Genomic DNA, 243,577 nt, shown 5'->3' with positions numbered 1-243,577 from the left:
TCATGCATGGGGTAGATGCTGCGGTGGGCCAACCTATAACCCTGGTTCTGGACCTGGGTAGTTGGTTGCAGGGTTGGTCAGCCAGCCAGCTCTCCCTAGTCCCCACCACCAGGGTGAGCTCTCCTGCAATGCCGCTTTCACGTCCTCATGGTGAGCACCCCTACCTACACCACCAGGGCCAGTGTGTTGCCCAGGTGAGGTGCAGGGGCCACTCTCCCGAGAGCTGCTCCCCCTTTCTTTAAATCCAGGTGGCATGGGTTTCCTTCCTCCTTTTTCGGGGTTGGTGTTTTTTGAGGCACGATGTCATGTAGCCAGACTGGCTTCAAACTCACTATGTAAGTGGGCATGGTCTTGAACTCTGAGCCTTCTTGAGTCTGCACCTCTCAAGTGCTGGGATCACAGGCATATGGCACCACTGTTTCATTGCTTCATGGCTGAGTGAACATCTGTCAAAATGACAAAGCTGTCCGGCCCACTGGGAGGACGGTCATGCAGTACATACGGGGAGCTTTTCAGACTCTTTTTCTTTGGCCACATGCATGCTTACAGAAACGTATCAGACCTGTGGGCGAGGGAACCAGCTTTCCCTTTCTAATGTCCACGGTCCATCTTGGTCTGAGGTTTCATAGAAGCAAGCTACCTTTTGGCAAACCTTTTTTTTTTTTTTATTTTTTTTTATGCTTGAGATAGGCTCATGCAGCTGGTTCAAACTCCATTGTAGCCAAGGGTGATCTTGAACCCCTAACCCTAGCTGTGCCTTCCAAATGCTGGGATTGCAGGCATGTCCCACCATGCTCAGCTTTGACAGACATTCTTTTTTTTTCCCCCTGAGACAGCGTTCCTTTGTGTGGTTTTGGTGCCTGTCCTGATTTTGCTCTGTAGACCAGGCTGGCCTCAATACTCACAGAGATCTGCCTGCCTCTGCCTCCCGAGTGCTGGGACTAAAGGCGTGCGCCACCACCCGGTTTTTGGCAAACATTCTTAAAATTTGAATTGCAAATTGAGTTACTCTCAGAATTCTGTCTTTTAAGAAATATTCTCTCCTTCCCTCCCTTCCTGCCCTAAATGAAGCAGAGTTGGGGATTGTTACAAAGAGAGTTCAGAACCAGTGAGATGGATCAGCAGGTAAAGATGCTTGCCTGATGACTTGAGTTCCCTCTGTGGGACCCACATTGTGGAAGGAGAGACCCAACTCCCACAAGCTGTCCTCAGACCTCCACCCATGTACATGGCATATCCATTCCACTCATCCATCCCAATAACTTAGATCTATGTTAAAGAGAAAGGGAAGAAATAGGAGAACATCCCCACAAGCATGAGCATGGGCTTCTCAAGACAGCCTTTCAGGTCCCTCCAGTCTCTAATGAAAGTTCCTTTGTGTGAACACTGCGACTTTGCCTCTGTATATGTATATCAGTATCGTAAAGGAGTCTATGTTGTACCAAGACTTTCCCTGTCCTGCCAGCTCCCAAATAATGACATTGAGCCTTCTTATTAATTATGAAAGCTTGGCCTATAACTTAGACTTGTTTCTAACTACCTCATAACTTAAATTAACCATTATATTAATCTGCATCCTGCCATTTGACTAGTGGCTGTTACTTCTCCTCCTGCACATCCGGCTTGCTCTCCTTCCCAGAGTCCTTTCTGTCCCCAGAAGTCCCGCCTAACATTTTCTTGCCTAGCTATTGGCCATTCAGCTCTTTATTAAACCAATCAGAAAGCGTCTTGGCAAAGACACATCCTTACAGTGTAAACAGATATTCTACAATTTGTCTTAGTGAAAAGTATGATAATGACTGGACTCTGGCCCCTTGGGCCCACAAGTTGCCCTCTGACCTCCACATGCATACCATGTCACAAACTCACAAGTGGTATGCACCTGGCATATGTAATAAATGTGATTAAAAATTTTCTTCCAGGGCCTAGAGACATGGTTCAGCAATTAAGAGCACCACATGGCAGGTCACACCTGTCAGTGACTCCAGTTCCAAGGGATCTGACACCCTCACACAGACATACATGCAAGCAAAACACCAGTGAACTTGCACTTCACCTATTTTTCCCCACTTTTTAAAATTTATTTTTCTATTATCAGCTTGATACAGTACAAATTCTTACCCTAATAGTGAAATGTTTCATTGAGGCTTGCCCAGTAATTGAATAAAACCGAAACTTATTATAAGGCACAGTCATCCTAGAGTCCCCCTTGCTATATAGCCTCCCTGGTTCTGTGGGTTGCAGTCTGATTGTTTTTTGCTTTATATCTAGAATCCACTTACGAGTGAGTACATACCATGTTTGTCCTTCTGGGTTTGGGTTACCTCACTCAGGATGATTTTTTCTAGTTCCATCTATTTGCCTGCGAATTTCATGCTGTCATTGTTTTTCTCTGCTGAGTAGTACTCCATGGTGTATATGTACCACATTTTCTTAATCTATTCTTCAGTTGACGGGCATCTAGGTTGTTTCCAGGTTCTGGCTATTACGAATAGTGCTACTATGAACATAGTTGAACATATATCTTTGTGGTATGATTGAGCATTCTTTGGGTATATGCCCAAGAGTGGTATGGCTGGGTCTGGAGGTAGATCGATTCCCAATTTTCTGAGAAACCGCTATACTGATTTCCACAGTGGTTGTACAAGTTTGCATTCCCACCAACAGTGGAGGAGTGTTCCCTTTGCTCCGCATCGTCTCCAACATTGACTGTCATTAGTGTTTTTGATCATGGCCATTCTGACAGATGTAAGGTGGTATCTCAGAGTCGTTCTGATTTGCATTTCTCTGATGACTAAGAATGTTGAGCATTTCTTTAAATGTCTTTCAGCCATTTGTGATTCTTCTGTTGAGAATTCTCTGTTTAGCTCTTTAGCCCATTTTTTTAATGGGATTGTTCAGTATTTTGATGTCTAGTTTCTTGAGTTCTTTATATACTGTGGACATCAGTCCTCTGTCAGATGTGGGTGGGTGAAGGTCTTTCCCCATTCTGTAGGCTGTCTTTTTGTCTTATTGACTGTGTCTTTTGCCCTACAAAATCTTCTCAGTTTCAGGAGGTCCCATTTATTAATTGTTGTGCTCACTGTCTGTGCTGCCGGTGTTATATTTAGGAAGTGATCTCCTGTGTCCATGTGTTCAAGTGTACTTCCTACTTTCTCTTCTATCAGGTTCAGTGTAACTGGATTTATGTTGAGGTCTTGGATCCACTTGGACTTGAGTTTTGTGCACGGTGACAGATATGGATCTATTTGCAATCTTTTACATATCGACACCCAGTTATGCCAGCACCATTTTTTGAAGATACTTTCTTTTTTCCATTGTATAGTTTTGGCTTCTTTGTCAAAAATCAGGTGTTCATATGTGCATGGATTAATGTCAGGGTCTTTAATTCTATTCCATTGGTCTGTATGTCGGTTTTTATACCAGTACCAAGCTGTTTTTATTACTATAGCTCTATAGTAGAGCTTGATGTCAGGGGATAGTGATGCCTCCAGAGGTTACTTTATTATACAGGATTCTTTTAGCTATCCTGGGTCTTTTGTTTTTCCATATGAGCACTTCTCCTTTTTAAACAAACATTTATAATCATTATTTTATACAGATATAGATATGTAAATACAACATTGAGTTCAGTGGTCCTTTAGCATTTTCCACTTAAATGTTTTGTTGTTGTTGTTGTTTTTTTTTTTTTTTTTGGGTGTTGTTTTTTTTTTTTTTTAACATAAAAACAGGTTATAATTCCAAAGTCCAGAGTTATTTGAAACTGGAATATATTTTCTCTGTAGAAAAATGATGTTATGCCCAGATTGCAGGGACCCTCAAAAGACCAAATCCCACATGCAAAAGCAAAAAGTCTTTATTTCAAGCTCCAGAGCTTGGTCCCTCTGTCTGTCCAACACAGAGCTGGGAGCAGAGATCCCTGAGCTCAGGTGGGACAGAGTTTTTATCATAGCAGAGGTTGGGTGAGAGGATTTCCAGGGTCTAGGACCCTGATTGGCTGACAACTGTTGGGGCATCTGTAAAACAAAAATAGGTGTGTGCTAGACTCAAGGACATCTGGCCACCTTATCTAATGGTTGGAATGTTTGGGATGTCAGGTACTTCCTCATCCCTGGGTGGATCCCTGGGTGGTATCAGCTTAAGGCTTTTCCTGGGTCTGGGTGTTGCCTGCCAGTAAGCCTGTCACAGAAGCTGTGTCTAGGCCCCTAAGCCTGTCATGGCTGCTGTGTGGTCAAGCTGTTTTGGGGCCCTCCACAATAACATTTCCCAATAAGCCCTTTTAAGCCAAATAATAGCTGAATTATACATATAAATATTGATTAGATTCTGGGATACCTAAGAAACCTATCTTTATCTGTTTAGAGAGCTGTGTTTTCCTTAAGTTGTGTAAGTGAGATTCCTATTCATCTTCCCCTTCACTGTTCGATTTACAGCAGACATTTTCCTATATGCTAACCCATAATCTAAAAAGATTTTAGCCTCCCCTCCTGAAAGTACAGCCAGAATATCCTTTCATCAGCTTGATACGGTACAAATTCTTACCCTAATAGTGAAATGTTTCACTAAAGCTTGCCGAGTCATTGGGCAAAACCAAAACTTATTATAAACCGCAGCCATCCTAGGGTCCCCCCTGCTAGGTAGCCTCCCTGGATCTATGGGTTGCAGTCTGATTGTTTGTTCTTTGCTTTATATCTAGTATCCACTTGTGAGTACATAACATGTTTGTCCTTCTGAGTCTGGGTGACCTCACTCAGGATGACATTTTCTAGTTCCATTTGCCTGCAAATCTCATGCTGTCATTAAGAACAGGCTTCCTTAGTGCCTGTATTCTGTACTATATCCTGAACGGGGAGTGGCTAAAGGTAGTTTCCTCCTTCCTTTTTCGGGAACTCCATTATGTGCTGACTCATCCAAAAGAGGAAGTCAGGTCTGACAAGGTCAAGGGAGAGTTGGTTTCCAAGAAGCACAAACTCGCTTGTAGGACTAGAGTGAGCACTCAGCATGTTCGAGGCCCTGGGTTCAATCCCCAGCAATAGAGAAAGCAACACTCTACTTCCAGAGTCATTTTGTTGTCTCTTACTCCAGTGTATCTCATCTGAGAACAGTCAGCTCCTTATGGTGGGTCCTTGGGTGTCGGATCAAAACTGTGGGCCACTGTCTGCAGTGGGTAGTGGGGAGCCATATTTCCATTTGCCCCCCGCCCCAACTGTTTTGTTTTTGAGAAGTTGCTGAGCATGAAACCTAGGGGCTGGTATATACTGTACAAGTACTGCACCACTGAGCTGTACTCCACAGCTCACTCTCATAAACTTTGGACCCCTGAAATTCATCTACAGATCCTAAGTTAAGAACCTATTATCTAGTATTGAGAATACCCCTAGATTCCTAGATTTCCTTTTTTTTTTTTTTTTTTTTTGATGTTGCTGTTGATGGTTGTTTCTGGAATTGTTACCAGGGGAGTTCTTTTTTTTAAAAATAATTTATCTTTATTTTACATGCATTGGTGTTTTGCCTGCATATATGTCTGTGTGAGGATACCAGATTCCCTGGAATTGGAATTAACTGCTCAGCCATCTCTCCAGCCCCCTTCTGGGAGTTCTAAGTCTCAAATTAACTTAAAAGGGAGCTCGGAAGGATCCTTTAATTAGCATATAGCAGAAAAACAATATGGCCAGCGAGCTGTAAATCTTGGCAGCTGCCAGGAGGAGGGTGATGGAGAAGAGGAAGAAAGTCTGAGTTAGGGTCAGTGTGGTGGTTTGAGAGAAAATGGCCCCCAAAGAGGATGGCACTATTAGGGGGTGTGGCCTTGTTGAAGTAGGTGTGGCCTCGCTGGAGGAGTGTGTCACTGTGGGGGCAGCCTTTGAGGTCTCTTTTTCTCAAGCTTCCCTCAGTGTGACAGTCAGTCAACTTCCTGTTGCCTGCAAGATGTAGCTCTCTGCTCCCACACCTGAACACTGCCATGCTCTCCTTCATGATCATAATGGACTGAACCTCTGAAACTGTAAGCAAGCCACCTCAATTAACTGTTTCCTTTATTAGAGTTGCCGTGATCATGGTGTCTCATCACAGCAATAAACACCTAACTAAGGCAGTCAGAAATGGGGGTCTGCAAACTGTAGAAAAAAGGGGAGGGAATCTTCCAAGGAAACAGAAAGCCAGGGGTATCGAGACAACTATGCCTAGAGTTTTGGCTGGCATTCAAATGAGAGGTTAGAGGAAATGGCAAAGTTATGCTTTTTGAGTTAAAACTCAGAAAATCTGGCAGGCTTAGCAATGAGGAGGTCTGTACACAACTGCCCTGAAGGAGGGGGCTTTGGAGCCACATTGTCTCTTTAAGGGAGTGGTTCTCAACCTGTAGGTCTCGACCCTTTGGGGCTTCCTTTTACAGGGGTCACCTAAGACCATCAGAAAACATAGATATTTACATTATGATTCATAACAGTAGTAACATTACAGTTATGAAGTAGCAACGAAAATAATTTTATGGTTGTGGGTTACCACAATATAAGGAACTGTATAGCCAGGCAGTGGTGGTGCACGCCTTTAGTCCCAGCACTCAGGAGGCAGAGCCAGGTAGCTCTCTGTGAGTTCCAGGCCAGCCTGGTCTACAAAGCAAGTTCCAGGAAAAAGGCGCAAAGCTACACAGAGAAACCCTGTCTCGAAAAAAAACCCAAAAATAAATAAATAAATAAAAATAAAGAACTGTATTAAAGGGTCACAGCATTAGGAAGGTTCAGAACCACTGACTTAAAGGGATAATTATTCCTCCCATTTTCTTATTTTGTTTATAGGTGAATCTGTGTTCCTCAGGTGACTGTCAGGCCCAATTAGATCCCCCTCCTTTTTTTCCTTAATTTTAAGCTCAAGGACTATTTTCTTAGTTTGAAACAACAACAACAACAACTGGAAACCAGGGCAGTCAAGGTGTACATCTCTACAGCTACTGTAGAGGAAAAAGATGGAGAGGAAAATGGAGTCATGTCTTATTGAGTAAGCTCCAAGAAAGCTGGCAGGTTCAGCAGTAGAGGTTGGTGAGGAGGGAGGGATGTTTCAGAGAAAGAGAGAGCAAGCCTAGAGTGTCAGGGCAAGCATGCTTAGGACTGGGCTGGTGTCTGAAAAGAGAGAAATAGAAAAGTTATGATCAGCTTTCAGTTGGATGAATTCTAAGGGAGGCGGCGACAGGATATAGTGTTCTAGTGCAGGGGCAGAGCAGGATGGAATGTTCTACCCAAGGCCAGAGAGTCTCTTCTTTTGACATGGAGAAATTAGCTTTCCCTAAAAGGGCCTCAACAGAGTCCTGATGCCTCTGCCTTCTCATATGCTATTTTGCATCTTAAAAAGGTTTTTAGCATCACACACACACACACACACACACACGCACGCACGCACGCACGCACGCACGCACGCACGCGCACACACACACGCACACACACACACACACACACACCCCTTCAGAGGACAATTTGCCAGGAGTCATTTTCTCCATTCACCACAAACCCAGGCACCTTTGTGCTCTGAGCTGTCTCACCTGCCCTGGTATTTTGACTCTCGAGGCACTTGTGACACATCCAGTTCTAGTGTTACCAGGGAAACAGATGTGATGCAAAGCTGATTATGAGGGAAGGATCCATCTTCTGTGGCTACCTACCAGAATTATGTATGACCCACAGCTCAGGACCCTTCTGCATCTCTTCCCCAGTTGCTGGGGTTCTAGGTTTAGTCATCATGCCCAGGCTTCAGTTTTCCCTTTTCAGCTCAGGAAATGGACTGGCTTAAGGCTCTCTAGGAAGTCTGTGGCACAAAGTTAGACTGGACTCAGTCCCAAGCCTCTGTCTAGGGTGGCCTTGAAGTTCAGGTTTGTGTGTAACTTGGTGTAGTGGCACATGCTTAGAACCTGGCCTTGGGAGGCAGAGGCTGGGGATCACAAGTTTAAGGCACAGCCCAGGCTACACAGATGTTGTCTCACAAAACAAACAGGTCTGGGGAGATCGCTCATTTGGTAACTTTTGAGGACCTGAGTTTGATTCCAATGTTTTAAAAAAAAAGGCTGAGTATGGTGGTGTGCTTGTAATCCCATTGCTGCGGAGGTAGAGAGAGGCAGACCCCTGGAGTCCCTTGGCTGGCCAGCTTAGCCTAGTTGGCGAGTTCCAGGCCAGGGAGAGACTATGTCTGAAAAAGCAAGGTGGGCAGCTTCTTGATTCCCCGAGGTGGTCTTCTGACCTCCACAGTCACAGTGATGTGCACAGTGTATACCTGCACCCATACACACACACACACACACACACACACACACACACACACACCACTTGATAACCCAGCAAACCAGTGTGTGAGCATGGAGGCCATGCATAATTTAAAGAACATGACACCGATATCCTGGTGCTCTGTCCTTTTCCTTCTTAGTACTTGCCAGTTTGTAATCATGTATTAATTGGGTAATTTTGTGTTTTCTCTATTATACTCAAGTTCCTTTGAGCTCTCTGGGTACCTGGACTAGGTCTAACCATCCTAACCCCTTGTCCCAAGAGTCTGCCAGTGTGTGTGTGTGTGTGTGTGTGTGTGTGTGTGTGTGTGTGTGTTCTAGTGCGCTCATGCATGCCTCTGTGTGAGGGTGTGAGGATGTGGTTTTTCAGCCTTAACTGTGCTGGGACTTACTTTGTAGACCAGACTGGTCTTGAACTCACAGAGATCTGCCTGCCTCTGCCTCCTGAGTGCTGGGATTAAAGGCACTGCCCAGCTATAGTCTGCCAGTTTTTTTTTGTTTTGTTTTGTTTTTGTTGTTGTTGTTTGGTTTTTGTTTTTTGTTTTTTTGAGACAGGGTTTCTCTGTGTAGCTTTGCACCTTTTCCTGGAACTCACTTGGTAGCCCAGGCTAGCCTTGAACTCACAGAGATTCACCTGGCTCTGCCTTCCAAGTGCTAGGATTAAAGGCGTGCGCCACCACCGCCCAGCTTAGTCTGCCAGTTTTAATAAATGATTGTTTCTTTGGATGAATGAACATGGACATAGATCAAGTGTAGAGCCAGACTCCAGATTTTAGGGTCAATCCAAGGATAGTGGAAGTTGAAATTGGAAATAGATTTGCTGTTGAGCTGAGAAGTGCCCCACAGCCAGAGAGCACACAAGGATGGTCTGGAAAACGCAAGGAAGTAGAGGTTCTATGTATTGAGGTGGAGAAGACAAGCATTATCTAAGCTCTTTTTCCCCTTCTTTTTCTGAGTCATGGTTTCCTGTGTAACTGCCTCTGCCTCTCAAGTGCTGGGATTAAAAGTGTGTGCCACCGATGTGTGTGTGTGCAGGTGCTGGGTATTGAGCTGCCCGGTGTGGGTCCTAGGAACTGAACTCAGATCCTTTTGAGACATTTCTCCAATCCCTGTACTGAATGGATGTCTATTTTATTGTCTGTTTCTGTAGCTAAAATATAATCTGTGAAGGCAAGGATTTATCTCTTCATCCCACAAATATGTATGAGGCTTCCTAACTACTGGAACCTTTTTAATTTTACCTTTTTAATGTGTGTGCGTGTTTTGCCACACATATATCTGTGCACCACCGTGTGTAGTGCCCAGGAAGGATAGAAGAGGGCATTGGACACACACTCCCCAACCAGAGTTACAGATGACAGTAACCCACCATGTGGGTACTGGAAATCAAACCCAGTTCTCTGCAAGAGTATCAGTGCCCTTAGCTGTGGAGCAATCTCTCCAGTCCTCACTGGTACCTCATGTAGGTGAAAGGGCAGGGGCAGGGACGGTAAGCTTTGGATGTATGGAGAATGTGTACTAGCTGAGTGGTTAAGAGTCACACCCTTCAGGCCTGGGGACACAGCTAAGGCGTAGAGCATTTGCATAGCATATGAGGCCTTGGGTTTGATTACCACCCAGAAGGAAAAAATAAATGCTCTTCAGCTAGCAATGATGGTGAATGCAGACTAGCCTGGGCTACTTAAGGAAACCCTGTCTCAAGAGAAACAGAAGAAACAAACAAAAAGCTGGGCGTAGGAGGAACATGCCTATAACCCAAACACTATGAAGGCAGAGGCGGGGAGGTGAGGAGGGAGGAGGAGGGAGGTACTTCTTTTTGGCTGCTAACTCCCATTTCAACAATCCAGGACTGAGAACTGTTAAAAGCTCCCGAGTGGGGGTGGGGAGGCTGGAGAGATGCCTCAGCCACTAAGGTACTGCTCTGCTAGAGGACCTGAGTTCAGTTCCCAACACCCATGTCCCGTGGCTCACACTGCCTCTTCTGCTGTGCTCCTCTCAGGTACCTACCCATACAAATGTGGCACACACACACTAAAAACAAATACATTAAAAGTCCTGGGTGGGGCTGGCAGTGGCTCATCCGGTAAAGGTCCCTGCCCAGTCCAAGCTTGACAGCCTGAGTTTGAGCCCCATGATCTGCAAAGGGTAGGAGAGAACAGACTTCCAAAAGTTGACCTCTGACTGCACCATGGGCCATGGCATGTGAACCCACACAAAGTAAATAAAAATACAAAATCCCTGGAGCGCTTGTTTAGCATGTACAAGGCCCTGGAATGGATACCCAGCGCTGCATAAACCTGGCATGGTTTCTCTCAGACTGGGTTTCCCTGTGTAGCTTTGCGCCTTTCCTGGATCTCGCTCTGTAGCCCAGGCTGGCCTCGAACTCACAGAGATCCTCCGCCTGGCTCTGCCTCCCTAGTGCTGGGATTAAAGGTGTGCACCACCTCCGCCCGGCAAGGCACATCTCTTAAAGAACATAAATGTCTAGTGCACGCTGAGAGGGCTACGGGAAACTGCAGCAGGAGGAAAGCCCATGGAGGCAGGCTTTCCCAGAAAATGTTGATGCTGAGGCCAGAAGGATCATGCCCTTGCACACACTGCACGCTCCTCATCGCCATAGCAAACCGGCCTTCCACCCCTCTTGTACCTTTATTGGACTTTTGTTTTCCCTTTCTCCACATGTAGTCTGGCGAATTTCATACCACAGTCTCTCCCTAAACAAGGAGTTACCTCCTCTGTCTTCCCGAAGCAAATGTAGGGGATATCGAGCAGAAACTGTGTGTACTAGCTTGTTTTAACCGTATTATGAGGTCATAATGGTCTCAAAGACCAGGATGAGGCAAACTCAATAAATAGTTGCTTGCATAATTTAAAACGGGTGAGCTCCGAAGGGGGAGTAGGAGAAAATGACTCAAGACAGAGGGGTGAGCTGAGCTCCTTGGCATGGTGTCTCCACAGAACCGAACGTGGGTCAGACAGACGTGATGAACCAAACTATCACAAGAATCTCCTAAAGTAGGTCAGTGTTTCCTACCACTTTAAGACCAGAGGCATCGTTTCGGCGCCTGCGCACTGAGAGAGCAAACGCCTCTTCACCCCCCCCCTCCTCCCAAACTCCCCAGCCGGCCGCATTCTCCCAGGCTCCCCTCCTTCGGGTGGGGTAATGGTCCGTCCCAGAGGGTGGCCCTCGTCCTGGAGGGTGGCCAGCCAAATGGTACGTTCCACCGCCGCGTACCTCCCCGGCTTGCACGGCTCCCTTTGTTCTGCTTCCCCCTAAGAAAGAAAGCCTAGTGGGCTGATCCCCAAGGAGGAGGGGGAGCCGGGCTAGGGACCGGTCTGAGCCGGTCTGTGGCGCAGGCGCAGTGCGGATAAACAGGAAGCGGGCGGCCGAGGCGGCGGCAGCGGCAGCGTAGGGACTCCAGGGGCGAATAGCCGAGGAATTCGGGCTGTTCGAGGGCTCCGGACGCCGAGGACGGGAGAAGGCGCCTCGGCCCTCCTTCCGTGGAGACGCGGCGGCGGTCTCGCCCTCCGCTTAGGCTCCCAGCTCCCAGCCCAGGGGAGGCAGCGGCTGACAAAGGGCTCGAGCCGGTGCCGCCGCCCTTCTCATCCGGGCACTCGGGCCCCCGCCGAGAGGAAGGGGGAAGGGCGGAGGGGGAGGGGAAGGAGCCCCGGAGGCGCGCGTTCGGAGCCGCGGCCCCTTGCAGGGCTCCGGGCCTGTGGCCCAACGGACCGAGGCCGAAGAGGAGCTACGGCGGTGGCGGCGGCCGGCGGCAGGAGGATGGTGCAGAAGGAGAGCCAGGCGGCGCTGGAGGAGCGGGAGAGCGAGCGCAGCGCCAATCCTGCCGCCGCCTCGGGGGCTTCGCCCGCAGCTGCGGCCCCCGGAGAAGACAACCCGTCGGGAGCCGGGGCGGCGGCCGGGACCGGGGCGGCCGGAGGGACCCGCAGGTTCCTGTGCGGCGTGGTGGAGGGTGAGTTCGCCTTCCAGCCCCGCCCCGGTGTCCAGCACCTGTGCCACCACCCCGCCTCCCCCCGCCCCAAGTCGGAAGGTCGCCCTTGCCAACACGGGTGTGGGGGGCGAGAGAAGACGGCGGGCACAGTCTTTAACGTCCGATTCTCCTGGCTACTGGGGAGCCTGACCCCACCCTCCGTGGGCTTGGAGCCAGGCAGACGGTGGAGGCGGAGGCGGAGGCGGAGGCAAGGAGCCTGTTGTCAGGCTCCGTGTTTCCCTTCTTTGTACCTTGGGAGCTTAGTCCCCAGGGTTGTCTGCTTTCAAACGAGGAAATTTGTGCGACGCTCCCGTCCCCACCCATGAAGCGGGGGGAGGAATTCAGCCCACACTGGTATACTTAGGAGTGAAGGGAGCGCAGTAGGCCTATAGTACTACAAATTCCTCCAGGCTTAGGATATATGTGTAAATGTATTTGCTGGCCTGCAAGCCTCCTTTCCCCCTGAAGACTCATTTGCAATCGAGAGAGTCATGTTTCCAGTTCCTGTTCTTTGACTCTGTGTGTGTGTGTGTGTGTGTGTGTGTGTGTGTGTGAGAGAGAGAGAGAGAGAGAGAAATTTTAGTATAACATTCTGAGCATCTGTGATGTGGAGTTAGAATTCAGTGAAAGGTTTAATTTTTATAATTACTGTCTTCTCATTTACAGTTGAAAGGAACGAAGGATGTTTTGGTAGTGAGGGAAGATCTCATTGCAGTTTCTGAATAAGAATGGGCAGATACTGAGTTCAGGGGAGCACATTACCTTAGTTCTTTTCCCTAACTAGATAGATCGTCGTTTGCGTTTTCTTACGTTTTTTTTGGCAAACCCAAGGTTTCCCAGTTTGTGTCCTTTTTTTTTAAAAATTCTCTCATTACTGGAGAATATAAAAACTAATACTCAAACCAAGAAGGCTAAAGGTAGGATTCCCCTCTTGGTTGAGAGCTTCTGCTTTTCCAGTTTATTTTGAAAGAGAAAAGATAGTCGTTATGGTATTTTAGATGAAGAGCATTCTTAGATGAAGGGAGAGAGCATTCTTGGCAGCTACAGTAAGACATGAAACAGCTCAGCGAAATTATTTTACAACATTTAGGGGAAGACTTCCCACTGGAGACAGTATTCATGAAAACACAGTGTTTTATGTGTTGTATGTGCTGGGCTTGCTAGAGTGCAGAAAGATTTTGGAAAAACTACAGTGAATTTTTGTTTAAGGCAGGGAAAGCATGGCAGTTTTATTTCGGACAAAAACTGTGTGTCTAGAACAAATTACACAAATCATTGAAAGCTGCAGTCTCCATAGTCTGAAAGTGAGACAGAGATGCACTTTGTGTTTGCCGACAGGATCTCCTGTGGCATACATAGGTGGTCCAGAAGCTGGAGCACAGAGTGACCTTGAATTTCTGATCTTCCTGCCCTCTGCAGTGGCTGGGATTACAGGCCACCACCTTGGCTTTTTTTTTTTTCCTGTTTGTTGTTAGTTTTTGGTTGGTTGTGTGTATCCCGCCCTTCCCCTCCCCCCCACATAGTATCCCAGCATGGCCTGGAATTCACTTTGTGTCCTTCCCAAGGCTTGAGCGACCTTGCCTCACATGAGTGTGTATTGTATTGTCAGATCCTAGGGTGGTGAGTGGTAGGAAAAGATTGAAGGGATACAGAAAATTTAGAGCTAACCATGTGTGATTGATACTGTCTGTAATCTAGCATTGGTGGGCTGAGGGAAGGAGTTGAGGGTTCGAGGCCGGCCTGGGTTACAGAGTAAGCTTGAGCAACAACAAAGGGTGGAGTGGAAGTCTGAAATGAGTTGTGCTGAAGTGAATGTCAGGAAACTGGCAGTGTGTTAACCAGAAATGAGAGGAGATGGGTTACTGTGGTTTAAACTGGTTTCTCTTGAATAGTGTGAGAAGCGAGTCCTCCTTAAAGTACGTTAAAGTAGAGCGGTCTTCAGTTCTGTTTTCCTCCTCGTTGCCGTGTGTCCATTTTTCTTAAATGAGCCCTGAACCAGCACCAGTTTACTTAGTACTTCTTGGTTGGCAGCATTCTGTGAAGAAGAGGAAATACTGTAGTTACTGCCAGGATGGTGTTTGTTTTTTCTTCTTTCTTGCCTTTCAAATCTTGGTTGGTTTTAACTCTTGTGTTATTAGTACATTTTCTCTTTGTGGTCCAATTAGTCCAGACCATAAACCTGGCTTTGGAAGAATTTCGGAAGATTAAAATGTTAAAATTAGGGCTTGAGAGATGGCTCAGCGGTAGAGAGCACTAGTTTCTACTCCAGAAGACCTAGCTTGGGTTTCTAGCATCCACATGGTTCCTCACAACCATCTCTAATGCCAGTTACAGTCTGTAACTGCAGGGAATGCCACTTCCCTCTGAGGGCACCACATACATGTGCACAGACACATTCACACAAGACACTCATGAAGTCTAGAATGGAAGGTGCCATTCTTTTTGGGGTACAGAATATTTGCCTAGGATTAGAATTCCTATGGGAGGGTGCTTATGTTCAAAGCACTTAAAAAGAATCCACGTTTGCAGGGAGGTGGCCATGAACAAAGCACAGCGAGTGAGGTGCAGTGCGCCTTAGGAGGTCAGAGGAGAGTAGTGTGCAGGGTCCTTGTGGGTCCCGGAGTTTTGGTGGCCGTCTTCATTTGCAGAGCCTCCTAGCTGTCCCCAGAGCACGTCTTTTCACCATGGTGCTTCTGAGTCTTCCTTCTCTCTCGCTAAGAGGGAAAGGTTAGATTGGCTGTAAGGTCTGTAGTGATGTTCCTAGTGTGCCGGAGAGCTCTCTCTGAGTGCCAGCTTTACTATCAGCCCATTTTTTTAGACATTATTTCATATAGTTCAGTTTTCACTGAATGCAAAATAGCTATAACTAGAAAAATAGTGTAGAAGTTTGTTTTTGTTTCCTGTAGTGGATACAAGGATGGTCAGTTATATCCTTTTTTGGTTTTTTGAGACAAGGTTTCTCTCTGCAGCCCTAGCTGTCCTGGAACTCACTTTGTAGATCAGGCTGGTCTACAAACAAACAAACAAACAAACAAATAAATAAATAACAGGCATACAATCACATTCACAAACCCAACCGTGGTGCTGACCTGAACAATAAACTTTCAAGCCCTCTTAATTCCAGAACCAAGTTGTGAGAAGGAAAAATTAGGATGGGGTGTAGAGGTGGTGGCACACCCCTTTAATCCCAACACTCAGGAGGCAGGGGCAGGCAGATCTCTGAGTTCAAGGCCAGCCTAGTCTACAGAGTGAGTTCCAGGAAAGGCGCAAAACTACACAGAGAAACCCTGTCTCGGGGAAAAAAAAAAAAAAAAAAGAAGAAGAAGAAAATGGGCTTCCAAGGTTTGTAACCTCTTTTTTCTTAAGCTGTACCTCATTTTGAAACCTGAGAGTAATTTTATTTTCCTTTAACTCTAGGATTTTATGGAAGACCTTGGGTAATGGAACAGAGAAAAGAACTCTTTAGAAGGTAAGTTTGTGTGATGCAGAGGAGACCCTTACACAGGAGTTGTTCTCTTTGAATCCGTAACATCTTTGTCTAGGCTAGTGGTTTTCAAACTTTTCCTAGGGAAGTCAAACAAGTTTGGGGTTTTGTCTCCTTTATTCAGAATTGTGTTTTTATTCAAGACTTAGTATGATGGCATACTTTGTGATCTTTAATTTGTTAAGGGCTGGAGAGATGACTCAGTGGTTAAGAGCACTGGCTGCTCTTCCAGAGGACCTGGGTTCAAATTCCCATATTCCCAACACCCACATGGCAGCTCACAACTGTCTATAACTCCAGTTCCAGGGGGTCTGACACCCTCCCACCAATGCATATAAAATAAAACTAAATAAATTTTAAAAATTCCATGGATAACTAACATTTAACAGAATGTTACTGCTTTGTCTTGAGATAGAGGTACCAAAAAAAACTGAAAATTGAGCTTTGTAGCCCATTAATATTGCCTACTTATGTATCTGTGATTTTCTTTCTTTTAAGGCTTCAGAAGTGGGAGTTAAATACATACTTGTATGCTCCAAAAGATGACTACAAACATAGGATGTTTTGGCGAGAGATGTATTCAGTGGAAGAAGCTGGTAATCTTTGTGTGTGTGTGTCTGTGTACATGCATGTATGCCCCTGAGCTTGCACACATTTGCAGGCAGGTGCTTGAGTATGAAGTTTTCTTTTTTTAACTGAAGTTTCAGGGATTGAATTCTGTCTGTCAGACTATACGGCTAGTACTTTTATCCTTAGCCATCTTGCCGGCCTGGTGGTAAATATATGCGTGAGTGAGGGGACTGTTTTAAGGCAGTTGTACTAGACTCTTATTAAAACTGTGTTGGTTTATGAATAGTTTCTCCTCTTGTCTGGTAGCTAGTCTGTGTGAGCTGGAGAAGATTTAAAGTGGTGTAATACGGTCACAGTGGTGACTGTGGTTTGTAGATGCGCCAGTCTGACTCCACGTGTTTTGTGGTCAGAGATGATATTCTTTATTTCTGTTAGAGGTCTTTGGACCACAAACTAGTAGGCAAAGTACCAAACCTAGAGACAGGATTTGGAGAAAGAAATAAGGCCACCTTCCTTGAGTACAAATTTGAGGGACTCTTCAATTTAATCAAGATAAATCGTATTTTATGTAATTAATTTTTGGGGGCCATTGTCTTAATTTTCAGTTGCTATGACAAAACATGATCAAGACAACTTATAAAAGAAAGTGTTTAAGTAGGGCTCACAGTTCTCAAGAGTTAGAGTACATGACCATTATGATGAGGAACATGGGAGCAGGTGGGCAGGCTGGAGTGGTAGCTGAGAGATTACATCCCAATTCACAAGCATGAGTCAGAGGGAGCAACTGGGAATGATGTGGGCTTTTGAAATCTCAGCTGGCCACCAGTAACACACCTCCCAACAAGGCCACACCTCCTAGTCCTTCCCAAAAAGTTCCATCAGCTGGGGAACATATGCACCTGTGGGGGCCATTACTTATTCAAGCTGCCATAGGCAGGTGTGCCTTTAGTTCCAGTGTTTGGGAGGCAGAGGTGGGTTTCTTTGTAAATCAGACCAGTGGAACTTTTCTTTAGTGACTTAGTGAATGAATAAACATCTTGTACTTAGAATTAAATACTACACGCTTAGCTAACATGATAGATAGTTATGGATGGAGCCAAGACAGTGACTACAGAAAGTATTCTTATTGTGATGAAGTCACTGAAACTTTCCTCTTTCGAGTGCCATTTCCTATTCTCTGTAAGTAAACATATCTTTATTTTCTGGTGGTAGATGATCACTATTCAAACTACAGTTAAATGACTATCTTGAACTATTGAATTTTATTCAGAGATATGTCCTGTATATATTATAGGAATATATTAAATTTTAAAGGCTATCATTTTAAAGGCTAAAATCTGATTTTTTTCTATGGATGTGATGAAGTATTAGAATTATTAAGAACATTACTGAAGCTTGTTTCTTTCCAAAATCATTTTCTTTCTTTCAAGTTTCAAAGCAATAGAGGCAAGCATGGTAGCACATGTTTGTATCAGTCTCTAATGTTAGCATTTGGGTGACTGAGGCAGGAGCATCACAAGTTTGAGGCCAACTGATCTACATTGTCTGGCTTCGGGTAGATTAGAGTGATGGAGGGTAATGGTAGTGTGATAGCTACGTGATAGTTGTGATAGGTTGGTGGATAGATAAATGGAGTTGTGCAAATTTATTTACTATAGGAATTTCAGTTACTCAGATAACACTCCTTCACCCCCAGAAAACTCCTTATCCTTTAGATGCTAGGGTAAATAGAAATGGTTTGTGTCAGTAAAACAATTGACTACTCAGGGGAGTTGTTTGTTCAAGACAGGGCTGGTGAGAGGGCTCAGTGAGGAGGGGTATCAGTAGACGTGTGATAGCTGTGTGTGAGAGTGATTGATAAGGTCTATACCATTCAGATGTTATGAGGAATAGAGTCGACAGTTCCGGGGGGTGGTTTAAGATGAGGCCAGTGAGGTGGTTCATTGTGTAAGGGTACCTGCCATTAAGCCTGGAAATCTGAGTTTGATTCTCATGACTCATGGTGGCAGGCGAGAGTGACCTCTGCGCTAGTCCTCTGTGTACACGTTGTTATGAGTGCACACACAAGTGAAAATTGGCAAATGGTCAGTTTGGGGCAAGCGAGTTAGCATCAGTATCAAAAGTTTAAGAAACTATTTGAAAATGAGTTTAAAAGGTCTTTTTAAAGTGTTGGTTGAAGCCAGGTGGTGGTGGCTCATAACTTTAATCCCAGCACTTGGGAGGCAGAGGCAGACGGATCTCCGAGTTCAAGATCAAGCCTGATCTACAGAGTGAGATCCAGGACAGACAGGCACCTGTCTCGAAAAACAAAACAAAACAAAAACAAACAAGCAAACAAACCAAAAAAAATCCCCCCCAAAAAACAAAAACCAAAACAACAAAAAAACATATGTGACTATGTACTTTCTAAATTTTAATTCTTTTCTTTTTTTTTTTTTTTTTAAGATTTATTTGTTATGTTTACAGTGTTCTGTTTGCATGTATTCTGGTTGCTGGGAATTGAACTCAGGAAGAAGAGTCAGTGCTCTTAACCTCTGAGCCATCTCTCCAGCCCTAAATTTTAATACTTAACATTAAGAACCTTTCCTGTACTGTAAATTGGGAGAAATAACTTCTTCAATTAGAAAGTTGTTTCTTTTAGTATTCTGTGTTGCTTCCTAAAACTATACGACTCTGTTCTTTAGAGCAACTGATGACGCTCATCTCCGCTGCACGAGAATATGAGATAGAATTCATCTATGCCATTTCACCAGGGTTGGACATCACCTTTTCTAACCCCAAGGAAGTATCAACATTGAAACGCAAATTGGACCAGGTAATTCTTTTTTATTTTTCCTGACTCAGTATTGAAATGGAGTTTTCATAATTGCTTTAGGATGTTACAAGGAAATCAAATTGACATTCATTTCTGTAGCTATTACTTTCATAATTCTGGGTAGAGAAATATTTGTCAGTCAAAAATTTAACTGGAATACCAGTGAGATCCACCTGCCTCCTGAGTGCTGGGGTTGAAGGTGTCTGCCACCACCGCGTGGTTAACTCTTTGAGCAAGGTTTCATACTGGTGCCATGCCATGGCTTAGTAAGACTTTAAGGTGGAAGCTTTGTGTGGCCACTCATTAATTCCAGCATTTGAAAGACTTAAGAGAATTGCTAAAAATTTGAGGCCAGCTTGGCCTGCAGTGTGAGATCCTTTCTTAAAAAGGAGGCTGCAGAGACGGCTCGGTGGTTAAGAGCACTGGCTGCTCTTCCAGAGGACCTGGGTTCAGTTCCCAGGACATGGCAGCTCATAACTTCCAGGATCTTGTGCTCTCTGCTGATGTCTGTGGACATAGCATGCATGTGGTGTACAGACATACATAAAGGCAAACTCATACACATAAAATAGATCTTTAAAAAAATTAGCAAACGAGGAGCCAATGCAAGATGGCTTGGTAAGTAAAAGCTCTTGCTCAGGTGCCTGGAGATCTGAGATTGATTCTTGAAGCCTACATTTAAAAACCTGGATCCCATGGCTTGAATCTGTAATCTCAGCATTCTGACTAAGAAATTGGAGGTGGGTGCAGGAGAATTACCCAGAAGCTCACTGGAACAACTAGCTTGTAGTAGTACATAGCATGATGGCAGCAGGACAGACCCTGCCTCCCTGAGATGGAAGAGAATTCAACTCCCGAAGGGTTTTTAAAGTGGGACTGCCACTAAAGTGTGGTACATACCTACGTACACACAGTAAAAAATGTAAGGTTGGGTTTGCCAGGCTCTAGCTTCAATAACCATATTTAGTAACCATATTCCCCCCAATTTTAAGATAACTTTTCATGAATGAACTTTTAAGTGGAGGTTAATTACCTGTTAATTAAGTTGTTCATTCTGATGCCTAGTTAGGCATTTCTGAAAAGGAATTGGTTAGGACTAGTGTGCTTTCTAAGACTAGAGCAACACCTAACTAGTTCATAGATCGAGTATACTTGTTCATACTTCTATGATTTTATGAATTTCTTGGATCTTCTAGGGTAGGTTGCCTTGTATAAACATTGTTGGAACATATACTCCATTTAGTCCCAAAGTGAAAATTGGGTCTCAAGATACTAGCTTTATTAACTTAGAATTGCTGCCAGTGAAATGCTTTGATATTCCAAGGAAAATATTTGACTTTGAGATAACTATTAGTATATATTTAAAATATTTTCCCTTTCTCTGAGGTGAACTAATAATCAGTGATGTTGGTTTTCTCTTCTAAGGTCTCACAGTTTGGGTGCAGGTCATTTGCTTTGCTCTTTGATGACATTGACCATAACATGTGTGCAGCGGACAAGGAGGTGTTCAGTTCTTTTGCACATGCACAAGTTTCTATCACAAATGAGATTTATCAGTACCTAGGAGAGCCGGAAACGTTCCTGTTCTGTCCTACAGGTATTGTATATAATAACAACTCAGTAGTTAGCTAGTCTTGGATCCATGTAAGCCAGGCCTGGTGGCGCACACCTTTAATCCCTGCACTCAGGAGGCAGAGCAAGTGGATCTCGTGAGGTTCAAGACAACCAGTGCTGTCTTGAAAAACCAAAGGGAAAAAGGATCTATGTACTGGACCTGCCACATCCTCCCTTTCATATCTAAAAGGGAGACTTTTTGTTTATTTGTTTTTGTTTTTCGAGACAGGGTTTCTCTGGGTAGCTTTGCGCCTTTCTTGGATCTCACTCTGTAGACCAGGCTGGCCTCGAACTCACAGAGCTCCGCCTGCCTCTGCCTCCCGAGTGCTGGGATTACAGGCATTCGCCACCACCGCCCGGCCGGTAAGGGATACTTTTTTAAAAGATATTTCTCAAAGTCTTACAAAGGAAAAATTTAGGACCTCATATTACCAAAGAAGTGGCTGCAGGTTTTATGTACTTTTTAGTATTAGAAGTGCATAAACATTACATTGTCAAGGTTAAAGGAGGAGAATTGTGTTACCAAATGAAAACTGGGAAACATGGAATTTATATGATTTTGACTTCTTCGGCTCACTCCCTCCTTGTTCGCTTTTTTTGCCCATGAGTTTCTTGTGGATGTCACCGTCTTGTTAAATAAGAAACACAGAGCCAATTGCAGAGTTAAAAGCCAAGGTCAGAGCAATAGCTGAGAGCTGAAAACCTTACCCTTCACTGCTGCTCTCTGTCTTTCTTCTCCGCAAGAGAACTACTTCCTGTGTCCTGTCTTTTATATAGACTTTCTGTTCTGCCTTCTCATTGGTTGTAAACCCAGCCACATGACCTCCTCCTCACTGCCTGCCTGTACAGACCTCCAGGTTTTCTATGGTTGGTATTGAGATTAAAGGCGTGTGTCACCATGCTGGCTATATCCTTGAACACACAGAGATCCGCCTAGCTCTGCCTCCCAAGTGCTGGGATTGAAGGCCTGTACCACCACCTCCGCCCAGCTTCTGCTATGGCTTGCTCTGACCCCAAGGCAACTTTATTAATATACAAATAAAATCACATTTCAGTACAAATAAAATGTCACTATAGTTTCTACCCTTTTACTTCTCCATTCTCACCTGGGTCTTTATTTCTAATAGTCAGAGAATGTAACCACTGCCACTTAATTCTCTTTCTTTGAAAATGTTTTAATCTTTCTTAGTCACCTCTCACAATTCACCTCCATAAACTTTGCTCACGTTTTTGTTTTGTTTTGGAGACAGAGTTTCTTTGTGTAGTCCTGGTTGTGCTGGAACTTGGTCTGAAGACCATGCTGGCCTCCAACTCAGAGATCTGCCTGCTCTGCCTCTGCCTGGATTGGAGGTGTGAACCACCACTGCCTGGCTCGATTTTGTTTGTTGTGCAGGAAGAGATGTTAATTGTGAGAAATAACTTCTTCAGAATTCTTTGCTGGTGGGGATGTTGGGTTTGTTTTGGTCTCATGTATCACAGGCTAACAAGTTGGAGATTAAAGTTAGGGTGATGTGCATATATCACCATGGCAGGATAACTTTAAAAAAAAAACTTAAATTTACGTAAAATCTTACAAAATGAATACATTTCTAATGACTGGGATTATAAGAATGGCTTGATACTGCTACTGAAAATTTCAGGATTTTGTTGGTTTTTGAGGTACAGGCTCTCTAGATGTCAAGTCAGTCTGTGGTACATAGGAAGACCTTGGGTTCTTTTGTTTTCTAAAAACAAACATGAAGATGCTTATCAGTAATGCAAGTGCTAGGGAGGCAGGGTCAAGGAGAACCATTGCGGGGTTGATGCTAACATAGCTTGCTTAAAGACCCTGTTCCCCAAGAAAACAAAAAAAGAGACTGAATCTCCATATAATGAAGGCTGGTTAGTGTGTCCAGCCTAGAGTGGCCTTCTGTGAACTCTGCCATGGGCTCTGGAGTTAAGATAACGAGCAGGCCTACCACTCAGTTTGAATATCTGATTGTTTGAACTATTATTTGTAACATCTACTTAAGTTTACTCCTTTTATGTTTGAATAAAAATAATAAGTTTTAGCATTTTCTTCAGTTCCAATCCACGACCATTTCAATCCTGACTTAATTTTCTCCCCCTCTGCATTCAGAATATTGTGGCACTTTCTGTTATCCAAATGTTTCTCAGTCTCCTTACTTAAGGACTGTGGGTGAAAAACTTTTGCCTGGAATTGAGGTGCTTTGGACAGGTAAGTCTTCAAGAATTGTATAGTATAACTTTTATTATAGGATTTAGAAAATAACTGATTGTTCTTATTAGGTGAATACTTTTGTCTTTTGAGATCGAATCTCCTATGTTCTAGGCTTGAAATTTGCTGTGTAGTCAAGGATGACCTTGAATTTAATGATTCTCCTGTTTGTACCTCCTGAGTGCTGGAAATAGAGCTGTTTCCAGTATACCCAGTTTGTGTGGTGCTGAAGGCCAAATGACTAACAACTCTTGCCAATTTAGCTAGATCACTAGACTCCTGGGAAAGTTCTGTTTTATAAAATGAGTAAAAGGATGAGTTGCTATGCTAGTTTAAAAGAGAAAATGGAAGCTGCACACCTTTAATTGCAGTACTTGGGAGGCATTAGATAGGCAGGTGCATCTCTGAGTTCAAGGCTATTCTGGTCTACATAGTAAGTTCCAGGACTACATACAGTGACTGTCTCAAAAGCAAAACAACTCAGGAAAATTTAAAAAAGAAAAATAGAGCATCTGGGTGAGATTGGTGCACACTGGTTGTCCCAGCACTTGGGAGACCGAAGTAGGAGAATCATGAGATTGAAGCCAACCTTAAATGAATGAGTTAATGAAGAGAAAGGAGACAAGGAAGCTGGGATGTAGCTCAGTAGTGTAGCTCATCAACCTGCTACACATGAAACCCTGGTGTAATTCCCATTGCTGTAAAAAACTGGGGGATGGAGATAGGTGTACACAAGAAAAACATGTAAAAGCTGCTTATGTGTTTTAAAATTTTTAAACATTTTTATTGTTTTGTGTGTGGTATTTGTGTGTAATTGCATGTGTGACAGCACGTGTGTGGAAATCAGGATATGTCACTGGCTGTCCTAGCCCTTATTTTATCTTTTTACATTTTTTAAAGATTCATTCATTCATTCATTCATTTATTTATTTAGTATGCAGTATTCTGTCTGCATTTATACCTGCAGGCCAGAAGAGGGCACCAGATCTCATTACAGATGGTTGTGAGTCACCATGTGGTTGCTGGGAATTGAACTCAGGACCTCTAGAAGAGCAGTCAGTGCTCTTAACCTCTGAGCCCTCTCTCCAGCCTTACATTTTTTTTATTACATTTATTTATTGTGTATATTTGTGTGCATGTAGAGGTCGGGGGACAACTTGTAGGATTTGATTCCCTTCTTCTCCCTATAGGTCATGGGATTGAACTCAGGTGGTCAAACTTGCCTTTTAGATTTATTGTATTTTTTTATGTATTCTTTGCTTGCATGTGTGCCCATGAAGGGAGATCATTTGATTCTGGAACTGGAGTTAAAGGATGCTTGTGAATCATCATGTGGGTTCTGGAAACCCAACCCAGGCAAGAGAACAAATGTTCTTAGCCACTGATCATTTCTCTAGCCTTGCTACAGTAGATTTTAAAGAACCATGTAGAAAGTTCTCCAAATAAGGAAATTCTTTTAACAAATTATTTCTAGGTCCCAAAGTTGTTTCAAAAGAAATTCCAGTGGAGTCTATTGAAGAGGTTTCTAAGATCATCAAGAGAGCTCCAGTGATCTGGGATAATATCCATGCTAATGATTATGATCAGAAGAGGCTGTTTCTGGGTCCCTACAAAGGAAGATCCACAGAACTCATCCCACGCTTAAAGGGAGTGCTGACTAATCCAAATTGTGAATTTGAAGCTAACTATGTTGCTATCCACACCCTTGCCACTTGGTACAAATCAAACATGAATGGAGTTAGAAAGGATGTAGTGATGAGTAAGTATCCTGTATTTGATGATGGACTTTAGGGGAGAGGTTTATTCAACTGGAACTATCGGTAAGTATGTATTCCTTTATTATCACAGTTAAAGCTTTTATCAAAATGTGTTTTCATTTCTCTTAGTGAGTCATAAATATATAATAAGGAAAGCCCTGAGTGGCCTTAGACAAGCCTTTTTTCTTCTTTTTCTTTTCCCAAAGTCCCTAATAGAGTTTCAAGTGAGAACGGTGGGTTTTATTGATGTGCATTTAATTATACTGTATGGCAGATGCATCTTCCTCTATTGAGAGTGAGAGTGGAAGGAATAAAATGGACCTACTTTTGAAAAATGATTTAGGTTGGATTATTACACATGCAGGATTATTTATGGTCTTTCTAGTTAAGAGAATGCTTGTCTACAGAGTGGTACCAGTGGAAAGAATGATAACCTGAAATGTTGATAAGTAGTTTGGCAGGTATTTGAGCTGAATCAAGTAGAGTTGCTGCATATAATGAATGGGTCATGGACTTGGGAAAATATTTGTCATACAAATTTAGAAGTCAGAGCACGCAAGATGGCTTAGTGGATTAAAGGTGCTAACTGAACATGTCTAGCAACCAGAGGTTGAGTTATCCATATAATGGAAGGCAAGAATTGACTCCACAGTTTCCTCTGATCTCTGTATTATGCCAAGGATGTGTGGTATGTCGTCCGTTCTCATTTTGTACCCCTCTTGGAATTTTTGTTTTGTTTTTCGAGACAGGGTTTCTCTGTGGAGCCCTGGCTGTCCTGGAACTTGGTCTTTAGACCAGGAACTCACAGAGATCCACCTACCTGCCTCTGCCTCCTCTGAGTGCTAGGATTAAAGGTGTGTGCCACCACTGCCTGCTCCCCTCTTCCAATTTTTAATCCAATTAATGAGTTCTTTTATGGCTTGGGTATTGCAGTCTCTTTGACCCCAATAAAAGACACAATTAGGCCGGGTGGTGGTGGCACATGCCTTTAATCCCAGCACTCGGGAGGCAGAGCCAGGTGGATCTTTGTGAGTTTGAGGCCAGCCTGGGCTACAGAGTGAGTTCCAGGACAGGCTCCAAAGCTACACAGAGAAAGGAAAGCCTGTCTCGGAAAACAAAACAAAACAAAACAAAAAAAACAAAAAAAGACACAATTAGGAGTATTATTTCCATCTCTTCTGCATGTGTGGCATTTAATTCCACATCTTTCAAGACAGAGCATAATGCAACACTAAGGAAGAGATGTTAGATTAGCCAAACTCAGCTGTGCAGGGAAATAAGAAAAGACTTTATGCTCAAAAGCAAGACTGTTAAGTTTCTCTTCTTATACTTTAATGAATTATTAATAATGAAGTTGTAAGAACCTGAAGACTCGGGTGTGTTCTTTATGGTGTAAAGCTTCTAATTAACATTGCCGTCGTATTATTGGTACTTAGTGGACATTTATGACCAACTTTTCCAGTGATTCTAATATGCTTACTTCAGTAGGAACCTTGAGCAAGTAGGTGACTTTCTAGATGGTTATTGGAGGATCTTGTACTTGTGTTTTATGTTTGTTTGTTTGGTTTTTTACTGCTTTGCTGTACTGCAACAAGTGAAAATTATACATGTTCACTTGGCAGGAGGCTTTTGTAATCTAAACTGTTTTTGTGCTTTTCACCCTCAGCTGACAGCGAAGACAGTACTGTGTCGATACAGATAAAGTTAGAAAATGAAGGCAGTGATGAAGACATTGAAACTGATATACTCTATAGTCCACAGATGGCTTTAAAGCTGGCTTTAACGGAATGGTTGCAGGAGTTCGGTGTACCTCATCAGTACAGCAGTGAGTTGGGCTGGGGTGGGTGGGGTGATGGTGCTGCTGGGAATTGAAACTTGAGTCTCATGCATGCTAGACAATCAGCTCATTTAACGATATCATAGCCCACCTATTTTTATTTTACATTTTATTTCGGGGTTTTATTTATTTATTGTGTGTGTGAATGATTGTGTGGTGCACATTTGCCTGTGCATGCAGATGCCAACCATCCATCTTGGGACTTTTCTTTTTGATATGGTTTAATGTACCCTAGATGTGCCTGTAATTTGACATGTAGCCAGAGATGAGCTTGAACTTCTGATCCTCCTGCCTCTACTTCCTGAATTCTTGAAATACAGATTTTTGCCATCATACAGGCTTAGCCATTTTCATAAGGAGATTGGATTACAGAGCTGAGTCACAAAGTACACTGTCATGCCTTTTAAGTTATATCCACCAACTAAGCAAAGTGTAATTGAGTTTCAACTCGGTGGTGGTACACACCTTTAATCCCAGCACTCGGGAGGCAGAGCCAGGCGGATCTCTGTGAGTCCTAGGCCAGCCTGGTCTTCCTGATCTTTCCACTTTTTCTCCCAAGTGTTGGGATTTTAGGCATGTGCTACTGTGCCCAGCCTTTTTTGGTTTTTTTGAGTCAGGGTTTCTCTTTGTAGCTTTGGAGACTGACCGGGAACTTACTCTGTAGACTAGGCTCAAAGAGATTGGCCTGACTCTGCCTCCCAAGTGCTGGGATTAAAGGTGTGGGCCACCACACCCACTCAGCCCATGCCCAGCTTCTTAGAAAGTTATTTTATGTGTATAGATGTTAGGCTTGCATGTGTGCCTGTGCACAATGTGTGTGCATTGCCAGTGGGGGCCAGAAGGGGTTGTTGGAGGCTATGGAATTGGAGTTACAAATGGTTGTAAACCTCCCTGTGGTTGTTGGGATTTAAACCTGGCTTTTCTAGAAGAGAACCAATGTTCTTAATGCTAAATCACCTCTCAAGTCCCCCTGCTTTTTTTTGAGACAGGGTTTTGGTTTTGCTAGATAGTCCTGTCTGGCATAGTAGTTAAGAGTGCTTCCTGTTCTTGTAGAGGTCCTCAATTCAGGTCCCACACACACAAGTCAACTCAGCCACCTGTAATTCCAGTTTGAGGAGATCTGTGGTATACATACACACACATACATACATACATACATACATACATACATACATACATACATACACACACACACACACACACACACACACACACACACACACACACACACACGTGCCCCATAGGTATTGGGCCCCCTGGAGCTACCATCATGGACAGCTGTCAGCTACCTGCTGTGGGTGCTGGGAGTTGAACTCTGATTCTCTGCAAGAACTTTTTGTTTTGTTTTGTGACAGGGGCTCATTTTGTAGCCTTGGCTTTCCTGGAAACTCACTGTGTAGACCAGTCTGGCCATGAACACGGAGATCCTGTCTCTGCCTTCTGAGTGCTGGTATTAGAGGGGTGTGCTGTCATGCCCAGTTTTCAAGGAGTCTTTAATTAAATTTACTGGTTTATTTTATGTACATACAGGCATGTACATACCACACTTTTGGAGTGTTAGTTCTTAAAGTCTAGTAAGTCTGATTTGTTGTGTTTGTGGTTTTGATTGCCTTTGTTTCCCCTCCCCCCCTTGGTAGGCAGGCAGGTCGCACACAGTGGCGCTAAGGCAAACGTAGTGGATGGGGCCCCTTTAGTGGCGGCACCCTCTCTAAATGCCACGACCGTGGTCACGACAGTTTACCAGGACCCCATTATGAGCCAGGGAGCAGCTCTGAGTGGTGAGCCTTCAGCCCTGACCAAGGAGGAAGACAAGAAACAGCCAGATGAAGAACCCATGGATATGGTGGTAGAGAAGCAAGAAGAATCGGAGCACAAGAGTGATAATCAAATACTAACTGAAATTGTTGAGGCGAAAATGGCAGAGGAATTGAAGCCAATGGACACCGATAAGGAGAGCATAACCGAATCCAAGTCTCCAGAGATGTCTATGCAGGAGGATTGCATTAACGACATTGCTCCTATGCAGACTGATGACCAGACAAACAAGGAGCAGTTTGTGCCAGGTCCAAATGAAAAGCCTCTGTACACGGCAGAGCCTGTAACTCTGGAGGACCTGCAGTTGCTTGCAGATCTCTTCTATCTTCCCTATGAGCACGGACCCAAAGGAGCACAGATGTTACGGGAGTTCCAGTGGCTCCGTGCTAATAGTAGTGTCGTCAGTGTCAACTGCAAAGGCAAAGACTCTGAGAAAGTAAGTGTGCCCCCGGTGTCCCTCCCTGCCTCCTTCCTCCCTCACTGACTAGTGATGTGCCCAGGTTTGTTTATAAGGCCTAAAGAAACATTTTAAAGTTGTTTGTTTGTTTGTTCGATTTTTGTTTTTAAAGACGGTTTCTCTGTGTAGCCCTGGCTTTCTTGGATCTCTCTCTGTAGCCCAGGCTGGCCCGGAACTGACAGATCCACCTGCCTCTGCCTCCCAAGTGCTGGGATTAAAGGCGTGCACCACCACCGCCCAGCTTTAAGGTTTATTTGTAGCTGAGTGTAGGTGTGTGTGTCCGTGTCCACATATAGGAACATGAATACAGGTTCCCACAGAGGCCAGAGGCATTTGATCCGTTGGAGCTAGAGTTAGATAGAAGCAGTTGTGAGCCACTTGATGTGGGTTGCTGCGTTTGAGACAGATTCTCCATAGAGTGCGATCTGGCCTCCAGCTCAAGGCAGTCTTTCTGCCTCAGTTCCCCCAAGTGTTGGGATTGTGGAAGCCCCTCACCTGCAACAAAGAAGCATCCACGTAAGCCTGGCGTGGTGGTTCTCACCTGTAGTTCTGACACTTAAATGATGGAAGCGGGTGGATGGAGGAGTTGAGGGTCATTCTCCACTACATCCTGAGACCCTGCCTCAAACAAAACAGCAACAAAACCCCTGGTGCACGCACCCTCCCACCCCCATGACCAAGTTTGATTTCTTCCTTTTTTCCCCTCAGCCATATTACTGTAAGGAAATTATTTGTATTTCATATGTGTGAATGTTTTGCTTGAATGTGTGTATGTGCACCACATTTGTGCTTGGTGTCTGAGGCCAGAAAAGGGCATCACATCTTCTGGGGCTGGACTTAGGGGTGTTTGTGAGGCCACTATGTGGCTGCTGGAAACAAGTTTGAATCCCCCATGAGAGTGACAGGTGCAGTAGACTGCTGAGCCACCTCTCCACTCCTGAGACTCAGGTGGATCTACTGGGGACAGGTAGACCTTCGAGTTCTTAGTCTGGCTTGCCAGTTAGAAATGGAGGAAAGTATCGTGTAGCAGGAATCTTAAATGGTCTTAAATCAAACTCAGAGCCAGGTATTGGGGTCAATGCTGGAAGACCAGAGAGACAGAACAAGCCACAGCTACCTTGCCTCGCCAGTTCCTCAGCTGGTCTTATTTCCTCAGACTGGAAGCTTCTGAGTCCTCATTCAAATGAATCTCAGCTGAACTGTGCTGCTCCAAAGCCTAAAAGCTTAACCAGCCAAAATGCTGCTAGTTTCTGGTCTTCACGCCTTATATATCTTTCTATTTCTGCCCCCACTCCCTGGGATTAAAGGCATGTGTCTCCATGCCTGGCTGTTTCCAATGTGGCCTTGAACTCACAGAGATCCTCCTGGCTCTCTGCCTCCCAAGTGCTGGGATTAAAGGCATGCGCCGCCACCACCTAGCTTATGCTAAAGCTTGCTATGACTCCAAGGCAACTTTATTAATATACAAATAAAATCACATTTCAGTACAAATAAAATGTCACTATAGTATCGTAGATATTTTCTGTCATTTTGGGGAGATAAACTAATTGCTGACTAGGGTTCAAACCAGTGATTCACTAATGTTTAAGATAAATTGCATGTGCCTGATAAACAGCTCAGTTTGTAGCTCTTAGATTATTTTGTTAAACTTAAAATTGTTGCATCCTTTTTCTTTTTTAACCCTGTATAGATTGAAGAATGGCGGTCCCGGGCAGCCACGTTTGAAGAGATGTGTGCATTAGTGATGAGGATGTTCACTCGGCTCTCCAATTGTGCCAACAGGACAATCCTCTACGACATGTACTCCTATGTTTGGGATATCAAGAGTATAATGTCTATGGTGAAGTCTTTTGTACAGTGGTTAGGTGGGTGCAGCAGCAATAATCTTATCTCCTCATTCATGTGTATTGTACTTCAAAAATTATCCCACAGGGAGAAAACAATCTAGGGAATTGGCAAGTTTCCATGTTTTTCATTTCTTTGCCTACATTTTTCTTAAAGGTGAACATAGTTGAAAAACTTGAAAGTTTCAGTTATTTTTGTTGAGCATGTTAATTTTTCTCCCTTGGGCTAATTCCATAAATACCTTGAAAATATGTTAGAATGTACTGACTTTAACATGCTCTGACTGAATGCTTCCTGGATGGAGTCCTGAGTCCTCCGGTGACGTGATTTGGAGATGAGACTCTATGAGATGTGACTCTGTAAGCTTCCTGCTGCTTGCTGTGTCTTGGTAACATTGGTGCTGTGTTTATTAGAACAACTGCTGCAATTACCTCAGGGGCCTGGCCAGAGGAAGCTGTCCTCCCAGCCCTGTGCGCATGCGAGTTCCAGTGGAAGGCTATTCTGGTGCTGCTTGGTACTGCTTCATGTGGCTGATCCTTTACTCCCCCACCAAGTAATTGATCTTAGCATGGAATGGAGACTACAGTCCCCATCAGCTCTGCTTCGTCCAGTGGACTTTTCTGTGTTTCCTTTTTTTCCCCCTTTTTTCTTTTTTCTTTTTCTTTTTCTTTTTTTTTTTTCCTTTTTGGAAATTCCCAAACTTGGTGGTTTTATTTAAAGAAAAAAAAAAAAAAAAAGCACCAGCATGGCCACATTTCTCCAGGGACCTCATTTCATCTCCAGGTTTTCAGTGCAGTGGACTTACAGCACACAGCAGGCAGCAAAGCTAACCGACGTGTCAGTTTTCATAGTAGTCACAAATACTGTGATGGGGTTTCATGATCTTAGTTGTGAAATAGATGGTCTGAAACACAGTCAGCTTCTGAGTAGTCAGACTTCTAATTCTCCATCTATATGCCCTTGGGCTCCTCAATATGAAAAAGGAAGAATCTCTGATTATTGATTGAGAAACTATGAGAACATCCTTGTGTTCTGTGTATTTCAGCCCTAATAGAGAGCTCTACCTAGGATTCCTTAACGGAAGCTCTGTCTAGTAGGAGATGCCTCTTTAGGCTCCTGGGGTCTCTGTACTGACAGTCCCTTTGCCAGGGACTCATTTGACCCTTACAGGGGTTTGCATTTTAAGTCACTAAGCCCCAGGAATGTTGACGTCCAGATTATTGAGCTCAAGGATATGTCACTTAAATATTATATTTGAAGGTTTAATCCTCAGTATCACCTCCTCCCCATTCAAGAATTACTGAAAGTTAAATTTTATTATGTCCAGTATTGTTTCTGTCTCTTCTCAAGTTATCTTTGCCTGACAGTAATTTTCCCAATTGGTGCAGTCTCAAGGCCAGAACATGGTAGTTTTAAATAACTACCATCACATCTGTGTAGTTGTATAAATGCCCGTGACAGGGGGAGTATGTTCATGACCAATTTCAGGGCCTCATGATTAGAATCCTCCATTTTCTTCCTTTCTCCAGTCCAGCTGGCATTCAGTCCTTTAAAGAATGTGGCTATGCAGTACTTTTGATTACTAACGACTTCTATTATCTTCTTCCCCATTGTGTACAGATGGGAGAATCCTCAGCACAAGTGTCTACTACTATTGGATGGACAGCGGCAGATGTTCACAGCGCGTCATGATTAATTAGTTTAAGTTGAAAGACTATCTGTGAGGTAGCTCAGGTAGAATACATTAGGGCAGTAGACATGAACTGAAGTCACGTTTGCGCAGCGTCTGAGGCATTAACCGTGTTTTCATTTGCACAGCTCTTCGTACATAGTGCTAGTTATGCTGGAGTCTCAAAGTGGAGGGTAGGGGATTGGCTGAACTTAAAGTTGGACAAGTGTAGTGTTTTGTTTTTGTTTTTGTTTGTTTTCTGCTTGTACAGTGTAAATCACTGAATCACGGAATGGGGCAAGCTCTTGTAGTCTAAATTTTGACCCATTTCACACTTATTTTACAAATACTACATTTTATAGGTTTGTGTTTGTTCCTTTTTTTTTTTTTTTTTTTTTTTTTTTTAAATAAATAACCCTACCCTTAAAACATAACAAACCTAGACACAATCTCTTAATGGACTGAATTGTCAACAAAAATTTGGTTTGCTTTGGGACTGTCCGACTAGCACACTGTATCTTGTACTGATGAGACTGTTAACTTGAACAGGAGGTAGAATGCTGTCTTCCAATGGAAAAGAACTATATTGCGCTGCTGTATCTTGTCAGAAAACCAGGCAGGCCATTTCTAGTTGGTTCCCAAACATTTGCTATTAATTCTCTATTGATGGCTTTATTGCTTGTGAGATTGGTTAGTAATGACCTTAAAAACTGACAGCTGGGCCTCAAAGCCTGCTACTTGATATGTGTTCATCACACTGCAGACATCGTAGCAGATGGGTAGAAGAACCATCTACTGTCACACTTTTAAGAAAAGTGTGTTTAGCTCAGGACAAATTAGAAAAAGTAATCAGCTCTTCCCTGTTCTTAGATCTTGACAGACTGGTGTTCTAATTGGCTATGTCTGAATTTAGATTGTCCTTGTCCGTGAAAACCAAACTTTTCATTGTTCGATTTGTGTCAACAGTATTCTGCTGACCTTAAGTTTTCTGACAAGATTAACTTCCCTTTCCTGTACCCTTCCCAAAATGTAAAATGTGACTTCAGACAGGTTTAATTCAGTTCCTCATGGGCTGTGATAATAAAATGTCTATTCCATTTCAGTTGATAGTTACAGAATTTCATATAGATAAGCAGCTGTTTGATTTGTTGCTGTGCTTGAGTAATACAGAAACTTCACTTGGATAACCTAATTATTCCTTCCAGTAATTAAAGTTTAGAACTGATAATAGTGGTTTCCATTAATCGGAAGGAGGAATAGAAGTATTAAAGTGCCGTTATAAATTTAAAGATAATTATTATCACAGCCTTGCCTTAACCCTGGATTCATTCGTACTTTTAGAGAGTTATTTCCAGTGTGTGTGAGTTTGTTGGACATTTGAGACCCCAGGAAATCCCCTTTCTCGTAACGTTTTCCGCTTGGATCTGATCTCAACAGGGTGTCGTAGTCATTCTTCAGCACAGTTCTTAATTGGAGACCAAGAACCCTGGGCCTTTAGAGGTGGTCTAGCAGGAGAGTTCCAGGTATCAATATGAATTCACAACTGAATTGACATTTTCTTTGTTTTATGAGAACCCTTATGTTGCGCATCAGATGGCTGGAAGGATTGGTCTGCCGAAGGCTTTCTAGTCCCAAATTCAATTTAGTTACATAGCTGGATTTTAAATCAGATTTTCCTCCTCTTTCACAGTAATTTCTGAAGGAGATGCTGTCAATCCCCCCGCGCCTGCGAAGCGCAGCGGCTCTAGGTACACACTTCACATTGTTTCTTTGCAGGTCGCACAGCATTTAATCTGCGCCCGCAATGCACAATGCGCGCATGCTTGTCTGCCAGTGGAAACTCCATGAGCAAAAACGATGGCTTATTACGCAAGTGGACAATAAAGGGCTTAAAGGGTGGTCCTTGGTTACTTAATAAATACAAGATAATTTAAAAGTAAAAAAGCAGTGTTCTTGCTGTTGGGATTTGTTCATGGACTTTCAGGTGCTCTCCTTTTCTCCCCCCAACAGGTGCTCTGCTGCGCACAGCAAACTGAAGCGCATTGCTTTGGGGATAAAGCGTCTCCTGGACAGATAACCCTCTTCAGACCAAACCTCTCCTCCTCACAGTCTGCTCTGCCATCTTGTAGAAAGATGGTGCATTTAAAATTGGTTTTTAAAACAGATATTTATGTCATAATTGGAGTAGTCTTTTTGCTTTGATTATAAAATTAAATTTCTACTAATATGCCATTAAAGCTGTGTAAGTCAGTTTGGGTAATTTCTGTTCTGAAACACCCCTTCCCCAGGAAAGAGGTATTATATTAGTAAAGTGTAGTGCACCCTCCTCTTTAGGTCTGCCTGCAGTAGCCAGTTAATGTTAAGTTGGTAATCTGCAGTGCACACTCGTTGAAAGAAATGGATGTATTCTCAGCACTAATCTGTCTCCCTTTTTTCCCTTCCTGCAGCGTTTGTTGCCAATTGATGGGGCAAATGATCTCTTTTTTCAACCACCCCCACTGACTCCTACCTCCAAAGTTTACACTATCAGACCTTATTTTCCTAAAGATGAGGTAATTTTCTGCCTATCAACTTGGTATTTGGTTATGTGCTTATTTACAGCTTCCCTTTGAATTAGATGGTTACAAGAATTACTATTATTACTGCTATTCATTTATTTGTGTACTTATGGGTTAGGGATCAGACTTGTGTTAATCAGCCTTCCAAAATATCCAAGAAAGCCAGGTGTGGGAGGCAGAGGCAGGTGGAACTCTGGTTTTGAAACCTATTTGGTCTACATAGTATGTTTCAGGCTATTCAAGGCTACATGGTAAGACCCTGTCTCAAAAAAAAAACCAAAAAAACCCCAACAGCAACAACAACAAAAAAAAACAAGAAAAACGATGGACAATTTTGTTTTGGTTCATGGTTTGAATTTGTGGGCAGCTGGCTCCATCATGCATCTCATTACGTCATGGTACAGTGGCAGGAGAGGGCACAGCAAAGCTGCTGCCCACAACTCCAGGACATAGTCAGTCAGTCAGTCCACCGCAGCCTTCAGGAGTTTGCTCTGCCTTGTCCAGCAGGGCCTTCCAGAGGCCTGCCCCCAGAGTATCAAGCTTTAGACATACCGCCCTTCGGGGGTGGAGGGAATTACAGATCAGAATTATAATTGAACTCCCAGCTCTTAAAAATGCCAACCGGAAGGGTTGGGGATTTAGCTCAGTGGTAGAGCGCTTGCCCAGAAAGCTTAAGGCCCTGGGTTCGGTCCTCAGCTCTGGTTTTAAAAAAGGAAAAAAGAAAAAAAATGCCAACCGGAGATTGAGTAAGTTAACTAAAACCTTGGAGAGAGAAATTTAGTAAAAATTTGAGGGAGAGCCTAAGGCATTTACTTCCTTTAGTTTTATTTATTATTTATATATACAGCATTCTGCCTGTTGCCTGCACACCAGAAAAGGGCACCAGATCTCATTACAGATGGTTGTGAGCCACCATGTGGTTGCTGGGAATTGAACTCAGGACCTCTAGAGGAACAGCCAGTGCTCTTAACCTCTGACCTATCTTTCCAGCCCTTCCTTGAGAACTTTTAATAACTTGAGTTGAGTTCTTTAATTCTTCCCTTTAAAAACTCAAAATGAAAGCTGGGTCTGTTGGTGTACACCTTTAATCCCAGTACCCAGGAGGTAGAGGCAGGCACATCTCTTGAGTTCAAAGCCAGCCAGGGCTACATAGTGAGACCCTGTCTTTAAAAGTTTGAACTGGAAAGATGGCTCCTTAATTAAGCTCACTCCTTAATTAAGCTCACATACTGCTCTTGCAGGAACCAGAGATCAGTTCCCAGCACCCACGTGGCAACTCACAACTGCCCATAACCCCAGTTCCAGGGATTCAGGGTGGCTTTTTGGCCCATGGGCAGGATGCTGCACACACATGGTACATATATTCACTGGTGTAGGCAAACATAAATAAAATTTTAAATCTTGAAAGTTCAATGAGTGCTGGAGATAAGCAAGAGTTCAGTTGCCTACCACATACAATTCCTGGGTTCAATTCCTGGTATTTAGGGGAGGCAGAGAAGTACTTACTTAAAAAGTCAAATGAGAGATGGGTTTTTGTAGTTTTGGCTTGTAATCCTAGCACTCAGGATGCTGAGGCAGAAAAATTAAGCAAGTTCAAGGCCAAGGCCAGCTTGGGCCATAGTGAGTTCTAGGAAAACCTGAGCTACAGAGTGAGACCTGTCTTAAAAAGCTCAGTAAATAAAATGTCTAGTTCACAGTAGGGGTTACAAAACAGTGTATCTCAATTATTTGTTATCTTTAACTGATTTGTCTTGTATGTCCTTTAATTTTCTATACTAAATGGCTTTTGACAACCAGCTACTTAAAAAAGTAAGCAAGTCTGTTTAAAGAAGATGACATATTTAAAGCATTGTGGAACTATTGTTGCAAAAAGTGAAAGACTAGTAGGGTCTCGTGGCCCTCGGCGTTCAGTCCCAGGATCTAGTCTAGACAAGCTTGGGCTATTTAGTGAGACCCTGTCCTCAAAAAAAAAAAAAAAAAAAGCTTGAGAGTCTTTAAAGAAGTTGAGTGGGTTTTGAATCCACTGTTTACTTTCAAAACCTGTCTCCAGACTAGAGATGGCTCAGTGGTTAAGAGCACAGCCATCCTCTTCTCAACGGAGGACCAAAGTTCAGTCTTTTAGCACCCTCTCCAGGCAGCTCACAATTGCCTATAACTAGCTCCATGGGGATGAGGTGCCTCAGAGCACCTGCTCTCAAGTGCACATACCCCTCACATGGACAAGTCTACACAGTTTTAAAAGTAATAAAAACTAAAGGTTTATAGCAAAAGTTTTCAGTTTTCATTAATGCCCTGCTGCTTCTAACGAGTTTTACAGGTATGACCTAATAAGTGAGATTTTAGTGCTAGGTATCAAATGTGTAGTACCTTGCATATGCCAGGTGATATATATCCATACCAGGGAGCTCCATGCCCATCTCAATAATATTAAAACAAAGGTGATTTTCTAGCCAGGTGGGGGTGGTTCACGCCCATAATCCCAGCACTTTGTGAGGCAGAGGCAGGTGGATCTCTGAGTTTGAGGCCAGTCTGGTCTGCAGAGTTAGTTTTAGGACAGTCAGGGTAACACAGAGAAACCTTGCCTCTGAAAAATAACAAATCAAAAACAAGTGATTCTCCCAACTCCACCCTCAGGTGATGATTCTAATAGGCCACACATTTCCTTCCCTAGATTTGTAATTTATTTTCTGAAACAGTTGGTTAATAGTTGTCTCAAATTCAAAGTGTGGCCCATTAATCAATCTGCAATCCTCCTGCTCAGTTTTCTTTGTGCACTACTACACGTGGCTGTTTATAGTCATTCTTTGTGACATGTGTCTTGCTGTGATACCTAACTAGATTATATTTTCAGGCTTCCGTCTACAAGATTTGCAGAGAAATGTATGATGATGGAGTGGGCTTACCTTTTCAGAGTCAGCCGGACCTTATTGGAGACAAGTATGTAATGCCTGTTGGGTTTGGGGAATAGATACTTCATCTAGCAGGTTAAGGGGAGGTGTTGACTGAAAGCCTATTTATATAAGTTCCAGTTTAGTCTTAGTTAAATCTGAAAATGAATGTAAATGAATGTATGTCAGTTTTCAGTTTCTTTTATTGGAAAGGTAGTTTTCATAGACTTATGTTGGACATAACTGAAGTGGTGGTTCCCGCCTTTAATCCCAACATTCAGGAGGCAGAGGCAGGCGAATTTCTGAGTTTGAGGCCAGCCTAGTCTACAGAGTGAGTTCTAGGACAGCCAAGGCTACACAGAAAAACTCTGTCTCAAAAAAAAAAAAAAAAAAAAAGTAGGACCTTGTATCACTAAATTGTGAATTTTGTGTTAATAATTTACAAGCTTACTTACTCTTGGCTTCCTTCCTTCTGAGCAGGTTAGTAGGAGGGCTGCTTTCCCTCAGCCTGGATTACTGTTTCGTCTTAGAAGATGAAGATGGCATTTGTGGTTATGCCTTGGGCACTGTAGATGTGACCCCCTTCATTAAAAAATGTAAAATTTCCTGGATTCCCTTCATGCAGGAGAAGTACACCAAGCCAAATGGTGACAAAGAGCTCTCAGAGGCTGAGGTAATATAATGGTTTCATATTGTGATAATTTTAAGGAAATTAAAATGTGAAAATCACCAGGTAATGGTGGCACCCACCTTTTTTCTCAGCATTTAGAAAGCAGAAGCAGATGGTTTGAGGCCAGCCTGGTCTACATAATGAGTTCCTGGCTAGCCAGAGTGACAAGGGAAATTATGTCTTAAGAAAACAAAAAACAGTTAAAAGTTTATGCTGGTTTTTGTTGTTGTTCTTTTGTTTTGTTTTTAAGGAAAACTAATATAGACAGGCTGGCCTCTGCCTCCTGTGTATGAGACTAAAGGTGTGTGCTACCACACCCAGCTTTTCAGGGCTTTCTCAACTAGATTTATTTGTTTTTATGCTGATTGGAATTGAATTTATGGCCTTGTGTAGACTAACATGTTTTATTTAGTGTGATGTATTCACAGTTATAATCTTGGTGCTTATTTTTTAGTTTTTTTGTTTCCTGTTTGTCTATTTTTTTGTTTTTCTTTTTTCTTCTTTTTTTTTTTTTTTTTTTTCTGAGACAGGGTTTCTCTGTGTAGCTTTGTGCCTTTCCTGGGACTCACTTTGTAGACCAGGCTGGCCTCGAACTCACAGAGATCCGCCTGCCTCTGCCTCCTGAGTGCTGGGATTAAAGGTGTGCACTGCCACCACCACCACCTGGCGTTTTTTTTTTTTTTTTTTTTTCAAGATAGGGTTTCTTTGTTTAACATCCCTGGCTATCATCTTGGAACTGGCTTTGTAGACCAGGTTGGCTTTGAGATCTGCCTGCCTCTGCCTCCCAAATGCTGGGATTAAAGGCGTGTACTACCACCGCCTTTGTGTGTGTGGGTGTTTTGCGTACATGTGTTCTGTCCACCTAGAATTAAATATGGCTGGGTGCTGGGGGTCCTCTTGAAGGCAGCAAGAGCCTTTAAATGCTGAGCCATCTTTTCAGCGCTTATTTTTGTTTTTATGAGACAGGGTCACATGCAGTCAAGGCTGTCCTGGAATTTAAGGCTAGCCTTGAACTCGTGATGCTCCTCCCTCCACCTCCCAAATGGTAGGGTTACAGGTAAGACCCTCCACTTGGCAGCTGATTGTCCTTTTCTAACAGTCTTAATTCAGTTTATTTTTCCTGTATAACAATCATGTGTGGTGGCCACAGCTGGAGCCTGGGTCTTTGGAGTGGAGATTCTGATAAGAGTTTTCACAAATGGTTGGAGAATTCTTGATAGGGAGACTTGGTGAACATAGTCTCTGTCTGAAGATAGGGGGCATCAGACAGCAAGAAGGCTTGGCAAAGTTGCCTTGGGCAGCAGTGCAGCCACTGTTTGATATGTAGTCATCATCAGTACTGGCTGTTAGCAGTGGCTTCTAGGGCACAGGAGCAGAGATGATGCCAGTGCCTATGGGGCCGCAGAACCCTGTCACCTTGCATGGAAAGCTTGACCCCTTGGATAGCAATAGCTGCCTCCCTTGGAGCTCAGCATCAGGACCACAAGGACTGGAGGGAATTCCCATTAGTGATACAAGCTCTAAGCCTGGTCTGCAAAAAAGCAGATCACTGTCAGAAACAAGCCAAACCCTCATCCTTAAAGGGATGCTCCCAGAAAAAAGTCAGTGATCTCAAATTCCTTGATGGGCTAGGAGAACAGGTTGATTGCCTACAGGTGATTTGCTCCCAAGTGCTAGGATTAAAGGCATGTATGTGCCACCACTACCCAGCAGATTTTTAAAGTCTCTGTGTAGCAGAGGATTGATTTTTTCCAGCTTCACACATGCTAAGCAAGTGTTTTGTCATTGTCTTATGTCCAGCTTAGATTACCTCTTTTGTCTCTTGAGACAGAATCTCCTTGTGTAGCCCAGCACTCCTGGAATTTACTGTTGTAGACCAGGCTGACTTTAAACTTACAGGACTGTGGTGTACAGGCATGAACAGCCATGACTGGTCTAAACACAGCATTTTAGTTTTTTCTTTTTTGAGACAGGGTTTCTTTGAGTAACAGCCCTGGCTATCCTGGAACTTTGTAGACCAGGCTGGCCTTGAATTCACAGAGATTCTCCTGCCTCTTGTCTCCCAAGTGCTGGGGATTAAAGGTGTGTGCTGCTGCTGCCCGGCCCATTTTAATTGTTCTTTTTTTTTTTTTTTTTTTAGATTTATGGGTTGGGGATTTAGCTCGGCCCTGGGTTCAATCCTCAGCTTCAAAAAGATTTATTTATGGCTTGGGTATTGCTGTCTCTTTGACCCCAATAAAAGACACAATTAGGCCAGGCGGTGGTGGCGCACACCTTTAATCTCAGCACTCAGGAGGTAGAGGCAGGTGGATCTCTGTGAGTTCGAGGCCAGCCTTATCTACAGAGCTAGTTCAGGACAGGCTCCAAGCTACAAAGAAACCTTGTCTCGAAAAACAAAACAACAACAAAAAAGATTTATTTATTTATTACGTGTACAGTATTCTGCCTGCGTGCATGCTTGTTGGCCAGAAGAGGGCACCAGATCTCATTTCAGATGGTTGTGAGACACCATGTGGTTGCTGGGAATTGTACTCAGGACCTCTGGAAGAACAGCTAGTGCTTTTAACCGCTGAGTCATCTCTCCAGCCCCCGTTTTAGTTCTTAAAGATTTATTTTTGTGTGTGTATGAGTCTATGTGTGTCTATACCTGTGTGCATGCATGGGAACCAGAACTCGGCATTGAATGAGTACGTCCTTTATTGCTGCTTAGATCTTTGAGGCAAGTTGAACCTAGGATTCACATTTTCTCAGATAGGCAGGAAGTTAGCCCTATCTCCAGCCTGTTCAAAGTACGGTTATAAGCATGTGCCAGGTGCCTGGCATCTTACATGGGTGCTGGGATCCTGAACTCCAGCCCTCATAACTGCAGCAAGTGTTCTTAACTGCTGATCTGTCAAGCCCTCTAGACAGTTGGTCACTTGATCTTAGTACATGTGTGCGTCTGTCTTTTATTTTTGGAAATGGGGTCTTGCTGTTTATCCCTACATGGTCTGGAACTGAGTACTGGGATTGACCATACTTGGCCATGGATATATCTTTTAGAATTGTAAACTAATTCGTTCTCTCTGTGCTGGGAAAACGTTAATACTACTTTCCTGAGTTCTGGGATATAGATAAAAGTAACTTGAAAGTCAAAAAAGATTCTAATGTTTTTTGCAGAAAATAATGTTGAGTTTCCATGAAGAGCAAGAGGTTTTGCCAGAAACTTTCCTTGCCAACTTCCCTTCTCTGATAAAAATGGATATTCACAAAAAAGTCACTGACCCAAGTGTTGCTAAAAGCATGATGGCTTGCCTCCTATCTTCACTGAAGGCCAATGGTGAGTGCAGCTTGTGAGACTGTGTTACTATGCTTGTTTATGGGTGTGATCCAGAGGTCAGAGGAAAACATGTAGGAAGTGACACTCACTTTACATGTGGGTCCTGGGGCTCAGACTCAGGTTGGCAGGCTTGGTAGGTAGCTGGTCTCTTTACACACTGAGCCATCTCACCAGGCCTATGTTTTTTTTAAAAGATTGAATTTCGTTTTGCCCTTTTTGTCACAGCCTGTCCTAGAGCAGAGTTTGGGGAAGGGTGACAGTGACACAAGATGGGGGAATAGCACCACTGGATGAAGGCCCTTGCTGCTCAAAGATGCCAGCCTGATCGCTGACTCTGATCCCCAGAACCGCAGAAAGTGGGAGGAGAGAACTGTCTTCTGAAGTTGTTCTTTGACTTCCACATACATGCCATGGCACACAGGTCTTTTGAAAACTCCAACTGGCCTGAGTTCAGTCTAGAAGGACCAGGGCTGGAGAGATGGCTCAACAGTTAAGAGCACTGGCTACTCTTCTAAAGGTTCTGAGTTCAATTCCTAGCAACCACATGGTGGCTCGCAACCATCTACAATGAGATCTGGTGCTCTCTTCTGGTCTGCAGGCATACTACAAAGCTGTCCTTTGACCTCCACATGTATGCTGAGGCACATGCACACACAATAATAATTTTTTTCAGTTATACTGAGCCCTCCCCCCTTGGTGTTTATGTGTGTTTTGGGGTGGTGTATGCCCTCAAGTTCTTGGGCTCAAGCTACCTTCCTGCCTTGTCCTCTTAAGTAGCTAAGACTGTACCTACTGTGTCTGGCCTGCTGCTTATTTTGAGTTAGTACTGGTGTAAGAGTTGGGTAGTATGCAGTGATGATTGAAAATGCTTTTGTTCTCTTATAGCATGAATACTAATTTTGAGCTTCAATGAGAAATGAACACATGAGATACTACATTTATTTTGTTCTGAGGCCCATAAAGGTTGAAAATTAAATTAATTAACCTAATGAAGAAACTTCATGCAGTTTTTGTTGGAGTATATTACATAAATGGAGCCTCGAAAAATTCCTTGCTTCACCATTAGTGCTGAGAAAAAAATACTGTATAGAGCACGATGATGTTTTAGATTCTAAGGGCCACAGGTGATAGTTCTTGAATATTTTAAGCAGCCTTTTAAACATGTAAGAACAAATTTTAAGGTGGAATATTGTGGGTACACATAATCCCAGAATTTGAGGTGCTGAGGTAAGGGGATTACAAACCCAGGGCTAGCCCAGACTACGTAGTAAGAATCTGTCTCGATAAAGTTTAGCCCTCGGCTGGTAGAAAAGTAACTAGTTTATCAAGCCGTTTTCAGAGTTGTAGAGGTCTGGTGGTGTCGCTCAATGGTAAAACACCTAGTATGCTCAAGGCCCTGGTTTTTATCCCTAGCACTGCCCACCCACACCCCAAATTGTTTTGTTTTCATTTTGCACCATAGGAGAGTTGGATCTAGGCCATCAATAGGCAGACACCACCGAGCTGTATCCCCAGCCTCTTTTTAAAATATTTATTTAATGTGTTTTGTTTACATGTGTCTATGTGTGCTATGCATGTGCATGCCTAGTGCCCTCAGATGAGAAGGTGTCAGATCCCCTTGTACTGGAATGACAGACAGTTGTGAGCCACCATGTGGGTCCTAGGAATTGAACCCAGGTCCTCTGCAAAAGCAAGTGCTCTTAACCACTGAGTCAATTTTCTAGCCCCCCCCCCCTTTCATTTTGAGACAGTGTCTCTCAGTTTTGAGTTCCTCCTGCCTTAGCTTCCCAGACCCCACCAAAAAAATGCATCTTGTAACACAAAACAAACAAACAAAAAATGCATCCTTCCCAGCACTGGGGAGGCAGAGCCAGGCAGATCTCTCTGAGTTCCAGGCCAGCCTGGGCTACCAAGTGAGTTCCAGGAAAGGCACAAAACTACACAGAGAAACCCTGTCTCAAAAAACCAAAAAAAAAAAAAAAAAAGCATCTTGTAAACCATTCATGGAGGCACATACCTTTAGACCCAACACTCAGGAGGCAGAAGCAGGTGTATCTCTGAGTTCAGAGCCAGCCTGGTCTACATAGTGAGACCCTGTAGAAAGGAAGAAATAAAAAGAACACACCTTTTTCACTGTTGCATTTATATATTATTCGAATTAGTTGCATCCACTTTGCAGAATAATTTAACTTTAAAAGAAGATAATTCTCCATGTGTGCTTAGGACTAAATATCACAGACATTAAATATGAATGAAGAATATGCATGGGCCTGCTGATTAAAGGCAATTGCTGTCAAACCTAATGACCTGAGTTCAGTTTCTGGGACCCGAATAGTGGAGAGGGCCCACTCATGCAAATTGTCCTCTGATTTTGTCCTGTAACCCCTGCTCCTAAACATACACACAGAGGATAAGTAATTCTTTAAGATGGTGTTCAGCATTCTGGATATATTGGCATGCGACAGGCTAGAATAGGTTGTACCTCATGGCTTCCTAAAGAACTTTGGGTTTGGGGATTTAGCTCAGTGGTAGAGCGCTTGCCTAGCAAGCACAAGGCCCTGGGTTCAGTCCTCAGCTCAAAAAAAAAGAAAAGAACTTACCTTTACTTTCCATACCCATTACTCAAGAAATTTTCTTTGTGGAAAAAATTGTACTCACTCACTGTTGACTAAAGTCACCTGTGTTGGCACATGCTTTTAATACCAGCACAGGGGCAGGTGGATCTCTTGAGTTCAGAGTGAGCCTACTCTAGTGAGTTTAAGGCCAGTCAGGGCTAACAACAGTGAGACCCTATCTTAAAAACAAAAAATTTAAGCTGGGAAGTGGTGGCACATACCTGAAATCCCAATACATGGGAGGCAGGGGCAGTCGGATCTCTGTAACTCGAGACCACCCTGGTCTACAGAGCGAGTTCCAGGACAGTCAGGGCTATACAGAGAAACCTTGTCTCTATTGAAAAAATATTATTTAAAAAAAAAAAAACAATTGTCAGGCTGGGACTGTATAGCTCAGTCACCCCAGCACCACCAAAAATAAATAATTAAATAGTGATATGAAATTTAGGGTTAGAGAAAGCTTTTATCTATATTAAACATTATGATTCATGGTTATATCATCTACTTACATTTAAAACATTTTGTTTTATTTCTAGGATCCCGGGGGGCTTTCTGTGAAGTAAGACCAGATGATAAAAGGATTCTGGAATTTTACAGCAAGTTAGGCTGTTTTGAAATTGCAAAGATGGAAGGTTTTCCAAAGGATGTGGTTATACTTGGTCGAAGCCTGTGACATTTGTTGGCACTGTGAACTGTCCAAAGTCTTAGCCCCACCTTTTGGTTGGAGGGTGAGGTCTTCACACAGTTCAGTCTCTGGAGGGGCAACAGATCGGCCGGTTGAATTGGAAACAAGATGACTGTAGAACTCACCATCACATTTTCAGACTGCTCACTGGTTGGAAGAAGATAGTACTGCTGCATAGCCTGTATTGAACAGATGTGGGGTGCCCCTCCTTTGGGTTAGGTGTCAGGACCTCTTATATGGGGTTCTGTAGGGAGAGGTTCTTAAATAAATGTAGTCAGCACTATTTTCTGCATCCGGTGTGGTTGCATTTCTCTCCTAAGAGTAATGAAGATCGCTCTTTATTCTCTGTGATGTGCTGAATGATGTCTCTGTTCTTTGGAGACATGGCAGGAATGAGGAAGAGTTAGTGGGTTCCAATTTGGGGCAATGTTTCTGCTCTTTGTAAAGCTCTGGCTAACTATCTCCTGTAATGTTGATTCAGGCACTCGTGCTTTGTAGGGACAAATGTGCATTTGTTTGTGGCAAAGGCCTAAATTGACAAACTTGTAAATTTCTTTGTATATAGACTAGCTGTAACCTGACTGTTCTTTTTGTTTACTTTTTTATATGTTTTTTTCCTTTGAAAATGAAAGGTGTTGGTTTAGGATGGCACTTTCAAATTATGTAAACCAGTGGATGGTAGATTTCCTTTACAGTTGTCTTTAAAGTGCCTCCCACGTAGGGATAGGCCACGACTATTTTGGGGTATGAGTGTCTAACTTCATATGACTCACATCTATTGGGAAGCGCAGTTCCTTCTGGAAATCAACCTTCATAGCAGATCCGCATGTGAAATGTTTGGACATTGTCGTCGAGGAAGGATAAATAGAGGGACTGACGTGTGGCCTCTGTTGCCCTGGAACAGCTGTCCTTCTCTCCAGACCTGCTAACTACTGGTTTAATCGAGTCAGTCTTTAATTCTTGCATGTTTGTATCTAATTTTTAAAAGAAAGAATAAGTATATGTTAACCATAAGTATACTTTTTCTTTTAATCAGAGGTTCTGAAAACTCCATGTATTTTTTAATTTAGATTTGGTGAATTTAAGGGTTTTGAGCATGGAGCTGGCAGATGGAATCTGCGGGTTTGTTTTAAATCATGACTAGCTAGTAACTTCTCCATAGATGTCAACAGTATTTTGTTATCTTCCCTCTAGTTTTTCATCAGCGTTTGAACTCTGAGCTGAACGGGGAGAGAGAAAAAGAAGCTTGAAACATTTTCTTTTATAGAACTCCAGAGTGAGCTTTTGAGATAGTCTTAAATTTAGCACTATATCTAGTGTCCCTAGTGACTTCCAACTGAAGCCCAGGAGAGAGTGTGCTTACTAAGAAGAAGCCTCTTAGGGTAAAACCTAACTGTGATAAGGATATGTTGGAAAACTGAAATCAAGTTTGGTTTTGAAGGCTGAGGTGATGGGCAAAATCGTTACTAGAGATTAAGATCATTCAATGTTCCTCACCTTTTTCCGAATCCATCCTTTTCCCTAGTGGGAATTACAGCTTTTACCTGGAGGCTTTCAGAGCCCATTTCATGTGGAATCAGGAATTTTAAGCAAGTTGCTTTTTATTTTATGTTGACTTTCAATAATCACTCTGGATGATCTGAACATAACTGAAACGTGCCCAGGTCTGTACCATCATCGCTCTAGGATAAAGTGCTATGCCGACTTCATGGTTATGAATCATATTACGGTTGGAATACCATTTCATTGATTTGTCTAGATCATAGCTCAGTTTCTGTAGAAAACGAACTGTAAAACTGTCTGAGGACCATGCAAGAGGCAAAATAAAACGAAGTGAATTTGTGCGATGGTGTGCGGCCTTTTCTCTGCTCTCCCATCTTTCTCTCTCATCTCTGATGCCTCAGCTAACGCAGGTACTCCTCCTCTCCAAAGCGATTGAAATGTCGACTGGATTTTGAAGACCTCTCCCCTCCTGCCTTCCCCAGCAAAGACCTAACTTCCAGTTTTTCTCAGAAAAATACATTTGTTTTTAAGTAAACTGCCCTCTCATGACAGTTGAAATCTGTAGAGGGGTTTCTGAGTTTTTCTATCCAATAGGGAGTGCATGGGTTAGTCTCCTTAAGTAGGGGATATTGGTGTGGGAGGTAGGTAGCCTCTTCTATGAGGATGTGCCTCAGTTGATGGGACGTGGGAGCCTTGATCAGAACAGCAGCTGATTCCCACATCTGATCATGGGTCTTTTGCTCAGCGTCACAATCAGGAAGCTTATCTCAGGGGCAGCTAATAGGGCAGAGGTGTGGGTGGGAATTCCTCAGGAAGGTAAAGATGGCTGCTCTGAACCCCAACAGTTTTACACTAACATCTCTACATAACAATCGGGAGGAGGAAGGGATCTCAATGAATGATGAGCTAGAGAAATGAGAGTCCTCAGGAACGTGGGAATGAAAGGATGCTGACGTTAAGCCCGCATTCTTGCTTCGGTGAAAATTTGTTCTCAGGCCCCAGTCCTTGTGGAAGTGGTGAAGGCTGCTCCCCGCCCAGGCGGCTCTTCTGGTTCCCAAGCCTGGAGGAGCACGGCTCCTTTAATGGGCGGGGCCGGAACTGGCCGAGGTGTCGCGTTCGGTGCGTGGGGGGGCGGGGCTTCTCAGCCGTTTCAGCATGGCGGCGGGCGCTGCAGCTGCTTTGGCGTTCTTGAATCAAGAGAGCCGAGCCCGGGCTGGGGGTGTGGGAGGCCTGAGGGTCCCGGCTCCGGTCACGATGGACAGTTTCTTTTTCGGTATTGAAGACAGGAGTGGCGGAGGGTGGTACGGGGCTAATGAGACCCTGGGCTGAGGGTCGCGGCTGTGCGACGTGGGTGTGGGCCGAGGGTTCCACGCTTCCCTAACCCTAACCCTGGTCCTTGGCGGCCTGTATGGCCCAAGAAGGACTCCTGCCCAGGTGCTTTAAGGAGAGACGTTAGGCGAATAAATGGCCGGTCAGCCCGCGCCGGCACATGGCCGAGTGGGAGGGATCAGCGGGGCTAGCGAGACGCTCGCGCGCTGTCCCCTTCACGCGTGCACTTCTCAGGCGAACGCACTGGCTCCTGCAGGTTGTGAGCTCTCCGGCCACACCCGCTCCTTCACCTTCAAGGTTGAGGAAGAGGATGATACGGAACACGTGCTGGCATTGAACATGGTAAGGGGCTGGAGAGAGGGACAGCTACCTACCTCCCCTCCCTCCACCCCTGGATTGGGAATCACTTAGGGCTACCCTCAACGGGCTACTTCTCTGGTCCTCTGACCGGCTACTCCCGAGACTGGGCAGGTTCTAGGGTAAGATGCCTTCTCTTTGGTGTCTGCCCTCACTTGAGACTGAGGTTCTGTTTACCCTGTCAGCTGTGCCTTACCGAGGGGGCCAAGGACGAGTGTAATGTGGTGGAAGTTGTGGCCCGGGATCGCGACAACCAGGAGATTGCAGTTCCTGTGGCCAATCTCAGGCTATCTTGCCAGCCCATGGTGAGTTGTAGCCATCCATTCATTGAGAACTTCAGTATTAATCTCAAGATGGGTGGGTCAGAGTGGATCAAGCCTTCATTCTTGTCTTCCAGCTGAGTCTGGATGATTTCCAGCTCCAACCACCTGTAACCTTCCGCCTGAAGTCGGGTTCTGGTCCTGTGCGCGTCACTGGTCGGCATCGGATTGGTGAGAAGAGCAGGCCCTCACATCAGCCCGCCCTCCCCCGCCGCTCCTACCTCATCCCAGCCTCACCCCCTAGTGCATCCTACATCCCAGGTTGTCGTTTGCTGCCCGACTCAAGCCTATGAACTTCCTGTAATCTGTCCCAGGGGCCGCAGCTCCAGTGATGTGGGTGGGCTCCCTCCTCCCCCACTTTAGTATCTGCAGTTCCTCCCATCTAGACTAGGAACTCTGGAAGAAGGGGTTCCCTGTCAGCCCAGCACCACAGAGTATTGAATAAGTGACATGTGGCGTTAAGGACGGTTGGCTCTAACCTGTGTACTGTGTGTGTCTCCACAAGTTTGTATAAACAATGATCTTTCTGAAGAAGAAAGTGAGGATGAGGACAGTGAAGAGGAGGAGGTTAAGCTGTGTGGCATCCTTCCTGCCAAAAAGCACGGGGGCAGGCCTTAGCCCTCTTTGGTGAGTAGGAGGCCGGAGGGGAGGGGACCCCAGCAGGATCTGGGAAGTGAAGGGGAGCAGGTGAGGACTCAGATACTGACTTCTCACTTGCTGCTTTTCTCAGGTTAGGTAGCTGATTGCTGCAGGCGTCATGCACCATATGCTCCTGGACACGTTTCAAGAATTGCAAATGTTTTTCTCTCGTTGAAGAGGAGAGTTTGGGAGGGGGCAAGTGGGAGGGCTCGGGCTGGTGCTAAGGGGAGGGATTCTCCACAGGGCCCTGTGTTTGCTCCTCCAGGCTCCCTGAAGCTCCCCTTTTCTATTGGGGTGGAGGGGTGGATGACATCTCTCCTGACCTTCTCCCCACCCCCGCCCCCACCCAGATTGAAAGTTTTGTGAACCCCCAGGTTCAATTCCCAGCACTGAAAAAAAAAAATCTGAAGTTCAGAACAAAACATTTGTAACACTTTTTACATTTTTAGATAAAGATATAAATAAAGTGGTGTGCGGTTTTTTGCAATTCTTGTGTGGCTTTTTCCGAAGCTGAGATTTCCCTAGGGACCACCAGGTGGCACTGTGGCAGTACAAAGGGTGGTCCCAAATCTAGGGCTAGTGAGAAAATGCCGCATCCTAGTCCCCAGGGCCTTGCAGCAGAGGGGACCTCCCATTCCAGCCTATTCCGTGTGCCTAGGTGGGGGAGGGCCATCACAGGAGGTTATCAGCTTCCAAACAAGGGGTCTGGGCCTCTGTCAGCACTCAGGCTGATGGGCAGAGAGGGACAGATAAGTGGGCTTAAGAAACCTGAGGAATGTGCATCCCTAGCCCCATGAGGGGGCTCAGCCCAGGGAGAGGGCCTGTGAAGGGTGGGGTGGGGACCCGTCTTTGCTTTTCTGGTCTTTGAGGCAGGTTGAGTAGAGCAGGGCCCTTAGAAACCTGATTCCCAGGGCCAGATGGAGGGAATTGGCCAGATTGGGTGACAGAGTAACCAGAATCCCGGTGGCCTGGCATATGGGGGCAGAAAGGAGCTCATGGGAGTCAGCCTCCTCCACTGAGGGGTTGTTGCCCCCAGCACTCCGCCGGACTGTCTCGTCCTTAGAATCAGGTGTTTCTGGGGACTGGCTGCCGCTATGCAGGGAGAGAAAGGGGTTGCTTGTGTAGTTGCTTGTGTAAGGAGTGTATGTATCCAGCTCTGGGGTCAGCAGTTCAGCTGTGTTGATGGGGGTGGGGGGGATCAAGGCCCTACAAACAAACAAAAGGTTACTTCCCCAGACAGGCTGAAGATGGACAGAGAACAGGACCTGAGAGAATCAGGCCAATTCTCACCAGCTGACCTCTCGACAGTACAAAGAAGCTGGGTTGGGGGCAGGTGGCCGACTTCAAGAGTGTCCCACAGTACAGAAAGCAGTGCCTAAGCTGGGTGTTAGGTACGTGAGACAAGAAAGCTAGGAGTCGCTGCTTGGGCTCCAGGGGTAGGGGTTCAGAGGAGAGGGAAGTGGGACCGTGAAGTTTTTCCTCATCTGTGTGATGGGTTAGGGGTAAGTTTTCAACATCCCTTTCTCAAGTGGAAGACAAAAGACGCCCTTTTGTGTTTCGGAGATCAGGGTCGTGGTGTCTCCAAGGCAGGACTTAGCTCCAGGTGTTTCCACCACCGACCCGGCTAGGAGTCATTCGTGGAGAGTCTGGAGGGGAAGGCGGAACTAGCGCCCTCTGGTGGGCGTGCCTAAAACCGCTTGCGGTCCTAACTCCCTAGGGGCCACCGACCGCTAAATTTAAGGCGAAATAGGCGGGAATAAGTCGCTAAATTTTGAATGCATATATGCTTTCATTCACGTGAAGCACTCGTGCTAGAAGAGGAGTTCGTTGGTGTCATCCCCCTTTTTTTTCCTATCTCCTTTCGGCTCCTGCCTACAACCCCTTGGTACGTGCATAGTCCAACGACTAGCCATCTCTCCGGAAACCTTCCAAACTCTCTGGCCTACCGCTTGCTCATACCCCCACACCATCAGTGTCTACCCCCTGTGACTCCGCTGATCGCCCATTGTATTTCTTGCCTGTTTTCCAGTTGGGTCTCCCGGCGAGTGGACTAGGAGCAGGGTCCTGCCCGCAGTGGGAGCCCAATCCACATTTGCCTTCTAGTTCAGGAGTCTCCTGGCCCCTTGTGGTGCGGCGCAGACAGACTCGGGAATTGTTTTTCCCTCCTTCCAGACCACGCCTTTTCAGGATACCCCTTTTCTGCACTCTCAGTACACAACAGGAGTGCTGTCAATCCTGTGGCCTCAGAGAGCTTGCGGGATGTAGGCATAGACGGTGTCTGGAGAACGCTGAAAGAGGGGCAGCCCGGCATTGGGGGTGGAGATGGGGGTAGGAGACAAGGACGGTGGCTCTTGGTCTCGGTGCGACATGGCTAAGGCTGTAGTGGGGATTTGCAGTTCAACCGTCCGCATAGGGTCGGTAGCACTTTGAACGCTGAGCACTGGAAGCGTGGGTCGCTGCGACCTGCAGGCGTGGTGGCCTGGGTGTGGATTTGAGGGGCCTGTGGGTAGGCCAGGGGTGCGTTTAGGTCCTGGCGAGCGCATGTTTGCAAAGAGGGCCGTTTGTGTTGGCAAAGAGTGTGTGTTTGTGTTTGCAGGAGGGAGTGTGTGCATGTGTGTGTGTTTGTGTTTGCGGAGTGTGGGGGCGGCCGGGAAAGGTGGCCAGGCTGTCACTCAGAGATCAGGATGACAGGCGCTCCCTCATCTAGGCGCAGGAGCTCTGATTGCAGATTCAAGGAAACAAAATAGCAATTGTAATTACCGGGCTTTGATAAGATAAAGGAAGGAGGGAGCTGGCCGGGAGGCAGGCTAGCAAGGGAGGGGGGGGGAGAGTGGCCTGCAGGAGCCCGGTGGAACATTTGCATCTGTCAGTCACCGTCTGCTCTGGGTGCCTACTGTGGAGGAGACCCATCTATCCCTGCCCCCCAAGACAGGAATTTTGGGGAGATGAGAAGAATCCGGAAGATCTGGGTGATGCTCCATCTAGTTCCTGGGAGTTACCACATGTAAAAGAATTTGGTCTCTCAGAGGTGGGAGGCAGAGATAGAAAGTAAGAGTAAAACCCTGACCCAGAACCCTTCTCTGAGAGATGGGGAGTGCTAGTGTCTGCTGAGGGTAAGGGAAGGGACTGTGGATGTGGATCACTAAGGTTCAGCTCTGGAGGCTACTCAAACCTGGTGCCAGTCAGGTGCCCCACCCTATGCATACACACTCGAGGAGGAACTGGGATCCAGGCTTTACCAATAAGCTAGTTTCCATGAACCCTACCTGTTTCTTGTACCTCAAGCTTATTTTCAGAGCGCTGTGTTCTTAGTGGGGAGAGGGCCGGCCCTTCCTTTTCAGGAGGAGCCTTTGCCTTCCATTTGTTTAGGCATTCACTCATTAACACATTCAAAAATAAACACTCTTAAGGGTCTCTTATTCACAGCACATGAAGCAAAGTCTGTGAGCAAACAGACATCACCTTTGCCAGCTTGGAGCAATGAAAAGGGGGCAGACAAGTCATCCTGAAGGCCCCTTCCACCCCACCCCGCAAAGCACACAGCGAAAGAAAGGGGCTGGCCTTCGTTGTGGACACTGGAGCCCCTCTGACCTACCTTCCCCTTCGTGGACTCCCCAGTGGGGTTGGAAGGAGCTATTGCCTGCCAAAGCATTACCAGATACAAGTGTGCAATAACTGGTCTGTCTGGCTATCATCGGTTGGCAGGTGAAGTCAAGTCTCCTTGGGAAAGTCACCATGGGTGGAATGCAGTCTAAATGCTCAGCCAGGCTCCCCCTATCCGTCCACCCAACAAACACTGCCCCCGCTCTGCATGAGCTGCTAGTTCGGAGCTGGTAAGACCCTTGCCTTCAGGTCTGTGAGGATCAGAATCCATGAAGGCAATCAACAGATGGACTCAGGAAGTCTACTTCTCTGAGGAGGCCTGAGAGGGACCCCATGGAACCTGTTCTATACATTGCTCAGTGCTTGCATTTGCAGCAGGGAGTGGGGAAAGATGGGGTACAGAAAAGGGAGAGGCAGGCAGAACCCGAGTGTGTTGATTGACAAGGACCTGCTTGCCTCCCTCTGGCCTCCAAAGGCTTCCTAGGGCCACCAGAACCTCTAGCTCTACCCCAGAGGCACAGAGGATCAGTAGAGAGAAGGCTGGGGGTGAAGGCAGCAGCTGGGTGGACATCAATGGCTCCACCTGTTCCTCAAAAATACCTGACCCAGGAAATCTGCCCACCCAGGTTGTGCCCACAGAAACAAAGTAGTGGCTCAGGGTTCCCAGAAGCCCTATGAAGGCGAGAGGCTGGGAAAGGCTTAGATGAGTTTACCTTCTCACCAGTACCACCCTCCTTCCAGCTGAGACAAGACACCAGATACCTGCTCAAGGAAAACATCATGGAACTCAGAAGGGGAAAGGCCAGGTAGCTTGGGTCCAAGTCCTTGTTCCTCAGGTAGTTGCTGCATGTAGTTATTTTTGCCCACACTAGTTGCTCAGTTCTATTTAGGAGGGGGACAGTGACTGTGGGTACAGCAGGGACCTTTGGGCTCCTATCACATAGATGCTTCAAGGTTCCTTTCAAGCTTCAGTCTAGTGGGGGTGGGGTGGGAACGGACAGGGGCAAGGTTGATGGTGATAATGGGGTGACAGGAGGCATTTCTCCCTCCCAGAGCCTCTTTGGAGACAGCGAGACACGAACCAGCAGGGCTGGGGTCTCAGAAAGGTGGAAGAGCCGGGTTCCAGGGACGCGCTGCACTGGGGCCCGTAGCACAGCCGTTCACTTCTCAGTTAGCTGCCTCTTCCAAGGAGGGCAAGTGCGGCCCAAGCACACAGTAGGCGACGCAAACACTGGCGAGGAGGCCAGATTTGTAAGCAGACCCGGCCCCACGCGGAGAAACAGCCTTGCCCGACTCAAGCGCACCAGACCCCTCCAAACACCCTGTCCCAGGCGCGCCCCCATCCCTGGGCCATCCCGCCCCAGGAACGCTCGAGGAGACAGGCAAGGGTAGTGGGAGGCGCCCATACCAGCCGCCCCCGCCCCTCCCGCGGGCCCCCCCCAGACCCCTCCCCTGGGCCAGACCCCCCAATCCCTGCCCTGCCCGCCGCCCCGCCCCGGGCCGCCCCGCCCCCCGCCCCGGGCGGCGACCCGGCCCCAGCGCCCAGCCGGGGGTGCGGGCTCCGGCCGCCCGCCCGCCCGCGCTCCCCCCTCGCGGCCGGTGCGGCGCCCCCCGCCCCTGCCCTCCCCCTCCCTCCCCACCTCCCCACCCACCCCGCAGGCCCGTTACCCTACCGCCTGCTCCGGCTCCTGAGCAGCCAGCGGCCACCGGCTCGGGCAGCGGCGCAGAGCGGATCAGCGCGCGCGGTGAGCACGACATTCCACGGGACCCGCCGAGCCGCGTCCGCGTCGTCGCTGGGCTCCCGCACCTCGACCTTCCTCGGCCTCCGCCCCTTCGGCTCGTCCCCCCCGCGGCCTCCCGTGGGACGGCGTGACCCCGCCCGGGCTCTCGGTGCTCCCGGGGCCGCGCGCCATGGGCAGCCCCCGCTCCGCGCTGAGCTGCCTGTGAGTACCGCGGTCGCCCCCGCGTCCCCGTCGGCCCGCGCCCGGCGCGCCCTCTCCGCTCACCCCGCGCCTCTCTCCTGCCCGCTTTTGTCTCCCACAGGCTGTTGCACTTGCTGGTTCTCTGCCTCCAAGCCCAGGTAAGGAGCGCTGCGCAGAGGCGGGGGCCGGGCGCGGGGGACCCAGCTGACACTGTCGGGCAGGGACACGAGGACCGACCCTTCGGCCAGCGCAGCAGGGCTGGAAAGAACCTTACAAATCCAGCCCCAAACTACCCTGAGGAGGGATCTAAGGAACAGAGAGACAGTGTCCTGCCTAAAGTCACACAGCGAGTGAGTGGACAGACTAGAACCCCAGGGTCTTGAGCCCAGCGAGGCTCAAACGCGTGCCAGCCAGGTCGGGTGGATGGGAACTTTACCTGTAGCCACACCCGGCCTCCTAGGAAAGGCGGGAGCTGGAGCCGGCGGGGGTTCCTTGTCAGGGGAAGTTGGGGTGTAGTTGCTGCGAAGATCCTCTCCGCTGCTCTCTGGGGAGACTTGTGGCCGGTTTCGGCCAACGATCGTGTTAGTCTAGGCCCTTTGCACTCTCAACATTTGCTCCTTAAATTTGTCTTTATAAATGTCACGGGTCGGGTAGCGTTGCCTCGCTACTTAAAAGCACCCTGCTCCTCTAGGAAGGCCCGGGCGGGGGGCCTGCGCTGGGCAGGGAGCCCGCTTCCCTGCTCCGAGCTGGCCGGGAGCCCCAGGGTGTTTCCCAACAGGTGGGTCCAGATTCTCCCTCATCCCGGGTTTATCCATCCTGGGCTGGGTCTGCGAGACTTCCCCGCGGGGGTTGGTGGCCTGAGCCAGCATGTTGGGGGGATGCCCCCAGCCCCTGCTGGCTGCCTGGAGCGGCGGGAGGTGGGTGTACAAGGGCAGTGGGGACCACTCGGGACCCCTGGGCGGAGTAGCATTATAATGGCGTGCTGTGTATTTTTCAATTTCCTAAAGGTAACTGTTCAGTCCTCACCTAATTTTACACAGCATGTGAGGGAGCAGAGCCTGGTGACGGATCAGCTCAGCCGCCGCCTCATCCGGACCTACCAGCTCTACAGCCGCACCAGCGGGAAGCACGTGCAGGTCCTGGCCAACAAGCGCATCAACGCCATGGCAGAAGACGGAGACCCCTTCGGTAAGGCGCATTCCCCGGACTCTGGAGAGGAAAGGCAGCTGTGGACCTCGCCGCTCCCCGCCAGCTCTAGGCTGCAGTGGCCAGGGAGGCCTGCGAGCTCCCCAGCTGAGAGGCGAAGGAGTTAAGGCAAAAAGGCGTCTTGAGGGTCAGCTGGAGAGGATGGTGGGGAAAGTACCCTGGGGAGGATGTGGCCCACAGGTGCCCTCTCTTCCCTGCTCCTCCAATGAATGAATCCAGGAGTCTCCCTTACAGCCTCCCCCCTTCGGACACCTCTTTCCAGCTGCAGGTGGAGGCAGAGGGTTCAGGGGAGGGGGCTCAGATTTAAGGGAAGTTCTTGAAAGAGGATATGTCGCCAGGGCCCACAAAAGCAGAGTGTGGGGAAAGAAGGTAGAGAAGCCGCAGTTTGCTCGGCTCAGAAAAGGCGAATGATGCTAACTGATCAAGCGGGTCAATTGCACACCGAGGCTAGGCCTGGAAGTTAGACTCCCGGCTCCAGTTTCGGACACCCCAGGGGGCTGAGTAGGCTGGCGGCTCCCCGTAGGGCTGCTGAGTACAGGGAGCTCCTGGGGCAGGGGCTGAGAACTGATTGATTTCCAAAACTTTCAATATTCCTGTCTTGAGATGGGGCCCATTTCCAGAGTCCTGGATGGTACCACAAGGAAGGCAAACCCTCTGGGTGGCAGGCGTTGTTTTTAGATAGAGAGCGATTATTGTGAGTTTAAAAACCTTTAAATAATGACAACTTAAACAAGCATGAAAGGAGGGAGGAAGACTCTATCAAAATGTAATAAAAAGGTGAGGCATTTTAAGAGCTAAGAAGAAAAACGAATGATATAAAACAGAAAAAGAAGCAGGCCTTTTTTTTTTTTCAGATGTAGTTTGAAAGGAGCTGCAAGTCTGTAAATGTTAAAAAAAAGAGGCTAAAGATTGTTCCCTAGGACTCTCTGGAGAGACCCCTGCGTCTGGCAGAGCGATTAAAAGTCTTCTTGCTTTCACCTTTTGAACATTTCCTGAATACTTTCTCCTCTTCTCGAGCCAGTTTGGGGGATCGAGTATGTCTCGCTGCATTTTTTCAACATCGACGTAGCTGACTTCCCTTCAAAGCTGGAGGAGGAGACATAATTTTCCTGGGATAAATCTGTCACTGGGGTGGAAGAATAGGTTTGAAAATGTTAAGCTTTCCAAAAGCCTGGTTGGGAAAGCCGCTGTAAACTGCATGGCCAGACTCCCCAGATCGATCGGAGGAGAGTGGGGGCTCTTTGGGTGGGGGTGGGGGGCAGCCTGCCTGGTGGCCGAGCTCCCCCGCTGGGCTGGCAGAGCCGGCCTTCAGGCCCTTTGTCCCTCCAAATTGGCTGCTTGCTGCCCTTCTCAGCTTCCCAACAAGAAAAGGGAAAGAATGGCTGGCCCCTCCAGAGTTTACTCTGCTGGAGCAAATGGCCTAGCATCCTTGGGTTTTGGGGTGGGAAGGGGAAACATAGCTGGCATTGAAGGAATTGATGCCCACTCACTTCCCTCCGACTCAGAGGAGGCTTCCAGGGTTCCTGGGTCTCTGCCTGCAAGGCAGACTTTTGGATCTGGGGCTCCAAAAACGGAGACAAAGTATATAGACTGGGAGAGTGGTGGAGAGGTCCCAAGAAGGGGCAGAAGTACCCACTGTCATGTGATGCTGGACTAGAATCTTCAGAGCAGGGTCCTCTCATCCCTTCCCTAGCCTGCGTCCTTCCCTGGCTGTGAAGCACCTCTTCTTGCTCTGCCAAGTAGGCATGAGAGGAATGAACAGATAGATTGCCTAGGTCTGAAAGGAGAGGTGAGCAGGAGAGGTAAAGAGTTGCATTCCCCAGCTGACCTGGGCACAGACTGGGGACTTCTGGGTCCCACCTTTGCACCTATGTGAAGAGAGGGAGTGGAAGAGACTAGGCAATGTGAAGACTTCATTGACAACCCCTGTGCCCCCACCCTTGGTATTGGTTTTAGAGAGACACATGCAGGCTTTCTCAAGGAGGGATAAGGCTGGGCTGTGTGGTAGGGAGGGCAGGAGATCCAGCCTTCTGTCCTATCATCTCATTCAGCCCTCCCTCTCTTCTTGGGAACAGTCTCAAAGAGAGCAATTACCTAAAGAGGTGATCAGAACCGGCCTCTCAGGCAAGGTGGCTGTCCACGGGAGCAGGAAGTAGAGAAGGGCACAGAATTCAGCCCCAGGCTTATATCACCTCTGAAAGCATTTGGCCAGTGCCTAAGAAGCCCAGCTGTAGTGAAGGCTGAGAGTAAAGACAATTGAGTTGTTGGTGTCTACATGTTCGAGCTGGGCTCTGATGAATGGGAAGCCGGTGGAAAGGGGCAAGATCCCCCTGGTGTCTGGTTCCAGAAAGCAGTCTGTGAAAGCACAGTGCTGGGAGAAATGCCACCTCCTCTTCGAAGTCTTATTCCAAAAGGAGTGTGTGTGTGTGTGTGTGTGTGTGTGTGTGTGTGTGTGTGCACTCTCCTGATAGTGCATGTGTGTGTGTGCAGGTGCCCACCGAGGTCAGCAGAGGGTGTTGGGTTCTCCAGAGCTGGAGTTGCAGGCAGTTGGGAGTAACACTCTGTGGGGCTTGAGAACTGAACTCCTGTCCTCTACAAGAGTGTGCTGAGCATTCTCTCCAGCCCCTCCCTGTCACTTCTTGAAGAGCAGGGCTGCCCAAGGGGTGGAGGATGGCCAGGGCTGCTAGAGCTGAAGGGCAGGAACAGAACAGGGCATTTTTACCTTTAGCCTCATGGTGGGAGGTCATCACTCTTCCCAGATGTTCTTAATAATCTGTGGGGCATGAGCTCATGATATGCTGAGTCGGAAAGATATTCAGAGATCTCTCAAGTTAGCTATGGAATCTACATAGATGAAATTTTCCTTGGTACCTCAACCTAATAATATTGGCTTCTAGCATGAAAAGAGGGCTGAAGGAATGGAGATTCAGGATTCTCAATTTGATGTATCCAAATAGGTCTATGAAACTCAGCTTGTAAACCGCGGTCTGTCCCAGCCCCTTTACAAGTCCAGAGTCTCAGGCCCTGAAAAGAAAGTTGATCTTTCTTAGGGCTGCCCAGAGTATCCACAAGTGGGCTGGGGCTAGAGTCCGGGTTTTCTGTTCCTAGCCCTTGGAGTATTTGTTCCAGGGATAGGACACAGCCTTGGGCCAGCCCACGGGGGGAAAGCTGTGGAACACAGAGGTCACAGATTTAGTGACCATCCCATAACTTCTCTACAGCAAAGCTCATTGTGGAGACGGATACTTTTGGAAGCAGAGTTCGAGTCCGGGGAGCAGAGACAGGTCTCTACATCTGCATGAACAAGAAGGGGAAGCTAATTGCCAAGGTGAGGTTCCAGAAGGGAAGTGGGGCTTGAGGAGGTGGTGTGGACTGACCGAGCCTCTCTAGTACACTTTAACAAGGTGAGTGGAGAGACATGGTACCTTGGTTACCTTAGGGTTTGTCTAATGATTAGATGGAGGAGAAAGAGAGAAGTAAAAAGCCAGAGAGAGGAAAACCTATGCAGATGAAGAAGGAAGAGGGTTGGGGGTGGTGATGGCAAATTCCATATATCTTTTTAACAAATCGCTAAATTGCTTTGCTATTATGTCCAATTACATGGTACCAGCATTTGGAATGTTCAGTAAGCCGCAGGCCCAGCCCCTCGGCCTAGCTCTGAAATGGCCCCATTAGTCACGGCTCCTCTCCAGCCTCAAGCTCCCTGCTCTAGGCTTCAGGGCTTGGGCCTCAGAGTCCCTCCCAGGCCTCCCCTCCCCCGCATAGGGTGGCTGTCCTGGGGGCTGATCCTGAGTCCGGAGATGCTGAGGGGGGCAGGTGGAGAAAGGCGGGCAGCCGGGGCCAGACTGGTGGGCAGTAGGCCAGAACAGGCAGGCTTTGGGCCCCTCCGCCTCGGGCCCAGCCCCTCTGTAGACAGCCATGTGTCACTGCTGCCCAGGAGGACAGGAAGTTGCCGGGTGGGCTGCGGGTTGTGAGGGATTAGAGAGCGGGTGCCCGGGTAGGGGGTGGGGCCGGGCTCGGGCTCCCCTCGCCATCTGCTGGGGTGCCCACCTGCTGTCTGGGGCCGCTGGCCCTCTGTCTCACATGGAGGGAGGCTCCGTAACACGGCGTCTGCTCCCCCCTCCCCAACTACCTGCAGAGCAACGGCAAAGGCAAGGACTGCGTGTTCACCGAGATCGTGCTGGAGAATAACTACACGGCGCTGCAGAACGCCAAGTACGAAGGCTGGTACATGGCCTTTACCCGCAAGGGCCGGCCCCGCAAGGGCTCCAAGACGCGCCAGCACCAGCGCGAGGTGCACTTCATGAAGCGGCTGCCGCGGGGCCACCACACCACCGAGCAGAGTCTGCGCTTCGAGTTCCTCAACTACCCGCCCTTCACGCGCAGCCTGCGGGGCAGCCAGAGGACTTGGGCCCCGGAGCCCCGATAGGCGTCCTCCCGGCCCCTCCCCGCCCGCCCGCCCGCCAGTCCGCCCGCCCGCCCGCCGCCGGCAGCGGACTCCAGCGAGAGATCGGCCGGCCGCACGGAAGGGGAGGAGCTGGGGAGCTGCCTTCTAGTTGTGGATATTGTTTGCTGTTGGGTTTTTTTGTTTTTGTTTTTTAACAAAAGAGAGGCTCTATTTTTGTATTCCACTGGCTGTGGTGTCTTGTCTTCTTAGCTCTCGGGAAAGCCCCTTGCTGACCTGAGACTGGGTTGGGGGGGCGGGTGCTCCCTAGGGTGGGTGGAAGGCTAGTCTGGCAGACTTTCTCCTGAGGTCTCAGCACTGGCAGGGCACCTGGCCAGACCAGTCAGGGCCACTCTGTACCCCAGGCAGGGGCAGGGAGCAAAAGATTCGGCCTAGGTCAATCTCTTAGGGGTGGTGTCAGTGGGGGTGGTTGTGTACTAGTTACTATTAAATGACTGAAATGTTTATTTAACTTGTATATTAGAAATGTGTGTTGGAGAATGAGTCACGCCAGGCATAGCCCCTTCCTACGGTGATGTCCCAACGGCAGGTCCAAGGCCACCCTCCGTCTAAGGGCCTCCTGCTTGCCAGCTTTCTCCTTTACTCCCCGGGAGGGATATTGTGGGGAAGACAGAATAGGGAAGAAAAAATGGAAAGATTCTCAGCTGGCCTTGGAGTTCTCAAATGAGGACCACCTTGCTCTGCTAACACTTTCCAAGCCCAGGGCCAAAATGAAGAAGGGGCTGGAGCCCTCTGTGGTTGGCCCTAGTCAGAGACTGTAGAACTGGTCACAGTCTATAGCATCTGACCCCCAAACTGAAACAGAGCTGCTGCCCAATGTCCAAGATGTTAGGGAGGTGGTGTGTGTGTGTGGAGGGGTGGCTGCCAAGGCTGGTGTTGACTGTTGTGATGCGGAACAAAGTTCACTTTGGGAGATCCAGGCCAGAGCTGTCAAAGTGCCAGGCTCAGGTGCTGAAAAGCCTAGGGCACGGTTGTTCAGGAAGAGGCCAACGTGGGGGTCCTGGGTCTTCAGAAAGAAGAGCCAGGCATGGACAGGAGGAGGAGGAGGCTTTGGGGATAAGCATCGTGTCATACTGAAGGAGGTTCAGAAGCAGGACTCCTGTGCCCAGAGCTTGCCCACTCTTCATGACAGGCCTTCCATCCTGGCTGCTCCTATAGCCCAGCTACTAGGACAATCTGGAAACTTCTTCCCTGGGGGCTCTTTTTGACATCTCACTTGGCATGGGGTTGGGGCAGCCAAAGGCTGCCATGGGGGCATTCTAGAATTGTAGCCTCTGTCCCAGGCTCAGCCTTTCCAGGTGGATCAGGATTGCCAAACCTCAGTGGAAACAGAGGCTGGGGTCCTCAGTCCCTGTCTACCTCATCCCAAGGCCTGCAGAGAAGAGAGAAGGCCTCTGGATAGAGTGTGGTCTTTCAGGTGCACAGACACTGGGGCGGGGGGCGGGGGGGGGTATGGAGAAGGGGCTCCAGCTAGCTCTCTTGCAGCCTGTCCAGCTCCTGGTGCCCCGTCCTCTGCTCCCCTCCCCCTTTAATTAATTCTGGGTGAGCAGCCTGGCTTTATTGTGCGAGGAGCTGGGGGTCTCACTGTGGGAAAAGTCACACCTTCTGAGCAGCTTCTGATGCCATGCAAATGAAGAGACCGTCCAGGAAACGCTTTCATCTGCACGGTCGTCTGTCCAGCCCCCAGCCCAGTAATTACCCACATTTCATTTGTTTGAGAGCAATTCCTGGGGAAAGCCATGGGGTGGGAGGGAGTCTAGGGGATGATGGAATGTCAGCCTGTGATCCTGGCTACAAAGTGAGGCCTGGCTGGGCCAAGGGTGGTCGGTGGCTAGGCCAAAGCTAAGCCTCAAGCCTCTGGGCTAGGAGCACCTGAGTCTTCAGAGGTACCGCTGGAACAGAGCTGTGTTTGCATGTAGGTAGAAGAGGTGAGCACTTAAGGGGGTCAGACCTGCCTTGCCAGGGAGAGGCCAGAGAGCTGGGCAGAGGGGAATCCGCTGAGGCTGTCTGAAGCCTTCCCCCAGGCCAGGGACCCATGGGAGCTGAGCACAGAGCAGTGGGATGAAGCCAGGCTGGAGCACCCACCAATTTGTTTATCTTTGAGTTGTTGCCTCGACAGAGCACTCACTAATGGGGTTTTACAGCCCACTCAAGCTGCAACTGGCCAAGAATCAATCATTACCACACTTAGTGGTTTGATAGTTAACAGCCTGAACTGAAGCCAAACTGGTTGTTAACTGTGATAGCAACTGATTTCAAGGGGTTATTGCCGGCCCAATATGCTCAGCCATTTATTCTGGGGAAAACAAGCAGGGAGCTGCGGCAAGGCCCAGAAAGGGGAGTAGGACTGGGCTGTGCTCAGCCAAAAGGCGGACCGCTCTGCCCCTGGGTCAGCTATAGGAACTGTGTGGAGGCTTAACCATGCGCCATTATCACTGAGGGGTGGATGTGGCCAGGTTAGTTAGTTACACACAAGGTCTTTCCATTCCACCCGGAAGAGACCTTGATGCGTCTTTTTTTCACATGCACGTTTGTTTTTTTTTAAATGGGGTTTCATGTAACCTGGGCTAGCATCAGCCTGGTGTAGCCCCCTAGCCTTGAACTCCAGATGCTTCTCCATGTGCCTCTGAAACATTGTGTCTTTAGTGTGCTCCCATGATGCCCCCACAGTGACAGTGACAGCTTCCACAGGGAGAAGCCCAGCTTGGTGGCCCGTCCTCAGCAGGTAGAGGCTGGACCCCTCACCTCAGAAACTTTCTTTCATTTCAAAGCCATCAAAGACCCAGCCCAGGTCTTGACTGAAGAAGGAATGAGCACTCTCTCCTCCCACAGCAACAGGAACAGCCCATGTTCCAGAATGCCGCTGTGGTAAAGGACCTAGGGCTTCTCCACTCTCTCCAGATGGACAATCTGTGGCTCAGCAGGCGCGAAGTGTCGAAGTTAGAACATTCCAGGCCCTGGCTGCCTCTGGAGAACTGCAGGTCTCATCCTAACACCATTCATTCAGTCAGTAAATAGTTAGTGGGCAGAGGGCATAGAGCAGAAAAAAAACAACAAAAACACAAACCCAAAACCTGAAAATCCCCATTGTTATGTGCTCAGCTTCTAGAGGGAGGCAGGAGGGAGCACGTAACCAACAGGACAGTATCAGACACACATTCAGAGAAGGGAATGGGTGTGAAGAGCGCCGACTGGCAAGAGCGCATGATCAAAGAAAGCCTCGCTGATGACTTCGTGTTTGAACAGACACCTGTCGGGGCGAGGCTCTCGGGCGGGGGAGGGGCACCCAGGTAGGACAGCTAGCTAACAAAAGTAGAGGAGACTAGGAAAGAGCCCAGTGTGGCTAGAACATAGGCCAGGGACGACAGAGGGGTGTGTGTGTGAGGGGGGTGCTGGAGGAGGGGGTTGGAGGAGGCTAGAATACTGAGTTGAGACCAGAGAGATGGCAAAACATGGGTGGAGAGCAGATCCTGTGGGCTTGGTTGGGGGGACTTCAGCTTTGCCTCCGTGAGGTGGTACCCTGTGGTGAGGTTGGAGCATCTGAGCAACGCGATGTGAAGGCAGGTTTTAACAAGATTGCTTTGGCTGCTGTGTTAAGAACAGACAGTGGGGGGCAAGGGGGCCGGGTCACACAACAGCGAGAAGCTAAGTGATTGATAATAGTGGATTGGGAGAGGTGAGAAGCCAGTGGAATTTGGTGGGGTTTTTATTGTTTTTTTCGGGGGGGAGGGGCAGGATCTGCAGGTGGGTTTGGATATGGTTTGGATAGGAAGACAAGGAAGCTTGGGGTGCCTGAAGGCTTGAGCCATTGAAAGAATGGAGATGCCATTTGCTGGAAAGATTCCAGGTGGGGCCAGTTTACAGGGAGGATTGGGAGTCTGAGTTTGGACATGGGAGGTTTGGGCTGACTCAGTGTTCTAGAGGAAGCAGGGAGTGGGTAGTTCCTTGGGAGTGGGGAGCTAAGAGTGAAGAGATCCATGCTGGAGTCTCAGCCTCAAAGTGCTTCTCCAGTTGGAAGGGAGAGGGAACAGGGACAAAGATGGAGGAAGTGTGGCTCCCAGAAGACTGCCACATCCTGATGACGCAGGAGACAGGACAGTGTCCGAGCCTGCAGTTGTTAGTGAGGGTAGGAGGTTTATTGTCTGTCTGCCTCCTCTACCCCTACAAACCCGGAGCCAGGAAGTGGCCAAAACCAAGAATCATCTCATCTGGAGTCCTCCAACAAACTGAGTTCTACCTCACTTAGAAGGTCCTGCTGGCTTCCCTTCCAGAACATCCTCACAGCCAGTCCGAACAATGCCCTGCCTGTCGGTTGCTGATACTTTGCTCCAAGCTACCTCTACCTTTTTTGTCTCACCATGTAAGATGAGTCACTATGTAGACCAAGCTGGCCTTGAACTCATGGAGACCCTCCTGTCTCTGTCTCTCAAGTGCTGGGATTAAAGGCCACTGCTGCCATATCTGGCCGCCACCTTTTTATTTTGAGGCAGGGCCTCTTGCTGAACCTGGAGCTTGCTGTCACTGAGCTCTCAGGACCTACTCATCCCTGCCACCACTCCCCAGCCTGAGTGCCAGGGTTACAGGTCTGCACTGCTCTACCTGGCTTTTGTATGACTGCTGGGGGTCTGAACAGCAAGCATTTCACTCACTGAACTGTCTCTCCAGGCCTCCCTCCCAGTTCTTAGTGACAGCCTCTGCACACAGCTGCTTTCTCTGGGCTCTCTTGTCCCCCTACCATCCCCTCTGCACTCAGTCACTGGAATTTTCAAAACTCAGGTCTGACTGAGTAACTTCCCACCCTACGCACACTGGAATTCCAGCTCCTGCCCACATAGTCTCCTGTGTGCTTGGGCCCTGATCTGCTCCTCTAATCCCCATGCTGGCCAGCCACCTTCCCCTACACCTACTGCATTCCCGCCCTGACTCTTTAGTCTCTTCCCAGCTCCTCACACAGGCTAAGTGGGTATTTGCCTGTCTGTGTCTCAGGCCTCTGCACTTGCCGCCCACTCCCCCTGCTGGGAATGCTTTCCCTCTGGGCTCACAGGCTGGATGACTGTGTGGTGGAGAACTTTCTGTCTGATGTATTTGTTTTCCTGTACAGTACTGAAGACAGGGCCTAGGCCCGCACATATGTTGGGCAAGTCCTCTTTTTACACTTTTTCTTGAGATGGGGAGTTTACATACTGGGGTATGCATATGGAGGTCAGAGGACAACTATGGGGAGTCCATTTTCTCTTTCCACTATGTGGCTTTTAGGGATTGAACTCAGATAATCTCACTGGCTTCTTATTTTATTTTTGAGACAGTCTCATATTGTCCAGTCTGGCCTCGAACTCCTGATCCTCCTGCTTCTACCTCCCTAGAGCTTCAATGGCATGCATTTGCCATCAAGCCTGGCTTATGTGATACCGGAGATCAAACCCAGGGCTTCGAGCATGCTCGATAAACACTCTATCAACTAAATTACATCACCAGCCTTATTTTTTATTTGGGAAAAAGGGCTCACTAAGATGCCAGGGCTGGCCTTGAACTCACTCTGTAGCCTAAAAAGGCCGTGAGTTTGCAATCTTCCTGCCTCAGCCTCTCCAGTAGTGAGGTTTACAATGCCCTAGTTTGCTCCTCTATTGCTGTGATAAAACACTGACTAAAAGCAACTTGGGGGCGTGTGTGTGTGTGTGTGTGCGTGCGCGTGTATGTGTGTGTATGTGTGTGTGCGTGCGTATGCGTGTGCGTGTGCATGTGTATGTATGTATGTGTGTGTGTGTGTGTGTGTGTTAGAAAGGGAGTTGTTTACTTGGCTTGCAGGTTACAATCAATCGTTGAGGGAAGTCAAGGCAAGGGCTCAAGCCAGTAACCTGGAGGCAGGAACTGAAGCAGAGACCAGGGAAGAATGCTGCTTACTGCCTGCTCACAATGGCTTGCTCAACACGCAAGAGAGCTGGGCCCTTCCACACCGATCAGTCACCAATCAAGAAAAGGCTCCCTGCACAAGCAGCCAAGGGCAGCCTGGTGGAGACAGTCCCTCAACCGAGGCTTGTTCTTCCCAGGTGATTCTAGTTTCTGTTCAGTCGACGGAAACTAATCAGCAACCGGTCTGGCACTGCCCAGGTCAGTCATATTTCCTATATTATACTGCCCACTCTCTGGTGTTTTCCTGGTGATTTGTTTATTAGATTCTGGTCTGTCTAGCTGTACCTTCCAGAAGATCAAGAGCTTTGGTATGACTTGCTCGTTGCCTAAGGCAATGTCAGGCACAGCACGGTAATCAATGGAGAGAGCGGACACAGCCTCTGAGCCGCTGAGGGGAACGGCTGGTTGGGAGTACCTTGTATCCAAGGAGACACAGGATGCCCTAGCATAGGTGACTTCTGTTAGATGAGATTGGGCTGACCTGGAGTTCACACTGTAGCCCAGGCTAGCCTCGAACTCTTGACAATTTTTCTACCTCCGTTTACCGAATGTTGGGATTATAGGTTCCAGCCACCACATCCAGCTCACGGCTATACTGTTTAACTAAGGGAGACCCCAAACCCCTTTTCTGAAGTTATGATAAACGTTCTCCAAAACCTGGACAAATGGGGGGGGGGTCAAAGCAGAACCTGCTGCCCAATAAATCTCAGAAGCCCTCTAAATTCTACTTCATTGGCTGCTTTGGGTTTCCATAGCAACTAAGGGGCTTCAACAAGATGGTGAATGGGGAATTAAAAACCAGACAGAGCAGAGCAGAGTAAATGGAAGCGAGACAGATGGGGAGCTGGGGGGATCCCCAAGTCCCATGTTATTCTGGAAGGTTGTGCCAGGAAGGTCCTTTTGGTTGCTCGCCTTCCCATCTGGGTCTCTCACTCAACCCTAAGAAGTGACTATCCATTTGGGAAGGCCCAGAGCCAACTGCTTGTGAGCACCCTCCTACTGGTTGGCAGATACTGAGCAGGGCCTGGGCTCCATCCCTAGGCAAGAAGCAAGAGGGAGCCCTGGGCAGATTCACTTCCAGTTGAAGGACAGTTAGGGCACTCTCCCCTGCTGAGCATGGTCCTTTCACTGACATTTTGGGGTCATGGCCAGGCTCCCAGTGGGTAAAGATTAGACAGGTCAAGTGTAGGGGCAAGAGGCCCTAGGTTCTGCTCTCTGAGGGGCAGGAGAAGCCGAAGGATGCCCTCTTGGAGAGACACCCTTGAGCCCAGAGGGCTGGGAAATACCTAAGCCTGAAGTCTGAGGGGTAGAGCTGGCAGCCTGCAAGGAGGCTGGGCAGACTCAGGCTGCCAACAGGCTGACACTTTGGTCCTGAGAGCCAGGGCAACTGTTTAGAGAATAGGTCTGTGACTTTCAAGGGGAGGAGTGACCAGGGTCACCACCAAATTATGCTTGTCCCTCTGTCTACATATACACTTCAGGGAAATGGCTAGAACCAGAACCCAAGATGGAGGAGTTCCCTAAGCTCCCATGGTCCCCAAATCCAGCCACTGTTATGGATTCTGCCTTCTGTCCAGTCTCTAATTTGATTATTTTAGTGCTTGCCTTCTTCTTCTTAGAAAGGGTCTCACTGTGTAGCCCCAGATGGCCTAGAATTCTCTATGTATATCACACTGGCCTCAAACTCAGAGAGAGCCGCCCGCTTTGCTTCCTGAGTGCTAGATTCAAAGGTGTGCACCACCACATCCAGCCTCCTCCTCTTCCTCCTCCTCCCTCTCTCTTTCTAATTCCAGAATGGATCCCTGGTCTTGAGTGCTGGACAAAGGCTCCACTCACCAGCTTCAACAGTTTCTAATTGACAAGTGCCACCAAGACCCACAAAATCTTTCTTCACAAAGAAATCCTGTGCCCCATCCGGACAAACCCCTGAGCTACCCCGCACCCTCCCATTTGCCTCCTTTGGTTTCTTCTACGGCCTTCTCTGGAGTCACTGCCTTCTGCAGAGCGCTGAAGAGCAAGCCCATGCAACATTCATGGCAGATAATCCACTGTGTAGGACCTGCTGTCTGTCCTGATAGAAGAGGCAGGTCAGTGGGGGCTGGCTGGTCCTGGTCCTCCTGGGAGGATGCTGGAGGTTCAGCTCCTGAGAAGGGGTGTGACGTAGGCAGCCCAGGGTCAGGGAGTGGCTTACTGGTTATCGGTAACAGAAGAGTGACTGGTAGTTGAGGGTCTAACTAAAAGCCAGGAGACAAAATGAAGCAAGTGATTAAATGGCTAAGAGGCCCTGGGGTTTGTGCTGGTGTGAGGAGGGGGCAGAGCTGAAGTTTCTGAAGTTCACTCTGACTGGGGAGCCTGAGAGCTAGGTGTGTGAGCAGGTAAGTGGGTGATGACAGTATCTGCGGCTGGGGACGGACCTCCAGCACAAAGCAGGGCAATCGCCTGGAGAAGAGGGCAGTGACTGGGCCTTTCATCGAAGCAGTGGAGTGGGTGGACAGGGATGAGGGCCTGGTGTGTCCTCACCACCCTACGACTCACAGTCCTTTTCCTGACACAGCTGTGGTGGCCCTGGCCTCCAGTTGTGTCAAGAAGGGATTCAGAAGAACAGCAGCGCAGGAGTAAAGCTAAAGCAAGTGGCTTGGTGTGACAGGACCTTTGAGTTAGCCCTCTGTCACTTCCTGACTGGCTCACCTGGAAGGTCATGGTTTATCTCTCAGCCTCCTCATTCTTATCTGTAAATTGGGGGCCATACTCTACCTTACAGAGTTGTCAGGATCAACATTTGCATGAGTAGGGGATGTGTCCAGAGGATTCTCTAGCCCTTGGAACAGTGGTTTCTGAGGGGGGCCGGGACTGGGGGGGTTGGAGTTGGGCCACCTGAGTAAGAACTCGGTGAGTTCAGGTGTGTGCAAATTGACACCCGATGGTACAATAAGAAGCTTCATTGGATGGGCTGGAGAGATGGCTCAGCGGTTAAGAGTACTGGCTGCTCTTCCAGAGGTCCTGAGTTCAGTTCCCAGCAACCACATGGTGGCTCACAACCATCTGTAATGAGATCTGATGCCCTCTTCTGACCTGCAAGCATAAATGTAGGCAGAACACTGTATACATAATTAATAAATAAATAAATCTTTAAGAAGAAGAAGAAGAAGAAGAAGGAGGAGGAGGAGGAGGAGGAGAAGGAGGAGGAGGAGGAGGAGGAGAAGGAGGAGGAGGAGGAGAAGGAGGAGGAGGAGGAGAAGGAGAAGGAGGAGGAGAAGGAGGAGGAGGAGGAGAAGGAGAAGGAGAAGGAGAAGGAGAAGGAGAAGGAGAAGGAGAAGGAGAAGGAGAAGGAGAAGGAAGGAGAAGCAGCTACATTGGAGTCTCCAAGCAGGCTGCTTTCTTGGGAAACAGCCAGTAGCCTAAGGGCCTGAAGTCACCCAGAAGCTGGAGAAGATGAAGGGCAAGTTCCTATGTGCCCACGATGCCTAGCCTCTCAACCTCATTTACTCAGGCAGGTGTGTGGCTGCCTAAGGCCTGGACCCTGAGGACCCAGCAGAACTAGGAGGTGCAGATGGATGATCATAGGTATGGGAGAGGCTCTACCTGCTGGTTCTTAGGGACCGACACCCAAAGTCCTTACACTTTGGTACTCTGAGCTAATTTTTTTTTTTTTTTTTGGTTTTCCGAGACAGAGTTATAGTGATATTATTTGTATTGAAATGTGATTTTATTTGTATGTCAATAAAGTTGCCTTGAGGTCAGAGCAAGCCAGAGCAGAAGCCGAGCAGTAGTGGGGCACGCCTTTAATCTCTGTGTGTTCAAGGACACAGCCAGCAGGGCAGACACACGCCTTTAATCTCAATACCAACCATAGAAGACCTGGAGGTCTGTACAAACAGGCAGTGACGAGGAGGTCATGTGGCTGTGTTTACAACCAATGAGAAAACAGAACAGAAAGTCTTTAAATAGACAGGACGCACAGAAGTAGCTCTCTTGCGGAGAGGAAGAACTGCAGAAGCAGTGAAGGGTAAGGTTTTCCGCTCTTGCTCTGACCTCGTGGTTTTTAACTCTGCAATCGGTTCTGTGTTTCTTATTTAACAAGCTGGTTACATCTACACAGGGTTTCTCTGTGTAGCTTTGCGCCTTTCCTGGATCTCGCTCTGTAGACCAGACTGGCCTCGAACTCACAGAGATCCGCCTGGCTCTGCCTCCCAAGTGCTGGGATTAAAGGCGTGCACCGCCACTGCCTGGCTTTGAGTCAGGGTCTTACTGTGTAGGCACTTGGAGTGGCCTGCCACTCACCGTATAACCAAGATGGCCTCAAACTTGAGATCCTACTGACTCAATGGCCTGAGTTCTCGGGTTACAAGTATGCATTACCAGGCTTGACAACTTTCATCTTTTCTGCGCCTTACTTTTCTGGCCTAGAAAGAGAACAGTTTGGATAGGGATGTATGTCAGTCAGTAGAGTGCCGGCCTAGCATACGTGAAGCCCAGAGATTAAGTGCCAGCATTGCGTCCAACAGAGCATGGTGACACTGCTGTTAATCCCAGCATCTGGGAGATGGGGAGAAGGATCAAAACTGAAGGGCTATCCTTGGCTAGTTAGTGACTCTGAGACCACCCTGTGCCTACAAACCAGAATTAGAAAGAAAGAGGTCCACTGAGACGCTCAGTAGATAAAGGTGCTTGTCACCAGGCCTGGGAACCTGTGTTCACGTCCAGGCCCCACGAGGTGGAAGGGAGGACCGACTCCTACAAGTTGTCTGTCCCCTGACTTCTACACACATGCCATTTGTGCCTGTGCACACATGAAATAAATAAGTACAATTAAAGATATTAACTTAGAGTTCTGGTGTGGTTTTTTTCCCCCCAGCAACAGAAACTTATTCCCCTGAGGCAAACCTAGATGGGAAAAGGATCTTGAAAACTAGTACTAAATGTCTGCCTTGATGGCATATTCTTGAGTTACAGCTGTGGCAAGAGATGGCGAGACTGAACCCAGCAGCGTTCCCCGGGGCATTTACAAAATGACGGTGAGGACCCTCCAGTGAGGCAGAGGTGGGTGGGCTCTGGGCTTGCCATCCAGGGGCATTCTTGGGCCCCAAAGGAGAAGGTCCTGCCAGGATGAGAAGCCAAGATCCGGCTTTCCTCAGAGCACCTGGGCTAATGGAAACGCTCCCACAGTCCCAGAACAGCCTGTCTCCTCCTGCGCTGACCGCTCACACCTAGGTATTATCCCAACCAGAAACTTCCACTTGGAACAAAGCTCCCAGGAATGAAACCTGAGCTGCCAAGAAAAGGCTCCTTAACTGGGAAGTGGCTGGAAAGGGAGAGAAATCTTACAAAACCCTGGAAGCCTCAGGGAGGCCATGAAACCCTGAAGACAAAGGACCAGGCGGCCATGCTGCTCCTGACTCCTGCAGAACCGAGGTGGGGGCTGAGACAGGTCGGGAGTAGGGCTGGGTCTAGGGGAGAGTAATTGGTGCACCTGTGGCCATGGCCAATCTCCCCCAGGAGGCCTTCAGGGTTGGCCTGCAGTCATTCAAGCTGTCCCCTCCCCTCTCTGACCCCCCTTTTCCAGCTGCTTCCACTTACTATAATGGGCTGCTGTAGCCAGCAGAGCAGGGAAGGGCTTGCCAGAAACTTGGGGATCCTGTGGTAGGATAGATATCAGGGAAGGGAGCAAAGAGCGGTATCCAGACCCTATATTTACCAAACACCCAACAAGTATCAGGCACATGGCTCATATCTGTGGGTCCTTACAACAGTCCCACCTCATCTTACTGATGGAGAGTGAGGCGACGGGCCCCAAGTTTTAGAGCTAACTGGATACTCGCATCTCAGTGCAGGGCTTTTGAGTATGAAGAACGAACGTCTCTATGTCACGTCGAACTACTGCTCTAGAGCCCTGGTTAGGCTTTTTCCTTCCAAACTGTGGTGGCAGACAAAGGGACGACCTCAAAGCTCTCATTTCTTTAACTTGGATTCTATGGCCTTGTGAAAGTTATGTCACCCGAGGGGCTCAGTCTTCTCATGGGTAAAGTGGGGTTCATCATAGTCCCTACCCGCAGGTGGAGTACCAGAGGGAGAAGATATGTATAAAACGCTTAGAACAGGGCTCGGCAGAGTCCACACTCCATAAACACCTATGGGAGATGTGAAGAGTTCCTCTTGCCCTGGGTAGTCCAGAGCCCTGGGAAGAAACTGCAGGGGCTGAGTGGATGGAGCTCAGCCCCCTCCATGCTGCCTGCAAAGACAGCAGAGGTGGGTTAGAAGGAGCCTCAAAGACGCTGAGTACTATGGTAGTCTGGAAGCCAGCAGGGACCCTTCCCATGGCTGAGCCAACGAATCTTACCCTGTAAGTAAGGTGCTTAGCTGGGCATTGGGTTGCCCTGGCATGTCTCTGAAGGCCGAATGGGATTCGCAACCCCTGTAGGAGGATCCTTAGAATTAAGCAGAGTATGGATGGGACAAAGGAGACTTAGACGCCTGCAGAATGGCTGATAACTTTAGACTCTTTTTGTTTTTGTTTGCTTGCTTGGTTTTGGTATTTTTTTCAAGATAGGGTTTCTTTGTGAAGTCCTAGCTATCTTGGAACTCAATCTGTATGTAGACCAGACTGGTCTCCAGCTCAGAAATCCGCCTGCCTCTGCCTCCTGAGTGCTAAGACTAAAGGCATACACCACCACCCAGCAACTTTGGACTCTTTTTTGTTTTGTTTTTTCAAGACAGGATTTCTCTGTGTAGCCCTGTGGCTGTCTTGGATCTTGCTCTGTAGACCAGGCTGGCAACTTTGAACTCTTAACAAGGAGTCCTCACGGCCAGAACTTCTGATGCTGTGGGTTCCCTAGCCTCCCTCCAGTATCTACCCAAGCTCAGGAAGCCTGGGATGACAGAGCCTGCCTCTGCTCAGCAGGAAGAAGAAGCTGTTAGTCTTTGCTTGTTCCTTAACATCTCAAATAGCTCCCCACCCCTCCCTTTTTATTTCCTTTTATTTATTTTTTGGACAGGGTTTTACTATATGACTCCAGCTGGCCTTGAACTCACTATAGACCAGGCTGGCCTTCACTCAGAGATCCATTTGCCTTTACCTCCTGAGTGCTGGAATTAAAGGTGCATGCCACCACACCTGGTACTATTTCTTCAATATATTAAGGACTGGAGTGTGGCTGCTGCCATCAGTGACTTGGAACTTGGGTTAAAGAACTCAGGATATGTCAGGTGGTACATGCCTTTAATCCAAGCACTTGGAAGGCAGAGGCAGGTGGATCTCATTGAGTTTGAGGCCAGACTCGTCAACAGAGAGACAGGGACAGCCTGGGCTACACAGAGAAACCCTGTCTCGAAAAAACCAAAAAAAGAAAAACATCACAGGATACTATCTTCAAGACACACTTGGAGAAAGCTTTTTCTTTTCTTTCTTTCTTTTTTCTTTTTTTAATCACCACTGTGTTTGAACTTAAGTTGCCAGTTGAAGACGTCAGCTGACTCAGGGATAGAGAATTGGGCAACAGGACAGCTGCCAGTTTGCATACTGGCTCTAGCAGGTGTTCAACTTTTTGATGTTCCAATATGGCATTGTCATCTACACCGCTTATGTTTGAGAAACGCACAACACACACACACTGAGAACGTTGAAGTAAGTTTGGGATGGTGTTAGGTGGCATTCATAGCTCTCCTTGGCTGCATGTGGCTCACAAACCAAAGATTGGACAAGGCTGACGGAGTGTGGGGTTCATGACATCCTGGGTCCTACTCTACTCTTCACTACATGGGAGCTAATGATTTGGCCTTAGGGATCTTGTTATCTAGGATGAGCAACTAGGTACCATCTCTCCTTAGCCACAGTTATGCAGTGTGCCATTTACTGCAGTCCAGAGGTACAAGTGGAAACACTCAGAAATAGACAATTCCCAAGTTTTATTTGTTTTTTAAATTCTTTCATTATTTTGCATATATGTATGTTTTGCCTGCATGGACATCTGTGTACCACATGTATGGAGTGCTTGTAGAGGCCAAAGTGTGTCAGATCCCCTGGAACTGGAGTTATGGAAGCCTCTATGTAGGTGCTGAGAATCAAACCTGGCTCTTAAACACTAAGCCATCTCTCCAGCCCCAGTTGGTATTTTGTTTGTTTGTTTGTTTTCTTTTGTTTTGTTTTTCGAGACAAGGTTTCTCTATGTAACAGACCTGTCTGTCTTGGAACTCACTTTGTAGACCAGGCTGGGATTAAAGGTGTGGGCCACCACCATGCAGCTAGTTCCTAAGTTCTAAATTACACTCTGTTCTAAACAGCACACTAAAGTCTCATGCTATCCTACTTAGTCCTGCCTAGAACATGAATCATGTCTTTGTCCAGAGTATCCACACAGTATGGACTACCTGCCCATTAGTTACTCCGCTGTCTTAGTTATCAGATCTACTGTAGTGGTAACACAGTGTCTGTGTCCAAGTGGATCTTATTTTACACACTAAGGGTCCAGCACACAAAGAAGGTGGTGCTGGAAGTTTCTCTAGGTTGAAGAAAAGCCATGAAATTCTCTCTGTGGAGCAAAAGGGTAAAAGTTCATGGATTAATGAAGACTGGAGGAAATTTTATGCTGTGGCCGCCAAGACCTAGAGAAAGAGTAAATTGTCTATTTGTGACATGATGAAGAAAGGAAAACCCATGCTTCTTCAGCTGTTGCATCTCAAGCTGCAAAAGTCATGGCCGCTTGGCCAGTGAGATGGCTCAGTGGGCTAAGGCACCTGCTGTCAAGCCTGACACCTGAGTTCCATCTCTGGGACCCATATGGTGGACATCCATGGCATCACTTACAGCCAGAGTGCCAGGCCGTTAAGATTCATTTGCTGCAAGTTGTGAACAGTAAACAGTGCGTTTAAGAAAGACACTGTCTGCCCCTCAGTGACATATAGACATCCCATTTACAGAGGAGGAAATCAGAGCTCAGCAGGTCAAACCAGGATTTGAAGCCAAATCCATTGACTCCAATCTCTTTCCACTCTGCAAAGCACACCAGTAGCTAATAATGCCCAGCCAAACCTAAAGGGAAAGTGGCCTGTGACAGGGCCACCGTGATGTTGGGGAGTTTTAGATAAGTGTTCCACCTGGTCAGAGGAAAGAAACATGAATGCACAGAACCTTCCCTGCCCGAAGTCCTGCGGAGCGTGAATCAGGAATTAGAGGTGACATTCAGGTTTTTACTCTAAGATCAACACAAGTTCCAAGAGGTACTGAAATAACACCCCCACAAACCTCACCTCAGATGGTTTGTTAAAGCAGAAATTCTAGAGTTTTGGGGAGTCTCGCAGAACCTCTGTGAAATTTGGGTGAATTAAAAGCATATGCTGGGGCTAGAGTGTTGACTCAGCAGTTAAGAGCACTGGCTGTTCTGCAGGAAGACCTGGGTTCAATTCCCAGAGTCACATTGCAGCTCACAACTGCCTGTAACTCTGGTTCCTTGGATCTGACACCCTTCTCTGGCCTCTTCAAAGTCTAGGCATGAAGGTGATGCCTAGACGTACATGCAGGCAAAGTACCCACACACATAAAATAAAAGTAAATAAAAATTTAAAGCTTTTGCAAAAAGAGAAAAGGAAATGGATTTCTCCTTGGGCTGGGATCTCCTTCAGAGCTGTATTTTTGGTGGCCAGGACACTGTTCTCTGTCCCAAAAGTTGGGCTGATGGGGCGGCATCGGCGGGTACACGCCTTTAATCCCAGTATTCAGGAGGCAGAGCTAGGCAGATCTCTGTGAGTTCAAAGGCCAGCCTGGTCTACAGAGTGAGATCCAGGACAGGCACCAAAGCTACACAGAGAAACCCTGTCTCAAAGAAAAAAAAAAAAAAAAAAAAAAAAAAAAAAAAAAAGAAAGAAAGAAAAAGAAAAAACAAAACAAAACAAAAACAAACAAGCAAACAACAACAAAAGACTTTTCCATTCATCTGCATCCTGGAAGAACAAAGCACATTACCTCAGCTCAGCTTCATCTCTGGCCTCTGGGTTAGGAACTGCATGGTATACAGTATTCATGGTATGTATACATGGTATACAGAGGCAGGCTGAGCGAGATCAGAGCTCCAGCCTGACATGTGCACCGAGACCTTGTCTGGAGGAGATAGACACACCCCTGTCATTTCCTCATTAATCCACTGCCACCCCCTTCCTAGAGTGGCCAGGGCTAAGAACTAAAGAACAATTTAAAAACAACAAAACAAAACAAGACTGACCTAGGATTGGCTGGACTTGCCTCTTGGGAACTTTGCCAGGAAATGTCACCATTCTAGACGATTTTTATCACCTACAGAAGTTCTGTATCTATCATCAGTCACTCCCCAGGCTTTCTGCCTCCTTGGCAACATAACCCCCACTCCCACCCCCGCAATCGGGAGCTCAGAAGTACTTCATTTTGAGAACTGAGCCAGGATGCTAGCCTGCCTTTGGTGACCAATCCTCTCTGTAACCTTGGAAAGGGTTAACCTTATAAGCCTTCCTAAGAGGCCAGGGATGTGGGCAAGAACACAGAGTCAGAAGGAAGAGAAGGCTCACGAATCTGCCACCACCGCCAATGAGGCTCCTGAGCCGCCATTTCTGGGATCCCTGTAGCCAGAAGTTTCTCTGGTCCTGCCTGGCCCCAGGGTCAGGATGAATCTCTCCCATCCACGTCCTGCAGCTGCTTGATCCCAAGTAAACACACAGAGGCTTATATTACTTACAAACTGTATGGCCTATGGCAGGCCTCTTGCTACCTAGCTCTTAGACCTTAAATTAACCCATTTCTATTCATCTATATTCTGCTACATGTTCCATGGCTTTACCAGTCTGCTGGCATGTTGCTCCTTGGGCAGTAGGCTGGTGTCTCTCTGCCTCTCCTTTCTTCTTCCTGTCTCTCCTTGGATTTCCAACCTGCCTCTAGGCTTATTTATTAACTAATGGGAACAACATATATTCACAGCATACAGAAAGACATCCCACAACAGATCCCTGTGTATGGTTCTAGGGGCTTGAAGTTGGCAGAGGGCACCAAAGGCAGAGAAATCATTCTTCTCTCCTTGAATGGAAGTCCAAAAGTCTGCTGATGCAGTTCCTCCTGGAGCATGGTGGGCATCCAGAGACTCTCACCTTCAGACAAAAGGAACCTCTCCCTCCTTGGGTCTTCTTGGGTCCACTGCATACTTCTATTAGGAGTGGTTTTACTACCTCGTGCTTAAAGGCAAGCTTCTTAGTAAAAAATCAGCTTATCTGCCCCCCATTTGAGATGACGTCTCACACTGTATCTCAAGCAGTTCTGGAAATTATTAAGTAGCTCAGGTTGGCCTTGAACTCACAGCAATCTTGCTGCTTCAGCCTCCCAGGGGCTAGGATAGGAGCCATCATACCTGGCTGGAAATTATCTTCTTGAGAAAAGGGGGAAAATTGCAAACTTAACCTCCTCATGTACATTCACCAGTCTGGTCTTATAGAGTGAGTTCTAGGACAGCCAGGGCTACACAGGGAAACCCCATCTTGAAAACAAAACAAAAACAAAAACAAACTAAAACCACCACCAAAAAAAAATCGTAGAGTACCAGGATATGGGGGGAGGGTTCACTCAGGGGTCAGAGCACTTGTCCAGCAAACACAAGGACCCTATTAAAATGCTGGATAGTAGTGTACTTAATCCCAGCACTGGGGAGGTAGAGGCAGGAAGATTCCTGAGGCTCACTGTCAGCTTAGCTACAGGAGACCATGTCTCAAAGGAGGGAGGTGGTGTTCCTGAGGACGACACCCAAGGTTGTCCCATGTCTTACACACATGTGAACACACATGCACCTGCACACATGTGAACACATGCTTAAAAAAAAGTTGAACCCCAAATGGCTTGGGGGAATTTAGGAGCAGACGAGCTAGAGGACTGAGAATCCCAAATCATGTGCTCTCCAGGGCTGCTAGTGGCTTAGGCACTATTATGGGGAGCTTCTAGTGTGTTTTAAGCTCCTTGGAGATGTAAAGGCAGGTAGTACAGAGTTCACCGTCTCTAGCTGCCACATAGTCTGCTTTTATGATCATATCTTTACCAGGATAATTATTAGTACCTCAAAACTGTCTCACTTCTGATTTTCTATTTTTGCTGTTGACACAGAATTCAAACACTGCTAAATTTATCCCTTTCAAGAATATAAGCCCTTTTCAGTGTGTTGACAGAGCCAAAAAACTGCCACCACTATCTAATCCTGTAACGTTTTTTCATCCCCCTTAAAAGCTGCCCCCGATGAGCAGTCCCTGCCCTGCTCCCCCTCCCCTAGCCCCCAGAAACTACTAATCTACCATCAGCATCCACCTACCACATCTGTGACTGGAATCGCCTTTAGCATAATGCTTCTGGGTCCGCCTGTGCTGCAGCAAGAATAAGTACTTGGGATGCTAATGTTTGCAGTCCCCTCCATCCAACCCTGTGTCTTAGCTATTGTGTTGTGGGCCATTATCATGGGGCCAAAGACCTAGGAAGAGACAGGAGCCACAGTTAACAGGCTCTAACTGGGGAGGCCATTCTGTTGCTTCAGGAGAAAAGATAGACTGGAGGTTGAGGCAGAGATGGTTCTGCGTGTGTGATTCAGGACTTCCTAGTTGCCACTTCTATTGGCTTTGAGGCCCTTGGTTTCTGGAAAATAGTTATAGACAAATGTCCATAGTCTAATCTAATGCCGGCTTCTTATGGGAGCAGAGTATTTAATTAATATATTAGAAAATGGATCCGGGGAAGGAAATGTGACCTGTAGGCTCTACATTTGAGCTCTTCTCAGTCCCTGGCTTTGAGTGGTCTTGAATAGATTCTTCTATTTTTCTCCCCAGTTGCTACAAAATAAGCACAATGGGAATGAGGAATCCCAAAGCTGTTTGATTTTGACGCACTTCAAAGAGCTTTCCAGTATCCTCTGGATTGTTCTATTGAGCAATCTTTTTGTTGTTTTGTTTTGTTTTGTTTTGTTTTTGTTTTTTGAGATAAGGTTTCTCTGTGTAGCTTTGGTGCCTTTCCGGGAACTCACTTTGTAGCCCAGGCTGGCCTCGATACTCACAGAGATCCACCTGCCTCTGCCTCCCGATTGCTGGGATTAAAGGTGTGTGGCTCCACCGCCCGGCTCTATTGAGCAGTCTTAACGTTGAGATCCACTCAGGGCAGGCTGGACCTTGTGAAAGGAAAATGGTTCGCCACTGCAGTAAGCACTCAGTGAACTGGGTAGTTAGTGTGCTAAGCAGTTGGACCAGAATAGTTTGGGTATCTGTCACACGTGTTAGTGGCATATCAACAAGGATATGGTGTGGATGTTTCTAGAGATCCATGACCACTTATTTCTCCTTAAGGGGTTGAGTTCCCAGGGCCAAGGATCCTTTAAAGACATTTTTCTTTTCTTTTCATTTTTATTTTTAAATTGCTGTCTCTCCTACAACTCCAACACAGTTCTTCTACGTGTGGGACACAGTGTGCACCCCCAAGGGAAGATGACGGAAGGGTGAGCAAGGAATATGGAGCCTAGCTAGCAGGAGGTATTTCCTATTTGGGGCACCAGTACAGCAATCTGCCCAAGGCTTTGGAGTCATGGCGAGGAGCTCCAGACCTCCGACTCAGGCAATCAGAAACAGTTTTGAATTGCCATCAGACCACATGCCAGCAGCGGGGCATGGGGGTTGGCAGAACCAGGGAGCCTGTCCTCAAGGGAAAAGCTAGGAGGGCAGGGCATGGGCTGGCTGAAAGCCGCAGACGGGTAATTTCCAAATGACCATTTCAAAGGAAGGTTAAATTTCTTCAAGATAAGCGGGAGAGCAGAGAGCATGCCTATATCTCTAACCCCCTGAGCTCGGGGCCATGATAACAGCTGTGGGGTTGGAAACCTAATGCTGATGAAGGGTGGCCGCAGGCAGCTATCGGTGACGCTGCTCCAAACTGAGCATGCTCCTGGAGCGGCTGGGGACTGGGGTTACTCCATGAATAGAGGCCACTCTCAGGGAGTTTTTCCAGGAACAGAATGGGGTCAGGGAGCCGCTTGGGGAACAATGGTTACCACCGACTAGCTGAATTTCTTACAATCACACACCGTACCCCCTGATCAAATAGCTCCTTTGTCTGCCTCATATAAAAACATGTCATACAATGATGATTTGGAAGAATGACACGGGGTTCCCTTTCACAGAGATCAGAAGGGCTTGTTGTGCAGCAGGGGGAAAAACATCAGAGTCAAGGAAAACCTGGAGAATAAAAGGAGCAAATAGAAACAGCAACAATGCGGGGGATGCTGGAAAGGCAGCCCGGGCTTGGTTACCGGCAGAGCGACCCAGCCTCCAGGCTGTGCAGGGGCGGAGAGCCGGTGGCTTCACAGCGCCCCCTTGGAAACCTGGCGTTAAAGAAAGGCAAAGAGCAGGCAAAGACGGCCTGAGTGGACCCCCGAGTGCCGGGCTGTGTGCAGAGCCCAGAAGGAAAGACGGGATCTGAGAGGCTGTGCTCCCGAACACACAGTGCTGGTCCTCCGCCTTTGATTTTGTTTCCTCCCTTGTCTCGCCCTCTCCATTTCTTTTCTTCTGAGACAGGGTCTTGTGGAGCAGGCCGGGCCATCAGGGAACTTCCTATGTTAACCAGGCTGGCCTGGAATTTGTGGTAACCCTCCTGTCCAAGTGGTGAGATTTTGCAAGTGGGCGCCACTATGCCCACCCAAGTCATTGTTTTAATGGATGGGGATGCTGAGGTCCGATGCAGAACAGCGGCTGGATGGTCTGCTGGTTTTATTGACTAAAGTCATGTTAAGGACTGCTTCTCTGACTTTAAAGATGGAGTTGTGGCACTCCCCAAGTGTTCCTTTCAGGAGAGAAGAGATGGTCTTTAGAGATATAACTGGGGCACCTGTCTGACTCAGGGATTCCTTCTGTGTGCCTCTCTTTCCCCATCCCTAAAGTGGGCTGGAAAGCACCATCCTTAAGACAGCCAGCCAGCCACTCAGCCACGAGCTTTAAAATACCTTCAAGTGGGTCCCACCCTGGGGAACGACTGGCCAGAGGGACTCCTCCTGCTCTAAAAGACACAGTCACTGGACCCAAATAGGCAAACACTGCCAGCTAGGCCACGTGACTTCGGGTCCTGCTCATAGCTGAGTCCCTTCGTCAAGGTGGGCAGATTCCTTTTCTGTTTCAGGCAAGTCAGATGGAGACTTTGTTCTTCAAAGAAAGCAAGCTCATGTAGCCAGATTCCTGCAGCTCCCAGCCATCAAGCAGGGTTACAATTAGTCACTAATTGACATTCACCTTGAGTGCTGCCACTGTAAGGGATCCGATGTCTTTGTATTGCATTTCCCTGGAACTATGTGGGGTTAAAAAGTGGGGGTATTTTGTGTTAATATATTCTCTTTCATCCTCAGGCCTGAAATCCTTTACCAACTTACAAGCTGCTTGTGATGCTGTCCCTGAGGGGAACATGGCAAGTACCACTGCCCCCACCCCCCAGCTGGGAGGCCTGAGCTACAGAAGGGTCCTAAGCCCTGCAGTGGGGGTGGAAATCAAGACTGTCACCTTGTTCTTTACAACTCTGGCTTTGAAACTAAAGCACAAGGTTCTGGAAAAGCACACTGGAGAATCCACCTCTATGGTCACCCTGGCTTACTGCTTTATACAAAAGCAGTGATCTTAGTATCTCATATTTTATTCCATTTGCTTGTTTGTTTATTTAGTGTGCATGGACATGTGGGTATGGTAACACAAGTGTGGAGGTCAGAGGACAATTTGTGGGAGTCAGTTCTCTCCCTCTTTGTCTCTTTCTCTCTCTCTCTCTCTGGGACAGGATCTCTTTATGTAGCTCTGGCTGTCTCGGAACTCACTCTGTAGACCAGGCTGGCCTGAAACTCACAGAGATCCACCTGCCTCTGCCTCCTGAATACTGGGGTTAAAGGTGTGCGCCACCATGCCCAGTGGTTTTTTTTTTTCTTTAAATCTTTATTTTTATTTTATATGTATGAGTGTTTTGCCTGCATGTATGCATGTATACCATGTGTGTGCCTGCTATCTGTATAGATAAGAAGGCACAGATCCCTGGGAGGTGCAGTTACAGGCAGTTGTGAGCTGCCTTGTTGGTTCTGGGAACTGAACCTGGGTCCTCCACAAGAATAAGTGGTCTTAACTGCTGAGCCTTCTCTCCAGCCCCAGCTCCCCACTTCCACCATGCGGGCCACAGGGATCAAATGTAGGTCATCAAGCTTAACAGCAAGTTTCTCTACTACTGTGTCCATCCTTCTCACCTGTCTGAATAGAAAATTCCTTTGCTCTGGGAATGGAACCTACAGGGCCTCAAGTATGCCGAGCATGTGCTCTGGCACTGAGCAGTAAACCCTATCTAAACCTTAGGGGCCTGGAGTGGTGGCCCAGCAGTTAAGGGCACTGACTAGGACCCCAATTCGATTTCCATGGCAGCTAACAACTGTCTGTAGTTCCAGTTCTAGGGTCTCTAACGCCCTCTTCTGGCCTGCATGGGCAACACACACACACACGATGCACAGACTTTCATACAGGCAAACACCCACCCCCACCCCCACACACACCCCACACACACTCTAAAAATGAATATAAAGCCAGGCAGTGGTGGCGCATGCCTTTAATCCCAGCACTCGAGGCAGAGCCAGGTGGATCTCTGTGAGTTCGAGGCCAGCCTGGTCTACAGCGTGAGATCCAGGACAGGCACCAAAATTACACAGAGAAACCCTGTCTTGAAAAACCACCACTACCACCACCACCAACAAAAATGAATATAAGGGCTGGGGAGATGGCTCAGTAGTTAAGAGCACTGGCTGCTCTTCCAGAGGACCTGGGTTCAATTCCCAGCACCTACAGGGCAGCTCACACCTGTCTATAACTCCAGTTCCAGGGGATCTGACACAGACATACATGCTAATACACCAATGCACATGAAATAAAAATAAATAATTTTAAAAATAAAATAAATATAAAAAATCAAGTGTGACCTCAAGCACCAGGTAAGTGCTAAGTGTAGTAGTGTACATTGTAGTCCCAGTGCTGGGGAGAAAGAGCGAGGTGGGTCCCTAGGGCTTTCTGGCCAGCCAAATTGCTCAGTTTCTGTTCTCCAAGGGACTGTCTCCACACATAAGGTGGAAAGTGGCTGAGAAGGACCCTTGATCTTGACTTCTGGCCTTGACACACGTATATACACCAGTTTACACAAACACACACAGAGCATAAAAGAGTGAGGCGTGGTGAGGCATGATAGCAGTTACAGCCCCCAGAAGACTGAGGCGTAGAAGTGTGAGCTTGAATCCAGTCTGGGCGACATCAACCCTTTCTCAAAGAGCTTGGTTCTTTTCTTCGGGGTCCTTCACAAGAGCCGCTGGAGCAAAAGCAGCAGCCGCTGTATGGCACTTTAGTCCTGGGCTCCACCGTGTTTCCCTCGGCCAGAACATGGAACCAGCCCCAAGGCTGATGCAATGGCAAGGGAGAGCCACTAGAAATGGACACTCGAGTTCCAGGACAGATACGGCATGAGAAAGTGGTGCACACCTTTAGTCCCAGCACTTGGGAGGCAGAGCTAGGTGGATCTCTGATTCCAGGCTAGTCTGATTGGTCTACACAGAAGTTCCAGACAGCCAGGACTACATAGAGAGACCTTGTCAAAACAACAAACAAACAAACAAACCAAACCAAAACACCCAGAAGGACACAGGACACATTTCCTCCCAACACCTGTTCCTACACATACTATTCCATATTCCAGAGAAAACTGGTACTCAGATCTTAAAAGCTAGCCTATATATTTACAACACAAGCACATAATATTCCTGCTGTTTACATACAAAATACATGCACACATATTCTTCACATACAGAGAATTTTAAAGGCTGAATATGTAGTGAATGAAAACTCGGGGTTGGGAGAGCCTCTGGATCTACAGGTCCTGGGGAATGAGGCAACACCCCGACCCTGCTGAGCTGGTAGCTTCATTTGCGTTTGTTTAGAGGTAATGTTTCACTTTGTAGCCCAGGCTGGCTTCTGACTTGTGACTCAGTTTCCCAAGTGTTAGGATGATAGGTCTCTCCCACAGCATCTAGCCTGAACTGCTGCTTTTCTACACTTGGCTGTGGAGAAAATTGTGCATGACACCAGGGGAGTGTTGTAGAAACTTCCACAGAGAACCACCTCCAAATGAGGGGGTTTGTGGACTCACAGCTACTTTTCCTTCTAAAAACATTTTAATTATGTGTATAAATGTATCTGCATATGGGTATGTGCACATACATACATACAGGTGCTGGTATAAGTCAGGAGTGGGTATCTGACTCCCAGGAGCTGGAGTTATGGGCACTAGTATGACACCCAATGTGGGTGTTTGGAACTGAACTACAAAATCGGCATTCATTCTGTCTAAACTGTTTAGCCAACTTTCCAGCCCCTGACAGTCACTTTTCAATTTAAAAGATGGAAGGCCAAGTGTGGTGGTGCAAGCCTGTGATCCCAGAACTTATGAGGCATTGGCGGGAAGATGGTGAGTTTGAGGCCAGCCTGTATAAATAGCAAGTTTCAGGCTAGCCTGGGCTACAGAGCAAGATCTTTCGTCAAAATCAAAAGAGATCGTCGGGCGGTGGTGGCACACGCCTTTAATCCCAGCACTTGGGAGAGGGTCTCTGTGAGTTCAGGGCCAGCTTGGTCTACAAAGTGAGTCCAGGCCAGCCAGGACTGTTATGCAGAGAAACCCTGACTTGAAAAACAAAACAAAAACAAAACAAAACCAGAAACAAACAAAAAAATACAAAGAGATCACTGAGTGTGATGGCACACATCTGTAATTCTAGCATTCAGGAGGTAGAGACAGGAGGATCAGGAATTCATGGCCAGCATTGATTAAACTGAGTTTGCGGCCCGGCTATACTATATCAGATCCTGTCTCATAAAAACCAAACACACACACACACACACACACACACACACACACACACACACACACACACTCCACACTCACAGGGGCTGGAGGTGGTGTAGAGAATATAGCCAGAGTTTAAATTAGGACATCCCAGGCTCAAATCTTGTCCCTTAAGGATGGCCTTCAAGACCTGAGGAACTTTGGACACCTGTCCAGCCCATGTAGGCTTCAGAGTTGCCATTTTGAGTGCTTGTTGTATTATATATTGGGCTCTTGAACTGTGCGACTATTTTTATTTTTTTATTATATTTATTGTATTTATTTATTTTTTTTGCTAACTACTTTTCTACAGGACTTCCCCTAGTCCTCATGGGCAGGTACCTTCCCTGGGTCTCTGAGGAGACTGAGGTTTAAATGGATAACCTGGTAATCCAGGTGGTGTTAGCATAGACTTTTAATCCCAGCACTCAGGAGGCAGAGGCAGGCAGATCTCTGAGTTCGAGGCCAGCCTGGTCTACAGCAAGAGTTCCAGAATAGCCAGGGCTGTTACACAGAGAAACCCTGTCTTGAAAAACTAATAAACAAACCAACCAACAAGTAACTAAATAAGAACCAGGTAATTGTAGATGCTGGTTGTGTCCTTGAACACACAGAGATCTATCTACCTAGCTCTGCCTCCCAAGTGCTGGGATTAAAGGCGTGCACCACTACCGCCCAGCTTCTGCTCTGGCTTGCTCTGACCCCAAGGCAACTTTATTAACATACAAATAAAATCACATTTCAATACAATTAAAATATAACAACATTTCCCCTTTTCTATTTTAATAAAAAGAAAAAAAGGAAAAAAGTTATAACTAATATAAGAAAAACTATATACAAAAGTACAATAACTATATATACCATATATACAAACAATAAATACCTAAACAATGTCTAGTCCATTCGCATTTGACAAATTCAGAGAAAATAATTCCATTATCTATCCTATTTTGGTAAGTCCAAAATGTACCTGATTCACTTTCTATCCTAACTTATATTACTAACGGAACTGTCTTATAACGTTTATACACTTACAGCTCTTAGTGAGTTTTTCTGAAATCCTTAACAAAGATAATTATAACTATAACTAACTGATCTTCAACTCCCTCAGAGACCCAAGAAGGAAACAATACTACCTAATAAAAAATAAAAACAGGAAGTGCATGCAAGCAGCTTCCAAAAAAAAAAAAAAAAAAAAAAAAATGTGAGTTGACAGAAACAGCCAGCTGCCTGGACAGTCACCTAAGGTTTCTCCGCAGTGTTGGGGCATCATCTTCAGCCTATAGGCTTAGCGTATCTGACAGACTCTTTTGTGAACTAGGATGTATACAAGGTCAACAGTTTGACCTCACATTTGGAGAGAGCAGTCCATGTACCAGAAACACCTGATTTCCATTAGTGTCATGTCATGATTCAGGATTTTAAATTCTGGAAATTGATGTTTTTTTCAATTCAGCTGTCCATTTTTCTTGGCTGTGTATATGTGGCTTCACCTCGGCATACCCTTCTTCTCCACATCCCTCTATTAAATGCCAGTCCACTATTGAGAGGGGTGAGCTTAGTTACTCTTCAAGAATAATTGTTTCAGCTGCTGTTCCACTGCACATCGGAAGCCATCGGCCCACTCCCTGTTCAGCTGCCTTTGAAGAAAAGGGCACGGTACCTTTTACAGATTGCAAAGGCCACTCACTTCAGGGATGGTGACATATTGTCCTGGCTTCAGAAGATGCCTTTTGTTAAAGCCACAATCACACTTGTTTTGGCAAGAATCGGTAGTCCTTTGTTTCATGTCCTGTCTGTCCTGTTTGTCAGCAGTTGATTCGAGGATACTTCATTGTCCAGTGGCTAACTTTTGCCACAGTGAAAGTTAACTCCATATGTAGTTTCTTCAATGCCCATATGAAGTAGATTGGTACTGCCAAGAGCTGACATGTCTCATAGTCATAGCAAAAAAGAAAAATTCCTAAGTTATTAAAACATTTTAAATGCCATATTCTGTAGTTCTCTGAAGGGTTTGAAGATGACCTGTCTATCTAAAATATATCTGTTCGATCTTGAAAACACACCCTAATATGACTACAAGTTCAATTGTAATGTCTAACTACTTTCCATTTCTATATATCCTAATAGTTGGTAATACTAATATTCAAGGATTAGCAAATTGCATTACATTGTTAAATGAATGGTATAAATACGATATCTAGAACAAGATTAGAAATATGTGTATGGCATGTTCTAATAATCTCAATCTTAATAATAATAATAATAATTTGTATACAATATAAAACAATCCAATCCAATGTAAAGTATTTAAAACTAGTAATTGTCTTTTTCTTTTTTCTTTCTTTCTTTTTTTTAAACAAGCACCTTTTGCCTAGCCCTTTTCCTAACCCTTAACAACTTGTAACCAACCCTCCTAAACAACGTAAACTATCCCAGACCCAAAACCCATAAAAAGACCAAAAAAACCACCCACCCCACACCACCCCTTTGGGAATGTGGGCGTCGTATTCTTAAAATTGCTTCCTGCTGGGTATGGGCGAAGTTATCTTTATTCTGAAAAGAAAAATTTTGGGTTAATTGTCAAATTCTAGGAAAGGTAACTATATTCTTTGTTATCCATAATGCCAAAGTTCAGGGTTTATCTCAAGTCCTTATTCAAGTAGTCTTTGAAACTGGATCATCTCAGCTAACCATCTCAGAATTGCTCTAAGCACTTTGTAGTCCAAAGCTGATCTGTAGATGATGTTTGTCAGCTTAGTGATACTATTTTCCATGTGGAATTGTCATTGTGGTGCCCCATCTTCTTCCTGGAGATTTCAGTTGATGTTAGGCCTGGCCATGATTTCCTGCAGAAAACTGAAAAGAAACTCGAACACAAAGACATGTATAGGCAGCTAGTCGAAGCCTTTTCTCTAAATTAATTAGTACTCTATATGACCATTATTATCTTAACAAGGTTTAAAAATATATATGTGTGTATGTATGTATGTATGTATATATATATATATATATATATATATCTTTGTAAATTTTGATATAAAATTCATACTTTAAGAAAAGTTTAAAGATCAGAATAGAATCAAAGAATTGAGATTAGTAATAGAATAGTCCCTTAATTTGGTTTTTCTCCTGTTCCATGTCAGAAGATGGCTCTTTCTTCTGGTATGATACAAGGAGTTTTCATTTTCCTTTTAACAATATGCTTGAGCTTAAAGAAGGAGAGAGCCATTCTCCAACTCCAAAGTCAGCTTTAAATTTTAATTGAACTGAGACTATAAGAAGACCAACAGTGTTAATTTTTTTTTTTTAATTTTTTTATTTTAGAGAAGAGCAGAAACAAACATTTAGGAAGATTTATGAAATTTTGTAGCTGATATACCAATAGGCCATTTTATTCTTTTTCCTAGGACAGATGATTTGTCCTTTTTCTTCAGTTGTCTCATTTGTCCAATGTTCTTCAGATTCCTTAGCCTTCATTCTCCTAAAAGACAAAAACAAAAACCCCTCCCCAAGACTAATTTTGGGGAAGTTCCCTTTTCGCAAGTTATATCTGATTAAATGAAAAGGCATGTATTAATGGTATAAGTGAGTTTAAACTGGATGGTCATGTTGGTTGATGAACTATCACCTCCTCTAATTAAGAGGTCTCTCTTGTTCAAATCAAATCTTTATCAATTTTGATGGTACCCACAGCTTATCTTCTCCTGCAGAAACAAAAGCAAAACCTCATCCCCAGCGTAACACATATCCTGGTTTCCATTCTGAGGTCAGCACATCCTTGAAGTATATAGGCTGATTTAATTCTGTAGTTTTTTTCTATTATCCAATGGTTCCTCAACTCTGTCCCATACATTTAAGGCTGCCATTCGACATAGAATTAGAGTTTGGATATCATATAAACATTGTGTTTGTACTGCAGCATATTAGCCTTCTCCAACAAGCTGATCCTGGAAGACTTGTATACCTTTATCCCTACTTTGTTTTGTTATGTTTTTAGCTTCCTCTTTGAACCACATTTGCCACTGAAGCTGTTGTCCAGGTTCCAGAACAGCCTGTGCCAGCTCCCGCCAGTCCTGTGTTATAATCCTATTATAAGTTGACCAGGAGTTTAACATTTGCTTTACATATGGAGAATGCATGCCATAAGATACTATTGCCTCCTTAAACCTTCGTAAGTTTAACATTTCAACTGGAGTCCAAATATTTTGTGTATTCACTTGACCAGGTTGCTGTTGTATGGTTACCGGATAAATTAAGGGTGATTGTGTGAAAACAGGCTTTCTTTCTATAACCTTATAATCCAATCCTGAAACAACTTCACTGTTAATTTCTTCTTTCTGAATCTGAATTTCTCTATAATTCATTTTAACAGGTTTAACAGGTTTTTCTAAAATTTTTATCCTGGCACTTAAATTGACTATCTTTTTAAATAGTAAAATAAGGATAAGAAGATTAATAATGTACATAATTCGATCAACATTAATCTTCTCATATAGTTGTTCCATTATCAAACTGCCTAAAATTTCAAACAAAGCCCAATTTTCTTCCAATGTACACATAAAACCCATTTTTTTTTTAATGTGGAAAAAAAATCTCTTTTAAATAGTTTCCTTTAAAATATCTGATATAAGCGTAGCCACGTTCTGGCTAAAAGCTTGAATCCAACCACGTGTTCCTGCTTGAGCCAAGTCGAGCCTGGGCTCTGGCTTCCTTAAGCTCTGACCGACTATGTGTGCTGGCATTTCAGCCAAAAGCAGCCTATCTGCAGTTGCGTGTAGCTCCTGCAATTAGCGGTAGCTCCCGCAGGCCTGAGTTGTTCGTATCACCGGCTTGTTAAGCAAGTAACTCCAGCTGCAGCGGTATCCGCTTGTAGCTAAGGTAGGTTGGGCCTGAGTCCTAAGCTGAGCTAGGCCCAAGCTAGGCCCGAGCTAGGCCTGAGTGAGGGAGCTGGGCCTGCCCAGGCGGGAAGCTGGACCCACTGCCAAGGCAAATGGTTTTTAATGAATTCTTGCCACGATGGGCACCAAATGTAGATGTAACCGGCTTGTTAAATAAGAAACACAGATCCAATTGCAGAGTTAAAAACCACGAGGTCAGAGCAAGAGCGGAAAACCTTACCCTTCCCTGCTTCTGCTGTCCTTCCTCTCCGCAAGAGAGCTACTTCTGTGCGTCCTGTCTATTTAAAGACTTTCTGTTCTGTTTTCTCATTGGTTGTAAACCCATATGACCTCCTCGTCACCTCCAGGTCTTGGTATTGAGATTAAAGGTGTGTATCTGCCATGCTGGCTGTATCCTTGAACACACAGAGATCTACCTAGCTCTGCCTCCCAAGTGCTGGGATTAAAGGCGTGCCCCACTATCGCCCAGCTTCTGCTCTGGCTTGCTCTGACCCCAAGGCAACTTTATTAACATACAAATAAAATCACATTTCAATACAAATAAAATATCACTATAGGTAATCTTGATCTGAAGTCTGGGCTCTTCCTCTGCTCTCCCTCATCTGAGGCCCCCTCCATTCTCACCACTGTTCAAGCATCAAATCCAAAGTCCTCATGGACTCTAAGGCACCATGCCTGCTGTCCAGAGTTTCTCTCCAGGCTTCTCCCTTCCTGCTCCTCGCCAGGTCTGAGTCACACCACGTCTCCCACACACTTTGTGTGAGCTCTCTCTCCTGTGGGAGCTTTTATCCCCTCTCCCCTCTGCCTGGCAAACTGCCAATGTAATTTCCCCCCAAACTCAACCTGACTATTGCTTTGTGGTTTAAATCTCTGTGTTTCTTCACCATCTAATGTGAGCAAGACAGAGTTCCTTAACTTCAAACAGAAGGTCTTCATGCTCTGGATCCTGCCGACTGGCCAGCACGGGTGAAGTGCTGGATTCCATCTTCAGAACCGCACAAATTGGGTGTGGCTTATGCACCACACCTCCCAAGTGTGCCCAGTGATTGGAAGGTGGAGACAAGAGACCAGCAGGAGACCCTGCTTCAGAAAGGAGTGGGGACAGGCAAATAAGAGATGGGTGAGCTAGAATTCAGAGCCCCTGGGCCGGCCTCCTACCCAGTCTAACCTAGTGGCCTTCCTTTTTGGCCAGCTGCTGCCTGATAGTCTTGTGATTACTTCCATTATTCGGAAGCTCTGTGATGAAGCTCCGACTCCTCAAGTGTAACCTGAGAAGGCAGGAGCACAGATCCCTTCTAGATCAAGTGATATGCGAACTTGTGCTGTCTGCAAAGGTGAAGGAATTTTCCTGGCACTTTGTGCTTGGGGGTGGGAGTGGGGGGCATCCACGGTGCTAGCATTGAAAGAGATTTTCAGAGACTCCAGCTTAATTCCCTTGGAGTTGGGCAAACTGTGGCCAGAGAGCCTAATTCTACCTGCCACTTGTTTTTTGTATAGACACACATTAGAGAGGGCATATTGATTTAAATGATTGGGAGAAAAATAAAAAAGAATATTTCATGATGTAAAAGAATGTATGAGAAGCCGGGTGGTGGTGGTGCAAGGTGGTGGCACATGCCTTAGTCCCAGCATTCGGGAGGTAGAAGCAGGCAGATCTTTGTGAGTTCAAGGCCAGCCTAGGCTACAGAGTAAATTTCAGGAAAGGCACAAAGCTACACAGAGAAACCCTGTCTCGAAAAACAAAACAAAACAAAACAAAACAAAACAAAACAAACAAAAGTATGAGGGTTGCTCATACTTTTTTTTTTTCCAGTAGAGTGCTCATATGGCATGCATAAGGACCTAGGTTTGATTCCTAGTACCATGTAAACAAATGTGGTAACACAAGCCTGAGATGCCAGCCCTGGGAAAGCAAAGGCCGATGAGCAGAAGTTCAAGATCATTTTCATAATAATAAGTTGGAGGGTAGTCTGGGCCGCATGAGACCCTGCCACAGAAGGCCGTGGTGTGTGTGTGTGAGCGTGTGTGCGTGTGGTTCAAATTCCAGTGCTCACTGTGAAGTTGTGCTCACTGTTTGTATGTCGTCTATATCTGCTTATTTGATACGACAGAGTCATGTCCTTTTGACAGAGATAATGTGGTGCTTGACCCTGAAGTATTTACCGTTGGACTATCTCTTCTTGTATTTGGCATGCTGGGGATTGAAGCCAGGCAAGCACTCTGCATTAAGCTACAGTTCCAGCTGCAACATGACTTCATTGGTTTTTTTTGTTTGTTTTGTTTTTGTTTTTTGTTTGTTTGTTTTTGCTTTGTTTTCTGAGACAGGGTTTCTCTGTGTAGTTTTGGTGACTTTCCTGGATCTCACTCTGTAGACCAGGCTGGCCTCGAACTCACAGAGATCTGCCTAGCTCTGCCTCCCAAGTGCTGGGATTAAAGGTATGTGCCACCAGTGCCTGGCTTCGTTGTATTTTTATTGTATTTATTTGTGTGCATGTTTTTGTTTTGTTTGTTTGTTTGTTTGTTCTTTGCAGAGAGATCCTTTATTAAGCAGAGAAGAAAAGTTAAAGTAGCTGCTTCTGACTCAGGCAGAAAAGCAGTGTGCGTGTTTGTGGATATGCGTGCACCGGCACACTTCGCCACAGCTCCATCTTTTCTAACAGATTCCTCCATTCCTGTTCAGCTTGTCCTTTTCCTCCTCACTCTCTGTTCTTTCTCAGTTTCTTGTCGTCAGACTCTTCCCTTCCCGGTCGCTCTTGCTCTCTCCTCACCTCACTCATCCCCCACCATCTCTGCTCTCCTCTTCCGACTCTTAGGAGGTTCCGTGGACATGCATGGAGGGAGCCAGAGAGACCTGCCTCACAGGAGACTGCCAAGGCTGGGAACCACCTCTGACTTTTCCTAAGACACGGAGAGCGTTCCACACTGCCCCTCATGTTTCTCCAGGTGGCACTCGTCAAGAACAGAGCTGGAAGAGCTGGGCCTGGCTCAGTTGGTTGCAAAGCATTCTTGAGGACCAGAGTTTGATCTTCTAGCATGGCTGGATTGTACTCCCAGCTTGAGGGGAGGTGGAGATGGGAGGCTCCCTGGGGCTCCCTGGATCCCCAGCTGAGCTCAATCAGTGAGCTCCAGGGTTGTGGGAGACCCTGTCTCAGAAAATAAGGTGAAGGCCAGCTTTAAAGATACTTGATGCGGATAGAGACCGCCACATGCATGGGCACACAAGTGCTGGTGTCCCTGAACACATGAACGCACGATGGAGAGGTTTGGAGCAGCTTCTCCACAGGCTCCAGAGCTGCCAGCCATGCCTCTGCTGTATCCTGTCCCTCTTCTCTCCCAGGCACACGCTACACACCCTCCAGCGTTCCTCCACCTGTGCCTTCCACAAGGCAGGGGCTAGGAACAAGCTGTGACCACAATACCTGTCAGAAAGGTGTTTTGTCCATAAGGGAGGACTTCCTTTTCTTTTTCTGTTTTGGTTTTTCAAGACAGGGCTTCTCTGTGTAGCCCTCACGATTTTGGAACTGACTTTGTAGACCATGCTGGCCTTGAACTCACAGAGATCCACCTGCCTCTGTCTCCTCTTTTTTTTCTTTTTCTTTTTTTTTTTCCCCAGAGCTGAGGACCTTGATCTTGCCATGCTCTACCACTGAGCTAAATCCCCAGCCCCCCCTTTTTTTAAAAGTGAGTACATGCATATGTAGGAGTCAGTTCTCTCCTTCTACCACATTCTCAAGGAGTGGGCTCAGTCATCAAGTTTGGCAGCAACTGCCCCACCCATTGAGCCATCTTGCCAGCCTGAATCTATTTTTTTTTTTTTTAAGCATGGGTTTCAGGGATCAGACTCGGGTTGTCAGACTTGCAGAGCAAGTGTTTTGCCTCTAAGCCATCTCACTGGACTTCCTTCCTGTTTCCCATATGGTCTTAGTCACGAGACCTTTCGGAAGAAACAAAGAAGTACATAGAGGCAGACACAGCCTATCTCTTCCAAAGTCACACTGTGCCTCTGTACTCAGGTGGGACAGTGAGGTCTCCACGTTCGGATGAAACACGAGGGTGGGAAGTAGTGGCAGGAACACGTAAAAGTATTGGCATTTTCCTTGAGACAAGAGCCCTTTGCGTTTAGCACAGGTGATGTCGTTACTGGGCTTAGGCGAGGAAACGGGTCAACAATAACTATGTGTCCCAAGTCTTACAGGTACTCAGTGTGCAAGGATTTGGTATTTTTAAGACCAGGTAGTTCAGGTCTTAAAATCCCAACTGCTGGGATTATAGGCATGAGCTAATGTGCCTGGCTGTGAGTCAGGAATTGAACATGAGTTCCAATGACTACAGAGCTGGGGTGCAGCCTCTGCATGGAGTGCTTTTCACATGCAGATATCCTGGGCAGGAGACCTGGTCTGTGCCACCTCCTCTCCTGGTGGATGTTTGGGAGATGTGGGACTCCAATAAGAGAGGAAACAGCCTGACTGAGAGCCAGCTACCCTGTCCTGAGTTGTGAAATAAGTAATACTGCAGCAGATGGAACAAAGCGTCAACCATGAGAATCATGTATAGGAAGTCATAAATTTCAGAGGCAAAAATGCACACTGGTGGTACTCTTCTCACTTTTTTGGGAAAAATTCATGCTTAATAAGAATGTTATTTAGCGAGCTCTGCTGGGACATGCATTTAGGGGGCTGAGGCAGGAAGGTTTTCACCTTCAGTGCCAGCCTGGGGCTACACAGCAAATTCCAGGCTAGTCTGGGACACAGTAAGACTCAGGCTAAAACAACAAAAATCAGGCAGGTTATTGATGTGATATGTAACAAGTTGTTGTTTTGAAAACAAATGAACTGTCTTTAAAAGTTCTTCATTTGCATTCCTAATTTCGTGAATTTTGATGGATATTACCCAAACAGACCTTTCAAAAGTATGAAAGGGGCCCTGAGACCTAAAAGCTGAGCCCAGTGGTAGAACACATGTTTAGCATTTATAAGGTCCTGGGTTTAATCTCCGGCACCCCCAAAAACCCTGCTGAGAACTACTGCTGTATATCGTCACTCACATCACGTTGACACCGGGGCAAGCCCAGGAGTGGTACAAAAGAATGTCTAGAACCACAAGGCTGACTGACTGGCTTTCCAGTGAGAAGAGCCAGTAACACTAGCTCTTCCCCAGACCCGGAGGCAACAGCCTGAGTCTGACTGAGTCCGGCTGGCCCCTTGGTACCAAACAGAGCAGAGGAAATGCCTTCGTGGAAATCATTAGGGGTAGGAATTTTAGCTTTCCTTTAAAAATTTTTGTTCTTTTTTTTTTTTTATTTTTTAAAAACATTTATTTGTTTATTTTGTGTTTGTATGTGTGTACGTGAGTGTCACAGTGTGAATGTGGGCGTCTGTGGACAAGTGTGGGAGTCGGTTCTCTCCTACTGTGTGGGTTTGAGGAATCAAACTCAGCTCATCAAGTTTGACATCAACTGCCCTTATGTGATGAACCATCTTGCCAGCCCCAAATAGAGGGTCTTCTTTCTGTTTATTTATTTATTTATTTACTTACTTACTTACTTACTTACTTCAGACAATGCCTATTTTTGCATCCATGGTTGGTCTGGAACTTGCTTTGTAGACCAGGCTGCCCTTTGCGCTCACACACCTGCCTTGCCTGCACAACCTGCTGGAGTTTTGTTTCTCAATTACATGTATTTATGTGTGTATGCCCTCATGCCACAAGGCATCTGTGGGGGTCAGAGGACAACTTGGCAGGGGACTGAGTCTCTCTTTCTACCGTGTGGGTTCTAAGGACCCATCTCAGGTCCTCAGGCTCAGTGGTAAGCCCCTTGACCCGATGAGCCATGCTGGGGTGATTTTAACTTTCTTTGTTCTCCACTTTATTGATATTTATTGGAAGCGCACTACCTTGTTTATAATTTCAGGTACTCAGTTTGATCAGTTACAGGTTTCTTTGTAAACCTCCCGACCCGCTACTCATCCTCAGGGAACCACCAAGAGATTACTTGGCACTGTCTGTGATTTTATACACACGGGATGGAGTATTGTAGGTTCTCTGTGTCTCTGCCTGATTCCTTCTAGTCTGCATGATGATTTTGATATTCATCTGTGTTGCTGTGTTGAGGGTAACCCTAGAAGTCACGTTCAGCCACATGTTAACCAGCCTTCCTTGCCGCAGAGAGAAAACAAACAGTGTCTACGGTGCACAGTTGAGGAGATAAAAATGCGCTTACTGGAGTAAACAAGAAGCACAGTTTAGCTCCTGGTACTCACTGGGCACTTGATAAATAGGAGTTATTTCTGAATCTATGTTTGGGGTGGGAATGGAGGAGGAGGCCAGCTTGCCAGGTATGCAATGGGGGAGGACTTGTTTAGATGAATCTGATTCATGGCTCAATTTAACTACTTGTTAAACACCTCACTTGTGCACCTCAAATCTCCACACACGCCAGCCTCACCAGGAAATTTTTCTTCAGTGAGCTCTGGGGACATGGAAGTTTGTAGCCGTGAAAGCCCTGCCAATTTGTAGGAAAAAACCAAAATCCCACGAGGCTGCTTTGAAGGTAGAAAAGGTGTAGTCCTTCGTCACCCTCGCTGACTTCCAGCCTGACTGGCTGGGTTTGCACAGACTTGGAAAGAAAGCCCCTGCTCTGGGGATGAAGAGGACTCCAGCAGTTTCCTGCCAAAAAAAGCCAGAGGGTGACGTTTCTGTGCAACGTGTCTGAGAGCAGCCTGGGTTGGGATGCTGGCAGTCACGCTGAAAAGTTTCTCAGAGAAGCAGAGGAGCCGTGCTGCTCAGCCCTTCTCAGGGCCAATGGCCACAACAGACCTGTGAGGGCCGGCTGCAGTCATGTTGGCTTCGAAACAGAGGACTGAGATTTTTCGTGTCTTCATGTAACTGCCTTTTCCTGGGTTTGAAGACAGTAGTCAGAGAGAAAGAGAAACAAAACAAAACAAAACAAAAAACCCTCAACGAAACCACAAAGAGGACTGGAGAGAAAAAGGGGCGGGGTTTGGTGTGAGAGAGGGCTGGTCGTCTGTTCAGGTCTAGCTGGAAAACACAATGAGGTGAAAAGGCTTCTTGGTCGGTGTGCTGCTCTTTATTTTTTCCCAGGGTTTGAAGTGGGGAGGGAGGGATGGAAAGAAAACAGGAAGAGAAGAACTGGCATGGCCCGGGCAGAAACAGCGTTTGAGTTTGGGGAGGGAAAAGTAGCTTGATGGGTCCCTGGTCACCCTCTACTAGCCAATGCCTTCCTTCCATAAGGGGCTGTGGCCAAGGGTGATGCTGCTGATAATTGCTTAATTGGTTAATTAGTTAACTTTAAAAGAATGAGAGGTTCACTGTGCTGCCTAGGCTGTCCCTAAATTCCAGGGTTCAAGCCACCCTCCTACCTCAGTCTTCAAAGTAGAAGGGATGACAGGCAGATGCTACATAGTACAAAGCTAGTCACCGAAGCCTGCCCATCCCTACACCAGGGGAAAAAATACTATATAGTTGTTTTTTTTTTTTTCCGTTGGACTGGGTCACAGTTTATATTGGCTTTATTTTTTCCCAGTGCAAAGTATTTGCCAGATTTAAAAAAATTTATTGGTGTCGCTGGGTGGTGGTGGCGCACGTCTTTAATCCTAGCACTCGGGAGGCAGAGCAAGGTGGATCTCTGTGAGTTCGAGGCCAGTCTGGGCTACCAAGTGAGTTCCAGGAAAGGCGAAAAGCTACACAGAGAAACCCTGTCTCAAAAAAAAAAAAAAAAAAAAAAAAAAAAAAAAAAAAATAATATATATATATATATTGGTGTCAAATACTGTCCAAGGTACATGCTTTATCACTTGATTTAACCCCAAAGACTTTGTGAGGTATGAGTTCTATTATCTTTCCCATTTTACAGATAAACAAGTCAAGACTTGGGACTGGAGAGAAGGTTTATCATCTAAGAGCACTTGCTGCTCTTGCAGAGGGCTGGAGTTCCGTTCAGGTACCTCACAAGTACCTGTAATTCTACTCCAAGGCATCTACCACCCCTTCTGGCTTCTGAAGAAACACACTGGCATGCACACATGCACACTCATGAATAAAAATAAAAGTAAATCTAAGGGGGAAAAAAGTTAGGTGGTGGGGGTACACACCTTTAATCCTAGCTCTTGGGAGGCAGAGGCAGGCAGATTTCTGAGTTCGAGGCCAGCCTGGTCTACAGAGAGAGTTCCAGGTCAGCTAAGACTGTTTGTTACACAGAGAAATTCTGTCTTGAAAAAGCAAAAAAAAAAAAAAAAGGAGTTAAGAAAGGTTAAGTAGTTGGGCATGATGTGCACACCTTGGTCCCAATATCAAGAAGCTGCTGAAGGCCAGCCAGGGCTATTGCCGATTCTATCTCTAAAGAAAAAGGAAGTGAAGAACCCAAAGATGGAAATTCTTGAGCCAGATCGAGAGGGAAGGAGAGGGCAGTGTTCACACAAGTCTGGAGGATGGGGTACCACAGCTGTGCTTCTGGAATGGAGGCCACCTTCTCAGACTCTCTGAGGCCTGAGCCCCTGTCTACTAGGTGGGGAGATATCACCCACCAAACCGGCATTTAAGGGGAACTGTAGCATGTCCAGAATTGTTTCAGGAACTGCTGATCTGTTGCTATGCAGGCAGACTGGGTCTCTATGCATGCAGAATGTACATCCCAGCACACCTGATCACTACACCCACCCCATGGGGCTGATGTGACTGGAGCACTTTCTATCTCTCACACCTATCCTTTCTTGCCTCTGCTCAAGCTCCATTTCCCCACAGGAGTCTCTCTCTGTCAGTTTCCATAGAGTGTCATTGGGGGTTGATTCTTTGGCCAAAGTCTATAGACTTCTTGAGTAAGCATCCAACATCAGACTGCTTGTTTGCTTTGCACTATCTGTCTATCTCTGTCTCGTGTGTGTGTGTGTGTGTGTGTGTGTGTGTGTGTGTGTGTGTGTGAGTGAGAGAGAGAGAGAGAGAGAGAGAGAGAGAGAGAGAGAGAGAGGGTTTTTTTTTATGTGCATGTCTGTGAGACAGGGTGTGCTTGGCGAGGCTGGAGGAGTACTCACTCTGTAGCCCAGGCTGGCCTCCGAGAGATCTTCTTGCTTCCGCCTCCCAAGTGCTGGGATTAAAGGTGTGCACTACCACAGCCCGGTTTGTTTTTTGTTTTTTTGTTTTGTTTTTGGACTGTTTGGTTTGGTTTTTCAGCATCAGCAGGTCTTAAAGGGTGGTCTGTGGACCCCTGTGCATCCCCGTAGTCTAGAGTCTGCAAAGTCAAAAACATCTTCACAATCTGGGCTGGAGAGATGACTCCAGGGTTTAGAGTATTGGGTGCTCTTCCAAAGGACCCAGGCTCGTCCCATCATCCACACAGTGGCACATAAACATCTATAACTCCAGTTCCAAGGGGTCCTACTCCTTCTTCTGACCTCTTCAGAAAGCAGATGCCCAGACACACATGCCGACAAAACACCCATGTACACAAAATCAAACTCTTCATAATAATACTAACATAAGCTGGACATGCCTGTAAACCCTCCTCTTGGAAGGCCGAGGACAGGAGGTTGCCAAACCAAGCCATACAAACACCTACCAATATAAAAAGAAATTTCTGACTAAGGAGTTACAGGGAAATGGTCTGAGGCATTTTCTGTCTAATTCTGTCCCCCCACCCGCTCTGCCTCTAGTTTTTGTTTTTGAGACAGAGTCTTACTATGTAGACCAGACTGGCCTTTTAAACTCACAGAGATCCTCCTGCCTCCGCCTCCTGAGCGCTGGTATCAAGGGTATGTGGCACCACACCTACCTCTGCCTCCTCTCGTGTGCTTCCCTGGTGGTCCCTGGTCCCTGAAGCTGTCAGCCCCATGTCTGCTCTGGGATGAACTGACTTCCACCAGCTGAGTCAGCTCGCCAGCCAAGAACGGAGTGTTACAAGGCAAGTGAAGTGCCTGAGGTCCCTTGTCAGAAGGTGGAGGCCTTTTATTTCGGTCCGGCTCTCACTCTTCCAGGAAGCCTGTCCTCCTGTCCTGTCTAGAGCACCTGTACCCTGCTCTTCTCTCTTCCCAGGCTCCTTTTCGGTTTTCCACGTCAGTTATCACATTGACATTGGGGTTTTGGGGCTTTGTTGTTCTGTCTTCTTCCTCCCTGAAAGAGGATGATTTGAAGAGAGTAGCCCTGCCGTTAACAATTGTGTCCCCAGAACCTAGAACATAGTCACTAAAAGGACAGCGACTTCGTCTTTCAGGCACGTTTGTCACATTTGAATAGCTGCTTGCCCTGGCACCTTACTTGGTCCTTATGGATAACTTTGAGGGGTCTGGCCTGGCTCCTCCTTCCTCAGCGGCTTCCTCTGCTTGCTGTCCTCAGGGCTGGAAGGAGCCTTGCATGCATGGTCTCCGCCTCTCTGTCCCTCTTCGAGATCAGCAGGAAGCACACACATGAGCATGAACTTGTTCTTGAGCACAGCGCTGCTGTCTTCTATTCCGTTCCATTTATGAAAGCCTTGGCCCCTTCTGTCTACCGGGCGTACCTGCGTGGCCTCCAGACCACGTGCATCCCAGGATGGCTATAACATTTGTAAATGGCAAGGATGTCAAAAGGTTGGCTACTCCTACAGAGAAGGCTTCTATCACCTGAGCTTGCTGGCAGTTTTGGTAACTGAAAATAAATGTATCTGTACCCTTCTGTGCCACAGTCAAGGGCAAGGCTGCTCTGACCATTTGCGGGCATTTCTTCCTGGTTCACCCTCAGCTCTCTGCAATGCAGCCGTCCAGAAGGTTCTTCCTAGAGGCTACAAAGGGAAGGATTTAGCCCTAATGGGTGGCACATTTAGGCTTGCTGGAATCCTCATCCAAATGACATCAAATTTAACACATGGACAAAAGCACATGGCATATTAAATGATTTACTGGGGTTAAAGGTCAATGGCAGGCCTTACCGGAGCCTGCCGCCTGTCCTAGGAGTCTACACAGCCAAGATGCTGGTAGCTTCAGCTAAACTGGGCCCAGCAGCCTGTGCTCGGTCAGCGTCAGCCAGTTAATCTACAATGACACCTTCTTTTCCTACCAGAGGGAGGTTTTGACTTGAACTCCCAGGAGGCCTGCCTTCTTGGAATCCAGATTTCTCTGCTTCGGACTCTAATTTAGCTGGTGTTGGACGCAGAAGCCTAGAAAAAGTTGAACCTTGTTTATTTGTTCTTTTATTCCTAGGTTTATAATTTGACCTAATATACTGTATGTCTGTACGTGTGTTGATCTCAAAAAATGTTGGAGCTTGCCTGCTCCGGCCGTGCTGGCAGGCAGCTGCTAAAACCATCAGCCATGTTTGCCTCCCGTTACAAAAGAAAACATTCTCTATTTGGGGCCATGTTGTTGGGCTTTTTTCTTCTTCTTTCTTTTCTTTCCTGATTTAAAAGGGGAAATACGGTTCCCAGTAGAGATGGGGGGCTGCCCCACCCCCTTCTAGAGCTCAGGCGGCTTTTCGGCACACCTGCTTCATGCTTCCCTAAAAGGCTCCTCCTCTTTCTCTCCCTCTGGAAGCATTCTTAGGGGCTTTGCCTTGCATTATTTGAGCACTGGGGCAGGTTTCTCACTCCTCCCCGGGGATGCTAGTTTATGGCCCAACATCTCCCTCCACCTCTGGAGTGTTTTAGCTCAGGCAGGTTGTGTCTCTTCATCAGGCACACTGATGAAATGACTGTGGATGGGAACAGGAAAATATGAGGAAGGCTAACCTCTGACCAGAGCCTCTGAAGGGAAGTGTGACCCTGACCTTGCTTCTGTGCTTTGGAGAGACCATTTGGGAAAAATTTCATTTCCCAAAATATATATGAATTTGAGAGTTCCTCTGGCTGGGATGGAGGGGAAGCCATATGGCCAATGCTGGGATTCACAGATATTTGCTTCCGAGAAAATGCTTTAAACAAGACTCCTCCATGGTAAGTCTGGTTTAGAGGCCTGGCCTGACCTAGGAGAAGCACGGAGCAAAGGAGAGCGGGAAAGAGAACAGAGTAGCTGGGGAGCAGGCCTAACAGACCCTCCAGGTGGCAGAGGCCTCAGAAGTTGCTGCAAGATGGAGGTACTTTGGAGTTGAGAAGCAAAAGCCTTGTGACCAGCTAGCAGAAAGAGGGGCTCCTGCTTAAAAATGACAACAGAGGCCGGGCAGTGGTGGCTCACCCCTTTAATCCCAGAACTTGGGAGGCAGAGGCAGGCGGATCTCTGTGCATTTCAGGACAGCCTGGGGCTACACAGAGAAACTCTGTCTGGAAAAACCAAACTAAACCCAAAAAAAGATACAGATACCCCTGAGAGAAATGCCCCTGCCAAACGGAAGGACTAACAGGAACTGGGAGACAACAGCTTCTTGTAGCATTCTTTATTTATTTTTGTTCAATTATTGGTGTCTATGTGACACACACACACACACAACACACACACACACACACACACACACACACACACACACACACACACACCATGGCACACATGTGGTAAGCAGAGGACCATTTATAGGAGCTGTCCAAATGGGTTCCAGGCATTGAATTCAGGTGGCCAGGTCTTACCCGCTGAGCCATCTTGCTGGGATACAAAGCACTGTTTTGACACAGAATTATGGCTCAGACCTGAGCTCTGGTGTGGAAAGATCTCAGCAGTGCCAGGGGTTCTGGCTAAGGAACAGAGTTGAGTTGAAATTGCTAAGCAGCAAGTTAAGGTGTTCTCTTAACTTGTGACTGACTCTAACAACTAAGGCAGAGTGCTGGGGATGTAGCTCAGGGGTGGAGTTTATAGGGCACAGCCATTTCAAATTCTAATTGTTCATTACTGCATCACGGGAAAGCGACTGACCTTGTAAAACGGAATCCTCCATTTATTTACAATTTCTTTTCTTTTCCTCTTTTGTTTGTTTGTTGTTTCTGTTGTTGCTTTTTGAGACAGGGTCTCACTGTGTTCCGCGTCCCTGGCTGGAGTGGACTTCACTACGTAGACCAGGAAAGCCCCCAATGCACAATCTTCCTGCCTCTGCCTTCCAGTATTTAAGATTACAGGACCAGTCAGGCATCAGTGGCACACGCACGCCTTTAATCCCAGCACTTGGGAGGCAGAGGCTGGGGGATGGCTATGAGCTTGAGGCTAGCCTGGTCTACAGAGAGGGTTCTAGGACAGCCAAGGCTACACAGAGAAACCCTGTCTCAAACAAACAACCCCCACTCCACAAAAATAAATAAATTAAAATAAAGATTACAGGATTATGACTCCACACTAGGCTTTGCTTCAGTTTCTTTTTCTTTCCTTCACAGTTGCTACACATTTTTTAAAATCCTGTATATGTATTTTGTTAGATTTATACCTAAGTATTTTTCTCTTCTTTTTTGATGCTGTTGCAAATGGAACTTTAAAAAACATGAAATTCCACTTGCTCATTTCGGTCTTTAGGAAAGAATAAGAGAAAGGACTTTTCTTATCTGCCATTATGAGCTTGTCCTAGAGAAACTGAAAGCTAGGGCTGGGTGGGTGAGTAGTCACAGCTGTCTCCTCCTCCCTCCCCCTCCCCACTGTCTCCTCCCCCTCCCCACTGTCTCCTCCCCCTCCTCACTGTCTCCTCCCCCTCCCCACTGTCTCCTCCCCCTCCTCACTGTCTCCTCCCCCTCCCCACTGTCTCCTCCCCCTCCCCACTGACTCCTCCCCCTCCCCACTGTCTCCTCCCCCACCCCACTGTCTCCTCCCCCTCCTCACTGACCCCTCCTCCTCCCCACTGACTCCTCCCCCTCCCCACTGACTCCTCCCCCTCCCCACTGACTCCTCCCCCACCCCCTTCCTTATTCTGTAAATGTTTATTTCATTTGACAGGATGGATGTTGCCCTAGAGAAGAGTGAGGGCAAAGGAGCTATGGAGAACTAAGAGAATGCTGAGATCCTAAAGTTAATATCTTTGGAGGATAGAGACTTGTTTGAGATGGGGTGCTGTGTGTGCAGAGTTAGCAACTCAGGAGGGAGGGCTTCAGGCAGGTGGTTAAGTTAGAAGCCCAGAGAAGAGCAAGGCATATTCTGTGTGGAGTTACACGTAGCAATCTACCAGAATACCATATAAATTAAGATCAACTTTCTTTGGGGCCCAGAATTAAATCCCTGCTGTTAATCTGTCATTCTAACGTTAGAACAACAGGGTTGGAAATGTGTTTGTGAAACACAGCTTTGCTGCTCATGGTTGCTGATTTTGAGGGGAAAGGGGCAGATTCTGTGCCCAACCCTTGACTTCACAGTGCCTGGCAGGTTTCTTAGGAAACAGTGATCAATACATATATCATATATTGAAGAATCTGCAAGCAGTTTCACAAGGTTGGTTCTCAGAGCCCAAGTGCCAGATCTGGGGGTCAGGGTGAGCCTACACTTTGGACAGATAAGCTCAGTGACCAAGGTCGCTGGAAGACATGGATCAGCCCTGGACTGGGTGAACTCTGCAGGCTCACTCCTGCTCTACATCTGAGGCATGGCTACTGAGCTGGCAGGTGTGCTGGGCAACAGAGCAGAGGCAGTATGTGGCTTGGGATCTGTTCCTATAGGGTTCTTTTGTTTATGTACTCCAAGATGCCTATAGGCTATGGTGAGGATTGTGCGCTTTGTTAGAAGCACTGGATCTCCTGGAAGGTGGGTGCAGGGAGGACCCTGGGAGCCAGAGCCAGGGCCTTACATGGAGCCAAAGTTTCTGAGCATTGAAAGACAGGGCAGAAGTTCCCCAACAAATAACAAATACAGAAGGATCCAATGGAAGGAGGGTGTAATGAGTTAAAAAATAAAGGAAACATGGGGCATGGTGGTGCCTTTAATCCAAACACTCAGGAGGCAGAGGCAAGCAGATCTCTATGAGTTCAAGATCAGCCTGGTTTACAAAGAGAGTTCTAGGATAGCCAGGACTGCTACACAGAGAAACCTTGTCTCAAAAAAAAAAAAAAAAAAAAAAAAAAAAAAAAAAAAAAGAAAGAAAGAAAGAAAAGAAATAAGGGAAATGAGAAATGATACCATGTAGCTGGAAGTTTTCTTGTGTCCCACTTGGCCCTGAGGTCCTGCAGCTGCTTATAAAATAATCACTCAGAGGCTTATATTAGTTACCAAAACAGCTTTATTTATTATCCAATAGGAGCAACACATATTCATAGTACACAAAAAGACATCCCACAGCAATTCTGTCAAAGGCCAGATTTCAGTCTGGGCCCCAAGCAAATAATTTATAGAAATTTCTCACCTGGACATTATTTTCACCCTGAGAAGTGACATACTATGTATATTTCTCTGCAGTTTAAGAAAAATCTTCTCTCTCTCTCTCTCTGTCTCTTTCTCATATATATATGTAGGTAGGTAGGTAGGAAGGTAAAGGATTTGCTAGCCCTAATTTACAGAAGAGAAAACCCACACTCAGCAAAATTAACTATTTGTACAAGGACTCCTAATAAAGTGATCATGGACCTAAGGTTCAAATGTGTGTTGTCTAGCTCTAAGTTCTGGGGTCCTTCTACAATGCGTTGCTTGTTTAGGATACAGGAGAATATGTTGGGATGGAGTATGGCTCTCCTGCTGGAGCAACAGGGATGGAGTGAGGGGGACATCGGAATTTTGAGGCAAAGGGGTAGAGACTGGCCAGAAGGTTAAAAGTCTCTGAGAAAGGAGAAATACTCCAATCTGTCCTGAATTCTCAGGTCTAAGGCTTTGAGGAGGGCACAGGTTATCAATGATGAAAGACAAACAGACTAACAGACAGGAGGACTAACAGACAACCACCACTCCACATTAGGAGCAGGAATTTCTCAGCAGATTAGATAGCAGTTTTTGGGGTGGGTGGGGCAGGTCCTAAGTGTAGTTTTGGACCCTTCTGTCCTCTCAGCTATATTGTTTTCCTTTGAGACAGGGTCCTGTGTACCTCAGGTTGGCCTTGAACTCACAGATGACTGACCTTCTGATTCTTCTGCCTCCACTTACTGAGTGCTGGGATTACAGGCATGGTTTATGCGGTATTGGAGACTGAACCCAGGGACTTGTGTGTCCTAGGCAAGTGCTCTACCACCTGAATGACATCCTTAGCCCATAGATGAGACCATTTTTAATTTGCTTTTTGTTTTGAGACAGGGTCTCATTTGTAGCCAAGGCTTGTATTGAATTCATGATCCACCTGCCTTACTTTCTGAGCACTGATATGGCAGGTGTGTTCCACATCTGGTTCGTCAGATCCTTTTTTGTTGTTGTTGTTGTTTTTTAAGACAAGGTTTCTCTGGTTAGCTTTGGAGTCTGTCCTGGAACTTGCCCTGTAGACTAGGCTGGCCTTGAACTCGCAGAGATCCACCTGCCTCTGCCTCCCATGTGCTGGGATTAAAGGCATGCACCACCACTGCCCAGCCATTTTAGATATTTTTTAAAATATTTTAAAAATTTATTTTGGCCAGCATGCACCTTTAATCACAGCATTTAGGAGGCAGAGGCAAACAGATCTCTGTTAGTTGGAGGCCAGTTTGGCCCTCAAGAGAGAGTTCAAGGATAGCTAGGACTACACAGAGAAACCCTGTCTTGAAAAACCATAAAAACATATGTGCACCACATGGATGTAGGTGTTTAAGGAGTCCAGAAGAGGGTGTTGGATCTCCTAGAGCTAGAGTTACAGGTAGTTGGGAGCTGCCTGATGTGAGAGTTGGGAATCAAACTTAGGTCTTTTGCAAGAGCAGCCAAGTGCTCTTTTAACTGCTGAGCCATCTTCCCAGAGCTTAGATTAAAAACAAACAAACAAAACCCCCCTAATCATTTCATCTTCATTAGGATGGTTATTTTTACCTAGCTACACACCTACACGTGTACATATGCATACCATAGAACAATTTTTTTGTACACGGTGAATATGTATTACTCTCATTGGTTAATAAAGAGCAGACTGGCCAATAAGCTAGACAGGAAAAGGTGAGGTGGGACTTTTGGCCAAAAAGAGAAAGCTGGGTAGTAGAGGTCAGAGTCACTAGCCAGACTTGGAGAAAAGCAAAATAAACATGTAGTGCTAAAAAAAGTGCCACCATGTGGTAGAGCATAGATAAGAAAAATGCATTAATTTAAGTTGTAAGAGTTAGTTAGTACTAAGCCTAAGCTATTGGCTAAGTATTTATAATTAATATTAAGTCTCTGTGTAGTTATTGGTGAGCTAACCAGTGGTCCTGATGAAAAACTCTGCATACATATGCATGTATATACTTCCAGAAAATAAATATTGACTTAGGTATAGAGAAATCAGAAATCCTGTCTCTCCCCCGATCCCCCTCTTATTTTTTGAAACAGGGTCTCATGTAGCCCAGGCTCCTCTCAAACTTTACATAGCTAAAGATGACTTTGAACCCTTGGTTAGCCTGCTTCCACCTCTGGAGTACTGGGATCATAGATATACACTCGGCACAAGTCTAGAACTCAGGTACTTGTTGATGAGTTGTCAATCGGTGCACCGGCTGTGGAAACAGCACAGCAGCTTCTTAGGATGTTAAACATCTCAGGTGACCCAGCCCTTCCTCTTCTGTACACACACAGACCAATGAAACAGGGTAGGAACTCAGAAAGAAATCCACACATTTGCAGAGAGTTAACTTTTGACGAAGATGCTAAGAACACACAATGGAGAAAAGACTGACTCTTCAATAAATGATGCTGAGAAAGCTGAATGTACATTCAGAAGAATGAAGTTAGACCCTCATCTTACACCATATACAAAAATCAAATCAAAATTCATTAAAGACTTAAGACTCTGAACTCTGGAAGTGCTGAAAGGGGTGGCAGGACAGAAACTCTGTGACATTGGTCTGGGCAGTGATGGCTTTTATATGACTCAGAAAGCATAGGCCCAAGAATGAAACAGACAGATCACTCAAAATAAAGGGCTTCAGAGTGTGGAAGACACAGCGTGGAAGCAGGAGGCGGGGTGGTTTGCAGGAAGCGAAGGGACTGGCCGAGCGGGAAAGGAATGATGACAGAAGACAGGGAAGTAACAAAGGTAATGAGTAGTATGTGTGCATGGGAAAGGCATGGTAAGACACAGTTCTTTGTAAGCTAACCCAAACCAACCCCCCTTGAAACAAACCTAAAAACTTAAAAAGTAAAACAGGTAGTGGTAGACATCTATAATCCCAGAATTTGGAGATGGAGGCAGAAGGACCAGGAGTCAAGGTCATCTCCAGCTATATAATGACTTGGGCTACGTGATACCCCACCCTGAGAAACAAAAGATAAACATGGGAAGGACTGTTTCTTCAGTGGTGTGGCCACTTGTAAGTGGTCCATGAGCCTGTAAATAATCCTTCACCGCGTTCCTGTAAGTAACCATAATTAGCAAACAAACAAAAAAACCAACCAACCAAACAAAAAGTAACCACAATTAAATTCATTGAGTCCCACACATATACACACATTCACACATACACAAATATATACTCACACATATACTCAAACACACATTCATTCATACACACACATACAGACATATACATACATGACATAAAATAGAAGGTAAAGCAGCTGAGAATAGAAAGGAGATCCGTGGGAGTGGGAGGGAGGAAAGAGAGGGCAACAGGATGAATATGATCAAAACACATCATCTACATGTCTGAAACTGTTAAAAGTCCATTATTATGTATAATTAATACATGCTAGTACAAGACTGTTGTGGAATATTAGTTGAAGATGTGTTACATTCATTTATGCTGTGGAATATTTGTTTAATGATGTAAAGATGTGTTGCATTCTTTTATGTTGCATTTGTTTAACTCTGTGAAGCTGTGTTACTTTGCCTGTCTAAAACACCTGATGGTCTAATAAAGAGCTGAACGGCCAATTGCAAGGCAGGAGAAAAGATGGGCAGGGCTAGGCAGAGAAAAGAATAAATAAAAGAAGAGAGAAGAGGGGACAAGCGAGGAAAGGAGAAGGAGAGGAGGGTGCCAGAGGCAGCCGCCCAGTCACACAGCCAGCCACAGAGTAAGAAAGGTGTATAGAATAGAGAAAGGTGAAAGCCCAGAGGCAAAAGATAGATGGGATAAGTTAAGAAAAGCTGGCTAGAAACAAGCCAAGCTAAGGCCAGGCATTCATAAGTAAGAATAAGTCTTTGTGTATTTATTTGGGAGCTGGGGAGGGGGGCCTAAAGAGCAAAGAGTTAAAAAACAAAAAGACTTTAAAAATACTTGGTAATAAAGTCCAAAGGCAAAACCTAAACAAACCAAAAAAGTAAAATGCTTTGCCCAGCAAAAGAAACTATCGACAGAGAAGTGAAGCAACCTGTGAAGTGGGAGAAAATATTTGAAAACCATACATTTGACAAGGGGCTAATCTCCAAAATATGTTAGGAACTCAGATTTCTCAATAGTGAAGAAATAAATAGCCTGATTAAAACGTAGACAGAAGGAATGGGATCCACATTTCTCAAATCAGCCAACAGGAATTCGAGACACTGAAACCCAAAGAAATGCAAATTAAACCACAATGAGAAATCCACTCACACCTATCTGGATGTCCATTATCAAGAAGACAAGGACAAGATTTGGATAAGGGGAACTTAAAGTCACTGTAGGGGTGTAAACTTGCAAAAACTTAAAAATAGAACTGTCATGTGATCTAGAAAGCCAACTACTACTGGGCATGTATCCAAAAGATATGAGATCAGTATGTTTAGGAGATATCTGGCCCCCACATCATTACAGCACTCATTCACAATAACCCAGATGTGGAGTCAACCTAAGTGTCCATGAGAGGATGACCAGATAAAGAAAATATTATACATATGTATATGTATATATTAATACATATACACATACACACACAATGAAACACTATTCATCCATTAAAAGAAAAAAATTGGGCCAGGCAGTGATGGTCCACACCTTTAATCCCAACATTCAGGAGGCAGATCTCTGAGTTGGAGGTTAGCTTGGGCTACAGAGCAAGTTCCAGGACAGTTAGGACTACACAGAGAAACCCTGTCCCTAAAAACACCAAAGGGAAAAAAATAGAAATCCCGTAGTCTATGATGTGTATATACCTACAAAATCACACACACACACACACACACATACATACATACATATAGATAGATACACATACATATAGACAGATACACATACATATAGATAGATACACACACATATATACATCAGGGCAAAAGTCAAACATTGCATGGTCTCAGTTACACGTGACATCTCAATAGGTTGAACTAAAAACTAGTCAGGTGGCGGCTATGGTGGGGCACTGAGGTGTTGCTTGTCAGATGACATGAGATTACAGTTAGAGGGAGCAAAATCATGGTGATGACTATTATTACATACTTAAAAATCGCTAAGAGAGTAAATTCCAAGCATTTTACCACAAAAAGTATGTGAAGTGATACATATATTAAATAGCTTGCAATGTGCACACATGTCAAAGTTCTAAGTGTACATCATAAATATATACAAGTTATACTTGTCAATTAAAACAAATACGCAGAAGCAAATATACGAAAGACTATTGAAGGCTGTGATGGTTATTCTTTTTTTTTTTTTTTTTTTTTTTGAGCTGGGGATTGAACCCAGGGCCTTGTGCTTGCTAGGCAAGCACTCTACCACTGAGCTAAATCCCCAATCCAGTGGTTATTCTTGATTGTCAAGGTGACTACATCTGGAATTAACTAAAACCCAAGCAGCTGGGCACACCTGTGAGGGATTTTGTAAATTTAAATCATCTGAAGTGGGAAGGGAAGACCCACCTTTAACCCAGATCTTTTGAAGTGGGAAGGTCCATCTTTAATCGGGCCCACACCTTCTGGTGGTGGCCTGTGTAAAGAACATGGAAGAAGGAAGCTTTTGCTCTTGGCCGCCTTGTCCTCCTTCTTGAGGGCAAGTCCATTCCTTCATGGGTGTTAGAACCTGCTTCTGCAGGATTCCAGTGTACACTGAAGACCAGCTGAGACATCCAGCCTCGTGGACTGAGCAAGTACTGGATTCTTGGACTTTCATTGGTAGACAGCCTTTGTTGGATTAGCTGGTCACTAAGCCATTCTAATAAATCCCTTTCTACTTACTTATATAGAGATTCATTCTATCAGTTCTGTTCCTCTAGTGAACCCTGACTAATATAAAGGCCATGGTGATTTTTATTTCATTTTAATTATCTTACATGTGTCTTTTGTTTGGTTTTTGAGACAGAATCTCTGTAGCTCAGGCTAACTCTTTAACTCATGGCAAACTGTTTCAGTTTCCTGGGTGCCGGATTAAAGGTGTAATTCTTGGTTATTTGGGACACAGTTTTGGGTAGTTCAGGCTGGTCTCAAATTCTTTATCTAGTTAAGGAGGACTTGAACATCTGATCCTCCTGCTTCCACCTCCTCAGTCTTGGGATCACAGGCATGCACAGTTTTATATGGTGCCGGGGACTGAACCCAGGACTTTGAACACACTAAGCAAGCATTCTTCCACCTGAGTTATACCCTTTGCCCATTTGTTTGCTTTTTAAAAACATCATTGAAAATTTGTTGTTAGCACATGCCTATGATCCCAGAACTTCAGCAACTCAGTCAGAATTTTAAGTTTGAGGTCAGTCTGGGATACTTAGAAAAATCCTGACCCTAAACAATCTAGTGTTTTCTGTTGTGGAATATTTGTACACTGTGTGAAGATGTATTGCGGTGATTGGTGTGATAAAAAGCTGAATGGTCAATAGCTAGGCAGGAGGTATAGGTGGGAATTCCAGGAAGAGAAAGGAAGAGGAGCAGAAATTGAGAGGCAGGGGAGATGCCAGGAGACAGAGAGAAAACTAGAGGTGCAAGATGGAAGAGAGAGCTGGAGAGATGGCTCAGAGGTTAAGAGCACTGGCTGCTCTTCCAGAGGGCCAGAGGTTCAATTCCCAGCACCCACTTGACAGCTCATAACTATAACTTCAGTTCCAGGGGATCTGACACCCTCACATGGACACACATGCAGGCAAAACACCAATGTACACAAAAACAAATAGATTAATTAAAAATATATGTTTCAGCCTGGTCTACAGAGTGAGATCCAGGATAGGCAACAAAACTACACAGAGAAACCCTGCCTTGGAAATATATATATTTCAGATTTTGCTTATGATAAAAAATTATGTGTGTATATTATGTGTATGTGTGTCATGTGGGCACGAATGCAGGTGCTCCAGGAAGTCAAAGGCATCTGATTCCCCTGGGCTGCTGGATTTACAGTTGGTTGTGAGCAGCCCTACCTGGGTGTGATGGGTCTGTGGGGGCTGGGGTGGGTGGGTGGGGGGCTGAGTAGGTGGATGGGGGTTGGGGTCCTCTGCAAGGCTAATAAGTGTTTTTAACTGCTGAGCCTTCTCTCCAGGTCCTGGAGAGAAAGTGTTTTGAACTATGGAAAGGATTTAGGTGAATTGGAACAACTGCAGACTTCTAGACATTAAACTCGCGCCTGTCTGTATTCCTCCAGCCTAAGGTGGTCCAGGACAGACTGTCTCGGAGCCCCTGATGCAGCGGAGACGGAAAGATAGCAGGGACTCCACGTACTTTTTTGTTTGTTTGTTTTTCCTCACAGAATTCAAAACAGTGTGTATCCACGAACTCCTCAACAGCCCAGGACCAACAACCGATGTAGAGTACTCCCTCTTGAATTTCAAGGAAAGCGTGTGGGACCTGGGGAGATGCTCTGGGACTCATTGAAAGAGGGGAGACATAAGACGCTCGAGTCCTTCCTTCATCCTTCCCTAGAACTTAGAGAATTTGATCCTTTGGACCTGTGGCCGCTGTTAGCTCCTGTCACCACCTGATCGGCAGCCTTTACCCACGAGTTTAGGATGCCAGAGGTGGAATCAAGGGGGAAAAGCCGCAATTCCCAGCACCTTGCGCTCGGGCTTGGGGCCGGCCGTGTCATCCTTAACCAAAGGCGCAACTGAGTGTGAAATAAGTACAGTTCTTGCGCTTGCTAAAACGACTCCCCGCACAAAGGCTCTCCGGTGAGAAAAAGAAAAGCAAAACGCAGAAGAAAAAGAAAAACACTCCCTCCCTCCAGACTCCCCTCAAGCCTCTAATCTCATCTCTGAAAAGGAACTGTACTTTACTGTCCACAAAACAGTCTATTTTCAAAGTGAGAGCAGGAGGGCATTGGGAGGAGAGGGGCGCCCTGGGCCCGCGGCAGCCTGCGAATTCCTGCTTGTTTATAGAAGGCAGTGGCCGAGGACAGACACTTTGAAACCACCTGTGAACGAATTAAAGACCGAGGGGGGCAGAACCCCCATCACAAACAGAATCTCACTGCTCAAGTGTGAAAGAAAAGGAAGAAAGAAAAAGCCAAGTAGATCTTTGCCGGCGACCACTAGATGGACGTAGAATTCAAAAACATTCTTTGGGGAGATCAAGGATGGCAGGCTTTGAAGCCTGGAGGGTCGGCGAGGCTCAGAGCGCCCGCCCGGCCGCGAGCCCCACACCCGAGCGGCCGCTCTCTTGCACTTGCTGGGGAAAGCATTTAAATGGGAACAATGTCAAATTTCACAGCTATCTTATGTCCAGTGACCTTACGGGACCCCGAGGGAAAGACAGATCGAAAATGATTGTTCTCGACAAGTTCCTCAGAGCGAAGAAGTCAAATAGGCAAACCTTCAGAAACGACGTCTGCGCAATGAAAAAAGAAAACGTTCATAAAACTGTTGTTGCGCCCTGCCCCGCGCCAGCCAGGCCTGCTTGCTTGCTTGTCTGATTGTTTATCCATCCACCTGCTCTGCACAGGACTCCCGAGTGGCTGCTCTTCTCCATCTAACACAGAGATCAAGTTCCATCCAACAGTCAGAGAACTTGGGAAGGAAAGTTTATTGTGGGGAAAGAAAACGGTGGTAACAACTATTCTGAAATGTTTAATCAATTTGAAACAGCTTTTCCTGATGTTGAAAGAAAACGAGACAGGCTAGAGAAAAAAAAAAAAAAAAAAAAAAAGTCTGTACCCTAAGTGAAAGGACAATGAAGGACAATTTAGGAGAACAAAGATGAGCTCTCAAACCCCCGTCTGTATTTTAGACAAGAATTTCAATGACACTCATGCCCTCTAACTTTGCCTTAAGTGAATCATCTTAGCTTAATGGCTCCCCCCTCCTTAAGAGAAAAGAGGCATTAGAGTTGGGACTAAAATTCCCTTTCATCACTACCCGGGTCACCTCCCTTTCCCAGGACTAGCCGATATCACGAGTATGATGTACATATAGCCCTATTCTATTCTTTTCTTGTACTTTTATTTACATGTATAGTCCTTAAAGATCTAAGACCTTTGTGGTGACTCTCATAAATGACATCATGCTGTATACACTGCTCCAGATCTATTCTGCTTATTTCACTCAGGATTATGATTTTGACACCTATCCAGATATGTGTTATTTTTTTTGGGGGGGGGGCAGTGTTTTTTAAAAGAGGAAAAGAAGTTTATTCACAGGAAAGTTCTATGCACACCTTATTTACATATTTCTGCCTGTCTGACTTGGGAGCACTTCATTGAAGAAACTAGCAACTGATTTGAGTTTTCAAAAAGATTGACAAGACACCCAGAGTGACAGGGGATGACACAGGGCATTCCAGAGATATCTCTTAAAATAATCTCTTACACCAGGAATTGTAAGGGTAGGTTGGTTGTCGGGAGGGCTGCAATGCTGGGCATCGAACCTGAGGCCTTGCACTTCATAGGTAAACTACGACCACTGTGCTGTATCCTCAGTCTTCTCCCTGTGGCTTTTTATATTTCGTCTAGCAGTGTGGTAGGTCTAGCAGATGGCACACACCTTTAATCCCAGCACTTGGGAGGCAGAGGCAGGTGGATCTTTGTGAGTTCGAGACCAGCCTGGTCTACAAAGCGAATTCTGGGACAACCAGAACTACACAGATAAACCCTGTCTCAAAAAATAAAATAAAATAAAAAATAAAAAAATGCTAAACTAATTGAAGATTTACTAAAACATAACTACCTTGGGATCTATAAAGTACTTTATCATTTAAACTCAACAGGCAGATATGCAAAACAAAAGCAAGAGACTTTGGAGTTGTTGGTGTGTGCAGAATCAAATAATTCTCAGAATGTATCTGCAGGGCAAGGGAAAACTGGGTGCTCACTTGAGGAACGAAGGCTGCTCACAACAGTTTTAATGTTACCTTTGTTACTTTACCTTGTCAGTGATTCTGTGCACAAAACTTGTGAATGCAAGGCTTTGATTTGTTCAGGTTTCCTCACGGAGGGGCCACCGAATCCTTGAAGCATGATTTGAAAAAGATGGATAAGATATTCTACCCAAAATTCAACATCACCTTTAATCTTGCCCTCTTCTCCTCTAATCCCTAGGTAATGTTTTGTGCTTCTTTTGCAGAAAAGCAATTTTGCTAATCACTTTAGCACCAATTCTTGCATCCCTGGCAATACTCAGAACTGCCTCCATCCAAGTCTTTGATGTGGGAAAGAAACACACACACACTCTTTCGCATGTAATCTGAAAACAATTCACCTCTGCCAATGAATGCACAGCACTCCACTTTAATAGAGAGCAAGTTCTGTGGAGGTTTCTAATCCTTTCTGCCAAAGAAGAGAAGAGAATCACTCAGGTAGCCCAACGTCCTTCAGGAGTTAAAATCACTTGGAATGTTTTGTGGTGTGTTTGGGGCTTCTTAAAACACAAAAACCAAACAAAAACAAAAACAGAAACACTTGCTAAAGATTACTGCTCAAAACAGCACAAGAAAAACAAAAAATAAGAAAAGATTCCCCATCCCCAACTCAAACAGGATATTCTTCTCAACTCAGATAACTCTTGATCTACATGTATTACAAAAAACAAAACCAACCCCCCCTTAATCCCTCAAAGCTGGGCTGTTACAGAGAAGCAGCAGTAACTGAGGCGCTTAAATTCCAGAAATGTACAAAAGGTTCGGTTGGAAAGTAAGCTAAAAAAGAACCTCAGCTGGCACTGCCGTCACGGAAGGCGGTAAAAATGCAAAGAGCAGCCTGCGGAAGAAAGCTGAAGGTTCCCGACTCTCAGTGGCCTCAGGCTTCTAACGGGATGGGTGCCGCTGCGTGTTTGGAAGGGTGGGTATGTGCCAACACTTTAAAAAACTTGAAATACACCCCACAGAGAAGTCCATTTCACTTGAACGTGTTTATGCTCCACTGTGATGCTCCAGTATTCTGAAGCTTTGCTCCCTAAACTCTCCTTACAACTTTCAGCTGAGGTCAGTATCGCCCGCTTAGTACTTTTCCCTGTGCATTGCGGACTATTTAAACCCAGTGGGGGTAGATTCATTCACGCCCTTCTCTCCTAGTTATGACTCTGATCTACCTTCAGATAGTTTCGTTAATGCATTGCAAATCCCCTTTGCTTACTAGTGTTCTCTATTGCAAAAAGCAACTTCCCTCATTATGGCTTCTTCTACTTACTCAAATATGCTCAAAAAATTACCCTTTCACGATTTAGAATTCTCCCTTATCAATAAAACTGACTTTTGTCGTGGGGTTTTTGTTTTGTTTGATTTGTTTTTAGAGAGGCTCTCATTATGTGGCCTTCAATAGACTCGAACTCATTATTGGCTATGGCCTTGAACTTACAGAAATCTATCTACCTCTGCCTCCTGAGTGTTGAGAGTAAAGACTTGAGCCATGATGTGTGGTGTTAAAAATTACTTTTGGTGGCCGGGTATTGGTGGCACATGCCTTTAATTCCAGAACTCGGGAGGCAGAGGCAGGCAGATCTCCGTGAGTTCGAGGCCAGCCTGATCTACAGAGTAAGTCCCAGGAAAAGCGCAAAGCTACACAGAGAAACCCTGTCTCGAAAAACCAAAAAAAAATAAAAAATAAAAATAACTTTTGGTGAATAATAAATATAGTTAATAGGTAAAAATTCAAAAGATACCAAATGGGCAGGTAAGATGGCTCTTTGAGCTAAGGTGCTTGCCACCAAACCTGATTTCCTCAGTTCGATCCCTAAGAAACCACATGGCAGAAAGAGAGAAACTGAGTCCTGCAAGTTGTCCTCTGACCTGTGTGTATGTACCATGGTATGGACATCTTACACACACACACACACACACACACACACACACACACACACACACACCACACACACACACACACACACACACACACACACACACACACATATTTAAATTAGTATTATGGAAGTTCTATGATGCCAAGTTACTTCCTTTTATCCCATAGATCTTCCCTAGACTGTCATGAGGTAGCTGCTTAGACATTTAACATTCCATTGTTCAGCCGGGCTGTGGTGGCACACACCTTTAATCCCAGCACAGAGAACCCTGTCTTAAAAAACCAAAAAATAAATAAATAAATAAATAAATAAATAAAAAATTATTGTTCAATGATTTCTCATGAGAGGTGACAGGATGCTGAGAGGTCCTTTCAATAATTGATATTAACTTTAAGGTGTGTGTGTGTGCTACTCTCTATGTAGACCAGGCTGGACCTCTAACTCAGAGATCTACTTTGCCTCTGCCTCTTGAGTACTGAGATTATTAATTTTATGGGTATGAGTGTTTATAGTCTACATGCATATATGTCTAGGTTGTCATGCCTGGGGCAGGTAAATGTCAGAAGACAGAAATGGGTCCCTGGAACTGGAGTCAGGAGAGTTATGAACCATCAGTTGGATGCTGAGTCAAACCAGCGTCCTCTGTGTCCTCCGTAAGAGGGGAAAGTGCTGAGAACTGTCTGTCGAGCGTTCCCTGCCCCCCACTTCTTTCTTTTTCCTTTTCTTTCTTTTTTTGAGAGAGAGGGAAAGGGTCTGTGTAGCCCTGGCTGGCCTGGGATTCACAGAAGTCTGTCTTTCTTCCTTTACCTTCCAAGTTCCAAATGCATGTGCCACCATGTCTGGCTAACTTTAATTTTCCCTTCCTTCCTTCCTTCCTTCCTTCCTTCCTTCCTTCCTTCCTTTCTCTTTCTTTTCTTTTTTCTTTCTTTCTTTTTTCTTTTATTTTTTCCGAGACAGGGTTTCTCTGTAGCTCTGGAGGCTATGCTAGAACTCGCTTTGTAGACCAGGCTGGCCTCGAACTCAGAGATCCGCCTATTGTTTTTAATGAGTTAGGCAAGTGTGAGGCCTTATCTTTCTGGCTGTCCTTCTATTGCTGGATGGTAAATGAGCTGGAGGAGGACTGTGACAGATATGGGTAAAAGAAATCTCCTAAGCGGTACCACACATCTACCAGGTTTCCTTGGGTGCATGAAGACCCAAGTAGGGTCAGTGTTCCCTACTACTTGAGGTGATTCTCAGCATGTGCAAACTCATCCCTCGCCCAGGAGGAGGCTCACCCCCCTCCCCCCTCAGGTGGAGGCAGTACCTGCCTGTCTCTTGAAGGCCGAGTGCTGAGTGCTCACTGATTCTATTAGCAGAAAGACTTCCAGTCCAGCCCTTCCTTTGTCTGTTCTGCTCTGTCTAGAAGCTCCCTTTGCAGCTGTGAAGTTCAACTTTCTTGGTTCACTCTAGCTGGAAGGCTCTTCTAGCAGAAAGTGTGCTCTTGGCTGGGAAGGAGAGCTGAGGGTGTGGGAAGCAAGAGTTGATTGTCCATGGCTGTTGTCCTTCGTGAGGAGCCAGTGGTCTTGCTGAGCTTTGTGTGCTCGGGAAGAGCTCAGGAGACTTCAGGGAAAGGTGTGTGAGGTGCACTCCTCCTGGCCACCTCATCTACTGGCACTGGGAACATACCCTGGGGCTACCTTGAGCTTCTTGACTGTTTTCCATTCCTGGTTGAGTGCTAACACACTATTTTTCTCCCTTGTTTATTTGTGTTTGAAACAGTCTGTAAGGAAGAAGGAGGAATGTACATTATAGAAAATACATAATATTTTAGAAGCAGTTACACGGCTACTCAAAGTATTACATTTTGGTTCAAAGGTCACACTTGCTCTCTATTTAGTATGTGTGTGTAAATATTCATGTGTGTATGTAGGTTTTAGTAAAGTAAAACTGGGGGCTAGTGAGATGTCTCAGTGGATAAGGTGCTGCTTACTGCCAGGCCAGATGACTTGGGTGCTATTCCTGGACCCACATGGGAGAAGGAGAGAATGGACTCCTGCAAATTGTCTTTAACCTCCATATATGTGCCATGGCATCTGTGACACCTTCCCCTGCCAAGTTAATAAATAAAAATAAAGAATACAAAACAACCCATTGCATTTTCCCCAAATTTTAAACAGGGACTGAAACCTAACACAATAATAAACGACAACCAGAGACTCCATCAGTGTTATGAATGTCTTAAGTTAGACATTATTAAATGGTGTTAATAATAATTGTAGAAAGAGGAATAATAATTTTATCTTAATTTATTTATTTTTTTTGTTTTGTTTTGTTTTATTTTGAAATGAGGTCTCACTATGTAGCCCTGACTGGTGTGGAACTCTTTATGCGGACCAGGCTGACCTGTAATCCAAGACATACACCTGCCTCTGCCTGAGATTAAAGGAGTGCTCCAGCCTGTCTAGATTAATTAATTAGAGACAGAGCCTCACTCTATGGCCCAGGCTGGCCTGAAGCTTGGATCATTCTTCTTGCCTTAGTCTCTCAAGTGCTGGGATAACAGACCTGAGCCACCATGCCCAGCTTAAGTTTATATTTGACCTAGCAGTTTCTTCTAGAAGAATTCAAGATGCTTAAGAGACCTGGACGTTAATTCTTACTCCTTTCTTGGGAAAGAGCTCATGAGGTCATATTTATGCTTATCATTAGCAGTCGGCTAATTTTATCGATCCTTTTTAAATATAAGAAAATCTGGCAGCATGGTGAGAAAGCCCGTAATTATGGGACTCCACAGGCTGTACAGCTCTTCCATTGTTGTTGTCAAGTTGGCTTTGGACTGGTAAAGATCAGAAAACCCATAAAATCTGATGCCACACGGAATGCAGGAATTTGTTTAAGGCCTTGTTTTGATGGTTCCATACTTATTTCTACCGTGTCCTTAAGACATGCTGGCATCCCCCGAGACAAAAAGGAGACCATCATGGACTTACTCACAGCCGTGGTACTTTCCTGGCAAATCCTGAAGATGTTGAAGTTTTCTTTCCTTCCTTACAAAGTTGCATTTTCCCTACTGTCCTTCTGTCGATTACAGACACTGTGCATTTACATACATCCATATGATCTGATTTATATAAACATTAATGATTAAAAATGTGGTTTTTTAAAAAAACTTCAAAGTCAGAATTAGATCTTGAAACAGTGCCTGCATTTCTTCCTTTTCTTTGGGGGGGGGGTGTGGGGAGGAAGGTTTGAGACAGTTTCTTTGTGTAGCCCTGCCTGTCTCGGAACTTGAGCTGTAGCCTAGGCTGGCCTCGAGGTCCACCTACCTCGGCTTCCCAAGTGCTGGGATTAAAGGCATGCGCCACCACCAATGACTTCTTGCTTGCTTTCTCACAAGGTCTCACATAGTTCAGGTTGGCTTCAAACTCACTGTGTAGCTGAGGATGACCTTGAACTCCTGATCCAGCTGTCTCTACTTTCCTAGGGCTGCACCTAAGTACAGGCGTCACCTCAAGATGTCTGGCGTAGGTGGTCTTGGGGGTGGAGCACAGGGTTTTGTGCATACTAGACAAGCAATCCTACCAAGTGACAGACACCCCTCACCCTGGGATGGTGTTTGCTGACCCTGGAAAACAATGTTTGTAGTCCAACTGGTTCTTGTTTGTCTTCTGACACGGTGTTTCTCTGAGTAATCCGACTGTTAATCCAGACCATGAGAAATCTCCGTTCACCTCTCCATTTTCCCAGCTATTGACTGAACCCGAGCCTCCTACATGTTAAACAAGTATTGTCACACTGTATTAACACTCCCAGGTCTAGCTGACCAGACATTTTAAATAGAGGTTTACTTACATTCATGATCTTGCCTCAGCCTCCTGAGAGCTGGGATTATTAGCATGGGACCACTATGGCTGGCCAAATTCCCTCAGCTTTTAGTCACATGTCTTTGTTCTCTTTTTCTTCAGAATCCTATCTGGAATATCATATTGTATTTATTCCAGTGTGTCTCTTTTGGTCCCTGTTAGCTGGGACTTTCCTTATTTTTTATCATCTTAACATTTTGAGGGGATGCTGGTTAGGTATTTTGTAGACCTCTCGTCAGTTGGGAGCTGTATGGTGTTCTTCAGTATTAGATATAGTTCTGGAGAGGAAGGCTACAGAGGTACCTACCATCTGTTTTTCCTTTTATTTCTGCAGTGCTAACAATGGAGCCCCGGCCTTGTGTTTAGGCGAACACTCTACCACTGAGTTGCACGGCGCCCCTCCCGGCCTTAATGTTCCCCACTATTAATCTGACTTGTTGACTGGCCCTTCACCTCTCGGTGGAAGCCACACCACAGTGCAGTGGCTCCTGTCCTTCCTGAACTGTATTCTCTGGAGAGAAGTCAGCATGTGGGTTACCCCAGGAGTGGGGAGTTGTGCTCTCTCTTAGAGGGAAAGGTCTGTAAAGACATTTGGAATTCTTCTGTATAGGACAGCAGTAAAATAAACTTCTAAACATCAATGAACTCAGAGTTCAATCTCTGTTACACACAAACATACAAAAACTGATTTAATTATTATTTTACATTTAGGTGTTAATACCTTTTTGGCCTTTTTTCTTAAAATGTGACTATTGGCTGGGCGGTGGTGGCACTCGCCTTTAGTCCCAGCAGTGGGGAGGCAGAGGCAGGCGGATCTCTGTGAGTTCTAGGCCAGTCTGGTCTACAGAGTGAGTTCTAGGACAGCCAAAGCTACACAGAGAGACCTTGTCTTGATTTAAAAAAAAAATCTGTCAACAGTTGAGCAGGGAGACTAAGCTGGAGGCTTTAAGCTGGAGGCTTTAAGCTTGAGGGTGGTCTGCATTACATGATAAAATTCTCTCTCAAAAACAAAACCCCAGAAGTCTGCACGATATCTCTGTGGGTAAAATGTTTGCCATGTTAGCATGAGGACCTGAGTTCAATGCCCTGCACCCAAGTGAAAGTCAGCGTGATGGTGTGCATATATTAGCAGAGACAGGCAGATCCCTGGAGTTCACCGACCAGCAAATCTTGCCAGTTAGTGAGCTCCAGGTTTACTGAGAGATTCTGTCTCAAAAAAGTAAAGTGGAGACAACTGGGAAAATAGCTGTTGTTTACCTCTGGCCTCGACACATACTCACATGATCACACACACACACACACACACACACACACACACACACACACACGAGGGGGACCCTAAAACAAAACCCCGGAACAACAAAACCAAGTGAGCAGGCTGGCTATGGTGGCATGCGCCTTTAACTTGACCTTGACCTCTGTGGAGGTAGAAGAGACCTCCAGACCTCCACAGCCAGTGCTGGCCTGCCAGCGAGGCGCTGTGAGACCCTGTCTCAAAGCAAAAGAAAGCAAAAGAAGAAAACAGCCAAACAATGATGACCACAAAGAAACCCATTCTGGCACTGACCTAGCTTTCAAATCTCCAAACTCCTTGTCACATGGTGCTCACGATGATGTCATTTTCTCTTTAAAGGGTTTATTGATTTTCTTAAAGTTGAAACATGCTTACAGGGGAAGAAAATGAAGTAACAGAGAGAGTCTAAGGATAAAATTCAAAATGTATATCACCAGGAAGTAACCATCATGAGCATTTTTCTTAATCACTCCATTTTGCATATATACACAGAGAGGTACATTTATTTTAACAGTTCCTCTAGAGCCTTGATATGACCAGTGGATAGAGGTGCCTGCCTCCAAGCATGCCGGACGACCCGAGTTCAATCCCTGGGACCCATGTGGTAGGAGATAGCTGACTCCTACAAACTGTCCTCTCACCTTCTCACATGTACTGTGCCGTTCATGACCCCCAATCAAATAAACAAGGAGAAAGTTCATGGAATACATACTAAATGTATCAGTGTTTAAGGATATTTGTGCCTGTGTGTGGGTGGTGGCTATGTGTGAAGGTCAGAGGACAGCCTTTGGGATCAGTTATCTCTTCAAGCCAAGTGGCTCTCTGGGATCCAGTTCTGGTCATCCGGATTGGAGGGAGGAGATAGGCATCTTTATCCACTAAGCCATCTCATCAGCCCATATTGTTACTGACTTTAAGGAAGAAAATGAAGTGGGACCACAAGGGAGGAGCCACCAAACTCTAGTTAAATGTCCTTTGGCAAGAACACACTTGTTCCTATAGATGCTTTTAAAGTGTGGAGGGTTTAAACCCTCCATCCCAGCACTCAGGAGGCAGAGGCAGGTGGAGCTCTGTGAGTCCCAGGACAGCTAGGGCTACACAGAGCAACTGTCTCCAAAAACCGTGGTGGGGGTGAGGAGGAAGATTCAGGGCACTCTATCAATACACAGAAAGTTTCTGTGGCAGTGGCTGACAGTGTTCAATACACGTAAGTCACTAGTGTCACAGAGGCATGAAAGTACATGTGGAGGGCAGAGAACACCGGGGAGTCAATCTCTCCATGTGTGTCCTTGGGGTGGGACTCAGCACCCTATCCACCGAGCCACTTGACCCGTCCTAGACATCAATTCTACCCCAAGTAGTTCATCTGATTTGACTATGGTATTTGTTAATTAGTTAATTAAGAGCTTAGGATAATGGCATAGTAGTGGAATACCGCTTATCATGTATGAGGCCCTGGGCTTAATCCCCGGTTCTAAAACAAAACCAAACACTTTTTTATTTATTTACTGACAAGGTAGTCCAGGCTGGATTCAAACTCTCCAACTCTCCTGCCTCCACATCCAGAATACTGGGATTATTAGGTGTGTACTACCAAACCTGGCTGGCAACTTGGTTTGTGTCTGTGTGCACATGTTCCTGTGTGTGTGTGTGTGTGTGTGTACACAGGTGTGGAGGCCAGAGGTCAATGTCAGATGGCTTCCTCAGTTGCTCTCTCTTTCATTTTTGAGATAGGCTCTCTCACTGAATCTAAGTTTGCAGATTTGGCCGGTCATTAGGTCCCAGGCAGCCTCATGTTTCTGCCTACACAGTGCTGGGGTTATAGGGGTCGGGGGTCAAACTCGGGTCTACACTTTTAGTGACTGAGTCATCTCTTTAGCCTCTGCAATTTGATATTTTTAAATGATAGTTTTGTTTGTCCATCAATGAAGGCAATATGGGTAATTGGTGAGATGTACTCATTTAACTGTGCATTTTAATCCTGCTGTTGTACTGGGTTAGTTAGATTAAAAAAAAATTGCCTCTAAGTCTTCTGCTAAATACTAGAAACAATCACCATGGATGAACTATACTATATGTGAACAACAGCTATAAATACTTAACTTTAAATAGGCTTCTGAGACCATACATTATATCCAGCTGTCTTCTTGTCAGAGCGGTTCACAGCACCAAATGCAGCAAATGTTGACCTAATGGTACCCACCACTTCACTTGGCAATGCCTCCATCTGAACAGTTGTCTAGCAGGATCATCACACCTGAGACTAAAGCAGTTTAGTAAAATGCTCTCTAAAGACGGCCTAAAGTCTGATTGTCTGAACTGTGCCTTTTACCACTTCATTTACCTACCTGACAGTAACATGCACAAATGTTCTTTTTAACCATGGCCTTGAGTTTGGAAACTGTTTTCTGCACAAAGCCTTTGTTGCATATTTTTTTTTTTAAGGGGATGTGTGCATGTGTGGTTTTTTTTTGTAACAGGATTTGACCTGTAACTATCACTGAGAATTTTCTTAGAGGAGTTCAAAGCATTTTACAGGGATCATCTCATTTATCCTTCGAAAGTAAAGCAGAGGCATTTATCTCTGCTGCGGACTGAGAACACTAAAAGGCCAAAAGAGGCGGGGGTTTTTGTTGTTGTTTTGTTAAGATCAAAAAGTAATTCTAGGGCAAAGCCAGATTCAGATCTGACCTTGTTACATGATGCTTCTGCAGCCCTGTAGTTCAGTGAAAGGGCTTACCTTGTTCTCCCCTTGGCTACGCTTAGGTTTTCAGTGATTTTCAGAATTAATGTCTCATCCATTCCGGCTTCTTTAAAAATGGCTATTAAGATGTCAGCACAAAAGAAAATTCTCCAATCATTCTTATATGGATTTTGGGGTTGTCTTTAAGACAGAGTCTTACTATGGCCCCTTGGCTGGCATGGAATTTACTTTGCAGACCAGGCTGGCTTTACAATTGTGATTTTACTGCCTCCTGAAGTGCTGGCATTTCAGGTGTGTGGCACCACAGCTTGTTTCTTTCACAGATTTCAGGAAGAAAGACACTCATCTTCCTTTACTTGTCCTTTTTTTTTTTTTTTTTTTTTTTTTGGTCTCAGGATGTAGCCCTGGCTAGCCTGAGCTCACAGAGATGTGCCTGCCTCTGGCTCCCCAGTGGTGGGATTATATATAAGCATGCTCCACCAAGCCTGGCTCTTCCAGATCTTATTATGTAGCCCTGTGCTAACAGAGAAATAATACGAACCACAAGGATGACATGCATATACTTTTGAGCTTTCTAACAATTACACTAAATATACTGAATTCATTCCAGTGTGTCCAAATTACCAACAACATGTAACAGAAAATGACGTAAGACGCTTCACTCCTTTCCTTGTCTAGCTTTTCAAAATCAGCTGTGTATTTTACCTGTGCCTATAATACCTGAATCTGGAGAAAGTGCCCTTCACACACACACAGAAGCCACAGGTGATTAAAGGGACCAGCACAGACCATAGGTCTTGACTTCCAAAGCCTTTCAGACTGATTCAAATGGACCCAGTGCTGGTACAGGAAGTGGATTGGATGTAATCTTGGGGAATCAACTTGCCCTATGTGATGGCTGCTGACTTAGGTCAGCTATGTTTGATGTGCTGCTTGGTTTGGGAGCTACGGACTCAGGGTTTAGTAGGCTGTTTTTACCTGCCCAGATATCATCTAATTATACAGGCACACTGACAGATCTTGGTTCATATCCTTTGTGAGACCAATGACAATGGAACTTTGTAACTTTTGGGTTGCAGTTTTGTAAGAGTCTGGTTTGAGGCTTGTGGAAAGAAGGCATCACCTGGGGGAAGAGGGACGCTCCCAGAACCAAAAGGCCAAGCAAGTGGGTGCCTCTTAGGGGCGGAGGTTCCGCTTAGATGGTTCCTGAAGCCACAGGCTCCTCTTGTAGCTTAGGATGGGGACCTTTTTTTCTTTTCCCCCCAATTTGGACAGGCTCTTTCTCTGTAGGCCAGGCGGGCCTTGAACTCATGGCCAGCCTCACGCCAAGGTTACAGACGTGAGCCACCAAGCTTGGTTCCTCGTTAGAGTCTCGAAGGCATGTGCTTCAACCAGATGTTCCTGGTGCTCCAGAAGATGGGGATGTCAGCGCCCAAGTTGGGGTTCGCACCCCGAAATGCAGGCGTGAGGGGCGGGTCCCGGCTTGGGCCCGCGCTGCCCCATGTGACCGGGTCCGACATGGTGTCGCCTCCTCTCGAGGCGGCGGCGGCGGCGGCGGCGTCTTCGGCTCCGCTGCGTGTCGAGCCGGCCCCGCGGCCGCTCATGGGCAGCCAGGGCCGCTCGGGTGTCCCCGGGCACCGCGGACCCCGGGAAGGCGAGGGCGGGGAGGCGAGGGAACCGCAGGAGGCCAGGGTCGCGCGGGGAAAGCGAGGGAAGGGGAAGGGGAGAGCGGGCACCGGGCACGGCGGAAGAGGAAGCGGGGCGGAAGGGAAGCCGGGCCTGCAGCCGGCGAGGACGGCAGCGGGGCCGGGGGCTGAGGCGGGCCCGGGGCAGGAAGCAGAGGAAGGCGGAGGCGTGGAGCAAGGGCCGGGAAGCTCCGGGAAGCGGGATGAGGGGAGCGCAGGGCCCGGGAAGGAGGAGGAACGGAGGGTCGGGCCCGGGCGGCGGGAGGACGGCAGCCTGGAGAGAGCACGGGGGCGTGGGTGTCGGGCGTGGGGCGGCGTCCCGGGGCCCCGGGCGGCCATGGCGGCGGCCGCCGAGGAGGCGGCGGCGGCGGCTGCGGAGCCGGCCGCACGTCCGGCCGCGGGGCCCGCGCTCTGGCGCCTGCCCGAGGAGCTGCTGCTGCTCATCTGCTCCTACCTCGACATGCGGGCCCTCGGCCGCCTGGCCCAGGTGTGCCGCTGGCTGCGCCGCTTCACCAGCTGCGACCTGCTCTGGCGCCGGATAGCCCGGGCCTCGCTCAACTCCGGCTTCACGCGGCTCGGCACCGACCTGTAAGCGCCCGCTCGCCCGCCCGCTCCCCGCCCCGGGCGGGCCAGCGTCCTGGGAAAGGGCGGGGCGCCGAGGCCTGGTCGGCTCGGGGCCGTGTGGCACCCGAAATACCGAAGCCCAGATTCACCCCATCCCCCGCCCCCAGATCCCTCCCCAGCACCCTCGGGGAATGCCGGTGTCACCCCTCTTCGAGAGTCCCCCACCCGAGGAAGCGTCGGGAGAGCAACCCTCAGTCAGCGCCCTCCCCCGGGCGGCTACTCACAATTAGCCATCCTAAAATACTCTTCAGCCCTTGTGAGCTGTGGCTTTTCCTAAATTTTTGGCTCTCTGGGTTCCTCAGCTCAGAACAACTAGGTTGGTCTGTGTCCTGTGCGTCAGGCCTTGAAGGACGACGCCTACTGGTTCTGGGACCCAGGCCCACTAGGTGGTCTCTCTCTGTGTTTTGTGGCCTTTCATCCTGCCCACTCTCTCCGAGGTTGTTAGGCTTCAGGGCTCTGATAAAGTCAAAAGTGCAGAAAAGGGCTCGGATCCTTAAAAAAAAAAAGCTTTTAGTCCCATTGTCAACATATTTTAGGACTTGATTCAGGCAGAAGGACCCACAAAAGATGTCTGCTTGAGGCCGCAAGTTGGAGCTGATGTAGGCTGTATCCAAGATACTGCGGTTTGACCTAGTAATGTCTGAGACCTGTGAATGCAAAACATTCCTGCAACACTTAGGTTGTTAAACGGGAAGGGGAAAGCATCCACAGGACTGGTGAGGATAAGAGCTTTCAGATTGCAGGCAGCCCTTGCTCAATTGTAATACCTTTTTTTTTTTTTTTTTTTTTTGCATAAGAAATCCTATCTACACAACTTTTTCCATTTTAAAAGTTTTTCAGTTGCACACCCCCTTAATTGCCAACCTGCCCTTGCTCCCTTACCCATCCTAACAGAAGAGTGCTTAATGCATAATGTAATGGATTGTAAAGTACCATCACATACCACACCATACATTTGTCTTGAATTAGTTCCTTAGAATAAAAATCTCAAGCTAGGCATTATTGAACAAAGGTTTTGATATGCAAAGGTATTGGATCAAGTCTCGGTATACCAGCAAAGAATGAGTGAACCAATTTGATGTGAGAATTAACAAAAACAAAACCCCCAAACCTTTGCAACTTCAGTGGCTGAGTGAAGAGTACCCAAAGCTGTGTTACTTTGTGTCTCTCTCATCACTGGCCAGGATAAATATTTTGCTATGTGTCTGTTTCACCTGTGAGATTGTCTCTTTCTACTCTGTGTTACTGGGGTCTTGGTGTTTTTGTTATAAAATTGGAATTTTTCTGGGTCATAAATGTTTGGCTCTAGTCTGTCATCTTTGATAAATATTTTCCAATTTTTTATTCTATTGTTTTTATTAGAATTTTTATACTTCATAAGAATCTGCCAATCTTGTAATTTTTTTCTCCTCCCCCTTAACCTGAGAAATTTCAAATTCTTCCACAGAGCTGACAAATTTGATTGCCAGCTGATTTTCTTTCTTTCTTTCTTTTTTTTTGGAGCTGAGGATCGAACCCAGGGCCTTTTGCTTGCTAGGCAAGCGCTCTACCACTGAGCTAAATCCCCAACCCTTGATTTTCTTATTTTTTAAAATGACATTTTCATCAGTAACACTTGTTTTGGTGCAAGGAGAGAAATTCTTTTACTCCATTTTTCTCTAATTAGCTGCTTAGTTATTGCTACACTGGTTGTTAAGCTCTTTCACAATGGGAAGCTTACATTGCTGTATACTAAGTGTACACACACACACACACACACACACACACACACAGGTGTGTGTATTCAATTTATATCTGAACTCTCGCTTTCTTCTACTGGTGTATCTTCCCATTTCCATAACATTTTACACGTGTTGCTCCATGATGGAGTGTAGTGTCTGCTAGGGTTACATTATACTTGCTGGGTTGGAATGGCAATGTTACTGCTCCACTGATACTCAGTTCATGACCAAAACCATTCTGTGCCTTTTCAAGGACTCTTGTGCTTTAACATCTAATTTTTATTTATCATTTATTACTGGTTTGTTCCTGTGTGTTTGTGTTTCATGGGTTTGTGTTTGCTGAAAGTGCACTCTTTTCTCCTGCCTGCTAATGTAGTGTTATACTTGAGTAAGTTTTCCACCCGATTGTCTTGTTTGATTCATTCTATTCTAGAACAGTTTGTTGGTGATCATGGTTCCTTAGGATTTTAGTTGTGTGCACAGTCTTATCACCTGTAAACACAAGTATCCTCCCCCCTTTAAAATCTGAATAACTTTTTTAAGCCAAAAGGAAAAGAATCAGAATTATATGTATTTCAATCTCCAGTAATCTGTAGTAAAGTTTACTTGTAACATTTTATGTACTTTTCTTCTTCCTCCTCCTCCTCTTCTTCTTCCTCTCTCTCTCTCTCTCTCTCTCTCTCTTTCTCTCCTTATTGGCATATGTTCATTGTATATAGTTCTGGATTTCAGAAAGACATTTTCTTTCATATATATCATGTACTCTGACAGAGTAACTTGTTGAAGGAATCTTGGCCTATAATAGAAGTTGTCCAAAATGTCTGGCATTCAAGCTAACTAAAGCAAAGTTTGGCTTTCTCTTACTCTGGAGAACGAATGAGTCGATGTTTATTTTTATTTCCCTTTCTGATGTTCTAAAAGAGAGGAACTGAGAATGATAACAAAATGAAAATGAATTTATAGTAAAAAGTGCTTAGGGTTTGCCAAATGATATTTATTATGGCTTTACTATTATTAGATATGTGCATTTTAATTTTGTGTGTATGTGTCCTAGCATGAAGAGAGGTTGTTTTGCTGTGGCACTTAATAAAGAGCAGGGTCACTGCTCTGTTTTTGGTTGAGAGGGAGAAATTATGCCTGTTATAGCAGGTGGAGAGCATTTACCAGTGTGACCTGCTTCTGGACAGCTGCAAAGACTTAATAAACCACCAGGAGAGGTAGTTGTCATCCCTGAAGAGATAAGGTATGTGCCCCAATTCACTCAGAGCATCAGAGTGCCTGTTCCCTAAGTGCAGAACATAGCTCCCTGCATAGCGTGAGCTGTTATTCATGCTTTGGACTAATTCACTGCAGACTGGATAAGCAAGTATGTCTTTATAAGCACAGTACAAAACTTTGACTTTCTCAGAAGACATATAACCTCACTGGCTTTGAGTTTTATCTCCTTAAAGACTAGGAATGGTATTGCTCAGTAAAATGGGGCCTTTCCTAAGCTGTTTTTATTGGCTTGCCTCCCTGTATCTGCATATGTCAGAAGTGGACAAGGTTTGATGTGGAAGTGCTGCTTAATGATAGGAAACACACACAAACACACATACAACATCCAGGTTCTCTCACCTGTCCTGAATGTTTTCACAAGCAGGACAGCAGAACCTGTGGGCTTAGGGACCGCACTTGCTGCTGAAGGGCCTTCTGAGTTTTAGAAACACTAACTGCTGACCTTCCGGCCCAGGGCAAGCCCTGTTCAGTTTAGCTGTTCCTAACTGATCATAGCTTTGTTGAGTAAGATGAACTGCTTGGGTTCCTTGTCATTTGTTAATGGTCTTATTCTTGTGCTTGAAGGCATTTGAGCCACTTAAAAACCACAAACAAATAATTTGCTTCCCTGTAGGCTTCTTGCCCAGTAAACACTAAGAAGTATCCTAAGTGGGCTTCTTTTTTTTTCCCTCCCTCCCTTTTTTTTAGGAAACAAAAAGTAGTTTGAATTAGTCATCTGATTTCAAATAAGTTTTATTTGAAAGCTTTGTGAAGCCTAGGGGATAGAAATATCTTGGTTATAAGAGAAGAACTCAAGGCAGTGTTTCACACAGAGCTCTTGTGAGTGAAGAATGGTGTGGGCACTAACCCAGTTCAGTGTGTAAGAACAGAGCAGTAGACTCAAGCTCTGTTCATATGTGATGCCTGCCGTGTGCAAAAGCACACTGCTGGGGAGGAACAGAAGGGCCGTCTCTAAATTCTGATAGATCGTTAGGAGGAGCAAAGAAAGGGCACTCTGCATAGAAACCAAAGTTTACATAATACTTGCAATCTCTATGGTCAAGAAAGCTTACTTGACCCCTTCTTTATTGCAGTGTTTCATATTTTCAGGTGGGAATTCCTTTTAAGGATCTTATGGACAGTTACTTGGCTGTGCTTACATTAGCCTGGGATAGATTGCCTGGAATTAACAATAGGGGTTTCAGGAGAAGCTAGAGCTTCTGAGGTGTTTGCCCTGGCATGCAGGCTCATTCCTTTGACGGTCCTGCAGCCTTGGAGCTCTTTGAGGCTGGAGGACGAGGGTATCTATTTCAGTGATGATTAACATCCAGAGTGGTGAGATAGACACAGATAAGCAGAGTGTGTTTGTTTGTTTTAAAATGATTGCACCTAAGAGCTACCCCCCCCCCCGCCCCAGAAAAAAAAAAAAGCATGAAGTTTCCTTTCCTAACTGAATGGAGAGGGCGTTGCTGACTGGTCTTTAAGGCCTAAACTGTGATTTTTAGGAAACAATTAGCAACTCAAAAGTATCCCAGGCTTTCTTCTTATCCCTTACCTGTGAGGAGTCAGCCTCTCCTTACTGCTCAGAGGTTTCCTGTAGGGCTGTTATCTTAGTTGATTTAGAAAGGCCTTTAAAATTTTTTAATTGTTTTAAAATATGGTGTGTGTGCACGCACATGAATGTAGGTGCCTAGGGAGGTCAGAGACATTGAATCCCTGGTGCCAGAGGGTGCTGGGACTGGAGTCAGGTCTTCTGTAAGAGTTGTATGCTCTCTTAACCACTGAGCCATCTCTCCAGCCCCAGGCCTTTTTTTTTTTTTTTTTAATGGTTTCTGGGTTAATAAAAGGAGGGTTCAGTTTACATGCTCACAGTAAATACACCTGCAGAAGCAGGAAATGGTCTGGTGCAGGCCTACCTTCAGATGCAGACTGGAAGAGAGGCTCCAAGGCTGCAGGGATGAAGTACTCCCTGCCTTTCCTAGTCACCTGGCCTTTGAACCATAGGGTGACTTCACTAACATTCGAGGCAGAATCCTAGAGAAAACCAGACTCCACAGTCTGCAGTGAGTTCATTTGGAAATCTAGATCCTTCATCGAGTAAAGTTTGGGTTGAGCTTCTGAAGTCCAGGGGGTGGTAGAATTACTGAGGAAAACAGGTTTTTAAATGGTTAGTTTTAGTTCTTGACACAGAAAAGAATTTTCTTTGTATGAAGTCTTACCCTTAACTCTGGGTTGACCTTGGTGTTGGATTAGTTTCTGGTCCAGACTCCTAACCATGGAACATGGAGAAATTCAAGGTGACTTTCTTTGAGGCAGGTTCTGGAAAATCTTGAAAATTAACATGAGAAAGAATAAAGGGAGAAAATGGATTATGAGTTTCAGAGGAAAAATTGACTCCTCTACCCTTATCTACAGAAACTGGTTGTTGAGAAACTTCCTCTGGTGTACCCTGTCAGATGAAGTGGAAAAGAGGTTCACCTCGAAGGGGTCAGCCTGTTCTGCAGTCTTGGTGGGGTCAATGGGCTTTGAGCAGAACGCCACAGAGGCAAGATGGCAGTCCCAGTGAAAAATGCCCACATGAACCCCTGCTCCGGGAGCACTGGTCCAACTGAGAAGGAGGCTATCTGGAAAAAGAATTGACCCCTTGTTGGAGGGTTGGCTGCCTTGGCTCAGCTGAGTCAGGTCTTCATTTTCCTCAGACTGTCCACATCGCCCTCCCTGGAAGAACAGGCCACCCAATGGGCCCTGCCTGCCCTTGTTAGCCTACAGTTAACTGCCCACACATTCTTCCCTGCTCTCTCTCTTTTCTGGTATTTGACACGCGCTCAGACCGCTGAGAAAGGTAACAGCTGCGAAATGAAGATGGGGCTTGGAGACACCTTAAAATACACGTGACGGCCACTAAATGACAAGAGCAGGCTGCTGGGCCTTTCAAAACATCGCCATGTCTGTTGACTTTCCAGTCCTTGTTCACAGCCCCAAATTGGAGGTCAAAGAATCATAGGAGTCAGAGATGGGAAAGACATGTGGGGTCAGCTAGTTCACCCTCCGCCCTCTCCTGCCCCTTCTCCAGATCATTCTTTACATGATATTTTCTCACTCAGTTCTTGTACGGTTTTCACGGTCTTCACTCAGCCCCAGCCATCACCTTTGGGGAATGATGTTGGAGGTTCTGTTCAGCTTCTCCGTGGTGAAGAGAGATATTGCCTCTGCCCCCAGTTGACATTCACGAACTCTGTTGGTGGTCTCAGCTGAAATCCTAAAGGCTCCCTGAATGTCTCTCTGTTGCTTGGTAATGGGGCTTTCCTGATAGAGCATTAGTATGTGATGTCACCAGCAGAGAGGAGTCCCTGCTGAATTAAGTCCTACATTTTTGCTTTTTAAATCTCTTGACCTGAAGGGAATTAGATATATGGACTGGGAACAGATGGCCAGTAATAATGGGAGTATATTAAATTGGAGTTTGATAAGAAATGTAATGTAGAAATTGGTGGATTTGCTAGGTACATGCCTTCAATCCCAGCACTTGGGAGACAGAGGCAGGTAGATGGACCTTTGTGAGTTTGAGGCCAGCCTGGTGTACATAGGGAGTTCCAGGACAGCCAGAGATCTTGTCTCAAAAAGCCCCCCCCCCCCCAAAAAAAAAAAAAAACCAAAGAAAAAGAAAAAGAAAAGAAAAAGAATTGGTGGGTTGGGGCCCCTGAGATGGCTCGGTGGATGAAGATGCTTGCTCTCGGGTCTAATGGCCTGAGTTTGAGACTCTGGAACCCATATGGTAGAAGAACCAACTCACATGAGTTGTTCTCTGACCTCTACATGTATACCATGGCAATGTGCAGCCACACACATTCTCTCTTTCCCTCTCTTCCCCAGCCCCTCTCCCCCACTAAATGTAATTAAATTTTTTTGATTAAATAAACATGAAAAATACTGGACCTGTCAAGTAGTAAGGCGCTGTTTCGGAAATACAGGTTAGGGAAGCAGGAATGTTGCCTACTGAGGCAAGGTTCACTTTAAGCCAAATAGAGAGCAGGTGAGTTGGAGGTGGGCATTTTGGGAAGGAAACACTGTTGCCTTTGTGGTTCCTTTACTTGAACAGATTTTAAAAGTTATTTATTTGTATATATGTGTGTGGGTGTGCGTCCCATGAGCACCTGCCGAGTTCAGAGGACACCTATGGTTTACAACCTATGGTTTTCTCCCTCTACCGCACGGGTTCCAAGGATTGAACTCAGGTTGTCGGGTTTGGTGGCAAGTGTCCTTATTCCCTGAGCCACTTGGCAGCTCTTCCCTTTGCTTTAAGGGGTCAGGGAGAGAGAAGTCGTGATCATTGGCTCGTGGTTTGGAAAGGGAAGAGTCATTTTTAGAGGCCTCTTTGGAGGGCTATCCCGAACTCCCCCTTCTTGTTCCAGCAGCTGTTGGGAGCAGTCCGAAGGGGGTATTATGTTTCTTCTAGTAACTCTGCCAAGAATGAGAGGAAATCCACAATCTGTGGGGTTTGGGGGTGGGGTGGGGATAGGGTGGCAGGTGATGGGCCGGGGAAATTCAAGTGTTTTATAGTAAGTACGTTGAGATACTAGTTTTCCTGGAGAGCAGTTTTACTGAAAGGACAGTGTATTCCCCTGTTCACAAACTTAATGAGTTCCTTTCTTTAGAAAAAAGGAAATAGTTTTCAGTACTTTTTCTTTCTTGTAGTTCTAGCTCAACTGACCTCCTAGTTCTTGGGTTTCCTTCAGAAAGTCTGTACTGAAAAGATGCATCAGGAGATTCAGACGTCAGTGGTGTGTGCTCAGGACAGTGTGCTGTGGGAGTGAACGGCGTGGGGAGAGATGGGAAACTGGCTGGTGCTGTATGTATGGTTCACGCTCTCTCCATCCTTTTGTCCAGGCTAGTGGGACACTAGGGATTTAAAGTCTGGGTACTTTGAGTGATTAATATGGAACACAGTTTTAAGATTAAAAACAATAAAAAAGTAACCCTGGGAAGCAGAGTGGTGTAATTATTCCTCACATTTCAGACGGGGAGTCCAGGGAAAAGAAGGCAAAAGAACAAAGTATCACTCTAAGTCAGCCTGTGTCTAATTCATGACTCAGAGGGGAGGCTTGTCCGCACACACACACACACAAATGGCAGCTTCTCTTTACTGTTGGTTATTCTCAGAAAAAATGCTAGATCAGCCTTCCTGAAAGTTGCATTGTAGGAGCCATGGAAAACTAATTCTGTAATCAAATGAATGTGGGAAATGCTCTGCGCCACACCCCCTCTTGGGGATCACAATGCCCATTGGTAAATTAAAGGCATTGAGAAGTCCTATAATAGAGGAACCGGCTTAATTTTGTTTTATCCTCCCTTGTCCAATATATTTTGAACATAAAAACTTTTTTCCTGCTTAATGTCTGTTACCATTTTGCTGAGCACACACTGGACAGGTGCCTTGCAGGTTACAGAAACTGACCAATGACAGAAGAGACAGATGTGAGCGTGGCTCACATTCTAAGCTTACACAGTGAAGGAAAGGGGTTAGGTCCAGTGCTCCTGAAACTGCTGTGGATGGCTTTGACTTTAGCATAGAATTTGGATATTTATGTTGAATTCTTTTTTCTTTTTCTTTTGTCTTTTTTTTTTTTTTCCTCCAAGACAGGGTTTCTCTGTATAATAGCCCTGGCTGTCCTGGAACCTACTCTGTAGACCAAGCTGGCCTTGAACTCACAGAGATCTGCTTGCTTCAGCCCAAGTGGTGGTATTAAAGATGTGTACCACTACTGCCAGGCCTCATGTTAAATTCTTAAAGATGTTGTATATTCAGAGACAGCTGACCAGTGCTAGTTGGAGCTCACTGACTCTGGACTGACAGCCCAGGAAACTGCATGGGACCGAACTAGGCACGCTGAATGTGGATGACAGTTGTGTGGCTTGATCTGTTTTTGGGGTCCCTGGCAGCAGGACCAGGACTTATCCCAGGTGCATGAACTGGCTTTTTGGAGCCCATTCCCTGCGGTGGGATACCTTGCTCAGCCTTGATACAATGGGGAGGGGCTAGGCTCTCCTTCAACTTGGTGTGCCAGACTTTGTTGACTACCATGGGAGGCCTTACCCACTCTGAGGAGTGGATGGGGGCAGAGTGGGAGGGAGGTGAGGAGGTGGGAGAAGAGGAGGGAGGGGTAACTGGGGTTGGTATGTAAAATGAAAAAAATTTTAATAAATAAATATATTTAAAATAAAAAAATCATTTAACAGTTTATATGGTAAAAAAGATGTTGTATATTACGTATGTATTGCTAGGAAGAGCTTAAAATACGTTTTAGATTTATTCTTTATGTGTAGGAATGTTTTGCTTGCATTTATGTATGTATACTACATCCATGACTGGTACCTGCAGAGAGAGGAAGAGGTGTCAGATCCCCTGGAACTGAAGTTAGGGACAGTTGTGAGTCACCATGTGGGTGTTGGGAACTGAACCTGTGTCCTCTGCAAGAACAAGTCCTTTTTTTTTTTTTGGTTTTTCGAGACAGGGTTTCTCCGTGTAGTTTTGGTGACTGTCCGAGTGCTGGGATTAAAGGCATGCACCACCACTGCCCACCAAGAACAAGTGCTCTTAATTGCTGCTCTCCCCAACCCCAGGATGAGCTCTTGGACTTACAGGTGTTGGAAGTGAGACTTTCCAAAGGGAGAACCATACTTTTGAGAACTCTTTAAATTAAAAAAAAAAAAAAAAAAAAAAGGTTCCTCCCTCCCTCCCTCCCTCCCTCCCTCCCTTCTTTCCTTCTTTCCTTCCTTCCTTCCTTCTGTTTTGAGATAGGGTCTTGCTATGTCATTTAGGCTGGGGAGGAGAAATCAGGCTCAGCCAGCGTAACCTGCTCAGTGAGACCCAGGCCAGTGAGAGCTGAAAAGGCAAGATGGGCTGGGCATGGTGGCACAAACTTTGAATTTTAGCATGGGAAGGTGGAGGGATGGGTAAAGAGAAGTAGGTGGATCTCTGTGAGTTCAAGGCTAGCCTGGTTTACCTACCCAGCCTGGTGGGAAGGGTGGTAGTGAATTTGACTAGACTCTTGAAGAGATGCAAGCATTGCCAAGGACAGAGGTAAGCTGCTGGTGCTGGCGATCCAGATGGGGGTGCTTCTTAAATTATTTTTCTACTCATGATCCCCTTTTGCCTGTTAATATATAACCCTGGGTTTATATTAAAAGCATATAAAATAGGTATATAAATAAAAAGTTCATTGCTATTAAGTCATAATGAAACGTACTCTAAAACAATTCTTTGTAATATATGACTCTCATTTATTGAACACAAAATACATAATAATGAGATGGATTTTGCAGAAAGAATCAGGTGGGGCCTGAATATTTGATGCTGTGGCATGTAGAGCATCTTTAGTGTTTTCCAAGCTGAGTGTCATCTGTTTGCATCAGTTTGTAATACAAAATGGCAAAAATATATTTAGGACCATTTCAGAAATTATTGGAAATTCTACCATTGTCCCAAGCTAGAATTCATTTGATGATTGTGTATATGTATTCATGTGGATGTGTATACATGCATGTGTGAGTGCATTTTTGTGTGTATGTGGATATGTATGTGAGTGTAGGTGTACCCAGTGTGCATATGGAGGCCAGAGGTCAACATTGGCTACTTCTTTTCTCTCTCTTCACCCTGTTTTTGGGGGAGGATCTTCCCCTGAACCTAGTCCCTTAAGCCCCTGGGATCCACCTATCTCAGTTAAAGCCCTGGCCAGGGTTTTATGTGGGTTCTAGGGAGCCTGAACTTAATTCTTGAGTTTGTACAGCAAATAATTTACCTGCTGAACCACCCCACCCTTGTGCTGGCGGTAAGGATACTTAACCATGCTGCTCCTATATGGGTCTGGAGATCTGTTATTTTGTCTTTTTTTTTTTTTTTTTTTTTCCCAGAGCTGAGGACCGAACCCAGGGCCTTGTGCTTGCTAGGCAAGCGCTCTACCACTGAGCTAAATCCCCAAGCCTGGGTCTGGAGATCTGAACTCAGGTCCTCATGCTTGTGTGTCAAGAATTTTGCCAACTAAGGCATCATCTCCCATTTAATGTTTTGTTTTGTTTTGTTTTTTTAATGAAACTTGCCAGGCAGTGGTGGTACATGTCTTTAATCCCAGCACCCAAGAGGTGGAAGCAGGCAGATCTCTGAGTTCGAGGCCAGCCTGGTCTACAAAGCAAGTTCCAGGACAGCCAGGGCTACACAGTGAAACCTTATCTTGAAAAACCAAAAGAAAAGAAAAGAAAAAAGAAAAAAAGAAAAAAAAGAAACTCAAGTTGGCAATTCAAACAGCAAATTTTCAAGTCAAGTATTCTAATACAATGCGATCCAAAGATACTTACATACTGAGGAATGATGGTAGAAAAATATTTTGTTCTTATTTTCTATATTTAAACTATTATGTTTCTGTAAGAGCAGAAAAATTTGTATATACAGCAAAAATACTGCAGTTCATAACATACAGTAGTCTTCGGTTTGAGCCGAGATGCTTCGGGCAGCAGTGGTTGGTATTGCTGCTGTGACATGAAGGCATGCACAGTACAGAGAGCACATGCTGTATTCAGACCAAGGCTGCAGTGAAGTCACACAATGCAACATGGACCAACTATCAGAATCACTCCTGAGTCATCATGCATTTGACTTTGGATTAATTTTTGTTTGTTTCCCATTTAGAAGCCTTTTACTGTTAGGGAATTTTTCATGACTCCCACATTGATTTGCACACTGGGTTGCAGCACATGGTGTAAGGAGCTGTGGTATCAAGCACAGGGTTAAGTGTGGAAGAGCAGCTTGCTGCAGTCCCATAGTGTGGAACATGGGTGTGAGATGTATAAAGGGGGTTGGCATTAGGGGACCTCTGGAAGAAGATATAGGGCATACTTATCAGCTCCACACTGTCCTGTGCATGGTTTTGTGATGTTGACATGTTTCCTGCCAATTTACTTCACCCTAAATTATGGTTGCAGCAAATTTAACATGATTTAACAATATTTCATAGAGCTTTTCGGAACCTTAATTATAGCTACCTGCTATTGGATGAAAGTCCAGAGGGAGACCACAAGTTTCTCACTGAGCTGCTTGCACTCTTAGAATGGGTAGAACTGGTGTATACGGGCATTGTGGGGAAGATCTGCTTTCCGGAGAGGGAGAAGTCAAGGAGAAGAGGAGGTGGTGCTAGGGTCAAACCCAAGTGCCCAAACTTCACTTTACAGAGCCTGTGTCTCTCTCATTGGCTCAGTGCCTGTGGGTGGTCTTGTTCCACACTTGTTCCTTCTCCCCAAGTTCCGAAAGAGCAGCCATACCTGTTACTTCAGTAGGCAGTGCTTGAGGTGGGTGAGGAGGAAAGGGATCAGTGCTCTGGGAATTCTCTGATCCTGGAGATTCTTAAGACTTCGGATCCTACACACACACATACATACTCAGCACACATACATGCACATTCACACACACATACTTACACATAAACACACACGTCTCCCTCCAGCCATTATTCTTCAGACCAGGTTAGTTTATTTGGGAGTGTGAGATTGGAGATGGGAAATAAAAGGTCTGTAAGATGAGTTGCTAAATGGTCTTATTAATTAACCGCCCCCCTGCAGTCAGGCATTGGAGTTTAACCTGAAAGATCAGAGAAACAGAACAAACCACAGCATCCTCACCTCTCGAACTCCTCAGACTGAGTTCTCACTGGAATGGATCTCAGCTGAACTGCTTAACAGCCTCTAGTTCCTGGTCCTCACACCTTATATACCTTTCTGCTTCCTGTCATCACTTCCTGGGATTAAAGGCATGTGTCCTTTCCAAGCAAGACATGAGATCTCAAGTGCTGGGATTAAAGGCATGTGCCACCACTCCGGCTCTGTTCCCAGTGTGGCCTTGAACTCAAAGAGATCCAGATGGATCTCTGCCTCCCAAGTGATAGGATTAAAGGCCTGTGTGCCACCATTTTCTGGCCTCTATGTCTAATCTAGTGGCTGCTCTGTTCTCTGATCCCCAGATAAGTTTATTAGAGTACACAATATATCAACCGCAAAGATTATGACCTTGATTATTTCTGCTCCTTTGGACTCACTTGCCAAGATTTTAAGGGGCCAGGTAGCTTACAGTGGGTGCGTGTTGTATTTTTTTGTTGTTTTGTTTTATTTTTGGGTTTTTTGAGATAAAGGTGTCTGCCACCACTGCCTGGCTGTTGTGTTGTTTTTGTTTAAAATAGTTGATGCACCCAGGGATTCAGTCAGGCCCATGGTCCATGTTAGAGATGTCTCCTTGCTTTAACAGCCACGGGGAGATTTACTTATAGGGCACTGATGGTGTTCTTTGAGAGGAGCGCCCTCACTTTATATCAGTAACTGGAGAAATGGTTAGCCAGTGGCCTTCATAGTTTTCCAAGGCACACCAGCCTCTGTCTTCTTAGGCACTTTTCTTCTGCCTGGTTCTACTCTCTCCCTTTGAGTGGATAGTGGCGCACGCCTTTAATCCTAGCACTCAGGAGGCAGAGGTAGGCAGATCTCGATGAATTCGAGGCCAGCCTGGTCTACAGAGCAAGTTCCAGTACAGGCTCCAAAGCTACACAGAGAAACCCTGTCTTGAAAAACCAAACCAAACCAAACTTGTTTACATGCTAAAGCACCATTAATATACATCTTCCGATTTGTTATTTATGGAAACTTAGTTTTATATGGTAATTTTTACTTAGTCTTACAGTTGTCACTGTGTATTGTACAACAGCTGTTTCTTCCTTTGGATCCTTCACACACTTGTTTCTAGTGGTTGTATATGGTCTGTTCCATGGTGTTAGAGTGCTCTTCCCCCCCCCCCCCCCCAGACAAACATTTAGGCTGTTTCCAGCTCAGACATTGTAAAATGTATTTTTCATTTGAGTTATTTGTTTGTAATACAATGCTCATAGTGGAAATTTGAGATCAGAACACAGTACCAGCAATGTGTAATCAAACCCAAGTGCTTATAAAGTCAAAGTCTTGTCAGGTTTTCCCACTTAATAGATGTGAGGCAGTATTTAATAATTGTTTTAAGGTATGTTTCTGTAAACTAGTATTCAGGAATGCTTTTCTCAGTGTTTCTTTGTGTGAATCCCACTTGACTGTTCTTAGGCTGTGTGGGACATGGATGGCTGGATACTAGAGATGGGTGTTTTGGTAGATTTTTATCAGCTCCCTAAAAGTTGTAGAGATGAGAGAACTTTGTATTTACAATGTTAATTTCTGTTGTTTACCTTTGAATTCCCCCCCCCCCCGTTAGCATTTCAAGATTAATAGAATCAACTTACACACTTTATAATTTATACATTTTGTTTCTGCTTTTCTTTGGAGTATGAGTATATTTCATTTTCTTCTGCCTAAACTATCTTAAATGTCTAGCCCCCCCCCCCTTTTTTTGGAGATGAAACAAGATCTTGCATTTAGGTGTGACTGACCTGGAACACACTATGTGATCCAGGCCACCTTTGAACTCACAATAAATCCTCCTGCCTCAGCCTTTTGAGTGTTAAGATCATAGGCTTAATCATAGGCTTATGTTACCATGTCCAACTCAACTTCCTTTTTTTTTTTTAATAAATTTACTATATTATAGTAGTATGAAATGGACATCTAAATTAGTTTTTTTTTTCTTTTGCTTTATCAGTACATGTTCAGTTTTGTTAACAGTATCATTTATTTTTATCTTTTATTTGTACTAAGGATTAAACCCAGAGCCTTTCAAATGCACATATATTCTACAGCTGAGCTACCCCTCGCCTTATGTCACACTGCACTGTGTCCAAGTGCCTAGAACTTTAAGGGACATTTTTTCTTTTTTTTTTAAGTATTACATTATAGAAGAATAGGGAACTATATAAAAGCACAAATATCTCATGATTAAATAAGATATTAATCTAGAGGAAGCTGAGTGAAAGGCAAATGGAACAAGGGATCCTTGATGAGGATTAGAGGACTCATTTTCATACTGTTAACCTTCTATGCTATGATCTGTGTTTTTTAAAATTTAGTCCTATGCATTCATGACTTTACAGATCAGAAGGATTATTCTGTACAAATAAGTAAGGCCAGAGTTTGAGATGGATTAGACATCTTTCTGCTTGCCCAAGCTGTCTTTTCAATGTGTGTTGGTTGGCTCTGGAAACGGAGACTTTTGTTGGCTGCCTTTTAGTAATGGGTGGTACCTGTGAAGTGTAAGTAAAAGCAGAGAGAAATGGGTCTCTCCCTTGGTCAGTGAATTCCTAGGCAGATCCATTAGTCACCACTGTGTATTCTAAGCAGTGCACCTTATGTGGTCAAGTGTTTGAAGCCATAGAGACATAGATAGACAGGCACCTAAAGTGGGACTTTCAGATTCTTGCCCATGATTTCATTTCAAAATTCTGGCTAAAAATGTACTCTTCTCTGTCTTCGTACCCCAAGCTATGCCACCCTTTCTGATGGTGTGTACCCCCGTCTCTTACTGCCCTTACCCTCTTCATCCAAATATCTATTACTCAGTCACCATTTTTAAATGAGAAGTTTAAAACATGGAAAAGAATTGTACACTAAACATTGGTTCCCAGCACCCACATGGTGGCTTACAGCTGTTCATAACTCCAGTTCCGGGGATCTCATGTTCCCTTTGGTCTTTTCAGGCACCAGATATGAACACGGTACACATATATGCATGCAGGCAAGACCACTCATATTCATAAAAACATAAAGTAACCCCCTGCCAGACACTTTGCTACAATGGCTGTGCCATTTTTCTCTCTCCCATCATCAAATAGAAAACTTCCTTATTGGTCCTTTAAAAATGTATGAACATAGAGGCTAAGCATGGTGGTACTTGCCTGTAATCCCATCACTTGGGGCCGAGGGAGACTGAATCAAGGCTAGCTTAAGCATGAAGAGAGAAATATTTCTTCATTTCTTGTTATGTTCTTCATTTTGATGGCATAGTTTTTAATTTTGATGAGTCAAATTTATTAGGTTTTTCTTTTATGTTTTTGCTGTGTCCTAAGAAAACTTTGCCTACCCCCACATCACCGCCAGATAAATAGATGTCATTTTCCCCAAATAGATGCGGCTATATAGTTTATCCTAATAGCTTTACATTTTAGATTTTGTGTTTAGGTTTATTAGATATAAGCTTTTCCTGTTTGGTGTGAGGTAGGAGTAAGGCAGGTTTCATCTTTTTTATATGGATATCTAGGAGTTTCAGTACTTGAAAATTTAAAAAAAAAAGATTTATTATTATGTCACCCTTAGTGGATAGGCAGTATGTCGGGCTCCTATACTGTTTTTAGTGTGTGCGTGTGTGTGTGTGTGTGTGTGTGTGTGTGTGTGTGTGTGTGTGCGCGCGTGTGTGCGTGTGCGTGTGTGTGTGTGTGTGTGCGCGCGCGTGCGTGTGTGTGTGCGCGTGTGTGTGTGTGTGTGTGTGCGCGTGCGTGCGTGTGTGCGTGCGTGCGTGTGTGTGTGTGTGTGTGTGTGTGTGTGTGTGTGCGTGTGAGTGTCCCTACAGTATGAGTGTGGGCAGGTGCATACATGCTGTGTGGAGGTCAGAGAACAGCTTTTGGGAGTCAGTTGTCTTTCTTTACTACAGGGGTCAAACTCAAGTTAGATGGCTTTTGTGGCAAGTGCTTTTTACCCGTGGAGCTGTCTCATTGGCTCTAGCACTTTTTGCGTGTTTTCACTAGATTGTTTTGACATTACCATAGACACATGTAGTAGTTTAAAGGATAGACTCTTCTGCTTGGGTTTCTTGACCAGCAAGTATGGAGATAGGAGTTATTACTTCTGATTCCATAATCCCTTTAACCTATATTTGGTTCTATTCTGGATGTTCCCAAGACCTGACTCAGTAAGTCATAGAGCCTTCTCTCACTAGCAGTGAGTTATAGTGATTGAGGTCTTTGTTCTGTTTGGACCTAGGATGACCAGCGTTCCAGTAAAGGACCGAGTGAAGGTGTCTCAGAACTGGAGACTGGGGCGCTGCCGAGAGGGGATCCTGCTGAAGTGGAGATGTAGGTAAGTAGCTTCTTGATTTTCTTTTTTAAAAAGATTTATTTGTTTTTATTTTATGTGTCTAAATTTTTTGTTAGTTTGTTTTTGTTTTTTTGAGATAGGGTCTCTCCGTGTAGTCCTGGCTGTCCTGGAACTAACTCTGTAGACCAGGCTGGCCTTGAACTCCGAGCCTCCTGAGTGCTGGGATTAATAGGCATGAGCCACTGTGTCCTCCTAGTTACAGTTGTTATTTTTAAAATCTTCTCTCTAGGGAGTTAATTCTCTTCTTTGGTTCTGTTAAACTCTTCTTCATTGAGTTTTTTTTGGGCGGGGTGCGGGGGTGGTGGTCATGATGCTGGGCTCAAAACCAGGGCCTAGTCCATGTTTGGCAGGAGCTTCACAGCTGCACCCCACTTCTAGTTCCATTGCTTCTCATTTAGTAGAAGGCAAAACAAGCGTCATGGGAATGTGGAAAAGGTATGAAAGAGAAAGATGGATTTTTATGATGAAAGGCTTTACCTTCCAATTCCCACCTTTATCTGGCTGTGGTTTTCTTAAAAAGCAGGATCTCCTTTGTAGCCCAGGTTGACCTTGAGCTTGCCATCCTGTACTTCAGCCTCCTTAGTGCAGGATCACACTGCCGTCATACCCCCGTCATCTGTGCCTTTAACATCAAAGACTAACTTCTCTATCATGTTTTTGTTCCTGGTGTTGTCAGTTAGAGCATTAATTTAAGGCAGTCTGGCAAATAAACACATAACAGTTACCAGGTTGCCCCAGGATTTTTCACTGTTCACCTGGCATGAACCTGGTTTCTTGTCCTAGGTAAATGTCTGTTCACCACCTGGTTGTAAGTACATGAATTCCAGCCCCCTCTGTTTGCTGCCCATTTGAATATGCTACATAATTGTGAAAAAGATGTTGAAGAGGAATGTGAATAATAAGAATGCAGACATATACATACACTTTACACATGTTCTATATAATATATGCACACACTTGTAAAAACTTCATCAGCAGAAACTCAGTTACTACAAAGTCCAAGCTGCATTTAATGGTCCGGCAAGTCAATTTGCAGAACTTTTCCACATTCCCATGACGCTTGTTTTAAGGAGACTGGGAAAGAAACACAGCCCGGTTTGCTCAGACAGGCTTGGCAGTGGGCGATGGAGTCTGTCCATGGGGATGAGTCAGCTTTCCCTTTGATTTTTTGAGACCTGGTAACTCCAGGACTGTTGGGTAGGATTGGCACAGGTGGGATGTGTGTTTCAGGGAAGGGACTTAGTCCCCACTAGAGAACCTAGTTGTCTTGTAGAGTACCCCTCCCTCCCCTCTTCTTCTCTTCCCTCCTCTTCCCTATCTTCTTCTCTACTTTTTTCACACACCCCCTTGGTTTTTTTTTTTTTTTTTTTTTTTGAGATAGCCCATGATGTAGCCTCTGATGGCCTTGACCTACATATGCATCTAAAGATGGCCTTGAACTCCTGCTCCTCCTGGGAATTACAGGTGTATGCCACTATTTGCAGCAAATCTTTTTTCTTAAGGCTTTAGTCCCATGCCATGGGATTGGCTGGTGAGGTGTTTTTTTATTTTTATTTTTATTTTTTATTTGTTATATATACAGAAGAGGGTACCAGATCTCATTACAGATGGTTGTGAACCACCATGTGGTTGCTGGGAATTGAACTCAGGACCTCCAGAAGATCAGGCAGTGCTCTTAACCTCTGTGCCATCTCTCCAGCCCCATGGCTGGTGGTTTTTAAGCTTTCTTTCTCTTGGAGATTGGAGAGAGGATCTAGAACTTTCTCTGGATGTCTCATCAGTTGCTATGAGAGCTGAGTTCTTTGTAGCCCCTGAGCTGTGTAGCATGATGCTTTGGAGTTATTCTATATCACCACATTTGCCCTCCACTACAGAAATGTCAACATCCCTGGGAGGATCAAGGCATCTCTTGAGCAGATTTTCATACTTTCTAAATGGCTGGATTCTTTTCACTTATAAATGTTGCTTTGCTCCAATAACAAGGGAATGGGGTTTCCTAAAACTTACCTTTCTCTATCACACCTGAACTGATCTGTTGAGCAAGGAGTATATGGCAGAATCTTGGAACCTTGAAACTTACCAGTTGGACTTAGCTACAATGCAGAGGTCACTTTACCTGGCTGGAAATTTCCTTTTGACTTCCCTGACTCCTCAACTTATCTATGAGAAGTGCAGGCAGCAGTTTTACATGTTTGTTTGTTTTTTGGTCCTTCTCTGCAGTCAGATGCCTTGGATGCAGCTGGAGGATGCTTCTCTGTACATATCTCAGGCTAATTTCATCCTGGCCTACCAGTTCCGCCCAGATGGTGCCAGCTTGAACCGTCGACCCTTCAGAGTCTTCGCTGGGCATGATGAGGACGTCTGTCACTTTGTGCTGGCAAACTCGCATATCATCAGTGCAGGAGGGTAAGTGTCGGCTCTTCCTTAGTGTTCTTTAGGGACTGTGTCTGCTTCTGACTTTTCTGGCTCAACAGCGAGGGATAAGGAAGGAAACTTTTACAAAGGTAGGCTTTTTTTTTTTTTTTTTTTTTTAAACAATTAAAGCAGAGATTTACCAAAAGCTGTTAATAGGGTTAGCCAGAGAAGAAAACAGGAAGAACCTTCAATGCAAAGTAGAGCAAGTTTGATACTCTCTGAGGGGAGGTTTATTTTCTCTCTCAGCTCTGTTTAGCCCCAAGTGTGCTGAAGAAGTAAAGGTATCTAACACTCAGCACCTTGTGGGCCAAACTGCAGAGTGCTTGGCAAATCTGGACGTGGCTGGACACGTGGGCTCCTTCAGTAGATGGGCCCTCTTGCTGCAGAGGGAGTAATTAACTCCTGGGGATGGGCTCCTCCTTCTCTTGTAGAGATGGGAAGATTGGTGTTCATAAGCTCCATAGCACCTTCACTGTCAAATACTCAGCTCATGAGCAGGAGGTGAGCTGTGTGGACTGCAAAGGAGGCGTCATTGTGAGTGGCTCCAGAGACAGGACAGCCAAGGTGAGGCACTCTCCCTTACCTACTGTTATTTCCTCCTCTGGAGAGACTGGGGTGGGAGCGGGTGGAGAGAGCTTGGAGGCCCAGGATTGGCTGCAGTGCCAGGTGAGGGCAGGAGAAGTGGCACAATAAAGAACTTACTTATGTGCCTGTGGCATGCCGCTTGCTGTGCCAGCATGTGTTCCTGCCAGCTGGACTGGGAGAGGAGTGGACAGTGGCTGGGATGCTTGCCACTCACTTGAAATGTGGTGTGCATACAAAAACAGGGGGCCTGGTCAGCTTTTCCAACCTGAGCTGTTTCCTCAAGTTTGTGGGCTGAGTTCTAACTCTCCTTCTTTTGCATGCTCTCTATTTAGAGAAGTTAATTTTTTACCACCTTGTTTATAAGCAATCAGGCTGATAATTAAAACATGTTTTTACTGATTCTCTGGAGAGTGATGTGGTCAGTAGGCAATGGAGACGACAGGAAGGCTGCTAGTGATTGCGTCATTACCAGATTGCCTGGTCTGCAGACATCCACCAAAACTGATCAACAATGTCATCCTTGCTTTGTGGATCCAATCATCCCATCTCTGCCTGCCAAGCACTGCTGCTTATGAGACACATAAGAGAGTCTCCTGTCTTGGGTGCAGCAGCCCTAGCCAGGATACAGGCTTTGGGGCTGCAGTGGGAACTCTGCTGACAGTTCAGTTGGTGATGCAGAAGACCCCAGAGGTCTTGATTTTCTGTTTTCCAGAATCTAGAAGTTCCATTGTAGCAAAATGTTTATTGACATTAGCAAATGGGCCTCTAAGCCACATGGAGAGAGACTTCAGGAGGGAAGTTACAGTTTTATCAGTGACTCTTCTGATTTCGTGTACCCTCTAGTGATTGCTTTTTCACGTTGCTGATTTATGTAAAGACAAGAGTTAAATAGGTTCCCTCTGTTTTATGAACATTTCTTTTCCTTTTGACATTGTATTTTTCTTCCTTGTATTTTGTATTTAGCAAGAATGCACGCCAGTATAGGAAGCCCGAGAAAGAGCAGCAGGTTACCTTTGCTTTTCTTTTTGAGATGGTAGCATGTAGCCAGAGATGATCCTTGTGTTTTCATCTCCAAGGGCTGAGATTACAGACATATGCTGCTACACCTGGCTTTAGTAGTAGTATTTTTTTTCCAGGCAGTGCTTCTCTGTGTTGCCCTGGTTGCCCTGGACCTCGCTCTGTAGGCCAGGCTGGCACAGAGATCTACCAGCCTCTGCCTCCCTAGTGCTGGGATTAAAGGCATTCGCTACCACTGCCTGGCTTTATGGAATATTTTGAACCTTCATGGAAACCACATTTCCTGTCACCTGTTTCTTTCTCTTCCCCATCCCATATTTACTTCAGATTTTTGCTTAGTCAGTGACTTTGTAGCAGCCCTTGCCAAGACTCTGGCTTTAACTGGCAGTCAATCTGGGGCTAGAGAGACAGCTCCATCAAGTGCTTACTAGCCGAGCTGAAGATCTGGGTCTGAGGGGTTGGGACTTACATTTCGGGACAGTGGCATTTGTCTGTAATCCCACTGCTGGGGAGGCACAGACAGGTGAATCTCTAGAGCTTTTTTTAAAATCACATTTGTTCTTGGTTGATTTTATACATATTTGCGTGCCCTGGTTACCCTTGCCCCTGTTAGTTCCTCCCATCGTCTTCCTTACAAATACCTTTCTTCTTTATTTCTTTATTTATTTATGTATATGAATGCTCTGTCTTCCTATACATCTGCATGACAGACGAGGGCATCAGATCCCATTATAGATGGTTGTGAGCTACCATGTGGTTGCTGGGAATTGAACTCAGGTCCTCTAGAAGAACAGCCAGTGCTTTTAACCACTGAGCCGTCTCTCCAGCCCCACCTTACAAATATCTTAACTATATCTACTAGTTTTTGTTTTTATAGAGTTTAACTAGGGCTATCTTTATGAGCAAGTATATAACAGGATACTATGCCTCTTCCATTCCCAGAATCTGTTACTTGCCAAAAGATGCAGCACTGATGCCTGTATGCCTCCTTCCTTCATAGCTGACTGTTAGGGGGCTTACTGTGAGTAGCCACAGTTACTGTGAGCGCTTGACTACTATGGCTGTGCTATGCTTAGAAGATAGCATTTTGAAGCCCCTCCTTCTGTCTCCTGGCTCTCAGCCTTCTTTCCTCCCCTTCTTCCGCAGTGTTCCCAAGTCTGAAGAGGGTGGTATAAATGCCTTGGTTAGCACTGGGCTCCCAACAGCCCTGTAGTCAGTATCTCGTGCAGCCGTGGGCCTTTGTCTTCACGTCTGCTCACTGCCTTACAGTGAGAGGCTTCCCTGTCTGTCCACGGCTGACAGCAGCCTTTGCCTGTGGGTGTAAAAAGGTTTCTAAGGCGGTTTGGTGCTCCTTGAGTCGGCTAAGCAGTAGCCAGAGGTTCCTCTCTGAGACCTCAGATCTGTCTCTCCGTCTCTTTTGAGATGAGACAATGCCTGGCAATGTGACACAGACTAACCTTGAACTTGCAGTTTTTCTGCCTCTTGAGGTTACAGGTATGTGCCACCAGATGCCTGCTAGAATGATTTTCTAACAATGTAGACTGTAACCAGGCACTGTGCTAAGCACCTTATTCATTTTATCTTTTTGGGTAAGTATCTTCCCCTGCATAATTGTAATGTGTTTTAGATACACAGCATGCCCTGTGGTATCTACTCTATAAGATTTTCTGTTATACAAGTTGTGTGTGTGTGTGTGTGTATGTGTGTGTGTGTGTGTGTGTGTGTGTGTGTGTGTGTGTGTATTTTTTCAAATATCTGTCCTTGAAGTTCCTATGTAACCAAGTATGACCTTAAACTTCTGATTGTTCCTCTACCTGTTGAATGCTGGGATTACATGTATGCTACCACAGCCAGTCTCTGTTCCAGCCCGTGTGTTATCTTCAGTGGCTTCCAGATGAATTTACCATTATTTACATAAAATTTTCTCTAGTAGATGGATTATTCTGTCTAATTTCTTCCTGGATACAGGAACCTGGAAATAAGAATCCTTTCTTTTTTTTGGGGCGGGGGGCATTGAGACAGGGTTTCTCTGTTTAGCTTTACACCTTTCCTGAATCTCACTCTGTAGAACAGGCTGGCCTAGAACTCTGTCTCTGCCTAGATCCGCCTGTCTCTGCCTTCCAAGTGCTGAGATTAAAGGTGTGTGCCACCACCACCACCACCACCACCTGCCAAGAATCCTTTCTTAAGGGCCTGATTCCTGCTAAATTCTGTACATCATGCTGTTCTAGTACTCTGTATTATCTTCCCTTTTCTACAGCATGGTCCTGAGACATAGGCATTTTTTACCTCATTCGATGAGATGAATCTAAGACCAAGAAGCTAGGAAATATCTCTAAGAGCAAAGATAATAAGTCACAGGCAGGGTTCGAACCCAGACTGGTCAGATTCCAAAGACTATCTGCTTGTTCTATAATAATAGACTACAGGATATATTTTATTTGCTATTTTGGTTTTTCTTTGTTTTAGGATTTTTTTTTTTTTTAGGATGAATTCTTGGCCTTAGAATTCCTGAGTCAAACAATGATCATTGTAGTACTTGTCCCCTCTAGTCTGCCTTCTAAAAGGATTGTATAAATGTCTGCTTTCACTGCATATTTTCCAGGGTGGGTCTGCTTTGCATTGATAGCAAAGATCTGACCAGATCTTTATTGTGTTCACCTCTGTCCCTCTTGTTGCCTGCCAGAGGATGCTGTGCTATGGGACAGGCAGGCCACTTTCCTGAATGATGCTTGGAACTGGCCGTGCATTTCTGGAGTCACTCCCACAGATCTGTAGCCTTGTCCTGTGGTTTGTTGGCTCCCAGATTCTGCCAGCTGTCTCTGTGGAAGCGACCAGTAAACTGAGGTTTAGGCTATCCCCAGAGATTTTGAAAATCAGGAGTACCCCCTTCACCCTGCAAGCAAGAACCTGCCACTGAGGGATTTCCAATAAGGAAAAGGCAAAGATCTCTTCCAAGTTGGGCAGTCTAAAGGAAGAAACCAAAGGGCATCTAGTTATTACCAAAGGATTTGACTATCAGATACAAAGGAGATGCCACAGTACCAGCCTTACGGGGAATATTGAGGTTTTGTTTTGTTTTGTGTTTGTGTTCCCCTCCTCCTCCAGGATATTCTTGTTAAATTTCTTTTCTTAGTTTTGGGAAATGTTACTCCTGCTATTGTCCCATCCCCCACTCTATCATACCCAGAAACTCTAAGAAACACTTTCTCCTTTTATAGGGAAGAGATACCATGTGACCCTAAGAAGGCAAGACCACCCCCATTCTATCACCTGCCCTTACACTGAAGGAATGTTTTCTTAAGTTCTTCCATCTAAGGTCCTGCCTGCCTGAGTTTGGTGTGTTCCCCTTATAGCTCTGTGGGGACCTTGAGAGGTCATTGATCCATCTAACTGCCATGGGATCCCTCTGGGGCTGCTCCAGGGAGAGCCCTGTACATTTGAGGTTTCCTTTCTGTTTGGTTAGAGGCTTATGTCCCTGTGTGTGTCATCTGGGGTAGGGTGAGGTGAGGGGAGTCTTGTGCTTAATGGGAGATTTCTAAATGCACTGACTGCTGAGAAGCTCTGGGAGTGTTGATTAGAGTTAAGCCCAGAGTGGCTGCTAATGTACATTCCTGACTGATAGGGACCAGATAGTGTGCTCCAAGCAATATTTTTAACCTGTGTAGATATGGAAGCTTAAAAGAGTTAAGCTTTTCTGCTCCTTTTGCTGACATTAGGTGCTAAGTTCCCTGCTGGTATGACTAGTTTGGACCCTGGGCGTTATGAACAAACCACAACAACCCCTTGTCACTTTGAAGCCTCTCCATTCTTTCCTGTTTGGCAGCTCTCTTTCCTTCATCTCACAGGGCACATGTCTCCCCAGATTGGACTTTGACCTCCTGCCTCTCCCTGTATCCCTAAAGTTTTGGTGAAAGATAGGAGAAAGGAAGAGCCCCAGGCACAAGGACGCTTCAGAGAGAGACAGGCGGGCTACTTCCACCTGCCCTTTCTTAGTAGGATCTCACACAGGGCGTATGTCACTTCTCACTGTCTGGTAGAAAGTCGATTAGGAATTAAGGGCTCTCTGGTGGAAATAAAGGTGAGTGGTTAGGGCTGTCTCTGTGGCAGGTTAACCGGAAGCTGGTATCTGCTGGTACCCTGTGCTCTGTCTTCGGGATGGAAAGGGTTCTCCATTCCCGCCTCATAGTGACACCCCTCCCACCTGCTGTACATCTCTTCCTTCTAATCCCAGGCGATGCCAACAAGAGCGTTTCCTCTCCTGTTTCCAGGTATGGCCTTTGGCTTCGGGCCGACTAGGGCAGTGCTCACACACCATCCAGACTGAAGACCGAGTCTGGTCCATTGCTATCAGCCCACTACTCAGGTAAGGGAGACATGTTGCGTTTCTGTCGCACACAAGAATGTTTTCATTTTATTAGGTCAGATAAGCTAGAGAAATTTCCACGAGTCTGTCTGTTCCAGGTTGCTATGAACCACTCTCCTGGAGAGTTAAACATTCTCCAGAGACTTGAGGTCTGAAGGTCTTTTCACATACTTGTAGAATTGAGATAACCTTTCCTAAGCATCTGATGAGAAATGTTAAGGCCAGGATTCTACACTGGAATGTAACTGAGGGGTCAATGTTACTGTTCTGAGCAGATGTCCTGTGGGGTTTCTCCAAAGCAAAGGCTTCTCAGTATACCTGAGAGTCTACGGTAGCGGCTAGCCTGCTGTCGTGACTCACCTCTGTTTTGTTCCCTGAAAATTCTTCTGGAGTATCCCTTACAGGCTCTGGGTATCAGGAGAGCAGGAGAGGTTTGGGGCCTGCCAACTGGGCCCTCATCTGTATATGTAGAGGAGAAGAAACAGTGATAACTGTAGTGGAGGTGCAACTCTGTTTTATGGTTTTATGTGTATGGTAGTCTGTGTACTGCTGGAGTGTCTGGTGCCCATGGAGACCACAAGAGGGTGCTGCATCTGGAGCTGCAGTTACAGATTATTGTGAGCCACCGTGTGGGTTCCAGGAATCAAACCCAGGTACTCTGGAAGAGCAGCCAGTGCTCTTAATTGCTGAGCCGTCTCTCCAGCCCTGTACCTTTTTTTCCCCCCAAACAAAAAACAAAGACAAACAAAACAAAAAACAAAAACAAACAAATAACCCCAAAAAACCCCCAAGTCTTGCTGTGTAGCAGAGGCTGGTTTAGAACTCACTACGTAGCTCAGACTGGCCATGATTTTCCTGCTACATAGTGAGTTCTAATGATCTATAATTGCAGTTCCAGGTTGGTTATTATTATTATTATTAAAAAATTTTATTGACTTATATTCATTGTACATAATATAAGTTTCATGTAAACAGTTTCAGATATATCATGTGCTTTTACCTAGGCTTTTAAAAAAGTATTTTATTATTTTGTATGTGTGGGTGTTTTGTTTGTGTGTATCTCTGTGCATCATCACATATGTACCCCCAGAGGCCAGAGAGGGTGTTGGATCACCTGGGAGTAGAGTCGCGGATGGCTGTGAGCCACTATGTGGGTGCTGAGAATCCAACCCAGGCCCTCTGGAAGAGCAGTTGGGGAGGGCTCTTAGCTGATGAGCCAGTGCTCTAGCACCTAGGCTATCGTGAACCAAGGCAGGCTCGCTCTCCTCCTCAGTGGGTTTAGACACTCTCCTAAGGTTGAACTGTAATGGAAGTTGGGAGGGTCTGTCTGTGCACTTCCTTGATGCCTCTCACCCCACCTGAATGGACTTGGGAAAGCTATAGGGCTGCATACTTCCACCACCTGGTTAAGTCAGTCACTTGTTTTTAGAAGCAAGTTGGTGCCCTTTTGCTCAGCCCACTTCAGCCTCTCTCCTCACCTCACGGAGCCTGCACCTCTCCTCTTCCTCTCTTCCACAACCCCCTTTCAATGTTTCCCTTCCTAAGCATTAGAGCCGATTAGCCACGTCATTAATTCTTCAATTTGACGGCTGATATAGCAGGACCTGAAACACATTGCTGACCCCAGAGAATGGAGACCCCATTCCTTAGCATATTGACGATGGGAGAAGTTAATTAAAATTCCACAGAGCAGAGGTGTCGGCTAACCTATAAACCTGTCGCTTTTCAGAACAAATCATTCCAGCATCTTAGGAAAGAGGAAAGGGAAGACTAGCGGGGAGAGGGAAGCGAAGTGTGGGAGCTTTGGTGGAAGAACCGGGCTGGCCAGCTTTGTCTCCTCCACAGGTTCCTAACGTGCCCTTCTGAAAGCTCACTAGCCAGGCGAGTGTGCCTGTGGCCTGGAGTTGTGTGGGCACTAAAGGGAGGCGAGTGGGAGGTGACAGGTGTGCTGGGGACTTCATCGTAGAGATTACTTGGGGGCTTTGGCTGGCTTCAGGAGGCTGAAGTGGGTTTGTTGGTAGAAGGGACTCTGGCTAGAGATGGGCCATGTACTTGCTACATGTTCCCTGAGGCCAAAGAGTATGGCTAGGCTGTGCCCTACCCCTAACCTATAGACTTCTACACTAGCTACATCCGCTAGAGAATATTGGGTTACTTCTCAACAAAAAAGACCACGTAACACCTACTGCAGAGGGTGTCAATAAGAGAAGTTGAGGCCGGGCGGTGGTGGCGCACGCCTGTAATCCCAGCACTTAGGAGGCAGAGGCAGGTGGATCTCTGTGAGTTCAAGGCCAGCCTGGTCTACAGAGCTAGTCCAGGACAGGCTCCAAAGCTACAGAGAAACCCTGTCCCAAAAAACCAAAAAAAACAAAACAAAACAAAAAAGAGTGGGCTTTACCTTCCTCATTAGGAGGCATTTGGGATCATAGTAAACTGAGTTTGAGGTTTTTGGACATAACTTGGAGACTGACCAGGGCAAGAACATGACTTTGTGATGTTAGTCTTCCTGTGGTGTGAGTCCTGAACTTGTAGTGGTTAGTCAGTGCTAGCCAGCTGTTCTCTGTGCAGACCCTCTGCAGGGTCCCTTTGTGTCCCTTTGTGCTGTCTTCACATTCCTCTTCAGTATCTGGGTGTATTTTCTTAGTCCTGGATGATTCTTTTGCCCTTCGTTGGCTGACTGTTTAGTGTTAACTGTGAAGTTATTTGATATGGCTTTTTCCTTAATTTCACAGGTGATGTCTTGAACTCTGTTTATGTTTGTTTTGCTTTTTGAGACAGGGTCTTACTATGTAGCCCTGGTTGGCCTGGAGCTCACAGAGCTCTGCCTACGTGTGCCTCCCAGGTCTAGGATTAAAGATATGTGCCATCATATATATATATAAGTATATGTATAAATGTCATTTATTTATTTGTTGAGTGATCAGTGCGCTCCAGTGTACTTGTGCCGTAGTGTGCGTGTGGAAGCAGGAGGACAACCTTCAGCAGTTACGTCTACCCTCCACTATGTAGGTCCCGGAGATAGAACTCAGGTCGGACCCTCTTTAAAGCATGTGTTGGGGATTCTAATTTTATACTAGACATCTAGGACATGTGCTGGGTTTTTATTATCCCCCCCTCTTTGTATTCAAAGACTATGCAGGGGTCAGATTTTTATACTATATTATTAAGTCCATCTCTGTCCACTCTGTTCATGACTCTGAGCCTTTAAAAATAAAGCCTATCCAGCTGGGTATGGTGGAGCATGTCTTTATTCCCAGCACACTGGAGGCAAAGGCAGGTGGATTTCTGTGAATTCTAGGCCAGCCAGCGCTAGTAATAGCTTGTCTCAAAACAAAACAAAACAAAACAAAAACTCATCCATTCTTGTAACCCAGGGAGGTACCAGCTTTCAGCTTCAAGGTCTGTTCTGTAGAGTAGTCTGGAAGATGGTCGTCTTTGCCTGCTGCTAGCTAGTGGCTGTAGGCAAACATTTGCTTTTTCTGTGTTCTCCTTACAGACATGGCTAGATATCAGTGAAAATTATATATATATATATATATATATATATATATATATACACACACACACACACACACACACACACACACACACACACACACACATACATACATACATACTGGGCAGTGGTGGCACAGGCCTTTAATCCCAATACTCAGGAGGCAGAGGCAGGAGGATCTCTGTGAGTTCAAAGCTAGCCTGGTCTATAGAGCAAGTACCAGGACAGCCAGAGCTGTTACACAGAAACCCTGTCTCAAACAAGAGTGTCTAAAGACTGAAAAGCTCACTGGGTGGTGGTGGCACACGCCTGTAATCCCAGCACAAGACTGAAAAGCTAAGTCCTGTATGTTCGTTAGCTCGCCCTCTTACCGAATGTAGCGTCCGTCTGCTTAGTGCTTAGTTGCTTTCAAGCCTGTTTCCCAGACCTCCCTGTGTCTCCTGTCTCCCCGGAGTCACGCGGCTCTTTTGTAGTCTTCTTGAGGTAGGGTCTCCACAAGAATCTCTCTTCCTTTCTCTTTTTCTTTTGAAGTGATCCGTAGTGGCTGCCTCTGTCACCTCCCCGCTACTATTCCTGTTGAATGTGTTTGTCAGTGACTGAGTGAGTGACATGGTCTTATGAACAGCATGAAGGGCTGTGAGTAGCTGCTGTCCTTAAAGACAAGTCCTCCAGTTTCCCTTGCTGTTTCCTTGAGAAGTTGGAAGGAATCTGGACAGCAAAGGTCAATTACTGCCTTTTTCCTGTTAAAAATACTGAGTCCTGCATACTCTATTGTTGATGTTCTGTTTGTTTTTTCCCTTCTTCTTTTCACATATTTGTACTCCATTACTTCCAGCATGAAATATGGACCCTCAGACTCCAGTCTCAGCATGAGGTACTTTTGACCAAGAGAAAGCAGGAATTCTGACCTGTGTCCAAGTATCACTTTTCCTTCTTTCTGCAGCTTTGAATTTTTAATTTGTAAACAATTGTAGAAGGTGATATTTAATACCAATTGTGTGCTCAAAACTATGTTTATTTTATTTTTTGTTTTTGGGGACACTGTTTCTCTGTGTAGCTCTAGCTATCCTGGAACTTGCTCTGTAGTCCAGACTGACCTCGATCTCAGAGATCTGCCTGCTTCTGCCTCTGGAGTGCTGGGATTAAAGGCATGCACTACCATTGCCCAGCTCAAGACTATATTTACTCAAAAAATACTAAAAGAAACAGTAGGCTTCAAAGGAAGGTAGCAGGCAAGTTCGTTGTCCTTGGATTCCTGTGTACCCACCACCCTTCTTACCCTGTCGTCAAGACTCAGGTCTTGTGATTGAGGCCCTGTTCCTTCCTGTCTCCATTGGGTGAACAAGAGGAGGTAAAGAAGACGCACACTTCTTAGAATAGAATGGCTCGTGTCTTCCACAATTGGGTGGCAGAGATGTACTATACATGGTCTCAGATATAGCTCCTAAGGTCACTGTGGATTCTGAGTATTTTTATGTTTTTCCATAGTCCATGGAGGCTTTTTATTTATGTGTATTCCATCTCTAGGAAAAGATCCCCAGGGTTCCCCTCCTTTGTGTTTTTGTCTTGCTTCTTTATGGCCTGTGAAGGCCAAGGTCAGTACGATGAAGCCAAACTAACAGGATGGGAGCAGATTGTTCTGCCATTTTTCTAGGTCTTTGAGTTGCACATCAAATCTAGGACTTATCACTCTACACTTGTTCAAAATGCCTGTGAGGTTCATGACGATTTTCCCAGCTCTGTGGTCATCTTTGATTTCAAATTCACCGATGTAACCATGCTTTATCATCACAGTTAGGAACTGAACAATGACTTTGAAGCAGGGCCTGATGAGACCCTGGTGTTTGCTTCTCAGCATCATTAATGCTCTTGAGAACATCAGTTGGGACACTTATGTGCACCATGGTGACTTCACAGAAAAATGGTGGAAAGAGGCTCTGAATGCTTTTCTATGAGTTAATACAGATTAATGTATTTTATTGCTACTTAAGAGTTATTTCTATCTAAATGAAGTTAGTAAATACTCAAGAACAATACAAAACCCTTTTTTCTTTTTTAATTTTTATTTTTGGTGTTTTCAAGATAGGGTCTCACTCTGTAGTTCTGTCTGGATTCAAATTCACAGAGTTCCACTTGCTTCTGTCTCTCAAGTGCTGGGATTAAAGGCATACACCACTACATCTAGACCTACAAAACTATTTATAAGACTTCATTCCCTATTAAAAGTGGGTTGGGGAGATAGCTTAGTGGTTAAGAGCACTGGCTGCTCTTCCAGAGGACCCAGGTCCAATCCCAGCACCCCCCATGGTAGCTCATCACCATCTATAACTCCAGGCCCAGGCCCCTTGAAAGCCTCTGTAGGAACCCAGAAATACTCCTGGTGTTCAGAGTTGATATAGGGGATGGTAGGGAAGGCCACATGTGAGAGGCCTAGGATTCCTCAGGTAAATGTTCTGTCATTTTGGGAGCACACATACACATAGGTCTTTGGTTTTCTGGACCCCTCCATCCTGCAGTTGGGGCCTGTGTTGAAATGAATCTATGTTTGTCTGGAAGGAGAAGGGAGATAAATATGTATCTCTCCCTTTCTCTGCAGACACCATATCCACTTCCCTGGAAGGAAACAAAACTGTCCTCAGCAGAGCCCTTGCCTCTCTGTGAGTACCTCTGCTGCCTTGTGGGCGAGTGTGGTCAGGAAGGCTTCCCCACACGCTTGCGCTTTAATCCCCTCTCCTGCTCTGTCATCAGGGAAATGGATGAGTGGTATAGGTGTAGAAACTTGACTTCGCTGTGTTATTAAATATACAGTGTAATTTTGTGTGCTGGGTGGCCTGTTTGTTTTGGGGGGATTAGTCCAAGTCTGCATGAAATGTACCGATTCAAATTTGTAAAGTTAGCTGTGGCCTCTGGAGGTTGTGATGGCAGGGCCGCCCCTTCTTGCTTCATTTCTCCCGGGTGAGGGTGGGCCTGGAAGGAGAGCCAGCCCCGGGCACTGTTTGGAGTGGGTGTGGGTGCAAGAAGAGCAGGGTGTTTGTTCCAGCAGCTACAGGCTTGACTGTGTGCTGTGTGTGGTGGATGCCATCCTGTAGCTGCTGAAGTACATCTTTCTTTACTGGAGGGTATTGCATGTGGAGTGCACTCTGACAGCTGGAGAGCCGGGAAAAGAGGCAGTTACAGTGGGGCTCCCACCGCTTGCTGCTGCTGCTGCTGCTGCTCACCCAGTGCTGTGAGGGGAAGAAGAAAGCGTTGTAGTATGAATATCAAAGAGTCTTATTAATAAAATCAAATCTGAGGCCAGTTATTGGGGTGAATGCTGGAAGATCAGAGAAGCAGAACAAGCCACAGCTACCTCACCCCGCCAGTTCCTCAGCTGATCCCATTTCCTCAGACTGGAAGCTTCTGAGTCCTCCTCCACATGAATCTCAGCTGAACTGTGCTGCTCCAAAGCCTGAATGCTTAACCAGCCAAATGCTTAACTAACTTAGTTCCTGGTCCTTACACCTTTATATACCTTTCTGCTTTCTGCTATCACTCACTGGGATTAAAGGCAGAATTTCTGGGATTAAAGGCATGTGTCACCATGCCTAGCTGTTTTTAAAGTGGCCTTGAACTCAGAGATCTGGCTAGCTCTGCCTCCCAAATGCTGAGATTAAAGGTGTGCACCACCACCGCCCAACTTTGCTATGGCTTGCTCTGACTCATTTTCTAGCCACAATTTTTGGCTTTGTTCTAGTGGCTATCTATTCTCTGACCCCAGATAAATTTATTAGGGTGCACAATATTGTGGGGAACACAATACCACCACAAAGCATCAGAGACAAGGGGTCTGTCTCTAGTTCTCCTTCTGGTCACCGATGATGAGCCGCTGTGTGTGAAGGGGTCTCCAGCCTCGATAAGCTGAAGAGAGGGGACAGAATGACTGGTGCTTTACCTCCTAACTCCTCCTAGTGGCTCAGGTGGACCATGGTGGCTTGAGGATCTTTCTCTCCTTCTTCCTTCACCCATCCTAGAGCTGAGGGGAAGCCTCCTTTGGGGCCTTGAGCAAAGAAGGCCTGCGGAGCTAAGCAAGCGAGTCTTCTTGTCCTGCTTTGTGAGACAGCCAGACACAGGAAGGAGTAGCCCTTGAAGAAGAGAGTCAGAGTTTACACAGAGACACTAGAGGGGGTGTTGTGGCTGGAAGGGGCTTTACATACTTGGAGAAAGATAGAAGCCTTGAGTCATACTGACATCAGTGGCCCACTGATTCAGCTTGAAACCTGCTGAGATTGTCAGGCATCAGTGATGTGTGTGGTGGGGGCATTGCATCGGGTTAGTCCTGATAAATCTTAGTGCTGTGCCCTCCATCTTGGTGTTGACTGCCTATTCAAGCCTTGTGGAAGGTCATAGTCACATTAGCAAGGACCAAGTACTGGGGTTGGTTTCAGTTCCTCAAGACTCTGAATCTCAGAGTCTTGTCAGGGCTAGATGGCACACGAGGCTCATGTGCTGAGCTGCTGGTCTGAAACTAGCACCCTCCCAGGCCTGGATGGATCAGAACCCATTTTTAGGAGCAGCTTCTTGACTGGCAAATGTGGTTGGCTCACTTGTCAAGAACTGACTTTAAAAAAAATTGACTTAAATAAAACACTATAGAAGGTTAGATAATGTGTGTACTGAGTTGATGTATTGAATCCATGTCCCTGCTAGCAGAGATCCATTCCCGTTCCCCAGCCTCAGTGTTGATATTTTCCTTTTAGATATTTATTTATTTATTTATAATTAAAAAATTTTTTTTGTTTGTTTTTCTAAGAAAGGATTTCTCTGTCCTGGGACTTGCTCTGTAGGCCAGGCTGGCCTTGAACTCACAGAGATCCGCCTGCCTCTGCCTCCTGAGTGCTGGGATTAAAGGCGTTCGCCACCACTGCCGGGCTTATTTTTATTTTTTATCAGGTGTGTGTGTGTGTGTGTGTGTGTGTGTGTGTGTGTGTGTGTGTGAGAGAGAGAGAGAGAGAGAGAGAGAGAGAGCCATATAGGGGCTACCTGTGAAGGCCGGAGACACTGGATCCCAGGTAGTAGTGAGCACCTGACGTGGGTACTGAGAATCAAACTCTGATCCTCTGGAAGAGCAAGAGTGCTCTTCTGATGTGCTGAGTCATTTCTGCAGCCCCCTGTACTCTTCCTCTGTCACTGACACCTTCCTTTTCTCCAGTCTCGGCTCCTTCCCCTTCTCTTCTCACTCCTGTCCTTTTGTTCTTTTTCCCAGTACTGTTAAGAACTGCTGGTACCTAGGTGCAGATCTCCTGAGAGTTCGAGGTCAGCCTGGTCTGTATAGTGAGTTCCAGGGCAGCCAGAGCTACACAGTGAGACCCTGTCCCACAAAAACTAAACAGACAAGCAAAAGCTCTGATTGTATTGTCACTAGAGGAAACAGCATGAACTGGATGGGAGGGTCAGATGGGTAGGAGGGCAGTGTGGTTAGTTCTCAGACAGAGGCTAAGAGGACCCCAGGGAAACGAATGGATAAGAGGACTTGGTTCTGGTGTTACTGTTGTTACAGTGAAGTGGCCTTAGTCTACAATGGTTTATTATATATTTCAAAATAACTAGAAGAGTCAGAAGTTTTCTTTATTATTTTGTTGGAATAGGGTCTCACTAGTGTACACTGGCTGACTTGGAACTCCCTATGTAGACCAGACTGGCTTCAGACTCCCAGACATCGGCTAGTCTCTGCCTTTAGTCTCTGCCTCCACTGCTGGGATTAAAGTGTGCCACTCTGCTTTGGAGTCAGAAGGTGTCTAACATATAGAAATGATCAGGTTTGATCACTGTACTTGTGTAAACATATCAAATTATTATACTGTCCCCTATAGATGTGTACAACTCTGATGTGTCAGTTAAAAAATAAAATGAAAAGAGAGCCGTGAAGCGACCAGTGTCTCCCTCCGACTCTCTGTCCCACCTGCTGTCTGAAGTCCCACCTGGACCACCTTTTCTCTGTCCCAGTCACCTTACTCTGCCCTGCTGCTGTGTGTGCAGTGTGCCTGTGTTTATCTTTCTTTGATCATAGTTCTACTGACAGATAATTTAGCAGTCACATCCCAGGGTGGAAGCATGCATGGTGTTAATGTTAAAATTAGGGTTTTTTTTTTTTCTTTTCTTGCCCCCGCCTTTCCTTTTCCTCTTTAAACTTCAGTGTGTGAGAGAGGGAGGTGGGAGGGTAAAGGGGAGCCATAAATTCTGAGACTGGTGTAGCTGTTCTCTGAGTAGCCAGGAAGCCTCTGATGTCGCCACAGCACTTTCATTAACATTTAAATGAAGGGTTTGTTTTCCAGGCTGTTTTATAGGCTGGGACCTTTCATGGCCTGTCACATGCAGCACCCACCCCCTCCCCAAGCAAGTGTGTAATTGTAGCCACTGCTCCATCCTAACTCTGGGTTGTAGCCGGAGGTTCAAAGGGAGTTCTTGGGGATGAAGCTGTGGCATACAAGCTGTGACAGCTAGGCTGGGGTGTTAGTCCTCAGATGAAGGTGCTCATGGCTCCAGCTCCTTTTCTCTGACCTGTACTTTTCTTTGCCCTTGAAGGTACATGCTTTAGTCTGAGTCCAACCTCTGCCACACTTTGTTCCCTTGGGCCATGGGCAGGTGGGAAGGATACTTCTCTTTGGGCCTGGAAGCAGTCTTTCTAAAGATGTGACTCTCCATGCTTATCTTTTCCCTCCTTTAGCCCTTTTTAGCATCGTGATACTTGTGCTCAGGGGTTACCATCTGCAAAAGAGAGTATAATGTGATAGAGCCTTTGATCCTAAAAAGCACCTGCCTATGTAGACAGACAGGTATGTGCCCGCCACACTCAGTCACTAGTTCTCCACACAGCTGTGCTGGAAAAAGCTTCCTGAGGTCATTGAGGAAACTGTTCTCCAGATCTTGATACTCACTCAGGGCGAGGGCTTCTCGACTTTAAGGAGTGCATTTGCGTTGAAGCTTCCTACCTTTCACCAGGCCACCTGGCCAAGAAGGGTTTGAAGACAACCCTGCCCATCAGTCTCCTCCTCCTCTGCAGACAGCAGGAGTATGTGCCACACGTACAAAGGCATCCTTCCTTCACTGAATGAGAGACACTGGACTTCCTGTTGAGAAGCTGTGGTTTTCTTTCTCTTGGGGCATTGGCTTTCCTGTGTGAGTCTCTACATAGTTATTCCTTACCTCACTAGGCTACTCAGTGCACCATGATTTACCTGTCAGCTGGATGATAGCTGAATGTCACCTATTCCTGTCCCAGGTAGCCTTGCCAACAGGTGGACACCCTCATGCCCTGAGGTCCTGCCCAAAGAGAGTGAGGGAGGTGCTGGGAAGACCCCTCTGCAGGTGTTGCTCAGGCTCGGATTGCAGGCTGGTGCTCAGTCCCTGCCTGGCGGTGATTAATCTGGGACTCAGCCAGCAGAGGCTCGGGCAGGGCAGCTTTGGTCCCTCACTGTGAAGACCTTTGGCTTAGAGACAGAATTGATCTCTGTAGCTTGCTTCGGCTTGGGGTTTGATCTGTCAAGGCTAAAGGGGAACCTGATGGTGGAGCGGAAGCTTCCAGCCCTGCCTGACTTATGGCACTGATCCGTTCCAGTGGCCTTGTCATGATACTACTCATATATTTAAGAAGATTTCTCCACCTGTTAGCAGTAACACTCAGATCAGTCAAATAGGGATCTTCACGAAAGATGTGTGCTTTTAGTCTCTCGAGCCAAAGGAGCTTTAAGTGTGTTGGGACTGGGGGTGAGAGGGCAATAATGGGGCTGTGACTGGATCAGGAGCACAGTGTGTTTGGGGAGGGTCGTGTTGGGGTGAAGGGATCATCCCATCCTTCTGCATTAAGGTGGTTCTCAGGCCATTCAGGCAGATTTTAATATTTCACTTTAGAATAATCGGAAGTTCTCTGTGCTCCATTTCATCTTACATTTCTTTTTTAAGTGCCTCTACTCACCACCACCATCACCACCTGCTTTTCCAGCTCGCTGAGTGCTAGTCCCTGGGCCCTCTTGCTGGCTGGCCGTGGAGCTAGTTGTCTATCTATCTTCCCTTTTGTTAAGTTCAGTACAGACAGATATGCTCTGCTCAATCATGGGCTTAGGGCCCAAGAACAGGAATTCTGCTGGGACGATCATTTCCCTGTGTCTGTGAATCTCACTGGGTTTCATGATTGTTATATTTGGCAGTTGTGGTTTGAGGCCCAAGACCTGGGACATTCTTCTTATATCATGAAGGAGAACAGGCACCCATGGTTTACCAGCACCAGAATGGTGCTAGGAGCTAGCTGCATATAAAGAGTTTGTTAATTAGAGACATTTGTATTGATACTTAGTTTTTCTGTGCTGACTAGAATTTCTGTACAAGATGACAAGAGAATGTATTTATGCATCAGCAAAACCAATCAATTAATTTGGCTCTTCCTTCAGACCTATTCTGTAAATAGATTCGATATCAGCTAACCTTGTGCCTCTCTAGTGCTTTCTTGAACTACTAGAAATTTCTATCAAGAAATTTCAGATTATGAGCTTTTGGGAAGAAGGGGCTCTCCTTCCTGTCTTGTGTAAGAAATGCATGTCTAAGCCGGGCGGTGGCGGCGCACGCCTTTAATCCCAGCACTCGGGAGGCAGAGGCAGACGGATCTTTGTGAGTTCGAGGCCAGCCTGGACTACATATCAAGATCCAGGAAAGGTGCAAAGCTACACAGAGAAACCTTGTCTTGAAAAAACCAAAACAGAAACAAAGAAATGCATATCTGAGGGCGATGGTGGCACACGCCTTTAATCCCAGCACTCAGGAGGCAGAGCCAGGTGGATCTCTTGAGTTCCAGGACAGCAGAGTACCCAACATTCTTGCCTCTTTTCTTTTCCTTTTAATGAATTGGTTAATTAGTTAATCAATTCATTTGTATGTGGTGCATGTGTAGGGGCATAAGATACCTTGTGGAAGCTGGTTCTCTCCTTCTACCATATGGGTCCTGGTGATGGAATTCAGGTGATCAGGCTTGGTGGCAAGCCCTTGTGCCCACCAAACCGTCTCACTGGCCCATCCTTACCTATTCTCTAAGCTTGCTCTTGCCTCTCTTTCCAGCCAGGACGTTTTCATAGGTTATAATGTGTAACCTAGTTTGTGACACACTGTCAGAGAGACTTAGGGAAGGCCCACCTGAGGCGCTGATGGGGCGGCAGGAATGGAAGCCGAGGGAGGTGAAGGCCAGGAGCTGCTGGCCCAGGAAATTGCTTTCTGCAGATTTCCTTCTTTATCATTTTTAGTTCAAATAGAAAACATGAGTGAGCACCAAGAAGTCTAGGGAAGAGACACAGGGTACCATTTGGGGTGTGCTAACATGCAGAATGATCGGCAGTGTCTTACTTTGAGGAGAGTGTCTCAAGGAGTGAGAGGAAAGAATTAAAAATCACAGGGCTGGGACCAGCAAGGTGACTTGGGTAAAGGTGCTTGCCATCAAGACTGGTGACCTGAGACCAGTCCCTAGAACCCACAGAGGAGAAAATTGACTCCTCCAAGTTGTCCTCTGACCCCCATATGCATGCTGTGGCACACAGGGCACATCATGCCCTCCCCTCCACCCCTGTGATAAAAATGATTTTAAAAAAATCACAAGGCTGGGGACATAGCTCAGTTGTTTTGGACCCGAGTTTGATATCCAGAACCCATGTTAGAAGAAAGGGGTGGGGGAGCTGGGTGTGGTAGCACATTCTTGTAACACCCGCACTGAGGAGATCGCCTGGGCTAACAACCCTTAACTGGCTAGCTAGCCTGGCCCACTTGGTGAGTACTAGGCTATTGAGAAACCTTGTCTCAAAGAACAAGGTGGGTGATAACTGAAGAATGGTATCTCAAGGTTTTATATACACACTTACATCATCCCATTCAAGAACACACACACACACACACACACACACACACACACACACTTCATTTAAAACCATAATTTTCTGCCATTCTTTCTTTTTCTGTGCTCTCTTATTCAGACTTGTCTCTGGCTCCATTTAGCTTGTCTTGCTTTCTCTGTTCTTCACTGTATAAAGCCATGACCCAGCTTCTGGAACATGGCCATGGGATGGAGGAAAACAGTGGCACTGTCTGCGGTCAGTATGCCTTATGAAGCATGCACACAGGCCCTGGGAACCGGAGCTTCCAGCTGAGGCCGGACAGCTTGTGTTCTAAAGGCTTGTCTTCTTTGAGAAGGTGTTAAAGCCAGAGCTCGTCCTAGCACTTTCTATGGTCCTCCTAGCATCAGTGAGCGGGCTGGATAACCCGAGTGTGGCCATACGGCTAGGTCTTCTCCCTCTCACTGGCCTCGCTTCTGCCTCTCCTCGGAGCTCTGCTCCAGGCTAGTGACATCAGTCTGTGCAGCCTTCGGATGCTTTGCTGATGCTGGAGGTCAGGTAGACAGTGGTAGCCATCACCTGTTACACAATAGGAAAGCAGGCGAGAAGCTTTACATCGGCTTTTTTTCCTGGCTGATAAGCCAGGCAAGAAACATGGAGGGTGGAAGCACTGAGGGTGGGGTGGGAGGGCGCTGAGTGTAAATGTACCTCAGTAACCGAGAATACTGCATTTACATGTATAAATCCTTAGTTGAAGGACAGGCTAAGGTATGGCCCTTTCTGCCTCGGACCACCACAGATGATACATGTACCTCTTCCACCTGTTGTTACCACAAGTGTCCTTTCCTTCCTCCTTCTTCTTCTTCTTTTGTTTTTGTTTTTGTTTTTGTTTTTTTTTGAGACAGGGTTTCTCTGTGTAGCTTTGGAGGCTGTCCTAGGTCTCGCTCTGTAGACTAGGCTGGCCTCGAACTCATAGAAAATTTGCTACCGCCCTGCTTTTTTTTTTTTTTTTTTTTTTTAAAGATTTATTTATTATGTATACAGCATGTATGACTGCAGGCCAGAAGAGGCACCAGATCTCATTACAGATGGTTGTGAACCACCATGTGGTTGCTGGGAATTGAACTCAGGACCTCTGGAAGAACAATCAATGCTCTTAACCACTGAGCCATCTCTCCAGCCCTCCTTCCTCCTCCTCCTCCTCCTCCTCCTCCTCCTCCTCCTCCTCCTCCTCCTCCTTCTTCTTTTCTTTTAAAGATTTATTTATTTATTATGTATACAGAAGAGGGTGCCAGATCTCATTACAGATGGTTGTGAGCCATCATGTGGGTGCTGGGAATTGAACTCAGGACCTCTGGAAGAGCAGTCAGTGCTCTTAACCTCTGAGCCATCTCTCCAGCCCCCTCCTTCCTTCTTTATAGATAAGAATTTTATGGCCAGGCGGCGGTGGTGCATGCTTTTACTCCCAGCACTCAGAGGCAGAGGCAGGCGGATCTCTGTGAATTTGAGGCCAGCTTGGTCTACAGAGCAAATTTCAGGATAGGCACCAAAGCTACACAGAGAAACTCTGTCTCGAAAAACCAAAAACCAAAAAATGAAGAACAATAACAGAAAAACCAATTATTTTTTATAGTGCTAAAGATGAAATTTGGGTGTAATACATGCTAGGCCAGTGCCTTACCACAGACCTATATATAAATTCAAAACAAGGGATTTTGGGGGGGGGGGACAAGGTCTCATGTAGCCCAGGCTGTCCTCAAACTTGCTGTGTAGCTGAGGATGACCTTGAACTCTTGATTCTTCTATCTCTGCCTCCCAAGTGCTGGGATTACAGTCCTGTGCCACCATTTTAGTTAGGGTTTCTATTGCTATGAAGAGATACCATGATCAAGGGAAATCTTATAAAGGAAAACATTTCATTGGGACTGGCTTACAGGGTCAGAGATTTAGTCCGTTATCATCATGATGGGAAGCATGGTGGTGCACAGGCAGACATAGTATTGGAGACAGAGCTGAGAGTTCTACATCTGGATGGGCAGGCGGCAGGAAGGGAGAGTGATACTGGGCCTGGCTTGAGCATTTGAAACCTCAAAGCCCAGTGCCACTTCCTCCAACAAGGCCACACCTCCTCCCTATGAGCTTACCGGCCGTTTTCATTCAAACCGCCACAGCCCCCACTCCTGGGTCAATTAAGGGATTCTGAGACTATGGTCTTTGTTTTCTCAGTGCTAGAGATCCAACATAGGACCTTACATGTGCTAATAAGCAAATGACCCACCATTGAACAATAGACACCTCTTTTGAATAAGGAATTTCAAAGGAGAAGTTAGCTCAAGTCTTGCCTTTGAGTAAGGCCTTTAGTGCCAAGTCACAACTCTGGACTCTCAGGAGTACAGTCCCCTAATAGGCTGCTGCAGATTTAGTTGTCCTTTGCTGGCATAGTCTTTTCACTCAAACCTGTTATATTATGGCCTCTAGGTCCACAAAGAAGAAGAACCAGCACAGAGTGCATGACCCAGAAACTTACCTCCCCTACCCGTGTGTGTGTGTGTGTGTGTGTGTGTGTGTGTGTGTGCGCGCGCGGTATAAGGTCACAGGACAACTTCCACCTTGTTGAAACATACTCTTTCTTGTTTCTACTATTGTGTGGCTTACTTCAGCTTAGTTGGCCTGGAATAGGATTCTGTCTACTCTGCCTTCCATCTTACTTACCACTGCTATAGGAATGCTGGGATTACAGATGTACCACCACATCTGATTTTCCTCTTCCTTCCTTCCTTTCTTCCTTCATTCTTTCTTTTCTTTTTCTTTAATGGTTTACTTATTTTTATTATTATTTTTATGTGCATTGGTGTTTTTCTTGTATGTATCCCTGTGTGAGGGTGTTGGATTCCCTGGGTCTAGGGTTACAGTTTGAGCTGCCATGTGGTTGCTGGGAATTGAATCCAGGTCCTCTGGAAGAGCAGCTAGTGCTCTTAACTACTGAGCAGTCTCTCTGGCCCCCACATCTGACTTTTCAGTATGGGTCCCAGGACTGAACTCAGTTCAGCTGGTATATGTAACAAGCACTTTACAACCCCGCCCCCAGTCATCTGTCCCTCTAGAGTTCGTTCTGCCATTACAAGACGCTTCTGTCCTTCCTGCTACCCTCCTGCTGGCCTATTGCAACTGCAGTGTTAGCTGTCCTGGTCTAGCCTGTTCTCCCCACTCCATCTGAATAGAAGGAAACCAGTGGTGGCGTCCCTAGAGGAAGATCAGCTGTAACATTTGACGAAGTGGGAAGGACTTGGGAGTTAATGCATCAGAAATAGTCTCTCCTTTTCCTGCTTATTTAATGCTTTTTAGTGCCCAGAGTAAGCTACAGTTGAGAATATAATAATAATAATAATAATAATAATAATAATAATAATAAACATATAGATTATCCAAAGGATTCTTGTACTTGTAGAAGTCTATGTCAGAAAAATCCTCTGTTTAACTGTATTGGGGGAGGGGTCCAAGAATAATGAGAAGAAAAGTCAGAAATTGTATTAGGTTGGCAGCAAGTATCAAAAAGTTGAAAAACCTTTGGCTACAAATTATAGTTCTGGGACTTTATCCTAAGGTAGTAACTAGACAAGTACACAAGATAGATATAAAAAGACTTGTATAAGGAGTACAACTTACCCATTGATAGGCTTTTGGTTAAATATGTTGCAGTACATTCACTCAGTTGAATACTATGTAGCCTTTAAAAGGATGATATATATAGATAGATATATATATATATATTCATATGATACATATATTCATGAGATATTCATATATATAAATTTGTTGCCCCCTAAACATATCAAAACAGATTGTAGAATTAAAACATGCCAAATAATAATATGATAGTTTCTTTAAATGAGTCAGGGTCTTTCTATTTAGTCTTGGCTGTCCTGGAATTAGCCATGTAGACCAGGCTGGCTCAAACTCACAGAGATCCTCCAGCCTCTGCCTAAATTTACCTACATTAAATGTGCAGTTCCCTGGTTTTTAACACATTTTTAGAGTTGTGCATCATAGTTCAATTTTAGATCATTTTCATAACCTCCAAAGACTCTTTCTTTGCTTGTTCTTGGGACGTGTGTGTGTGTGTGTGTGTGTGTGTGTGTGTGTGTGTGTGTGTGTGGTGTGTGTGTGTGTGTGTGTGTGTGTGTGTGTGTGTGTGTGTGTGTGTTTGTACGACTGTGCATGAATGGGTGAAGGTCAGGAGTCAATACTGGGGGTCTTCCTTTATTGCTTTTCACCTTATGGAGAACCTAGAGGTCGATGTCTTGAGAAGCAGCCCTTGGGACCTCCCTGCCTTCACCCTCCCAGTGTTGGGGTTACATATGTGTCACAGTGCCTGGATTTTACATGGGTGCTGGAGATCTGAACACAGGACCTCATGCTTGACCAGCAAACATTTTATACAGTGAGTTAGTGGCTCACCCTCCACTTGGGACCTTTTATGGAGAAAAAAAAAAAGTAAAAGTATTGAATTTTAAAAAGGAAAAAGTATAGGGGTTGGGGATGTAGCTCAGTGGTAGAGCGCTTGCCTAGCAAGCACAAGGCCCTGGGTTCAGTCCTCGGCTCCAGGAAAAAAAATAAATAAATAAAAAATTTTAAAGACAAGGAAAAAGTATAAACTCCAGAACATTTTTCTCTGTCATGTGACTCTGAGAAGTACTTGTAGAAGTACTGAATGTTGCTTTGCTGGAGGTCACATGTCACATGGAGTGTATGAAGCCTAAGAGCCAGTTTTTAACCTTCCAGACTTTATAGCAGAGCTGAGGGGACAATGTGTCTACTCCACAGCTATATACACAGTGTGAATGTTACCAGCAGTTGGAGTAATCTGCAAGAAATTGGAGGGGAGCAGTCAGTTTTTAAAGGTGCGTCCCACGATGTGCCCCGTTTCCACTGTGGAAGGGCATTTCAGGCAGGGCACTGGTGTGAGCAAAGACTAGAAAGGGGTGAAGAAGCGCAAAGTAGGTTTGGGGTTCAAGTTGGACAAATTTAGCTCCCCAGAGGGAAAGTTGAGGGCCATGTTTGGGGGTGAATTGAAGAGCTGGTTTGACCTTAGCCTGAGGAAAATTAGGAACTCTAGACAGTTTTTGAGCAGATTGAAATTGTGGCATGGAGAGACTAAGCTGTGGGCCCCTTTTCCAGGAGAACACTTCACTAGCAGTGATGTTTTATTGTAACATACAGCCCTGAGTTCAGAGTGAAGAGGGAGAGACCAGCAAAGACCTCTATGAGCCTGAGGATGGGTAGGGCTCTGATCTGAGCAGACCCAGTTCTCCTTTCCAAGACAGCCAGGTTGTAATGGCTAGAAATAGCCAGGAATGGTGGCTTGGGGCTCAGCTATGGGGCTGAAATGGAAGCCCTCAGCTTATAGAAAAACAGTAGACATAAGGTAATGGACTTGCACCAAAGAAGAAGAGATAAAGACAGCAAGACAAGGACCATCAAAGAGATCCAAAGGGAGAGAGGAAAGCTAAGAGCTGGGGAAGAGCAGAGCGGGCGGAGTGGAGGGTGAGGGACTTCTTCTGTGCAGCAGACACCATAATGAGGAGTGTGGGCCTTCCTGTCGCTGCCTGGAGGGCTTCACACATTCAGGTTTTAATATGTCATTGACTTTAGTGCTCTCTCTCTCTCTCTCTCTCTCTCTCTCTCTCTCTCTCTCTCTCTGTTTCGATGTAACCCTGGCTGTCCTGGATCTCGCTCTGTAGACCAGGCTGACCTCATACTCATAGAGATCCTCCTGCCTCTGTGCTGGGATCAAAGGTGTGCACCTTTGCCCAGCTGCATTCTCGTTTCTAATTGGAGAAAGTTTGTTCTCAAGTCCCATTGGCTTCTGTTCTCATCTCTGCTGTCTACCCTGCGGCTCTTTTTTTTTTTCCTCATGAGGAGTGCTATTCTGCATAGTCCATATATGTATATATGCTGTAAATAAAAATAGATATAGAGAAGCAGCAGACAGATAGCAAAGTATCATCCAATCAGACATCTGGAAGAAGCCACCTGGGGAAGCCCCATTGAGGCAGCTGGCACTCCTGATTGCTGGGTGGAGCAGTGCACCCCTGGGTGAGGCTTTCAAGTAAAAGAACAACTAAGAGCAGAAGGGTAACATCATCCAATCAGGCTCTCAGACATGCAGCGGAACCAGAGTGGAGAAGCCTCTGTGAGGTAGTCAGCGTTTTCTACTGAGAGTTTGCTCCATGGATGAGCTGGATGAGCTGAACTTTCATTCCCGATGCAGGCATCTTTATGTCATAGGATAAACAATAGTAACCTCTTTGGAAATGTTTCTCGCAGATACAAGGTTTTCACTCTTGTTTTGTTTGCTGCTGACTTTCTTCTCTGTCACAGAGTTAGTGAGGTCAACCCATCCCAGACAAGGGATCTTGAGACAAACATGCTGTGGTCTGAAATGCATGGGTGCAGGGGAGCAACCTCACTTTCAGAGTCAGCTTCTCAGTGTGCTCAACCAGTGTAGTTCACATTACAAGTAACTGTTCTCAGGGGATTAATTTTCTCTCCCAGCCTGCCATACCACTCATTAGTCCAAAGAGTCAGGGTCTAAGCTGGGGATGCTCAGTGACAACACGGGGGCTCAGAGTCGGGGTCATCCTGGCATCCAGTATAAGAGAGGCTGGCCAGGGACCACATTGGCAGCTGGAAAGATTTGGCATGGGAGCCACAGGGCTGCCTAGGTTCTGGGCTTGTTGGCCAACTATGTCTGGAAACCTTTTCTTTAAAGAGAATTGAATACAAACTTTCTAGTCCTCTTTGGATTCCTTTGGGTAGTAATTCCATAGGGCTTGTCATTTGTGTTTGAAGCTAGTGGTGAGGAGGGCAGGATGAAGAGAAGCCAGGGGTGGAGATGGGAAGCAAAGAAGGAATCAGAGAGAGATTTTTATTGAGGGAGTTTGCTGGGTTTATGGGAGGGAATCTCTCCCCTCCTCCCCATTCAGATTTGAAAGGGCCGGTGCATCTTTGATTAGGTGCAGGTCAAAAGAATTTACACATTGTGACCTTAATAACTAGAGGTGATTGGCAGGCGGGCTGTGGGGAGGGGGCCGCGGGCCCCTTTCATCTCACTTAGCACAGGAGAGACAATGGGCCAGCCGATTTTCCTTGTTGTCCCTTGTTTGAAAAGGTCTGGTGTCTCTACTAGGTACCTGTGACATGGGGGTCTTGATTGGGGTCTCATAAAGGCCCCTGTCAGTGTGTCCAAAGGCCAAGAGTACAAAAGCAAGCAGTGGGTGGGGGTCTCAGCTGACCACTGAAGAAGGGAGGGGAGGGCCCGGGAGGCAGTGGAGGGAGAAGCAACCCTGAGGGGAGCCCTTAGAGAGGGAGGGGAGGGGCAGAGAAGGGCCATTTTTGTCCCTAACTCATCAAGCACATCTGCAGAATTGTCCAGGCTGCTGCCTCCCAGTTTCAAAAGAAAAAAATGATCGTTTGATAAACCGTCCTGATTCACCACTTTCTCACAAGGGTGGGAGACCCAGTCCTGACCTCTGTATGATTTCACATCAGGACAGGGCTTTCTTGCCCCGCCTCCAAATTGCTAGAGAAACTTTGAAATGTATCCTGTGGCTTTCTCTCTCCTTTCTTGCCCCCCACTTCTGACCCCCCAGTTTCCCACCCTCTCCACCCTACTGGCCTCTGTTTTCTCCCTGGGCACTCCAGAGTATAGGCAAATAATTAGTCCCCTCTTTCTGGGGCACAATGAAGCCAGGGTGTTTGTTGGGCCCCTTCTCACTGCTCACAGAGCTAGGGGTCTGAGGAAGTACCAGGTGGCATGTGCAGTGTGTTCCAGGCCTGTGCAATCACGGGGTGGGGGATAGTGTGAGGGGTTCAGGGGGTGGTGTGCTTCTCAGAGGAGTGTGCACAGGCACGTGCATTAGTGCTCTCCACACCATGCTTGCGTTTTTTCCCAGGTAGAGGCGTCTTTCATGAGGGCTGCCGAACTCAGAGCCCAGGTGGGGCCCTCAGCACTGCAGCGGTTACTCCCCCTGAGCTTAGTCACTTGGAGCTAACACGGGAGACCAACTGGCCGCGTCTCTCGAGAGCCCGATCTTTGTATCCAGTGTGTTCTCCCCTCTGCCCTGTCAGCTTTGTGTGTTCACAGAGGGTTGATTTTAATGTGGGCCTGTGTAGGGCTGGAAGGCCAGGCTGGGGGGCCTCAGGTCTTTGTCTTGCAGGGCCTCTTCTTCTTGGAGGGTCTTCTGCCCTAGAGGCCAGTGGCAGATTTGAGGGGTAGGGTGGGATGCCAACTCTGGCTGGCAAAGGATTCCCCCATCTATGCGTCTGTCACAGACCACTGCAGGGTGGCCAGAAAACAAGAGCACCTTGGGATGCTCCAGAACATGCTTGCCTGGCATCTCCCACTCACCCGTGAGGTGGGGGCAGTTAGCTCTTCACTGTAGGCTGCCAGCTTCAAGTGAGTTAAACCCTCCTGGTGACCAAGTCTGGCAGGGGCACAGATTGTGAGCCTCAGGGAGGCGGGGCAGGATCTTGTTTGCAGAGGTGGGGGTGCAGGCAGGAGGAGTTCAGGGAGAGCTCAAGTCAGCTGCAGGGAGGTAGCAGTGGTAAGGGGCAAGAGCCAGTAGGAGTGGGCAGGAAAGAGGCAGAGTGGAAGGGAGCACTTCCGGAAGTCACAAGTGCTTATCTCTTCCAGTTGGCCACAGCCCTGGAAGTAGAGGCTGTGTAGGAAGCATTAGGGACTGTCAGGAGCGGAGAGGGCAGGCTTTGTTCCTTCTGTGAACCCTGAGGCTTGCTGGGAGAGAAGGTGCAAATGCATGAGGTAAGGAGGACAGCACTCTAGGGAGGCCTGAGGCCTGTCTGTAGGCCGAATTTGAAGCCTTTGAGAACCTGGGCCTCAGGGAGTCAGTGGATGGGACCTGCCCTCCAGACATGGCCAGGCTGCCATGGTTGTGGCCCTGGGCCTGAGGCCTTTTTCTAAAGCATAAGGTTTTCAGAACTGGGCCATGTCTTCCCTTTTCCTAGGGATCAGAAGGCAGAGATGAGGTGGCCCTGGGAAGGTACCCTGCCAGGGTTCTCCACACAGTGGCTCCTCTGTGCTGCTGCTGGTACCCTTCAGATCGTCTTGGGCATTAGTGCCAGTCACTCTGCCAGGCCTGTTGAAGGGAAAGAAGGTAGACCTCCAAGGCTTTTGGCGGGGAGTCCAAGTCCCAAAGTGGCCTATCAGGAAGAGGCCACTCCTGTTTTGGGTCACTGTTTTGGGGTTATTGCTTTCACTGAGGAACAGGTGCCCCCAGCAGTGCTCAGCCCCTCTTACCTTTCTTTTTCCTTAGTCTTTCCAAGGGCAGTTTCTCCCTTCCCTTCTTCCATTTAGAGGAGAGACAGAGCCAATGTGTACACGATGTGATGAGTGACATTGTCGGGATGGTCGATTGGAGCTCCAAGGCTGAACTGTCACCCCCATGGGGTGTGTGCCCTGCCAGGGTCTGGCTGAGAGGGTCCTGACCTGACACATCTCAACCTAGAAATGTGAAGGTAGTGGAAGAGAGAGACAGAAGCATGGAAGCAAATTAGATGGCCCCATTGAGATGTTCAACGGAGAAAGCGAGCACCTCTTACTCATTAGAGTGCGGGCATTTCATTATTAAGCTTCATTACAAGAGTGCAGTGGGTCTCTTTGGGGATTCCCTGTGCTGATTTTTCCTTTTAAAAGTATAATTATATTCAGGGTGAAGGAAGAAGCAGGGATTGCTCTTGGTGACTCTAGAGGTTGCAGTTAGGGATTTAAAGCAAAGTTTGGAGCGAGGTAATGGTGGGAGGGGATTGGTTCTCCCAGAAGGTACATGCTTAGAGGTTCTACTTCAGGACAACAGAAAGAAAGGAGCTGGGCATGGTGGTGACGCCTTTAACCCCAGCACCGGGGAGGCAGAGGCAGGCGGATTGAGGCCAGTCTGGTTTACAGAGCGAGTTCCAGGACAGCCAGGGTTACACAGAGAAGCCTTGCCTTGAGCCCCCTCCTCCCCCCAAAAAAGGAAGGAGAGGGAGCTCTGGTTTATGGGGTCTTCACATCTGGCTTTGAGGAACAATGTTAATCACAAACTGTGTCTTCCCAGGAGACATTACATTGAATTTTCTTAGGCATGGCTTTGCATGTGCTTAGCAAAGCACTCTACTACTAAGCTCTCCCCAAATATATTCTTGGCCATGTGAATGCTGTATTCAGGACCAAATATTGGTATACAGATGCAGCATGGCAGTCTGACAAAGCTGTCCTGCGCTGCATGCACAAGATCTTCTGCTTATAGGCTAGAGAAGGAGTAGGGTGAGGGCTTCCTGCATGAGTACACAGTAACCTTCATCCGGGTAGGAACAGCCTGAGCTGTCCACGGAAGATCATCTGACTCAGATAATCAACTTGCTTTACATTGCAGCTGTCATAGATTGCTGTCCGAAGTGCACTGAGGTGCACTTCTGCAAATTATTCCAATTATCTGGTGTTCAGTGTTCTCAGGAAAAGATGAGAGAAGGTATTGCCGGTAGAGAACTTGTGCTCAAGAGCAGTGTTACAAAATCTCATTGTTTTGTCTTGTTGCTTGTGACTTCAGAGGCCCAGAGACTCTTCCCCACCCAAATGGTCGTTATTTTTGTTGCAAACATAGTTTCCCTGAGCTCAGCAGTTGGAATACACAAGAGTCTTTACCAGCGGGTAGAAGGCCTCATCCCTGAGGGAGCTTCCCATTGATCGGGTGAATGTGGGTTTTAAGAGCTCACTGAAGGGACTGGAGAGCTGGCTGAGCTTATGAGCATTTGTTGCTCTTGTGCAGGGCCAGGTTTCAGTTCCCAGGACTCACATGGTGACTCCCAACCACATGTAACTCCGGTGCCAGAGGATCTGATGTCCTCTTCTGAACTCAGGGCACAGGTGGTGCAAATACATGCATGTGGTCAAAACACTCATAGATGCTTCTTTAAAACCCTCACTTCATGACTGAGGCAGCTCATTTCATTGTCTTCCCATCCTCCTACCGAGGGGATGTGAGCCCTACACTGTCCCCCTCCCCAAGCAAAGGAGAAGAGGTGGGAGGAACCCTTTGGGCCTCATGAAACTTCGCTGCCTGCTCCATAGTCAGCACTGCCCTTTGATTGACGGACACAGTTCTGCGTCCTTCTCCCATCTCTGCCTGGCAGAGGACCCATGGGTTCCATGTAGAACTTAAACCCCTAGTTTCTCTATAGAAGGCACTCAGGATACTAGGTAGGTAATGGAAAGTTAGCTTTTCCTGGAAAAGTTAGACTTACAGTTATTCAAGCCAACAGCCAGTGATGTTCTTGAGCTGTACAGAAATGAAAGCCTTGATGGGCGGTGGTGGCGCACGCCTTTACTCCCAGCACTCAGGAGGCAGAGCCAGGCGGATCTCTGTGAGTTCGAGACCAGCCTGGGCTACAGAATGAGTTCCGGGACAGGCTCCAAAGCTACAGAGAAATTCTTTCTCGAAAAAACAAAACAAAAAAGAGAAAGAAATGAAAGCCTCAAGTGAGGTGGGTCAACAAGCAAGTAAATCAGGAGTCCACACCCTACCAAATAGTTTGCTAGTTTGTGCCATTTCCTTCTTCTGTAAAGTTGTTATCCCACCCCAAGTGGCTTAGTGGAAAAGAGGGGACTACTAATCAAAAGATCTTTTTGAAAGTTTCCTGTTGTTTTTGCAAAACAACAACAACAATAAAAAAAACAAACAAAACCCATAGCTTTATAGCTTACCATTTCAGAAATGTGTGGAAAACCTGTCCTGGGGCAGTGGCAGTTGGTGTGGTTTGAGCAGATTGAACTAAACTAGAACGGAATGAGATGGCACATAGCAGCTCAGCTCCCAAGTTCAGCTTCCCTCAAAGTACCCTTCAAGAACCTGTCGTCACTCAGGACCTAGTGAGAAGAGCCCGTTCCTCATTCTGTCTAAGGGGTTGTCTGTCACTCAAGAGGACATGGCATCAGTACCCTGATGCATGCTGGAGAGGAGACAACAAAGGCAGAAACAATAGAGAAACCGATCAGTTAAGCCCCTAGTCCAGTCCCTCTCCACTCCCTCCCCCCCCCCCCTGGAATATCCTCAAATTGAAGGAGTTCTTGGCCAGTTGGAGGTGGGCCGCAACAAGAGATAAGACTTGGAATAAGTGAGCTCTGGCCAACAGGAGTTAAGCATCCAGTGTAGAAAGCCATGCATAGCAATGTTATGTGGGTGTGTGTAGACCTGGGGAGCTTGCCTCAGGGTTTTGTGGTAGGCAGCATTTGGAAGCAGAGGCAGGCAGATCTCTGTGAGTTTGAGGCCAGCCTGGTCTACATAGTGAGTTCCAGGACAGCCAGGGCTATGTAGAGACCCTGTCTTGAAACAAAACAAAACAAATGAACAAACAAACAGACAGACAGACAAAAACAAAAAAATCAAAGTTGTTTTCAAAATCCAGTGAACTCCAGACCCAGGTCTCAGATCATAAACAGCCAGCACTGATCCCTCAACCTTAATGTCTATTATGTCTCTGAAGATTGACAGTCCCTGTGGGACCAGAGTGAGCCCCAAGAAGCACTTTGTCTGCTCCTGCCAGAAGGTAGAGAGCATCTCTCTGGACTGGTTGGTTCTCTGTCTCTGTAGGCTTTTTGGGACTTCCTCTGGCCCCACAGCCTGCCTCTGCCTTGAGTGCTGGCATTAAAAGGCCTGTGCCACCACACCTGGCTAGAACTTCCTTTTATGATTTTTTCAAACCAACAAAATACTCCCAAACCAAATCTTAAAACCCTTTCCCTGTGACTTTGTTTGCTAGGTAGTGAAAAGTGCTTTCCCTAGCCTCCTTGGGTTGTGTGCTGAACAAAGTGAGAAACCCAGGGGAGAAGGAGGCTGTGGCCAAATGGGCTGAGCGTGGCTCCTCCCAGGTTTGCGTCTCCTGGCCTGCTGTAGCTACCGCACAGTCTGGGCCACAGCCCAAGCAAGCAAAGGCAGCTTGACCAGCAACAAGCCCCAGCCTTGTTCCCGGTGTGAGGGCAGTGTATTCTGTAGCAATGGGATCTCACCTAAGAGCCACCTGTGCCCCACAGCCTCCTGCCTGGCCGGCCTCTTCTGTCCAGTGCCCTGTCCTCTAGCCAGCAGGCCAGTGGTAGGGAAGGTAGGCTGGGAGACAGTTAAGGGGACTGTGGTCAGCTTGAGGGGACTCAAATTTCAGTCTGTCCCTTAAGGCCTCTGCTTGGCTTGGATCTCCTAAGGCTCTGGCCAGGCTTAATTGGTCCTATCTGTCATTGGCATTGACAGTGGCTTTCTGAAGTGGCCTGTAGAGTAGGGACAGGCTCTCACTTTTTAATCCCAGTTCTTGGGGCTTCAGGAGGTAAACAGTGCAGGTCTCATTGCTAGGCTCCCTTGTGAGGAATCAGAGAGCTTCTGTTGTCTAAAGTGGTGGCGATGGGAGAGAGGGACTGCCACGGACGGAGCTCCAGCTGAACGTCAAGGACCTTGCTGAACACTGTGTCTCATTTAACCTTCAGAAAGGTGTTGCCATCATTTCCAGTTTACAGGGAAGGAAACTGAGGCTTGAGAATAATCGATACACCAAGTCTGAGCCCTGGCATTGAGTCCAGAGTCAGCGCTGTTAGCTGCTGTCATGCACTGTCACGGCCCTGTCTCATGCTGAACACTTTCAGTTGGCATAGAACTTGATCTTCTTGAAATGATGTCCAATTTTAAACAAGGAATTCTTGGCTTGCTTCTTTGGCTGGACTATACAATGCTCAAAGGCAAACCTATTTGAATTTATTTCTATGGGCTAGTCTAGCATCCTAATGAACTCAGACGGTACCTGCTTAGAAAGTAGGCAAGACCTGGGGGATAAATGGGTTCCAGAGCAGAGTCTTCTGTTGTCCCAGGCAGGTGTTCAGTGTAACTGAGGAGGAGAGGGTGTCCTTTAGAGGTTAAACACAAGGAGTAGCAAGAAGAATGAAAGGTAGGCCATCTGTGACTGAGGCCTGTTTCATGAGTCTTCATGGACATGCAGGTGCGTCTCTCCTGTAGGTTGTTAGACTGAGCTGCCCCTGGGAAGGAGTAGCTGTCCCCTGGGTGGTAGCTCTAAGAAGACAGGGCCAGTTTTCACGTCTCTGAACTCTGGCTGCCGTGCTAGCCACTCTTCCTTGGTACACTCTTCTCGGGGAAGGTAGATCAGCTGGCAAGGCTTAAGGTGGGTTTCAGCAGCCAGGCTGGAGAAGGGTCAAGGCAGGGTGACACCATGTGACAGAACAGTCATTTTTCTGACAAGAAGAGGACAAAACACCCCACAAAAACAACAAACAAACAATAAAACAACAAAAAAATTAGAGCTGACCACCAACAATGAACTGTGTACCAAACTGAGCCGACCACCCCTGGCTGCAGCTTGTCTTGAGCAGAACCCACTCTCCTGGGTTCTCAGGGACTGCATGGTGTATGGTGAGATTTGGCAGCAAATGGAGCTTGTCCCCATTTTGTTGATGTGACAGGAAGGCAGCCTGGGAGGCTGCTGTACAACAGTGACCTGTGCCATGGGAGTTCCGCTGTATTCTCCTCCAGTTCCAGAACATTATTAGTAGAGTACCTTAGAGAGTCTGCTTCTAGGGTTTCCAGACAGTGCTTTGAAAGTTCATCCAAGGCAGCACTATTGGGGTCCCATGTGAGACTTGACTCACTCACCCCCAACTTCTCCTCTGCAAAATTAGCTCCTGTCTTACAAAATGTACTGTAGATGCTGCTTGTAAAAGTGTCCTGTTAACGTTTTTAAACTTGAAAAACATTGTTCTAGTACAACTGGTTTCTATTTTATAAACAAGAAACCTGAGGCTCCAGGAAGGTGCAGGCTTCCTGAAGGTTGGGCAGCTTGGGCACTGCTGAACTGGCACTGGATGCCAGCTGACCGCTCAGTGGGCTTGGAGCCATACTAGTACTCTTCTGTGCCACTCACCTTGGGTTTTCCTGGCCAGTGGCTGAAGTCCTCATTTTCTCTTTCCCATGCCTGGTTACTCTGTCTCCCAGCCCATCTGTCTTTACACAAGAACTCGTCCTGCCCCCTAGGACAGGGGATGGTTCAGGGGTCTTGGAGTACGGAGCCAGCAGTCTGCATGCTCCCACCTCTGCAGCAGGGTCCCCTCCTGAAGCCTGTCTGCCAGCCTTTACATTCTCTGGCTCTGAACTCAAGCAAGCCTGTGCTGCTGCTCCCCCTTGTCTCCCCAACCTTGAGACCTGGCACCCCTCCCCCAGCAGAGAGCTGTGTCATCACTGTTCAATACTGGACTGAAGCAACTGTGACAGAAGGAAGAGTTCAGGGTCACAGAGACCCTCCTTTAGTTTCCAACTCAGTTTCTTGGCAAAGCTTTCTGACTCAGGGCTGTCTCTGAAAACCCCAACATGGTGTGTGCCCCAGCCCTGGGTCGCTGGGGAAGCTAAGTAGGTAGTCACTGGCCAGAGCTGCTTTACAGCTACCCCCACCCTCCTTCTCCTCAGCCCAGGCGGCCCAAGCCAGGCCGGTTTGCTTCATAGTACAGTGTGTGCCTCAGTTGAGACACCTCCTGAAGCTACTGGAGCTCTGGGCCTGACTGAAGACAGCCTGTGTGGGTACCCACGGAGGCTGTGGAGGGGTGCTCACCTCCATGTCCTGGCCCCAGTCACAGCTGGCCCCACCAGCCCTGACCCAGCTCTCCACGGGGCCGATTCAGAGACCTCTTTTGTTTGGCTTGCACAGAGCAGCCCCAGCTCACTGTCCTCACACGCCACTGTCTCCCCACCATTCACTGGCAAGGCTGAAAAGCCCACAGCTAATTGCGTTGGGCTGAAAATTACCACTTCCCTGCGTTCCCTGCTGCTGAGGACATTTGTGTCACTGCTGTATTTAGGGGGACAAAGACCTCCTGTGGGGAGAGCCCAGGTACGAATGTGGGGTGGGGGAATAATTGCAATCTCTCCAGGTGAAAGCCCCTGTTAAACTTCAGTAAGTCAATTAGGCAGGGAGGGAGGAGGGCAGAGACCCCCACAATAAACTGTTCCCACCACCAATTAAAGAAAATCATTTTAGCTTTGAGGACAGAAACTGCTTATTAGAAATTTTGTGCCGCCCCCCCCTCCCCACTCCAGTCCCCTTTAGGGATGAAACAACAAAACGCCTTCCTCAATAGAAGTGTTTCTCCTCCTTCTGCTCATTGTGTGGCCTGAAAGCACTTCCCCTGGGAGGGGAAAGGGAGGGACGGAGACAGACCAAAGAGGAGGAGGAGCAGGGCCTTAACACCTGGGCTGGTGCAAAAATCACAAGTGCCTGGTGACTTTGGCCATAGAGACTCCTGTGGTCACAGTGTGGCTACAGGGTGTGGGTGGAGTTTGCTCATGTCGGGGACATGCATGTGTCCACAGACACCAGTGGACACCAAGGGCTGCATGTATGTGTGCAGCAGCCAGGGCACCTCCTTACCAAAGGGAGTAAACAGCACTGTGTGTGTGTGTGTGTGTGTGTGTGTGTGTGTGTGTGTATAACTATGCATTTACTCATGTCTTCTCAGTGAAGGATGGTAATTGCAGGACAGCACACAGAGGTGTGTGTGTGTGTGTGTGTGTGTGTGTGTGTGTGTGTGTGTGTATAACTATGCATTTACTCATGTCTTCTCAGTGAAGGATGGTAATTGCAGGACAGCACACAGAGCTGTGTGTATGTGTTTGTAAATGTGTGTGTGTGAGTGTGTGTGTGTGTGAGTGTGTGTATAACTATGTGCTTACTCGTCTCAGTGAAGGATGGTAATCGCAGGATAGCCCCAATAGCGGTGCTGTTCTTCCCAAGGCTGTGACTGAGCCCATGTTTTCTCTCCTTCCAGGAGCCAAATGTCCACCTGGGAATTGAGCCACAACATAGCTGTCTACCTCAGACAGTTGGCAATGGAGGGCTGAAAGCCAGCAACCACCTACTGGGTCTGGGCTAGGAACCGTTTCCTGGGATTGAAGGGTAGACATGTACTCTCTGTAAACATTGAAAGGAGGTGAGAGGAACCTGCGCAGGGCAGAAGTGAGAGGTCTGGGCATGCTTTCTCCCTGTCTGGCTTGGCCGATACAGTGTATGTACAGGAAACTGGTTTGCAGAGTCTTGCCCTCCCCAGTCACTAAGAGTGTAGGTTGGGGAAGGGAGCACAGCAGGGAGTGAGGTGGACTCATTTCCTCCAGTGCTGTGTATATTCCTGTCACAGGTCACATGGCCTGTATTAGTCCTTTTACTGAGGCTGGTGGGACTGAGGTGGGAATGGCATTGAGTCAGTCCTGCCTCTGTCCCCAGGGCTGCCCTCTGGCCTTCATCCCAGTGTTCCAGAGAGGCCAATGTCAAGGGTTAGGCTCTTCCTAGAAATTAAATATTCCAAGTGGGGTCCATGGGTGGGAGACATTTGGTACCTACAGGCTGAATGTGTAAGAGAAAGGCTGTAGACAAAGTCTTGAGCAGGAATACAGAGAGAGAGAAAATTTGAGAGGACAGCTTTAGGTAGGTATGTGTATGTATGCATGTATGTGTGTTTAGTTTTTCCAAAGGTTTACTGGTTTTTTTTAAAAAAATATTTATTGTTTTAAAATTATGTGTATGTGCATGTAGCTACCTGCAGAGGCCACAGGCACTTGATCCCCTTAGAGCTAGAGTTATAGGTAGCTGTGAGCCACCTGATGTGGATCCTTGGAATTGAATTTGGGTCCTCTGGAAGAACAGTATGCAATCTTAACTACTAAGACATCTTTTCTACCTCTCTGCCTTTTGAGACACGATTGAACTGTGTACTCCAGGCTGTCCTGGAACTCACTGTGTTGCACAAAGTAGACCTTACATTTATGGCAATTCCCCTGCCTCAGCCTTTTAAATACTGGGATTATAGGTATGAGCTGCCATACCTTGCTTGATTATTTACTATTTTAGAAAAGGAAAATGATGTATGTTATGTGCATTTTCTCTTGCAGTGTATGTGAGAGAGAGGGGGGGGGATTCTATTAATGAGAATATTTACATTTGTTCACATAGGCTCACTTTTGCCTTTGGTTTTGTATCTGAGTCAAGGAGAAGAGAAAAAAAATAAGTTGCAGGAAGGGAATCGCTGGGGAAAGTGTGAGTAAAAAGAATGCAGTCGTTGGGTTTTAGTTGTGTAAATGTGTTTTTAACATTTTAATTCAAGACCTTTGGAACACTCAGAAATGAGTAAAACTGATCATCACCATTGCACTTCTTTTATGTGTGGTTTTTATTCCAATCAGAAGACTGTCTGGGAAACGGCCTTGATTGTGAATTGAGGAGGGAGAGCAAACTCTTACCGTCCAGGAGAAGGGTCCAAGTAAGGGGGGTGGTCCCTGTCCAGGGCTTTGGTCTTTGAAAAAACTGCTTCCATGTTGAGCAATGCCCTTGATATCTGCTAACGCCCAGACTTTGGAGTAGAAAAGCAGATTTTGTTTCCTGGGGCTCTTCTTAGGCCTGGGTAGAAGAGAGCCTCTGTCTCCTTTCTGAGGTTGTGGGCTAGCCCGTGTTGGTGGTTTTATCTGCTCTTCTAGAAGACTGCTAACTATGGATTTCATAGCAGAAGTGTCTGCTCTTGGGTAGTCTGTGGTGTGCCAGTAGATGCCTGTCAAAGTGCATTGCTTGTCTCTAGGTGGGACATTCAGTTTGGTGAATGTCCAGCAGCCACTGAGTAGAGAGGCTCTGTATTAGTCAGAACAAAATGATCATAAATGGTAAGTTCAAAGCAAATTCAAATTACCGTGAGCTTTATTCAATAGGTGCTCTAAGGCAGCAGACCTCAGAAATGACTGGACCCAGAGACCATAGTGCTCTCTGCCATGTGGTCCTTCTGGTGCCTTTCTTCGTGTCTTCTTAGATCTTATTCCTTCCTTTTTTTCAAGCTGACTAGCTTCTTCCATTAGGCTGCCAATAACTCCTTAGCTCACAACTCATTGCTTATGTCACAGAGAATGACTGGCTTCCAGAACTCATAGGCAGAGAATCTGGCCCAGAGAGCTTTGGGACAGTTCACCAACCCCTCGATTATCTAACTAGTCAAGAGAGGGAGTCACATCAAAGCATGGCAGGTCACTCAGGAACCACGTTTTTTTGGAAGGAGGGCTCAAGGTGACAGAACAATGGCTGTGTGCTATGTACTGTTTTTATAAGGATCAAATCAGCCTGTGACAGCTAGGTCCAGGGTATCTGTGAGGGATGGCTGAGCTCAGACGGTGGCTCCCAGCTCTCACACGAAGTACGAGACTGGAAGATGGGCACATTTCTTAGTCCCTCACTCTCCCTTATCACAGTAAATGGTGAGTAGAGACTTCTTCCTCTGTGTGCCATTGATGGCCTCAGAAAAACCTCCGTCTTCCTAGTGGGACATTCACAGGAGGAAGAATTTGGCTGCAGATACATAATTGTTGAACAAATGCTTAGTGACCTAGCACAATGGGCTGGGGACTGGAACCAAGGCCTGGCAAGGCACAGGCCTAATCTAGCCAGGCCTCCTTCAAAAGAAGGTGACAAGAAAGCTGCAGGGTTTGGAATTAGATGCCGAGGTGTACACTTCACCTTCTAGAACAGGTAGAAGATAGGGCTCTGGCTTCTCTCCATTCTAGAGGGAAGGGGGTCCTGGGGAGGAGCGTGGTTCCAGATTAGGCTGTGTGGTCTGGAAACAAGGACGTTCCTTGGAATTTTACTGGTTTGATTTTGTTAAGGTAACTGTAGTTACTGTGAGTTCATGAGGGCAGCTGGCTGTGTCCTGTCTGAAGGACAGCACTTCAGAGCATTCCTCCCAATCCTCTGGCTCTTAGATTCCTTTTGCCCTTCTTCTTTAGTGTTCTGTGAGCCTTGTGGGGGGTCTCATTAAGGGCTGAGCATTTAACAATCAATTATTCTCAGCTCTTTGACCAAATAGGAGTTTCTGCATTGACCACTGCCTGCTGCAGGGAGTGTCACTGACCGAGAGCAGCTCTAATCTGAGTATACACATGAATATTTGGAAAGCAGTTTGACAACGTGTCTGTTTAGCCAAACAGTTAGTAATGGGTTCTCTTCTAGGGCTTATGACCTCCCCAGCCATGGACTTTTGCCTCAGATCCAATCAGAAAGCAGTTGGTAATTCCCTACCAGTCCTGCCACGATTGCCCCTGCAGCACATCTTGCCTGGTAGGTTAGTATTATAGCATGCAGGGTCTATAATGCTAGGTGAGTCCATTGATGACTTTTTTCCTCCAGTGACCTTTCACCACTATGAGAACTAGCCAGCAAGGAGGAAGTTTCTGGATCAGTCCTAGCTACCTTCTGTCTTGATGGAAAGAAAGTGGTTTGAGGATGCAGATCATGGTTGTGAACACGAGTTACCCCCACTGCCTGCCTTTCTCAGTTTGCTCAGTGTACTGTGGGACTCTTTCATTGGCTGGTCATTAAGGCCTGTCTTACTTAAGCCCTGCAATAGTTTTTTTTTTTTGAAAAGCCATAGATAAGGGAGGTATGTGGTCATACAGTGGATAGTGTTGATGGACTGTCTTACTCTTTGTTCCTGCCAAGAAACTCTTTTTGTTCCATTTTGGTAGTTTTATGTGGAAATGATTGCCTGAGGTTGGTACTTAGTAATACAGAGAATGCAAATAAAAGCCAGCCAATCTCTTGGGACTCCATAGGCTCTGGGCCTAATTGTACAGGTCAGAGATAGAGGACCTTGGGCTTGACTCTGACCTGTCCCCATTTCTTTTCACTTTTGGTCTTGTAGGCACTTGGTGTAACCAAATCTAAACCCAAGAATCAAATCCCTCTATGGTTTGTTGGCTATATGTTTAGAAAGAATCACATTAAGGTCAGCTTGTTTGGATATATCTGGTCTTATTTGTACAGTTCTTCAGTCGAACCCTACTTTGCTTTCTACTTGTTTGTAGAGCCATGGTTGACCCTCTCATTCCAGGCCCCCTTTATATGCCAGCTGTTTATGTTTATCCACAAACCTAAGAAAACACCAGAACCTGTGCTCAGTTCTCGATATCAGCAGACTATAGGCCACCAGTGCCAGATGTTAGCAGCCTCACACTCAGCCTTGAGGATTGCCATGATGCTAAGTGGACTTGACTAAGAGAGAAAGTGTGGAGTTGGAAATCTGCTTTTGTACTTCCAGCTTAGCTAGCCACAGCAAGACACCCATTTGAGCAGTGTGGTGTGGGCTGTTGTTGTGAAGGGCATCAGCCTTAGGCCTCAGTGGGCACACTGAGGGGTCAGAAGAGCCTGCTTGAAGAAGTTTCATTGTAATTTATATTCTGTTTTTACTTTATTGATGTATTATTTTTGAAACAGGATCTCACTATTCTCACTAGTTCTGGATGGCTTGGAACTCACTAGAGTTTAAGACCAGGCTGGCCTTGAACTCAGAGATCCACCTGTCTCTGCCTCCTGAGTAATAGGATTAAAGTCATGTGCCACCATGTCCAGTCTTTTTTTAAATTCTTAACTTTGACTTTTTTTATTATGTGCATGTGAGGTGTGTGTACAAGTGTGTATGTGCTCTGCAGAAGCTAAAGGAGGGTTTTGAGTACCCTCTTCTATCTCTCTGTCTTGTTCCCTTGAGGCAGGGTCTCTCGATGAATCAGGAGCTTATATTTTTAAGCTAGGGGTTACAGGTGAACTATGAGGCCCCTAAACACTACAATCTCAACTCTGGTCTCAGGTTTGTGCAGCAAGTGCTTTTAACCACTGAACAAATTTTCTCTCCAGCCTTCTACCTCCTTTTTTTTTTGTTTTTTTTGTTTTTTGTTTTTTGTTTTTTGTTGTTTGTTTGTTTTTGTCGTCATCCCCCCATCTCTCCAGACAGGGTTTCTCCATGTAACAGTCCTGGCTGTCCTGGAACTCGCTTTGGAGACCAGGTTGGCCTATTTCTAAAGTGTGTGTGTCTGTCTGTCTGTCTGGTGTCTGTCTGTCTGTGTGTGTTTGTGGGGAGACCAAAGTCTGTTGTCATCCTTAGGAAAGCCATCCGTCTTTTTTGAGGCAGACTCTCATTGGCCTGGAGTTCACTAACTGGCTAGGCTGGTTAGCTAGGGAGTACCAGGCTTCTCCTGTCTTTGTCTCCAGTGCTGGTATTGCAAGTGCACACCACAACACCCAGCTTTTTATCGAGTGCTGGGTCAGGCTCAGGTCCTAGGTTGTAAAGCAGGTAAGTGCTTTACTGACTGAGCTACCCTTGAGAGCTCGAGTTACAGGTAGTTATGAGCTGCCTGGAGTAGGTGCTGAGAACTGAACTTAGGTCCTCTGGAAGAGCATTGAGCTCTCTTAACCATAGAGCCATCTCTCCAGACCCTCAAACATTTCCAATTTTTATATAAGTAATACATAAATATATTCTAATTAATATACAGGCTAGGTGGTGGCAGCACATAACTTTAATCCTAGCACTCAGGAGGCAGAGGCATGCAGATTTCTGTGAGTTCAAGGTCAGCCTGGTCTACAGAGTGAGTTCTAGGACAGCCAAAGGTATACAGAGGAACCCTGTCTTGAAAAACAAAAACAAATATATATGTACACAATTCAAAATAAGTGGACTATTTAAAAGTCCCATCAGTCAACTCTGGCTCCTCCCCCTTTTGTATTAAATAGAGCTGGTCTGCATTTGTTCTATTTGAAGCAAGCAGCAAACATCCTGTAATTTGGTACATATGCAAATCACAGTTTTGCATTGTATAGGGTCACATGCACTTGCTCTAAACTGTAATCCTTTTCCAAATATTTTTGTTATTCTTATGCATTTAGTTCCTCTTCCAGATGAAGTAATAATATTGTTGTGATGAGACTATATCGCACTTATACATTAATTAATGAAAATGGGCATTTTAAGATATTTTGACATTTTCTGTTTGGGAACATGATCCATTTCTTCTGCATCCTTCAGTAAAGTCTTACATTGGTTTGTGTGTGTACCTCTTCTAGGTTTTCGTGCTTGCTCATTTTTTGTTGTTCTTTTGTTAGGCTTGTTCTTAAATATTCTGTAGTTTTCATATTCTTTTGTGAATGCATTGAGTGTTACTAAATGTAACATTTTCCATTGGTTACTGCTAGGATATCACAATAACTAACATTTGTGGATGCTAATTCCAAAGAGTTTGTTGTCATATTATTTCTAGTTTACAGAGGGGTAAACTAGGTTTGCTTGTCTGTCTTTCACTATTATGGACTAGCTCACCTGTGATAGCTCCATAAGGAGAAGAGGTCTATTTAGATTCAGATTTCTGGAGCTCCAGGGTTGAGGCCATGTTTGATGATGCCCTTCCCGATGGCAGAGTTCTGAGGAAGTGCATATAGCACATAGCAAGAGACAAGAAACGTGTGGGTGTGGCTTTGTGTTCCTTTCTTTTTCTCTCTTTTTCCTCCCTTTCTCCCTTCCTCCCTTCCTCTCTCTCCCTTTCCTGCTCATCTTCTCTGTCTCTTTTTCTCTTGCCATATGAGGTCTTCAGAATTCCTTCATTGGGGCTCCATATTAATGACCTAATCCTGATTTTTTGTTTTGTTTTTTGGTTTTTCAAGACAGGGTTTATCCATGTAGTTTTGGTGCCTTTCCTGGAACTTACTTGTTAGCCTAGGCTGGCCTCGAACTCACAGAGATCTGCCTACTTCTACCTCCCGAGTGCTGGGGTTAAAGGCGTGCACCACCCTTGGCTGTGCTTTCCTCTTTTAAGAGTGACACTTGTTAAAACATCTGAAAGCAAAGGAGACTTAGGAAAGAAGAATTGCTTGTTGCTCTGTTGCCCAAGCACAGTCTCTTCAGCATTGGAGTGTGTTTTCTCTTTCTCTTGCCGGTTTTTATGTTCAGGCTATTATATTTTAACATGTATAATAATGCTGTTTGTACCCTGCTTTTTCTCTCTTTCTATGTATATTCTTTGGGAATATCATGTTTAGCTCACATTTTTGGTCTTGACTCCTTGAAGGCAAGACATGTCCTTTTCCAATTAACCAACCATCCATGGAGTTCATTAAACCTCTTTTTAAGGGCTGAGAGATGGCTCAGAGGTTAAGAGCACTGACTGCTCTTCCAGAGGTCCTGAGTTCAATTCCTAGCAACCACATGGTGGCTCACAACCACCTGTAATGAGATCTGGTGCCTTCTTCTGTATACATAATAAATAAATCTAAAAACAAACAAACAAACAAAAACCAAACCTCTTTTTAAAAATATTGTTGGGCTGGAGAGATGGCTCAGCAGTTAAGAGCACTGGTTACTCTTCCAGAAGTCCTGAGTTCAATTTCTAGCAACCATATGGTAGCTCACAACCATCTGTAATGAGGTCTGGTGCCCTCTTCTGTCCTGTGGGCATACATGCTGTATACATAATAAATAAATAAATCTTTTAAAAAAATAAATAAAATGTTAAAAAATATTGTTATTATTATGTGTGCAGAAGCGTGCAAATGTCATGGCACCCATGTAGGGGTTGGAGGACAACTTTGAGAAGTCAGTTCTTTCCTCCCACCTTGTTCATCTGGCTCTCTATATTCTGTTCTGTGTGCTCACACTGGCTGGCCCACCAAATCCTGGTGATTCTCTGGTCATAAGAGTGCTGGGCTTAGAGGTGGGTGTTATTGCATCCAGACTTTCAGTGGGTTCCAGGGACGGAACGCAGGTCGTCAGGAGTGCACAACCATCTTGCTAGCCCACACTGGCTGAACTTGTGAATTTATGTTTTCTGTCTTCACCCTCTTTTTGAGGTAGTTATTCTAGTCTCTGTATGAAACTGAATTTATATTTTACCAAAACTTCAGATAGGCCTGTTGGTTCTGCTTCCTTTAGTTGGCTGAACAAAGTTGTGCTTTCTTCTTTGAACACTGCCTCCCTCCCCTCCTAGAGGTGCTCCTCTGGACGGTAGGCCCGTCAGTGTGCCCCGACGCCCATGGACATGACAGACATCCAGCAGTGGATGTTTCCCTAGCTGTAAGGTGGGCTTGTGTGCCGTTCCTGAATCCATCTGTTTCTTTTCCTCCTTGTTGCCTGGTGCCCTATTGACTACGTCTGGGGCACCTCTCTTTCACCTAGTGTCCGCCGCCATCTTTCCCTCCTTGGCTTGTGTTGACCTCCTGTGACCATCTTGCTGCTGTCCTGTCCATGCAATGCTGTCAGCACAGCTACTGCTCCCCCTCGCTGAGTGAGTTTGCCTGACCTTCGCACTGTATTCATGCTTTGGGACTGACATGCTAGAATGATGTCAACGGAGCAGGATAGCAGATGGTAACAAAGCAATGAGTCCTGACATGTTCTAATGATTCCCTCCTTCTCACCCTTACTGGCTGAGCCATTGGAGGGGCAGGGGTTTCCTTGAAGTATTTAAGGAGGGGGGCCAAGGGAAATCGGGGTGGGGCCCAGGTGCCGATGAGGCTTGTGACCTTTGCTGCTATAATATCAGTGTTTCACAAGCAAGGCGGTTCAGGAACCCACTTGCAGCCCATCAAAAATTGATTTAATTGCAATTTTTTCTCCAATTAGGAGCACTGGAGCCTGACTAATTGGAGTAATAGAGAGTAATAAGGCTCAGATAAAAAGCCTTCCTCGGCTTCCTTTGTATCTTGTGTCAGGGCCTGTCAGAGGTCGGAGAGCTTGCATATTCTATTAGGCAGCCTGGCCTTCATTTGTACAAATTAGTTTACCCAACAGTAATTAAAATGCCAATGCGGGTTGAAGAGAGCTGAATACACTTGATGGGCATGTTGCTGAGTGATGTGACAGCTCTGGTGGCCTCCCTTGCCAGAGTGTGTCAGCCTGGGCTCAGGCTGCTGGGGCCTAGGCCAGCTGGGTGGCTGTGGCTCTGGCCGTCCCTGGGCACAGCTGCTGAGCAAACGCACTGCTGCTGCCCGTCTCGGGCCAGCCTTGTCTCCTTGGCCAGCCAGAATCATTTGTTCAGCTTGAACTTTGGGGACTTCAGGCAGACATTGTACTACGTCTGGGAACCCAAACAAAATTCACTGGAAACGGCTCTCATGCAAGTTTGTGTGTGTGTGTGGGGGGATATAACGGCTTCTAGAATTAAGAGGGCCAATTCTAATCCTTGCTACTCAGGTGAATAAGAGGCAAGTTTCCTTACCTCTCTGGGCCTCCTAGTCTGTGGGAAAATGCTAGTAAAATACTTGCTCAGCACCTTGCACATAGTAGGGCTCAGTCAACAGCTGTTGCTTGGTATGGTGCTGCATGCTTGTGATCTCACCCTTGGGAGGCTGAAGGAGGTCAAGGCCAGTCTGGGCCACATACAGAGACCCTGTCTCAAAACAGATAGTGAGTGAATGACAGTCATCCCCGTGTCTGTCTGTGAGGGATTGCATCCAGTAATGTCACCTAACCAATACCAAAATCTTTACAGGTTCAAGTCCCATCTTTAGTAAATGCGCAGTAGCTAGCAGGTATGTGGTCCTGTAACCCCCAGCACTTAGGAGTCAGAAACAGGAGGAACCTAAACTTCATAGTGAGTTCCCAGTCAGCCAAAGCAAAGCAAAATAAAGGGGCTGGAAAGATGACTCAGTGGTTAAGAGCACTTGCTGCTTTTGCAGAGGACTGGGGTTTGGTTCTCAGCCCTCATGAGGGACAGCTTACACCTACGTGTAACTCCAGCTCCAGGGGAAGTCCCTTCTTACCCTCCAGTTTTCTGAATTTTCTTAACCGTCTGTTCTTCGTCTTGCAGCAGGACCCTAGCTTTCCCAGTGTCTTTCTAGATTGGATGGCTTCTGTGTCCACTTTGGACTTCCGCACGGCCTGTGTGATACCAGGCTTCCTGAGGTAGGGTCATGGCAGCTTGACAGTCTGGACGGGGGCTGAAAAAGGACGGGAAATTTAGGCTAACTTCTGGCAAGGGCTTTGTTGTTAAAAAGAAAAAGTATAGGTTATGGTCTCTGAGGGACTTATTACTCCCCCAGCAGTGGATAACTGTTATATGTTGCTGTTCAGGTTTGAGTCTTTGTGATTTGGGGAATATGCCTTTAAGAAGGAGAAGGACCAATTTCACTAGCTTCTCCAACAATGTTGGCTTTGAACTCTGGAAGGCCAGAACTCTGGTCAGTTTCATGGATCTGTATTGACTGACCTTTGGGCTAGGCCCTGTACTAGACATGGGAGTACATGTGGGCAGTCTATTAGGAGGAACCATGGAAGGAATGCATATGTTTCATTTCATTGATGAGAACTTTAACAGGCTTGGTTGGCATAGGACCCAGCATAGAGAAAAATATGGAGCAAATCCAGCACAGACACCAGGCTGACCCTAAGCAGGCAAGAGATCAGGACAGGGTTTACTTTGGGGAGCAAGGACTGTGGAGCTTAGAAAACTGGGGTAAAGCTGCCAGTAGGCATAACCCCACCCCACTGCCCCTTCAGAGCATTCCATCTAGATGGTGCTGAGTACTGGCAGCCCTGTCTGGGATGGCCAGGCTCATCTGTTACTAGCATCTGCCTTCAAACGTGGCCAGTCTGCTTTGCCACATTCTTCCTAACAACCATAGGCATTGGGGAGAGGGCAGGCAGGAAGCATCTCACAGCAGTGGGGAGGAACCCCAGCAGCCAGGGACGACTGTATCTGTAGCTAGCTTGATTCCTGGACACCCAGGCAGTCCCTTGGATTGGCCAAGTTCTCCAGCTGATGAAGCTGTTTGCAGTCTGTAGCTCACATAGTGTTTGTGTGGTTAAACTCCCAGGCCCTCCTAAGGGCCAGAAAGACATTGGAGCTTCACAGCACCTAGGCTAAGGGAAAGGACAGCTTTTGGAAAGAAACGTTTATAGGTGTCTTTTATAGACAATTAAAGAGGTGAGAGGCCCTCTTCTTGGTGGCAGATGATCAGGGCCAGGAGTGAATGGGCCAGGCAGAGGACAGTAGTCCCTTGGGAAGGGTTTGCAACCCCCCCCCTTCACCCCTGCCGCTACCCCACCTGCTGGGAGGTCAGGGCTGCAGGAGTGGCAGGGATTAACTTCCAGGCTCCTCCCCCACCTCTCTCTTCTATTGATTTACCTTGAAGCTAATTTAGGCCTGTGGGCAAGAGGCCTAGAGAGACTTCCTTAAGAGATGTCTGTGTCTGTGCTGGCGCCCTTCACCTGGCCCCAACTCCTCAAAAGTCTGGAGGGCCCAATTGCCTGCTCCAATGATTTCCAAGTAGCTATTATGTTTCCAAGGCAAGGTAATTGGCTTTACCAGTTATTAGTGGGTTACCCTAAAGAGGGAATGCGGGAGGGGCAAGGCGAGGGTAACACCCCTGACTCTAGTTTGGTTCCTTGGTGTCCAGTGGCTGCTGCCCAGGCTCGGAATCCCTTGGGGCATGGCAGGAGAGGCTGTGTGGCACTACTACTTTATAGTAGAATGGCTGCTGGCAGTACTGTAGATCAAGAGGAAGTTGGGGTGCTATCCTGTTCCTGGAGGAAACTGTGGCTTGAGGCTTGAGAGCCCCAGGGTGTCTTATTTGGCCTTGTTCCAGTTGGAGATGACAGGTGGGCACTAGTCTACAGTTTTGATAGTAAACTCGGCCAACACCTGCCCAGACGTTTACCTCATCAGCAGCTGGCAGCTAGCTCCTCACCTGCTGCCCTGCCCAAGCCACTGCCTCTTTCAGAACCTTCTCTGTAGAACTCTATCTCCCACTGACATGTTGGGTACAGAAAGCACAGGTGCCGGGCAGTGGAGGCCAATGGGCTGCTTGCCTGCATGGTACCCTATCATTAGTGTATACAGTCTTCCTTCCCCTGTGCAGAACATGTAGGGACCTGCCCATCCCTGCCCCGGCCAGTGCTTTTAATCTTACTGTTTGTTTGTTTGTAACCTTTTTTATTCTTTTGAAGTGCCTACCACCTAGCTCCTAAATAAATACACACAGAGACTTATTACTTATGAATGCCTAGCCTTAGCTTGACTGACTTCTAGCCAGCTTTTCTCGCCTCTGGGCTTTTACCTTTCTCTTCCTCTGTATATCTTTATTATTATTTTTCTTTTCTTTTATTTTATTTTTCGAGACAGGGTTTCTCTGTGTAGCTTTGTGCCTTTCCTGGAACTCACTTGGTAGCCCAGGCTGGCCTCGAACTCACAGAGATCCGCCTGGCTCTGCCTCCCGAGTGCTGGGATTACAGGCGTGCGCCACCACCGCCTGGCTTCCTCTGTATATCTTACTTCCACTCTTACTCTATGGCTGGCTGGTGACTGGGTGGCTGGCCCCTAGCATCCTCTTCCTCTCCCATTCCTTGATCTTTTGTCCAGATTTCTCCTATTTATTCTCTGCCTGCCAGCCCTGCCTATCCTTTCTCCTGCCTTGCTATTGGCCATTCAGCTGTTTATTTGGCCAATTGGGTGTTTTAGACAGGAAAGTATCACAGCTTCACAGAGTTAAACAAATGCAATATAAAAGAATGCAACACATTTTTGCATCATTAAACAAATGTTCCACAGCATAAACAAATGTAACACATCTTAAATTAATATTCCACAACATTTGTTTTGTTTTTCAAGACTGGGTTTCTCTATGAAGCCCTGGCTGCCCTGGAACTTGCTCTGTAGACTAGGCTGGTCTTGAACTCACAAAGATCTGCCTCCTTCTACCTACCAGAGTGCTGAGATTAAAGGTGTGTGCTATCACCTCCTGGCAACTGTTCCTCAGGCTTCCCCTCCCACCCGTGTTGAATGATCTGCCAAAGGTCTGCTCTAGCCCAGATGTTCACATTCTTGTCCTAGGACAGTGGCTCATTACACCGACCCTTCTTCCCACAGAGCTCGCGTCTCCACTGCCTGAAACCATGCAGACTGCCTGTGCTGAGTATTCTGGACTACAAGAGTGTCTTCCTTCTCATCTGCCTGTTGGCAGTGTTACAGCGCCCTTAGAGACTCCTTCCAACTCCTAGCTCATTCCCCAGCAGTCCTGGCTACTTGTCCCTGCTCCCTGAAAGCTATAATATACTCATTGGGGATGTACTCACTTTTCCTATTTGCCCTGTGTTTGTACAACTTTTCCAGAGTCTTCCAATTATTTGGCAAGGTGTGTGTGTGTGTGTGTGTGTGTGTGTGTGTGTGAGAGAGAGAGAGAGAGAGAGAGAGAGAGAGAGAGAGAGAGAGAGGAGAGAGAGAGAGAGATTCTCTCTATAGACTAGCCTGAGTTCTGGCCTTGGATTTAGATCTGTCTGCCTCTGCCTCCCGAGTGCTGGGATTATGTGAGCCACCACGCCTGGTTTCCCAAGTCTTAAACCCTTCTGGAATGTCTCCAGTTGATTGGGGTACCCCTTGTCAGTCCCAGTAGGATGTTCCTGGGAGACCTTAGGCACTGAGCTCTCAACTCTCCTACAGCTCTATCTTTAATAAGCTCACTGCTTTGGGCTCAGAACTGCCCTTCCAGAGGTCTGCTGCTACTGTGGCCAGAGGTCATGTGGTCCCAGTCCAAGCAGCAAGCTCATCAGTGGTTGAACCTGTAGGCCCTAGTCAGACTTGGGAGGTTGCACCCCTCTCCACACACCTACCAAGTTGTCTTTTCCAAACTTCTGTGGTACTTCCTCCTTCTTTCTTAGTGTTTCTTTTTCTGGCTTAACCCCATGATCCCTGGGAAAAGAGCCCTGCATTTCTAATGTGTAGCCATTTCCGCCACAAGTTCTGACAAGCCAGCTCTAACTGGTTCTCCTTTTGTTTGGCAGCTCTTTTGTGACAGGAACAGCTTGTTGTGGGCACTTCTCACCTCTGAGAATCTGGGACCTCAACAGGTAAGCCATTCCTAAACCCACAGTGGCATTCAGTGGGGGCCGGGCCAGGGCAGCTGGGAGTCAAAACAAGAGCTAGCTGACCAGCTCTGCCCCATTAGCTCCACTACCACACTGGAGGAGGCCGGGGAGAAAGCACGCCCTGCCACCCACTGGCTGCAGCAGTACCTTTCTTGGGAGTCAGCTGAGGTTAGCTTGAGGGACAGTTGAAATCACTTGTACCAGGTGAGTAATTTCATGTAGAATTGATGGTGACTACTTGGATTTCATATAGCTTCTGAAGAGTGTTATTTTGAAGATATTTTATAAATGGAACTGTATGTTACCTTTTTAAAAAAAATTATGTGTATGGTGTTTTTGCCTGCATGCATGTCTGTGCAGCATGTGCATACAGTACCTGCAGAATCCAGAAGGTATCAGACCCCCTGGAACTGGAGTTACAGACAGTTGTGAGCTGCCATGTGGGTGCTGGGAATTGAACTAGGATCCTCTGGATGAACAATTAGTGCTCTTAACCACTGAGCCATCTCTCCAGCCCCTAGAGAGTTACCTTTTAAGGATAGCTTTTTAATCTCAGGCACGATGCACATACCTTTAATCCCAGTACTAGAGAGGCAGAGGCAGGCAAATCTTTATGGGTTCAAGGCCAGCCTGCCAAGGCTACATAGTGAGACTCTGCCTCAAAAACAAACAAACAAACAAACAACGAAGTGTGTGTTTTTTTTTTAAAAGAAAACTCAGCATGTTTCTATGAGACCTATAGACATGTTGTACATATCAGTATCTCATTCCTTCTTATTACTGAGTACTACAGTAGCCCATGTTTAGATGCACTAAAGTTTCTTTCCCTGTTGAAGAACATTCATCCATTAAGGGACATGTGAGTTCTTTTCAGATTTTGACTACTGCAAATAAAGTTACTGTGACCATTTATGAATAGTTTTTATGTGGGCATATATTGTCACTTCTCTGGGGTAAATGCCCAGCTGTCAGCTGCTTGGACTGTCTTCAGACGTGCATGTTCAGCTTTTTCACTTACCAGACTTTTCCAGCACATCTTTGTCATTTTGCATTTCTACCAGCAGGGTGCAAGGTGATCTGGTTTTCTCTACATCTTGACCAGTGTTTTGATATTGCCACTGTTTTTTTATTTTTTTTTTATTTTGCTGTTCTAGTAAGTGTGATACTATGGTTTTAACTTGGTTTTCTCTGATAGCTAATGATGTGGAACATGTGTTCATATGCTCATCTGCCATCTGTATATCATGTTTACAAAATGCTAGCTCACGTCCATGGTCCATTACATTGCTTTTCTACTGTTGGATTCTGAGCTTTATATAGTCTAGACATTAGTCCTTTGTCAAATATTACAAATATTGTCAAATGACAAATATCTTCTCCTAATCTGGACCTTGTCTTTTTGTCCTTTTAATTTAATGTCTTCTGCAGAACAAATTTCACATATTTATGTGTACTTGTTTTGTCTACATGTGTTTGTCTGTGTACCAGGCATGCACTTGGTGCCTCCAGAGGCCACAAGAGGGGGTCGGGTCCCCTGGAACTGGAGTTACAGACAGTTGTGAGCTGCTGGGAACAGATTCTGGGTTCTTTGGAAGAGCAGCCAGTCTTCTTAATTATTGAACTCTCTCTCCAGCCCTCAAACTTAAAATTTGATCCAGTAAATGACTGATTTTTCCTGTATCAGCTGTGTCTCATTTGAGACTCTTCAGCTAGCCTGTATGGCCAGAGGGAGGCTGATGAGGAAGATGTGTCTTCCTTCATTGCCAGCTCTGTCTCTCCTCCTCTCTAGGGAAGAAGGGAGAAATCTCACGCCTCCTTTCTGGAGCTTAGGCCCCACAGCTAGTTTCTCCAGGTGATTTCTCAACACAAGATACTTAACTGGACATATTTTCTTCTACATTCTGATGATCATCTACATTGATGATGAGCACAGGTATAGGATGCTCAGAATCTCCCAAACTATTCTGGCTAGCTTTAAGGGACTAAAATGGTGGCCTGGGAAAAAGAAGGCCCTAGAGGCATATTGGTACTGGCAGAGAGAACGGCAGGTGTTGCAGAACTGGGGTTTGGTTAACAGGAGAGAACATAAGCAGTGGTGTCTACAGGGTTGGCCTCTTTGAGATTTGCTTCCTGGACCTGTGGGTCTGGACAAGGAGGAAGCCGCTCCTGGGAGAGGCCTCTGGGTGTCTGAAAACCTTGTGCCTGCCCCCCAGGGCCTTTTCTTTTCCCAGGCCACAGTTCATCAATTAACGGTAGCTCTGGGCTCTAAGTAATGAAGATCTAATCCAAACAGCTCAATTAAGAATGGAATTACGATCGGAGATGATAAAGAGCCCAGAAGCTGGGTGCAGAGTTGCTGGGTTTAGTGGTCCCATACCATGAGGGCCTACATTCACTCAGCTGTCCCTTTGTAATCCCAATCACAGTGGCCTTTGCCCTGCATTCAGGCTTATTTAGAACAGTGCCACCAACTCGTAAGGCAACATTCAAAAGCAGAAGGAAGATTTGCCTGTGCCTGGGGCCATTTCCCCAGAACCGCTAAGCAGATTTCTCCTCACATCCAATTGTCAAAACTATGTTCAAAGTCTCACCCTAAACCAAACCCTGGCAAGAGACCAGGGAGGTGACATTAAGCTTTGCCTCTTTGACCTGAGAGAAGAGCCAGCCCCTCTTAGGCATATTGGTACTGGCAGAGAGAAAGGCAGGTGTTGCAGAACTGGGGTCAGTGGTGCCTACAGAACTGGCCTCACACTGGCTTCAGGACCATCTTTACCTTTGAGTTTCTGATTCAGTCCCTCTGAGCACTGACCAGTCCAAGTGTGGTTTCAAGTGAGATGGGTCTCACCTTCCTACTTTCGATCTACTTTTGTGGGGCTGGAGAGATAGCTCAGTAGTTAAGAGCACTGGCTGCTTTTCCAAAGGATCTGGGTTCAATTCCCAGTACCCACATGGTGGCTCCCAACCATCTGTTACTCCAATTCCAGGGGATCTGACACCATCTTCTGGCTTCTGAAGATATCAGCTATCCATGTGGTACATAGACATACTTGCAGGTAAAACACCACTACACATAAAAATATATTACTTTGGTTAGTGCAGTTGGTGGTTATATCACCCATTGCCAGCTTTTGTTGTTGTTGTTTTTCGAGACAGGGTTTCTCTGTGCAGCTTTGCGCCTTTCCTGGAACTCACTTGGTAGCCCAGGCTGGCCTCAAACTCACAGAGATCTGCCTGGCTCTGCCTCCCGAGTGCTGGGATTAAAGGTGTGTGCCACCACTGCTCACCTGGCCACCCATTGCCAGCTTAGCTAAAACTTCTAGGGCTTCTGTGGTCTCATGGCCTGAGGCTGTTGGCATCTTGCACGTTGTAGAATTTGTTCTCATGAATTTATTCTGTAGACTGACTCCAGTCATTCCCCCTTGAGATTAAGGGTGAGGCAGGAGGAGCCCTCTCTCATGGGGCTATGTGATGGAAACAGTAGGAGCTGAGGGGGGCCTGGCTGTGTGGCCTGACAGGCTCCTACTCCAGACTACATTGCCTCTTACCAGCTTCATCTTGGGCCTCTCTAGACTTTGCTTTCCACATTGGGGACTGAAAAATGGGAAGCCATTGTTTCTGACTACCAGAAGTACTTATGGTTAAATAACTATGAAAAATGCCCCCACTGCTGCATCCTTTGCCATCTCCCACAGTACCCAACAGTTTGTGGAGACCTGACCTCTCAAGCCCCAGGAAGCCCGTGGCCAGCACCAGTAGTGAGAAAGGAAACTGCCAGCCTCACGGCACAGAAGGGTTTTGCCAGTGTGGCTCTGCCAGCGGTTTGTACCAGTTAGTTACACAGTTGGGGTGCACATATCATCCCCTCAGCCCAGCACAGGGAGGGTGTGCTGGGTACACCATCATGGCTTAGCAGAATCTCAAAGGTTAGATGATCTGTGGGCATGGTGTTACATGTCTTTTAATCCCAGCATTTGGGAGGTTGAGGCTGGTAGATCTCTGAGTTTGAAGTCAGTCTGGTTTATATTGTAAGTTCCAGGACAGCCAGGGCTACATAGAGAGTCCCTGTCTCAACAAAACAAACAAACAAACAAACAAACAAACAAGGTTAGATAATCTTTGAGCTGCCTGTGGTTGCCTTGGAGGGGACTTAGGATCAGGATGGAGTTCTAAAGGACTGGCTCTTTGAATGTCATGCTATGAAATCCCTAGACCTTGTCAACCCCAAACACTAACACTTTTCTGAACTCAAAATAAACCCAAATAAGAATAGGCACAAGACAACTAAGGCCTTGGGTTGCACTGGAACCAAATGAGTTATTGTCACTGTGTTCTCTGCCCAGCTTCTGGGTTCTACATGTGACAGGTCCACCCTAGGTATCATAAGGCACTGCCCCTTTCTAGCCCTAGACTGCCCTCATCACCCAGGGAAAGAACTGGACCTTGTTCATCTGCCTTGTATTAGGACTGTGCACAGCTTAGAGAACTGAGCAGGGCCGGGGTGAGGGGTTCCCTGGTGGGAGGAAATGGATGGCCAGGACAACTCTGGAGCTGTCTTTCCTAAAGCCCAAGCAGATGATAAAGCCATGTAGAAAACAGGATTACGGTAATGAACAGGCAGGACCAAGTTTGATCTTTCAATAACACCAAAGCCTGACTGACAGGCAATCTGCAAGGTGGAGTGGTATTGCCGGCAGGACGCTGGCTGGGCGGAATGCGGGACTGGCTGGATGCTTTGCTTTTAACCTGTCATTGCCGAAACCTGAGCATGGCGTGGATTTTCTTTTATGTGTGCTGACTTGGCAAGGGTGGGGGTGGGTGGGGATGGGGGCGGCTCTCAGTGTTTGGGCTACCCTTAGGTGATGGTGGGGGCTGGGACACCCACGAGGTGCAGCTGTCCCACTGGGCATAGGTCCTGCCATCTTTAGAGCTATTGCCACATTCCTCTCTCAGGTACTCATCCAAAGCAGCCTGTACTGAGCTTAGACTGCGTGGAGAGCCCTTTCAGGGTACCCAGGGGCTAAGCAGGGAAGAGGGGTGAGGTTGGCAGGAGCTTGCCTATCCTATGTCCTTTCCGTTTTCAGCCTCTTCCCCCGGTGGCACAGCACTGTAAGTTAAGCCCAAGGAGAGGGGACTCCCAGTGAGGAAGCCGCAAGGTGCATAGGACCCAGTGTTCCATTCTGAAGTGCCAACAACTCCTAGTGACAGCCAAGCACTGAAGTAGTCTTGTCCGGTTCTGAGGACTGTGACAAAGCCCTCCTAGTCCTTAGCTTGAAGCTTGGAGGGTTCCAAGTGTACTAGTGTCTTCTGTCTGCATTTCAACAAGGCACCTGGCTAGTCCCTGGGGTGCCAGATGTTGACTGTGGCACACATCTCCCACCTTCTGGAAGGCCTAGTAGATCTGAATGCTCTGAAATCACCTTCCACCACCATGAGCCTGCTATTGCTATGGGATTGGCATTTTCTACCAAGTGGCATTTGAGCTGGCTGGATCTAGCATTGGTCACTAAGAGCAGAGCACTCTGGGTCCCCTATGACTGGGGACAGGTAAGCTACAGGGTGGAGAAGCCTGTAACTCCAGACCTGAAGCTTGTCACAGGGGGTCCGGCCATTGGCCCTAAGCCATCCTGGGGACTGTGAAATAGTGAAGCAGGTAGAGGGCTTTTGATGACGTCACTGTTGCTAAGGCATTGAGCCCTCTGGCTACTGCCACCTTGCAGGTGTGTGGTCACATGTCCCTGCACAAAAGTCCTTCTCTCTCTGTCCCCAAGGCCAGGGTCATCCCTGTTCTCTGATATACTTTCATTTCTGTCTTGAAGCTGCTGAATCTTTCCTTAGCCAGGGAAAGGGCAGAATGTTGTTTCCCACATGCGTAGGCTTTGCTCAGGGCAACCCTATGCCTGGAACCAGTCTCTGCCTAAGGAAACTTCCTATGTCAGCACTAATAGTGTTCCCTCACAAAGCTCTCCATGATCTGTCACCATGGCCTCTTCCATTGAGTACTGAGTGAGCATACTTGTAAGGGCTACCTGTAATAAGCCCCAGGTATGCTGGGAATGTAACTTTGCCTTGCGCTGAGCACAGGATATGAATATATGGCATTTGCTAACAACAGAGCGGCAGGGCACATGGATGGACATGGAAAGAAACAGTGATCATCACAGGCTGCTGTGCCTATTCCACTCAGATGTGCCTGTCTCCCCTGGCCTTCCTCTCCCCCGCCCTGTGCAGGGGCCTGGCCTTCAGTCAGGGTGATTATGGGGACTGCCCCTCTTGAAAGTACCTGCCTTCTCCTTTGAAAGTATTACTGACAGCTTTTTCCTTCTCTTTTTTCTTTCCTTCTTTAAGGAACCCTGTAATTTCTTATTCTTTCTCCCCTTCTGCTTTGCATTCTTGTCCTGTCCTCCTGAACTCTTTGAAATTGGCTCTCTGCCTGCTGACACCAAACTGATACTTTGCGTTTCACTTCTCCTTATCCCTTTATGGCAACAGATGTTGAAATTTTGTATCCTTTTATCTGCCCGGCTGCCCTTTCCTGTAATTACGTCCCCTTGTTAGCAGTACAAAGTGGGCTGCCTGGCTGCCTGGCCTCTGAGCCATTGTGTCTGAACACGTGTGCTCTGGTGGGTGCTGGAGGGGATACATGCTCACACACATACATGTGACAGACACTGTGCCTCCTCCTGACGTCGCAGGGACGCCACATTTCAGCATCATCCCCACATCTCCACTGTTAGGTCTGAAATCTGGAGCAGGAGGCTCTGTGGGCAAAGGTACTTGTCCCTGAGCCTGACAACAGAACCTGTATGGGAGGAGATAACAGACTCCTTTAAATTGCTCCTTGACTTCCATAAGCACAACCTTGCCAAGAAATGTTTAAAACAATATTTTTTTCGGGGGGGTGGGGGGGGCGTTGTTCCTTTGATTCTCTTACTAGAGGACCAGCCCCTTAGGCACTTGAGAGGTAGAGAGGCCTGCAAAGTACAAATGAGGACCTGAAGGTGGACCTTGTATCTGCTAGGGCAGGGCCGGGGCTTGCAACCAACCTGACCCTCCCGTTCCCACAGGGGCAAGTCACAGGTCTCCTGACATGGGGTAGGGCCCACTTACCCACACATGACCGTGACAGATCAAGACATAGAAGTGGCGCTCCGTTGTTACAGGGAAAAATGGTAGACTTGGAGGCTTAAAAGAACACGGAGTTAGGTTGGGCATGGTGGTGCACGCCTTTCATCCCAGTATTCAGGAGGTAGGGGCAGGCAGATCTCTGTGAGTTCAAGGACAGCCTGGTCTACAGAACGAGTTCCAGGACAGCCAGGGCTACACAGAGAAACCCTGTCTCAAAACACCAAAGGGGTCGAGGAGAGGCCTATCATAAAGACCACATGGGCCAGTATGTGTGAAGTACTCAGTGTAGTGCCTTCCAGACACAGGGACTCAGCTATGTGAACTGCTACCATGAGGCCTATACAGCCATTCCCATTAGGTTACCACCAGGCTGGTTTTGCAACTCAGCCTGTACCCTGGATTCTGTCTTCTTGGTATGTGACTTGAAGGTATTTCCTCTGTAGCTTTGGCTTCTTTATTCCCAATCAGAGGCTAATCTGAGACTACTACTCTGCCCCAAGCCTCACAGTGCTTCATGACATTAGGGATGTGTGTGTATTCACAGGTCTCTGAGGGCTAGATGCCAGAGACTGCCATGTGTCCCCTCATATTGCCAAGCCTCTAGCTGAATCACATGGCCAGCCTCATCACCTTGTCATTGCTATCCATTACAATCCCATCATTACCTAAAGAATCACTCATTCCCCTTCCTGAAAAATGTCTATTGAGGGTTGGGGATTTAGCTCAGTGGTAGAGCGCTTGCCTAGCAAGCACAAGGCCCTGGGTTTGATCCTCAGCTCAAAAAAAAAACTCTATTGACCTTATAGAACGTTCTCTTCTCTTTATTGTTAGCTGAGGGTAAATGTAGACTTCTCTTCCTCACTGGACAGTGTCCTTCATAGTACAGCTCACATCTCCCTGTAGTTTCTGTTAAAGCACAGTACCTTGTATGTAGAAGGTGCTTGGTTAATGGTTGAGGGAGGGAGAGAAGAGGGGAAATTACTGTTCTTGACGTGCTCCCTGGGCCTGATTTAAATTACAGGCTATTTGCCCTTGGAGAGAAGATATAAACTGCTTGTCATAATTCAGCCTTTCAAAACTACTGTTAAGGTTCAGAGTAGCACATGCCAGATGAGGTGGCCTGACACTTAGGGGGATGAGGATGTACATGTACAGGGAGTCCAGGAAGCACTATCAGCATCAGAATGTTAAAAAGTAGCTGGAAGATGGTGTGAGAGCCACAGCATGCATCACTGTGGGCTGGAAGCCTCAGAATACTCTAGTAAAGAGGCTTATGGTGAGTACATGGGCCAGAGGTGTAAGGCCTGGGCTGAGAATGAAGTAGGACATGGTGTTTCGACTGTAAGGTTCAGGCTGGAGGGGCAGGGGAATGCCTGGCAGCTGGACCAGAGTGGCTGATGGCAGTGCATTATCTCACTTTCTTCCTCCTGGTTAGCAGGTGAGCCAGGCCCAGGACACCTGGTTTCTCTTTTGAGGCTCCTCGGGGATACAGTCCCACTCAGCTTGCTTCTCCCTGTACAGTGCTGGAGGCTGTGCCTCGGGAACAGCCTTCTTCAGCTTTCCTCTTGAGCCTGCCTCACTCCTCAGGCTCACCCTGCAGGCTGCCCCATCTGTCTGTGTCGTGCCTGGGTGGAGAGAATTATTGGAGGCAGGCTCAGGAGGCTAGGGTGTGGAGGTCTCCAGCCCTCAGCAGCTCCTGGAGGCCTAGGCTTTGTCTGCAAGAGTTGGAAGGGAAGGGACTTTTTGTCTGGCTCTCTATAGTGACAAGCCCAGTTCTTCTTGCTCCTGTCTTGGCCTGGGGCTCTGAGCAGCAGCCTGGTTCCCACCAGTTGTGGACAGCCAAGTCTCTACACACGCCACCCCTCACCTCCTACAGTGGGAGGCCGAGGAGCATTCTTAGCATTCTTTCTAGAGAAAGGGGTGAAATGTCTGAATTCGGGGGTCACCACGTTATACAAATTGCAATCTAATCGTTTTTACAAGAACACACTTGCAGTGAGAAAAGCAGACAGACAGACAGACAGACTGTTGAGGGCCATTGTTGGACCAGTCTCCCTCCATCACAGCAGTTAAGCTACAGTTTGCTACTTAAATTGGGCCTGGGGTGGGAACCTGAAGGGCCCGTGGTGCCATTTCTGTTTGTTTTCCCAAATCAAAGCCCCAGCAGGGCTCCCGTGCACTGCTGGGTCACTATTAGGAGAGACAGGCGGGTTCCCAGAGCCTGGTGTGTCAGTTGATGCTCTGAACTTAACCTCGCTATACAACAGAGAGTGGAGGCCTCAAGGCCAAAGAAACTGTATCTTTGTAGTGGTGGTTTAAAGTGTGTGTGGCCCCTTGAGAGTCCCAGACAAAGGAAAGCAGAGACTTCCCAGGCTGGGACAAGCAGATGAAGGGCTGAGCCTTTGGGTCTCCCTAGACCCCTTGGGCAGTGGACAGGATCCATCCAGATTGGATGTGCCCCCTCTCACTTCTGACCAGCCAGCGGTGCGTACCCAGCTCTGATTCTCTCAGAATCCCAGCAACACAGTGGACAGGCAGATGGGGCTCCACTGGGCTCCACCCCTACACCCGGTCTTTCATCTTCTGTTTCAAACAAACATGAAATTACTTCCATAGATTAAAGAGGAGAGAGAGCTCCTCAATCACTCCTTACAGCCTCACTAATGGAGTGGGCAGGGCCCCAAAATCTGGGAAGGAGAGGGAGAATTGCGGAGGATGAGCTCCCACCTGGTGTACACAGATGCAAGTGGATCTGCCCGCCTCCCATGGCTGTCATGGTTGGTGCTGTTCTAGAAAGGCAGGGTCTCTCTAGAAGCAAGGCCTAGTGGTCTGTATCAGACACTGACCTGGGGAGATGTCTCTGGTCCCCCAGAATCCCTGACAGATAGGCCTGTCTTTATCTCCTCAGGCCGACACTGGGCCACTGCATACATCAAGGATATATATCCCTGGGAAAGTGGCTGGCACAGAGGTGCCCGTTTGGGACTTAACCCTTCAGTGGACAGCAGTAGTGTTCCTTGGAGGCCTTCACAGTGTTCACAGTGAAAAGCTAAGTAGGTAAATAGAGAGCCCCAGCTTCCTTCTTCGATGCTTTTTATGATGGCTGCCTTTTGGGGAGTAGGCTGGGTAAGAATGAGTGATGGGGACAGCCTGGACGTTTAGACACATGGCTGGCAGCCCAGCCTGCTTCACGCCCTTTGTGGGACACTGCTAAGGGCAAAGTTGTAGTTTTGAGTAAGTGAACTCCCCTCTTGCCCTGTGCCCAGGCCTCTTACCTGAGCATCCCTGTGATGTGTTCATGGCCTTGTTTCTCCCATCATACCATGAAGGAGGGCCGTGAAAAGGAAGCTGAGGCACTGGGCCCAGAGGGCACCTTTTCCCCTTATTCCCTCTACACATCTGCAGAAGCTCAGTACAGCCACCATTCCCTGGCCACAAGGATTAGCTGATGCACTTGAGATTGAGGGGCAGTTGCTAGGGCCAAGAGGCCCCCCTACTTGGTTGCTAGGGGTCTGGCATGGGGTGAGAGGTCTGCCCACTGCCGCGGTCACGGAGGGAATTACACAGTCACAAAGAAATTGTTCTTCTCAGTAATCTGGTCTCGGCCACCGGGTGGGGTACGGGTGGGGGAGCAGGCTGGAGCCCAGCAGGCTGGGGGCTGTGATCACAGAGGCGTGCTAGCCCTGGGCTGGGGGCCAGGGACCGAGAACACCAGGGACCAGCAGGCTAAGCTGCTTCCTCAGCTATTTCTGCCGCGGGACACAAAGGTGTTTACTTGTTTTAACATCTCCCAGGGCTCCCCTTTCCCCTTTGTGTGGTCTTTATCCCAAGAAGGTCTGAGCCCCAGATTACAGGCACTGGACTCAGGGCAGCTCAGAACTGCATGACCTGCCAGATCAAGGAGTATAAAGTAGCCAAGTGTGTGCTTGTGAGGGGGGCTGACCCATTCATTGCCCCCAAGGGAACAGGCAGCCAGCATGCAGGTGTGATGGAGGGTTGCTGTATTTGTACTACTGAGGCTTCAGCCAGGGGTTGGGATACTGGGGGAGGGGTGGGCAGTTTGCTAGCTGGAGGTTCAGTAGCTAGGCAGGCATCTTCTTCCTCAGGGAGCACCCCCAGGAGATGGAGAGCTTTATGACGCCATTTGCAGGGTGAAAGATCGTGCATGGCCAAGGTGGACAGCCTTTCACTTTGTGCCCCTCTTTTCCCCCCAGTGGGCAGCTGATCACACATCTGGGCAGTGATTTTCCCCCAGGGGCTGGGGTGCTGGATGTCATGTATGAGTCCCCCTCTACACTGCTGTCCTGTGGTTACGACACCTATGTTCGCTACTGGGACCTCCGCACAAGTACCCGGTGAGTGTGCTGGGTGGGTACCAATGCAGGCAGTTTTCAGTCCTGGGTCAGCCCAGGGCAGGGCACAGAGACTCTTGTCAAGTTCAGGTTCCCTACTCTTAGCCTGCTCTGGTCAGTGTGGCCTGGGGGATTGAAGAGGGCAGACATTTCTCAGAGCACCAACAAGTCAGCAGGAAACTGTTCTTGGCATCCTCTCCCAGACCTCGTGTGCGTCTCTCGTGGATCCTAGGTCAGGTAGTCTGTCAGGAGAAGGGAGATGAGGATGTGTTGCTTCTGTGTCCCCAGGCTCACAGGAGGCCTCTGCAGAGGACCCTTTTCCATTAGGTCTGGTTGTTAAGAAGCTGCTGAGTCAGGCAGCTACTCTAGCCCATGAGGGCTCCCTAGCCTGTCTCCATCCCTCGGGAAGCTGGGCTGGAGGGAGGGTACCCAAACCTGTCAGTATCACTCTCTCTTCCCGGACAGGAAATGCGTCATGGAGTGGGAGGAGCCCCATGACAGTACCTTATACTGCCTGCAGACTGATGGCAACCACCTGCTTGCCACAGGCTCCTCCTACTACGGTGTTGTGCGGCTGTGGGACCGGCGCCAGAGGGCTTGTCTGCATGTAAGTGTTCCATGCCTCTGGGATGGCAAGACTCACTGTGGCCAAGGTTGTACCTATGGTTCATGTCTCTATTTCACTGGGTCTGGGACTCCTAAGTCGGGGCATGCCATTTCCCAACTGAAATGCTCTTCTCATTCCTGTGTCCTCCCTTCCAGGCCTTCCCGCTGACGTCAACTCCACTCAGCAGTCCTGTGTACTGCCTGCGATTCACCACCAGGCATCTCTATGCTGCACTGTCTTACAATCTCCACATCCTAGACTTTCAGAACCCATGACAAACCACCCCTGCCTCTGGGCTGGGCAAGTAAGCTACTCAGGGACCTCTCTTGCCTGGCAGGTGACATGACTGATACCTCACTCCTCCTCCCAACCCTGCTGTGTTCCTAGACCCGTGGCCACAATGCCCTAGCACCTGAAGCAACCGCCTCCTGGACACTGGGGCTGACTGATGTAGCCCTCCCAGTGCCTCTGGTCTTAGGAAAATGGACTTGAACTCAGGTGTGTACAATAGAGCCAAAGTCAGGGCCTGGGCTGGCAAGGGCAACCCTCTCTCCAAGCCCTTCGTAGCACTATAGCAGCCTGCAGAGTGAGGTGAGGGGCTCCCACCATCCCAGCTAGAAAAAGAGGTGCAGTTAGTTGCTGGAAATTCTGCTGGTACCAGCTGCCTCCTCAGTCAGGTCTCGACTTTGGCCAACTTCTTGGAGCTGGGGGCTCATTTCTGAGACACTAGCCTGGTTTTGCTTTGAAACTAAGAAAAAGGACAAAGGACACCAGTCAGTTTGGGGTTCTGGGCTAGCCATTCCTCAGGCCAGTTGTGGGAAATGTGCTATGATTTTCATTTTTGTAAAAATAAAATTTGGTTGTTCGCAAATCTGATTCTTTGGTGGTTAGGTCATTCTAGGAGGCTCTAGGGAGGCAGATCAGATTTAAACTCAGGAATGTGTACAGGTTCCCCTGTACAAAACCGTGGCTCTGTGTCCCCAAGAACAAAGGTTTCTTTTCTTCCGCCTTTGTGGGCTGTGGAAGCGTTCTAGGCTGTGAACCCATGGGCACTACTCCGGCGCACCACACACACCTGTGACAACCTGTAGGCTTGCTCACTTTAACCACAGTGTCTTAACTTTCTGTGCCTTTTCCAAGATTGCTGAATGTTCTTACCGCCACCCCATCTACTTCAGGGGAGTCCCCCCCATCTACTTCAGGGGAGTCCTCCCCCCATCTACTTCAGGGGAGTCCCCGCATCTACTTCAGGGGAGCCCCCCCATCTACTTCAGGGGAGTCCCCCCACATCTACTTCAGGGGAGTCCCCCCACATCTACTTTAGGGGAGTTCCCCCCATCTACTTCAGGGGAGTCCCCCCCACATCTACTTCAGGGGAGTCCCCCCCATCTACTTCAGGGGAGCCCCCCATCTACTTCAGGGGAGTTCCCCCCCACATCTACTTCAGGGGAGTCCCCCACATTTACTTCAGGGGAGTCCCCCCACATCTACTTTAGGGGAGTCCCCCCACATCTACTTTAGGGGAGCCCCCACATCTACTTCAGGGGAGTTCCCCCCATCTACTTCAGGGGAGTCCCCCCCACATCTACTTTAGGGGAGCCCCCCACATCTACTTTAGGGGAGCCCCCATCTACTTTAGGGGAGTCCCCCCACATCTACTTTAGGGGAGCCCACACATCTACTTCAGGGGAGTTTCCCCCCCACATCTACTTTAGGGGAGTCCCCCCCCAGCCACTTGTATAAGGCAAGCCAGCACAAGGGAGTTTACAAGCTGCCCAGCCCTATCCTACTTTCCTCTCCAGGGTGGCAGGGTGGGGGGGTTGTCACACTGGCACCTTCCCTAGGAAGGCCAGGGCGCCTGAGAACAGGCACCGTACACAAGTGGACGGAAAGTCCTTCTAGAGCAACTCCAAATGACTTTACTCAGGAACAAAACCTTGGGCAGAAGCAAGCTGTGTCCCAGGAGCCAGTTCCATGGACTCTAATTCTTAGAAGAAGCTGCCCTGTGCCAGAAGAGCCCAAGCCTGGACGTCCCACAGCTTCCTCACTGGAGGTAACCAGGACAGCTACTGGGTCTTACAGTCCCCATCACTGCTGTGGGCCGTCTTTACCTTCTTTAGCTCCTTCTGTAGCTCTGACTCAGCCGCCATGACCTCCTTTGGCTTTTGATACTGTGGAGGGAACCAGGGAGAGGGCGGAACTCACTAGCCCCGCCCTCCACACGCTCCCTCTGCCTCTTGAGGATCCTTGCTTGGGTCCTGTGGCTGGGGAGGAGCAGCCCAGGATGACAACCCAAGTCCTCTCCATGGCACTGTTAGATGTCATGTCCCAGCCCCTCAGGTGGGCAGGAGACGCCTGCTTTTCAACAGGCGCACCTAGGGTTTGGGGTGTCTGCAGCAGGGAAGTGGGGGAGGGGGGAACCTCTTCCTGATGCCAAGTCTGGACAAATCTTACAGAGATTATCAGGGTGCAGTTGGCGTGAGCAAAGGTCAGTGCAGAGTCATCCAGAGGAAGCTGGTGTCTGTCCAGGTCAGGAATGGAGAACTTCTTGTAGTACCTGTGGGGACACCAAGAGGCTGCTGGGGAGCCAGCACAGTAACCCCGACAGTTGGGCACCAGGCCCTGTACTACCAGGTTTCTACACAGCTCTCCCCCACTTTCTATACAGCCAGACAGGAAAAAGGGAAACGCACAAGAATGACCTGGTTTTTTTTGAGTTTGTGGTCCTGGACTCAAAAGGATGATGGTAGCCTTACGCCAGGCCAACCAAAGGTGAGCAGAGCCAGTGGGAGTTCTGAGATTAGCCCAGGGGTCAGAGTGACTCATCATACAGGGCTGGCACTCCCAACTATATAAAGAACACTCCAAGACTCATGGGACACCAGAAATGGGACACCTAACAAGCATCAGCAGGATGTCTAAGGCTTCTTACCTGAGTAGTAGTTACTCCTTACATGAGACCCCACTGAAAGATCGGGTCATATTTGTACCCATGATGATGACGATGTGTCTTTTCTTTGTTTGTTTTTTGTTTTTCGAGACAGGGTTTCTCTGTGTAGCTTTGTAGACCAGGCTGGCCTCAAACTCACAGAGATCTGCCTGGCTCTACTTCCCGAGAGCTGGGATTAGAGGCGTGCGCCACTGCTACCCAGCTCTATGTGTCTTTCAAGGTCTCATTTCTGACAACTAAAAGCAGATAAGGAAGTCCACCTCAAGTAATCTTCCCGGGAGGACAAGCCATGAGACTGAGGGGACCCGGACTGGACCCCTTCATCTATTTTCATATGGCGTAAACACAAAACCAACCACCAGAGAGCACAGATAACAAGGCTTTGCCAAGAGGAAATGTAACTGAGAGGGAGGGAGGATCCTGCCTGCTTTCCTGGTCAGCTGTCGGTTGAGTCAGGATCGGAGATTTCCTCAAGCCAAGCCTGCTCCTCACCTGAAGAAGGCCCTTCCTCTCCATTTCCTTGGTGGACCTGTGGGCTGGGCACTAGCCAGGGGCTGCTAGAGCCCCTACCTGGACAAATCACTTTCTGTACCGGGAGAGGCTGTGTGGGCTGAGGAGGGAAATGCCTCAGGCAGGTACAAACAAACTCGAGAAGGGCCTGCAGAGAATGGGCTTTTAATACTTCAGAGGGCCCTGGCCCTGGTGGTGACAGTTACACTGAGTCCACTTCAAAAGCCCTGATGCCCTGGGGACTCAGAGAGCGGACATCAATGCAGGGCTTCTGCCGTCTTCCCTGCCCAAATCCCTCAGTTCAGAAGAGGCTCTGGGGCCCCTCTCTTCCCAGGTTCCCCTCTCCCCACCAAGGTGCGGGGACCCAAGGCAGAAAAAGAATGTTTATTTAAAGACTGACAGTTCAAAAGGAGCGGGGGCTGGGGATCCGAATGGTGGGCAAGTGGCTTTCTTTTCTAAAGCTCTGCCCCCAGGGAAAGGCGATCCATCTGCCTGCAACGGGTGGAATGCTTGCTTCATCCTCTTCCTAGCCATCAGGCTGAGTGAGGGCTTTTCCTGGGGCCCTGGTCTGGCCAGCAAAGGTGGCAGACACTGATAATAGCAGGGGGTCAAAGGTTAAACAGCGGAGATTAGGTGAACACAAAGGCTTGTTAGGAAGTGTTAACATCTTCCCTGCAAATACACACAGAAAGCAGGACCGGGAGAGAAGCACCTCCCACCCCAGGCGGGACCAATGGAGGAGAAACAGCCTGGTTGTGTCCCAACCCATGGCAACTTCAGGATCACAGAGAACTCAAAGGTGTACGGCTTGCCTTATCCTCCTCCTGCAACGGCCAGGGAATGGAGGTCGCCAGGGAAAGCCAGGCCTGGGGGGGTTAGCTTTGCTTTGTATCTATGATGGATTTCGTTTATTGGGTGAGGTCAAACAGCCACTGCTAGAGCCTCCGACATCCAGGATGCTATGAGTACAGGACTCTGCCTTCCCTTCTGCACAGCTGCCCCCACTCACCTACTCACCTTAGAGGTTGTCACAACAGTGACTGAACTTGAATTTTTCACCAGGACCTGGATGAGAGGAACCCACTGTGCTTCTGGAAAAGTCGGAGTGCCCTTTTGTCCCACTCTGCTTGTACCCCATGCCCAGTTCCCTGCGACCCCCTGCACTGTGAATGGACAAGGGGTACAGGTTAGGCTCGGTGGAAGCCCCAGAAGGAGAGCCAAGGCAGGGCCAAGACTGCCGTGGACAGGTGCACAGACCCTGCCCCACTCTCCTCTAGCCTGCACACTGGCTTGGCAGGTATCCAGAGAAGTCTCCAGCCAGTCCTGCCCTGAGATCGGCAGCAGGTAAAGCTTAAACCTCAGGCACTAGGCAAACTACACTGTCACTTCCGGGGCCCCCACTCAAGGTTCTCAGAGTCTTGCCAAAGGGAGTCCGACCATCTGGAAGCTGTCTGAGCGTGGAGTCCGTTGTCTAGTCATGCTCACTATAAAGCCTGCAGTTATAGTGTGTCTATGTCAGGTTAGGCAGGCTCTTTGCATCCCTTGCTTTTGCAGCTTGGCCATGGTGAGGGTGCATGCATGTATGTGATGTCAGATTCCTCAAACCGTCGTGAGGTAGTGTAAGCACGCTTCTCACAAATGAGGAGAACTTGCCCGAATCTACGGTTGACAGCTAGCAGAGGCTAGATCTAAGCCGGTCTTCCTAGTTCAGCATACTCTGTCTCCCCTTACAGCTGCCAGTTTCCAGGCTGAGACACGGAACCTTCCTTACACAAACACGCTTATCAAGACCAGATGGTGCCACACCAGGATCCTGTAGAAATGGTTTCTTCCTTCCCGATTCATGTTATTAATACCAGGGGCCAAGGACTAGACTACCATAAGACACAGAATCAACTTCTTCAAGCAAAATTCAGTTCTGCAGGGGCCAGGCGCATACCAACAAGGCAAACTATGTGTAGCTGTGGTCAGGACCACATTCTAGAATCTTAAACAAGGGCACACATCCAGGTGAAGAAAGGTGGAAGCCATGAAAAGTACCCTGGTGGGTACACTGTAAATGCATAGGCCCTGAGTGAGAAGGCCACACTCTCTGCATAGGTCACTTTGTGCTGACTTTTATATGCATTTCTACAACCATTAATACAGAGGTAGGAATAAATACACTTCATGTCCACCTCTGGATGGTGTGATGATCAGGAAAGAGATTCTAAAAGTATTCTAAGAAATTAAACCCTGCTCATATAGAACACTTGTGTTTTGTTGGATGGCTGGAAGTACAGGTATTGACTATATTTCTCCAGTTGGAAGGTAGAAATTCCATTAGGCACAGCAAAGGGCTGGTTAAGTTTGGTGGCCTCTCCAGCCTTCTTCCTAAAAGAGGGACCTGCAGAGGGCAGGCTGAGCCTGGTTAGGATACAGAAACTCAATTCCAAAGTGAGCACTAAAATACCATTTTTTTTCCCTCTGTGGGAAGCCCTCCTCCCAGGGTACCACTCCCATCCTACCTTGCCTCCAATAGCATCTCAAGTGTCCCCAACCCCTGCCCTTGGGTGCTAGAATACTCCACTAGCCACAGAGCCCCTGGCCAACAGCGCCACCTATGGCATATATGGTATATGAGTGCAGGAGATGGGGCCCAGAGGATCTGCTCACAGATGAAGTTTTTGGTGAGCTAGCTGGCCTCTCTTCTAGCACTCGCTTGTAATCACATTTCTGCCTGGTATCTGTATTCCACAGTGACCTCTGGGGGACAAAAAGGAGGCAGCAGCCAGCTCCACAAAGCGCTGAGCTGCAGATTCAAATGCTATCAGAAGCACTTCTGTTCCCAGTTTGGACCCAGGGCTTTGTCCGCCAGGGAATGCTTGCTGAAGCATGGAGTTTGTTTTCCTACAGGCAATTTCTCTGTTGTCTGAAATTGCTAAATTCCACTTTAGGCACTGACTCCTGTTAATGATGAGAACAATAACGGGAATAAACTGCCTTTTATCTGAGGACTTCAGTGTGCTTTATAAACGCAAACCCTTATTATTATGACTTTATATTTATAGACAAGGTCCACTACAGGGGCTGCTGCCTGCATGTACAGCAATAACCCTGAAATTAATTCATTCATCTCTACCCTTTCCCTTGTCCCCTTACCCCTGCCAAAGTGATAGGGTGTGGGGGCTAAGAGGAGGAAGGGCCCAGGGCTGTACTGGAGGGGGCTGGAGTTCCTCTGCTTCCCTGTAGGTAGGCCTCTTAGACTAAGGGAGATTGTACCACATCACCTGCGGGAGGGAGCTCTCCTGTGAAGCTGCAATGGCATGCAGGCACCATGGGGTCAGGCCCTGTACCTCAAGCAGCAAGTTGGGTAGTTCGGCAGTTTGTGGATGAGGAGATTAAAAATCTCCCAAAATGAAGTCCCAGTTGAGAATTGGCCTCATACTCTCTCTCTCTAGCTCAGGTTGAAACGGATTCATTTCTAGATTCTTCAACTGTGATCAGTCAGAGCACCAGAAACCCAAAGTAATCATACCTGGGCCACCTCTCAAACCATAGCACCCACTGCCTACCCCCAGCAGATTATAAAGGGACTCTGCAACAGAATTCTAGAGATTTCTGAGAGCCGAAATTCTGCCTACTTCCCCTTAGTCCAGGGAGGGACGAGGGCCTGCTGCTGCAGACTGGTGTTTCAGTCTCAAATTGCCACCCAGGCAGGTGTGCCTTCCAGGACATGGCTCCATGCCAAGTCAGTGACGTCATCAAGCCAAGCTCACCAGGTCAAGGACATAACAGCCTTAGAATAAAACTACCAGAGACCACAAGTTAATAGTTAGGTGATTCCCTGAAGTCCTCATCCATTTAACAGAGAGCCCCATAAGCCCCCAACTATGACAGGCTCCAAACTAGACACTGGCTCGGGTTCTACCATGAGGGAGACTGCCGTGCAGTCAGCTCATGCACTCTCAGCACCCCTGAGGTGGAAGTACACCTGCCCCCAGATAAGGAGCAGCCAGAGGTCTCACTCCACCCGACCCAGCTCATACACAAGGAAACGGGTGCTCATCACACCACTCACTTTTTGTTCGTCGTTCTAACAATGATGCAGCGCTCCTTCTGGGCCACAGAGACACTATAGACATCCTTTGGGTAGGGGAGATTTCGAATCCGCCACTGGAAACTTGTTTTTGTGTCCTTGCGCATGAAGATGGGCTGTGAAAAGCAAATCAGCCAGGCTGGCCTTAGACTCGCTATGTAGTAGAATGTCCTTGACTTCTGCTTCTCCTGACTCCCAACTCCCCAAGTGCTGGGATTACAGACACGTGCTATTGATGCCCAGGTTATCAAGGACCATTCTTGGGGAAGGTACAAAGGGTTGGCCCCTTGCCCTCCCCAGGCTCTAGCCAGGAAAGACAGGAAGCCCTCTGCTCTCCTCTATGGCTCCCACCTAAAGCAGCTGCTATTGCTGTGACAAAACAGGCCTGAGGCCTTGCCCTGGAATGGCCAAGATAAACGCTTTGGGTGTTCACACCAACCTACTGTGGTGAGGTGGGCATAGTGGATATAAGGTGGTGAACCAATTGTGGTCCCCGCCCTGAGGGGTCAGGAGTCTCCTCCCAGTCCCCATAAGAACCTGGACAAACAGACATACATTGGCATTACTTTCCTTGATGAGCTCGGATCCCAGGCTCCCGGCTCCTGAGAGCATTGGCTCTCCCACTTCAAGCTGCCACTGGCCCAAGGCTCCCAGGGCATTCTTCACACGCCATTTTCTCACTGGGGAGAGAACAAGCGAAGGATTAAAGCTCTTTCCTCTAAATCTGACAAGACACTGGATAAGGGGAGCAGGACACGCCGGGGCTCTGGTCTCAATGCATCTGATCTAGGAATCGCATGACCTAGGAAATCAAACTAGGGCATTTCAGCAACAGCTTGCAAAGTCCACTTCAACGGTAGGCAGACACCTGGAACTGGGATGCAGCCCTGGGAATCATGGGGTGTGGTACCCAGCAGAAGGCAGAGAGCCGACAAAGGCCATTTCTGGAACTCCGGGTCTCCAAATGGAGTTTGGCTGTGGTTTGTTGTTGTTTCTTGAGTCAGTCTTACTAGACAGCCTGGGCTGTTTCAAACCAGTCCTTCTGTCTTGGCCTCAAGTACAAGGACTGCAAGATTGCCAGATGCCCACCTTTGGATGCATTTTCCCTCTGCTGTTGGCCAGGATTGTCTCACGATTCAGAAAGTCCAAATGAAGACATTCAGTTGTTTTAGGTATACTTGGCTTAACAACAATGAACCCCACAGCCCACAAGTTGTGTTTAAATAATCTCGAGCCGGGCGGTGGTGGGGCACAGCTTTAACCCCAGCACTCAGGAGTCAGAGACAGGTGGATCTCTGAGTTCCAGGCCAGCCTGGTCTACAGAGCAAGATCCAGGCCAGGCACCAAAATGCCATAGAGAAACCCTGTATAGGAAAAAACAAAACAAAACAAAAGCCTCCAAAAAAAGACAGTTGTACACCACTCGGCCTGGCTAATGTATTTCTGTGGACCCAACCACAGCCACCTGCACTCTAGGTAAGCGTTCACCCTACTCAGCCACATTCCCGGTCTTCAAACCTAGATTCCTGTGTTCATGCATCCTCCTACTTCCATATAAGAAAATGAGTTTGAGCCGGGCGGTGGTGGCACACACCTTTAATCCCAGCACTTGGGAGGCAGAGCCAGGCGGATCTCTGTGAGTTCGAGGCCAGCCTGGGCTACAGAATGAGTTCCAGGAAAGGCACAAAGCTACACAGAGAAACCCTCTCTCGGAAAAAAAACCAACCAACCAAACAAACAAACAAACAAATAATCAATCTCCAGCTGAGGTGTAACTCAGTTTTTCTAAGTATTGGAATCAACCTCTAGTATTGCAATTAACAAATAAAGTCTTAGCAATACACTGTATTTTGTGAGATTTATGTGCTTGGCCTGCATTTATATACTACATTTTAAATACACTTATTGTAGTGTGATTTGATTTTATAAAATGGATCCTTACATTTATAATTTGATAATGCAAATAACCATTGTTACTTTCCCATGTTTCACAACTCAGATGTTTGTGGAAGGTTTTTTCTTGGGGTGGTTGATGTTGTTTTTAACCCTTGCCCTTCCTTCCTCTAGGTTTGTTTTGTGATGAAGAGTTGTTCTAGCTTAGATCTACTACTGATCTCAGCATGGTTGTCTGACTCAGCATCACGGATGCTGGGCTTACAAACCTGAGCCACCTGCTTCCTGTTGTTGTTTGTGTTTGTCTTTTAAAATAAGGTACGTATATTATGGAAATCATAAATCCAGATGTGAGTTCAGTGGGTAGCACTGGGAAAACGGCCAGGAGCTCACTGAGGCTCATTCAGCCCTGTGCTGGCGGTTGCTGCTGTGCAGACCACCAGTGGAGAGGTTTTGTTGAGGTGCACCCTCTCCTTGCCCTTCTGCTGTAGTAAGAAGTCAGGGCTGCCAAGCTGGGGCATCCTACAGCAAGAGCTGAGCTGTTGGTGCCAAAATCTTGCAGCCTCCTGTAGCTGCTCTAGGAGCTGAACTCTGAAAGGGCCTGGTGGGCTACCACAGCTGTTGCCAGGGGTGGGTCTCTTTTCAGGGTGGGGTGGAAGGGTGTCAGCATCAGGCCCATGGGCAGCTGGGCCAGTCTTGCACATGCTCACTCCTGTGAGCACAAAAGCTGAACACAAAAGCGTGATGTAGAATTAGAACTTTCCCTCGAATATGGGCTTTTTATAAGGTCTGCTGCATTCTGCAGTGTGATTTTATTACATCTTAGGGCCAAAAATTCTCCCTAGAAACACATTTGCAAGTTTATAATGAAAATTAATATGGACGAGTAAAACTTGGAAATATGCTTTCTAGGCAACTTCTTAGGCCCACAAATACTTCCTTAAGTGAATGGACTGTGACCAGGATTATATGCAAACCTAGCCACTGGAACACCCCACTGGAACACCAGGGCAGATGGCCTCAGGGGCCTCTGTCACAGCTGCAAACAAGTGACAGACACCTCCTCGCAGCAGCTCACTATGACAAAGCCTGCTCCCTCTTGGGTCCTCAAACCATGTACCAAACGCTATGCACAGAATGGGGTGCAGCTTAGTAGTAGAGCCTATGCCTAGCATGTGTAAGACCCTGGGTTTGCTCCTCAGCTCTAGGAAGGAGGAGGGAAAACCCAGCAACAGCTATCTATAGAAAAAAAACAGGCTGAAAATGACTTTCTCCCCAGACAGGTGACAACAGTATCAGGGTACAACTATGTAAGCACCTGAGACCATCTGTTATTCTTCAAGACAGGGTCTCACTATGTAACTCTGACAGTCCTAGAACTCACCAGGCTGGCCGTGAACTCAGAGATCCACCTGCCTCTGCTTTGCAAGTGCTGGGATTAAAGGTGTGCGCCACTATGCCTAGCTGAGACCACTTAGAATTGGGAGCAAATGAGCACCCCTCGGTCCCCATGGCATTGCTGTATGGCAGAACACAATCACCACAGGTTTAAAGGGGGCAAGTTCAACTAGGAAACATCTAACATTTGCTTATTTATTGAGGAGAAAGTATTTCCCCGACCTGCTTGTCTTCAACCTCTGCCTCTATTCTCCAGGGGAGCAAGTATAAAGAATTACTGAGGAACAGTGAGATCTATTTGCAAAAGGGACAGGTAAAATTCAGGTCTACTGATCATGGTGCCACATATTTAGAAGGCCAGTGGGATGGAGGCTATAGGCTATCTTGTACTAGATAACAAAATCCTGCCTTAAAACAAAACGAACAAAGAATTCAGGTCTTAGACCCCATATTCAGAATTCAGTCATCAATAAAGAGGTAAACTATAGTCTCCAAGTGTTCTAAACAGATGTGATATTCCAAAACCTTCTCCAGTACTTCTTTTTCCTTATGTTCTCTCTCTTCTCTCTCTCTCTCTCTCTCTCTCTCTCTCTCTCTCTCTCTCTCTGTGTCTGTGTGTGTCTCTGTCTCTCTCTCTCTCTCTCCCCCCCTTCCTTCCTTTGTTTTGAGACAGGGTCTTTCTATGTAGTCCTAGAACACACTGTTTGTGGCTGGGCTCAAACTCACAGAGATCCCCCTGCCTTCTGAGTGCTGGGATTAAAGGTGTGTACCACCATGCCCAGCTTGTGTTTCTATTTTTATACTTTAGCCTCTAAAGGCCAGGTTTGGTTATCTGAAGGGGAAGTAATATGATGGATTACTACCTAGCTGGGCTGGCAAAGCAGGATGGCCATGTAGTCATGGGCTCCGTTAAACTGGCTGGCCTAGGGACATCACCAGCATGGCTCTTAGAGGCCAGCCCAACTTTCCACAGAAACCTGCCCCAGAAGCAAGAGTCACAGCACTCTGGTTTCCTCAGTTCTCTCCTCAGCACCACTGGGGGTCACAGGAGTGTGGCACTCTTGGCTCTTATTTTGTGTAACACCTTGGGGATTCTAGTCTTCGTTAGAGTGTAAAACAGAAAGAGGTCCCCCTTTCCAGCCTCCCAAGAGGCAAATCTGATGCAAGCTTTTGAAGTCCTTACTTTGCCCGTGCGTGTGGGCAAGAGTGCACCCGTGCAAAGACGCAGCCTTGGCTTTCTGGTCGCCTTTGTTCCTGTACTCAAGGACAGCTCCTGAGGCAAAATGGAAGGCTCTTTCCGCCTGCTGTCACTGATTTGATTATATGTTAAACCCAAACTGGTGTGCGCAAGGCAGCTCTCTGGGACGCTGTCATCTCTTCCCGGCTGAGTCAGGGCCAGTCTTTGGAAAGCAGACTTCCAGTGACCCTGTAAAAGGTCTGACGGGAAATGTATGGAGAAGGCAGTGCCTGGGGGCCTTTTCCCAAGTCAGCAGGAAGCAGGTTGATGCCCCAGACTGCTGAAAGCAGCCCCATCTTTCAGGTGGGCTGGAAAGTGGAGGTCCTAAAGGCCTCTTTCCCCAAAGCTCCAAGGCCTGGCCCACTTCCAATACGGATAATTACATTCCCCTTTCCTAAATACTCCCTGCAGCTTAAACTGGATGCAGGATTCTTCTTTTCTGCCCTAAAACACTGCAACATTGCTATGTGGCTATTAAACAGCTGCCGTGGCCCATCCCTGAGGAGGCTGGAGGGAATCGAGTGGGTCATTTATAAAGCCGCTGAAGTGCCTGGGGATGAAAGTGCTCAATATGCTCCCTCCCAATGCGGCCTGTGGTGGTTAGGCCGGCGGTCAAATACCAAAGCAGATTAAGAGGTAATCCAAATGTAATCGCTGGGGGACAGTCTGCCCTTCAGCCTCGGCCCCCTGGACATGCTGTGTTCTTCTGGGGGTTGGTTTGATGTTCCGATCATTGTTACAAGGCCCTTCAGCTTTTCCCTCCATGAATACATACAGCGTTCATTGTGGGGGGTGGGAATGAATAGCCCCGAGAGGGGAGAAAAAAGATGACACTAACATGCTTATTAACACCGACTGGAGGAACTCTGTCCCAGACAGATGCACACCTACTGGCAATTCTTCCCCTGTAAATTACTTTCTGAGCTTTTTTTCTAATAGAAAACCTGTTTGACCAATTATCAAATTTGTGTATTAGCTGGGGAAAAAAAAGGAAACCATTTCACTTACTGCCGCAAAAACCATATCTGTGGAATCACTTCATAGTATGACAAGCCAGTTCTGGTCCTGAAGATGAGATTCATACATTAATAACCAGGCATGGCGGCATGTGTTTGCAGTCCAGCAACTTGGGAAACTTGAGGCCGGACACTACCTGAGCCTCAAAAGTTCGAGGCTAGCCTAGGCAATGTACGGAGACCCTGTCTCAAAAACAGACAAGCAAACAACTTCTTTGCGCAGTATTTTGCAATTGGGTTGGGGGTTGGGGGAGATAAAAAACAAGAAATGGAGCTCGGAGCTTGGCGGCACACACATTTAACCTCAGCTTTAAAGAGGTTTGGGTGGGAGGATGGTGGAGCCTGGGGTACACAGTGAGTTCCAGGCTACACACGAGGACCATGTCTTGAGAAAACAAGGACAAAATAAAGAGAATAGGATTTAAACATTCTTAGCTCTAACACTATGCCACCGTCCACTGAGGCTCAACTACTTCCTAGGATGGAGCCAAGCTTCAGTCTGGCTCAGACACCATCCAGCCTTGTGGTTTTCAACATGGTGCTTAACTTCTCTGAGCTGTAAAATGGGGGCAACAGTGCCTATGTCGTGGGGCCTCAAAGAAGATGGTTACATGAAGAAATTCAAGTAGAGTCCCTGGAATGATGCCGGCTTAGTGTGGTAATGTCATTATCAGGTAAATCAGCCAAATGGGGAACCAGTCGCTCCTCCATTCTTGCTGTGAGAAGCAAAAGGAAGTCTGAAGGCGTGCTCGAGCCAAGCTGCTACTACCCGAAGTGGGACAGCAGAGCACGTCATGCCACAAAGGGGAACCTGGCCTTAGTCTTCATTTTAATTTCATGCCTAAGCATGGCAAAGGGGCTGGGTTTGTTTATTGTTATGGCCTCCACAGCTCTACCTGCTTTATTTGCTGTGTGGAGGAAAGACAGGACATGAGGGGCTGGGCAGGAGCTGAGGCTGGACTCGGTGACGGTGGTGGTTAGCTCACGTGACCTCTGCTTTCATAAGTTCTCCCCTGTTAGACATTCCAAGGCTGTCACCCCCTGGGAGCACTATAAATTACAATGCATTGTGAGGATATTACTACTGTATTGGTTTCCAACGAATCAGTGTCATATGCTAAACACATCAAGATTTTTAATAGCACCAGACTAAACCAATTGGGACTGGAGCCCAAGCAGCTCATAAGAAGAAGAGATCAACACTTCACTGCAACTGAGCATGCGCAGGACACACAGTTTAAGACTAGAGACCAAGAGAATATGCAAACCAGTATAACCCATGTTGTCAGTTCGAGACATTTATGAGCTGTCAGGAAAAGGGAAAAAGAAATTCCCTCACCAATACTACCTGTCGATCAGACCCAGGAAGAAATGAAAGTCAGGAATAAGGACAAGAAAATAACTCAGCCCAGGATCCCATCATTGGTCTTAGCATTTCAGGTGTGAGTTAATAAAGAGACCAGCTCCCATGGCAGACAGCTTTGGGCCCTGGGTCACAGGGCCAGCCACCCAGCTCTGGGAAGTCAGTTAATGCTGATGTGCATCCCTGGGAACAGAGAACAGGCAAATCAAATAATCCCCAGAAATCTGAGCTGGAACTCCTATTCATGAGCCTATTCTTAAGGAGGGGGAGCCCGCAGGCACAAGAGCGAGGGTGCCACAAAAACCGCCATTCCTCCCCAGTTATTCATGTCATTCTTCAAGAGGAGGGTCATATTTAATGGCGCCGTCTAGGAGCTAAGGTCAGAAGCTGCCCCGTCTGAGGCTTGCCCTTGGTGTGACTACAGCAAGCAACAGAACAAGCAACAAGAAGCTTGATGTGCAAGCCTTGCCCTCACCACCACTCCCTCTACCCAGCCTCTTCTGTGATCTGCCGTTCCAGCTGTTTCTTAGAACCTCACTCCTGGCCCAGAGGCTCATCTGTTCTCTCATTTATCTGGAGGTGGGGGATGGGCTGTACTGGGCAAAGGACTCCACTCGGCTTCTCAGGTTCATATTGTTCTCAGAACAGTCTTGCCCCCAAGGACTGCCATCTCCCTACCATGCACACTGCATGCCGAGCTCCCCGCTCAAGCCTAAGGCCAGAGCCTTCAACTGGACCTCAGGCAGCAAGGACCCACAGGAGTCCCACACTTACCAAGTAGTTCACTGGTCTTCTCATCGTATTCTTCCGCCATTTCCTTCCCATCTGGGAACAAATAGTGCACCATCCTCTTCCCTACACACAGAGCAAAGAGCACCTTACCACAAAGCTGCCCTTGGCCTTGCCCCTGCAGACTGAGATGTCTATCCCCCAGACAACAACAGCCGAGAACCTTGCCAGAGCCTCCCTCTTGCCAACTGGTGCCCACCATTGCTTTTAAGATGTGTCCCAGGCTCCCTTCCCCTCTCCCACCACCAAAAAAGCCATGCTTCTTCCCAACTGTGGAACTTTGCTCACTCTTGGAAACCTAGTTCGAATGTCACTTCACTACAAGTCTCCCGTGCCCATCACTTGCAGCCACCGTGGCAGATGGGTCACCTCCACCCCTAGGGCCCCTCAGCAGGACAGTGTTAAAAGCATCTGATAGAAACCACATCAAAGTCTTTCCCCACGTCCTACAACCAGGGCTATCTGCTCTGAGAGGAGCTGGGTTTCCTGATGGGTGCACTGTCTCTCTGCCTTCGGCTACACATCTCTAGGCCACGCCCAGCACAGAGCCCAGGATGAGGATGCTATCATCATGCATCTTCTTCCTGACACACACTTGCTTTATGATTTTTACATCTCTTATGTGAGCCTTTGGTTATTCTCTTCTATTGGATTGGGGCGTGGGAGTGGGGGAGAGGGAGGTGAGTGGGTATCAATGGTTTCCCAGAGATCAGCCACGGGAACTCAAATGCTGATTACTGAAAGAATGAAAGACATTGATGTACCATCCATTAAAAGAATGAAAGACATTGATGTACCATCCATTAAAAGAATGAAAGAACCTATGCAAGTCTCCTGCTCACAGCACTTGTCAAGGGGAGGGCTCTGTAACTGCTTCTTTTTCTCCCAGGCAGGTAAGGAGATACAGGTAGCTGCCTCAGGAAGACTGTCCAAAGGGTCTTTATACCCAGTGGACATGTACCTCCCATCAGCTTTAAGAATAAGAGCCCTAAGGTGGCTTCCTCCTGTTTAACTCACTCCTCTAGGACAGTTTCCTTGAGTCATTCCAAAATTTGCAAGGTCTCTTGGCAGGCCTCAATAATCAACCAATAATATTAATAATAATCAATAATATCAACCCCCTTAAGAATCTGAATGCTTCACAGGTAAGAGCACTTGCTCTGCAGGCATGGGGAACTGAGTCTGAATCCTTAGCACCCTACATAAACAGCTGGGTGTGGCTGTACACGCATGTAACCCCAGCGCTGGGGCCAGAGACAGGCAGGTCCCAACAGCCAACAGGGGAGCTCTGGTTCAGGAACAGACTGCAGGGAGGCAGGGACCAACAGAGGACTGAAGTGAAAGCCTGCCCTTTACTCACCTGACATCCTGCTATGGCCTCTGTGTACACACACATGGGTATATCTTCCTGCACACTGACATGCAAGCTTCACACACAAATACACCACACCACACCCCCTGCCCGCCAAAATACTGCCCTCTGACCAAAAGCAATAGAAGCAGACCTTAAAATGCACTTGAACATTCATGTTCAAAGCAGCATTGCTCACGCCAGTCAAAAGGCAGAATCAACCCAAGTGCCCATCAGTGGCTGGGCGGACACTTTGCGGGGAGTGTGCACGCGCAGAAGGACAGCTTCACTGCAGAGGGTGCTGTGGGGCAGAGAACAGTCAGCTGGCCTCTCAGGCATGAGGACCTGAATCTGACCCCTAGCATTCACACGTAAAGTCTGGGGCGGTGACACGTGCATATAATCCCATGACTGGGGAGTTGGACACAGAAGGATACAGGGGCTCGATGGACAGCCAGCCCAGCCTAACTGGCAAGCCCTAGGTCCCAGTGAGAGACCCTTTCTCCAAACAAGATGGAGGTCAGCAAGATGGCTGAGCTGGTGAAAGTGCTTGTTGTCAACCTGACTGATCTCAGAACTCACATGGTGGAGGGAAAGTGCCAGTTTCCACAAGCTGTCTTCTGATCTCCACATATATGCTATGGCAGGTATACACATATACACATACAAATGTTAAAAAAAAAATAGAAAAGAAACAAAATAAATCCACAAACCATTGTGGGCAATTGTGAGGAAGAAGGACACCAGCATTGACCTCTGGCCTTCACACAAGCACACAGAAATATAAAAAGGAAATTCTGCACATGTGACAACATGGATGAACCTTGAAAACCTTCTGTAATGTGAAATAATTAAATCAAATACTATTTGATTCCACTTACACGAGGCTCTTAGATTTGTCAAGTAAATTGAAACCCAAAGTAGAATGGTGGTTGCTAGGAGCTGGGGGAGAGAGTATGAGGTTACGTTCTGGTGGGTGCAGAGTGTGGTTTTGAGAATGAAAAGTTCTGGAGTTGGATGGTGGTAACAGTTGCAAAACAATGTGAATGTAATTAATGGCACCTAAAAATGGTTACAACAGTCAATTAGTATGTTTTTAAACCATAATAAAAACAAAAACCAGATCAGGCATGGTGGTACATGCCCTTTATCCTATAACCAAGGAGGCAAAGGCAGGAGGACCTCTGTACCTTCAAGGGCAGCCTGGGCTACACAGCACATTTTAGGCTAGCCAGGACTACATAGTGAGACCCTGTCTCAAAATACAAACAAAAAGACCACTGTCTTGTGAAATAATGTCCCAAATCTGCACACCGTGAGATCACAGCATGTCCTAACTTATCTACGGCTCTTCATTTTCTACCTCTGACAGCCTCTTGAGAAGAGACTGTCATTTACTCTGCATGGAGAGAGTTGACACAACACAGGCAGTGCCTGAATGGCGGCTGGCTTCATCACCCTTAACCAGCCTTACACTCTCACACTTCCTTGCCTCTACAGTGATTCATCTTCTGCTTATGGTCATCTTCCATCTCTACTTATCAAGTACCTATCAAAAATTCTTTAGGGGCTGGAAATAACACCTCTTCTGTTTGGTCATTATCCAAAGAGAAAATTATTTTTACCTTTATGCTTTTTTTTTAGCATTTCACACAATATCTCAACACCACCACCACCACCCTTAAGCTAGGGTCTCCTGCCTTAGCCCTCCAGTGCAGAGATGACAGGCGTGAGCTGCAATGTCCTGCTAAGATCCCAACCTATTTAACACAAGCTGCTGTTTACTTACATGTCTTCTTGACCAGTCTGTGAACTCCTAGGAGACCACAGACCGTGGGTTTTTTGTTTGTTTTGTTCTGTTGTTGTTTGTTTTTCTGCCTGCTCTAGCACAGAATCTGGCACACAGCCAAGGCCTCCCTAAATGCTGCAGTTAGGAACAAATGAAACCTGATTTTCCATAAACTTCATGCTTCTTTGATAGCTACCTGTGGATCTAAGTCCCTAGCTGTTAAGCTTTAAAGGGAATTCAGATCTAATTCACCCTGGCTGCCAAGAGGGTCCAGGAAAGACCTCTAGAGGGGACTTACATCTACCATTTGCAGGACAGGGAAAAGCTGTTACCTCAAACTCCTGTTCCTAATCATTTAGATCTTGCTCTACCTCCCCTAAAGATCAGAGAACATTTAGAAATCCACTCTAAACAAAACACAGTTGGAAAGGACCTCTGAAACAACAGTGGCAACCCTCCCGCTTCATTTTATAGGAGAAAATGGGGTTCTAACAAATTAATATGTAAATCAATGGCAGAGTTGATCTAAAACCCTGGTGTCCCTCCATTCTATGCCACTGGGTTGCCATTATCAATAGGAACCCCAAACTGAGATGCATGGGGTCCCAGGTCATGATACAGTTGTACCTGAGTATCTGCAAAACCTCAGGCTGGTCTAAAACCTTCCTGGATTTCAATTAAAGAAAAAAAAAAATGGGGTAGAAAATTTGCCTCTTGGTACAGCTCTGTGGAACGATGATGAATGTAAAATGAATTATTGGGAATTACCAACAAAACTCTTAGCGGGGCGGGATGGGGTAAGGAAAACTAGATGTGGGTGACCAGAGACTTGAGTTCCACTCTAGCCCTCTCCCTGGGCCTCAGTTTCCTCCTCTGCAAATGCAGGAAGCTAGCGTGGCTGATGGCTGCGACAACTCCAGCTTTGCCCACCCTGGGAGGAGCCGGTGCGTAGAGCCCGCCCTGAGGGAGAGGATAAGAGGATAAGAGTTACCATCCTGCAGTAGCGCCGTCTTCTCGGCAGCCCGCAAACTCTCCAGCCAGCCAGTCACCGCCATCTTCCCTCCGCCCAGCAACGCGCCCGGCCACTTCCATGGCAACTGCTGGGCCGAGGGCCACTTCCGGGTGACCCGGAAGGTATTCTGGGCACTTACTTGTCACCCCCCACCCTCTCCCGCCCCGCCCGTTTTCATGGGCTCCCATGGTGAGTTTATTTCTCTTTGCGGGAGATTCTGGCCTAGTGTGACCGGCTCTGGGGCCCGGTCGGGTGGGGAGGTTCCTAGGACTTTTAGGGTCCCAGCACCAGCTCACTTCTGGCCCCAGCTGGGAGTCCCAGGTTCACGCCAGCTGCACCCGCCGTGCCTGTGGCACATCTGCTCCAGTCTTGCCCACCTCCAGCTGTGAGGACACCTTACACCTGCAGCGGCTGCACCCCATTTCCCTGCAGCTACGGGGCTCAGCCCTCCGCCCATCCCCCACGATGAGGCTGCGACAGAGGCAGGTGCAGGCGGGCCCGCAACTTCCCCTGAAGTTTTCCTCTGCAAATGCACATTGAGGCTAGAGAAAGATGCCATGAGGTTTGTGTGCACGTGTCCTTCAGACTCCACTATTTGGGGGAGATGAAGACTTCACTGAAAATGTAGACCTGTTTCCTAGCTCGTTAGCATTTTGGAAAAGCCTCTTGGAAGTGGAAGCAGAGGCCGACTGTGCACTGGACCTGCAGAGCAACCCTCTCCTTCCGATGTTGTTTCCCTTGAGTCAAAAGCCACTCCCACCCCTGACTTCCACAGTCTCAACCTTTCCCAGACTTCACTCAGTACTCTTAACGCTGAAAGGCTGGTGTGTGTGGAGCTCGTATTAAACCAGTGATGTTTAACTTGGGTTTCTGAGACCTCTGAGAAAGGGTCTCTTGCTCCCAAAGCCCGTCTCAGGCCCTTAATCTTGGATTTCTGCATGACATCTATCCTTAAGCAGAAAGGCAAGGATCCAACCATACTTCAATGGACCCCCAAGGCATCTTGAAGGCGTTTCCCAAGCGAAAGAAAATTCATGCAGAGCCATCATCAAAAGCACTTTCGAAGATTCCCAAAAGGGAAGTGGGAGAAGCTGGAGGTGAGCTGGCCTACCCTGAGAACTCATGCACTTGAACCCTCAGCCTTCTGTTGTCCAGAATCAGATAATGGAAGTGGCCTTACCTGTGTAGGGCTGGGATCTCTTTATACCTACTTATATTCACTTTGGTCTCTATCCTTTTCTCTTGTTTAGAGTCTGATTGTAACCTTGACTTTGCCTTATAGCCGAGAACGAATGACCGTAATAAGTCCTGATCCTCCTGTCTCAACCTCCCTAGTGCTGGGCTTACAGATGTGCAGCACCACATCCAGCTGCTGTTTGTCTTTGTTTTTCAAGGCAGGGTTTCTCTCTGTAGCTCTGGCTGTTGTGGAACTCACAGAGACCTGCCTGCCTCTGCCTCCCGAGTGCTGGGACTAAAGTCGTGCGCCACCATAGCTGTGCTTTGTCTTTGACAGGCCATTTGCTGTGTTATCTTCTCCACCCCGAGAGCTTGGTGAGCAAGCGTTCCCTGGTTCCTCAGGAAGTGGCCCTTGGAATTCTTGGTTTCGTTAGAGGCATTCCCGGAGCGAATAGCTCCCCCTGAATCCCTGTTCTAAGCTGTTTTGCCACCGAAGTTGTTAAATAGATGGCAGAGATTTTAAGGGGTTGGGAGTGTTGGTCAAGTTTTCTAGACTGAGGGAAGGAACTTGTAATGGTAAGAAATGTGTACTTTGCTGGAAAAAAAAATAGGTGAGGAAATGATTTATGAGCTGTGTTCAAAGCAAGAAGGCTTCATTATTCAGCCACAAATACTTATAGATGACCTGTGACATGGCAGGCACTGCTCTAGTTTGCACCAGGAACAGAACACACAAAATCCTAACCCCCTACACTCAAGTGACAGCCCTTGAGAAAGTTTGCTGTGTTTGTGGTAGAATTCTTTGAAGGTATTTTGCTCTCTGGGTGGCAGGAAAATGATTACTTTGAAGAGAGGCGATTTCAAATGGTTCATTGTGAGACTATATTTCTAAGTTTCTCAGCTCGGTGACATACATACATCTGTAATCCCAGCACTTGGAGGCAGAGGCAGGAGAATCAGGAGTTCAAGGTTATCCTCTGCTACGTAATGAGTTTGAAGCCAGCCTGGGCTACATGAGACCCTGTCTTAAATAATAGTAGTGGTAATAAAATAATAATAATAATAATAATAATAATAATAATAATAATAAAAGTTACGGTAATAGGCATTTGGCTCTCGTCTTCACAGAATGGCTGAGCTCCTTGAAGGCTCACATTATGCCCACTGGCATTGGACGAGCCCGGGCTGAGCTCTTTGAAAAGCAGATTATCCATCATGGCGGCCAGATATGCTCTGCCCAGGCCCCTGGAGTCACTCACATTGTGGTGGATGAAAACATGGACTGTAAGCGGGCTCTCCGACTCCTTGGACTACCCCAGCTACCCCCCAGTGTTCAGCTGGTGAAGTCAACCTGGCTGAGCTTGTGCCTGCAGGAGAAAAGGCTGATGGACACGGCTGGATTCAGCCTTCCCATGCCCAAGAGGTGGGTTGCCCCTAGCCTTTCTCAGGTGTTTGTTGATAGCATCTTGAGTTTCCATCTTGAGTTATTAAAAAACAACTCCTACTTTTTAAATCGGACATACCTGGAAATGCAAGGTTTCAGTGGAGAGAAAGGTTGGGGATAGAGACAGGTGAGACTTTTGTTACCCTAACAGCCTGTGACTTCCCTGCTGTCTAGTTCCTTGGACCAGCCACAGCCCAGCAAGGCAGACCAAGGCTCTTCTGCCCCTGACCCCCAGGAGGCCGTATCCAGGACAACCCTCTCTCTTCCCCCTCCTCACACCGGAGCTGCATCTCCTCCTCCAAAGGCAGAAAAAGCACCAAGAACCCCAGCTCAGGTGAGAAGTTCCCAACTCAGGGCCCTGACCACAGAAATGGGAGGGCCTGGTGCTTATACAAAGAATTCTAGGTCTTTTTTTATTAAGCAGCTGTTCCTCTCTTCCCAACATTCATCACTTCTGCATTTACCAAGCCATGTCTACCATACACTACTGGGAATCCCAGGGCTCTGGAGGAAGCCCTGTGGAGCATGACCTCACACTGAAGAAGGCATAAGCCCAGTGCAGCCTCATCCTTGAGTCAGAGTAGACGACACCTACCCACCAAACACAACCCTCACTTTTGAGGAGGACACAGATTTATTGTTTCTTCTGTTTCCAGCTCAGTTCAGATGATGAAACCAGTGATGAGGAAGGGCCCCAGGTTAGCTCAGCACATCTGGAAGCCTTGATCAGTGGGCACTATCCCACTTCCCCTGAGGAAAATGGTGGACCTGACCCAGCCCCAGAAGCCCTGGAGAAGTGGGTGTGTGCACAGCCCTCAAGCCAGAAGGCAACTAATTACAACGTGCACATCACAGAGAAACTAGAAGTGCTGGCTAAAGCCTACAGTGTCCAGGGAGACAAGTGGAGAGCCCTGGGCTATGCCAAGGCCATCAATGCCCTCAAGACCTTCCACAAGCCTGTGAGCTCCTACCAGGTACTTGGAGGTTGGGGAAGAGGCCTCTTCTTATTAATTAGTGGTTGATGGCTGTTTGAAGATTACCTACCTAATAGAAATATGTATTTGTATACTTAAAAAACTTAACTAACATAAGTTTGATAATCCTAGATGACTATTAATCTGTGTTTCTTAATTATACATTACAATTTCAAATGAGCTGTACAAACATAATACCTTCAACAAGAGTAGAAAAATACATACAATATAACAAAATTAACTTTAAATTTGTATCAATAAACTAAAATCTATAGCAATGTAAAGCATTTCAAACAAATTGTTGCTTTTTAAAAGTAGATTCAATGATCTACCCTTTCATCCTGTCACATCTATCCTACATTTCTATGTCATATCCCCCTTTCTTCTTTAGAAAGAGATTACATTTATAATCAACTTCCTTTAAGTAAAAATAAACATTTATAAATAATATTTTGGGAATTTGGGTATAACTTCTCATATTACTTCCTGCTGGATGGGGGTGCTGGCATCTTATGGGGATCCTGAGAAAATTAAGAATTATGGTCAAGTCCTGACTGGAATAGTCTGTGAGGCTGCATTGTCTGAGCCAATTGCCTTGAAGCCATTCTGGATGTTGGATCATCTGGGCCATGATGTTATTGGAGACCTTTCAGGGGGGTCTTGGCTGATCAAACCATATTAGCCTGGAAGGAACCCACAGGTTCTCATCTTTTGTGGAAACAAAAGCAGAACCTCTTTCCCAAAGCAACGTATCCTTAGACACAAACCTTGAAGTCAAGATACCTTTAAAATATATATTGGTGTAATTCAGAAGGCTTTATAATCAAATGTCTTTCTGAAGTTAAAAATCCCAGAGATTGTAGAGGGACTTTTAGAAGGTCTTGTTGATTAAATCAAACCTGGAGCCAGGTATTGGGGTGAATGCTGGAAGATCAGAGAAGCAGAACACACCACAGCTACCTCACCTCGCCAATTCTTGTTGGCTGGTCTTGTTTCCTCAGACTGAAAGCTTCTGAGTCCTCATCCAAATGGATCTCAGCTAAACTGTGCTGTTTAAAAGCTTGAATGCTTAACCAGCCAAATGCTTCTAGTTTCTGGTCTTCATGCCTTATATATCTTTCTGGTTTTAGCCATCACTCCCTGGGATTAAAGGCGTGTGTCACCATGCCTGGCTGTTTCCAATGTGACTTTGAACTCACAGAGATCCGCCTGGCTCTGCCTCCCAAGTGCTGGGATTAAAGGCGTGTGCTACCACTGCCTAACCTCTATGTTTAATATTGTGGCCGTCCTGTTCTCTGACCCCAGATAAGTTTATTAGCGTGCACAATATTTCGGGGAACATAGTACCACCACAAGAGATAATATAATCCAGACTCTGTGTGTGTGATTTCCATCTTTATGGGGCTTGTTTTTTATATTACTTTTACTGTCTCTTTAAAGATTTTATTTTTTAAAACTATCTATTTCTTTATATAACTGCATGTACTCCTTTTTTTCTCTCTTCCAAGCCTACATATATTTTTACACACAATGTAAACCATTCACAGGTTTATTCCATTTGAATCTGTCTTTTTGTGACTCTATTGCTTTAAACTGCAGCATGACTAGGACAAAAGCCTTGACTGCTGACTCCACCCACCTCAGCTTCCCAACACTGCCAACTCTGGGAGCCAAGCTCTCTGCTGGCTCTGGGAGGCATTGAGTCCATGCCTCCATCCAGCAGCATGTAGCCCAGAAACAACCTCCTCCTCCTCCTCTTCCTCTTCCTTCTGCTTCTGCTGCTGCTTCTTCTGCTTCTTCTTTTTTTTCTATACTATCAAGAGCTAAATCCACCACACAGTATGTTGCATGGCTTGGAGATGCCACTATGTACCATGGTGGGAATTACCATGTTGTAGCTCAAGTCTACACACTGCAAACCCGCCATACTGTAGCTCAAGCCTGCAGGCCACTGTGTCTCTAATCTCGGCCCACATGAGACATGAAGTAGAAAACTTTGGATGATTGTCCAGGAAGCCAGCTGTCTCTGTCATTCTAGATTTTTGGAAGTTACTTACAATGCATTTCCTGTTTATTTAGGTAATGTTATATCTTTCTGGGGTCTTTGATGTAGTTGAAGACCAGATGGTTATAATTTTTCTTGGTTATGATAAAAGATAAATTAGATATGAAACTTTAGGCTCACAAATATAGGATAGATAGAATATTTTATTTTGCCAAATACAAATAGACTAGATATTATAACTGTAATTTTTGCTTAATAACTGTTTGTTATATATAATTTTACTATGTTAAAGTTAAGACCTTCCTTTTTGATTAGACAGAAAAGGGGAAGTGTTGTGGGAGGTCTGTATGCTGTGAATAAGTGTTGCTCTGATTGGTTGATAAATAAAACCTTACCTATGGCAAGGCAGCTTAGAGGCAGGCAGGAAATATAAGCAGACAGACAGGAAGAAGAAAGGGGAGGAGAGCTAGCCTGCCACCCAAGGAAGGAACAGCATACTAGCAGACCAGTTAGCCACGGAACATGTGGCAAAGCATAGATTAATAGAAATGGGTTAATTTAAGATATAAGAGCTAAGCTGGGTGGTGGTGGTGCTCTCCTTAAATCTCAGCACTCGGGAGGCAGAGCCAGGTGGATCTCTGTGAGTTCGAGGCCAGCCTGGTCTACAGAGCAAGATCCAGGACAGGCACCAAAACTACACAGAAACCCTGTTTCAAAAAACAAAACATAGATATGAGAGCTAGCTAGCAAGAGGACTGCAATAGACTACAGTTTGTAAATAATATAGCCTCTGTGTGTTTACTTGGGTTCCGTGGCTGCGGGACCTGGCAGGACACAGGAACTTCTGACTACAGATGGCAGCACTAGTCACCACTGGACAGTGAATTCAGTGGTTAAGGTTTTTAATGGGTGGGACTTATGCAGAGACATGCTGATAAAAAATTTTAAAAAAGGTACTTGAAAACAGACCAGCAAAATTGTTAGGACTGGGAAATGGGTGCTTTGGGGTTTATTACACTGTTCCCTCTACTTCCAAGTATTTTTATATAATAAGTTTAGCCAGGTGGTGGTGGTGGTGCACGCCTTTAATCCCAGCACTCAGGAGGCAGAGGCAGGCAGATATCTGTGAGTTTAAGACCAGCCTGGTCTACAGAGTGAGTTCCAAGACAGCCAAGGCCACACGATGAAACCCTGTCTGAAAAACACAAAAAAAGAAGTTTAAAGCCAGGCACAGTGGTACATGTATTAGACTGTGGAGCCCATTTATTGTGGACTCTATAGACAAATTCCTCTTTGTCAATTTCCCAATCACTTGAAAGAAATTAACAACAGTAGCCCATTCACATTGTTTTTGTAAGGTTGAAAGATGGTTCCAGTAGCACAGGATGAGATATAGTAACCCCCAGTCATTGTGTTACAATAATCCCCAGTCAGTGTGTTACAGTAATCCCCAGTCAGTGTGTTACAGTAATCCCCAGTCAGTGTGTTACAATAATCCCCAGTCAGTGTGTTACAGTAATCCCCAGTCAGTGTGTTACAGTAATCCCCAGTCAGTGTGTTACAATAATCCCCAGTCAGTGTGTTACAGTAATCCCCAGTCAGTGTGTTACAATAATCCCCAGTCAGTGTGTTACAGTAATCCCCAGTCAGTGTGTTACAGTAATCCCCAGTCAGTGTGTTACAGTAATCCCCAGTCAGTGTGTTACAGTAATCCCCAGTCAGTGTGTTACAGTAATCCCCAGTCAGTGTGTTACAGTAGCCCTCAGTCAGTGTGGTGAATAGTTGTGTTGACAGTGGTGTCAGTTGTGATGGTAATGGTGATGATCATTTTCTCACCTCTCTTTGTTGTTTGGTTTGTTCGTTTTCTTTGGAGACAAGAGTCCCTGTATGGTGCCCTGACTGGTCTGGAACTGGGAGATCTGCCTGCATGCACCTCTGCCTCCAGGAATTCTGGGATTGAAGGCATGTACTACTACACCTGGCCTTTCTCCTACTTTTGTTGCTGGTCTCTGGGAACCAAAGGACAAGTTCCATTGCTAGGCTGGCCTTTGGGCAGATGTTCTGCTGAAGGAGTCAGATTCCCTTCCGCTGGCTCTTGCTTCCTAGCTTCTTACTCCTCCTCTGTACCACTTCTCCCTAGGAGGCCTGCAGCATCCCAGGAATTGGCAGGAGGATGGCTGAGAAGATCCTGGAGATCCTGGAGAGCGGGCATCTGCGGAAGCTGGACCACATCAGTGACAGTGTGCCTGTCTTAGAGCTCTTCTCCAACATCTGGGGAGCTGGAACTAAGACTGCCCAGATGTGGTACCATCAGGTCACACCCTGCCCATCTGCCACTTCACTATTGCTGTGATACAGAGCCTCTGACCACAACCCTTCTTTTTCTCGTGCAGGAGAAGGGTCCTTGTCCTCATGGGAATGAGTCTAACTACAAGGGAACTGCTTTTCAATGACACCAGAGTTCACATGGTCCCTCTCCTGTCCCCAGTATAGTTGTGTGGCTCAGTGTCCTTCAAGTATGGACAAAACAATAAAAACATTACTCTGTCCCACAAACCATCAAGGAACTTTCTGGTTTTTATTTTTATTTTTTGAGGAAGTATCTCGCTATGTGGCCCTGGCTAGCCTAGAACTTGCTATGTAGAGCAGGCTGGCCTTGAACTCATAGAGATCCTCCTGGCTCTGGCAAGGGACTTTCTAAGGAGCTCAGGCTTTGGGCTCCATGTCTAAAAGAGTGGCTCCCAAAGCTGGCCATGTCAAGAATGATCTTGGGAGCTGGTGAGAGTGAAGCCCAGACCCATTTTAGACCGAGGAATCAGGGCCAGCATCCCCAGATTATGGTGTGTCCCACTGAATAGAGGCTGGACTTGGTCAGTCTTGCCTTATGTCTTCCATGGTGGTGGCTGTGACAGAGGCACCTGTGTCTTCTGGTCCATACACTGCATTAGTCCTGGGTGCTCATAGCCTCCCCTGGCTGCTTTTTTCCAGGGTTTCCGGAACCTAGAAGACATCCGAAGCCTAAGCTCCCTGACTGCTCAGCAGGCCATTGGTTTGAAGCACTATGATGACTTCCTGGACCGCATGCCCAGGGAGGAGGCTGCGGAAATCGAGCAGACAGTAAGCATGGCTCCTTGAGCGCTAAGGAGAGTGACGCTTGAAGCCAGAGGCCCTGAACCCCTAGCTGGACAGCCCCATGGGCAGAAGTTGGGGTTGCCAGAGATTGCAAAAAGCAGGTTGAGACCAGAGCTGTAGGCCCAGAGGACATCAGGTGGAGGTGGGCACTGCAACACCAGCCCTCTGGGTCAGAGAGCAGAGTGCCGTGAGTGGAGCAGACACAGTCTCAAGGACTGGGATGTGGGAGTTTGAGCAGACCATATCAGGGGCGGGCCAGAGGTGTGAGTCATTGTCCTTGAGAGCTTGATGATGACTATAGGGTCAGGAGTGGTGGTGCACACCTGTAATCCCAGCACTCAGGAGGCAGAGGCAGGCGGATCTCTGTGAGTTCGAGGCCAGCCTGGTCTATAGAGCGAGTTCCAGGACAGTCAGAGCTACACAGAGAAATCCTGTCTCAAAAAAAAAAAAAAAGACAAGAAAAGAGAACTCTGGACTCCTCCCCTCGAAATGCACAAATGGCCCAGGTGTCTGTATCTCTTTGCACGTGTGTGAGCCCTCTGAAGCACCCCGAGGCTGCTCAGAATTGGTTGGGTTCAGATGAAAGCTCATAGGCTTGGGGGTGGGTTCAAAAGAGCACAGCCAGGACTTAGTTAAGGGTAAGCCTGGGTAGGAATCTCTCCCAGGGTTTCTCTTCCTTTGCTGTTAATATTTGTAATTGTCAAGGTCCAAGTATGTGGTTCAGAGGTAGAGTGTTGCTGAGTGTACCCAAGACCCTGCAGCACAGAAAGAAAGAAAAAGAAAAGAGTTTTAGTTGGCCAGGAAATAAGGTTTAGGGGCTGGAGAGATGGCTCAGGGGTTAAGAGCATAGGTTGCTCTTCTGGGACCCAGGTTCAGTTCCCAACACTCACATGGCAGCTCACAACTGTCTGTAACTCCAGTTCCAGGGGATCAGGCACCCTCACACAGCCATACATATAGGCAAAACATCAATGCACATAAAAATAAAATAAATTTAAGAAAAAAAGAAAGAAAGAAGGTTTGGCCAAGTTAAATAAAGGTTTGGTTTAAAGCAGGGAACTAAGTTTATAAGTTTATATATAGTGTTGAGTCAAGAGAGACAGGATGTCTCTGTTGTTTGCTCAGCTGGTGTGGGGCAACTATCTTTCCCTTTGGCCTAGGGTCTTGATGAGTGATAGCTGAATCAGCCTGCGGTCTGCCGTGGAACTAGGGGACTGGTGCTGGATGGATAGATAGGCCCTATTGTGTGCCCATCACCAAGCTGTGCTGCTAATGATGACTCGTCACTCAGCTACGGTGTCCAGGCACAGAGAATGCCCATTGGAATCAGGCTTCCCACTAGCCTGCCCCCAAGTAGGGCTCCAGCTATAGGGATGCTGATGGGTTAGTCATCTAGGCCGCCTCTTCCCATTCTCCTGGGAGGCCAAAGAAGGGATTGAAGGGATTAGCAGAACTGCTAGTCAGGTCAGGGGAATTGAGGTGTCCTGGCTGTGAGTAACCAGGGCCCCAGAAATCTCAGTGTCCTGCGGTGGGGGTGGGATATATCTACATATAAAAGGCCTCCACAGCGTCTGGCAGAGGCTAATGGGCTTATTCCTCCTCAGTCAGGCCTTTCAGAACCTTCCAGCGACAAGCCAGTCTCACGCCTCCTAGAAGGGTGTGGGCAGCTCCTGCCCTTCCTTTCCCACAGGTGCAGTGGTATTTTGTACTTCATTTTCTCTCAGCCAGGTTAGGGCTCTGCTAGCCACCTGCTCAGGCCTTAAACCCTGACTCCCACACACTGCCATCAGCTCCAAATTCATAGGCAGCTTGAGCTGCAGGCATGTGGCTTTTTGGTATCAGTGTATTTTCACAGGCCTAGCCTCTGGGTGTGGGTTGGAGCCAGAACCCAAAGAGTGTCCCGCTGTTCTTATACAGAGCCTTTCTGCAGAGTCAAGGCCAGTGTCTTCAGGCCTCTACAGGCTTGTCTCTACGGGGGGCCCAGGCGCATCCCCTCAGCTTAGTGTAAAGCATGGGGATAGGCCTGGGACATGTGCAAAGGCCTTAGGCTGTGGGAGAGGCTACCAGCCGTTCACGCCTCCCTGCTCTTCCACAGGTCCGGCTATCAGCCCAGGCCTTCAATCCCGGCCTGCTGTGTGTGGCCTGTGGCTCTTACCGAAGGGGAAAGCTGACCTGTGGGGATGTGGATGTGCTTATTACTCACCCAGATGGCCGGTCCCACCAGGGCATCTTCGGCCGCCTCCTTGACAGCCTTCGGCAGCAAGGTATTCACTCTGTCTTTGGGTGAGCAAGCTGGAAGGGGGGATCCAGGTCCAAGTTGTCACCTCTAAGTCCTCAGTTGGAGACATGCTGTGGGGGAGGGCTTTGCCAGAATCCCACCTCTTCTGGGGCCAAAGACGCTGTAGAACAGGTGCCCCACATCTCTACAGGAGAAGGTCTTACCTGTCCACCTTCCGTAGACGAGGAGTTGGGCTTAGAGGGGCAAGGGCACTCTCCGTGGAAGTGAGTAAGCTGGGAATAGAGAATACTTGGGAGGGTGCGGGTGGGCCTGGCTTCTTGCGCTACTAGACATCCCTTGTATTGGGCCAGGGTTCCTCACAGATGACTTGGTGAGCCAGGAGGAAAATGGCCAGCAGCAGAAGTACTTGGGTGTGTGCCGGCTTCCAGGGCCCGGGCAGCGGCACCGGCGCCTGGACATTATCGTCGTGCCCTACTGTGAGTTCGCCTGTGCCCTGCTCTACTTCACTGGCTCTGCCCACTTCAACCGGTCCATGCGAGCGCTGGCCAAGACCAAGGGCATGAGCCTGTCAGAGCACGCCCTCAGCACAGCTGTGGTCCGGAACAGCCAAGGCGTCAAGGTGGGGCCTGGACGAGTGCTGCCCACCCCCACAGAGAAGGACGTCTTCAGGCTCTTAGGCCTGCCCTACCGGGAGCCGCCTGAGCGGGACTGGTGACCTAGGGCTTAGGCAAGGGCAGCCACACGTGAGCCACCTCATCTAGCCGTCCCCCGCCGCTCTAGCTTTGCCTAGCTTGGCCATGGACTTCAGTCACCCGCTGTCCTTAGTGAGCCATGCCAGGAGGTTTGGGCCTGCCGGAAAGAGCCAGGCTGACAGTGGGAGCCTGCAAGGCCTCTCCTGGATGTCTGCTGACGACCCCTCCACCTCACCACTGCTCCTAGTAACGGTCAAGCAGAACAGCTGGCTGGTTTCAAGCCAGTTTCCTGTGCTGAAGGCCTAGGCTTCCCTTCCACCCCAAGATACATCTGGATGCTGGGAATCGGGGAGAGACTGGGGGTGGGGAAGAGGGAAACCCCTGTGGGTTCAGCATCTTCCTAGACCCTTCACAGTAGGAGAAAGCCATGCGGATTCCCTCACCCACTCACTTCCTGTGCAGCTGGAGCTGCTGGGGGTGGCCTGCCCAGACTGTGAGGACTGCTTCTGAAGGCCCTGGGGCCTAGTAAAGTGCTTTTGACATTCAGCCTGCCTAGTGTCTGTGAGCTATAGCCTCCACCTGTGGTCCTTCACCCCAGCAGAACGAAGACATCAGAAACCCACACTAACTGCCTGCTAGTCAGGCCTGGCGAATTAGATCCTAAACCTCAAATGGGATCTAGGGTGGATGGTAAGAGAGAACCAGAGTCAGACACAAGGACCCTCTCTGTCCACCTTTCAGCAGCTCCTGTGGCCCTAAGATAGGGCTGTTGTGGGACAGGAGGTGACAGTGTTGAGGGAAGCGGCAAGAACCCTCTCTGTCCACCGTGGATAGGATGGGGAGATCCGGGGTTACCTGGAGAGGAGAGGCCAGAGCTACTTACTGGTGAGGAAATGGCAAATGAGGGTCAACAGGCTGTTCAAGGACGGAGAGGAGCCAGCTTTAGGGAAGGTGCTGGGATGCGTGTGCTGATCTGACTCCCAACTCCCGTGTGTGTGTGTGTGTGTGTGTGTGTGTGTGTGTGTGTGTGTGTCATTGCAGGACAGGAAAATGGGGAACGGAAGGGGTCTGGAAGGAGGTTTAAAAAATCAAAATCCTCTGTTGGGAGATTTTGAGGTAGAGCATGAGGCAAGCTTAAGTCCAGAAGCTCCAACTTCTGTCAAGTGTGAAAGGGGTGTGTGTGTGTGTGTGTGTGTGTGTGTGTGTGTGTGTGTATGTGCGATGTGTGGTGTGTGTGTGCAATGTGTGGTGTGTATGTGTGTGTGTGGAGTGTGTATGGTATGTGTGATATGTGGTGTGTGGTATGTGTGTATGTGTGTGTGTGGAGTGTGTGTGGTATGTGTGGTATGTGGTGTGTGGTATGTGTGTGTGTGTGTGTGTGCGGAGTGTGTGTGGTATGTGTGATATGTGGTGTGTGGTGTGTGTGTGTGTGTGTGTGCATGGTGTTTGTGTATATGTGATGTGTGGTGTGTGTGTGTGTGCATATGTGTGTGTATGTGCAATGTGGTGTTTGTGCAATGTGTGGTGTGTATGTATGTGTGTGCATGTGGTGTATGTATGTGCATGGTGTGTGTGTGTATGTGCGATGTGGTGTGTGTGTGTGTGTGTGTGTGTGTGTGTGTGTGTGTGTGTGTGTGTGTGTTGTAGATTCCCAGAGTTGGCTTTTGCCTCCTTGGTCTCAGTCCTGGCCTCTATCTGGGCAGAGGTACATATCTATAATTATAATTCCAGATACTCAGAAGACCGAGGCAGGAAAATCCTAAGTTCTAGGCCAGCCTGGGCTATGTAGGAAGTTCAAGGCAGTTCAAAGAGAACAAAACAGTTCTGGACCCTAGCATCTTGAGATCAGACCTCCAGCTCAAGCCTAGACCCCAGATACCAGAGTTGGGGGCCCTGGCCTGCATGAGTCCTGCTGGGGAAGTGGGGGAGCCCACTGCACACCAAACTGAGGAGTAGCCACATGCAAGGACCCGAAGTGCCAGGCTTTTTGGTTTTTTGAGACAGGGTTTCTCTGTGTAGTTTTGGAGCCTGTCCTGGATCTCACTCTGTAGACTAGGCTGGCCTCGAACTCACAGAGTGAATCCGCCTGCCTCTGCCTCCCGAGTGCTGGGGTTAAAGGGGTATGCCACCACCGCCAGGTGAGGTGCCAGTCTTTATGTAGACTTCCGTTTTTGCATAATGACTCGGGTAGGAACAAGGACTGACTGCATTACCCACAAAGGAAGTTTCCAGAAACATTGGAAGAACAGAGCTGACTACTCAGGAGTTCACTCTGTTCCTCACCCTCACCCCCTTACCCCCCTTAACTCCCTTGCCCCAGTAGAGTCACAATCCACGGTGCTTCAAACATGCATGCTCTTGTCCCATCTGATCAGGGAAGCAGACAGTCCTGTGCTGGAGAGAAAATGCATATACCTTTCAGGGGTCCAGGACACTGGTGTCCTGACTGCAGTGACACACAGAGGCTGAGCTCAGTGTTCTGAGATAGGCGGTCTAGAGTGGGAGGAGGGTGGCCTTGAACCCTGCTCAACAAGGAGTGTGATGTTAGCATCCGCAGCCACTGAGCCCAAATCCACCTCCTGGCATCCCTGCCCTCATCTTTCCATAAAGGGAGGTCTGGATTTTAGAGCCCTGGTAGAAACTGGAGTCCTGTCTGGTAACTGAGCACCCCACAAACCTCTATCTCAAGGAAGAGGAAAGGAACTTTACAAACCTGCTTTGAGCTCCAGCTCAATCCCCCTACCCCTGAGGGTTGTCCCTGGTCAGACCATGTGTGAGGCAGGGGCATAGTGGCCAGCGAGTATGTCCATGTCCTGTGGCTATGACACCTTCGGCTGGAGACTGAAGATGTGTCCTCAGTGGGTAGAGAACTTGCCTGGCACATGCCAGGCCTGGGTTCATCCCCAGCAGCACCATGGCAGCACCAAGCAAGGGTGACTGAGGCTAAGCATCTGCCATGAAGTGGTTCTGGTGGGTGGGCCCTGTGTGGCACAGGAGCCTCACAAGTAGGGAGCCTTTCCTGGCTAGAGCCAGAGAGTGGGATGCCAGTGGGGGGAAGGTCAGACAAGAACAATGCTGCTGGCTTCCATGTGGAGAGTCTAAAATTGCCACAGCTTAAAGAACCTTCTAGATTCCACTCCAGAGCCTCCAGAAAGGATGTGGCCCTGCTACCTGGTTCTCATCCTAGGGAAGCCCGTCTTGGGTTTTGAATCACTTTGTGGGTTGGTTTTTCATTTGTTTTGTTTTGAGACAAGGTTTCTCTGTGTAGCCCTAGATGTCCTGGAATTTGTTCTGTGTCTAGATGAGGCTGGCCTTGAACTCAGAGATCCGCCTGCCTCTGCGTTCTAAGTGCTAGAATTAAAGGCGTGCATCACCATGCCCAGCCTAACTCCGTGTTCTTTTAAGCCTCCAAGTCCACCACTTTTCCCTGCAACAGCGGAGCGCCAGTTCTATGTGTGTCTTGGTTTCTCACGGTCAGGTGTGGGTGAGTGGACCCTGTCACACGTCAGGAAACCCGTAACTTGCCCCTGTAGGAACAGGAGGGTCAGGTTGGTTGCAGGCGTAGGCCTCAGCCCTCTTTTTGGCTACTATGGGCCTCTCTTCATTTCAGCTGCCTGTGATAATTTGTGCCCACAACACAACCAGATGGTAACCTTGTGTTTACCCGGGGCCTGGGGTGA

At 46.8% G+C, this 243,577-nt stretch overlaps 6 protein-coding genes, 1 non-coding gene and 1 pseudogene across 19 annotated transcripts; 5 read left to right on the top strand and 3 right to left on the bottom strand.

The window, feature by feature from the left end:
- Positions 1 to 11,605: 11,605 nt before the first annotated feature.
- Oga (O-GlcNAcase) lies at positions 11,606 to 46,909 on the top strand. The gene is made up of 16 exons (XM_036170995.1): positions 11,606 to 12,231; positions 15,667 to 15,718; positions 16,232 to 16,329; positions 18,988 to 19,118; positions 20,544 to 20,715; positions 22,852 to 22,950; positions 24,425 to 24,709; positions 26,374 to 26,532; positions 28,182 to 28,795; positions 30,507 to 30,681; positions 33,768 to 33,853; positions 34,778 to 34,882; positions 37,740 to 37,825; positions 38,257 to 38,449; positions 41,606 to 41,765; positions 44,917 to 46,909. Exons 1-16 carry the CDS (start codon positions 12,042 to 12,044, stop codon positions 45,051 to 45,053), a joined length of 2,742 nt encoding a protein of 913 aa, XP_036026888.1. The 5' UTR covers positions 11,606 to 12,041; the 3' UTR covers positions 45,054 to 46,909.
- Positions 46,910 to 47,716: 807 nt separating this feature from the next.
- Npm3 (nucleophosmin/nucleoplasmin 3) lies at positions 47,717 to 49,548 on the top strand. Its single transcript, XM_036207499.1, has 6 exons — positions 47,717 to 47,841; positions 48,154 to 48,239; positions 48,440 to 48,559; positions 48,652 to 48,745; positions 49,080 to 49,201; positions 49,305 to 49,548. The coding sequence occupies exons 1-5, from the start codon at positions 47,724 to 47,726 to the stop codon at positions 49,190 to 49,192; spliced, it is 531 nt and encodes a 176-aa protein (XP_036063392.1). The 5' UTR covers positions 47,717 to 47,723; the 3' UTR covers positions 49,193 to 49,201; positions 49,305 to 49,548.
- Positions 49,549 to 54,510: 4,962 nt separating this feature from the next.
- Fgf8 (fibroblast growth factor 8) lies at positions 54,511 to 60,575 on the top strand. 7 transcript variants are annotated; one of them, XM_036169059.1, is made up of 6 exons: positions 54,511 to 54,759; positions 54,860 to 54,896; positions 55,430 to 55,516; positions 55,746 to 55,926; positions 59,166 to 59,272; positions 60,083 to 60,575. In XM_036169059.1, exons 1-6 carry the CDS (start codon positions 54,728 to 54,730, stop codon positions 60,371 to 60,373), a joined length of 735 nt encoding a protein of 244 aa, XP_036024952.1. In that variant the 5' UTR covers positions 54,511 to 54,727; the 3' UTR covers positions 60,374 to 60,575. The 7 variants fall into 7 exon arrangements, with proteins under 7 accessions (XP_036024952.1, XP_036024960.1, XP_036024969.1 ...); XM_036169067.1 differs by having other exon boundaries at positions 55,779 to 55,926; positions 60,083 to 60,537; XM_036169033.1 differs by having other exon boundaries at positions 54,728 to 54,759; positions 54,860 to 55,088; positions 55,779 to 55,926; positions 60,083 to 60,373.
- A 65,894-nt stretch (positions 60,576 to 126,469) lies between these two features.
- Fbxw4 (F-box and WD repeat domain containing 4) lies at positions 126,470 to 209,725 on the top strand. Its single transcript, XM_036170859.1, has 9 exons — positions 126,470 to 127,248; positions 144,186 to 144,281; positions 146,520 to 146,705; positions 147,146 to 147,278; positions 152,588 to 152,682; positions 196,682 to 196,747; positions 208,105 to 208,245; positions 208,708 to 208,849; positions 209,005 to 209,725. Exons 1-9 carry the CDS (start codon positions 126,494 to 126,496, stop codon positions 209,122 to 209,124), a joined length of 1,734 nt encoding a protein of 577 aa, XP_036026752.1. The 5' UTR covers positions 126,470 to 126,493; the 3' UTR covers positions 209,125 to 209,725.
- Trnaa-agc lies at positions 128,781 to 128,853 on the bottom strand. The gene has a single exon. It is a non-coding gene; the product is annotated as a tRNA-Ala (tRNA).
- LOC118588069 lies at positions 157,629 to 158,082 on the bottom strand (annotated as a pseudogene).
- On the bottom strand, positions 204,671 to 228,349 carry Dpcd (deleted in primary ciliary dyskinesia homolog (mouse)). 6 transcript variants are annotated; one of them, XM_036170900.1, is made up of 7 exons: positions 228,215 to 228,349; positions 224,069 to 224,149; positions 216,943 to 217,067; positions 216,370 to 216,503; positions 211,304 to 211,406; positions 210,961 to 211,020; positions 204,671 to 205,515 (listed from the first exon to the last, which is right to left on the bottom strand). In XM_036170900.1, the coding sequence occupies exons 1-7, from the start codon at positions 228,276 to 228,278 to the stop codon at positions 205,480 to 205,482; spliced, it is 603 nt and encodes a 200-aa protein (XP_036026793.1). In that variant the 5' UTR covers positions 228,279 to 228,349; the 3' UTR covers positions 204,671 to 205,479. The 6 variants fall into 6 exon arrangements, with proteins under 6 accessions (XP_036026793.1, XP_036026801.1, XP_036026785.1 ...); XM_036170908.1 differs by lacking the exon at positions 204,671 to 205,515 and adding an exon at positions 207,469 to 208,484; XM_036170892.1 differs by lacking the exon at positions 204,671 to 205,515 and having other exon boundaries at positions 210,746 to 211,020; positions 228,215 to 228,348.
- Poll (DNA polymerase lambda) lies at positions 228,343 to 240,443 on the top strand. 2 transcript variants are annotated; one of them, XM_036170871.1, is made up of 9 exons: positions 228,343 to 228,424; positions 229,195 to 229,332; positions 230,540 to 230,834; positions 231,030 to 231,189; positions 231,512 to 231,829; positions 235,975 to 236,148; positions 236,823 to 236,951; positions 239,062 to 239,230; positions 239,556 to 240,443. In XM_036170871.1, exons 1-9 carry the CDS (start codon positions 228,412 to 228,414, stop codon positions 239,918 to 239,920), a joined length of 1,761 nt encoding a protein of 586 aa, XP_036026764.1. In that variant the 5' UTR covers positions 228,343 to 228,411; the 3' UTR covers positions 239,921 to 240,443. The 2 variants fall into 2 exon arrangements, with proteins under 2 accessions (XP_036026764.1, XP_036026772.1); XM_036170879.1 differs by lacking the exon at positions 231,512 to 231,829.
- The last annotated feature ends 3,134 nt before the right edge of the window (positions 240,444 to 243,577 follow it).

Source organism: Onychomys torridus, chromosome 1, assembly GCF_903995425.1.
Source record: "Onychomys torridus chromosome 1, mOncTor1.1, whole genome shotgun sequence".
Lineage (NCBI taxonomy): Eukaryota > Metazoa > Chordata > Mammalia > Rodentia > Cricetidae > Onychomys > Onychomys torridus.
The sequence above is the reverse complement of the archived record's forward strand: the minus strand, read 5'-3'. Positions and strand labels throughout refer to the sequence as shown.

Coding starts and splice junctions, on each gene's coding strand:
- Oga (XM_036170995.1), top strand. CDS start 12,042: ATGGTGCAGAAGGAGAGCCAGGCGGCGCTGGAGGAGCGGGAGAGCGAG. Junction 16,330..18,987: donor GTATTCAGTGGAAGAAGCTG/GTAATCTTTGTG, acceptor TCTGTTCTTTAG/AGCAACTGATGACGCTCATC. Junction 22,951..24,424: donor AATTGAGGTGCTTTGGACAG/GTAAGTCTTCAA, acceptor AATTATTTCTAG/GTCCCAAAGTTGTTTCAAAA.
- Npm3 (XM_036207499.1), top strand. CDS start 47,724: ATGGCGGCGGGCGCTGCAGCTGCTTTGGCGTTCTTGAATCAAGAGAGC. Junction 48,240..48,439: donor ACGTGCTGGCATTGAACATG/GTAAGGGGCTGG, acceptor TTACCCTGTCAG/CTGTGCCTTACCGAGGGGGC. Junction 48,746..49,079: donor CACTGGTCGGCATCGGATTG/GTGAGAAGAGCA, acceptor TGTCTCCACAAG/TTTGTATAAACAATGATCTT.
- Fgf8 (XM_036169033.1), top strand. CDS start 54,728: ATGGGCAGCCCCCGCTCCGCGCTGAGCTGCCT. Junction 55,089..55,429: donor TGCCTAAAGTCACACAGCGA/GTGAGTGGACAG, acceptor CTGCTCCTCTAG/GAAGGCCCGGGCGGGGGGCC. Junction 55,927..59,165: donor AGAAGACGGAGACCCCTTCG/GTAAGGCGCATT, acceptor ACTTCTCTACAG/CAAAGCTCATTGTGGAGACG.
- Fbxw4 (XM_036170859.1), top strand. CDS start 126,494: ATGGTGTCGCCTCCTCTCGAGGCGGCGGCGGCGGCGGCGGCGTCTTCG. Junction 127,249..144,185: donor ACGCGGCTCGGCACCGACCT/GTAAGCGCCCGC, acceptor GTTTGGACCTAG/GATGACCAGCGTTCCAGTAA. Junction 147,279..152,587: donor CCAGAGACAGGACAGCCAAG/GTGAGGCACTCT, acceptor TCCTGTTTCCAG/GTATGGCCTTTGGCTTCGGG.
- Dpcd (XM_036170892.1), bottom strand. CDS start 228,278: ATGGCGGTGACTGGCTGGCTGGAGAGTTTGCGGGCTGCCGAGAAGACG. Junction 216,504..216,942: donor TCAAGGAAAGTAATGCCAAT/GTATGTCTGTTT, acceptor TGCTTTTCACAG/CCCATCTTCATGCGCAAGGA. Junction 211,407..216,369: donor GTTAGAACGACGAACAAAAA/GTGAGTGGTGTG, acceptor GTGTCCCCACAG/GTACTACAAGAAGTTCTCCA.
- Poll (XM_036170871.1), top strand. Junction 231,830..235,974: donor AGCCTGTGAGCTCCTACCAG/GTACTTGGAGGT, acceptor ACTTCTCCCTAG/GAGGCCTGCAGCATCCCAGG. Junction 236,149..236,822: donor CCCAGATGTGGTACCATCAG/GTCACACCCTGC, acceptor GCTTTTTTCCAG/GGTTTCCGGAACCTAGAAGA.